The sequence below is a fragment of the Pan paniscus genome, chromosome 20 (genome assembly GCF_029289425.2).
Source record: "Pan paniscus chromosome 20, NHGRI_mPanPan1-v2.0_pri, whole genome shotgun sequence".
Lineage (NCBI taxonomy): Eukaryota > Metazoa > Chordata > Mammalia > Primates > Hominidae > Pan > Pan paniscus.
In genome coordinates this window covers 11,272,874-11,478,457 of record NC_073269.2, presented here as the reverse complement: position 1 = coordinate 11,478,457, position 205,584 = coordinate 11,272,874, and the positions used below count along the sequence as shown (strand labels likewise).

General features: G+C 44.6%; 6 protein-coding genes across 8 annotated transcripts; 2 read left to right on the top strand and 4 right to left on the bottom strand.

The window, feature by feature from the left end:
* Positions 1-9,353: 9,353 nt before the first annotated feature.
* Positions 9,354-13,768, bottom strand: LOC134729660 (putative methyl-CpG-binding domain protein 3-like 3). The gene has a single exon (XM_063600767.1). It carries the CDS (start codon positions 13,753-13,755, stop codon positions 13,192-13,194), a length of 564 nt encoding a protein of 187 aa, XP_063456837.1. The 5' UTR covers positions 13,756-13,768; the 3' UTR covers positions 9,354-13,191.
* A 5,665-nt stretch (positions 13,769-19,433) lies between these two features.
* LOC134729659 (putative methyl-CpG-binding domain protein 3-like 3) lies at positions 19,434-23,972 on the bottom strand. Its single transcript, XM_063600766.1, has one exon. The coding sequence runs from the start codon at positions 23,583-23,585 to the stop codon at positions 23,022-23,024; it is 564 nt and encodes a 187-aa protein (XP_063456836.1). The 5' UTR covers positions 23,586-23,972; the 3' UTR covers positions 19,434-23,021.
* Positions 23,973-32,062: 8,090 nt separating this feature from the next.
* Positions 32,063-33,435, bottom strand: LOC129394734 (putative methyl-CpG-binding domain protein 3-like 3). Its single transcript, XM_063600100.1, has one exon. It carries the CDS (start codon positions 33,415-33,417, stop codon positions 32,854-32,856), a length of 564 nt encoding a protein of 187 aa, XP_063456170.1. The 5' UTR covers positions 33,418-33,435; the 3' UTR covers positions 32,063-32,853.
* A 15,469-nt stretch (positions 33,436-48,904) lies between these two features.
* LOC100968488 (methyl-CpG-binding domain protein 3-like 2) lies at positions 48,905-57,163 on the top strand. Its single transcript, XM_055102964.2, has one exon. The coding sequence runs from the start codon at positions 48,979-48,981 to the stop codon at positions 49,540-49,542; it is 564 nt and encodes a 187-aa protein (XP_054958939.2). The 5' UTR covers positions 48,905-48,978; the 3' UTR covers positions 49,543-57,163.
* A 13,661-nt stretch (positions 57,164-70,824) lies between these two features.
* Positions 70,825-118,220, top strand: LOC100967790 (putative adhesion G protein-coupled receptor E4P). Of its 3 annotated transcripts, none has more exons than XM_008972681.4 (17): positions 70,825-70,963; positions 78,008-78,093; positions 80,017-80,067; positions 82,122-82,244; positions 83,679-83,831; positions 86,757-86,836; positions 87,312-87,447; positions 91,159-91,266; positions 93,830-94,014; positions 96,076-96,240; positions 97,118-97,312; positions 104,319-104,554; positions 107,109-107,175; positions 107,760-107,851; positions 110,947-111,127; positions 113,462-113,557; positions 114,840-114,974. In XM_008972681.4, the coding sequence occupies exons 2-17, from the start codon at positions 78,060-78,062 to the stop codon at positions 114,840-114,842; spliced, it is 1,905 nt and encodes a 634-aa protein (XP_008970929.1). In that variant the 5' UTR covers positions 70,825-70,963; positions 78,008-78,059; the 3' UTR covers positions 114,843-114,974. The 3 variants fall into 3 exon arrangements, with proteins under 3 accessions (XP_008970929.1, XP_008970928.1, XP_003819404.1); XM_008972680.4 differs by having other exon boundaries at positions 70,834-70,963; positions 114,843-118,220; XM_003819356.5 differs by having other exon boundaries at positions 70,835-70,963; positions 86,757-86,800; positions 114,843-118,219.
* Positions 118,221-127,640: 9,420 nt separating this feature from the next.
* ADGRE1 (adhesion G protein-coupled receptor E1) lies at positions 127,641-179,598 on the bottom strand. Its single transcript, XM_003819352.4, has 21 exons — positions 179,489-179,598; positions 176,449-176,511; positions 170,458-170,601; positions 169,696-169,851; positions 169,453-169,572; positions 166,106-166,252; positions 164,177-164,317; positions 163,945-164,091; positions 161,596-161,684; positions 159,347-159,430; positions 154,226-154,403; positions 151,677-151,796; positions 148,308-148,507; positions 146,172-146,342; positions 143,214-143,408; positions 141,470-141,705; positions 139,829-139,895; positions 132,976-133,067; positions 130,641-130,809; positions 130,404-130,508; positions 127,641-128,051 (listed from the first exon to the last, which is right to left on the bottom strand). The coding sequence occupies exons 1-21, from the start codon at positions 179,517-179,519 to the stop codon at positions 128,046-128,048; spliced, it is 2,661 nt and encodes an 886-aa protein (XP_003819400.4). The 5' UTR covers positions 179,520-179,598; the 3' UTR covers positions 127,641-128,045.
* Between the last annotated feature and the right edge of the window lie 25,986 nt (positions 179,599-205,584).

The following is a 205,584-nucleotide window of genomic DNA, read 5'->3' as shown; positions in this document are numbered from 1 at the left end:
CCACCAATTTCATGTTCTGAGGGGCACAGAACCTGCAGTCATAATAGCTCTTGTCAGAAACCAGCCAATGAACAGCAGGAGAATGAATAAATACTGGGGCATCTGCACCCATCGGATCTTCTCACAGCAATCAGAGCTCACAAATGACAACCGGCACAACCTTAAGCCTTGATCTCTCAAAGCTGAGGTTAATCCAAACCCAAGACAGTGCATACCATGTGGTTCCCTACACGTGAAACAAAAACCAGCCAAACTAATCCTAGGTGCTGTTACAACAGAGGGTGCCTTCGTGGGAGGCAGGATGAGGTGGCGGGAAAAGGCACCTGGGGATGAATCCGCTATTCTATTCATGGATTTCAGTGCTGGGCATGAGTGCGTTCAGTTTGTGAAAGTTCATGAAGATGTACGTGTCTGATTTTTTGCACTTTGCTCTATGTAAGTTCTATGCCAATAACAATTGAGGAAAAGAGACTGAGATATAAACTTCCACTTATGGCCAATCTGTAGCAAACTTCCATCCCATAAAAGCAACCTCAGGAATACCGCCTTGTATACTGGGAATTTGCCGAAAGAGTAGATTTCAGCTACTCTTTCTACACACACGTACACAAAGGTAATTACATCAGGAGACAGATATGTTCCTTTGCTTCATTGTAGTAATCATTTCGCTACATATACGTGCATCAAAACATCATGTATGCCTTAAATACATACAATTAAAAACAACACAGGCCGGGCGTAGTGGCTCATGCCTGTAATCCCAGCACTTTGGGAGGCCAAGGCAGGTGGATAACGAGGTCAGGAGATCAAGACCATCCTGGGTAACACGGTGAAACCTTGTCTCTACTAAAAATACAAAAAATAGCGGGTATGGTGGTGGGCACCTGTAGTCCCAGCTACTTGGGAGGCGGAGGCAGGAGAATGGCATGAACCTGGGAGGTGGAGCTTGCAGTGAGCTGAGATAGCGCCCCTGCACTCCAGCCTGAGTGACAGAGCGAGACTCTGTCTCAAAACAAAACAATACAAAACAAAAAAACAAAAAAAAAACCCCACACACCTGGGTGCAGTGGCTCGCGCCTCTAATCGCAGCACTTTGACAGGCCGAGAAAGGTGAATTGGTTGAGGCCAGGAGTTCGAGGCCAGCCTGGCCAACATGATGAAACCCTGTTTCTACTAAAAATGCAAAAATTAGCCAGGCATGGTGGTGGGCACCTGTAATCTCAGCTACTTGGGAGGCTGAGGTACATGAATCCCTTGAACCTGGGAGGTGGAGGTTGCAGTGATCTGAGATCACGCCACTGCACTCCAGCCGGGGCGAGAGTGAGAATTTGTCTCAAAACAAACAAACACCCAACACCTGATAGATAAACAGATAAAAAAATACAATTTCTGCAGCCTTGGTCTCTGCAGTGACTACTCAGTTTTTTCTTATGATTTTTCACAATCTTTTCCTTGCGTAAACCCTCCTGGTTTGATTTTTGGGGATGCAGAGAAATACTGGCTATTTTGCCAATTTGGACCTGGGACTAGGAAGTTTAAGACACAATTGGGGCCGGGTGCGGTGGCTCACGCCTGTAATCCCAGCACTTTGGGAGGCCAAAGCAGGAGGATCATGAGGTCAGGAGCTGAGACCGTCCTGGCTCACACTGTGAAACCCCGTCTCTACTAAAAAATACAAAAAAAATTAGCTGGGCGTGATGGTGGGGGCCTGTAGTTCCAGCTACTCGGGAGGCTGAGGCAGGAGAATGGCGTGAACCCAGGAGACAGAACTTGCAGTGAGCTGAGATCGCGCCACTGCACTCCAGCCTGGGCGACAGAGTGAGACTCCGTCTCAAATTAAAAAAAAAAAAAAAAAAGACACAATTAGCTTACAGATTTAATCATGTAGGGCAATTTCAAGGTACTGATGTCTCCCTCAGCACCTCAGCAAACTCCATTATACGGATGCAAATGATCCTGCCTGGGATCCAGACACCAGTCCTTTTAAATTTTACTGTGAAATTCAAATGAGCTGCAAAATCTGAGACCCCCTGAAATGACAGAAATGTCCTCTTCTTGACTTAGAAATGAAGGACTTAGAGTTCTTTTTTTTTTTTTTTGAGGTACAATCTGGCTCTGTCACCCAGGCTGGAGTGCAGTGGTGTGATCTCAGCTCACTGCAAATTCCGCCTCCCGGATTCAAGCAATTCTCCTGCCTCAGCCTCTCGAGTCACTGTTATTACAGGTGCCCACCACCAAGCCTAGCTAACTTTTGTATTTTTTTTTTTTTTCGAAACAGAGTCTTGCTCTGTCGTGCAGGCTGGAGTGCACTGGTGCGATCTCGGCTCACTGCAACCTCTGCCCCCCCGGGTTCAAGCAATTATCCTGCCTCAGCCTCCTGAGTAGCTGGGATTACAGGCACCCGCAACCACGCCCAGCAAATTTTTGTATTTTTAGTAGAGATGAGGTTTCACCATGTTGGCCAGGCTGGTCTTAAACTCCTGACCTCAAGTGATCCAACCACCACGGCCTCCTAAAGTGCTAGGATTACAGGCATGAGCCACCACACCCGGCCTAATTTTTGTGTTTTTAGTAGAGATGGGGTTTCACCAAGTTGGCCAGGCTGGTCACAAACTCCTGACCTCAAACGATCTGTCCGCCTCGGCCTCCCAAAGTGCTGGGATAACAGGTGTAAACCACCCTGCCCTGGCAGGACTTGGAGTTCTTCAAAATAATAATAACAATAAATTCTGTTTGGGAGGCTGAGGTGGGCAGATCACTTGAGGTCAGGACAAGACCAGCCTGGCCAACATGATGAAACCCTGACTCTACCAAGAATACAAAAATTAGCTGGGCGTGGCTGGGCGCGGTGGCTCATGCCTGTAATCCCAGCACTTTGGGAGGCTGAGGCAGGTGGATCACCTGAGGTCGGGAGTTTGAGACCAGCCTGGCCGACATGGTGATACCTCGTCTCTACTAAAAAAAATACAAACAATAGCCGGATGTGGTGGCAGGCGCCTGTAATCCCAGCTACTTGGAACTTGGAAGGCTGAGGCAGGAGAATTGCTTGAACCTGGGAGGTGGAGGTTGCAGTGAGCCGAGATCATGTCATTGCACTCCAGCCTGGGCAACAGAGCAAGACTCCGTCTCAAAACAAACAAACAAACAAAAAAAACCCAATTAATTAAAATCATGGTAAACAGAAACTGAGATGTACAGTGACATGTAAAGGTCTCCTTCCTCATCCCATAAAACCCAATTTCTCACCACAAAACCATCCACTCCTTACACCTGTTGCCTTTCAAATACTTTTATTAAAGAACTGGGGGGGAAGGGAAAAGTGTGACAATTCAGAGTAGGAATGAGGATGGGCATTAAAAGAAAGGGACCGAAAGCCCAGGACTGCGCTTCATCTACATGTCAGCATTTCTGCCTGCCTGGCCAGCCTGTCTGCCTGCAAGGCCTTGGCCAGTCTCTCCCTGGCTTTCTTCACCCTCCTGGCCTGTCTCCGGATATCTGCAGGAGTCACCAATTGGCCAGAGAGGGGCGGTGGGAGCTGACAACCCATTCCTGGGGTTGGCCCCCCTGCCACAGCTGGAAACTGCCCAGGGGTGGGCTCAAGCGGGCTGTGGACACGCTCAGCACCAGCTCTGTCCAGAGATTCACTGGCCATCCCCGCTGCAAGGATACTTAAGACGCTCTCCAAATGCAGTGGACTTGAACCTTCTCCTTGGCTGCTGCAGGGCTGCAGGGCCTGCAGTCTCCGGTAGGTGCAGAGTTGCTGCGGCTTCTCCAGGTGCTCATCCCCTTTTCTGCGTCTGACCTGGTTGTCAGGATGAGACCTGATCCTCGTCACCGGCCTCTGGAAGATGCAGCTGGTGAGTCTCATGGGGAGAGCAGACCTCGCAGCTCGTCTCCGATGGGCCTTGGCCATGTGGATTTCTCGTTTCTTCTGTAAAGCCCAGGGCATCATGTTTCTTTTGAGCTTCCCCTTTCAAAAGAAAAGAAAATGTGAAATTTCAACCAAATGGAGACAGGAGAAGATCAGCTGTGGGGGGCTTCTCTCAGCTCAGTGGAATCTTCCCACCAGCCTCTCTTTCTGGGGAAATGTGTCTCAAATGGCAGTGTACATCCTCAGGGTTTGCTAAAGTCAGATATGTGGACCTGAAGCCAAGTAAGTCTGGGGTGGACCCTAGAGTCTGCATTTCTCCGTGTGACCCTGATGCTGCTGGCAGGAGCTCCAGGTATTGACACTGGGTCCTGGGACCTCATCGGGCTGATGCGAGTCCAGGACTAAATGCTCAAGGTCATGACCCAGGGTCAGTTCCAGACCTTGTCCCTCCTCATCCTCCTCAGAGGTCACCCCTCTCTTCTCTTCCCTGCCACTGTCAGCTACACAGATGCTGGTGCCTCCTAACCCATCCCCAACAGGACACCGGGATCCCAGACTTCCCTGTTCACCAAGACCTCACGCTTCTCTGTATCTCTTTCTGCTGTGCTTCAGGACACAACATCATTTTCATAGCTCCTTGACTCTCTGGTTTCCAAAGAAATCGTGCACTCGCCACCTTAAATACTCACTGCCACACCCAGATCCCACCTTCACCTGAACACCTCCTGCTCATGAAGAAAAACCTCAGAAACACCATGTTTGCCTTCTGTTTCTAAGAAGCTCAATTAACTAGAGTTCTACCATGAGAGAATCTTTTGATGACATACTGAGAAAGATGATCAAGCGCCTCCTAAGATTTGACGTCCTTTCTTGCTCTAACTCAGTTGGAAGACTCTAGTCTCATAAAGCTGTTTCCCCCACAAACCTCATCAGTGCACTTTCCATTTTAAAGCCTTTGTTTCTGTCCTTCTCATTTCATTTTTTGTTGTCCTGGCATAAAGATTAATACTACCCCTTACAGTACCCCTGGCATAAAGATTAATACTGACCCAAGATGTTCCCCTTTGGAGGGAAAATTATTTAGTCCCCTTAGTTACAGGGCACTTATGATGTGCCAAGCTGTGCAGTAGAACCCCTGATCCAGAAGTAAACTTCATAAATCACCACTCTGTTGATTTTCATCTTGGTGAGAAGGAAGACATAATAAACGCACTAAAAACAAATTTCTGGTGGAATATCAGATATAAGTAAGTTCCATGATGAAGAAGAAGGGAGTGACAGAGAGGGACGGAAGGAGGAGAAACAGAGAAACAGAAAAGAAATTCACTACAACGAATCGTGACAGTGAGTTTAGGGAATAAGCAACTCATCATGAAATTTTACCAGAGAACTAATTTTTTTTGTTTTTTGTTTTTTTAAAAAAACGGACCAAGCAATTTCTGGTTCAGGAGGTTTCCAGAGAGGGAGACAATTTGAAGACTGCAAGGCCAAATAATACTTCTTCCCTTTCCTAGTGATGTTGGATTTTTAAAAAAAAAATCAAAACTATTATCCCCATAGATTTTCATAGGCAAAAATGAGAATACTTTGAACATTATTCAACAAATATTAACACCTGAGGTATAACTTTCCACAACATCCAGTTTTAAGAACAACCCACTGCTAACTGTAAAGCTGTCTTACAGAAAGAAAAAGGACACATATGGACATTCCTGTAATCATTAAAAATCCCGTACTCACCAGAACAGGTGGGCTCGGAAAAGAGGTGAACGCAGGCTCTCCCATAGCCGTAGAGTTTCTCTTGCTGACCCCACTCTTGAGATGCAGACAACCCTTGGCTTGCCGGAAAATGCAGTGACTTCTGCATCTGGTTCCCCTTTTTATAGAGAAAGCGAGTGATAATGCAATCAGTGGATAATCCACAGGGAACACCCTGTCTCCGCCCATTGGATTTGAGGCATTTCTAAATCTTTATACAGAAACCAATGTGGTGTTACCTACACAGAGTGTGAGTAGAGAAAGAATTTAATACGTGTGTGTGTGTGTGGCGGGGTGGTATTTACAGTTAATATCAGCATTTTAGATATGTTTCCCTTTTTCTCCCAGTTTTCCAAACATCTTTGAATACTTTCTATAGAAATAGGAATGGAACTGTCTATGTACATCAATGTTCACGTAATATTTGATTTAATAACAAAAACTAAAGACCATTTCAATGTTCTTTAAGAAAAGAAAGCCCAAAACTTTTATTCACAATCCTATAGAATATATCACACAGTTGTTGCAAAGAAATTACTACTTTGGCCGGGAGAGGTGGCTTACGCCTATAATCCCAGCACTTTGGGAGACCAAGGCAGGTAGATCACCTGAGGTCAAGATGTCGAGACCAGCCTGGCCAACATGGTGAAACCCCATTTCTACTAAAAATACAAAACTTACCCTGGTGTGGTGGCATGCACCTGTAATCCCAGCTACTCGGGAGGCTGAGGCAGGATAATCGCTTGAACCTGGGAGGCAGAGGTTGCGGTGAGCGGAGATCGCACCACTGCAGCTCAGCATGGGCGACAGAGTGAGACTCCATCTCAAAAAAAAAAAAAAAAAAGTTCTATTTTGTGCATTTACATTTAATATAATTACCAGTAAATTTGAAATTGTTTCAATCATCTCATTTTTCCTAGGTTTTGACTTAACTGACTCACGTTCCTTTTGCCTTTACTTGACTGACTTTGAATCAAATATGTTTATTATTTTATTGTTATCTCCATGAACTTGCTAGTTACAGCCATACAAATCTGTGTAGTTATGCTAATAATTAAATCCTATACTCTGATACAGTTAATTACTTTAACCCCTCCCACAAAATGCGAATACTTTAGAACACTTTTAATTCTCTTTTTAGCTGTTTCTGACTTTTGTATTACCATTCTCATGCATGTTATTTCTACACATATTTTACTCTCCAGGAGACATTTCTAGTATTGCTTCATAAAGCAATATGCACTAATATTTACCTACAGATTATCTTGTGCATTCATCTTTATTCCTTTCTGCATTTCTAGCATTCAATCTGGGATTATTTCCCTGTGGACTTGAGAATTCTTTCTAGTATTTTTTTTCTAATGCAATGCTGCTAACAACTAATTCTTTTCCTTTACACTTTTATTTAGGCATCTTTATTTGGGGGCAATATTGCTGTGAGGTACGGGTGTCTGGTTTGACAAATTTCTTTCAGCATATTAGAAATGGTGCCCCACTGATGTCTATCTCATTTTACCTGTGTTGAGATGTCAGCTGTCAGGCTTTTCCTTGCTTCTTTGGTTTCCACATTCTCTAAACTCTTTCTCGTTGTGGTTGGTTTGTAGGCCACAGTGTAGCTCATTATTGCTTCCTGTGTATTTCCTTTGCCTAGAGGGTGTGGAGTCAATTGCATCTGTGGGTTGATGTCTTTCATTGGTTTGGAAGGTGCATATGTCTCCTTCACTTCTGATATCCATTCTTGTCCAAGTTCTCTCTACTCTTCTTTTAATCACATCCCACTTGTCTCTGAATTTTCCAATGTTGTTCATGCTTTGGTGGGAATATTTGCTCTTGAACCTTGTTCCACTTTGCTAATCTACCTTTTTTCTAGGTTCAGTCTCATTTTAATTTTCCTTCTTTCCTTCCTTCCTTCCTTCCTTTCTTTCTTTCTCTTTCTTTATTTCTTTCTTTTCTCTCTTTTCTTTGGAGATGGGGTCTCACTCTGTCACCCAGGCTGGAGAGCAGTGGCAGGATCTCAGCTCACTGCAACCTCTGCCTCCTGGGTTCAATGATTCTCCTGCTTCAGCCTCCCAAGTAGCTGGGACTATAGGCACATGCCACCACACCCAGCTTATTTTTGTATTTTTTGTGGAGACGGGGTTTCACCATGTTGGCCAGGGTGGTCTCGAACTACTGACCTCAAGTGATGCACCTGCCTTGGCCTCTCAAAGTGCTAGGATTACAGGCGTGAGCCACCGTGCCTGGCCTAATTTCTTATACTCTTAGTTTCAGTTCCAAGTATAAAACACAGTAAATAGCTTTAATTAAAAACTAGGTAGAAGAACAGCTTCACAGTCAATGAGGAGACAATCTTCCTTCTTGATACAATGAAACTCTAAATAGAAAGGAGCAAATTCAAATTTGAACCATATTAAGATACATTAAGAGCAACTATTCATTCAAATACATCAGTAAGAGAGAAAGCGTGGAAAACCGGAGTGGGGGAAGAGGTTTTGATTCTGTACCCCCAGGAAAGTACATCAAGCCAGAGTATATATAAAAAAAATTTTAATATTAAAAAAAAATAATAATGTCAAACAAACAGAAAAATAATGAAAACACACTTGAAACTGGGTGAAAAACTTGAATGGACCCTACACAAAAGAATATAAACAAGTGACCGTAAAAAATTATTATTATTATTATTATTATCGTTAATTTTCAGGTGGAGTCTTGTTCCGTCACCCAGGCTGGAGTGCAGTGGCACGATCTTGGCTCAGCGCAACTCTGCCTTCTGGGTTCAAGCGATTCTCCTGCCTCAGCCTCCTGAGTAGGTGGGATTACAGGCTCCCACCACCACGTCCAGCTAATTTTTGTATTTTAAGTAGACACAGGGTTTTACCATGTTGCCCAGGCTGGTCTTGAACGCCTGACCTCAAGTGATCCACCCGCCTTGGCCTCCCAAATTGCTGAGATTACAGGCATGAGCTACCGCGCCCGGCCTAAATGACCAGCAAAATTTGAGCAAATGTTTAACCCTTTTAGCTTCAGGGAAATGCTAAAAAAATAAAAATTACAATAAGATACTATTATATAGATATCAACTTAGCTAAAGGGAAAAACACAGAAACACCAAGTGCTGACTAGATTATGGAGGGACCAGTCTTTCCTGTAAGGATAGTGGGAGTTTAAATTGGAATAACCACTTTGGAAAACTATATGCAAACATCTATTAAAGCTGTATAGGGCCAGGCATGGTGGTTTATGCCTGTAATCCCAGCATTTTGGGAAGCAGAGGTGGGAGGATCCCTTGAGCTCAGTAGTCTAGAACCAACTTGGACAACATAGGAAGACCTTATCTCTACAAAAAATGAAAAATAAGCATTGTCAGGCATGGCGATGCCTGCCTGTAGTCCCATCTACTTAGGAGGCTGAAGTGGGAGGATCACTTGAGCCCAGGAGATCAAGGCTGTAGTGAGTTGTGATTGAGCTACTGCACTCCAGCCTGGGTGACAGAGCAAGACCCTGTCTCAAAAACAAAAGCTGTAGGCTGGGCACAGTGGCTTACGCCTGTAATCCCAGCACTTCAGGAGGCTGAAGCACACGGATTACTTGAGGTCAGGAGTTTGAGACCAGCCTGGCCAACATGGTGAAACCTCCTCTCTATTGAAAATACAAAAAAATTAGCCAGGCATGGTGGCGTACGCCTGTAGTCTCAGCTACTCGGGAGGCTGATGCAGGAGAATTGCTTGAACCCAGAGGTGGAGGTTGCGGTGAGACAAGATTGCGCCAGTGCACTCCAGCCTGGGTGAGAGAGAGACTGTCTCAAAAGAACAAACAGGCGGTGGCTCAAGCTTGTAATCCCAGCACTTTGGGAGGCCGAGGCAGGCAGATCACCTGAGATCAGGAATTCAAGACCAGCCAGGCAAACATGGTGAAACACCATCTCCACAAAAATACAAAAATTAGCTAGGCCTGATGGTGGATGCCTGTAATCCCAGCTAGTTGGGAGGCTGAGGCGGGAGAATCGCTTGAACCTGGGAGGCGAGGGTTGCAGTGAGCTGAGATCGCGCCACTACACTCCAGCCTGGGCAACAGATCGATACTCCGTCTCAAACAAACCCCAAAAGCCGTATAAACGTCTACCCTCTTCCCTTGCACACAGCATTTATCTCAACATTGTACATGCGTGCCCACCAATTTCATGTTCTGAGGGGCACAGAACCTGCAGTCATAATAGCTCTTGTCAGAAACCAGCCAATGAACAGCAGGAGAATGAATAAATACTGGGGCATCTGCACCCATCGGATCTTCTCACAGCAATCAGAGCTCACAAATGACAACCGGCACAACCTTAAGCCTTGATCTCTCAAAGCTGAGGTTAATCCAAACCCAAGACAGTGCATACCATGTGGTTCCCTACACGTGAAACAAAAACCAGCCAAACTAATCCTAGGTGCTGTTACAACAGAGGGTGCCTTCGTGGGAGGCAGGATGAGGTGGCGGGAAAAGGCACCTGGGGATGAATCCGCTATTCTATTCATGGATTTCAGTGCTGGGCATGAGTGCGTTCAGTTTGTGAAAGTTCATGAAGATGTACGTGTCTGATTTTTTGCACTTTGCTCTATGTAAGTTCTATGCCAATAACAATTGAGGAAAAGAGACTGAGATATAAACTTCCACTTATGGCCAATCTGTAGCAAACTTCCATCCCATAAAAGCAACCTCAGGAATACCGCCTTGTATACTGGGAATTTGCCGAAAGAGTAGATTTCAGCTACTCTTTCTACACACACGTACACAAAGGTAATTACATCAGGAGACAGATATGTTCCTTTGCTTCATTGTAGTAATCATTTCGCTACATATACGTGCATCAAAACATCATGTATGCCTTAAATACATACAATTAAAAACAACACAGGCCGGGCGTAGTGGCTCATGCCTGTAATCCCAGCACTTTGGGAGGCCAAGGCAGGTGGATAACGAGGTCAGGAGATCAAGACCATCCTGGGTAACACGGTGAAACCCTGTCTCTACTAAAAATACAAAAAATAGCGGGTATGGTGGTGGGCACCTGTAGTCCCAGCTACTTGGGAGGCGGAGGCAGGAGAATGGCATGAACCTGGGAGGTGGAGCTTGCAGTGAGCTGAGATAGCGCCCCTGCACTCCAGCCTGAGTGACAGAGCGAGACGCTGTCTCAAAACAAAACAATACAAAACAAAAAAACAAAAAAAAACCCCCACACACCTGGGTGCAGTGGCTCGCGCCTCTAATCGCAGCACTTTGACAGGCCGAGAAAGGTGAATTGGTTGAGGCCAGGAGTTCGAGGCCAGCCTGGCCAACATGATGAAACCCTGTTTCTACTAAAAATGCAAAAATTAGCCAGGCATGGTGGTGGGCACCTGTAATCTCAGCTACTTGGGAGGCTGAGGTACATGAATCCCTTGAACCTGGGAGGTGGAGGTTGCAGTGATCTGAGATCACGCCACTGCACTCCAGCCGGGGCGAGAGTGAGAATTTGTCTCAAAACAAACAAACACCCAACACCTGATAGATAAACAGATAAAAAAATACAATTTCTGCAGCCTTGGTCTCTGCAGTGACTACTCAGTTTTTTCTTATGATTTTTCACAATCTTTTCCTTGCGTAAATCCTCCTGGTTTGATTTTTGGGGATGCAGAGAAATACTGGCTATTTTGCCAATTTGGACCTGGGACTAGGAAGTTTAAGACACAATTAGGGCCGGGTGCGGTGGCTCACGCCTGTAATCCCAGCACTTTGGGAGGCCAAAGCAGGAGGATCATGAAGTCAGGAGCTGAGACCGTCCTGGCTCACACTGTGAAACCCCGTCTCTACTAAAAAATACAAAAAAAATTAGCTGGGCGTGATGGTGGGGGCCTGTAGTTCCAGCTACTCGGGAGGCTGAGGCAGGAGAATGGCGTGAACCCAGGAGACAGAACTTGCAGTGAGCTGAGATCGCGCCACTGCACTCCAGCCTGGGCGACAGAGTGAGACTCCGTCTCAAATTAAAAAAAAAAAAAAAAAAGACACAATTAGCTTACAGATTTAATCATGTAGGGCAATTTCAAGGTACTGATGTCTCCCTCAGCACCTCAGCAAACTCCATTATACGGATGCAAATGATCCTGCCTGGGATCCAGACACCAGTCCTTTTAAATTTTACTGTGAAATTCAAATGAGCTGCAAAATCTGAGACCCCCTGAAATGACAGAAATGTCCTCTTCTTGACTTAGAAATGAAGGACTTAGAGTTCTTTTTTTTTTTTTTTTTTGAGTTAGAATCTGGCTCTGTCACCCAGGCTGGAGTGCAGTGGTGTGATCTCAGCTCACTGCAAATTCCGCCTCCCGGATTCAAGCAATTCTCCTGCCTCAGCCTCTCGAGTCACTGTTATTACAGGTGCCCACCACCAAGCCTAGCTAACTTTTGTATTTTTTTTTTTTTCGAAACAGAGTCTTGCTCTGTCGTGCAGGCTGGAGTGCACTGGTGCGATCTCGGCTCACTGCAACCTCTGCCCCCCCGGGTTCAAGCAATTATCCTGCCTCAGCCTCCTGAGTAGCTGGGATTACAGGCACCCGCCACCGCGCCCAGCGAATTTTTGTATTTTTAGTAGAGATGAGGTTTCACCATGTTGGCCAGGCTGGTCTTAAACTCCTGACCTCAAGTGATCCAACCACCACGGCCTCCTAAAGTGCTAGGATTACAGGCGTGAGCCACCACACCCGGCCTAATTTTTGTGTTTTTAGTAGAGATGGGGTTTCACCAAGTTGGCCAGGCTGGTCACAAACTCCTGACCTCAAACGATCTGTCCGCCTCGGCCTCCCAAAGTGCTGGGATAACAGGTGTAAACCACCCTGCCCTGGCAGGACTTGGAGTTCTTCAAAATAATAATAACAATAAATTCTGTTTGGGAGGCTGAGGTGGGCAGATCACTTGAGGTCAGGACAAGACCAGCCTGGCCAACATGATGAAACCCTGACTCTACCAAGAATACAAAAATTAGCTGGGCGTGGCTGGGCGCGGTGGCTCATGCCTGTAATCCCAGCACTTTGGGAGGCTGAGGCAGGTGGATCACCTGAGGTCGGGAGTTTGAGACCAGCCTGGCCGACATGGTGATACCTCGTCTCTACTAAAAAAAATACAAACAATAGCCGGATGTGGTGGCAGGCGCCTGTAATCCCAGCTACTTGGAACTTGGAAGGCTGAGGCAGGAGAATTGCTTGAACCTGGGAGGTGGAGGTTGCAGTGAGCCGAGATCATGTCATTGCACTCCAGCCTGGGCAACAGAGCAAGACTCCGTCTCAAAACAAACAAACAAACAAAAAAAACCCAATTAATTAAAATCATGGTAAACAGAAACTGAGATGTACAGTGACATGTAAAGGTCTCCTTCCTCATCCCATAAAACCCAATTTCTCACCACAAAACCATCCACTCCTTACACCTGTTGCCTTTCAAATACTTTTATTAAAGAACTGGTGGGGAAGGGAAAAGGGTGACAATTCAGAGTAGGAATGAGGATGGGCATTAAAAGAAAGGGACCGAAAGCCCAGGACTGCGCTTCATCTACATGTCAGCATTTCTGCCTGCCTGGCCAGCCTGTCTGCCTGCAAGGCCTTGGCCAGTCTCTCCCTGGCTTTCTTCACCCTCCTGGCCTGTCTCCGGATATCTGCAGGAGTCACCAATTGGCCAGAGAGGGGCGGTGGGAGCTGACAACCCATTCCTGGGGTTGGCCCCCCTGCCACAGCTGGAAACTGCCCAGGGGTGGGCTCAAGCGGGCTGTGGACACGCTCAGCACCAGCTCTGTCCAGAGATTCACTGGCCGTCCCCGCTGCAAGGATACTTAAGACGCTCTCCAAATGCAGTGGACTTGAACCTTCTCCTTGGCTGCTGCAGGGCTGCAGGGCCTGCAGTCTCCGGTAGGTGCAGAGTTGCTGCGGCTTCTCCAGGTGCTCATCCCCTTTTCTGCGTCTGACCTGGTTGTCAGGATGAGACCTGATCCTCGTCACCGGCCTCTGGAAGATGCAGCTGGTGAGTCTCATGGGGAGAGCAGACCTCGCAGCTCGTCTCCGATGGGCCTTGGCCATGTGGATTTCTCGTTTCTTCTGTAAAGCCCAGGGCATCATGTTTCTTTTGAGCTTCCCCTTTCAAAAGAAAAGAAAATGTGAAATTTCAACCAAATGGAGACAGGAGAAGATCAGCTGTGGGGGGCTTCTCTCAGCTCAGTGGAATCTTCCCACCAGCCTCTCTTTCTGGGGAAATGTGTCTCAAATGGCAGTGTACATCCTCAGGGTTTGCTAAAGTCAGATATGTGGACCTGAAGCCAAGTAAGTCTGGGGTGGACCCTAGAGTCTGCATTTCTCCGTGTGACCCTGATGCTGCTGGCAGGAGCTCCAGGTATTGACACTGGGTCCTGGGACCTCATCGGGCTGATGCGAGTCCAGGACTAAATGCTCAAGGTCATGACCCAGGGTCAGTTCCAGACCTTGTCCCTCCTCATCCTCCTCAGAGGTCACCCCTCTCTTCTCTTCCCTGCCACTGTCAGCTACACAGATGCTGGTGCCTCCTAACCCATCCCCAACAGGACACTGGGATCCCAGACTTCCCTGTTCACCAAGACCTCACGCTTCTCTGTATCTCTTTCTGCTGTGCTTCAGGACACAACATCATTTTCATAGCTCCTTGACTCTCTGGTTTCCAAAGAAATCGTGCACTCGCCACCTTAAATACTCACTGCCACACCCAGATCCCACCTTCACCTGAACACCTCCTGCTCATGAAGAAAAACCTCAGAAACACCATGTTTGCCTTCTGTTTCTAAGAAGCTCAATTAACTAGAGTTCTACCATGAGAGAATCTTTTGATGACATACTGAGAAAGATGATCAAGCGCCTCCTAAGATTTGACGTCCTTTCTTGCTCTAACTCAGTTGGAAGACTCTAGTCTCATAAAGCTGTTTCCCCCACAAACCTCATCAGTGCACTTTCCATTTTAAAGCCTTTGTTTCTGTCCTTCTCATTTCATTTTTTGTTGTCCTGGCATAAAGATTAATACTACCCCTTACAGTACCCCTGGCATAAAGATTAATAATGACCCAAGATGTTCCCCTTTGGAGGGAAAATTATTTAGTCCCCTTAGTTACAGGGCACTTATGATGTGCCAAGCTGTGCAGTAGAACCCCTGATCCAGAAGTAAACTTCATAAATCACCACTCTGTTGATTTGCATCTTGGTGAGAAGGAAGACATAATAAACGCACTAAAAACAAATTTCTGGTGGAATATCAGATATAAGTAAGTTCCATGATGAAGAAGAAGGGAGTGACAGAGAGGGACGGAAGGAGGAGAAACAGAGAAACAGAAAAGAAATTCACTACAACGAATCGTGACAGTGAGTTTAGGGAATAAGCAACTCATCATGAAATTTTACCAGAGAACTAATTTTTTTTGTTTTTTGTTTTTTTAAAAAAACGGACCAAGCAATTTCTGGTTCAGGAGGTTTCCAGAGAGGGAGACAATTTGAAGACTGCAAGGCCAAATAATACTTCTTCCCTTTCCTAGTGATGTTGGATTTTTAAAAAAAAAATCAAAACTATTATCCCCATAGATTTTCATAGGCAAAAATGAGAATACTTTGAACATTATTCAACAAATATTAACACCTGAGGTATAACTTTCCACAACATCCAGTTTTAAGAACAACCCACTGCTAACTGTAAAGCTGTCTTACAGAAAGAAAAAGGACACATATGGACATTCCTGTAATCATTAAAAATCCCGTACTCACCAGAACAGGTGGGCTCGGAAAAGAGGTGAACGCAGGCTCTCCCATAGCCGTAGAGTTTCTCTTGCTGACCCCACTCTTGAGATGCAGACAACCCTTGGCTTGCCGGAAAATGCAGTGACTTCTGCATCTGGTTCCCCTTTTTATAGAGAAAGCGAGTGATAATGCAATCAGTGGATAATCCACAGGGAACACCCTGTCTCCGCCCATTGGATTTGAGGCATTTCTAAATCTTTATACAGAAACCAATGTGGTGTTACCTACACAGAGTGTGAGTAGAGAAAGAATTTAATACGTGTGTGTGTGTGTGGCGGGGTGGTATTTACAGTTAATATCAGCATTTTAGATATGTTTCCCTTTTTCTCCCAGTTTTCCAAACATCTTTGAATACTTTCTATAGAAATAGGAATGGAACTGTCTATGTACATCAATGTTCACGTAATATTTGATTTAATAACAAAAACTAAAGACCATTTCAATGTTCTTTAAGAAAAGAAAGCCCAAAACTTTTATTCACAATCCTATAGAATATATCACACAGTTGTTGCAAAGAAATTACTACTTTGGCTGGGAGAGGTGGCTTACGCCTATAATCCCAGCACTTTGGGAGACCAAGGCAGGTAGATCACCTGAGGTCAAGAGTTCGAGACCAGCCTGGCCAACATGGTGAAACCCCATTTCTACTAAAAATACAAAACTTACCCTGGTGTGGTGGCATGCACCTGTAATCCCAGCTACTCGGGAGGCTGAGGCAGGATAATCGCTTGAACCTGGGAGGCAGAGGTTGCGGTGAGCGGAGATCGCACCACTGCAGCTCAGCATGGGCGACAGAGTGAGACTCCATCTCAAAAAAAAAAAAAAAAAGTTCTATTTTGTGCATTTACATTTAATATAATTACCAGTAAATTTGAAATTGTTTCAATCATCTCATTTTTCCTAGGTTTTGACTTAACTGACTCACGTTCCTTTTGCCTTTACTTGACTGACTTTGAATCAAATATGTTTATTATTTTATTGTTATCTCCATGAACTTGCTAGTTACAGCCATACAGATCTGTGTAGTTATGCTAATAATTAAATCCTATACTCTGATACAATTAATTACTTTAACCCCTCCCACAAAATGCAAATACGTTAGAACACTTTTAATTCTCTTTTTAGCTGTTTCTGACTTTTGTATTACCATTCTCATGCATATTATTTCTACACATATGTTACTCTCCAGGAGACATTTCTAGTATTGCTTCATAAAGCAATATGCACTAATATTTACCTACAGATTATCTTGTGCATTCATCTTTATTCCTTTCTGCATTTCTAGCATTCAATCTGGGATTATTTCCCTGTGGACTTGAGAATTCATTCTAGTATTTTTTTTCTAATTCAATGCTGCTAACAACTAATTCTTTTCCTTTACACTTTTATTTAGGCATCTTTATTTGGGGGCAATATTGCTGTGAGGTACGGGTGTCTGGTTTGACAAATTTCTTTCAGCATATTAGAAATGGTGCCCCACTGATGTCTATCTCATTTTACCTGTGTTGAGATGTCAGCTGTCAGGCTTTTCCTTGCTTCTTTGGTTTCCACATTCTCTAAACTCTTTCTCGTTGTGGTTGGTTTGTAGGCCACAGTGTAGCTCATTATTGCTTCCTGTGTATTTCCTTTGCCTAGAGGGTGTGGAGTCAATTGCATCTGTGGGTTGATGTCTTTCATTGGTTTGGAAGGTGCATATGTCTCCTTCACTTCTGATATCCATTCTTGTCCAAGTTCTCTCTACTCTTCTTTTAATCACATCCCACTTGTCTCTGAATTTTCCAATGTTGTTCATGCTTTGGTGGGAATATTTGCTCTTGAACCTTGTTCCACTTTGCTAATCTACCTTTTTTCTAGGTTCAGTCTCATTTTAATTTTCCTTCCTTCCTTCCTTCCTTCCTTCCTTCCTTCCTTCCTTCCTTCCTTTCTTTCTTTCTCTTTCTTTCTTTCTTTCTTTCTTTTCTCTCTTTTCTTTGGAGATGGGGTCTCACTCTGTCACCCAGGCTGGAGAGCAGTGGTGGGATCTCAGCTCACTGCAACCTCTGCCTCCTGGGTTCAATGATTCTCCTGCTTCAGCCTCCCAAGTAGCTGGGACTATAGGCACATGCCACCACACCCAGCTTATTTTTGTATTTTTTGTGGAGACGGGGTTTCACCATGTTGGCCAGGGTGGTCTCGAACTACTGACCTCAAGTGATGCACCTGCCTTGGCCTCTCAAAGTGCTAGGATTACAGGCGTGAGCCACCGTGCCTGGCCTAATTTCTTATACTCTTAGTTTCAGTTCTAAGTATAAAACACAGTATATAGCTTTAATTAAAAACTAGGTAGAAGAACAGCTTCACAGTCAATGAGGAGACAATCTTCCTTCTTGATACAATGAAACTCTAAATAGAAAGGAGCAAATTCAAATTTGAACCATATTAAGATACATTAAGAGCAACTATTCATTCAAATACATCAGTAAGAGAGAAAGCGTGGAAAACCGGAGTGGGGGAAGAGGTTTTGATTCTGTAACCCCAGGAAAGTACATCAAGCCAGAGTATATATAAAAAAAAAATTTTAATATTTAAAAAAAAAAGAATAATGTCAAACAAACAGAAAAATAATGAAAACACACTTGAAACTGGGTGAAAAACTTGAATGGACCCTACACAAAAGAATATAAACAAGTGACCGTAAAAAATTATTATTATTATTATTATTATCATTAATTTTCAGGTGGAGTCTTGTTCTGTCACCCAGGCTGGAGTGCAGTGGCACGATCTTGGCTCAGCGCAACTCTGCCTTCTGGGTTCAAGCGATTCTCCTGCCTCAGCCTCCTGAGTAGGTGGGATTACAGGCTCCCACCACCACGTCCAGCTAATTTTTGTATTTTAAGTAGACACAGGGTTTTACCATGTTGCCCAGGCTGGTCTTGAACGCCTGACCTCAAGTGATCCACCCGCCTTGGCCTCCCAAATTGCTGAGATTATAGGCACGAGCTACCGCGCCCGGCCTAAATGACCAGCAAAATTTGAGCAAATGTTTAACCCTTTTAGCTTCAGGGAAATGCTAAAAAAATAAAAATTACAATAAGATACTATTATATAGATATCAACTTAGCTAAAGGGAAAAACACAGAAACACCAAGTGCTGACTAGATTATGGAGGGACCAGTCTTTCCTGTAAGGATAGTGGGAGTTTAAATTGGAATAACCACTTTGGAAAACTATATGCAAACATCTATTAAAGCTGTATAGGGCCAGGCATGGTGGTTTATGCCTGTAATCCCAGCATTTTGGGAAGCAGAGGTGGGAGGATCGCTTGAGCTCAGTAGTCTAGAACCAACTTGGACAACATAGGAAGACCTTATCTCTACAAAAAATGAAAAATAAGCATTGTGAGGCATGGCGATGCCTGCCTGTAGTCCCATCTACTTAGGAGGCTGAAGTGGGAGGACCACTTGAGCCCAGGAGATCAAGGCTGTAGTGAGTTGTGATTGAGCTACTGCACTCCAGCCTGGGTGACAGAGCAAGACCCTGTCTCAAAAACAAAAGCTGTAGGCTGGGCACAGTGGCTTACACCTGTAATCCCAGCACTTCAGGAGGCTGAAGCGCACGGATTACTTGAGGTCAGGAGTTTGAGACCAGCCTGGCCAACATGGTGAAACCTCCTCTCTATTGAAAATACAAAAGAATTAGCCAGGCATGGTGGCGTACGCCTGTAGTCTCAGCTACTCGGGAGGCTGATGCAGGAGAATTGCTTGAACCCAGAGGTGGAGGTTGCGGTGAGACAAGATTGCGCCAGTGCACTCCAGCCTGGGTGAGAGAGAGACTGTCTCAAAAGAACAAACAGGCGGTGGCTCAAGCTTGTGATCCCAGCACTTTGGGAGGCCGAGGCAGGCAGATCACCTGAGATCAGGAATTCAAGACCAGCCAGGCAAACATGGTGAAACACCATCTCCACAAAAATACAAAAATTAGCTAGGCCTGATGGTGGATGCCTGTAATCCCAGCTAGTTGGGAGGCTGAGGCGGGAGAATCGCTTGAACCTGGGAGGCGAGGGTTGCAGTGAGCCGAGATCGCGCCACTACACTCCAGCCTGGGCAACAGATCGATACTCCGTCTCAAACAAACCCCAAAAGCCGTATAAACGTCTACCCTCTTCCCTTGCACACAGCATTTATCTCAACATTGTACATGCGTGCCCACCAATTTCATGTTCTGAGGGGCACAGAACCTGCAGTCATAATAGCTCTTGTCAGAAACCAGCCAATGAACAGCAGGAGAATGAATAAATACTGGGGCATCTGCACCCATCGGATCTTCTCACAGCAATCAGAGCTCACAAATGACAACCGGCACAACCTTAAGCCTTGATCTCTCAAAGCTGAGGTTAATCCAAACCCAAGACAGTGCATACCATGTGGTTCCCTACACGTGAAACAAAAACCAGCCAAACTAATCCTAGGTGCTGTTACAACAGAGGGTGCCTTCGTGGGAGGCAGGATGAGGTGGCGGGAAAAGGCACCTGGGGATGAATCCGCTATTCTATTCATGGATTTCAGTGCTGGGCATGAGTGCGTTCAGTTTGTGAAAGTTCATGAAGATGTACGTGTCTGATTTTTTGCACTTTGCTCTATGTAAGTTCTATGCCAATAACAATTGAGGAAAAGAGACTGAGATATAAACTTCCACTTATGGCCAATCTGTAGCAAACTTCCATCCCATAAAAGCAACCTCAGGAATACCGCCTTGTATACTGGGAATTTGCCGAAAGAGTAGATTTCAGCTACTCTTTCTACACACACGTACACAAAGGTAATTACATCAGGAGACAGATATGTTCCTTTGCTTCATTGTAGTAATCATTTCGCTACATATACGTGCATCAAAACATCATGTATGCCTTAAATACATACAATTAAAAACAACACAGGCCGGGCGTAGTGGCTCATGCCTGTAATCCCAGCACTTTGGGAGGCCAAGGCAGGTGGATAACGAGGTCAGGAGATCAAGACCATCCTGGGTAACACGGTGAAACCCTGTCTCTACTAAAAATACAAAAAATAGCGGGTATGGTGGTGGGCACCTGTAGTCCCAGCTACTTGGGAGGCGGAGGCAGGAGAATGGCATGAACCTGGGAGGTGGAGCTTGCAGTGAGCTGAGATAGCGCCCCTGCACTCCAGCCTGAGTGACAGAGCGAGACTCTGTCTCAAAACAAAACAATACAAAACAAAAAAACAAAAAAAAACCCCACACACCTGGGTGCAGTGGCTCGCGCCTCTAATCGCAGCACTTTGACAGGCCGAGAAAGGTGAATTGGTTGAGGCCAGGAGTTCGAGGCCAGCCTGGCCAACATGATGAAACCCTGTTTCTACTAAAAATGCAAAAATTAGCCAGGCATGGTGGTGGGCACCTGTAATCTCAGCTACTTGGGAGGCTGAGGTACATGAATCCCTTGAACCTGGGAGGTGGAGGTTGCAGTGATCTGAGATCACGCCACTGCACTCCAGCCGGGGCGAGAGTGAGAATTTGTCTCAAAACAAACAAACACCCAACACCTGATAGATAAACAGATAAAAAAATACAATTTCTGCAGCCTTGGTCTCTGCAGTGACTACTCAGTTTTTTCTTATGATTTTTCACAATCTTTTCCTTGCGTAAATCCTCCTGGTTTGATTTTTGGGGATGCAGAGAAATACTGGCTATTTTGCCAATTTGGACCTGGGACTAGGAAGTTTAAGACACAATTAGGGCCGGGTGCGGTGGCTCACGCCTGTAATCCCAGCACTTTGGGAGGCCAAAGCAGGAGGATCATGAAGTCAGGAGCTGAGACCGTCCTGGCTCACACTGTGAAACCCCGTCTCTACTAAAAAATACAAAAAAAATTAGCTGGGCGTGATGGTGGGGGCCTGTAGTTCCAGCTACTCGGGAGGCTGAGGCAGGAGAATGGCGTGAACCCAGGAGACAGAACTTGCAGTGAGCTGAGATCGCGCCACTGCACTCCAGCCTGGGCGACAGAGTGAGACTCCGTCTCAAATTAAAAAAAAAAAAAAAAAAAGACACAATTAGCTTACAGATTTAATCATGTAGGGCAATTTCAAGGTACTGATGTCTCCCTCAGCACCTCAGCAAACTCCATTATACGGATGCAAATGATCCTGCCTGGGATCCAGACACCAGTCCTTTTAAATTTTACTGTGAAATTCAAATGAGCTGCAAAATCTGAGACCCCCTGAAATGACAGAAATGTCCTCTTCTTGACTTAGAAATGAAGGACTTAGAGTTCTTTTTTTTTTTTTTTTTTGAGTTAGAATCTGGCTCTGTCACCCAGGCTGGAGTGCAGTGGTGTGATCTCAGCTCACTGCAAATTCCGCCTCCCGGATTCAAGCAATTCTCCTGCCTCAGCCTCTCGAGTCACTGTTATTACAGGTGCCCACCACCAAGCCTAGCTAACTTTTGTATTTTTTTTTTTTTCGAAACAGAGTCTTGCTCTGTCGTGCAGGCTGGAGTGCACTGGTGCGATCTCGGCTCACTGCAACCTCTGCCCCCCCGGGTTCAAGCAATTATCCTGCCTCAGCCTCCTGAGTAGCTGGGATTACAGGCACCCGCCACCGCGCCCAGCGAATTTTTGTATTTTTAGTAGAGATGAGGTTTCACCATGTTGGCCAGGCTGGTCTTAAACTCCTGACCTCAAGTGATCCAACCACCACGGCCTCCTAAAGTGCTAGGATTACAGGCGTGAGCCACCACACCCGGCCTAATTTTTGTGTTTTTAGTAGAGATGGGGTTTCACCAAGTTGGCCAGGCTGGTCACAAACTCCTGACCTCAAACGATCTGTCCGCCTCGGCCTCCCAAAGTGCTGGGATAACAGGTGTAAACCACCCTGCCCTGGCAGGACTTGGAGTTCTTCAAAATAATAATAACAATAAATTCTGTTTGGGAGGCTGAGGTGGGCAGATCACTTGAGGTCAGGACAAGACCAGCCTGGCCAACATGATGAAACCCTGACTCTACCAAGAATACAAAAATTAGCTGGGCGTGGCTGGGCGCGGTGGCTCATGCCTGTAATCCCAGCACTTTGGGAGGCTGAGGCAGGTGGATCACCTGAGGTCGGGAGTTTGAGACCAGCCTGGCCGACATGGTGATACCTCGTCTCTACTAAAAAAAATACAAACAATAGCCGGATGTGGTGGCAGGCGCCTGTAATCCCAGCTACTTGGAACTTGGAAGGCTGAGGCAGGAGAATTGCTTGAACCTGGGAGGTGGAGGTTGCAGTGAGCCGAGATCATGTCATTGCACTCCAGCCTGGGCAACAGAGCAAGACTCCGTCTCAAAACAAACAAACAAACAAAAAAAACCCAATTAATTAAAATCATGGTAAACAGAAACTGAGATGTACAGTGACATGTAAAGGTCTCCTTCCTCATCCCATAAAACCCAATTTCTCACCACAAAACCATCCACTCCTTACACCTGTTGCCTTTCAAATACTTTTATTAAAGAACTGGTGGGGAAGGGAAAAGGGTGACAATTCAGAGTAGGAATGAGGATGGGCATTAAAAGAAAGGGACCGAAAGCCCGGGACTGCGCTTCATCTACATGTCAGCATTTCTGCCTGCCTGGCCAGCCTGTCTGCCTGCAAGGCCTTGGCCAGTCTCTCCCTGGCTTTCTTCACCCTCCTGGCCTGTCTCCGGATATCTGCAGGAGTCACCAATTGGCCAGAGAGGGGCGGTGGGAGCTGACAACCCATTCCTGGGGTTGGCCCCCCTGCCACAGCTGGAAACTGCCCAGGGGTGGGCTCAAGCGGGCTGTGGACACGCTCAGCACCAGCTCTGTCCAGAGATTCACTGGCCGTCCCCGCTGCAAGGATACTTAAGACGCTCTCCAAATGCAGTGGACTTGAACCTTCTCCTTGGCTGCTGCAGGGCTGCAGGGCCTGCAGTCTCCGGTAGGCGCAGAGTTGCTGCGGCTTCTCCAGGTGCTCATCCCCTTTTCTGCGTCTGACCTGGTTGTCAGGATGAGACCTGATCCTCGTCACCGGCCTCTGGAAGATGCAGCTGGTGAGTCTCATGGGGAGAGCAGACCTCGCAGCTCGTCTCCGATGGGCCTTGGCCATGTGGATTTCTCGTTTCTTCTGTAAAGCCCAGGGCATCATGTTTCTTTTGAGCTTCCCCTTTCAAAAGAAAAGAAAATGTGAAATTTCAACCAAATGGAGACAGGAGAAGATCAGCTGTGGGGGGCTTCTCTCAGCTCAGTGGAATCTTCCCACCAGCCTCTCTTTCTGGGGAAATGTGTCTCAGATGGCAGTGTACATCCTCAGGGTTTGCTAAAGTCAGATATGTGGACCTGAAGCCAAGTAAGTCTGGGGTGGACCCTAGAGTCTGCATTTCTCCGTGTGACCCTGATGCTGCTGGCAGGAGCTCCAGGTATTGACACTGGGTCCTGGGACCTCATCGGGCTGATGCGAGTCCAGGACTAAATGCTCAAGGTCATGACCCAGGGTCAGTTCCAGACCTTGTCCCTCCTCATCCTCCTCAGAGGACACCCCTCTCTTCTCTTCCCTGCCACTGTCAGCTACACAGATGCTGGTGCCTCCTAACCCATCCCCAACAGGACACCGGGATCCCAGACTTCCCTGTTCACCAAGACCTCACGCTTCTCTGTATCTCTTTCTGCTGTGCTTCAGGACACAACATCATTTTCATAGCTCCTTGACTCTCTGGTTTCCAAAGAAATCGTGCACTCGCCACCTTAAATACTCACTGCCACACCCAGATCCCACCTTCACCTGAACACCTCCTGCTCATGAAGAAAAACCTCAGAAACACCATGTTTGCCTTCTGTTTCTAAGCAGCTCAATTAACTAGAGTTCTACCATGAGAGAATCTTTTGATGACATACTGAGAAAGATGATCAAGCGCCTCCTAAGATTTGACGTCCTTTCTTGCTCTAACTCAATTGGAAGACTCTAGTCTCATAAAGCTGTTTCCCCCACAAACCTCATCAGTGCACTTTCCATTTTAAAGCCTTCGTTTCTGTCCTTCTCATTTCATTTTTTGTTGTCCTGGCATAAAGTTTAATACTACCCCTTACAGTACCCCTGGCATGAAGATTAATACTGACCCAAGATGTTCCCCTTTGGAGGGAAAATTATTTAGTCCCCTTAGTTACAGGGCACTTATGATGTGCCAAGCTGTGCAGTAGAACCCCTGATCCAGAAGTAAACTTCATAAATCACCACTCTGTAGATTTTCATCTTGGTGAGAAGGAAGACATTATAAACGCACTAAAAACAAATTTCTGGTGGAATATCAGATATAAGTAAGTTCCATGATGAAGAAGAAGGGAGTGACAGAGAGGGACGGAAGGAGGAGAAACAGAGAAACAGAAAAGAAATTCACTACAATGAATCGTGACAGTGAGTTTAGGGAATAAGCAACTCATCATGAAATTTTACCAGAGAACTAAAGTTTTTTGTTTTTTGTTTTTTTAAAAAAACGGACCAAGCAATTTCTGGTTCAGGAGCTTTCCAGAGAGGGAGACAATTTGAAGACTGCAAGGCCAAATAATACTTCTTCCCTTTCCTAGTGATGTTGGATTTTTTAAAAAAAAATCAAAACTATTATCCCCATACAGTTTCATAGGCAAAAATGAGAATACTATGAACATTATTCAACAAATATTAACACCCGAGGTATAACTTTCCACAACATCCAGTTTTAAGAACAACCCACTGCTAACTGTAAAGCTGTCTTACAGAAAGAAAAAGGACACATATGGACATTCCTGTAATCAATAAAAATCCCGTACTCACCAGAACAGGTGGGCTCGGAAAAGAGGTGAACGCAGGCACTCCCATAGCCGTAGAGTTTCTCTTGCTGACCCCACTCTTGAGATGCAGACAACCCTTGGCTTGCCGGAAAATGCAGTGACTTCTGCATCTGGTTCCCCTTTTTATAGAGAAAGCGAGTGATAATGCAATCAGTGGATAATCCACAGGGAACACCCTGTCTCCGCCCATTGGATTTGAGGCATTTCTAAATCTGTATACAGAAACCAATGTCGTGTTACCTACACAGAGTGTGAGTAGAGAAAGAATTTAATACGTGTGTGTGTGTGTGGCGGGGTGGTATTTACAGTTAATATCAGCATTTTAGATATGTTTCCCTTTTTCTCCCAGTTTTCCAAACATCTTTGAATACTTTCTATAGAAATAGGAATGGAATTGTCTATGTACATCAATGTTCACGTAATATTTGATTTAATAACAAAAACTAAAGACCATTTCAATGTTCTTTAAGAAAAGAAAGCCCAAAACTTTTATTCACAATCCTATAGAATATATCACACAGTTGTTGCAAAGAAATTACTACTTTGGCCGGGAGAGGTGGCTTACGCCTATAATCCCAGCACTTTGGGAGACCAAGGCAGGTAGATCACCTGAGGTCAAGAGTTCGAGACCAGCCTGGCCAACATGGTGAAACCCCATTTCTACTAAAAATACAAAACTTACCCTGGTGTGGTGGCATGCACCTGTAATCCCAGCTACTCGGGAGGCTGAGGCAGGATAATCGCTTGAACCTGGGAGGCAGAGGTTGCGGTGAGCGGAGATCGCACCACTGCAGCTCAGCATGGGCGACAGAGTGAGACTCCATCTCAAAAAAAAAAAAAAAAAAGTTCTATTTTGTGCATTTACATTTAATATAATTACCAGTAAATTTGAAATTGTTTCAATCATCTCATTTTTCCTAGGTTTTGACTTAACTGACTCACGTTCCTTTTGCCTTTACTTGACTGACTTTGAATCAAATATGTTTATTATTTTATTGTTATCTCCATGAACTTGCTAGTTACAGCCATACAAATCTGTGTAGTTATGCTAATAATTAAATCCTATACTCTGATACAGTTAATTACTTTAACCCCTCCCACAAAATGCGAATACTTTAGAACACTTTTAATTCTCTTTTTAGCTGTTTCTGACTTTTGTATTACCATTCTCATGCATGTTATTTCTACACATATTTTACTCTCCAGGAGACATTTCTAGTATTGCTTCATAAAGCAATATGCACTAATATTTACCTACAGATTATCTTGTGCATTCATCTTTATTCCTTTCTGCATTTCTAGCATTCAATCTGGGATTATTTCCCTGTGGACTTGAGAATTCATTCTAGTATTTTTTTTCTAATGCAATGCTGCTAACAACTAATTCTTTTCCTTTACACTTTTATTTAGGCATCTTTATTTGGGGGCAATATTGCTGTGAGGTACGGGTGTCTGGTTTGACAAATTTCTTTCAGCATATTAGAAATGGTGCCCCACTGATGTCTATCTCATTTTACCTGTGTTGAGATGTCAGCTGTCAGGCTTTTCCTTGCTTCTTTGGTTTCCACATTCTCTAAACTCTTTCTCGTTGTGGTTGGTTTGTAGGCCACAGTGTAGCTCATTATTGCTTCCTGTGTATTTCCTTTGCCTAGAGGGTGTGGAGTCAATTGCATCTGTGGGTTGATGTCTTTCATTGGTTTGGAAGGTGCATATGTCTCCTTCACTTCTGATATCCATTCTTGTCCAAGTTCTCTCTACTCTTCTTTTAATCACATCCCACTTGTCTCTGAATTTTCCAATGTTGTTCATGCTTTGGTGGGAATATTTGCTCTTGAACCTTGTTCCACTTTGCTAATCTACCTTTTTTCTAGGTTCAGTCTCATTTTAATTTTCCTTCTTTCCTTCCTTCCTTCCTTCCTTCCTTCCTTCCTTCCTTCCTTTCTTTCTTTCTCTTTCTTTCTTTCTTTCTTTTCTCTCTTTTCTTTGGAGATGGGGTCTCACTCTGTCACCCAGGCTGGAGAGCAGTGGTGGGATCTCAGCTCACTGCAACCTCTGCCTCCTGGGTTCAATGATTCTCCTGCTTCAGCCTCCCAAGTAGCTGGGACTATAGGCACATGCCACCACACCCAGCTTATTTTTGTATTTTTTGTGGAGACGGGGTTTCACCATGTTGGCCAGGGTGGTCTCGAACTACTGACCTCAAGTGATTCACCTGCCTTGGCCTCTCAAAGTGCTAGGATTACAGGCGTGAGCCACCGTGCCTGGCCTAATTTCTTATACTCTTAGTTTCAGTTCTAAGTGTAAAACGCAGTATATAGCTTTAATTAAAAACTAGGTAGAAGAACAGCTTCACAGTCAATGAGGAGACAATCTTCCTTCTTGATACAATGAAACTCTAAATAGAAAGGAGCAAATTCAAATTTGAACCATATTAAGATACATTAAGAGCAACTATTCATTCAAATACATCAGTAAGAGAGAAAGCGTGGAAAACCGGAGTGGGGGAAGAGGTTTTGATTCTGTACCCCCAGGAAAGTACATCAAGCCAGAGTATATATAAAAAAAAATTTTAATATTTAAAAAAAAAAGAATAATGTCAAACAAACAGAAAAATAATGAAAACACACTTGAAACTGGGTGAAAAACTTGAATGGACCCTACACAAAAGAATATAAACAAGTGACCGTAAAAAATTATTATTATTATTATTATTATCATTAATTTTCAGGTGGAGTCTTGTTCTGTCACCCAGGCTGGAGTGCAGTGGCACGATCTTGGCTCAGCGCAACTCTGCCTTCTGGGTTCAAGCGATTCTCCTGCCTCAGCCTCCTGAGTAGGTGGGATTACAGGCTCCCACCACCACGTCCAGCTAATTTTTGTATTTTAAGTAGACACAGGGTTTTACCATGTTGCCCAGGCTGGTCTTGAACGCCTGACCTCAAGTGATCCACCCGCCTTGGCCTCCCAAATTGCTGAGATTACAGGCATGAGCTACCGCGCCCGGCCTAAATGACCAGCAAAATTTGAGCAAATGTTTAACCCTTTTAGCTTCAGGGAAATGCTAAAAAAATAAAAATTACAATAAGATACTATTATATAGATATCAACTTAGCTAAAGGGAAAAACACAGAAACACCAAGTGCTGACTAGATTATGGAGGGACCAGTCTTTCCTGTAAGGATAGTGGGAGTTTAAATTGGAATAACCACTTTGGAAAACTATATGCAAACATCTATTAAAGCTGTATAGGGCCAGGCATGGTGGTTTATGCCTGTAATCCCAGCATTTTGGGAAGCAGAGGTGGGAGGATCGCTTGAGCTCAGTAGTCTAGAACCAACTTGGACAACATAGGAAGACCTTATCTCTACAAAAAATGAAAAATAAGCATTGTCAGGCATGGCGATGCCTGCCTGTAGTCCCATCTACTTAGGAGGCTGAAGTGGGAGGACCACTTGAGCCCAGGAGATCAAGGCTGTAGTGAGTTGTGATTGAGCTACTGCACTCCAGCCTGGGTGACAGAGCAAGACCCTGTCTCAAAAACAAAAGCTGTAGGCTGGGCACAGTGGCTTACACCTGTAATCCCAGCACTTCAGGAGGCTGAAGCGCACGGATTACTTGAGGTCAGGAGTTTGAGACCAGCCTGGCCAACATGGTGAAACCTCCTCTCTATTGAAAATACAAAAGAATTAGCCAGGCATGGTGGCGTACGCCTGTAGTCTCAGCTACTCGGGAGGCTGATGCAGGAGAATTGCTTGAACCCAGAGGTGGAGGTTGCGGTGAGACAAGATTGCGCCAGTGCACTCCAGCCTGGGTGAGAGAGAGACTGTCTCAAAAGAACAAACAGGCGGTGGCTCAAGCTTGTAATCCCAGCACTTTGGGAGGCCGAGGCAGGCAGATCACCTGAGATCAGGAATTCAAGACCAGCCAGGCAAACATGGTGAAACACCATCTCCACAAAAATACAAAAATTAGCTAGGCCTGATGGTGGATGCCTGTAATCCCAGCTAGTTGGGAGGCTGAGGCGGGAGAATCGCTTGAACCTGGGAGGCGAGGGTTGCAGTGAGCCGAGATCGCGCCACTACACTCCAGCCTGGGCAACAGATCGATACTCCGTCTCAAACAAACCCCAAAAGCCGTATAAACGTCTACCCTCTTCCCTTGCACACAGCATTTATCTCAACATTGTACATGCGTGCCCACCAATTTCATGTTCTGAGGGGCACAGAACCTGCAGTCATAATAGCTCTTGTCAGAAACCAGCCAATGAACAGCAGGAGAATGAATAAATACTGGGGCATCTGCACCCATCGGATCTTCTCACAGCAATCAGAGCTCACAAATGACAACCGGCACAACCTTAAGCCTTGATCTCTCAAAGCTGAGGTTAATCCAAACCCAAGACAGTGCATACCATGTGGTTCCCTACACGTGAAACAAAAACCAGCCAAACTAATCCTAGGTGCTGTTACAACAGAGGGTGCCTTCGTGGGAGGCAGGATGAGGTGGCGGGAAAAGGCACCTGGGGATGAATCCGCTATTCTATTCATGGATTTCAGTGCTGGGCATGAGTGCGTTCAGTTTGTGAAAGTTCATGAAGATGTACGTGTCTGATTTTTTGCACTTTGCTCTATGTAAGTTCTATGCCAATAACAATTGAGGAAAAGAGACTGAGATATAAACTTCCACTTATGGCCAATCTGTAGCAAACTTCCATCCCATAAAAGCAACCTCAGGAATACCGCCTTGTATACTGGGAATTTGCCGAAAGAGTAGATTTCAGCTACTCTTTCTACACACACGTACACAAAGGTAATTACATCAGGAGACAGATATGTTCCTTTGCTTCATTGTAGTAATCATTTCGCTACATATACGTGCATCAAAACATCATGTATGCCTTAAATACATACAATTAAAAACAACACAGGCCGGGCGTAGTGGCTCATGCCTGTAATCCCAGCACTTTGGGAGGCCAAGGCAGGTGGATAACGAGGTCAGGAGATCAAGACCATCCTGGGTAACACGGTGAAACCTTGTCTCTACTAAAAATACAAAAAATAGCGGGTATGGTGGTGGGCACCTGTAGTCCCAGCTACTTGGGAGGCGGAGGCAGGAGAATGGCATGAACCTGGGAGGTGGAGCTTGCAGTGAGCTGAGATAGCGCCCCTGCACTCCAGCCTGAGTGACAGAGCGAGACTCTGTCTCAAAACAAAACAATACAAAACAAAAAAACAAAAAAAAAACCCCACACACCTGGGTGCAGTGGCTCGCGCCTCTAATCGCAGCACTTTGACAGGCCGAGAAAGGTGAATTGGTTGAGGCCAGGAGTTCGAGGCCAGCCTGGCCAACATGATGAAACCCTGTTTCTACTAAAAATGCAAAAATTAGCCAGGCATGGTGGTGGGCACCTGTAATCTCAGCTACTTGGGAGGCTGAGGTACATGAATCCCTTGAACCTGGGAGGTGGAGGTTGCAGTGATCTGAGATCACGCCACTGCACTCCAGCCGGGGCGAGAGTGAGAATTTGTCTCAAAACAAACAAACACCCAACACCTGATAGATAAACAGATAAAAAAATACAATTTCTGCAGCCTTGGTCTCTGCAGTGACTACTCAGTTTTTTCTTATGATTTTTCACAATCTTTTCCTTGCGTAAACCCTCCTGGTTTGATTTTTGGGGATGCAGAGAAATACTGGCTATTTTGCCAATTTGGACCTGGGACTAGGAAGTTTAAGACACAATTGGGGCCGGGTGCGGTGGCTCACGCCTGTAATCCCAGCACTTTGGGAGGCCAAAGCAGGAGGATCATGAGGTCAGGAGCTGAGACCGTCCTGGCTCACACTGTGAAACCCCGTCTCTACTAAAAAATACAAAAAAAATTAGCTGGGCGTGATGGTGGGGGCCTGTAGTTCCAGCTACTCGGGAGGCTGAGGCAGGAGAATGGCGTGAACCCAGGAGACAGAACTTGCAGTGAGCTGAGATCGCGCCACTGCACTCCAGCCTGGGCGACAGAGTGAGACTCCGTCTCAAATTAAAAAAAAAAAAAAAAAAGACACAATTAGCTTACAGATTTAATCATGTAGGGCAATTTCAAGGTACTGATGTCTCCCTCAGCACCTCAGCAAACTCCATTATACGGATGCAAATGATCCTGCCTGGGATCCAGACACCAGTCCTTTTAAATTTTACTGTGAAATTCAAATGAGCTGCAAAATCTGAGACCCCCTGAAATGACAGAAATGTCCTCTTCTTGACTTAGAAATGAAGGACTTAGAGTTCTTTTTTTTTTTTTTTTTTTTTTTTTGAGGTACAATCTGGCTCTGTCACCCAGGCTGGAGTGCAGTGGTGTGATCTCAGCTCACTGCAAATTCCGCCTCCCGGATTCAAGCAATTCTCCTGCCTCAGCCTCTCGAGTCACTGTTATTACAGGTGCCCACCACCAAGCCTAGCTAACTTTTGCATTTTTTTTTTTTTCGAAACAGAGTCTTGCTCTGTCGTGCAGGCTGGAGTGCACTGGTGCGATCTCGGCTCACTGCAACCTCTGCCCCCCGGGTTCAAGCAATTATCCTGCCTCAGCCTCCTGAGTAGCTGGGATTACAGGCACCCGCCACCACGCCCAGCGAATTTTTGTATTTTTAGTAGAGATGAGGTTTCACCATGTTGGCCAGGCTGGTCTTAAACTCCTGACCTCAAGTGATCCAACCACCACGGCCTCCTAAAGTGCTAGGATTACAGGCGTGAACAACCACACCCGGCCTAATTTTTGTGTTTTTAGTAGAGATGGGGTTTCACCAAGTTGGCCAGGCTGGTCACAAACTCCTGACCTCAAACGATCTGTCCGCCTCGGCCTCCCAAAGTGCTGGGATAACAGGTGTAAACCACCCTGCCCTGGCAGGACTTGGAGTTCTTCAAAATAATAATAACAATAAATTCTGTTTGGGAGGCTGAGGTGGGCAGATCACTTGAGGTCAGGACAAGACCAGCCTGGCCAACATGATGAAACCCTGACTCTACCAAGAATACAAAAATTAGCTGGGCGTGGCTGGGCGCGGTGGCTCATGCCTGTAATCCCAGCACTTTGGGAGGCTGAGGCAGGTGGATCACCTGAGGTCGGGAGTTTGAGACCAGCCTGGCCGACATGGTGATACCTCGTCTCTACTAAAAAAAATACAAACAATAGCCGGATGTGGTGGCAGGCGCCTGTAATCCCAGCTACTTGGAACTTGGAAGGCTGAGGCAGGAGAATTGCTTCAACCTGGGAGGTGGAGGTTGCAGTGAGCCGAGATCATGTCATTGCACTCCAGCCTGGGCAACAGAGCAAGACTCCGTCTCAAAACAAACAAACAAACAAAAAAAACCCAATTAATTAAAATCATGGTAAACAGAAACTGAGATGTACAGTGACATGTAAAGGTCTCCTTCCTCATCCCATAAAACCCAATTTCTCACCACAAAACCATCCACTCCTTACACCTGTTGCCTTTCAAATACTTTTATTAAAGAACTGGGGGGGAAGGGAAAAGTGTGACAATTCAGAGTAGGAATGAGGATGGGCATTAAAAGAAAGGGACCGAAAGCCCAGGACTGCGCTTCATCTACATGTCAGCATTTCTGCCTGCCTGGCCAGCCTGTCTGCCTGCAAGGCCTTGGCCAGTCTCTCCCTGGCTTTCTTCACCCTCCTGGCCTGTCTCCGGATATCTGCAGGAGTCACCAATTGGCCAGAGAGGGGCGGTGGGAGCTGACAACCCATTCCTGGGGTTGGCCCCCCTGCCACAGCTGGAAACTGCCCAGGGGTGGGCTCAAGCGGGCTGTGGACACGCTCAGCACCAGCTCTGTCCAGAGATTCACTGGCCGTCCCCGCTGCAAGGATACTTAAGACGCTCTCCAAATGCAGTGGACTTGAACCTTCTCCTTGGCTGCTGCAGGGCTGCAGGGCGTGCAGTCTCCGGTAGGCGCAGAGTTGCTGCGGCTTCTCCAGGTGCTCATCCCCTTTTCTGCGTCTGACCTGGTTGTCAGGATGAGACCTGATCCTCGTCACCGGCCTCTGGAAGATGCAGCTGGTGAGTCTCATGGGGAGAGCAGACCTCGCAGCTCGTCTCCGATGGGCCTTGGCCATGTGGATTTCTCGTTTCTTCTGTAAAGCCCAGGGCATCATGTTTCTTTTGAGCTTCCCCTTTCAAAAGAAAAGAAAATGTGAAATTTCAACCAAATGGAGACAGGAGAAGATCAGCTGTGGGGGGCTTCTCTCAGCTCAGTGGAATCTTCCCGCCAGCCTCTCTTTCTGGGGAAATGTGTCTCAAATGGCAGTGTACATCCTCAGGGTTTGCTAAAGTCAGATATGTGGACCTGAAGCCAAGTAAGTCTGGGGTGGACCCTAGAGTCTGCATTTCTCCGTGTGACCCTGATGCTGCTGGCAGGAGCTCCAGGCATTGACACTGGGTCCTGGGACCTCATCGGGCTGATGCGAGTCCAGGACTAAATGCTCAAGGTCATGACCCAGGGTCAGTTCCAGACCTTGTCCCTCCTCATCCTCCTCAGAGGACACCCCTCTCTTCTCTTCCCTGCCACTGTCAGCTACACAGACGCTGGTGCCTCCTAACCCATCCCCAACAGGACACCGGGATCCCAGACGTCCCTGTTCACCAAGACCTCACGCTTCTCTGTATCTCTTTCTGGTGTGCTTCAGGACACAACATCATTTTCATAGCTCCTTGACTCTCTGGTTTCCAAAGAAATCGTGCACTCGCCACCTTAAATACTCACTGCCACACCCAGATCCCACCTTCACCTGAACACCTCCTGCTCATGAAGAAAAACCTCAGAAACACCATGTTTGCCTTCTGTTTCTAATAAGCTCAATTAACTAGAGTTATACCAGGAGAGAATCTTTTGATGACATACTGAGAAAGATGATCAAGCGCCTCCTAAGATTTGACGTCCTTTCTTGCTCTAACTCAATTGGAAGACTCTAGTCTCATAAAGCTGTTTCCCCCACAAACCTCATCAGTGCACTTTCCATTTTAAAGCCTTCGTTTCTGTCCTTCTCATTTCATTTTTTGTTGTCCTGGCATAAAGATTAATACTACCCCTTACAGTACCCCTGGCATAAAGATTAATACTGACCCAAGATGTTCCCCTTCGGAGGGAAAATTATTTAGTCCCCTTAGTTACAGGGCACTTATGATGTGCCAAGCTATGCAGTAGAACCCCTGATCCAGAAGTAAACTTCATAAATCACCACTCTGTTGATTTTCATCTTGGTGAGAAGGGAGACATAATAAACGCACTAAAAACAAATTTCTAGTGGAATATCAGATATAAGTAAGTTCCATGATGAAGAAGAAGGGAGTGACAGAGAGGGACGGAAGGAGGAGAAACAGAGAAACAGAAAAGAAATTCACTACAATGAATCGTGACAGTGAGTTTAGGGAATAAGCAACTCATCATGAAATTTTACCAGAGAACTAATTTTTTTTGTTTTTTGTTTTTTTAAAAAAACGGACCAAGCAACTTCTGGTTCAGGAGCTTTCCAGAGAGGGAGACAATTTGAAGACTGCAAGGCAAAATAATACTTCTTCCCTTTCCTAGTGATGTTGGATTTTTAAAAAAAAATCAAAGCCATTATCCCCATACAGTTTCATGGGCAAAAATGAGAATACTTTGAACATTATTCAACAAATACTAACACCTGAGGTATAACTTTCCACAACATCCAGTTTTAAGAACAACCCACTGCTAACTGTAAAGCTGTCTTACAGAAAGTAAAAGGACACATATGGACATTCCTGTAATCAATAAAAATCCCGTACTCACCAGAACAGGTGGGCTCGGAAAAGAGGTGAACGCAGGCTCTCCCATAGCCGTAGAGTTTCTCTTGCTGACCCCACTCTTGAGATGCAGACAACCCTTGGCTTGCCGGAAAATGCAGTGACTTCTGCATCTGGTTCCCCTTTTTATAGAGAAAGCGAGTGATAATGCAATCAGTGGATAATCCACAGGGAACACCCTGTCTCCGCCCATTGGATTTGAGGCATTTCTAAATCTGTATACAGAAACCAATGTGGTGTTACCTACACAGAGTGTGAGTAGAGAAAGAATTTAATACATGTGTGTGTGTGGCGGGGTGGTATTTACAGTTAATATCAGCATTTTAGATATGTTTCCCTTTTTCTCCCAGTTTTCCAAACATCTTTGAATACTTTCTGTAGAAATAGGAATGGAACTGTCTATGTACATAAATGTTCACGTAATATTTGATTTAATAACAAAAACTAAAGACCATTTCAATGTTCTTTAAGAAAAGAAAGCCCAAAACTTTTATTCACAATCCTATAGAATATATCACACAGTTGTTGCAAAGAAATTACTACTTTGGCCGGGAGAGTTGGCTTACGCCTACAATCCCAGCACTCTGGGAGACCAAGGCAGGTAGATCACCTGAGGTCAAGATGTCGAGACCAGCCTGGCCAACATGGTGAAACCCCATTTCTACTAAAAATACAAAACTTACCCTGGTGTGGTGGCATGCACCTGTAATCCCAGCTACTCGGGAGGCTGAGGCAGGAGAATCGCTTGAACCTGGGAGGGAGATGTTGCGGTGAGCGGAGATCGCACCACTGCAGCTCAGCATGGGCGACAGAGTGAGACTCCATCTTAAAAAAAAAAAAAAAACTTCTATTTTGTGCATTTACATTTAATATAATTACCAGTAAATTTGAAATTGTTTCAATCATCTCATTTTTCCTAGGTTTTGACTTAACTGACTCACGTTCCTTTTGCCTTTACTTGACTGACTTTGAATGAAATATGCTCATTATTTTATTGTTATCTCCATGAACTTGCTAGTTACAGCCATACAAATCTGTGTAGTTATGCTAAGAATTAAATCCTATACTCTGATACAATTAATTACTTTAACCCCTCCCACAAAATGCGAATACTTTAGAACACTTTTAATTCTCTTTTTAGCTGTTTCTGACTTTTGTATTACCATTCTCATGCATATTAATTCTACACATATTTTACTCTCCAGGAGACATTTCTAGTATTGCTTCATAAAGCAATATGCACTAATATTTACCTACAGATTATCTTGTGCATTCATCTTTGTTCCTTTCTGCATTTCTAGCATTCAATCTGGGATTATTTCCCTGTGGACATGAGAATTCATTCTAGTATTTTTTTTCTAATTCAATGCTGCTGACAACTAATTGCTTTCCTTTACACTTTTATTTAGGCATCTTTATTTGGGGGCAATATTGCTGTGAGGTACGGGTGTCTGGTTTGACAAATTTCTTTCAGCATATTAGAAATGGTGCCCCACTTATGTCTATCTCATTTTACCTGTGTTGAGATGTCAGCTGTCAGGCTTTTCCTTGCTTCTTTGGTTTCCACATTCTCTAAACTCTTTCTCCTTGTGATTGGTTTGTAGGCCACAGTGTAGCTCATTATTGCTTCCTGTGTATTTCCTTTGCCTAGAGGGTGTGGAGTCAATTGCATCTGTGGGTTGATGTCTTTCATTGGTTTGGAAGGTGCATATGTCTCCTTCACTTCTGATATCCATTCTTGTCCAAGTTCTCTCTACTCTTCTTTTAATCACATCCCACTTGTCTCTGAATTTTCCAATGTTGTTCATGCTTTGGTGTGAATATTTGCTCTTGAACCTTGTTCCACTTTGCTAATCTACCTTTTTTCTGGGTTCCGTCTCATTTTAATTTTCCTTCCTTCCTTCCTTCCTTCCTTCCTTTCTTTCTTTCTTTTCTCTCTTTTCTTTGGAGATGGGGTCTCACTCTGTCACCCAGGCTGGAGGGCAGTGGCATGATCTCAGCTCACTGCAACCTCTGCCTCCCAGGTTCAATGATTCTCCTGCTTCAGCCTCCCAAGTAGCTGTGACTATAGGCACATGCCACCACACCCAGCTTATTTTTGTATTTTTTGTCGAGATGGGGTTTCACCATGTTGGCCAGGGTGGTCTTGAACTACTGACCTCAAGTGATTCACCTGCCTTGGCCTCTCAAAGTGCTAGGATTACAGGTGTGAGCCACCGTGCCTGGCCTAATTTCTTATACTCTTAGTTTCAGTTCTAAGTATAAAACACAGTAAATAGCTTTAATTAAAAACTAGGTAGAAGAACAGCTTCACAGTCAATGAGGAGACAATCTGCCTTCTTGATACAATGAAACTCTAAATAGAAAGGAGCAAATTCAAATTTGAACCATATTAAGATACGTTAAGAGCAACTATTCATTCAAATACATCAGTAAGAGAGAAAGCGTGGAAAACCGGAGTGGGGGAAGAGGTTTTGATTCTGTACCCCCAGGAAAGTACATCAAGCCAGAGTATATATTCAAAAAATTTTAATATTTTTAAAAAAAAGAATAATGTCAAAAAAACAGAGAAAAATAATGAAAACACCCTTGAAACTGGGTGAAAAACTTGAATGGATCCTACACAAAAGAATATAAACAAGTGACCGTAAAAAATTATTATTATTATTATTAATTTTCCGGTGCAGTCTTGTTCTGTCACCCAGGCTGGAGTGCAGTGGCACGATCTTGGCTCAGCGCAACTCTGCCTTCTGGGTTCAAGCGATTCTCCTGCCTCAGCCTCCTGAGTAGGTGGGATTACAGGCTCCCACCACCACGTCCAGCTAATTTTTGTATTTTAAGTAGACACAGGGTTTTACCATGTTGCCCAGGCTGGTCTTGAACGCCTGACCTCAAGTGATCCACCCGCCTTGGCCTCCCAAATTGCTGAGATTACAGGCATGAGCTACCGCGCCCGGCCTAAATGACCAGCAAAATTTGAGCAAATGTTTAACCCTTTTAGCTTCAGGGAAATGCTAAAAAAATAAAAATTACAATAAGATACTATTATATAGATATCAACTTAGCTAAAGGGAAAAACACAGAAACACCAAGTGCTGACTAGATTATGGAGGGACCAGTCTTTCCTGTAAGGATAGTGGGAGTTTAAATTGGAATAACCACTTTGGAAAACTATATGCAAACATCTATTAAAGCTGTATAGGGCCAGGCATGGTGGTTTATGCCTGTAATCCCAGCATTTTGGGAAGCAGAGGTGGGAGGATCGCTTGAGCTCAGTAGTCTAGAACCAACTTGGACAACATAGGAAGACCTTATCTCTACAAAAAATAAAAAATAAGCATCGTCAGGCATGGCGATGCCTGCCTGTAGTCCCATCTACTTAGGAGGCTGAAGTGGGAGGACCACTTGAGCCCAGGAGATCAAGGCTGTAGTGAGTTGTGATTGAGCTACTGCACTCCAGCCTGGGTGACAGAGCAAGACCCTGTCTCAAAAACAAAAGCTGTAGGCTGGGCACGGTGGCTTACGCCTGTAATCCCAGCACTTTAGGAGGCTGAAGAGCACAGATTACTTGAGGTCAGGAGTTTGAGACCAGCCTGGCCAACATGGTGAAACCTCCTCTCTATTGAAAATACAAAAGAATTAGCCAGGCATGGTGGCGTACGCCTGTAGTCTCAGCTACTCGGGAGGCTGATGCAGGAGAATTGCTTGAACCCAGAGGTGGAGGTTGCGGTGAGACAAGATTGCGCCAGTGCACTCCAGCCTGGGTGAGAGAGAGACTGTCTCAAAAGAACAAACAGGCGGTGGCTCACGCTTGTAATCCCAGCACTTTGGGAGGCCGAGGCAGGCAGATCACCTGAGATCAGGAATTCAAGACCAGCCAGGCAAACATGGTGAAACACCATCTCCACAAAAATACAAAAATTAGCTAGGCCTGATGGTGGGTGCCTGTAATCCCAGCTAGTTGGGAGGCTGAGGCAGGAGAATCGCTTGAACCTGGGAGGCGACGTTTGCAGTGAGCCGAGATCGTGCCACTACACTCCAGCCTGGGCAACAGGTCGAAACCAGCCAATGAACAGCAGGAGAATGAATAAATACTGGGGCATCTGCACCCATTGGATCTTCTTACAGCAATCAGAGCTCACAAATGACAGCTGGCACAACCTTAAGCCTTGATCTCTCAAAGCTGAGGTTAATCGAAACCCAAGACAGTGCATACCATGTGGTTCCCTACACGTGAAACAAAAACCAGCCAAACTAATTGTAGGTGCTGCTACAACAGAGGGTGCCTTTGTGGGAGGCAGGATGGGGTGGCTGGAAAAGGCACCTGGGGAGGAATCTGCTATTCTATTCATTGATTTCAGTGCTGGGCATGAGTGCGTTCAGTTTGTGAAAGTTCATGAAGATGTACGTGTCTGATTTTTTGCACTTTGCTCTATGTAAGTTCTATGCCAATAACAATTGAGGAAAAGAGACTGAGATATAAACTCCCGCTAATGGCCAATCTGTGGCAAACTTCCACCCCATAAAAGCAAGCTCAGGAATACCGCCTTGTATACTGGGAATTTGCGGAAAGAGCAGATTTCAGCTACTCTTTCTACACACACATACACAAAGGTAATTACATCAGGAGACAGATATGTTCCTTTGCTTCATTGTAGTAATCATTTCGCTACATATACGTGCATCAAAACATCATGTATGCCTTAAATACATACAATTAAAAACAACACAGGCCGGGCGCAGTGGCTCATGCCTGTAATCCCAGCACTTTGGGAGGCCAAGGCGGGCGGATCACGAGGTCAGGAGGTCAAGACCATCCTGGCTAACACGGTGAAACCCTGTCTCTACTAAAAATACAAAAAATAGCCGGGTATGGTGGTGGGCACCTGTAGTCCCGGCTAGTTGGGAGGCTGAGGCAGGAGAATGGCGTGAACCTGGGAGGTGGAGCTTGCGGTGAGCCGAGATAGCGCCGCTGCACTCCAGCCTGAGCAACAGAGCGAGACTCTGTCTCAAAGAAAAAAAAAACAAAAAAAACCACAAAACCCCCCCACACACCTGGGTGCAGTGGCTCGCGCCTCTAATCGCAGCACTTTGAGAGGCCGAGGCAGGTGAATTGGTTGAGGCCAGGAGTTCGAGACCAGCCTGGCCAACATGATGAAACCCTGTTTCTACTAAAAATACAAAAATTAGCCAGGCATGGTGGTGGGCATCTGTAATCTCAGCTACTTGGGGGGCTGAGGTACATGAATCCCTTGAACCTGGGAGGTGGAGGTTGCAGTGATCTGAGATCACGCCACTGCACTCCAGCCGGGGTGAGAGTGAGAATTTGTCTCAAAACAAACAAACACCCAACACCTAATGGATAAAGAGATAAAAAAATACAATTTCTGCAGCCTTGGTCTCTGCAGGGACTACTCAGTTTTTTCTTATGATTTTTCACAATCTTTTCCTTGTGTAAATCCTCCTGGTTTGATCTTTGGGGATGCAGACAAATACTGGCTATTTTGCCAATTTGGACCTGGGACTAGGAAGTTTAAGACACAATTAGGGCCGGGTGCGGTGGCTCACGCCTGTAATCCCAGCACTTTGGGAGGCCAAAGCAGGAGGATCATGAGGTCAGGAGCTGAGACCGTCCTGGCTAACACTGTGAAACCCCGTCTCTACTAAAAAATACAAAAAAACTTAGCTGGGCGTGATGGTGAGGGCGTGTAGTTCCAGCTACTCGGGAGGCTGAGGCAGGAGAATGGTGTGAACCCAGGAGACAGAACTTGCAGTGAGCTGAGATCGCGCCACTGCACTCCTGCCTGGGCGACAGAGCAAGACTCCGTCTCAAATTAAAAAAAAAAAAAGACACAATTAGCTTACAGATTTAATCATGTAGGGCAATTTCAAGGTACTGATGTCTCCCTCAGCACCTCAGCAAATTCCATTATATGGATGCAAATGATCCTGCCTGGGATCCAGACACCAGTCCTTTTAAATTTTACTGTGAAATTCAAATGAGCTGCAAAATCTGAGACCCCCGAAATGAGAGAAATGTCCTCTTCTTGACTTAGAAATGAAGGACTTAGAGTTCTTTTTTCTTTTTTCTTTTTTTTTTTTGAGGTAGAACCTGGCTCTGTCACCCAGGCTGGAGTGCAGTGGTGTGATCTCAGCTCACTGCAAATTCCGCCTCCCAGATTCAAGCAATTCTCCTGCCTCAGCCTCTCGAGTCACTGTTATTACAGGTGCCCACCACCAAGCCTAGCTAACTTTTGTGTTTTTTTTTTTTTCGAAAGAGAGTCTTGCTCTGTCGTGCAGGCTGGAGTGCACTGGTGCGATCTCGGCTCACTGCAACCTCTGCCCCCCGGGTTCAAGCAATTATCCTGCCTCAGCCTCCTGAGTAGCTGGGATTACAGGCACCCGCCACCACGCCCAGCGAATTTTTGTATTTTTAGTAGAGATGAGGTTTCACCATGTTGGCCAGGCTGGTCTTAAACTCCTGACCTCAAGTGATCCAACCACCTCGGCCTCCTAAAGTGCTAGGATTACAGGCGTGAGCCACCACACCCAGCCTAATTTTTGTGTTTTTAGTAGAGATGGGGTTTCACCAAGTTGGCCAGGCTGGTCACAAACTCTCGACCTCAAATGATCTGTCTGCCTCGGCCTCCCAAAGTGCTGGGATAACAGGTGTAAACCACCCTGCCCTGGCAGGACTTGGAGTTCTTCAAAATAATAATAACAATAAATTCTGTTTGGGAGGCTGAGGTGGGCAGATCACTTGAGGTCAGGACAAGACCAGCCTGGCCAACATGATGAAACCCTGACTCTACCAAGAATACAAAAATTAGCTGGGCATGGCTGGGTGCGGTGGCTCATGCCTGTAATCCCAGCACTTTGGGAGGCTGAGGCAGGTGGATCACCTGAGGTCGGGAGTTTGAGACCAGCCTGGCCGACATGGTGATACCTCGTCTCTACTAAAAAAAATACAAACAATAGCCGGATGTGGTGGCAGGCGCCTGTAATCCCAGCTACTTGGAACTTGGAAGGCTGAGGCAGGAGAATTGCTTCAACCTGGGAGGTGGAGGTTGCAGTGAGCCGAGATCATGTCATTGCACTCCAGCCTGGGCAACAGAGCAAGACTCCGTCTCAAAACAAACAAACAAACAAAGAAACATAATTAATTAAAATCATGGTAAACAGGAACTGAGATGTACAATGACATGTAAAGGTCTCCTTCCTCATCCCATAAAACCCAATTTCTCACCACAAAACCATCCACTCCTTACACCTGTTGCCTTTCAAATACTTTTATTAAAGAACTGGTGGGGAAGGGAAAAGGGTGACAATTCAGAGTAGGAATGAGGATGGGCATTAAAAGAAAGGGACCGAAAGCCCGGGACTGCGCTTCATCTACATGTCAGCATTTCTGCCTGCCTGGCCAGCCTGTCTGCCTGCAAGGCCTTGGCCAGTCTCTCCCTGGCTTTCTTCACCCTCCTGGCCTGTCTCCGGATATCTGCAGGAGTCACCAATTGGCCAGAGAGGGGCGGTGGGAGCTGACAACCCATTCCTGGGGTTGGCCCCCCTGCCACAGCTGGAAATTGCCCAGGGGTGGGCTCAAGCGGGCTGTGGACACGCTCAGCACCAGCTCTGTCCAGAGATTCACTGGCCGTCCCCGCTGCAAGGATACTTAAGACGCTCTCCAAATGCAGTGGACTTGAACCTTCTCCTTGGCTGCTGCAGGGCTGCAGGGCCTGCAGTCTCCGGTAGGTGCAGAGTTGCTGCGGCATCTCCAGGTGCTCATCCCCTTTTCTGCGTCTGACCTGGTTGTCAGGATGAGACCTGATCCTTGTCACCGGCCTCTGGAAGATGCAGCTGGTGAGTCTCATGGGGAGAGCAGACCTCGCAGCTCGTCTCCGATGGGCCTTGGCCATGTGGATTTCTCGTTTCTTCTGTAAAGCCCAGGGCATCATGTTTCTTTTGAGCTTCCCCTTTCAAAAGAAAAGAAAATGTGAAATTTCAACCAAATGGAGACAGGAGAAGATCAGCTGTGGGGGGCTTCTCTCAGCTCAGTGGAATCTTCCCACCAGCCTCTCTTTCTGGGGAAATGTGTCTCAAATGGCAGTGTACATCCTCAGGGTTTGCTAAAGTCAGATATGTGGACCTGAAGCCAAGTAAGTCTGGGGTGGACCCTAGAGTCTGCATTTCTCCGTGTGACCCTGATGCTGCTGGCAGGAGCTCCAGGTATTGACACTGGGTCCTGGGACCTCATCGGGCTGATGCGAGTCCAGGACTAAATGCTCAAGGTCATGACCCAGGGTCAGTTCCAGACCTTGTCCCTCCTCATCCTCCTCAGAGGACACCCCTCTCTTCTCTTCCCTGCCACTGTCAGCTACACAGATGCTGGTGCCTCCTAACCCATCCCCAACAGGACACCGGGATCCCAGACTTCCCTGTTCACCAAGACCTCACGCTTCTCTGTATCTCTTTCTGCTGTGCTTCAGGACACAACATCATTTTCATAGCTCCTTGACTCTCTGGTTTCCAAAGAAATCGTGCACTCGCCACCTTAAATACTCACTGCCACACCCAGATCCCACCTTCACCTGAACACCTCCTGCTCATGAAGAAAAACCTCAGAAACACCATGTTTGCCTTCTGTTTCTAATAAGCTCAATTAACTAGAGTTATACCAGGAGAGAATCTTTTGATGACATACTGAGAAAGATGATCAAGCGCCTCCTAAGATTTGACGTCCTTTCTTGCTCTAACTCAATTGGAAGACTCTAGTCTCATAAAGCTGTTTCCCCCACAAACCTCATCAGTGCACTTTCCATTTTAAAGCCTTCGTTTCTGTCCTTCTCATTTCATTTTTTGTTGTCCTGGCATAAAGATTAATACTACCCCTTACAGTACCCCTGGCATAAAGATTAATACTGACCCAAGATGTTCCCTTTTGGAGGGAAAATTATTTAGTCCCCTTAGTTACAGGGCACTTATGATGTGCCAAGCTGTGCAGTAGAACCCCTGATCCAGAAGTAAACTTCAGAAATCACCACTCTGTTGATTTTCATCTTGGTGAGAAGGAAGATATAATAAACGCACTAAAAACAAATTTCTGGTGGAATATCAGATATAAGTAAGTTCCATGATGAAGAAGAAGGGAGTGACAGAGAGGGACGGAAGGAGGAGAAACAGAGAAACAGAAAAGAAATTCACTACAATGAATCGTGACAGTGAGTTTAGGGAATAAGCAACTCATCATGAAATTTTACCAGAGAACTAATTTTTTTTGTTTTTTGTTTTTTTAAAAAAACGGACCAAGCAATTTCTGGTTCAGGAGCTTTCCAGAGAGGGAGACAATTTGAAGACTGCAAGGCCAAATAATACTTCTTCCCTTTCCTAGTGATGTTGGATTTTTAAAAAAAATCAAAGCCATTATCCCCATACAGTTTCATGGGCAAAAATGAGAATACTTTGAACATTATTCAACAAATATTAACACCTGAGGTATAACTTTCCACAACATCCAGTTTTAAGAACAACCCACTGCTAACTGTAAAGCTGTCTTACAGAAAGAAAAAGGACACATATGGACATTCCTGTAATCAATAAAAATCCCGTACTCACCAGAACAGGTGGGCTCGGAAAAGAGGTGAACGCAGGCACTCCCATAGCCATAGAGTTTCTCTTGCTGACCCCACTCTTGAGATGCAGACAACCCTTGGCTTGCCGGAAAATGCAGTGACTTCTGCATCTGGTTCCCCTTTTTATAGAGAAAGCGAGTGATAATGCAATCAGTGGATAATCCACAGGGAACACCCTGTCTCCGCCCATTGGATTTGAGGCATTTCTAAATCTTTATACAGAAACCAATGTGGTGTTACCTACACAGAGTGTGAGTAGAGAAAGAATGTAATACGTGTGTGTGTGTGGCGGGGTGGTATTTACAGTTAATATCAGCATTTTAGATATGTTTCCCTTTTTCTCCCAGTTTTCCAAACATCTTTGAATACTTTCTATAGAAATAGGAATGGAATTGTCTATGTACATAAATGTTCACGTAATATTTGATTTAATAACAAAAACTAAAGACCATTTAAATGTTCTTTAAGAAAAGAAAGCCCAAAACTTTTATTCACAATCCTATAGAATATATCACACAGTTGTTGCAAAGAAATTACTACTTTGGCCGGGAGCGGTGGCTTACGCCTATAGTCCCAGCACTTTGGGAGACCAAGGCAGGTAGATCACCTGAGGTCAAGACTCTGTAGATCTGGTACTCTGTTGCTCTGGTAGATCACCAGAGCAAGACTCTGTCTCCAAGAAAGAAAAATTAGCTGGGCATGGTGTCTCGGGCCTGTAAACCCAGCTACTTGGGAGGCTGAGGCAGGAGAATTGCTTAAACCCAGGAGGCGGAGCTTGCAGTGACCTGAGAGCATGCCACTGCACTCCAGCCTGGGCAACAGAGGGAGACTCTAAATAAATAAATAAATAAATAAATGATTTCTGATTTCCTGGCCCCTTCCCTAGGCATCCTGAGACACTGGTCTGGAAGGCACCCAGGTGTGAAAACACTCCCAGGTGTGTTTTCTGCAAACCAAGGTTCAAAGCCACAGACTCCAAACCAACCAGGGAAGTGGTGTGTCATCCTTGGCTGTCCTTTTTGTCTTCAGGGGATTGTAAAATTCCTATAGCCTAGGCTGCATCCAACATCACTGGAATAAAAATGTATAGGGGTGTGTGCTACCATTAGTTTTTCAAACTCTCCAGGAGATTCCAATGTACGTTCAGGTTGGGATACAAATAAAGTACATTTCTTCCCATTTAAACTCTCACTGGCTACACGTGAATGGTATGATTGCTCCATAGCCTTGTCTGCACTTGGCATTGCTATTTTTTCATTTTAGCCAAACAGAAGTGTATATGAGTATCTCATAGTGATTTTTCATCAGCGTTTATCTGAAGCTAAACAGAATTTGGACATGTGTTCAGGATTGTATTGACCATTTATTTATTCTCTCTTCAATAGTGCCTACTGAAGTTTTTCACCCATTTTGCACTTAAATTTTTAGTATTTTTTTTCATTTGATGGACATCTTTCTATTCTGTATTCTGGCTTGATGTACTTTACTGGATGCACATCATGCAAATATCTTTTCCAATATGATCTTCTAACACCCATTTCTCTCTGCATTTTCATTAATAGGAGATCTTTCTTTTTTTTTTTTTTTAGATGGAGTTTCACTCTGTCGCCCAGGCTAGAGTGCAGTATATTGTATCTATATATTGGAGTTTGCAGGGGAGGCATCGGTACATTGAAATTGCCACAATGTGATTAAATACGTAAGCTAATTATGTCTTAAACTTCCTAGCCCCAGGTCCAAATTGGCAAAATAGCCAGCATCTGTCTGCCTCCTCAAAGATCAAACCAGGAAGATTTATACAATGAAAACATCATGAAAAATAATAAGAAAAAACTGAGTAGTCACTGCATAGACCAAGGCTGCTGAGATTGTATTTCTTTTTTATTAGGTCTGTTTATTTATTAGGTGTTTTTCTTTTTGTTTCTTCTCTTTTTTTCTTTTTTTGAGATGGAGTCTCACTCTGTCGCCCAGGCTGGAGTGTAGTGGCACTATCTCGGCTCACTGCAACCTTTGCCTCCCAAGTTCACACCATTCTCTTGCCTCAGCCTCCCGGGTAGCTGGGATTACAGGCATGCACCATCATGCCCAGCTAATTTTGTATTTTTAGTAGAGATGAGGTTTCTCCATGTTGAGGCTGGTCTCGAACTCCTGACCTCAGGTGATCCGCCCGACTCGGCCTCTCAAAGTGCTGGGATTACAGGAGTGAGCCACCGCACCCGGCCGACAATTCCATTCTTATTTCCGTAGAATGCTTTCAAAGATGTTTGAAAGAATGGGAGGAAAAGGAAACATATCTAAAATGCTAATATTAACTGTAAATACCACCCCGACACACACACGCACGTATTAAATTCTTTTTCTACTAACACTCTGTGTTGGTAACACCATATTGGTTTCTGTATAAAGATTTAGAAATGCTTCAAATCCAATGGGTGGAGACAGGGCGTTCCCTATGGATTATCCACTGATTGCATTATCACTCCCTCTATAAAAGAGGAGCTAGATGCAGAAGCCACTGCATTTTCCGGCAAGCCAAGGGCTGTCTGCGTCTCAGGAGTGGGGTCAGCAGGACAAACTCTACAGCTATGGGAGAACCTGCGTTCACCTCTTTTCCAAGCCTGCCTATTCTGGTGAGTACCGGATCCTTATTGACTATTGACCAAAATAATGTCCATTTGTATTCCTTTTTCTTTCTGTAAAACATCTTTACAGTTTAGCAAGTTGTTCTCAAAACTAGATGCTATCTCATGGAAACTTATGTCCTAGGTGTTAATATTTGTTGAGTAATACTCAAGTAATATTCAAAATATTCAAAAATATTCTAATTTTTTGTCCATGGAGCTATCTGGGGATAATAGCCCTGATTTTTTAAAAGTCCAACAACGTCACTAAGAAGGAAAAGAGGTATTATTTGGCCTTGCAGTCTTCAAATTGTCTCTCTCTCTGGAAAGTTCTTGAACCAGAAATTGCTTTGGTCCCTTTAAAAAAAAAAATTTAGTTCTCTGGTTAAATATCATGATTGGTTAGTCCTTCCCTAAACTCACTGTCATGATTCATTGTAGTGAATTTCTTTCTTTTCTGTTTCTCTGTTTCTCCTCCCTCCATCCCTCTCTGACTCTCCCTTCTTCTTCATCATGGAACTTAATTATATCTGATACCCTATCGGAAATTTGTTTTTAGTGTGTTTATTATGTCTTCCTTCTCACCAAGATGAAAATCAACAGAGTGGTGATTTCTGCAGTTTACTTCTGGATCAGGGGTTCTACTGCACAGCTTGGCACATCATAAGTGCCCTGTAACTAAGGAGACTAAATAATTTTCCCTCCAAAGGGGAACACCTTGGGTCGTGTAAGGGGTAGTATTAATCTTAATGCCAGGACAACAGAAATGAAATGAGAAGGACAGAAATGAAGGCTTTATGTTTGTATCTGAAACAGCTTTATGAGACTAGAGTCTTCCAATTGAGTTAGAGCAAGAAAGGATTTCAAATCTTAGGAGGGGCTTAATCGTCTTTCTCAGTATGTCATCAAAAGATTCTCTCATGGTGTAACTCTAGTTAATTGAGCTTATTAGAAACAGAAAGCAACATGATGTTTCTGAGGTTTTTCTTCATGAGCAGGAGGTGTTCAGGTGAAGGTGGGATCTGGGTGTGGCAGTGAGTATTTAAGGTGGCGAGTGCACGATTTCTTTGGAAACCAGAGAGTCAAGGAGCTATGAAAATGATGTTGTGTCCTGAAGCACAGCAGAAAGAGATACAGAGAAGCGTGAGGTCTTGGTGAACAGGGACGTCTGGGATCCCGGTGTCCTGTTGGGGATGGGTTAGGAGGCACCAGCATCTGTGTAGCTGACAGTGGCAGGGAAGAGAAGAGAGGGGTGTCCTCTGAGGAGGATGAGGAGGGACAAGGTCTGGAACTGACCCTGGGTCATGACCTTGAGCATTTAGTCCTGGACTCGCATCAGCCCAATGAGGTCCCAGGACCCAGTGTCAATACCTGGAGCTCCTGCCAGCAGCATCAGGGTCACACGGAGAAATGCAGACTCTAGGGTCCACCCCAGACTTACTTGGGTTCAGATCCACATATCTGACTTTAGCAAACCCTGAGGATGTACACTGCCATCTGAGACACATTTCCCCAGAAAGAGAGGCTGGTGGGAAGATTCCACTGAGCTGAGAGAAGCCCCCCACAGCTGATCTTCTCCTGTCTCCATTTGGTTGAAATTTCACATTTTCTTTTCTTTTGAAAGGGGAAGCTCAAAAGAAACATGATGCCCTGGGCTTTACAGAAGAAACGAGAAATCCACATGGCCAAGGCCCATCGGAGACGAGCTGCGAGGTCTGCTCTCCCCATGAGACTCACCAGCTGCATCTTCCAGAGGCCGGTGACGAGGATCAGGTCTCATCCTGACAACCAGGTCAGACGCAGAAAAGGGGATGAGCACCTGGAGAAGCCGCAGCAACTCTGCGCCTACCGGAGACTGCAGGCCCTGCAGCCCTGCAGCAGCCAAGGAGAAGGTTCAAGTCCACTGCATTTGGAGAGCGTCTTAAGTATCCTTGCAGCGGGGACGGCCAGTGAATCTCTGGACAGAGCTGATGCTGAGCGTGTCCACAGCCCGCTTGAGCCCACCCCTGGGCAGTTTCCAGCTGTGGCAGGGGGGCCAACCCCAGGAATGGGTTGTCAGCTCCCACCGCCCCTCTCTGGCCAATTGGTGACTCCTGCAGATATCCGGAGACAGGCCAGGAGGGTGAAGAAAGCCAGGGAGAGACTGGCCAAGGCCTTGCAGGCAGACAGGCTGGCCAGGCAGGCAGAAATGCTGACAGGTGGATGAAGTGCAGGAGGAGGGGGTGCTGAGAAGCTGTGGGGTGTGGCCCCGGAGTTGGGGGATGAGTCAGCGGGGACAGTCCTGGGTTTTGAATCCCTATCTTTTAATGCCCGTCCTCTTTCCTGCTATGAATGGTCACACTTTGTACTTCCCCACCTGTTCTTTATTAAAAGCATTTGAAAGGCAACAGTGTAAGGAGTGGATGGTTTTGTGGTGAGAAATTGGGTTTCGTAAGGCAAAGAAGGAGACCTTTATATGTCATTGTACACCTCAATGTCCGTTTACCATGATTTTTATTAGTTTTTCTTTTCTTTTCTTTTCTTGTTTTTTTTTTTTGAGACAGTTTCCCTCTTGTTGCTCAGGCTGGAGCGCAATGGCGCGATCTCGGCTCACCGCAACCCCTGCCTCCCGGGTTCAAGCGATTCTCCTGTCTCAGCCTCTTGAGTAGCTGGGATTACAGGTGCCCACCACCACACCTGGCTAATTTTGTATTTTTGGTAGAGATGGGGGTTTCACCATGTTGGTCAGGCTGGTCTCAAACTCCCGACCTCAGGTGATCCGCCTGCTTTGGCCTCCCAAAGTGCTGGGATTACAGGTGTGAGCCACTGTGCCTGGCCTGATGTTAATTAGTTTTTCTACTAAATTCTAATTTAATTTTAAATGAAATTCTAAAAAATAAAATTAAATTATATACTTTTTAAGTGATATGATTACATTACATAATTTAATAAAGTACACTGATTTTAACATTAAATTTTTATTTTGAAATTACATTTTCATTTTTATTTTTTAGATTCAGGGGTACATGTATTTGTTGATTTTATTAATATATTTTGCTGAATGGTATGGATTGGCTTTCTAGGGTACTCGTTACCCAAACGGTGAATATTGTATACAAAAGGTAATTTTTTTTTGTTTTTACAAAAGATAATGTTTCAACCAAGAAGTAATTAAATTATTCTATGCTGAAGGATCATTTAGTGTTTTGTAGTTACATTTTTCCTTTTTTTTACTTTATTTTATTATTTATTTATTTTTTGAGAGAGAGAGTCTTGCTCTGTCACCAGGCTGGAGTGCAATGGCACGATCTCAGCTCACTTCAACCTCCGCCTCCTGGGTTCAAGCGATTCTTCTGCCTCAGCCTCCCAAGTAGCTGGGACTACAAGTGCCCACCACCACGCCTGGCCAATTTTTGTATTTTTAATAGAGACAGTGTTTTGCCATGTTAGCCAGTCTGGTCTCGAACTCTTGACCTCAGGTGATCTGCCCACTTCGGCCTCCCAAAGTGCTGGGATTACAGGCGTGAGCCACCGCGCCCAGCCTATATGCGGATTTTCAACTGCTGGTGGTGTGGGGTCAGTGCCCGGACCCCCAAGATGTTCAAGGTTCAACTGTAGATGCTGATAAAAGTGTCAATTCAGTAAGAAGAAACAAAACTATGACAAAGTACTCACGAAACCACGGAGACCAGAAATATAAGAAGTAAAGATGAACAAAATTTAAGGCGGAAAATAGATGGTTTTACAAAAGCAGGAGACATCAATATGGCCTCTTGCAATAATGCATAGACCCAACAGACAGCACATTAATCACGAAAGGGGGGATTTGAATAAACTATAGACCAACCTGGACGCAAAGCCTACGTAGAGCACTGCATTCAACAACAGCGGAGCAGTCGCCCCTCTCAAGTGCAATGGAGCATTCTCCAGGATAGACCATATGTTAGGCCATGGGACAGGTCACAGCAAATTAAAAAAAACTGAAACTATACAAAGTATCTTCCAAGATTGCTCTAGAAAGAAGCTAGAAATTCACAATAAAAAGAATGCTGGGAAATTCAGATATGTGGAAATTAAATAGCAGGCTCATAAACAACCAATGGTTTAAAGAAGAATGCACGGCTGGGCGCGGTGGCTCACGCCTGTAATTCCAGCACTTTGGGAGGCCGAGGCGGGTGGATCACCTGAGGTCAGGAGTTCAAGACCAGCCTGGCCAACATGGTGAAACCCCGTCTCTATTAAAAGTACAAAAATTAGCCAGGCCTGGTGGCGTGCGCCTATAATCCCAGCTACTTGGGGCGGGGGTGGGCTGAGGCAGGAGAATCGCATAAACCCAGGAGGTAGAGGTTGCAGTGAGCCAAGATTGCGCCACTGCACTCCACAGCCTGGGCAACAGAGTGAGACTCCATCTCAAACAAAACAAAACAAAACAAAAAAGAATGCACAAGTGAAATTAGAAAATATCTTGAGAGAAATGAAATTGGAAACACAACATATCAACGTCTGTGAGATTCTGTAGAAACATTGCTCACAAATTTAAACCTTTAACAAGTTTCTTCAAAAAAGAAAAAAGGTATCAAATTAATAATCTAACTTTTAATCTCAAGGAACTACAAAAAGAATAGCAAAGTAAATTAAAAGTGGGCAGACAGAAAGAAAGATTAGAATGAATGTACATGAAATAGAGAATATAAAAAGCACAGAGAAAATCAGTGACACCACAAGTTGGTTCTTCAAGATTGGCAAACTGACAAACCTTTAGGTAGTCTGTCCTCGATGACAGAGGGCAAATGCAAATAAATAAATTAGAGATGAACATGGAGACATTATTACTGACCTTACAGAAATAAAAAAGGATAATATAATGAAGTATACATGAATAAATTCTGTATACTTCCTTATACAGATGAGCAAATTCCTTAAAATGCACAAATTATTAAAACAGATCCAAGAAGGCCGGGTGTGATGGCTCATGACTGTAATCCCAGCACTTTGGTAGGCTGAGGTGGGCGGATCACATGAGGCCAGTAGTTTGAGACCAGCCTGGCAACATGGTGAAACCCCATCTCTACTAAAAATACAAAAAATAGCCAGGCGTGGTGGTGCACACCTGTAACCCCAGCTACTCGGTGGCTGAGGCACAAGAATTGCTTGAACCAAGGGGGCAGAGGTTGCAGTGAGCCAAGATCTCGCTACTGCACTCCAGCCTGGGCCATAGAGTGAGACCTTGTCTCAAAACAAAAACAAAAATAAAAAACAAAGCAAATTCAAGAAAAAATACAAAGTTTGAATAGATCTATAATATGAAAAAAGGCTGAATTAGTAATAAAAACAGTCCTACAAAGAAAAGCTCACAATTAGATGGCCTCACTAGTGAATCTGATCAAACCTTTAAAATCCCCCAAAAAATAGAAAAGGAGGGAACACATTGTAACTTATTCTATGAGGCCAGCATTTCACTGGTAACACACCAGACAAAGACATAACAAGAAAACTATAGACCAATACCTTTAAGATAACAGATTAAAAATCTACAATAAAATACTAGCAAATCAAATCTAATAGCATATTTGAAAAATTACCTACCATGTCCAAATGGAAAATACCCCAGGAAAGCAAAGGACATTCAATTTAGTTAAATCAATCAATGTAATCTACCACATTAATAAAAGGAAGAAGGTGGTGGGTGGCTCACGCCTGTAATCCCAGCACTTTAGGAGGCCGAGGCAGGCAGATCATGAGGTCAAGAGATTGAGACCATTCCGGCCAACATGGTGAAACCCCGCCTCTACTAAAAGTACAAAAATTAGCTGGGCGTGGTGGCACTCGCCTGTAGTCCCAGCTACTCGGGAGGCTGAGGCAGGAGAATTGCTTCAATCTGGGAAGCAGAGGTTGCAGTGAGCTGAGATCGTGCCACTGCACCGCACTCCAGCCTGGTGACAGAGCGAGACTCCGTCTCAAAGATAAATAAATAAATAAAATAAAAATAAAAGGAAGAAAAAACCATGCTTTAAAAAAATACAGCAGTTCATTTGATCAAATCCAATACTTTTTAATAAAAACACATTCAGAAATAATAAGAGGGAACTTCCTTAACATGATAGAGGACATAAATCAGAAACCACAGCTAACATCATAATTGATAGCAAAAGACTGGCTGCTTCACCTCTAAGTCCAGTACGAAGACAAGGAGCCCATTTTCACCTCGTTATTAAACATTGTGCTGAAAGTTTTAGCTAGAAAAATTAGGCAAGAAAAGCAAATAAAAGGCATTCAAATTGGAAAGGAAGAAGTAAAATTATCCTGATTCCCAGATGACAAGATCCAATACACAGGCAATCTCAAAGAATCCACAAAAAAATGATTAGAGCAAATTTTTAAGGCTCCAGGGTACAAGATCAATATGCAAAACTCAGTTGTGTTTCTATATACTTCAAACGAATTCTCCAAAGAGAAAATTAAGGAAATAATTTTATTTATAGTAACAGCCAAAAGAGTAGAACACCTAGGTATGAATTTAACTTAAAAGGTGAGAGATTTGTGCTAAAAGCTAGAAAACATTGCTGAAAGTAATGAAGAAAGCTTAAATATATGGAAAGACATCCCATATTCATGGATCAGAGGACTTAGAATAATTAAGATTACAACACAATCCAAAGCAATGTATAGATTCAATGAAATCCTTATCAAAATCCCAGTGGCCCTTTTTGCAGAAATGGAGAAACTATCCTATAATTTATTAATATGTAGAATTTCAAGGTTTGAAACAATCTTGTCAAAGAAAAACAAAGTTGGAAAGCCCATGTTTTCCAATTACCGAACTTAATACAAAAATTCTGTAATCACAGGTGTGATATTGAAATAAGGATAGGGTCATGGAACAATGGGGTAGAATTGAGAGTCCAGAAATAAACCCATATCCATAGCTAACTGGTTTTTGACAAGGGCACAAAGACCATTCAGTGGGGAAAAGACAGTCTCACTCTGTCACCCAGGCTGGAGAGCAGTGGCGCAGTCTCGGCTCACTGCAGCCTCCGCCTCTTGGGTTCAAGCTATTCATGTGCCTTAGCCTCCTGAGTAGCTGGGATTACAGGGCATGCCACCATGCCTGGCTAATTTTTGTATTTTTAGTACAGAAGGGGTTTCAGCACGTTGACCAGGCTGGTCTTGGACTCCTGATCTCAAGTGATCCACCAGCTTCAGCCTCCCAAAGTGAAAAAACAGTATTTTTAACAAATGGTGCTTTTACAACTGGATATCCAAATGAAAAAGAATGAAGTTAGACCCCTACCTCATGTGGTATACAAAACTTAATGAAACAACAATTAACTGGATGTCAAAAAGTGCTGGCCTGCTGGATTGTAAGAGGCCACGTGGGAGAGAAACAAGGCTTGGCAGTCAACAATTCATCACTCTGGTTGCCAACTTCCAACCACAAGATGAGTGAGTAACACTATCTTAGATCATCTATTCTTCGACCAACATGTGGAACTGAAGCACAAAACACAAACATCATTTCCTCCTTTGTCAGTCATGTAAAAGGAATTGTTTCTCAGCAAACTTCCCATGCCCTGAAAGAGTGGTATTCAGTATGTGGATTGGCTGGCATCCCAGCTACTCCAGAGGCTGAGGTGGGAGGATCGCTTGAGCCCAGGAAGTCGAGGCTGCAGTGAGCTGTAATCGTATCACTACACTCCAGTCTGGGTGACAGAGCAAGACCCTGACTCCAAAAATATTAAAAAATAAAAAAGTTTTTACAAACATTTGAGAGCAGGAAATTAAAATTTTTAATAGTTTGGGGATAAATATTTAAACAATGTTTTATGTTCCAATATGCTTACTTTTCCATTTTTCAATATTTTTTGAACTGCCTTAATGTTCTGGGGAAACGGCATGTTGTAAGTGGTCAATAAATATTTCTTGAGTGAAAGAATCTATTTTTTTGGACATCATAAATCATTCAGATTATAAGAGGGCAAATTTATTTCGCAGTATATTTATGGGAATAGAGAACCATGCAGGTTTTTTTTTTCTTTCTTTTTGAGATGGAGTGTTGCCCAAGGCTGGAGTGTAATGGTGTGATTTCGGATCACTGTAACCTTTGCCTCCCGGGTTCAAGTGATTCTCCTGCCTCAGCCTCCCGAGTAGCTGGGATCACAGGTGCACACCACCACGTCCGGCTAATTTTTGTATTATTATTAGTAGTAGTAGTAGTTGTAGAGACAGGGTTTCACCATGTTGGCCAGGCTGGTCTGGTCTCGAACTCCTGACGTCAGTGATCCACCCACCTCGGCCTCCCAAAGTGCTGGGATTACAGGCGTGAGGCACCATGCCCGGCCGAGAACCATGCAGTTTTTATTGAGTCTCCTTTCTCCCTCTGGTGGAGACAAATGAGACCACAGCGGTAAAAGACTGTGGCAAGTGTAGCTTGATGTTTATAGTAAGAAAAATCCATGTTGTGGGCCGGGCGCAGTGGTTCACGCCTGTAATCCCAGCACTTTGGGAGGCCGAGGCGAGTGGATCACCTGTGGTCAGGAGTTCGAGACCACCCTGACCAACATGGAGAACCCCGTCTCTACTAAAAATTTTTGTTCCTACATTTTTGTTCCTACAAGGATGGGACGTGGTTGGCCTCATCTCCCGGGGACACCACGAGAGCTTTCCAGACACCGGGTGATCAGGGAGCAGCTCCCAGTATGGCCTTATTTATGTCTCCTCCTGACCCATGTTAACGCATGGGCGCCCCATGATGTGGTCTAGTGAGGGCCTCTCCCTGGAGTCAAGGGCCAGAATTGTGTTTATGAGGCGTTCTAGTTCTATGGAAATGAGAAACGGGATCTCCTGTCATCGTTCACAGAGTATTAGTGTCCTCCTCAGCCCCACAAAAGTCTGCCCAACAGATGGCAGTCCTCGGCCACCATGGTGTAGACAGTGACTCCCAGGCTCCACACGCCCACCGGAGTCCATCGTACTTTTGCCTCCGGGAACAGTTCCGAGGCTGCGTAAGAGGAGCTCCCACCGAAGGGGATCAGCTTTCAGCCTACGGTGAATCTGGTATCAAAGCCAGAGTCTGTTGTTTCCATGTCGTGCTGAGCCTCCTCAGGGAAGTTCTCTGGCTTCAGATCCCTGTGGATAATTTCCTTCTGGAAGCCTCACTGCATGGAATATCCTATTTGCTGGAACTTGCCTCAGGCCTCTTCCCCCTTCAAGAAGGAGAATTCGAGGGTGAAGTCGGATAGCTCTCCCGAGCTGGCTTAATCCATGACTAGGAACAGCCTGTTCTCGGTGCCAGCCACGTGGGTCTGATGATCTTCGGGTGATTAAGGGCCTTCATCATATGGACCCTGCAGTACAGACCCTGGGGGCTGCAGGAGCCCTGCTGCCCTGTTGGGGTGACCTCCACAGCCATCTTCGTCCCAGTGAGAATGTGCTGGGCCAGCTGCCTTGACCTCTGCAAAGCTGCCCTGGCTGATGACCTTGAGGAGCCTATGATCATCAGTAAGGGTCTCCTCGGAGGCAGAAGTGGTCCCAAGGCCCTGCGGCGTGGTGACCTCCCGGCTACACATCTCAGCTAGGAATGCCAACTGAGAATACTACCCCTACAAACTTTGCCAACGAGAAGCAAGAATGACACAGCTGAGGTGTCTGCTGACATGTGAGGGTGACCTCTGGTCACCTCCATGCCAGGGACAACGTTCGAGGCCAACTCCACCATGGCTGCACCCAGGAGCCAGATGATGTCACCAGGAATCACCTCTCCCAGCCTCTTGGCTCTGCTGACTTCCCTCTGAGTTGATGTCGTTCTCAGGTGGGCTCTTCCTTCAAGGTGACAAGATGGCACCCACAGCCCCAGCAGCCTAACGGAAATAGATCTACTCCTCCCGGATGTTTCCAAGACAACGACCTGACCTTTGGCACTGGGTGTGTCACATGAGCAGGCCTTAGCCAATCACTGTGGACAAAGAGGATGGGATCTGCGGATTGGCCATGTTGAGGTCATGTGGCCACTGTCTCCATGGAAACTTGGGAGCTGCTCAGCTGTTCTCAGTTGGGAGACGCTGTGATGGCTGAGAGAGCAGGTTCAGACTCGGAAGGTCACTACAACTGGATATCCAACTGCAGAATGACTTTGGACACCTACCTCACAGGATATAGAAAAATGAATGAAAACAACAGTTAACAAGGGGCCAGAAAGTGCTAGTCTAATGCAGTGTATGATACACAAAAATCAACTCAAAATCAATCAGTGTCGTAAAGATAAACCTTGAAACTAGAAAGCTTTTAGAAGCAAACAAAGGGTAATTTTTTATGATCCATATCTTAGGTCATAAAAACCCATAGTGATTTTAGAGATGACACCAAAAGTACAAGAAAAAAAAGCAGATACATTTCAGTTCACTCTTTATTTTGTACACTCTATGAGTTTTAACAAATGTGTAATAACCTGTACCCATCATTACTGTATCATACAGAATTGTTTCACTGCCCTGAAAATCCCCTGTACTCCACGGCTTTAGATAGAGGTCTGGCGGTGTGAGCCTCGTCATTGATGTTTTAGGTGGTGGGGAATGTAGGTGTTTTTCAGTTACTATCCTCCGCTTTAGGGCAGAAAAGAGAGGAATTCCCCACCTAGCCCCAGGTTTTCATAAAACCATAAGTAATGAAGGAACCCAATACTGCAGGTGAAGAAATGAATCGTCAGGATATATTGATCCGTGGGATTATCATAGTAAAAATAACTAAGAAATAAGGAAGGAGATCACATTTTAGAACCCAACAATGCAGCTTGAATTCTGCATGGATCTTGAGCTACTCATTTGGACTTTCTGAATTCAGTGTGAATGTTGCTTCCCAGGCAATGGGGGACGCATGCACTTGCCGGTGCTCGTGCACACGGGATTGGCGTGCAGATGTGTGCGGGCCGCACAGGGGATGTTCTGCAGCTGCCCTGGGCCCTGGGTGTGTGAGGCTGCCCCCCTGCCATGTTGAACTTTAAAGGGTGTGATGCCGGAATGTTGTTGGCTGAGTCCTGACTGGCATGAGCCCTTCTGATCCTGTTACCTCACACCTTGCCTGGCGTCATCCCAAATAGCGTTTGTGCAAGTGGCTTATTGACACGGGCTTGGGACCAAATCCATCCAAGAGAAGGGAGTCCCTGGCGCCTTGCTATCTGTGGACTTGGATGAAATCATAGTGCCTGGGGGTGGCGAGGATGACCCTCAAATATATTTTCCAACTCGTGTTTTTCTTCTAGATGCGGGATCCCAGATGCAGAGCCCCAGGGCATAGAGGATTCCAGATTCTTACAGGGGACTGGAGGAGGCTCGGCTGAAAGGAGTCAGGGCTGCGAGGGTGGGGGAGAGATTTGAGTAGTTTCTCCATTTCACAGCAATAATTACCGCCCCCCACCACACACACATACACATACTCACACATGATATATGCATACACCTGTCTGGTGCTGCAAGTTCCCCCTTTGCTCAGACTTAGGGTTTTGCAGACACTTCTAAGGAAACAAAGATGTACCCTTTAATTTTTGTCTTCTTGCTCCTGAAACTTCTCCAAGTGTGCAATGTGACTCATCCCATCTTTCTTTCTTTCCTGTTCTTTTCTTTTCTTTCTTCCTTCCTTTTCTTTCTTTTTGTGTGATGGGGTTTCGCTCTTGTTACCCAGGCTGGAGTGCAGTGGCGTGATCTCGGCTCACAGCAACCTCTGCCTCCCGGGTTCAAGTGATTCCCCTGCCTCAGCCTCCAGAGTAGCTGGGATTGCGGGTGCCCGCCACCACGCCTGGCTAATTTTTATATTTTTAGTAGAGGCGGGGTTTCACCATGTTGGCCAGGTTGGTCTTGAACTCCTGACCTCTTGATCCACTCGCCTCCGCCTCCCAAAGTGCTGGGATTACAGGCATGAGCCACTGCATCCAGCCTCCTACATTTCTTAAATTATCTGCATCATAAAATATGGTGTTTTAATTATGTGCTATCTGGTTGTTCCTCATTTCCTGGACACGTATGAGTATTATCTCCCAGACTAGATTGCTTAGCTCTGTGGAGGCGTGCACCTCAAAGCAGGTTCTTGCAAAAACCCACTTCCCCCATTCTCTTCCTGTGGTTAGAACGCTGGGTGCAAACAAGTAATTACTCTGTGTTTGGCTATGAATTATAATATAGGGCATTAGATTCCCAGGACCAGAGGATTCTTTTTTTTTTTCTTTTTTTCTTTTTTAACATGGTTTTGCTCTGTCTCCCAGGCTGGAGTGCAGTGGCACATCTTGGCTCTCTGCAACCTCTGCCTCCTGGGTTCAAGCAATTCTCCTGCCTCAGCCTCCCGAGCAGCTGAGATTACAGGCGCCCACCACCATACCCGGCTAATTTTGTATTTTTAGTAGAGACAGGGTTTCACCATGTTGGCCAGACTGGTCTCGAACTCCTGACTTCAGGTGATCTGCCTGTCTCGGGCCCAGCTAGATTCATCTTTAAAGAACAAGTGAACCAAAAAATAGAATCAAACATAATAAGCATACGTATTTAGTATATATGTAAAAATGTAAATGCACTAAACAATGCTAGGTAATGTTAACGGATATATGTGCTTTGTATATTAATACATGCTTAAATGTTATTAATATGTATTTGGATGTATATAATGTATGTGTATGAAATTCACAATAGAAGTATATACACCGAATAAATAATGATATTTGCCTGCTCTGGGAAACAGGGAGAAGAGAAACTGGATTGTCTGGGGAGCCAACGGGAGACTACTTGTTTGTAAAATGTTATTTTTAAAAGACTCAAAGTGAATATAACCAAATTCAGTAATTCTCCATTCTGGGTGATTGGAATATAGATGTTTAATATATTATAATTGCCTGATTTAAAATGTAAAAAATAGGCTGGACGCAGTGGCTCATGCCTGTATTCCCAGCATTTTGGGAGGCTGAAGCGGGTCGATCACCTGAGGTCAGGAGTTCAAGACCAGCTTGGCCAAGATGGTGAAACCCCATCTTCACTAAAAATACAAAAATTAGCCTGGTGTGGTGGTGGGCACCTGTAATCCCAGCTACTAGGAGGCTGAGGCAGGAGAATCGCTTGAACCCGGGAGGCAGAGGTGGCAGTGAGCCGAGACCACACCACTGCACTCCAGCCTGGGCAACAAGAGTGAAATTCCGTCTCAAAAAAAAAAAAAAAAAAAGAGAGAGAGAGAAGAAAAGAAAAAAGAAAGAAAGAAAGCAGTTGGCATCAGTCATATTGCACACATGGAGGGGAAGCTTCAGGAGCAAGTAGACAAAAATAAAAGGGAACATCTTTGTTTCCTTAGAAGTGTCTGCAAAACCCTAAGTCTGAGCGAAAGGGGAACTTGCAGCACCAGACAGGTGTATGCATATATCATGTGTGTGCATGTGTGTGTGTGTGTGTGTGTGTGTGTGTGTGTGTGTGGTGGGGGGGGGGCGGGGGAGAATTATTGCTGTGAAATGGAGAAACTACTCGAATCTGTCCCCCACCCTCGCAGCCCTGACTCCTTTCAGCCGAGCCTCCTCCAGTCCCCTGTAAGAATCTGGAATCCTCTATGCCCTGGGGCTCTGCTTCTAGGGTCCTGCACCTAGGAGAAAAACACGAGTTGGAAAACATATTTGAGGGTCATCCTCGCCACCCCCAGGCACTATGATTTCATCCAAGTCCACAGGTAGCAAGGCGCCAGGGACCCCCTCCCCTTGGGTGGATTTGGTCCCAAGCCCGTGTCAATAAGCCATTTGCACAAACGCCTTTTGGGATGACGCCAGGCAAGGTGTGAGGTAACAGGATCAGAAGGGCTCATGCCAGTCAGGACTCAGCCAACAACATTCCGGCATCACACCCTTTAAAGTTCAACATGGCAGGGGGGCAGCCTCACACGCCCAGGGCAGCTGCAGAACATCCCCTGTGCGGCCCGCACACATCTGCACGCCAATCCCGTGTGCACGAGCACCGGCAAGTGCATGCGTCCCCCATTGCCTGGGAAGCAACATTCACACTGAATTCAGAAAGTCCAAATGAGTAGCTCAAGATCCATGCAGAATTCAAGCTGCATTGTTGGGTTCCAAAATGTGATCTCCTTCCTTACTTCTTAGTTATTTTTACTATGGTAATCCCACGGATCAATATATCCCGACGATTCATTTCTTCACCTGCAAACTTGAGTTCCTTCATTATTTATGGTTTTATGAAAACTTGGGGCTAGGTGGGGAATTCCTCTCTTTTGTGACCTAAAGCAGAAGATAATAACTCAAAATCACACATTCCCCACCACCCAAAACATCAATAACGAGGCTCACACCGCCAGACCTCTAAGGCCGTGGAGTACAGGGGATTTTCAGGGCAGTGAAACCATTCTGTATGACACAACAATGATGGGTACAGGTTATTACACATTTGTTAAAACTCATAGAGTGTACAAAATAGTGAACTGAAATGTATCTACTTTTTGTTTTTTTGCTTGTAATTTGGTGTCATCTCTAAAATCACTATGGGTTTTCATGACCTTAGACGGGGTCATAAAAATTACCCTTTGTTTGCTTCTAATAGCTTTCTAGTTTCAACGTTTCCGTTTATGACACTGATCGATTTTGAGCTGATTTTTTTGTATCATACACTCCAGGAGACTAGCACTTTCTGGCCCCTTGTTAGCTGTTGTTTCATTCATTTTTTATATATCCTGTGAGGTAGGCGTCCAAAGTCATTCTTTTGCAGTTGCATATCCAGTTGTAGTGACCTTTCGAGCCTGAACCTGCTCTCTCAGCCACCACAGAGTCTCCCAACTGAAAACAGCTAAGCAGCTCCCAAGTTTCCATGGAGACAGTGGCCACATGACCTCAACCTGGCCAATGGGCTGATCCCATCTTCTTTGTCCACAGTGATTGGCTAAGGCCTGCTCATGTGACACACCCAGTGCCAAAGGTCAGGTCGTTGTCTTGGAAACATCTGGGCGGAGAAGATCTATTTCCGTTAGGCTGCTGGAGCTGTGGGTGCCATCTTGCCACGTTGGAGGAAGAGCCCACCTGAGAATGACATCAACTCAGAGGGAAGTCAGCAGAGCCAAGAGGCCGGGAGAGATTATTCCTGATGACATCATCCGGTTCCTGGGTGCAGCCATGGTAGAGTTGGCCTCGAACGTTGTCCCTGGCATGGAGGTGACCAGAGGCCGCCCTCACATGTCAGCAGACACCTCCAGCCGTGCCATTCGTGTTCCTCGTTGGCAAAGTTTGTAGGGGTAGTATTCTCAGTTGGCATTCCTAGCTGAGATGTGTAGCCGGGAGGTCACCACGCCGCAGGGCCTTGGGACCACTTCTGCCTCCGAGGAGACCCTTACTGATGATCATAGGCTCCTCAAGGTCATCAGCCAGGGCAGCTTTGCAGAGGTCAAGGCAGCTGGCCCAGCACATTCTCACTGGGACGAAGATGGCTGTGGAGGTCACCCCAACAGGGCAGCAGGGCTCCTGCAGCCCCCAGGGTCTGTACTGCAGGGTCCATATGATGAAGGCCCTTAATCACCCGAAGATCATCAGACCCACGTGGCTGGCACCGAGAACAGGCTGTTCCTAGTCATGGATTAAGCCAGCTCGGGAGAGCTATCCGACTTCACCCTCGAATTCTTCTTGAAGGGGGAAGAGGCCTGAGGCAAGTTCCAGCAAATAGGATATTCCATGCAGTGAGGCTTCCAGAAGGAAATTATCCACAGGGATCTGAAGCCAGAGAACTTCCCTGAGGAGGCTCAGCACGACATGGAAACAACAGACTCTGGCTTTGATACCAGATTCACCGTAGGCTGAAAGCTGATCCCCTTCGGTGGGAGCTCCTCTTACGCAGCCTCGGAACTGTTCCCGGAGGCAAAAGTACGATGGACTCCGGTGGGCGTGTGGAGCCTGGGAGTCACTGTCTACACCATGGTGGCCGAGGACTGCCATCTGTTGGGCAGACTTTTGTGGGGCTGAGGACGACACTAATACTGTGTGAATGGTGACAGGCGATGCCATTCCTTATTTCCATAGAACTAGAACGCCTCATAAACACAATTCTGGCCGTTGACTCCAGGGAGAGGCCCTCACTAGCCCTCATCATGGGGCGCCCATGGATTAACATGGGCCAGGAGGAGACGCTAACTAAGGCCATACTGGGAGCTGCTCCCCGATCACCCGGAGTCTGGAAAGCGCTCCTGGTGTCCCCGGGAGATGAGGCAGACCATGTCCCATCGTTGTTGGAAAAATATATGATGATACCATGGCCGGCTATCAGATCCTGGGCTGCAGGAAACCCGAGGTGTGGGGCGCCATCATCACAGTGAAGCTCCTGCCTTCAGCAGATCCTACTACTTGCCGCCATTCTCCCCCATCACCTGAAAAAAACTCCTCTAATGAATATTAAACTTGTGCTGGAAAAAGGTCAATAAATAAATAAGATATAGTCGCCTTAGCCAACTCTCTGTTTCCTTTTTTTTTTTTTTTTTTTTTTTTTTTTTTGACAGAGTCTGGTTCTGTCATTCAGGCTAGAGTGCAGTGGCACGATCTTGGCTCACTGCAACCTTTGCCTCCCGGGTTCAAGCGATTCTCCTGCTTCAGCCTCCCAGGTAGCTGGGATTACAGGCATGCGCCACCATGCCTGGCTAATTCTGTATTTTTAGTAGAGACGGGGATTCTCCATTTTGGTCAGGCTGGCTTCAAACTCTCGACCTCAGGTGATCCACCCGCCTCGGTCTCCTAAAGTGTTGGGATTACAGGCGTGAGCCACCGCGCCTGGCCAGAAAACTCTGTGTTTCAGGTAAGTAGGTAAAGCTGTGACCTCCACAACAGGGATTTTTCTTAATATCATCAAACTGCACTTGCCGTTCTGTTATCCCTGTGGTATCATTTGTCTCCACTAGGGGGAGAAAGGAGACGCAGTAAAAACTGCGTGGCTCTGTAATCCCATACATATAACATGAAATAAATTTACCCTCTTATAATCCGAATAATTTATGGTGTGCAAGAAAATACAGATCCATTTACTCAAATATTTATTGACCACGTACAACACGCTTATCCTCCCAGAGCATTAGTTGAAAAAATACTGAAAAATTGGAAAGTGTATTAGAATTTAAAACATTGTATAGATGTTTTATGTATCCCCAAACCAAAATTATTAAAATTCTAATTTCCTGTTTGTTTTTAAATTTTTGTAAGATTTATTTTTTATTATTTTTGGAGTCACGTTTTTGCTCTGTCTCCCAGGCTAGAGTGCAGTGGTGCGATCTGGGCTTACTGCAGCCTTGACCTCCTGGGCTCAAACCATTCTCCCACCTCAGCCTCCTGAGTAGCTGAGAATACAGGTGCACACCACCATGCCCAGCTCTTTCCTGGTTTTAATGGAAGCAAATTCATCAATATTTTTAAAATCAACTTCTGGGAAGAAAATGAACCATTAACTAAATGTAATATATATTTATATTTAAATATATTTCGGTATTTCTATATATATATGTATATATATATATATTTTTTGAGATGGAGTCTCACTCTGACACCCAGGCTGGAGTGCAGTGGCAAGATCTCGGCTCACTGCAATCTCTGCCTCCCAGGTTCAAGCGATTCTCCTGCCTCAGCCTCCCAAGTACCTGGGACTACAGGTATGCGCCACCATGCCCAACTAATTTTTGTATTTTTAGTAAAGACAGGGTTTCACCATGTTGACCAGGCTGGTCTTGAACTCCTGACCTCAGGTGATCTGCCCACCTTGGTCTCCCAAAGTGCTGGGAATACAGGTGTGAGCCACCATGCCTGGTCCATTAACGATGTTAGTCAGCCTTAAAAACATTTTCAAGCTATAATTTTAACACTCTACTATTAGAGTGCTTTTAAAATCAGTAGGGTGTTATCAGTGGGAGGAAATTTATATGTCTCTTTTATTGTCTGATTGAAGAAAAACATTTATGGGCCGGGCGCGTTGGCTCACGCCTGTAATCCCAGCACTTTGGGAGGCTGAGGCAGGAGGAGCACAAGGTCAAGAAATAGAGACCACCCTGGCCAACGTGGTGAAACCCTGTCTCTACCAAAAATACAAAAATTAGCTGGGAGTGGTGGTGCGCGCCTGTAGTCCCAGCTACTCAGGAGGCTGAGGCAGGAGAATCACTTGAACCCAGGAGGCAGAGGTTGCAGTGAGCTGAGATCATGCCACTGCACTCCAGCCTGGCAACAGAGCAAGACTCTGTCTCGATTAAAAAAAAAAAAGAAGAGAAAAAGAAAAACATTTATGACTACACAGAAGTTGCCCAAACTTTCCCAAATTGTAAAAATACATCATTAGAAATATAGTAATTTGACCAGGCACAGTGGCTGATACCTATAATCCCAGCACTTTGGGAGTCCAAAGAGGGAAGATTGCTTGAGCCCAGGAGTTCACAACCAGCCCAGGGAACATAGCAAGACTCTGTCTCTACTCCCCTCCCCAAAAAAGTAGCCAGGTATGGTGGTGGACACCTGTGATCTCAGCTACTTGGGAGGCTGAGGTGGGAGGATTGCTCGAGCCCAGGATGTCAAGTCTACAGTGAGTCTTGATCATGCCACTTCACTCTAGCCTGGGCAACAGAGCAAGACCCCATCTCTATCTCTAAAATAAATATAGTAATTAGTAATTTCAAGTTTATTTTATTTTATTTTATTTTATTTTATTTTATTGAGACACAGTTTCACTCTGTCGCCCAGGCTGGAGTGCAGTGGCGCAATCTCAGCTCACTGCAACCTCGCCTCCCGGGTTCAAGCAATTCTCCTGCCTCAACCTCCCAAGTAGCTGGAATTACAGGCACCTGCCACCATGCCCAGCTAATTTTTGAGTTATTAACAGGGACAGGGTTTCTTTTTTCCTTTTTGAGACCAAGTCGCGTTCTGTCGCCCAGGCTGGAGGGCAGTGGCATGATCTCAGCTCACTGCAGCCTCTGTCTTGTGGGTTCAAGCCATTCTCCCACCTCAGCCTCCTGAGTAGCTGGGATTACAGGTGCCCACCACCATGCATGGCTAATTTTTGTATTTTTAGTAGATGGGGTTTCACCACGTTGGCCAGGCTGGTCTCAAACTCCTGACCGCAAGTGATCTACCTGCCTCAGCGTCCCAAAGTGCTGGGACTACAAGCATGAGCCCCCGTGCCCAGCTAATTTGAAGTTTATTTAATTTTTGCTCATAGAAAAGCTTTCCATCATCAGTTCAAAGTCATCTGGTTACCTCCTGACTTAACGTTTTTGTTTCATTGTGTCCAAAGTTATTATTGATCTTTTATGTGTAATACTCATCATGTTAGATCATAATCAGAGAAGTTCCTTGTCTGATTTATCTCTGAAAGTGTATTACCTAGCAGGAGATTGGGGTCACTGATTGGGTTTATAATGTTTGTTGAATGAATACATCTGGGAAAGACCGTGTGTCAATCTACTGCACAGCAACAGAACGTTATTCTGACATTCTGTCTCCTGAAGAGACACTCTTGGTTTTTTTTTTTTTATATCACTCATTTTTTTTATATCACTCTTGGTTTTTTTTTTATACTTTAAGTTCTAGGGTACATGTGCACTCTTGGTTTTATAAATAACGTCATGGGCTGGATGTGGTGGCTCACTCCTGTAATCCCAGCACTTTGGGAGTCTGAGGCGGGTGGATCATGAGGTCAGGAGTTTGAGACAGCCTGGCCAACATGGTGAAACCCCATCTCTACTAAAAATACAAAAATTAGCCGGGGGTGGTGGGCGCCTGTAGTCCCAGCTGCTTGGAAGGCTGAAGCGGAGAATCGCTTGAACCCGAGAGGGGGAGGTTGCAGTGAGCCAAGATCGCGCCACTGCACTCCAGCCTGGGCGACAGAGCAAGACTCTGTCTCAAAAAAAAAAAAAAAAAAAAAAAAAGAAGGAAGCTACTGCTGTCTTAAGATAAGATCTGGTCCTGTAAGATGCATAGAGTTATTTTCTATTGTCAGTTCTATTAGTTAAGAAGTTACAAAGCCCAGATACAAGGAGATAAGACATAGACTTCAGCTCTCCAGAAAAGAATGTCAGAAAGTGTAGGGACATGTTTTAATACCATCTCAGGCACCAAGCACACTTAGCATAAGAGGTTTGTTAGAAACAAAGGTGACAATATTATCTAAGGGCATAATTCCATTGGTGTCCAGTGAACTGGCAAGAAAGATCATACGTACCAGCCACTGAACATGACCTTTTAGGCATCAAGTCTGGGCTGCCATTCTGACAGAGCCCAGGTTCTAAGCTCTGATTCCTATATCCCATTCTTTCCAAGTGGACCACCTACGCCATATTTCCAGCCAATTCACATACTGAACACCACTATTTCAAGGCATGGGAAGTTTGCTGAGAAACAATTCCTCTTAAATGATTGGCAAAGGAGGAAGTGATATTTGTGTTTTGTGATTCAGTTCCACATGTTGGTCAAAGAATGGTGTTTTCTTCTTTTCTTGAAATAAGGGTTTCCTCTTCTATGACAGTTGATAAGAAAGCTAGAATAAGCAGAATCAGGACCAAAGTGTGTATTAATTGGTGACATGGGGAGAAACAGCTGCCCACTCAAATGAGTTAAATGAGGAGGGTTTAATGAAAGGACTGTTTATTTAGGTGAGGGTAGGGCTAAGGGAAATCAACAGAGGATGGTGGGGCACCCTGGGATTAGCAATGTGGGTAATCCAATGGGATTGTGGGTGCCATTGCTAATGGCACCCTGGGATTAGCAATGTGGGAAGCCAATCACTCGTTGGCTTGAAGGCATGAAGACAGGGAGCATTTATAAGAACCTGGAAAGGGCTTTAGCCTACAGCAGAAAAACCCAACCTCTGTCCAAATGTGCAATGCTGGCAGGGAAGAGGAAGCTAGAGAAGTAAACACCCCATCTCTAGCTGCATCAGCTGTCTTTTCTTCTTCCGGGGCTAACCCCGGTCAAATCCAGCTTCACAGCAGAGTACACAAGTGCCTCATGATCCAGAACGTACAGGGAAACCTCTCAATGCACAGGGCTGGTTGCAGAAGGATGGAGAACAGGTGTTTTTCACAATTGCCCAAAGTGAATTGTTAAATGCTTGTTAAAGTTTGGGAAATGACCAGGCCATATCAAACGTTCCTAGACCGAACATTTGCTCCTTGGGTTTTGAAATGGGCTGGTTTCTGTGACGGTGACAGTGTACTGTACTGCTCTACCGAGGCAAGGTGAGATACCCAATGTAGAGATTGGAGAGGAAGGTCATCAACAGATTCTCCTATCCAACGGCTTCTGCTTTTGTTGTTTCTTAATTTGTTCATTGCAGCTCATGAGTCACTCTACTGTCTGTATCCCTTTCTGGGACTTATTCAGATCCTTCAAGAGAGACACAGTCTGAATGGATTGGTCAGTCAATATTCAATATACAGAACTGTTTGAAGGTACACTTATCTTCTTGGCCATCTCATAAGTTGTTGTTTGCCATATGGACCAATCCATGTTCCAATCAGCTGTGGTTGGGAGGTAGAGTTAAATAATACCATGTCTGACAACAAGAGTGCAAATAACCTATTCCAGGACACCTTGGGAAGTGTCTCAGTTGGCCTTGGGTGTATAACAAACCATCCTCTCCCCATTGAATTTTTTTTTTCTTAAAATAACAACTATTTCATTTAATTCATGATTCTGTGGTCATTCTTCAGATCTGAGCTGGCTTGTTTGTTCCATTCATACGTGTTTATCAGTTGGTGGGTATGCTGGTTGAATAGATGATCTGACATGGCCTTACCCACACATGTGGTGATTGGCAGATTGGCAACCAAAGTGATGAATTATTGGCTATCAAGCCTTGGTTTCTTCAACATGGCCTCTTACACTCCAGCAGGCTAGCATTTTTTTTTTTTTGCATCCTGTTAGCTGTTGTTTCATTGGCCAAAGCCAGTCACATGGCCAAGATTAGAGCCAGAGACTACACTTAAAGATAGAGAATTCTTCCATCCCATGGTGCAATCTATCACATGCAGAATTGGGCTATGAGCACACAGAATGCTCATAATTTCAGGGATTTCCTTTGGGTTTAGGCATTTCAGTTTTACATGCAGACAATTTTGTCTTCAGTACAGCTGACAATGGCAGGCTTAATCCGTCTTTCATTTGTCATTTAAAAGATGATGCAGCAGGCTGGGCGAGGTGGCTCACGTCTGTAATCCCAACACTTTGGGAGGCCGATGCGGGCGGATCACCTAAGGTTAGGAGTTCAAGACCAGCTTGGCCAACATGGAGGAAATCCCGTCTCTACTAAAAACACAAAAATTAGCTGGGCGTGGTGGTGTGTGCCTGTAATCCCAGCTACTGGGGAGGCTAAGGCAGGAGAATCGCTTGAACCCGGGAGGCAGAGGTTGCAGTGAGCCAAGATTGTGCTATTGCACTCCAGCCTGGGTGACAAGAGCAAAAGAAACTCCATCTCAAAAAAAAAAAAAAAAAAAAGATGATGCAGCAAACATTTTGAGTGGTACATGGAGGAGGTGACTACCAGCCCAGCTATCCAGCCATATCTATGTTATTATTTGCATAATTTATTGCATTTACTCTTATGAATTTATAAAAATAAATGGAAAACAGAAAGATGAAGGTGTTAACGTTAGGGAAAATAAGACCACATTTCATATATGTAATGAAATCAAGACAAGGAGTAAATTGCTTGATGTGTATTTGGACTTGCCAAATTAGGGCATATTTGCCATATTCATGCTGGATCTTACGAAGATTCTTCTTCTTCTTCTTTTTTTTTTTTTTTTTTTTTTAAATAGAATCTCGCTCTGTCACCCAGGCTAGAGTGCAGTGGCGCAATCTCCGCTCACTGCAAGCTCCGCCGCCTCCCGGGTTCACGCCATTCTCCTGCCTCAGCCTCCTGAGTAGCTGGGACTACAGGCGCCCGCCACCACGCCCGGCTAATTTTTTGTATTTTTAGTAGAGATGGGATTTCACCGTGTTAGCCAGGATGGTCTCAACCTCCTGACCTCGTGATCTGCCCGCCTCGGCCTCCCAAAGTGCTGGGATTACAGGCGTGAGTCACCGCGCCCAGCCACGAAGATTCTTCTAATACAAATGAGACAACAATTTCAGAATACCACCCTAATGAAACCATTGAAAATCTTATCAGCCAAGTCTATCAGTGTAATTCTCTTCAATGGTACCATCCCAAAAACCAAGAATATGGATGAGTCATTTTCCCAAGTTGGTCAACTGGAATAGGAAATGAAGCAATACAAAGATATGTTGACTCCTTTCCACACTCTGGCCTTCAACTCTGGTAGTGAAAATTAAATTAAAAGGACCTCTTTGAAGTTGAACCCATATCCTTGGAAGTTGGCTTCACTCTCCATTATCCCTCTCCATTTCCCACTGATCACCATCACCATTTCCCCGTTCATTTTCTGAGGCACTTTGATATGGTCCACCATGATAATGTACCACTTAAATTACGGCAATGGAAAGAGAACTAATAGACCCTGCATTATGCAAACTCCCCAAACAACAACGCAGCCTCCGTGTCCACCCACAAGACTCCTTGAGAAACCGGAGTTCAAGATAAAGAGCGACGTACTTCCTCTTCTGTCAGTTCTGAAAAGCTACCAGACTCATTGAGAGGCAAGGACTTTTCATCTTTAGGGTAAGTAGTATCTTCCTATAGAAAACAGGAAATATTTTACTTGTGATCATGAATCTAGGAAAAATATTCTGGTTCTGGAAACATTTGCAAGGAGGCCTCATTACATGTCTGGTTACTTTATTTCTTGAAAGCTGCTATGTCGGCTTCTATCTCACATTCATTTTTCCACTTCTGCTTGGGCAAGGAGTGTGTGTGTTGTTATGTGATAGTCTGAAACCTGCTGGGATGCCTTATCACGCACAAAGAAGGGGGCAATGGTGTGTAAAGGGGCTTAAGGTGAACTAGAATGATCAAGATTCAAGAAGAGTCTAAGATGAACATAGCTTATAACGAACGTGTTATGATAAACAAGGAAAACAAGATCTAAAAAGATGAGCGAGTTTCCTAAGTCTGTAGGGTGAATTAACAGCTTTTCCATACACCTGACACCCATAATATACACATCAGCACATGTGTTTAAATGCCAGCCTCACAGTCATCATCATTATCATGGTGGAAGGGTTTTGTCCTTTATTCCTGACCAAAGCAGAGATTTACATGTCAACTTTTTCAACCGGCTGATTATGATCCACAGGAGGAGGCTGGTCCTCTTTAGTGGGTAACGACCACCATGGCACCACCTTAGTGGGTAACAACCACCAAGGCAACAAGCAGAAATGAAAACAACTATAATTATAAAATATCAGTTGCTGCAAATAGTGAGTTTCTTTGTGTGTGATCCTTGGCTCAGTTCTCTGTTTCTGCCTCTCTTTCTCTCTGATGTGAAATTCTTTTCTCACAATTGGTTATGGCCGAAAGTCCCCTACAAATCAGCATCCCTAGAGGCCTCGGCTGTTGTGAAAAATCTTACCACCTTTTTCCTTTCAAAATACTCACTTTAGTTAAACTTGTTTCAAATCAGGCCTCAGCAAAGAAATGCCCTTACCTGGACAGGGGTTCTTTTCATTGAGAATTTTCCAGTTATATTTTAGAGTGGACTTTTTGAAGGGTGGAGCAACATGACTCTAAAAAGAAGACAAATTTTGAAAGAGGAAAGGTATCCAGAAAGTAATCAAGTATAACTCCACCAATGGGACACAAGATTCCCGCAACAGAAATTGATTTCAGTGAAGTAGTATTGTCTACTGCAGAGATTGAAAGTGGTTGGTCTCCTGGTTCTGTATTTAAGGAAAAAGTGGCTGTGGGTGTCTCTAGATAGCCTTTGGTCTCCAGTTCCCCACAGTCCTTATTACATCCCACCAATGGCCTTATGTATTTATGTCGCATGTCTAGATCTTGGTAGACATTGGAGTTTATGACCTTGGTGAGGTGGTTGTGCATGGGCTTTGGACTCAAGCTGACATTGTCCAAATCTTAGCTTTGTATTTTCCTAGCAGCACAATCTTAAGCAAATGATATCATTGTTTTGAACCTCAATTTCCTCATCTGAAGACTTAGGAGATAATTATAAGACCTACATCATGGCCGGGAGCAGTGCCTCACACGTGTAATCCCAGCACTTTGGGAGACCAAGGTGGGTGGATCACCTGAGGTTAGGAGTTCCAGACCAGCCTGGCCAACATGGTGAAACCCCATCTCTACTAAAAATACAAAAATTAGCCGGGTGTGGTGGTACACACCTGTAGTCCCAGCTACTCGGGAGGCTGAGGCAGGAGAATTGCTTGAACCCGGGAGGCAGAGGTTGCAGTGAGCTGAGTTCGCACCACTGGGTGACAGAGAGAGACTCCGTTTCAAAAAAAACCTACATCACAAGATGGTTGTAGCTTTCAATAAGATAATAGCCACAGAGTGCTTAAGGCACTTGGCCCATAGTAGAAGTTCCGTAAGTGATTTTAGGAGGCAGTAATGGAAGGGGTGAGAGAAGCATCTGCAGCAAAATTTGATTTGCAAGAGGATTCCAATGCATGATGTGCAGCTGCCTGCTTGGGAATAGGGGGTTCCATGGGATGGGTCTTCTTAGGCCACTACTGTGTTCCTGTGGGGACGTCACAGGACCCTCGTTAATTCTCATTACCACTGGGTAAAAGGTCAGTCCTTAGCATGCAAAGTTGTGATTACAATTGGCACCAGGGAAGGGACATGAGAGATCTCCATGACCGCTTTCATCACCATCATCACCATCAGCATTACTGTCACTTCCACCATCCATGCCACCATCACCACAACCATGCAGTCCCTCTTCACTATTACCATCACTGCCATCACCACCACTATCATCACCGTCACCATCAGCACCACCATCACTATCGTCATCATCACCACCATCACCATTACTACCACCGGCATCACCACCACCAAGACCATCATCATCACCACCATTACCATCACCACCATCATTACCACCATCACCACCACCACTATCGCCATCACCACCATCACCACCACCACCATTGCCATCACCACCATCACCACCACCACCATCACCATCACCACCATCACCACCACCACCATTACCATCACCACTATCATTACCACCATCATCATCACCACCACCATCACCATTACCACCATCCCCATCACTACCATCACCATTATTACCACCACCACCATCACCATCGCCACTATCACCATTACTACCACCATCACCATCACCATTGCCACCATTCCTATCACTACCATCACCATTATTACCACCATCACCATCACCATTGACACCATCACCACCATCACCCTGATTACCACCATCACCCAAGCCACCATCACTATCACCACCATCACCATCACCACCATCACTATCACCATCACCACCACTTTTGCCACCATTACTATCACCATTACTATCATGTCCACCATCATAACCACTGTCAGTACCATCACCACCATCACCATTATTACCACCTCCACCATCACCATCACCACCATCACCATCACCACCATCACCATTATTACCACCACCACCATCACCATCATCACCATCACCACCATCACCATCACCACCATCATTATCACCACACCACTATTATTACCACCATCACCATCACTATCACCACCATCACCATCACCACCATCACTGTCACCACCATCACCATCACCACCACTTTTGCCACCATCACTATCACCATTACTATCATGTCCACCATCATAACCACTGTCAGTACCATCACCACCACTGCCACCTTCATCACTACCTCCACCATCATTATGATCTCCACTCCCATCACCACCATCACCATCATGACCACTGCTATCACATCCACCACGACCACCACCACCACTACCACCATCATCATCCTTCCCACTTCTCTTCACAGGTAGCTTTATTCAGGACTTACCATGTGCCAGCAGGTCTGACGGGTCATCTCACTGAATCAGCATGAAACTGTAAAATATGTGCTCTTTCTTAGCTACGTTTTGCAGACAAGAGGCTTGGAGGTAAAGTCACAACCTCAGGGCCACTTAACTAGTAGTTGTAGATTTGGGATTCAAACCCAGGTTTGCCTGTGCACCAAATTCTAAAGCCATCTGACAGTGTATGGCCAACAAGTAACTGTGCGTGAAGCATGGAGGGAGAACTGTCACATAAACACACAGGCAGCCCCAACAGATTCCAAACTCAGAGATCAAAGCAGCATGAATATATCAAAGCAGGAGTATAGACCTCCCAAGAATAGTTTTTAAAGTAATTTTGTGGCCGGGTGCGGTGGCTCACGCCTGTAATCCCAACACTTTGGGATAATGAGGTGGGTGGATCACTTGAGGTCAGGAGTTCGAGACCTGCCTGACCAACATGGTGAAACCCCTTCTCTACTAAAAATACAAAAATTAGCTGGGTGTGATGGTAGGTGCCTGTAATCCCAGCTGCTTGGGAGGCTGAGGCAGGAGAATAGCTTGAACCTGGGAGGTGGAGGTTGCGGTGAGCCAAGATTGCACCACTGTACTCCAGCCTGGGTGACAGAGTGAGACCCTGGCTCTAATAATAATAATAATTAATAATAATAATAATTTTGTTTCCTCTTTTATTAAAACGCTTCATTATATTATTTTGACTGCTAAGGCAATGTACATAATTTAGAATTACAGCTGAAAAAAGAGAAATTTAAAATCACTCATACTGACATTCTTCTATTAACATTTAAAATTCTCTTACATGTGATATACTTTCTTTATAACCTACATTTTGTATTGATAAATAATAGTGGCACATATTTATGAGTTACATATGATATATTTTGATACATGCATACAATGTGTAATGACAGAATCATATAACCTCCTTTTGCTCCTAATGCTACGTCATAATCACTTTCTATGGTTGTTTGTTTATTTATTTATTTATTTTGAGACAGAGTCTCGCTCTGTCACCCAGGCTGGAATGCAGTGGTTTGATCTCAGCTCACTGCAGCCTCCACCTCTTAGGTTCAAGTGATTCTCATGTCTCAGCCTCCCAAGTAGCTGGGATTACAGGCACTCACCACATTGCCCGGATAATTTTGTGTTTTTAATAGAGACGGTGTTTCACCATGTTGGTCAGGCTGGTCTCAAACTCCTGACCTCAAGTGATCTGCCCGCCTCTGCCCTCCAAAGTGCTGGGATTATAGGTGTGACCCACCGCGCCCGGCCCTATGTTGTTCTAATAGCCTCCTACAACATTATTTTTGCATGTGATATCAGATTGTTTGCATTGCACATAATTGTTGTTTTCCTTCCTGCTTACATTTTGTGAAACTTTTCTGCAAACTACTTAAAGCATCTTCTCCATCAGTGCCTCCCTCATCATTGGCAGCGCCTTTGAAAGGCTTCACAGATGTGCAGAGCACAATATCTTTGCTAATGTGCACTGGAGGTTTTATCTTAAACCCCAATTGGCCACCGACATTACCTTAGGAGAGTGCTTTCTGCATTTTAAATTGATATCTATAGGCCAACGCTTACTAAAATGATCCTTAAAGTCTTCTTTGAAAGACTCATTTAGGCCTGGCTTGGTGGCTCACGCCTATAATCCCAGCACTTTGGGAGGCCCAGGTGGGTGGATCACCTGAGGTCAGGAGTTCGAGACCAGCCTGACCAACACGGTGAAACCCTGTCTCTACTTAAAAAATACAAAAATTAGCCAGGCGTAGTGGCGGGAGCCTGTAATCCCAGCTACTCGAGAGGCTGAGACAGGAGAATTGCTTGAACCCAGGAGGCGGAGGTTGCAGTGAGAAGAGATCACGCCATTGCACTCCAGCCTGGGCGACACGGTAAGAAAGGCTCATTTATAGTAATGTCTAGTACTTCCACTATTTTCTCTGTTAGAAATGATTTATGTTTTGAACAGAAAAGATCTTCACTTGGCTCAAAATTCAAAAGATAGAAGAGGGTAAACTGAAAAGTCTCCTTGCCTCGGCTTCCCAGCCACTTGCTTTCTTTCTCTCTTTTTAAAATATCGTATTTTATTTTCGGCTGAGCGCAGTGGCTCACACCTGTAATCCCAGCATTTTGGGAGGCTGAGGAGGGCCAGCCTGGCCAACATTGCGAAACCCTGTCTCTACTAAAAACACAAAAAATTAGCCAGGCATGGTGGCAGGTGCCTGTTATCGCAGCTACTGGGGAGGCTGAGGTAGGAGAACCGCTTGAACCCGGGAGGCGGAGGTTGCAGTGAGCTGAGATAGGGCCATTGCACTCCAGCCTGGGCGACAGAGTGAGACTCCGTCTCAAAATAAATATATAATAATATATTAAATATATATTTATATTTATATATATTTACGTTTATATAAATATATGTGTACATACTTCTTTCTTTTATTTTTTATTTTTTGAGATGGAGTCTTGCTCTGTCACCCAGGCTGGAGTGCAGTGGCACGGTCTCAGCTCACTGCAACTTATACCTCCCAGGTTCAAGTGATTCTCCTGCCTCAGCCTCCCAGTAGCTGAGATTACAGGCACATGCCACCACACCCGGCTAATTTTTGTATTTTTAGTAGAGACAGGGTTTCACCATGTTGACCAAGCTGGTCTTTAACTCCTGACCTCAGGTGATCCGCCCACCTGGTTCTCCCAAAGTGCTGGGATTAAAGGTGTAAGCCACTGTTCCCGGCCTATATTGTGTATTTCAAAATGGCTAAAAGAGTAGATTTTAAAAGTTCTCATACCGAAAAATGATAGGTATGTGAAGTGATACATATGTTAATTGTCTTGATTTAATCATTCCACAATGTCAGCCAGGCGCGGTGGCTCACGCCTGTAATCCCAGCACTTTGGGAGGCCGAGGCGGGCGGATCACGAGGTCAGGAGATCGAGACCATCCTGGCTAACATGGTGAAACCCTGTCTCTACTAAAAATACAAAAAGTTAGCCGGGCGTGGTGGCGGGTGCTTGTAGTCCCAGCTACTCCGGAGGCTGAGGCAGGAGAATGGCGTGAACCTGGTAGGCAGAGCTTGCAGTGAGCCGAGATCGCGCCACTGCCCTCCAGCCTGGGCGACAGAGCAAGACTCAATCTCAAAAAAAAAAAAAAAAAAAAAAAAAAAAAATCATTCCACAATGTCAAAACATATTATAGCCCATAAGCATATGTAATTATTTATGAATTTAAAAATTAAATATAAACAAATCAATGACAGCAATGTAAAAAAAAAAAAAAAAGAAATAAATAAATAAAAAGTGAGTAGTTTGTCCTGTGGAGTTTTCCAGTCTTGATCTTGCCGATTGCGATAGGACAGGATTTTAAATTCCAGCCTTATAGTTCATCAGATGCATCCGTTTTTTAGCATTTGTTGGGTGATAAACTTGTTCCCTATAACCAAATACGCTAAGATCATCCTCGCAGGGTCTTTTCCTTGAGAGAGTTACCCAGAGGCAGAATTATTGGATCAAACGAGAGGGAGAGATGAAAGGGTTTTTTTTGTTTGTTGGTTGGTTTGTTGGTTTGTTGGTTTCGAGACGGAGTCTTGCTCTGTCGCCCAGGCTGGAGTGCAGTGATGCGATCTCGGCTCACTGCTACCTCCGCCTCCTGGTTTCAAGCAATTCTCCTGCCTCAGCCTTACATTTTGATAAGCACTGGCCACGGGGCTTCTGAACTTGGGACCATCAGAAATTGGATTTCATGAGGTTTATTCGTTCCAGGCATTCTGACCACGTCCTGCTTCAGAGAGATTGTTCCCGGCGTCTCAGTGCTATGGGGAGCAGGTGCCTCCTGGTCCTGCTGTCAGGTAAGTGGAACAAAGAACTCACTTTCCTTCTCCTCATGCCCCTGGTGTCCTCGCTTGATTTGCTTCCTCAAATTTGGCATTTTCTCCAGCAATAACTGCCTGTGCCTGTCCTGGTAGAAACTCTCCTCTTGAGTCAGTTAGGCTGGGCTGCCCCAAAGCAGAACGGAAACAAGCACTCATGTGTGTAAATAGTTTTTTTTTGGGAGGGGATCCCAGGAAAGGAGGGTGTGGGGAGGCCACACAAGAAAGGGTGAAGAGCACTTTAGGAGGCCAAGACAGGTGAATCACTTAAGGTCAGGAGTTTGAAACCAGCCTGGCCAACATGGTGAAACCCCGTCTCTACTAAAAATAAAAAAAAAAATTAGCCGGGCGTGGTGGCAGACGCCCATAATCCTAGCTACTCTGGAGGCTGAGGCAGGAGAATCACTTGAACCTGGAAGGCAGAGGTTGCAGTGAGCCAAGATTCCGCCACTGCACTCCAGCCCTGGATGACAGAGTGAGACTCTGTCTCAAAAAAAAAAAAAAAAAGAAAGAAAGAAAGAACGAAAAAGAAAGTCATCTGCATTCATAGGAACCCTCTCTGGGGTAGGCTAAAGGGTCACTTCGAGTATCTGCTACATGGATTGACACCAAGTGGGTCCACGCTTGGAGCGTCATAGCTCAGTAAGTTACAACCTAGACCTTCCCACCCCCTCCTCTGGGCTTTAGGGTCTTAGAGATGAGAAAAAGAAATCTCCATAGGAGGCATCAGATGCAGTTTAAGGATGGAAGGTTTGTTAAGAGACCTTACAGGTAAGTGATGTTCCATACTCTATGTAAGGGGCAAGCATATTTTTTCTGTAAAGGGACAGGTAATTTGAATTTCAGCTTTGTGGCCCATATGGTCTCTGTCTTAACTACTCAACTCAGCTATTCCAGCCCTAAAGCATCCATAGACCTCATGTAAATGAATGGATGTGGCTGCGTTTCAGTAAAACTTTATTTACAGACATAGGCAGCTAAAATTCACATCGTTTTCATGGCCATTAAGTATTATTCTTCTTTTTTTTTTCCAACCATTTAAAATGTTTTAAGTAAAAAATATACAAGTCACCTCAACTCATAAGTCCAGTTTGCTGACCCCTACCCTATGGGAATCAAGTGATATTTCTCTCTGAAAAAAAACTATTCACAGGAAAATTGGTGTTGAGTGTTTTAGGTCATAAAAATGTCCATGACAGCCAGGTGTGGTGGCTCACAGCTGTAATCCCAGCACTTTGGGAGGCCGAGGTGGGCGGATCACAAGGTCGGGAGTTTGAGACCAGCCTGGCCAACATGGTGAAACCCCATCTCTACTAAAAATACAAAAATTAGCCGGTCATGGTGGTGGGTGCCTGTAATCCCAGCTACTTGAGTGGCTGAGGTGGGAGAATTGCTTGAACCCAGGAGGCGGAGGTTACAGTGAGCTAAGATCGTGCCACTGCACTGCAGCCTGGGCGACAGAGCAAAACTCTGTCTCAAAACACAAAAAATTGTCGGTAATGGAAAATTTAAAAGGACCTATGGGGTTTCCATTATATTTTTCTTGGACAGTGTGTGGTTCGAGGTCTGGACTGTTATTAAAATAAACTGTTGAATATAGAAAGGAGATTGCCAACTTGGTCTTTTGGTGCTAGGACATAGAGAAGAAGCTGAATTTGCTGCTGAGTTTTCTGAAATTGGGAAACACAGCTGCAATCAGATGCACTTCTCATACTTCAGAAGGATATGATGTCCAAATCTGTGACTCTTGCGTTTATAACCTGCCTGGAAGATGCTATGGTGAAGCTTGCATGTGTGACTGGGCAAAGAGTTAGGGTTAGTTGCCCCTAACTCACCTAGCCTTCAGCCACGCAGAGTCCAGGGGATCCCTGTCTGAATGATCCCCTCCTCTCTCTGTTCCAGGTCTCACTGTCTTACTGGCTCTGCCAGGATCAGAAGCCAAGAATTCTGGAGGTGAGTCTATTCATAGCCAAAGGCCAGGGGATAGGAAATTGGGATCTGGAAGCTTCCTTTGGAGGAGGGAAGGAGCTTTTTTCAAGAGACAGAGCATGGAGTCTCTGGCACTTTCTTCTGACTCTTTGGCGGTCCCAAGAGCTGTTTTCCCATCTCCATCATCACCATCATCTGCATTTACATAGCAAAGCACATCACACGTGCCATCTCAGTTAATCCCCACGACAATCCTACAAACTCAGCATGGGCATTATCCCCACTTGATCAAGGGTCCTCCAGAGAAGTGGCTGGCTCAAGGTCACATGGCTGGTGGATGCTAGACTCTCCTCTTTCTTTCCCCAAACCTGTGTCTTGAGTCATTCCAGGAAATGCTTTGCCTTCACCACAAGTCATTGCTTGGGTTCCCCCAGAAGCAGACCCTGAGAGCAACTCGTTGTTCTGGGAGGGAATCCTAGGAGGCACCAGCTGGGAGTGGGCAGTGGCATAGGAAGGGGAGGAGCTCATATAAGATCTTTATCAAGCAAGTTACATGCGGGCAGCTGGAGTTTAATCCCTGGAGGCAGCTGTTGGGTATGGCATGGAGCAGGCACCTCAGATTTGTACCCCTCAATGGGTAAGGAAGCTATTGATTATGACTATGTTCTAAATTGTGGTAAAATGTACACAATGTAAAATGTAGCTTTTTAACTATTGTCAAGGGTACAGGTCAATGCCATTCAACATTTGCACTGTTGTGCAACCATCACCACCATCCACCCACAGCGTTCTTTCTAGTTGCAGAACTGAAACTCTGTCTCTATGAAACACAAACTCCCCATTCCTCCTCCCCAAGGCCCTGGCACCCACCATTCTACTTTCTGTCTCTATGAATCCAGCAGCTCTGGGTATCTCATAGGAGTGGAATCATACGTTATTTGACGCTTTGTCCTGGCTTATTTCATGGAGCATAATGTCCTCAAGGTTCGTTTATGGTGTAGCATGTGTCAGAATTTCATTCCTTTTTTTTTTTTTTTTTTTTTGAGACTGAGTTTCACTCTTGTTGCCCAGGCTGGAGTGCAGTGGTGCAATCTTGGCTCACTGCAACCTCCACCTCCCGGGTTCAAGTGATTCTCCTGCCTCAGCCTTCCAAGTAGCTGGGATTATAGGCATGCACCACCATGCCAGGCTAATTTATTTATTTATTTATTTTGCATTTAGTAGAGACGAGGTTTCACCATGTTGGTCAGGCTGGTCTCGAACTCCTGACCTCAGGTGATCCACCCACCTCGGCCTCCCAAAGTGCTGGGATTACAGGCATGTGAGCCAACATGCCCGGCCAGAATTTCCTTCTTTCTAAAGGCTGAATAACGTACTACTGTGTGGATGGACCACATTTTGTTCATTCATGGGCACCTGGGTTACATACAACATTTGGCTATTATGAATAATGCTGATATGAACATGAGTGGACAAATATCTCTTCTATACACTGCTTTTGATTCCTTTGCATATATTCCCAGAAGTGTGATTGCTGGATCATATGGTAAGATCATATGGTAATACTGATTTAGAATTTTTTGAGGAATTGCCATACTGTGTCTCATAGACAGTGCATCATTTTACATTTCTACCAGCAGTGCACCAGGGTTCCATTTTCTCTACATTCTCACCAACACTTGTTATTTTCTGTTTTTTTTTTAAATAATAATGAAATTGGCTTTTTTTTTAATGCACTATCTTCTATCAATCATTGATAAAGGGAGCTACTTAGGAAAGGCATTGTTAACCTGCCATGTGATGAACAAAGAGAATTCCGGTAGCCAGGGTGAGCCTGCAAGGAAAGAAACACAGGTGCCGGCATTTGGAGGTTCACCTATCTGGCAAAAGTGGTGTTGGTGGCAGAAGTGGGACATGGCTGGGCACTATGTGCCACTGTGTTCAGCAATGGGCTGGGTGCCAAAAGGATGCCAACAGAGCTATTCCTAAGATGACATTCTTCTAACCGCAGCATCGGTACATGGTAGATGCATACTGAATATTTCTTAGATGAATGAACGGATTCTGTTTCTCTGCAGCTTCCTGTCCTCCATGCCCTAAATATGCCAGCTGCCACAACAGCACCCACTGTACTTGTGAAGATGGCTTTCGGGCCAGGTCTGGCAGGACATACTTTCATGATTCCTCTGAGAAGTGTGAAGGTAAAAATATTAACGGGGTTTTAATTTAATCTCTCATTAGTGATAACTATTCTGTTCCATGTGTCCTCTGCCCAAAACACATAAACCCATAGCCCAAATAAAACCCATACCTCTTCAACGGACTATTTGACAAAGTACAGCCATTGGCCAGGTGTGCTTGTCCCTGAGTCCTTCAGATGGAGAGCACAAGTATAAGTCTGTGGTCCAGAGCACCTTCTGCCTGTGGGTCCCTTGCTTGAACCTCAGCTCTGGTCCATTCAGCACGGAAGGCTGAAGTGGTTGGGAGAGGCAAGACACATAAACATTGCATAAGTCTCTGTTGCCCAGGCTGGAGTGCAGTGGCGCCATCTCTGCTCACTGCAAGCTCCGCCTCCCGAGTTCACGCCATTCTGCTATCTCAGCCTCCTGAGTAGCTGGGACTACAGGCGCCTGCCACTATGCCTTGCTAATTTTTTGTGTTTTTAGTAGAGACGGGGTTTCACCATGTTCGCCAGGATGGTCTCAATCTCCTAGACTCGTGATCCGCCCGCCTCGGCCTCCCAAAGTGCTGGGATTACAGGCGTGAGCCACCTTGCCCCGCCTTTTTTTTTTTTTTTTTTTAGTCAGAGTCTCACTCTGTTGCCCAGGCTGGAGTGCAATGGCGTGATCTCAGCTCACTGCAACCTCCGCCTCCTGGGTTCAAGCGATTCTCCTGCTTCAGCCTCCTGAGTAGCTGGGATTACAGGCACGTGCCACCACGCCCAGCAAAGTTTTGTATTTTTAGTAGAGACAGGGTTTCACCATTTTGGCCAGGCTGGTCTTGAACTCCTGACCTCAGGTGATCCACCCGCCTCAGCCTCCCAAAATGCTGGGATTACAGGCGTGAGCCACCGCGCCCGGCTGAGCCAGGATTTTAGTAGTGTGGTCCTTCCTCATCTCTCTCAAGCTTTTCTAATAGTGTGTTAACTTACCCTATATTTATTCCCCTGCTATGCACTATGTGTGTTAAACTGATTTAGCAAATGGCGTGACTTAAAAACAACATTAAAAACAACAACATTCCATCCTTATTCTAGTGATTTGACATGTCACCTTTACCATGTTCTAAAGCTCCATAGGTACTTGCGTCTATGTCTGGACTTCTAGTCTATTCCATTAGTCTATTTTTATTTATGCATGCATCAGTACCTCTTTGTTTAGTTGCAGCTTTATACTTTGTTTTAATGTCTGGTTCCCACCTTGTAGTTTTTTCTGGCTACACCTGCATGATAGTAACAACTTGTCTCTCACCCCATAAAATACATGTAGATGTTTTTAAAATTGGAATTGCATTAGATTTTTAAATTAACTTAGGGAGAACATTGATGGACAATGGTTGGGCAATAAAGATTTCATGGGCAAGGGAAATGGTATAATTCTATGAAAATGAAAGCAACACTTTCTCTTGATTCACAGATATTAATGAATGTGAAACCGGGCTGGCAAAGTGCAAGTATAAAGCATATTGTAGAAATAAAGTTGGAGGTTACATCTGTAGCTGTTTGGTAGAATATACTTTATTCAACTTTCTGGCTGGTATTATAGATTATGATCATCCGGATTGTTACGGTAAGAACCTCCAAATCCTATTTCCACTATGAAAAATGATGGGGACTTGGGGGAGACTCTGAGAGATTCTCTAATTTCAGGCCAGGGTAAGAGTGCAAAGCTCCATCCTAACCCTTGTCCCTCATTCCTTTGTTGTCTTTGATGATATTTTCCAAGATGGTGTCATCCAAGCCTTGGCATCAATAACTATCTCTATATAGATGCTTCCAAATGTATGTGTCCAATACAGGTCTGTTTCCTGAGCTTCCAAAAGGGCACCTCTAAATTTCTTCTGAATTTCTCTATTTATTCATCTCTCACTCACCTTAAATTCAATTTTTATGTCTATCTACCCATCTACTAAATCTGACGAATTCACAGTGATACCTCTGGTTCCAGTTCAACATCAAGGCTTGTCGGAAATTCCCTCTTTCCTTATTTGTAGCTTCCTTCTCCAACAATGAGAAACCTGTCTCTCACTATCCACAATTTATTTATTTGTTTAATTCCAGTATTATTTCACTTTTTGGGTAAGAGAGATGGGATTTAAGTGCTAAATCTTCCACTTACCATCTGGCTTTCAGTTAATGACTTAATTTCTATATACCTCATCTTTAAATGGGAGTAGTAATATTAATAGTATCTACTGTGTCAGTTCTGTGTTGCTGCATAACAAGTTATCCCCAAATTTAGTGGCCTAAAACAACACATATGTATTGTTTCATAGTTTCTTTGGGTTAAGGAACTAAGCATGGCTTAGCTGAGTCTTTTGCTTCTGGGTCTATCACAGTTGCAATTGAGGTTTTGTCGAGGCTGTGGTTTCATCTGGAGACTCGACTGGGGCAGGTTCTGCTTCCAAGCTACTCACAAGGTTGCTGGGAGAATTTAGTTCCTTCAGAGCTGTTGGACTGAAACCCTCAGTTCATTTCTGGTGGCTGGTGGGAGGCAGCCTTTAGTTCCTAGATATGTGGGTCTCTACAGCTTGCTTTGTTATAGCAAACACATTAGAATAGCCAGAAAGAGAGCATGAATAAGACAGGAGTCATAGTCTTTTATAACCCACTCTCAGAAGTGACATCCTATCACGTTTGCCATATTCTGTTCCTTAGAAATGAGTCACTTAGTCCAGTCCACAGTCAAGGGAAGATTACCCAAGGATGTGAATTCCAAGAGGCAGGGATTATTTGGAGCCATTTCTGATTCCTTCTTACTGGGCTGAATAGTGTTCTCCCCAAATTGATTGCACCTGGAATCTGTGAATGTGGTCTTATCTGGAAATAGGGTATTTGTAGATGTAATAAGTCAAGATGTGGTCATATTAGATCAGAGTGGACCCTGAATCCTACATGACTGGTGTCCTTATAAGATGAAGGATATTTGGACACAGAGACACACACACAGGGAAGATGGCCATGTGAAGACAGAGGTGAAGATTAGAATTATGCTGCCAAAGGGCAAGGAATGTCAGAGATTGATGGCAACCACCAGAGGCTGGAAGAGGCAGGGCAAGGTGTTTCCCTGGAGCCTTCAGAGGGAGCATGGTCTTGCTGGCACCTTGATTTGGACTTCTGCCCTCCAGAACTATGAGACAATACATTTCTATTGCTTTAAGCCACCCAATTTGTGTCACTATATCATGGCAACCCTAGCAAATTAATACACCTTACCTATTCATTATTATTATTTTTGAGATGGGGTCTCACTCTGTTACCCGGGCTGGAGTGCAGTAGTGTGATCTTGGCTGACTGCAACCTCTGCCTCCCAGGCTCAAGCGATCCTCCCACCTCAGCCTCCTGAGTAGCTGGGACCACAGGCATGTGCCACCACACCTGGCTAACTTTTGCATTTTTGGTAGAGACAGGGTTTCACCATGTTGCCCGCACTGGCCTTGAACTGCTGACCTCAAATGATCCGCCCGCCTCGGCCTCCCAAAGTACTAGGATTACAGGCGTGAGCCACTGCACCCGGCCCCTACTCATTATTAATGTATGTGAAATATTTAACAGTCCTAGGCACCTAGGAAGGGTCAGTTAATACTGGATATTATGCTGTATATGCCTTTTCTACAACCTTCAGTGTTCCTTGAAATGAGATAATACATATGAAGGCACGTTATATACTGCGATGTGTAGGCAACTGCTTCTATAATATTAACTCAATTAACACTGATTTCTTCCATGTCACCCTGATGTGTTGGGACCCTCTGCTATATACTCCCACACCATTGTGTCCTATTTATTATTGATGATCGATTTTGGGAAGTCCTGTTTTATTTTATTTTAGGTTTGGGGGTGGTACATGTGCAGGTTTGTTGCGTGGGTAAATTGTGTGTCTCTGGGGTTTGGTGTATGAATGTTCCCATCACCCGGGTAGTGGGCATAGTACCTGATAGGTAGCTTTTCAGCCCTCATCAGCCTCCCACCCTCTCCCTCTAGTAGTCCCCACTGTCTATAGTTCCCGTCTTTTTGTCCACATGTCATGTTCTATTTATTAAGAGCGTCCCTTGCAATTGCTTAATTATTTATTGATAATAACTTGCTTAATGACTTTCCTGCCAGACTTCAGATTCCACAAGGGGATACCTTGGTTTCTTTTCCTAGCCTATATCCATATAGTTCAGCATTGTGCCTGGTTTTGAGTAGGTGCTGAATAAACAGTGTTGACTAAAGCAGTAGGTTGGTGCAAAAGTAATGGCGGTTTTTGCCATTTCTTTCAATGGCAAAGATGGCCATTACTTTTGCACCAACTCAATATGAAACTGGAAGACCCATTCTAATTCTCTTTTATAATTCTACTGTGCAATACCTTTTAGGCTTCTTAGAGGGGAATTAGGATGGGCTGCGGAATTATTAGGGAAAGACTCAACTTGAGGGTGACTGGAAGAAGGGATGTAAGCAGGGTGTATTTTCTCCCATATCTCTTTCAATGACATCTTTTCTTTCACAGAGAACAATAGTCAAGGGACGACACAGTCAAACGTGGATATTTGGGTGAGTGGGGTGAAGCCTGGATTTGGGAAACAGCTGGTACGTATAACTATGCCATTTTCCTACCCAAACATTAACATGTCTTCCTGTGATTTTTAGGGTAGGGTAGTTCTATCCAGGGGTAATTTTGTCCTCTGTCCCAAGGTCATCTGTCAATGTCTGGGGACACTTTTGGTTGTCATACCTTGGGGGTGATGTGTGTGACTGGCATCTGGTGGATGGAGACCAGGGATACAGCTCAACATCCTACAGTGCCCAGGACAGCCTCCCACAATCAAGAAGTGCCCAGTGCCACATGTCCATAGAGATAGAGAAATACAAGCATAGGGGAAAAGTGCCTCAGCTGGCATTCAAAGACCTACATCAAGCACCTAGATTCTCAATGCCACACGCACCTTGTAGCACCTTAATAAATATCGTTGCCTTCTGGGCTCCCCACTCCAACACTTGTGCATATTCCCTATTTCTTACATTTCAGTAAGAGTCAATCTAATTAGCTTAATTTTTTTGGAAGGAAAATCTGAGAAGAAATGGAAGCAGAGAGGACTTTGCAAGAAGGGCTACTCAACTAATTCAAAGCGTGGAGTTGAGCATCTGGAATGCGAGTTTTGCTTCTCCAGGAAAGGGTCAAATTTCTGAATTTGATATAGGTAAGAGAGGCTGAGTAGAGTCTTTATGACCCTCCATAAAGACCATAAAGACGTCTGGGTCCTGGCTTTGTCAGGGTTTCTGAATGATGAAATCTGTGGGCTCTCAGGATCACAGACCCTCTACACCAACATTCTACATGAGAAGGACTCCGTTTTCAAAAATGCAAATTCAAGGGACAAGAGAATAAACCAGCTCTCTTCTTCTTTTCAACTTCCCTTGGTATGATGGAAAGTATTTAAGAGCATATTCGCTATGCCACCATGGCTAGGGGATAGAAAAAACCTCGGTTATTTTCCTACTCTACTCTCACATAGTAACAAGAACACAGAATACTTCATCTCTGGTCACCAAATTATTGTGGGCTCCTTTTTCACACTGACCACACAGTTCTCCAGTGGACCCCAGCTGGGTGTTCTATAATTCAATTATGACATTATCTGACATTATCAACCAAAGAGAGCATCAGATCCCACAGGCTGCAAGCTTAGTCCCACAAAAGTATTCTTCACCTCAAATGCCAATCCCAAGTTCTAGGTTGTAACCCGTACGTCCAACTGACAGGCAGTAAATTAGAGTCCCATGACCCCTTCCTTGGGTTTGAGTAATTTGCTAGAGTGACTCGCTTAACTCAGGAAAGCACTTTACTTACATTTATCCATTTATTAAAAATATATTACAAATGGGCTGGGTGTGGTGGGTCACGCCACTTTGGGAGGCCGAAGCAAGTGGATCACCTGAGGTCAGGAGTTCAAGACCAGCCTGGCCAACATGGCAAAACCCCATCTCTACTAAAAAAAAAAAAATACAAAAATTAGCTGGACATGGTGGCACGCGCCTGTAATCCCAGCTCCCCAGGGGGCTGAGGCAGGAGAATTGCTTGAACCCAGGAGGCGGAGGTTGCAATGAGCTGAGATTGCACCACTGCACTGAAGCCTGAGCAACAGAGTGAGACTCCATCTCAAAAAATATATATATATTAAAATAAAAATATAAAACATAAATATATATTTATATATATTATATGTGTGTATGTGTGTGTATATATATACACACATTTATATACACACATTTATATACATATATATACACACACATATATATATACACACACACACACACATATATATATATATATAAAAAAACAAATGATACAGATGAACAGCCAGATGGAAGACATGCACAGGGCAAGGTATGGGAGAAGAGGTGCAGAGCTTCCAAGCCCTCTTTAGAGGTGCCACCCCGGGGACCCACACATGTTCATCAATCTAGAATCTCCTAGACAGCTTAACAAATCTTTTGGATTTGTATGGAGGGTTCGTTAGTTAGGCACGATTGGGTACATTATTGGCCATTGATATCAACTCAACATTTAGCCCCCCTCCTCTTCCTGTATCTGGGATGGGGGTGAAACTGAAAGTTCCAACCCTTTAATCTCACCATTGGTTTCCTTGGCAACCACCCCCATCCTGAGGCTATCCAGGAGCTGGCTAAGAGTCACTACATTAGAATAAAAGATATTTCTATAACCAAGAAAGTACAAAGGATTTCAGAGTTGAGTCACACGCTCCTGTCACTCAGGAAATTACAACGGTCTTAGGGACTATATGTCAGCAACTTGAGTCCAAGACCAAATATCAGAACAAAAGATTTTCCTAGTGATTCTATTGCTCAGGAAACTCTAAGGGTTTTAGGAACTCTATGTCAGGAACTCTGGTTTCTTTCTGACCTCTGTATCTGTTAATCATTTCAAAGAACCAATTTTTGGCTTTGTTGATTATTTATATTATCATTCCGTTTCCTTTCTCTTTGATTTTTGTTCTTTATTATTTCTTTCCTTTTACTTTCTTTGGGTGGAACTTGCTTTTCATTTTCTTTCTTTTTTTTTTTTTTTTTGAGATGGAGTCTCGCTCTGTCGCCCAGGCTGGAGTGCAGTGGCGCGATCTCAGCTCACTGCAAGCTCTGCCTCTCCGGTTTACGCCATTCTCCTGCCTCAGCCTCCCGAGTAGCTGGGACTACAGGCGCCCACCACCACGCCCAGCTAATTTTTTGTATTTTTAGTAGAGACAGGGTTTCACCATGTTAGCCAGGATGGTCTCAATCTCCTGACCTAATGATCCACCCGCCTCGGCCTCCCAAAGTGCTGGGATTACAGGCGTGAGCCATCACGCCACGCCTGGCCTTGCTTTTCATTTTCTAACTTGTTGTCTTGGTAATTTAGATTACTAATTTTAAACCATTCTCCTTTCCCAATATATGCATTTAAAACTTGAAACTTAGCTATAAATTAGAGCTATATATTTCCCTCTAAGCACTGCTTTAGCTGCATCCTGCAAGTTTTCATATACTGGGCTTTCATTATCATTTAGATCAAAATATTAAAACATTTCCTATGTAATTTATCATTTAACTCATGGCTTATTTAGAAGTGTGTTGCTGAATTACCAAATATTTGTGGCTTTTTAAGGTTTCCTTGTGTTAATGGCCTCATTTAATTTATTGTGGGTTTTAATCAAGAAAGGATATTGAACTTTGTCAAATGCTTTTTCCTACCTCAATTGAGATGATCATTTTATCATCAATTGAGATGGTTTTTATCTTCCATTCTGTTAATGAGATGAACCCTATTGATTGATTTACATATGTTAAACCAGGCTTGCTTACCAGGAAAAAATAGTTGTGATATATACTCTTTTTGATGAGTTGTCTGAGCACACACTATGTAGGATTTCAATCCTTTTGAATTTGTTTAGACTTTATTGATGGTCTATTTTGGCAAATGTTCCATGTGAACTTAGTGTCTGAATTAACATACCAAATCTGGTGGTATAACCGTGGTAAACAGCAGCTTAACCATTATTTCTTGAATAGTTTGAGCATAAGTGAGTCAGGGCTGATGTAGCAATACCATGCCAGCTCTGTGCTCTGCTGTCTTCAACATTCACCTTGAAGTACACAACAAGAGTTGTTGTACTATCACACCCTTTTACCAGCCAATGAAAAGGGGAAAAGAGAAGTTGAAAGGATGCCTGTTTCCCTTAGCACATGCCATTCTGTTCTTTGATCCATTGGCCTGAAAATAGTTGCATGGCTCTGCCTAGCTGCAAGGGAAGCTGGAAAATGGCTTGTCTTCAGCTTAAATTTAGTAGTTCTAGACGCAAAGAAAGAATAGGTAAATGGTGATCACAGGTAATAAGCAGTCTGCCATAGCCCCTAGGACAGTTTTCTCATTTGTTCTGAGACAAACTCTGTATACCCCAAAATGTTGAGGTTGACCTCACAAAATGATCAGCTCTTGTGTTTATAGGTTTACAGGGATTCTTCCCAAATGCAGAAGTTCTGTTCCTAGTGACTATCTTTTTTTGGAAAACATTTAAATGCTTAGCTACTCTTGCTTATAAAGATTGCATTCTCCCCTAACCAGGGACTCTGGTACCATTAAGTGTCCTGTGGAAACTGCTTAGCTTGCCTATCAGAGTACCAGTTCTGGGAAGCATGCCCTTCTCCTCTCTTGGGCTGTGGCCAGTGTGTTGCTAAGGCCATTTTGGCCACTCCATTTCTACCAGCCAAAGATGGGAAGAAGGTGCCATGTGGCCAACCTTGCATAGGAGAGATGGAATCACCAGTAGGAGGTCTTCCAGAAAAGGGAGTTCTTTAGCAAATTATTTAGGTATGAGACTTGAGAACAGGACTGACTTTCTTAATGTTTTCAGTCTATGAAACCAAGAGGTGCAATGAGACAAGGGAGAATGCTTTTCTGGAAGCTGGAAATAACACCATGGATATCAACTGTGCTGATGCTTTAAAAGGAAACCTAAGAGGTACCATATCTCCGATGAATTATCTTGACTCCAAATTCTACACATCATTGTTTTATTTCTAGGCGATTAAACCCTGGGGTGAGAATTCACAAAGCTTTTAAGGTAGGGAGATTCTACATGGTGGAATAAAATGATCTTCCTTAACCACTAACTAGGCATTTTGCAGAGAGAAGTCGGGCTGTCACATGGGGTGTGTACTTTGTGACATACACAAAGGTTTGCATAAGGATTCCTTGAAATGCCTCCTTAAAAGGGACTGGCTGGGCCGGGCACGGTGGCTCACGCCTGTAATCCCAGCACTTTGGGAGGGTGAGGCGGGCAGATCACAAGGTCAGGAGTTTGAGACCAGCCTGGCCAACATGGAGAAACCCCATCTCTACTAAAAACACAAAAATTAGCCAGGCATGGTGGTGCGTGACTGTAATCCCAGCTATTCGGGAGGATGAAGCCGGAGAATTGCTTGAACCCAGAAGGCGGAGGTTGCAATGAGCTGAGATCGCACCATTGCACTCCAGCTTGGGTGACAAGAGTGAGATTCTGTCTCAAAAAAAAAAAAAAAAAAAAGGGACTGGCTGATGCATGCTCTGTTTCCATGTAATGGTCTGAAAAGGTAACACTCAGTGGTGTCAGATTGCCTTGAACACTTCCTTGAGAAGCGTTTATGTACACCCTTTTTAAAAGAGCCGCCCAGTCTTGTTCTTTACCACAGATTGGAAAACAAATGTTCTCTACAAGGTCCAGAGAGTAAATATGTTAGGCCTTTTGTTCCAGACGACCTTTGTCATAACTACTCAGCTCTGCCATCAGAGTGTGAAAGCAGCCATTGATGATGTGTCAGTGAAGGAGTGTGACTGTGTGTCTATAAAACTTTATTTACAAAAGCAGGTGGCAGGCTGGGTTTTACCTTCACGGCATAGTGTTTCACCCACGCTTTATCTCATCACCTGAAGTCTCTGCAAAGCTCCTGCACTATGTATTTTTTCTAATTTATTCATTTGTTGGTGGCCGATCTCTCTCCCTACGACATCGTCAGCTCTCTGATGGCAGGGGTTTTGTCTGTTTTGTTCACTGCTGTATAATAATTCCTAGAATGTCTGGCACACAGTAGAGGATACATAAATATTTCCATGAAACATAAATGAATGAATGCGTATAAACTATTTCAAAGAGAAAAACCTGGTTACCTTAAAAATGAAATATCTGCTGCATTTCCTCCAAAAAATTCCTGGTTATTCATTAATCTTCACTCCTTACTGTGAGCTGTAGAGTAGGGAAAGGGAGGAAAGGGATCTAAAAATGAGTTGATTTTGTTGTTCTTGTTGAGACTGACTCTCACTCTGTTGCCCAGGCTGGAGTGCAGTGGCACAATCTCGGCTCACTGTAGCCTCTGCCTCCCGAGTTCAAGCAATTCTCCTGCCTCAGCCTCCCAAGTAGCTGGGATTATAAGCACATGCCACCAAGCCCTGCTAATTTTTGTATTTATAGTAGAGACGGGGTTTCACCGTGTTGGCCAAAGTGGTCTCGAACTCTTGACCTCAGATGATCTGCCCGCGTTGGCCTCCCAAAGTGCTGGGATTACAGGCGTGAGCCACCACGCCCAACCGTGTTGGATTTTTTGAATGGAGCAAATAGAAATACAGATGATAAGTAGCTTTGGTCAAAAATGGGATGGTAGCACGTGGATAACTGCAATTTGGGAAACACTCCCATCATACGGGTGTCCTGTGTGCACTGAACCTCCATGATTTTTTTCTTTTTTTTTGGAGTCGGAGTCTCCATTCACCATCTCAGCTCACTGCAACCTCCGCCTCCTGGGTTCCAGCGATTCTCCTGCCTCAGCCTCCCGAGTAACTGGGATTACAAGCACCCGCCACCACGCCTGGCTAATTTTTGTATTTTTAGTAGAGATGGGATTTTGCCATGTTGGGCAGGCTGGTCTGGAAATCCTGACCTCAGATGACCCACCTGCCTCAGCCTCCCAAAGTGCTGGGATTATAGGTGTGAGCTACCGCGCCCGGCCTGAACCTCTATACATTAAACTGTGGCTTCATGAAAAGGGGAGGGGGAAAAGGAAGACAGGGAGAGGAAGGGTGATAAGATGAGAAAGAGAAAAAATGAGTGAATTAATTAAATACAGTGGGTCATTCTGCATACCTTTCCACTAAATTAGGTACCCCAGAGTGAGCTTGAGGTGAAGGCTGAGAGAGTGTGGTTTTCTTAGCTTGCGTGAGTTCCACGTGCCCTTCTGAGGACAAGCATCTTGCCTCACAACTCTGGTTGTAATGCTCAAGGGCTCATATGTATTTTTAGGACTCTGAAGAGCATAATTTGCACATATTTTGCACCGCTTATAATGTATGGGGCATTACAATACATATTACATAGACAAAAATGCTGCACCCCAAGCGACACACGGTGTATTGAACGGCATTTAAGGGATTTCCAAGGGCAGTTTTAGCCATTCATTGCCTGCCCTACGACCCTCACATTAGAGAGTACTGTACTTTCTCTCCAAACTATGGATGGCCACTAATAGTATTTCTTTTCCATTTTTTTTTTTCAGAGAGCACTGCAGTTGCCCTTATCACTTATCAATCTCTTGGGGATATTCTGAATGCATCCTTTTTTAGTAAAAGAAAAGGGATGCAGGAAGTAAAACTGAACTCTTATGTTGTGAGCGGCACCATCGGTTTGAAGGAAAAAATTTCCCTGTCTGAACCTGTGTTCCTGACTTTTCGCCATAATCAGGTGAGAAACACCCAGGGCTGGGTCTCCATGCAGTACCTTAAAGGGTGAGCAGGTGCAGTCAGCTTCCCAAGTAGGAAACGGAATTCAGAAGTAAGAGAACACACAAGACACGCTGAGGCATCTTCAATGAGATTTTGCTTCACCACAGTGAGGATGGCTATTACCAAAAACTTAAAATATCAGTATGTGGCAAAAAGAAAAAAAAAAAAGAGGAACCCTTATAGATCTGCTGATGAAAATGTAATGTGGTACAGCCATTATGGAAAACAGTACAGAGGCTTCTCAAAAAGTTATAAACAGAATTATCATCTGTTCCAGCGATTCCACTTTGGGGTATGTGGCCAAAAGAATTGAAATCAGGATCTCAAAGAGATAACTGCACTCTCGTGTTTATTGCAGTATTATTCACACTAGCTGAGATATGGAAACAGCCTAAGTATCTGTCAACAGATGAATGAAGTTTTTTTTTTTTTGAGACAGAGTCTCGCTCTGTCGGCCAGGCTGGGGTGCAGTGGCGTCATCTCGGCTCATTGCAACCTCCATCTCCCCAGCTGAAGCAATTCTCCTGCCTCAGCCTCCCGAGTAGCTGGGATTACAGGAGTGTGCCACTAAACCCAGCTAATTTTTGGCATTTTCAGTAGAGACGGGGTTTCACCATGTTGGCCAGGCTGGTCACGAACTCTTGACCTCAGGTAATCCGTCCACCCCAGCCTCCCAAAGTGCTGGGATTACAGGTGTAAGACACCATGCCTGGCCAATAGTTTTGTTTTGTTTTTTTCTTAAGGGACAGAGTCTCACTCTGTCACCCAGGCTGAAGTGCAATGGCGCAATCTCGGCTCACTGCAACCTCTGCTTCCTGAGTTCAAATGATTCTCCCACCTCAGCCTCCCGAGTAGCTGGGATTACAGACACCTGCCATCATGCCTGGCTAATTTTTGTATTTTTAGTAGAGACAAGGTTTCACCATGTTGGCCAGGCTGGTCTCAAACTCCTGACCTCAGGCGATCTGCCTGCCTCAGCCTCCCAAAGTGTTGGGATTACAGGCGTGAGCCACCATGCCCAGCCTAATGTACAACACTCAATGTAACTACACTTAATAATGTATTGTACACTTGAGATCTGCTGAGAGAGTGCATTGCAAGTGTATTCACCACGCACACACACACACACAAATATGTGAGGTGTTGGATGTGTTAGCTTCATTGTAGTAATCATTTAAAAATGTATACATCTATCAAAACGTATAAATACAAATTCTTCTTTGTTAATCACACTTCAATAAAGCTCGGGAAGAAAGGAAGTGTTGAGGCATCCAGAGCTTGCCACAGTGAAATGCCATTCTCACGCTGAAGCCAAAAGGCAATGGAGGAGAAGCTCTATTGAGCTCAGTGGAAGCTGGAGGCAGGAATGAGGGATCGCTCTGCAGAAACTGGAGATGGCTCAAAGCAGAAAGGGCACAGGGAAGAAATACTTTATTTCTCTCTCTTCTCTCACCCAGTGAGTCTCACCAATGCCTCTCTTTGGTTCTATAAATAGCAAGGAAGCTGGCGAAGCCATTCAGAGGGTCAACCCCAGCGTGCTGAGCTGACCAGAGAAGGGCAGAATAGATGGAGAATAAACCCACCGCAGGCGTGGTGATGTGAAACTCTTCCTCTACAAGTGTATTTCCGATCCAGTTTCCAACACTGTGCCTTGTGATTAACCTGTAAAGTTGAAATAATATGCCGGGCATGTTGGCTCATGCCTGTAATCCCAGCACTTTGGGAGGCCGAGGCAGGCGGATCACTTGAGGCCAGGAGTTCAAGACCAGCCTGGCCAACATGGCAAAACCCCACCTCTACTAAAAATACAAAAATTAGCCAGGCATGGTAGTGTGCACCTGTAGTCCCAGCTACTTGGGAAGCTGAGGCAGGAGAATTGCTTGAACTTGGGAGGCGGAGGTTGCAGTGAGCTGAGATCACACCACTGCACTTCAGCCTGGGTGACAGAGCAAGACTCCATCTCAAAATAAAATAAAATAAAACCAGGAAGAGACCCACTTTCATACTATTCTCTTTCCAGCCTGGTGACAAGAGAACAAAACATATCTGTGTCTACTGGGAGGGATCAGAGGGAGGCCGCTGGTCCACGGAGGGCTGCTCTCATGTGTACAGCAACGGTTCTTACACCAAATGCAAGTGCTTCCATTTGTCCAGCTTTGCCGTCCTCGTGGCTCTTGCCCCCAAGGTACCAAGATTAATTCCTGTGAATCTGTGTATGTCCCAGAATTTGTGAGTTATCCTCTGCATTTCTTACAAAAAATTCTAAAGGTCGGGCGTGGTGTCTCACGCCTGTCATCTCAGCACTTTGGGGGGCCAAGGCAGGTGGATCACTTGAGGTCAGGAGTTCAAGACCAGCCTGGCTAACATGATGAAACCCCGTCTCTACTAAAAATACAAAATTAGCTGGGCATGGTAGTGCACACCTGTAATCCCAGCTACTCAGGAGGCTGAGGGAGGAGAATTGGGTGAACCCAGGAAGTGGAGGTTGCAGTGAGTCGAGATCATGCCACTGTACTCCAGCCTCAGTGACAGAGGAAGACTCCATGTAAAAAAAAAAAAAAGAAAAGAAAAAGAAAAAAGATTCTAAGACAAGGAGTCAAATGGTAGTAGCTTACTTGAAAGGGGATTACAGGAAACACTAGTGGGGGACTGAGACAATGAGATGGAAGTTAGACAGGTGTCAGTGCAGACAGCATTATCAAGCCAGTTACCACCATAGGTAACTGGAATTTATTCCCTCTGGGGGACTCTGGGAGTCAGTGTAGAACTCACATCTCTGGGTCATTCTATCTGAGCAGCAAGGGAGCTGGAGTATTTATACACTAACTCCCATTAGTCATTTGTTAAGAGCTGTATCCAGCACTGGTCGAGTTGTTTTGGTTTTTAACATTCCTGTGTGATGAGTGTTACTACTGCCCTCATTTTGAAGATGAGAACACTAAGTCTCAGAGAGATAAGTCAATTGTTTCAGGGACTGAACTAGGAAGCCCATCTGGCACTACCTCAGGAAAATAACAACACCATTGGACACCATAATGGATTCCCCCTTTGGTGTTTTGCAGGAGGACCCTGTGCTGACCGTGATCACCCAGGTGGGGCTGACCATCTCTCTGCTGTGCCTCTTCCTGGCCATCCTCACCTTCCTCCTGTGCCGGCCCATCCAGAACACCAGCACCTCCCTCCATCTAGAGCTCTCCCTCTGCCTCTTCCTGGCCCACCTCCTGTTCCTGACGGGCATCAACAGAACTGAGCCTGAGGTAGGTAATTTACCCAAATTACCTCATTGCCATAACGAATCCAGCCATCTTGTCCCACAAGAAGATGGAGAGCAAGGCATTAGTCAGCAGTGATGATGTAGAGAGGAAAAGTATGAGCTCCATTTCAGTTGTCCTCCTATAGAAGTTGGAATAAGACCTTTACATTCTGAGGGGCCATTTAGCAAAGTGATGGAGTGTCAGGCTGATGGTATTAAATAGGGTAACATTAGCGGTTGTTAGGATCAACTCCAGAATGTCACAGGCTTGCCACAATAGGAGTTATTTTTTCCTTATGTATCAGTAGAGGGTGAGCAAACAGGTCTGAAGAGTGTCTATCCTGCACCCTCAGGTTGAGGGAGGCTCTGTCATTTTCCATACACAGCTCCCAAGGTCATCGTGGTGTTCACATTTCAGCCAACCCGGAGGGGGAAAAGAACATGGCTGAGTTCCCATGGGGGAGGTTAACATGTGCCACATCATGAAGTGGTGCATATCACTTGCCCTCACACTCTATTGGCTAGGACTCAGTCACATGATAACACATAACCGCAAGGGCAGTTGGGAAATGTGGTCTCTGTCTGGGAAGCCACTTCCTAGTGACAAATCTATACTCTGGATTTGAGGGTGGGGAAGAGGCTTGCATTTCTGGTGGGCAGTGGGTTTGCTGCACTGATCTGCGCTTGAATCGCAGCTCTTCACCCTACTTGCTGTAAGACCTGGTGAAGTGACTTCCCCTTTTAATTTATTTAAATTTAATTTTTAAACTGAAAAATACAAACTATATGTATATTTTTTTCTGTACAGCATGTTTTGAAATATTATACGTCATAGAATGGCTCAGTTGATCTAATTAACATTTGCATCACCTCACATACTCAGCTTTATTGTGTGTGTGTGTGTGTGTTTGTGATGAGAACACTAACGTATTCTTTTAAAAGTTTTTAAGAATACATACATTGTTACCATGCAACTATGATCACCATGTTTTACAACAGATCTCTTGTGGCTTCTCCTTTTTAAACTTCCTCTGCAAAGCAGGGGCCTAATCATAGGATTTAGTAAGAACTTAGCAAGACAAAACATAAAAGATTATGAATTAATCACTCAGAGAACAATGTTCACTTTTATCTTTATCATGATCCTGGCCATCATATTATCCAGGAAGATTTAAAGCTAGATGGTTCTCTAAGTCTCCTGTTAACCCTAAAACACTATGATCACACAGCTAGAAAGTTACAAAAGCACTCTGTTTATATTTAAATTTTTTTTCCTGAGAAATAGTATAGTTTTATGGTTAAGAGTAAGTACATTTTCTGGAGATAGTTTAGGTTCAAATCCAATTTTATTTTTTACTCGCTGTGAGATTTGGGAGCCAGATTTTAACCTCTTGGTGTTTCATTTGAAAATAGGCAGAGGTTGGGAAGACACAGTCCTCAGGCCAAATCTGGCCCACCTTCTGTTTTTGTAAATAAAGTTTTATTAAAACACAGCCTCATCTATTCATTTATATACTGTTTGTGGCTGCTTTTACGCTACAATGGCAGAATGGTGTAATTGCAATAGAGATTTGACTGCATAGCTTAAAATTTGGCCCTTAAAATTTTTTTGTCTCAGAATATTGAGACAATAATATGAGTTAATACTTAACAAAGCAATTTGATCAGTGTTCACCCATAGTTAAGTGCTCGGAAGGTACTAATTACTTCTCTGATAAAATTTTCAAATAATGTTTTTAAAAACTGTAAAAATAATATTGTGGTTAAGATGGAGTTGACTTAGTCATCTTGAAAATATATGCTTTTATATAATGCTCTAAAATCCTACCTCTTATTTTATTTATTTATTCATTTGATGGATATTTTAAAAATACCTACTGTGTGTCAGGCATTGTGTTGCAAATACATTAATAATTAGGGGACTAGGGGAACTACCTCAGTTACTTTCCCCATAGAGTTCACAGCTTAGAAACATGTGCTGAGGCCAGGTGCGGTTGCTCACGCCTAATCCGAGCACTTTGGGAGGCCGAGGTGGGTGGATCACCTGAGGTCAGGAGTTTGAGACCAGCCTGGCTAACATGGTGAAACCCTGCCTCTACTAAAAATACAAAAAATTAGCCGGATGTGTGGTGGGCACCTGTAATCCCAGCTACTCAGGAGGCTGAGGCAGGAGAATCACTTGAACCTGGGAGGGGGAGCTTGCAATGAGCCGAGATTGCACCACTGCACTCCAGCCTGGGCAACAGAGCGAGACTTTGTCTCAAAAGAAAAAAAAAAAAAGCAGCCACAGATAAAAGTAAATGAATGTGTGTGGCCATGTGCTAATAAAACTTTATTTATAAAAACAGATACTGGGCCAGAACTGGCCCAAAGCCACTGATTTCCTAACCCTGCTCAAGGCAGCAGTGGAAAGGACTTCAAGCTGGAATGACAGAAAATAGTTCTCAGGACAACAAAAGTTGAAGGTAAAGATAACTGCAGTGAGATGAAACTAGCAGCAGAAAGAATAGCAACAGAGCTATGAATAGTCTAAGTGGGAGTTAATAAAAATACGGGCCGGGTGCGGTGGTTCACGCCTGTAATCCCAGCACTTTGGGAGGCCAAGGTGGGTGAATCACTAGGTCAGGAGTTCAAGACCATCCTGGCCAACATAGTGAAACCCCGTCTCTACTAAAAATACAAAAAATTAGCTAGGCGTGGTGGTGGGCAGCTGTAATCCCAGCTACTTGGGAGACTGAGGCAGGAGAATCGCTTGAACCCGGGAGGCGAGTGTTGCAGTGAGCGGAGATCATGCCACTGCACTCCAGCCTGGGTGACAGAGGGAGACTCCATCTCAAAAAATAAAACAAAATAAAAAAATAAAAACATGAACCCTGCTAGAGGAAGTGGGCCAGATTTTAGAAATGTTTGTAAGGGGAGTTGGTAAGACTTGAGGCCCAAATAGATGTGGAAGTGGTGTGTGTGTGAGAAAGCAGAAATAAGGATGAATTAGAGGTTTCCCATTTGGGAGGTTGGGTAGACGGATGGCGAGAAAGAGGAACAGACTTGGAGCGAGACATAGAATGAATTCGGGTTTAAATCTGTTAGTTAGAGGTGCTGGTCAGACACTGGAATTGAGACATACAATAGAAAATTGGAAATAGGAATTTTGAGCCCAGGAGAGATTGAAGCAGGAGAAAGGGATATTGGAGTTTTCTACACGAAGGAGACACTTCAAGCTACAGAAATAACGATCAGTGATAAGTAAAATGGATTAAGAATAAAGCTCTGTGGAGGAGGAAGGAGGCGGTAGAGGGAGCAGGAGGAAGAAGAGGAAGAGGGGGCGTTGGGGCAGGAGGAAGAAAGTTCTGCACGTGGTCTCTCCATAATTCTCTCCAGAGTCCTTGAGGCCATGCTCTCAGAATGGAGGCCACTCAGTAAGGAGGGTCTTCACAGGTGCCAGGCCCTCTGCAAACACCTATGAGGTAGGGACCACCAGGATGTAGGAGCCACAGTCTCCACATTCTGGATGGGGACACAAAGGCTTAGAAGTCACACCAGCCTAGTCCACATTTTAATTGCCAGTTATACTTCAAACCAGTTCTTCCTTAAGCCTGAATTCTATTTTCTCTTGAAAATCCCCAGAGCAATGGTTCTCAGCATCTTTGAGGTTGGATCCCTCTGAGAATTTTGTTGAAAGCTAAAGCCCTTTTTCCCAGACAAATGTACATAGACACAAAATTTTGAATAAAACTTCAGTTAATTCAGGGACAGGAAAAGCCAATTCAGGCCAGGCGTGGTGGCTCACGCCTGTAATCCCAGTTACTCTGGAGGCTGAGGCAGGAGAATCGCTTGAACCTGGGAGGTGGAGGTTCCAGTGAGCCGAGATCATGCCACTACACTCTAGCCTGAGTGACAGAGCAAGACTCTGTCTCAAAACAAAAAACAAAACAAACAAACAAACAAACACACAAAAACAAACAGAAACGCCAAGTAGAGAGACTGCTGGATTTGGTAGTTAAGAGGTTGTGTTAGTCAGGGTTTCTGGAGAGACAGAAATAGTAGGATGTGTGTATATTACCTGATTGGATTTACCTGCTTTGTTGCATGCCTGCTATTTTTTGTTTGAATGCCATTCTTGGTGAATTTTAAATTATGAGTGCTGTATCTTTTCAAAAAAATTATTTAAACAGTTTTAGGCTTTTGAGGGGACATAATTAAGTGACTTGGAAACAGTCTGATACATTCAAGTCTTGATTCTAAGATTGAATAGAGTGGTCACGGAATTCTCTTTCGTCTAGGGCTCATTTGGCCCCATTAATGATATAATACTCTCGTGATAATTTTACCTGAAATTCTGGATGTTAGGAGAGTCTGCTCTAACATACAGAGAGCCTGTTTACAGAAAATCTGCTCTAACATACAGGGAATCTGTATATCAGACTCCCCTAACACACAGAACTTCAGGTAAAATTGGGTAATAGGAACAAACCATTTGGACAATAGGAACAAGCTATTTCCAGTTCTGTGTGAACTCAGAAGATTGTTCTGCCTACTCCTCTTTAGGAGCCTTCTCCTAGTTTTGGTTAGTCTCCTTGCAAGCATTTGCTGATAAGTAATCAAACCCTCTGCCAATCTCTCCCCTTCCCCGCTTCCCAACCCCACTATAGCTCCCTACCCTGTGGTATTTTGCCTCATAAATTCTTTTTTTTTTTTTTTTTTTGAGATAAAGTTTTGTTCTTGTTGCCCGGGCTGGAGTGCAATGACGCAGCCTCCGCTCACGGCAACCTCCACCTCTCGGGTTCAAGTGATTCTCCTGCCTCAGTTTCCCAAGTAGCTGGGATTACTCGTGCCTGCCTCTATGCCCAGCTATTTTTCTTTTTTTTTTTTTTTTTTTTTTGTATTTTTAGTAGAGACGGGGTTTCACCATGTTGGCCAGGCTGGTCTCAAACTCCTGACATCAGGTGATCCACCCGCCTTGGCTTCCGAAAGTGCTGGGATTACAGACGTGAGCCACTGTGCCCAGCCTGCCTCATACATTCTAGATAACTTGGTCTCTGTCTCCGTTTTCTAGAGCTGTCATAATGAAGAGCCACCATATGGGCAGCTTAAGCAATATAAATTTATTGTCTCACAGGTCTGGAGGCCAGAAGTCTACGGTCTATGTGTTGATAGGGTAGGTTTCTTTTTCTATTTGTTTTTATTTTTTATTTTTTTATTTTTTTAGACAGAGTCTTGTTCTGTCACCCAGGCTGGAATGCAGTGGCTTGATCTCGGCTAACAGCAACCTCCACTTCCCGGGTTCAAGTGATTTTCCTGCCTCAGCCTACCGAGTAGCTGGGATTATAGGCACATGCCACCACACTTGGCTGATTTTTGTATTTTTAGTAGAGATGGGGTTTCACCATGTTGGCCAGGCTGGTCTCGAACTCCTGACCTAAGGTGATACATGCCTTGGCCTCCCAAAGTGCTGGGATTACAAGCGTGAGCCACCTTGTCCGGCCTTTCCCTCCTTTTAGAAATCACTGTAAACATAAATATTCAATGCCTATTCTCCAATATCTGTAACTCATAATGTCATACATGTCATTTAGCATTTAATTGTTTAATGTGGGAGGGTAAATCCCGTCCTCATTATGTTATCACGATTAGAAATGGAAGCCTTATTCCACATATTGAATGGAAAATTTTGTGTCTGTGAACACATCTGGAGAATTATGAGAAATCATGAAGCATGACTTCAATAAAAGTATATTCATTTGTTCTGGCTGCCATAACAAGGTACCACAAACGGAGTGATTTAAACAATGGAAATTAATTTTCTCACAATTCTGGAGGCTCATGGTCTGAGATCGAGATGTCAGCAGGGTTGGCTTTTTTTGAGATGCCTCTCCTCAGCTTGTTGATGGCCATCTTCTCCCTGTGTTCTCACTTGGTCATCCCTTTGTGTGTGTCTGCACTCTAATCTCCTATTTTTAAATTTTTATTTATTTATTATTATTTTTAAGACGGAGTTTCGCTGTTGTTGCCCAGGCTGGAGTGCAATGGCAGAATCTCAGCTCATCGCAACTTACGCCTCCCGGGTTCAAGTGATTCTCCTGCCTCAGCCTCCAGAGTAGCTGGGATTACAGGCGTGAGCCACCACGTCTGGCTAATTTTTGTATTTTTAGTAGAGAGGGGGTTTCTCCATGTTGGTCAGGCTGGTCTTGAACTCCCAACCTCAGGTGATCACCCTCCTCAGCCTAATCTATTTTTAGATGTACATAACTTGGATTAGGGCCCACATATCTGAACTTATTTTAACTTAATGACCTCTTGAAGAGCCCTGTCTCCAAGTACACTCACCTTCTGTGATACTGGGGATTAGAACATCAGCACATGAAATTTTTTTTTTTTTGAGATGAAGTTTCACTCTTTTCACCCAGGCTGGAGTGCAATGGCACAATCTCAGCTCACTGCAACCTCTGCCTCCCAGGCTGAAGCGATTCTCCTGCCTCAGCCTCCCAAGTAGCTGGGATTACAGGCGTGCACCACCACACCTGGCTAATTTTTGTATTTTTAGTAGAGATAAGATTTCACCATGCTGGCCAGGCTGGTCTCAAACTCCTGACCTCAGGTGATCCACCCACCTCGGCCTCCCAAAATGCTGGGGATTACAGGCATGAGCCACCGCACCTAGCCAATAGATGTTTCCACTATAGACATTTGGAGCTCAATTCCACCGAGGATCTCCAGGGGGCAGTGTAGAGCACATGTCTTAGATTGGTAGATTCTACCAATTTTTGTTTATTATACATTTGGGGGCTGTTCCCACGACATGTATTCCTTGGGTTTCTACCCTGCTCTATGCATGATGTAAACAGACTTCAATGGCTAGCAGAAGTCCTCAGAAAATGTGTAGCCCCCAGGCAAAATGTTACAGATGCTCAAATTGAAATTCCAGGCCACATCCAGGAAATGCTAAGTGCTGAGCATATAATCAGGTACAGACCACATCTGCTGCACACCCCTAACTCTTCTGTTCCCTCCAGGTGCTGTGCTCCATCATTGCAGGGCTGCTGCACTTCCTCTACCTGGCTTGCTTCACCTGGATGCTCCTGGAAGGGCTGCACCTCTTCCTCACCGTCAGGAACCTCAAGGTGGCCAACTACACCAGCACAGGCAGATTCAAGAAGAGGTTCATGTACCCTGTAGGCTACGGGATCCCAGCTGTGATTATTGCTGTGTCAGCAATAGTTGGACCCCAGAATTATGGAACATTTACTCAGTAAGCATAATGTGCGTCTTTATGATGGTAGTAGCAATGGCTACTGTAAAGAATAACACCAATATTACAACTATCAAAGCCCTATGGTGCATCAAAAATGGTGCTTCCTCTATGCAGTAGCTCATGCCATTCTCACCATGACCCTATGACGTCAGCAGTTTATTTTCTTACGCACAGGACACCTGGGCCTGAGTGCATTTCATAAACTTCCCCAAAGTCAGAGCTGCAAGGCAAGTAAGTCAGAATTTTCAAGGAAATAGTCTGAATAGCCATGTTTTATTGCTTCAGTAATGAAGCTTGCAAAACTCAACACACAACAGTTAGTTGAAGAAGTGAATATTTTGTTAATGGTGCTTGGGTTAGGAAGTAGGTTGTGCACACACTAAAACATCATGTATGTTACTGTTGTCCCTTTTTTTTTTTTTTTTGCGACAGAGTCTTGCTCACCTGCCCAGGCTGGAGTGCGGTGGTGTGATCTCAGCTCACTGCAACCATCTCCCGGGTTCAAACAATTCTCCCGTCTTGGCCTCCTGAGTAGCTGGGATTACAGGCACCCGCTATCATGCCCTGCTAATTTTTGTATTTTTTAGTGGAGATGGGGTTTCACCATGTTGGCCAGGCTGGTCTTGAACTCCAGACCTCAGGTGATCTGCCTGCCTCGGCCTCCCAATGTTGTCCCTCTTAAAGTCAAAGAGGTGCTTTGTCCTCTTAAAGTCAAAGAGGTGCTTTGTTTCCAGCTTGAACTCTATGTCCTACCAGAATGCTGGAGATAGAAAGGTAGAGGAGTTGACCAACATTTTCTTTTCTTTTTTTTTTTTTTTTTTTTTTTTTTTTTTACAATTTTAGGTACTCCCTTCTGATTTTTTTCTATTATGGAAGACGGAAATTTGGTGTTTGTTTTTTTTAATTATACTTTAAGTTCTAGGGTACATTTGCACAACATGCAGGTTTGTTACATATGTATATATGTGCCATGTTGGTGTGCTGCACCCATTAACTCGTCATTTACATTAGGTATATCTCCTAATGCTATCCCTCCCCCCTACCCCCACCCCACGACAGGCCCCAGTGTGTGATGTTCCCCACCCTGTGTCCAAGTGTTCTCATTGTTCAATTCCCACCTATGAGTGAGAACATGCGGTCTTTGGTTTTCTGTCCTTGCCATAGTTTGCTCAGAATGATGATTTCCACCTTCATCCATGTCCCTACAAAGGACATTGACTCATCCTTTTTTATGGCTGCATAGTATTCCCTGGTGTATATGTGCCACCTTTTCTTAATCCAGTCTATCACTGATGGACATTTGGGTTGCCATTGTGGAAGACAGTGTGGCGATTCCTCAAGGATCTAGAACTAGAAATACCATTTGACCCAGCCATCCCATTACTGGGTATACACCCAAAGGATTATAAATCCTGCTGCTATAAAGACACATGCACACGTATGTTTATTGCAACACTATTCACAATAGCAAAGATTTGGAAACAACATTTTCCATAAAAGGCCAGACAGTAAATATGTTTGGCTTTGCTGGCCACAAGGTCTCTGAGGTGACTACTCAATGTTGCCCATGTAGTGTGAAAGCAGCATTGACAATATGTAACCGAATGAGTTGATTGTCTTTCAGTAAAACTTATGAAAGCAAGTGGCGGGCTGGATCAGACCCGTGGGCCATAGTTGGCAGCCCTTCGGATAGAACTTAAGTTTGGAAGCTTTTCTGCCTACTGAATGTTAGAGATTCAGGCTCTCAGCTTCCCTTTAAAAATAAGGTATGCTACCTTTGCCATCATAAGCCAAGAAAGAATACAAATTATCTGGACAACAGAGTACCTGGTGCATGCAATATGCTTAATTAGAGTTAGTTTTTATAGCTGTAGTTATTGTTTTTACTCTCTTTCTCATTATAGCAATCATTATCAACTTGCTAACTACATTTATTACCGTTAACTCATTGCTAGGAACTGTACTCAAAAACTTTAAGCACATTATCTTATTTAATCTTTCCTACAAGTTCTATATGAAGGCAGTGACAAAATTCTGATGAAAAAAATCAAAGGATATCCAAATAGATATTCTATGTTCATGGATAAGAAGACTCAACGTTGTCAAGATGGCAGTTCTTCCCAACTTGATCTATAGATCCAACACACTCCAAATCAAATTCCCAGAAAATTATTTTGTGGATATTGACAAACGGATTCTGAAGTTTAGATAAAGGAGGCAAAAGACCTAGAATGACCAACACTACTTAGAAGGAGAACAATGAAGCCAGAGAACTGACATTCCCTGACTTCAAGCCTCAGTAGAGAGCTACAGTCATCATTTTTTAAAATCTTTCCAGTACTTTGATTAGCTCTATTATACACTTGAAAAAACTCAGCCTCAGAGCATGCACCTGCATCAAATGATAACTCACATCTGACTCCATCTAAAATTCAGGATTCTGACCGAAGTAACTCCTGGCCCTGTTCACATCTTGCCCCAGGAGCCTGTATTCAAGCTCTCTGCCTTCTCCCAAGGAAGAAGCAGCTAATGCTTCTCTCTCTCTCAACAGCTGTTGGCTCAAGCTTGATAAAGGATTCATCTGGAGCTTCATGGGGCCAGTAGCAGTCATTATCTTGGTAGGTGATAATTATTTATGGGTGTGCCCGCCTTAGGTTGACCAAGCATACAAAATGTTTTTCTTATCTAAGGGGAAATGAGATAAAGATAAGAAATAATAGCTTAATGTGATCAGCCCCTCTTCCTGAAAGTAGTCTCCACTTTTCTTTCCTTGGATTCCTCCTGGCTTACTTGTTGCTTTGATGTAATAATATCACCTCTCCTGGGACTTCTTTTCAAAATGCTGTTATTCATTCCATTCAACAAATATTTAATGGTTGGCCTCTCTACACAGGGTGACATGGTTTCCTGTTTGCCAGAAACTTTCTGATGACACCTGTTCCCTGGTAGAGACATTAATAGCACCTTTCCACTTTCAAAGTGTCCTGGTTTGAATGATAAATTGGATAGTTACCTAATCAAGCACCAAATGCTACAGGGTATATGCTGCGTGTTGTACGTAATAGACCAGAACATATGTGCATACCATCCTTATAAAACCTGTGTCTTTTGGGAAAAGATTCTTAGGCCCTCCTCAAATTAGATTGTATAAAATGGCTCCAAAAGAAAATTCCAAGTCACTTTTTTCATGCGGTTCCCACAGATAAACCTGGTGTTCTACTTCCAAGTTCTGTGGATTTTGAGAAGCAAACTTTCCTCCCTCAATAAAGAAGTTTCCACCATTCAGGACACCAGGTAAGAAGGCATCAGAATCAGTGGTACCCAAACATTATTCCTACATGGCTGCTCTTTTGGGAAAGAAAGAACCCAAGCAGAAATATGATATAAATTATCCTGGTACTCGATAAAGAGCATGTGAAGGACAATTTATAGAAGAAATAGAAACTCTGATTTTCAGGTAACTTCATTTCCTTATTCAATAAATATTCATGCTGGGTGCGGTGACTCACACTTGTAATCCCAGCACTTGAGGAGGCTGAGGTGACAGAATTGAGTCTAGCTGCTCAAGACCAGCCTGGCAACATATTGAGACCCCTGTCTCTACAACAAATTTACAAAATTGGCTGGGCATAGTGGCGTGCGCCTGCAGTCCCAGCTATTTGGGAGGCTGCAAAGGGAGAATCACCTGAGCCGGGGAGGTTGAGGCTGCAGTGAGCTATGGATCATGTCACTGTACTCCATCCTGGGCAACAGAGCGAGACTCGGTCTCAAAGAAAAAAAAAAAAAGAAAAGAAAAGAAAAATAAACATTCATCCAGTGCCTCCTTTGTATAACACACTCTTATTATGAAATTATTTCCAAGAGTATCAATATCCTCCTCTCACTCCACCAAGAGCCCATATGCCCCCTGGACTCCGTTTTCTTTCCTTTTCTTTTTCTTTTCTTTTCTTTTTTTTTTTTTGAGACTGAGTCTCACTCTTTCGCCTAGGCTGGAGTCCAGCGGCACCATCTCGTCTCACTGCAACCTCCCACTCCCGAGTTCAAGCAATTCTCCTGGGTTCAAGCAATTCTCTTGTCTCAGCTTTCTGAGTAGCTGGGACTACAGGCACACGCCACCATGCCTGGCTAATTTTTGTATTTTTAGTAGAGACAGGCTTTTGCCATATTGGTCAGGCTGGTCTCGAACTCCTGACCTCAGATGATCCACCCGCCTCAGCCTCCCAAAGTGCTGGGATTACAGGCATGAACCACACCGCGCCCTACCTGGACTCCATGTTCTTTGGTTGTACAAACTCAATTCTCATGGGTACCAATCTATGCTATTAAAAATAATGATGACAAAAGCTAATATTCAATAGAATCTTGATAGATGCTGGATCCTTACCCCAAGAGTGGGTAAGGATCTTGCATTGGTGAGTCACATGCATGAAAATTAAAGGACTATCTGTCTAATTTCAGACCCTGTCTCAAGTCTCCTCTACTTATCAGACCAGTGTGACATTTCTTAAACTTGGTTTCCTCAATTCTTGAGGGTCAAAGTGCCACCCTTCTTGGTGTTTCCCCATCCCCCCATTTCTCAATTCCTTACCCTCTAAGGGCTCATTTCTTCCTTAGAACTGCAAACAGCAAGCTCCATGTCTGACCTCATCCCAGCAGCTGTGCCCTGCTGCCAACCTCTTCCTCTTGCTGGTGAATAGACAGTTACCCTGTTGTGCTACACTAGGTTAATGCCACACTTTGGGGTAGAGATTAACTATCTCATCTATTTCCTAAGTAATAAATCCGAGGTTAACATTGACATGGTGGAAACATCATGCTCTTTCAATAGGAAGGACTTGGATTCTAGAAATTTCAGACATCATGGCAGGAAGGGGAGGCTGGGAAAGAGTTGTTGAGAGACTCGTTCCAGATCTGTTAGAAGCCCCCATCCACTTGAGTCCCTTTGCCTCCTAAGCTCCAGAATTAACCATTGTGCTATCGAATCGCATATCTGGCTGGGCGCGGTGGTTCATGCCTGTAATCCCAGCACTTTGGGAGGCCGAGGCGGGCGGATCACAAGGTCAAGAGATCGAGACCATCCTGGCCAACATGGTGAAACCCCGTCTCTACTAAAAATACAAAAATTAGCCAGACATGGTGGGGGCACACGCCTGTAGTCCTAGCTACTTGGGAGGCTGAGGCAGGAGAATCGCTTGAACCCAGGAGGCAGAGGTTGCAGTGAGCCGAGATTGTGCCACTGCTCTCCAGCCTGGGCAACAGAGCAAGACTCCATCTCAAAAAAAAAATCGCATATTTATGGCTCCCTTTCCTGCACCTTGGCTCTGTCCTCTTCTCCCTGCAGACTGACTTCCCACAGCTGATGAACAGGGCAGAGCCACCTCAAAGGGGTCTCACAGGTCCATTCTCCAAGCCTCTTACTTCAAATGCTTAAGAGACAAAATCTGGTTGGCTGGGGGGAAAATGGATTGATTGACTCCTTATAGGTCAGGTGTCTACTGTGGGGCAACTGGCTATGGTCAGAGGGGATGAAGCCATATGGCACCATTCAGGCCAAAGAGAAAGTTGTCATGGGAGAATCCTCATATACCAGTGATTATGCTGTCTCCTAAATGTGGACATAGGTAGGTTTTCTGTCTTTTCTATAAGTATATATCTTTCTGTAAGTGCAAATGGAAGGAGGGCTGGATGTAAGAAAAATCACCAAGCTAGATAGCAGTTGTGGAAAACCTAGGAACCAAATCAGGAACAGGAAGGACTAATTAGCAAGTTTATCACAAACCATAATATTTATTGAGTATCTACTATGTGCTAAGCATTGTTCTAAGGACTGGAGATAAAGCAGTGAGTAAAACAGACCAAAATCCCTGCCCTCATAGAGTTTATATTCCCAGGGGGTAACACAAAAAGTAAAAAGTGAAGTCACACACACACACACACACACACACATATACACACACACACTCATCAGCTCTCCCAGCCAGCTGCCATCAACAATCCCACTCCATTATATGAAACACAATATACTTTGTGTGAAGAAACCCAACGTTATGTTATGTTCTAAAGTCAGGAATTCACCATTATTCAAATGTTTTAATACAAATTTCTAGAAGGCATTTTCCCATAAATCTTCCAAAAAATCTAGGCAGAAGACATGCAGAGAAATCAAATTATTTTCAACGGTGGGGAGAGAGCACTAATCTCAGTGATTTGCCATGACTGAAGTCATGGGTTCCACTTCATCCTCAAGCTGTGTGACCTTGTTGTATACGTCACTTAACTGCATGAAGCTGTTGTGAGATTTAAATAAGGGAATGCACACAGAGCATTTAGTTAGCACTTGTAGTGGATACCTGGTAAACCGTAGTTATTATTACTTTTATTCCCTGCAGAGTCATGACATTTAAAGCCATTTCTCAGCTATTTATCCTGGGCTGTTCTTGGGGCCTTGGTTTTTTTATGGTTGAAGAAGTAGGGAAGACGATTGGATCAATCATTGCATACTCATTCACCATCATCAACACCCTTCAGGGAGTGTTGCTCTTTGTGGTACACTGTCTCCTTAATCGCCAGGTAAGGCTAATTATTTTGTCTGTCATCAGCCTAGTCCCAAAGTCTAATTGAATGGTTGTTCACGTTCTCACTCTTCCCTGACCTTTTATAATTGTATTTTGGGTTTGTCTTGATTTGGGGATGAGGGTTTAGGTGCTGCTGGGGTATGCTGTATGCTGTGGGTTTCATCTGTTTAGCATCCTAACATATCCTGAAGAGCATGGATCAGTCAGGATAAAGTGGATTATGCTGCAATAACAAATAGCCCCTTGCCTCCCACACTCAGTCTTAGCAACTTAAAACAATAAATGTTTATTTCTTGCTTGTGCTACATAACTGTGACTTAACCCACATCGTCTTTCCTCTGGAGTGCAGGCTGAAGGTGTGGCCCCCTTTTTAGAACATTGATGGTTTCATGGCACAGGAAAAGGAGATTGTGGGAAAGCACAGCTTAGCTCTCTTAAAGCTTCTACCTAGTAGTGGTGCACTTCTGTTCTGCTCTCATTTAATTGGTCAAAGCAAGTCACATGGCCATAACTCAGTTCACCAAGAAGGGGATGAATAATCCTTCTGTAGTGAGGGGCACTACAAGAAGTGATGCTGAAATATGTGGCACAATCTACCACAAACTCAAAGAGACTTCAAGTCTAATCCCAGTTCTTCCACTGAGTAGGTGGTTGTGTGACTCTGGGTAAACCGCCTATCCTTTCTGAGCATCATCTGTAGTCTTCTCATCTGCAGATGTGGTGATGCCTTCATTACAGGGTTGAAGACTTAAATGAATCAGTGCAAACTCCTAACATAGTCCTTAGCACACATTAAGATCTCAGTTAGTGTTGTTATTAAGATCTCAGTGAGTGTTATTTCAATTTTACTCTCCATAGAAAATTAGGACAAATTTTCCTGGCATTTTCCCTTTGCTGTTGAATAAAACTACCAGCAGTTAAGACGCTAGTGGCAAAAGGCTATCTTAACACGTCATTAATTTCTCTTCAATCTTTTAGTGCCTTCATGATTGGTACTTCTCACTCACAGAAGAAGTAAAATATAATTTAATTGTCCTTGTGAAATGATGTCGGGCATTAAATCTTTAAATGTCATTTTTAGCATGTTAAGGAGGTTAGAGGAAGGCAATTCTTGGAATCACAGAGGATGGGTGATTGTAATGGTTAGCGTCAGGGCTCTGAGTAAGATGACAAGGTTTCGAGTCCTGGCTGTGTGACCTTGGGCATCTCAATTTATCTGCAAGAGTCTCAACTTCGGATCTTTAATTGTGGGTAGGAGAAATGTCTTTCTTACTCCATTTATGTAAGAATTAAATGATATATTGCATATACAGTGTCTTGAATATAGCTAGTGTTCAATAAATGGTGACCTTCACCATCATATAATCACCAACACCCCCACATTATCATCTAACCATCATCACCATAGTCACTTTTATCATTATCACCATTATCATCTTTATAATAATCACCTTCACCATCACCACCTTCATTACCTTTATCACACCTTCATCATCTTTACTATCATCACCATCACCATCATCACCATTACCATAACCTTCATTATCACCTTTATCATCATCACTGTCATCACCATCACCTTTATAATCATCACCTTCACCATCATCACCTTCATCATCTTCATCATCACCATCACCATCATCACCATCACCATCATCACTATCACCATCATCACCATTACCATCACCTTCATCATCACCTTCACATTACTTTCATCATCACTATCACCACCATCACCATGACCTTCATCATCACCTTCACTACCATCACCTTCATCAACATCACCATCATCACCCTCATCATGATCATTTTAATCATCACCGCTACTTTTACCATCGTCCGTTCCATTATCATCAACTTCATCATCATCACCTTCACCATCATCACTATCATCACCTTCATTGTCATCATCTTCATCATCACCCTCACCATCATCACCATTACCATCACCATCATCAATTTCATTACCTTTATCATCTTCATCATTATCACCTTCATCATCACCATCATCACCATTACCATCACCTTCATCATCACCATCATCATCTTAATTACTTTCATTACCACCACCACTATCATCAACAGTCACCTTCATCACCATCATCATCATCATCTCTTGAGTCCTATAGTGTCTTATATTTAATACACATCTTTTTTACAACTGAGAAGTTTGAGTTTAAATAAAATGAATCAACATGGGCATGGCCAAGATTATATGGAAAACTAGAGAGTAGGGCTTGGTGTCTTTATCTTTAGCCTCCCATTTTAGGATCCTTTCTCCCAAACCAAGCTCTGGATGTAACACGGACCTCTCTACTCAAATTTCCAGGTTCGAATGGAATATAAAAAGTGGTTTAGTGGGATGCGGAAAGGGGTAGAAACTGAAAGCACTGAGATGTCTCGCTCTACTACCCAAACCAAAACGGTAAGATCAGCTCCTTCTGAGTGCTTTATTGGAATCCGACATCTCATGCCTCTAGAAGCTTTCTGGTTCCTTGATCTGAAAGAAAAGAGAAATTGCATTAGGTTCCTGTATTATGCAGCTGAAGTTTCTGGGTTTTGAGACCAAAACCAGAACCCACCCACCCTTCCTTTCTTCCTTCCTTCCTTCCATCCTTCCTCCCTCCTTTCTTCCCTCCCTCCCTCCTTCCTTCCCTCCTTTCCTCCTTCCTTCCTTCCTTTTCTCCCTTTTTTCTTGCTCTCTCTCAGTCTCTTCCTCTCCCTCATTCCTGGTTTCCCTCTCCTTCCTTACTTTTTATTTCTTTCTCACTCTCTTTTACACCATCTATCTTTTTCTCTCCCTTCCTCCTCTCTCGTTTCTAACTCTCTGTTTCATTCTTTCTATCACTCCCTCCTTCTCTTCCTCTCTCTTTTCATTTCTTCCTTCAACAAACATCCAAGGGATATTTAACAAAAAAAGTTTAATTTATTAACAACACTCATTTAACACATATTTATTGTCCACTATGTGCCAGGCACTGTTTAGGTGCTGGAGAACCATCAGTGGATCCATTGACAGTAGTCCTTGACCTCACAGAGCTAACATTCTAGTTGGGTGAGGGAACTGACAACAGACCCCAAAAAGTGAATTTTATGGTATTAGAAAGTGATAAATGCTTTAGAAAAAATAGAGCAACGGAGAGCAGCCAGGAATGACAGGGTGGGAGGATTCCAGTTTTAAATAAGGTGACTACAAGAAGCTGGCACTTGACCAAAAATCTGAAGGCTGTATATGATAAAAACGACCTCCGGTTTGTGAAATTACCTAGATTTGGAGGACTAGGAAGAGACTCTTTTTGGTCAGAAACCACAGATTCCTAAGTGCTGTGACTCGTGAAACTGGGTTTGCCCCTTGCGGCAGCCTGAATGCTAAGACCATGGAGCTATTACAAAGATATGAGCTTTATTTGGGACAGAGAGCTTCTTAGCTAGGGTAGCACTTCTCATTGTGAAGATTAAATGATGTCAAATAAGTTAAGCGCGTAGAAGGCTGCCTGGCACCACAGGAAGCCCCTGTAAATGTTTGTGAAAAGATCAAATAAAATAACCATTATTAGATGGTGGAGTTTTTTTTGGAGGATGGGAAGTTGTAATGTCAGATATTGAGCTTTGGACCTAACAGAAATCCTAGCTTGTCATCTCTGGGCAAGTTAGAAGTTTTAGTTAATTTCTCTTTCCCCTTTTCTCCTTATTATCTTCCCCGCAAGTAGGAAGAAGTGGGGAAGTCCTCAGAAATCTTTCATAAAGGAGGCACTGCATCATCATCTGCAGAGTCAACCAAGCGACCGCAGCCACAGGTTCATCTCGTCTCTGCTGCTTGGCTAAAGATGAACTGACCTGGCAAATGCCATGGCAATGACCCGGAAGTTACCGCTCCTTTCCGTTTGTCTACGGCGCCCCTGTGGTCACACATAGATTGGACAAATGCCACTATTTCTAGCTTTCCTGTGAAAAGTCCAGGCTCATTCACCTATTTTGGCTTTTTATGTTCATAGAAAGAACAAGACATTTGGGAGAATTCTTAGATCCAGAGTCCAGTAGTGTGGCACGTGCAATGAAGTATCGGAAGGATGCATTTTAAAGATGGCGGGCGGGAGAAGTGGATTTTCTTCTTGCAGCTACTGCCACCTTGCCAGAAACTCACTAACTGGCATCTGGATTCAGCTCCTAGTTCCCTTTCTGGCCTCTCTGCTGTATTTTATGCTCCCAAAGATCTTACATTAACACTCCACATTCACATAATTCAACAGTTTTCATATGGATCAGTATTAAAGAGGGTGTTGCATTTTGCAATACAAAAATGCATTATCAGGTGCTGGAGAGGATGTGGAGAAATAGGAACACTTTTACACTGTTGGTGGGACTGTAAACTAGTTCAACCATTGTGGAAGTCAGTGTGGCGATTCCTCAGGGATCTAGAACTAGAAATACCATTTGACACAGCTATCCCATTACTGGTTATATACCCAAAGGACTATAAATCATGCTGCTATAAAGACACATGCACACGTATGTTTATTGTGGCATTATTCACAATAGCAAAGACTTGGAACCAACCCAAATGTCCAACAATGATAGACTGGATTAAGAAAATGTGGCACATATACACCATGGAATACTATGCAGCCATAAAAAATGATGAGTTCATGTCCTTTGTAGGGACATGGATGAAATGGGAAATCATCATTCTCAGTAAACTATCTCAAGAACAAAAAACCAAACACCACATATTCTCACTCATAGGTGGAAATTGAACAATGAGAACACATGGACACAGGAAGGGGAACATCACACTCTGGGGACTGTTGTGGGGTGGGGGGAGGGGGGAGGGATGGCACTGGGAGATATACCTAATGCTAGATGACGAGTTAGTGGGTGCAGCGCTCCAGCAAGGCACATGTATACATATGTAACTAACCTGCACGTTGTGCACATGTACCCTAAAACTTAAAGTATAATAATAAATAAATAAATAAATAACCAAAAACAAAAATGCATTATCATCCTAGCTTAGGGGTGTATTGTCACTGCGCAGGCTCTTTTGTCCAAGACACTGACATTTTCCCCATTTTCTTTGCCTGAGATTTATTTATTTATTTATTTATTTTGAGACAGGGTTTTGCTCTGGTTGCCCAGGATGGAATGCAGTGACACGATCTCTGCTCACCGCAACCTCTGCTTCCCAAGTTCAAGAGATTCTCCTGCCTTAGCCTCCCGAGTAGCTGGGATTACAGGCGCCTGCCACCACGCCCGGCTCATTTTTTGTATTTTTAGTGGAGACAGGGTTTCACCATGTTGGCCACGTTGGTCTTGAACTCCTCGTCTCAGGTAATCCACCCTCCTTGGCCTCCCAAAGTGCTAGGATGACAGGTGTGAGCGACCTAGCCCGGCCTGCCTGAGACTTTTGGAACCTACATGTACACATGGGTTAAAGATCATTTTGTTTTCTTAGTGTCCTCTTGAACATGTCCCAGTACAAATGTCTGGAAACAAAAAATGTGGGTCATTCGGACTCATTTTTTCGTTTTACCATGTCTAATTACTTTTACAAAGTTACTGGTTTTTAGGTATGTTTTCAGCACATTAATAAATGTGTGGATGATTGTTATGACAGAAGAGCTCCAAAAAGATTTTAAATGCTAATGACTGTCAATGTTAAAATAGGCAAGAGTCATCAACATTTATTTGAAGAAATTTCAAACCAGGCGCGGTGGCTCATGCCTGTAATCTCAGCACCTTGGGGGGCTGAGGTAGGAGGATTGTTTGAGGCCAGGAGTTTGAGACGCCCTGGAAAACATAGTGAGACCCCATATCTACAAAAAATTTACAAAATTAGCTAAGCACAGTGGTGCATTGCTGTACACCCCGCTACACAGGAGGCTGAGGCGGTAGGATTGCTTGAGCCCCAGGAATTCGAGGCTGTAGTGAGCTATGATTGCACCACTGCACTCCAGCCTGGGAGGCCGTGGTACACTGTCTCAAAAAAAAAAAAAAAAGAAAATCATGTGAGGTCTTCTTTTGGGGTTGCAGACAAAGGGTTGAGGACTTTTCTGCTTGATTAACGCAAATGTCTCCTCCATAGATATAAACAGAGTAGTGTACATCCACTCCACCTGCTGGCTTTGAAGTTATGGGATTCCTTTGGAAAAGGGAAAATGAAGGGATATTCACATGGTTGCAAAATGTGTGCATGCAGCGCAACTTTTTGTTTTGCATAATTTCAAATGTACACGAATAAAGGCTTCGTAAAATGCAATATTCCTGGGCAGCTGAGAAACCCTTGTGCCGAATTCCTAGTCATGTTGCGATTGCTCTCTGGTCCATGGCAGTTGAAGAAAGACAGAATAAATAAGCCATGTATTCTAGGTGTTGCAGATTTGAATTCAGACTCCTCTATTGGCCATTTTTCCTCCCTTCCAACTTGAAGGCTGCTTTCTTCTTTTTTTCTTGTTCTTTTTTTTTCTTTCTTTCTCTCTCTCTCTTTTTTTTTTTTTTTTTTGATGGAGTTTTGCTCTTGTTGCCCAGGCTGGAATGCAATGGCACAATCTCAGCTCACTGCAACTTCCGCCTCCTGGGTCCAAGTGATTCTCCTGCCTCAGCCTCCCGAGTAGCTGGGATTACAGGCATGCGCCACTACACCCAGCTAATTTTGTATTTTTAGTAAAGATGAGGTTTCTCCTTGTTGGCCAGGCTGGTCTCGAACTCCTGAGCTCAGGTGATCCGCCCGCCTCAGCCTCCCAAAGTCCTGTGATTACAGGCGTGAGCCACCACTCCCAGTCGGCTGCTTTCTTTCCTTCCTGCCTCTCTCATTCTTTTCCATTCTTTTCAAGAGCCAATCTGGCTTCTGCTTCCTTCAAAACCGATTTCTTATTCAGGCTTTCAAATAAATCCATCTTTTAAACTCAATTTATTCAGGTCTGTACAACATGACTTACCCTTCTACATGGTGTGCTGTTTCACAAATGATGTCACGTGTGTTTGTAAATCCTGCCTCCCTGAATTAGAAAATTCGTGAAGGCAAGAATGGCAGAGATGATACATTAAATATTCTCGGCCTCCACCTAATTATTATGTCTCAAACTCTGCGCTATTGATATTTTGGGCTGGATAATTTATTTATTTATTTATTTTCTTGCGACGGAGTCTCGCTTTGTTGCCCAGGCTGGAGTACAGTGGCGCAATCTTGGCTCACTGCAACCTCCGCCTCGCGGGTTCAAGCGATTCTCCTGCCTCAGCCTACTGAATAGCTGGGACTACAGGCGCATGCCACCATGCTCAGCTAATTTTTGTGTTTTTAGTAGAGACGGGGTTTCACCATGTTGACCAGGATGGTCTCGATCTCTTGACCTCATGATCCACCTGCCTCGGCTTCCCAAAGTGCTAGGATTACAGGTGTGAACCACTGCGCCGGCTGATAATTTCTTATTTGTAAGGGGTTGTTCTTTGTATTGTAAGGTGTTTAGGAGCAGCTTGGCCTTATTCAGTAGGTGCCAGTGACACTTCCCCACCAGTCATGACAATCAAAAATGCCTCCAGAGGGGGGGTGCGGTGCCTCACACCTGTGATGCTGGCACTTTGGGAGGCTGAGGTGGGCGGATCACTTGAGACCAGGAGTTCGAGTTCCAGCCTGGCCAACATGGTGAAACCCTGTATCTACTAAAAATACAAAACAAATTAGCTGGGTGCAGTGGCTCACGCCTATAATCCCAGCTATTCAGGAGGCTGAGGTGGGAGGATTGCTTGAACCCAGGAGGCGGAGGCTGCAGGGAGCCGAGATCGTGCCACTGCACTCCAGCCTGGGCTACAGAGTGAGACCCTGTCTTAAAAATATACATTTTTTAATTTGAAATATATATTTTTTATTTGAAATATATTTTTTTATTTCAAATATATATAATGTATATATAATGTGTATATATATATAATGTATATATAATGTATATATAATGTGTATATATATATAATGTGTGTGTGTATATATATATATAATGTGTATATATATGCTTCCAGACATTGCCACCTGGGAACCAAAATGCTCCCAGTTGAAAACCATTGGTCTAGGGATTCGTTTATAGGTAAGGACAAAGTTGCAGTAATAAATACAGATGTCTGAGGTGATTTAGGGCAAGAAAAATGAGAAAAACAATAGCTCTGAAACGTGCTATTGTGAATAGCACAAAATGTGAAAGTTTTCAGTTAGTGAGTCAGACCCAGTTCCAATATCCAGGGATTAAAATTGTATAATATTAACATAAGTTGGTAAAATGTTTCTATTCAATTACAAGGAACTAGAGGAATAACTGAATTCTATCTTATCTTAGCTTTGAACTTCCCTGGGATTGGGTGTCCTGCTGAGGCAGGAGAATTGTTTGAACCTGGAAGGCAGAGGTTGTGATGAGCCGAGATCACGCCACTGCACTCCAGCCTGGGCAACAGAGCAAGACTCCATCTCAAAAAAAAAAAAAAGAAAAGAAAAACAAGGGAACAAACAACAGATACCAGGTCCTTCTTGAGGGTGGAAGGTGAGAGGAGAGGATCAAAAAACTACCTATCAGGTAGTATGCTTATTACCTGGATGATTTAAAAAAGTCTGTGCATGAAATCCCCATGACATGCAACTTACCTATATAACTAACCTGCACATGTAACCCTGAACCTAAAATAAACGTTAAAAAAAGAAGTCTAAGTGAATGGCAGAAAAAAAATTTTTTTTTTTTTTTAGTAAGTGAAATGCTTACTGGAATGTCTAAGAAGTTTGCAATATCATTAGAAACAATACTCTTTTTTGAATGCAGTTCAAAATCTCATGACAGTGAACTTCAATCAAGTATCTAAGGGACTCATAGCTTTCTTTTTCATATTTGATGGTCATGAGCAGAGTAGCTGGTACTGTTGCTGCCCGTTCCTAATTTCCTTTTCAGCCCCCATCCTCTTCTCCAGGAAACTGGTTTCAGCTGAACAGGAAGTGCTCCATCTGGAAGGTGACGCACTGCCCTACCATTGTCGGGGCAATGTGGCCAATAATTGACTGACACAGGCATAAACAAGGCTGGGGCCCTTGACTCAAAGTGAGACCAACTCTGAGGTATGACTCATGCTCCAGCGCTCCCCGGAGATCAGGCTGCAATCACTTCCAGCTGAGACCATAGCCTTACCCTCCAACTTCCCAACCCCATCCTGACTCCCTCACTTTTCTCCCCCAAGCACTCCCTCAGTAAATCATGGGCACCACAATCCTGGTCTCAGGCTCTGCTTTTAGAACACCTGACCTCAATCACTTATTGTCATTTTATAAATAGTAATATTAGTAATAGAATGAGCACAGGTTTATTGTTACTGGAAAATTAAACAAAAGAGATCTGTTTTGAAGATTCTGAAAATCAGAATCTGTTATTTATAAAACCAAGAGTGATCACTTCAGGACACAGAATATCAGAATAGTGTTCTGTTGCTGTGCAGTAGATAGACACACTCTCTTTCCTGGATATATCCATTTAACAAATATTATTAACCCAATCAGTGACCCCAATCTTCTGCTGGATAGTAAACTTACAGAGATAAATGAGACAATGAACTCATCTGATATTGATCCAACATACCAAGTATTACAAATAAAAAGTTAATAACTTTAGGCAAAATGGAACAGAAAGGTCACATCAGAAGGCAACCAGATGGCTTAGAACTGATGATGGAAAGATTTTCTGGCAGCAAAAATTAAATAAACTTCAAATTACTATATTGGTCTATTTATTTATTTTTTTTTTATGAGATAGAGTCTCGCTCTGTCACCCAGGCTGGAGTGCAGTGGCGTGGTCTCGGCTCACTGCAAGCTTCGCCTCCCAGGTTCACACCATTCTCCTGCCTCAGCCTCCTGAGTAGCTGGGACTACAGGCACCCACCACCACGCCTGGCTAATTTTTTTGTATTTTTAGTAGAGACGGGGTTTCACCGTGTTAGCCAGGATGGTCTCTATCTCCTGACCTTGTGATCCACCCGCCTCGGCCTCCCAAAGTGCTGGGATTACAGGTGTGAGCCATCACACCCAGCCAAATTACTATGTTTCTAATGGCTACTTTTAAAATTATTTTATTTTAAATTTTTATCTATTTATTTATTTAGAGACCAGTTATGAGACTGGCTAATTTTTGTATTTTTGGTAGAGACAGGGTTTCACCACGTTGCCCAGGCTAGTCTTGAACTCCTGGGCTCAAGTCATTCACCCACCTCAGCCTCCCAAAGTGCTAGGATTACAGGCATGAACCACCATGCCCAGCCTCTAATGGTTTATTTTTTACAGTTTGGGAAAGTTTTGGCAGCCCTTGTATAGTGAAAAATGTTTGTCTTTAATCAAACACTAAGGGGAACATATAAATTTCTTCCCACTTATAACCTACTACTAATTTTAAAGTCACTTATGCAGTAGAGTGTTAAAATTTTAGCTCAAAGATGTTCATTACAGTGTTGTTTATAGCACTGAAAATTTAGAAATGATACAAACTGAGATTAAATACTTTATGACACATAAACACCCTAGATTATCATGAAGACCTTCAAAAAAAAAGTTTTAAAATATTTGGGGCTAGGTGCAGTAGCTCATGCATGTAATCCCAGCACTTTGAGAGGCTGAGGTGGGTGGATCACCTGAGGTCAGGAGTTTGAGACCAGCCTGGCTAACATGGTGAAACCCCGTCTCTACTAAAAATACAAAAAAAAAATTAGCTGGGTGTGGTGGTGCATGCCGGTAGTCCCAGCTACTCAGGAGGCTGAGACAGGAGAATTGTTTGAGCCCAGGAAGTGGAGGTTGCAGTGAGCAGAGATTGTACCACTGCACTCCAGCCTGGATGACAGAGTGAGACTCCATCTCAAAAAAAAAAAAAGAAAAAGAAAAGAAAAAAAATATATTGAGTGGCTGAATGAAATTTTTAAAAGACCAAACTGTATGCTTCTTACAAGAGACTCACCTCACCATTAAAGACAAACCGACTGAAAGTGAAGGGATGGATAAAGATAGATCATGCAAAGAGAAACCAAAAGTGAGTGGTATAAGTCATACTTATACCAGATAAAATTGATGATAAGTCAAAAACTATCATAACAAAAAGAACCAAAGAAGATCATTAGCTAATGTTAAAGGTATAGCAGTTCAGTGAACCCAGGAGACGGAGCTTGCAGTGAGCCCAGATAGCACCACTGCACTCCAGCCTGGGCGACAGAGCAAGACTCTGTCTCAAAAAAAAAAAAGATATAGCAGTTCAACAAGAGGCTATAACCATCATCAACATATATACACCCAATGCCAAAGCATCCAAATATATAAAGCAAATGTTATTATATCTAAGGGATAGATAGACTGCAATTCAGTACTTATAGGGGACTTTGACATCCCACTTTCAACAATAGACAGATTGTCTAGTCAAGAAATAAACAAATACACATGGATTTAAACTATTCCATAGACCAAATGGGTCTAGCACACATTTACAGGACATTCCAACCAACCAGTGAAGAGTATACTTTCTTCTCAACTATACGTGGAACATTTTCTAGGATAGATCATGTTAGTGTCCATGTAATGTCTTTTTTTTTTTTTTTTTTGAGACTCTCGCTCTGTTGCCCAGGTTGGAGTGCAGTGGCACAATCTCAGCTCACTGCAGCCTCTGCCTCCCAGGTTCATGCCATTCTTCTGCCTTAGCCTCCCGAGTAGCTGGGACTATAGGTGTCTGCCACCATGCACGGCTAATTTTTTTTTTTTTGTATTTTTAGTAGAGATGGGGTTTCACCGTGTTAGCCAGGATGGTCTCAATCTCCTGACCTCATGATCCACCCGCCTGGGCCTCCCAAAGTGCTGGGATTACAGGCGTGAGCCACTGCGCCTGGTCAGAACAAGTCTTAACATATTTAAGAAGATAGAGATCATATCAAGTATCTTTTTGGACCACAGTGGAATAAAACTAAAAATCAACAACTATAAAAACCTTGGAAAACTTAGAGCTATGTGGAAATTAGACCTTATGCTCTTAAATAACTGATGGCTCATTGAAGAAATTAAAAGGGAAATTTAAAAATTCCTTGAGACCAATGAAAATGGAAACACATCATACAGAAACCCCTAACACATAGCAAAAGGAAAGTTCATAGCAATAAACACCCTACCTCAAAAAGAAGAAAGGTTTCTAATAAACAACCCAACTGTGCACCCCGAGGAATTAGAAGAATAAGAACACAGTAAGCCAAAAATTGGTAAAAGGAAGTAAATCATAAGACTCAGAGCATAAATAAACAAAATACGGACGAAAAGCAAGTCAAAAAATCGATGAAAAGAAGAGTTGGTTTTTTTGAAAAGATAAAATTGACAAACCTTTAGCTAGACTAAGAAAATAGAGAAAATACCCAAATAAATGAAATAAATACAATATAATATTATTAACTATAGTCTTTATGATGTACATTAGATTTCTAAACTTATTTTTCCTACGTAACTGCAACTATGTGCCCTTTGACCTACTTCTCTCCATTTCTCCCTCACCTCATCCCTGTTCCTCATAACCGTTATTCTATTCTTTCAGTGTGTTTGATTTTCTCAGATTTCACGTATGAGATCATGCAGTATTTGTCCTTCTGTGCCTGGCTTATTTCATTTAGCATAATGTCCTCTAGGTTCATTCTTGTTGCTGCAAATGGCAGGAATCTCCTTTTGTATGGCCAAATAATATTTTTTTAATGATTTTTCTTTTCAGACACCAATTTAAAAACTGTTATTGATGAGTTTACTTCCATTAGAACCAGTAAAGTATAATTTTAATAATTCTAGTTTGGGAACTATAAAATACTTAAATTTAAAATACTTTTTAGGTTCTAAAATAATTACTTTTCAATGTTTCAATGTTTTTAACTACTTCAGTGTTTGAGGGGGAAGCATAATAGAGGTGGTCAATACATTTTTTTTTTTCTGAGACAGAGTCTCACTCTATCACCCAGGCTGGAGTGCAGTGGCGCGATCTCGGCTCACTGTAAGCTCCGCCTCCCGGATTCAAGCGATTCTCCTGTCTCAGCCTCCCGAGTAGCTGGGACTACAGGCGCCCGCCACCACGCCCGGCTAATTTTTGTATTTTTAGTAGAAACGGGGTTTCATCGTGTTAGCCAGGATGGTCTCAATCTCCTGGTCTCATGATCAGCCTGCTCCGACCTCCCAAAGTGCTGGGATTACAGGCGTGAGCCACAGCGCCCGGCCAATAAATATTTTTTGAGTGAATGGATCTGTAATTTTCTGTACACAATTATTTGGATTATAAGATAGCAAAGTTATTTCACATTATATTTATGGGATTTGCAGCCACTTAGGGTTTTCCATATATAATATCTGTACATATTTATGGGGTACATGTGATATTTTGTTGCATGCAGAGTTTGCAATGATAAAGACAGGGTATTTGGGGTGTCCACCATCTTGATTATTGATCATTTCTAGCTGTTGGAAACATTTCAAGTTTTCTCTGCTAGATATTTTGAAATATGCAATACAGTGTTGCTAACAATAGTCACCCTACTCTACCAGTGAACTTCAGAACGTATTTCTTCTACTCATGCATTTTTTTTTTTTTTTTTTTTTTTGAGATGGAGTCTCGCTCTGTCACCCAGGCTGGAGTGCAGTGGCACGATCTCGGCTCACTGCAAGCTCCACCTCCCGGGTTCACACCATTCTCCTGCCTCAGCCTCCCTAGTAGCTGGGACTACAGGCGCCCACCACCACGCCCGGCTAATTTTTTTGTATTTTTAGTAGAGTCGGGGTTTCACCGGGTGAGCCAGGATGGTCTCAATCTCCTGACCTCGTGATCCGCCCACCTCAGCCTCCCAAAGTGCTGGGATTACAGGCGTGAGCCACCGCGCCGGGCCGCATTTTTTTTTTAATTGTCTCCTTTCTCCCTCTAGCGGAGACATATGAGACCACAAGGGTAAAAAAAATGCACCAAGTATAGCTTGATGTGTGTAGTACAAAAAAAATCCTGCATGGAGGTCACACCTTTATCCACTTACCTTAGAAATATAGAGCTTCTTAAGGTGACTATATTTCAGACCAACATGTAACACCGTTATACAGACAGACAAAGCCTTAGGCAAATCTATCAGGAAAAAACTTTATTCAAGTAGTACAGAATTTATTATCCTGATCTCTCAGAAGAAATTGAGATCAAAATTCTTTCTTTTTACATTCCAAATTGTTGCAGTCCAATGCAGAATGTTGACCATACTTTGGTTGTTGTATCCATCAGCAATTGCTACAAATAAATGCTTCATAACAAATAACTCCTGAAACTCTGTCTGAAAAATGATACTTTCTTGCTGCTCCTCAGTCTGTTTATGGGTTGGCTGAGCAGGTCTGCTGATGTTGGCTGGGCTCTCTCCTGTGATTAAAGCAGCAAGTTGGCATGGTGGCTGGCTAAGGACAACCTCCACCGGTGTAACTGTGGTGACTTACCCTTCATTCTGTGTTTCTCATGTCCCTCCGGCAGGCGGGCTTGGGCATGTTCACATGGTGGGGGTAAGGAAGCAAGGTGAGCAAATGTAATCGTGTAACTGGTAAGAAGGATTACACATACGATTTTGAAACTTATGTTCCAGTCACATTTCCTAACCTTCCACTGGCTGCAGCAAATCTCAAGTCCAACCCCAGAGTCAGACAAGGAGAGAGTTACAAAGTTACAGGAAAGGGATGTGGCTAGATGGAGATCATTATTGGGCCCATTGATGCCATTGACCTATGACAATTGGCTATGGATAGGAGCAGTGCCATCTCTTGCTTCCATCTCTCTAAGAACTATCACCTCTGTATTGAGCACTCTGGATAAGCCAAGCGTTGAAGACTAATTTATCATAGATGAACTCTTGTTCACAAACATGTGTCCCACCTCCCAAGTTAGGCTGCCAAGAATAACAAAGACAGAGCCTCCATCAACTGAGTTTAATATTGTTAACAATTTGTCCAGTGCATGATATGACTGAGCTCATTGAATCCTAACTGCTTACGTGACTCAGAGTAAATATTATTCTAGTCTCTGTAACCCTAAACTAAGTATTCCTGGCATGAAAGGAAGAGAAAAAGGGGAACAAGGCATCTGGAGAAGGAGCTTTATGGTCAAGAGCTCAAAACCCAGCTCAACGACCTATGTGGCTGTGTGATCCTGGGATAGTCACTTAACCTCTCTGAGCTTCAGTTCCCCTGTCTTCAAAATGAAGAGTAATCATTCTAATCATTCATTCATTCATTCATTCAACATATTTATTGAGACGCTACTTAATGCAAATCTCTGTACTTACGAAGCTCACAGTCTATGTTGGAGACACCCAACAAAAAGAGAAATCATAATACAGGGTGAGTAAAAGCATGAAGCTTTTTGGCACACACAAAAATAATGCCAAATTCTACTGTAGGTGATTCAAAGAATGCTTCCTAGCAGAGGGGATGACTACACTGCAACTCAAAGAGACAGAAGACATCAATTGAGTTTTCAGGGAAGTTATTCTAAGAGAAGATGCAAAGGGTCCAAGTCAAGAAGAAGACATTTCTCTCTGGCTTTAAAGACAAGCTCTGCTGTCAGCATGGCAAACAGAAGAATGTTCTACAATAGTGCTTTTCAGACACCCATGGTTATACTCATCCCCTGGGGATTTTGTTAACATGAAAGTCCTGATCTAGGAGGTCTGGAGTGGGGTCTGACATTCTTCTTTGCTTTTCTAACAAGCTCTCAGGTGATGCTGATGATCCAGGGACCACGCTTTGGATTGGGAGGTTTTAGAGTGCCCATAGAAGTGAAAATACCTGCATTTAAACCTTCATCTTCTCTCCCAAGCTCGAGAATTTAAGGATGGTGGCCGGGCGCAGTGGCTCATGCCTGTAATCCCAGCACTTTGGGAGGGTGAGGCGGGTGGATCATCTGAGGTCAGGAGTGCAAGATCAGCCTGGCCAACATGCTGAAACTCCATCTCTACTAAAAATACAAAAATTAGCCAGGCGTGGTGGTGCACGCCTGCAGTCCAGCTACTTGGGAGGCTGAGGCAGGAGAATCACTTGCACCCGGGAGGCAGAGGTTGCAATGAGCCGAGATCATGCCACTGCACTCTGGCCTGGGCAACAGACCGAGACTCTGTCAAAAAAAAAAAAAAAAAATTAAGGATAGGTAGCGATAACTGTGACAGAGAAAATCCTAAATCCTAGCCAAGTCATTAGAAAGTTTCTAGAAAACAGGGAGGTCTTGGTTACCTGAAGGACCTCAGGAAACCAAAGCACTTTCCAAAGGTTGTTGTCACCAAGTGCTTCAACCCTCCAGGGAGTGCTAGAATTCTGCTACATCAAACATCCCCCTACTTACCAACACAACTATTTTTAAGTGTTTGTGCCAAAGTAGCTTATCTGTCTATGTGCCATCTTGGTTCCCTGGGACTCTCATTACAGTTTTACTGACCATTTCTTTAAAATCACAAAGAGTCTTTATCCTAGGGTAAATCAGTCAGACAGGCGACAAATCATTTATTGAGAGGTTCTCTGTGTCAGGCGTATGATAGGCGCTGGAGGGGCACGCTTAGAACCATGCACCAACAAGGGCAGGAGAAAACAAAATGGTAGCCAGGTGTTCTTGGTCATGCCACTGAATTTGGGTCTGTTCTCAGAAACTCTGGAATTGAAGAAGTTGCAGAGCACGAAGATAAAATGGTCGTTTGGAGCAGAAATGCCTGATTTCTCATCAGTGCATACAACCACAGGAAGACGGCCCCCAACATTCTTCCCCAGAGGGTTCTGGGGCTGGTGGGATCCTCATTTCCATGTTAAGCTGAGAAGAGATTTCAGGGTAGGCTCCTGCAGGAAACTACTGTCCTCAACTGTGGCTCCATAGCATATTTGAAAGCAAGAAAGGACTTTAACCCTGTGAGAGAGAAAAGAATTTCCTCAGAGTCTGCAGCAGAATTAATACAAACGTGATTCCAAGGGTCATGTCTACAGGGACAGAAGTATTAAAAATACAGTAACAAAGACTAGAAGGATAAATATTAAAATGTTAAATGCGATTGTCCCTAGTGTGGCAGGCAGAGTTGGAAAACCCAAAAGCCATTCTCAACCTCCTCAGCATTGACAGCGCCCACTCTGGACTTTAGGAAGCCAAAATATGAGTGGTCACATGATACACTTCTGACCAATTAGGTAAAGGGAAATCTGAGAGTTTTCTGGGCTTTCGTTTACTGTTAAAGACAGAGACATGAAAGAAGGGCTTTCTGGTCCTGTCCATCCCTCTTCTTCTTGACTTGAACATAGTCATGATGTCTGGAGCTGTGGCAGCCATATTGCAACCATGAAAATACAATAAAATGTCAACATGTTGATGGTGGAATGGAAAACTGGGGAAAACCCAGATTCTTAGTTTAGAGCCTTTACAACACCACTAAGCATAGAACCAGCAACACCAGCAATATTCGCAACACCTAATTCTGGACTTCTTGCAAGGAAAATCATTTCCTTATTTAATTAAGCCACTGGATCTAAGGTGCTTGCATCCAAAAATATGACTCACTGGGATCTGTATGTGATGGGATAATGGGAAATTTTATTTGTTTTCAATGCTTACAAATGTTTTCTAAAATGTTCTATACCTATACTGTCTTTTTCATTAAAACTATAGTAAACTTCATTATGTTTAAAAATGTATTGCCAAGAGAATATGTCATCCATGATATGGGCAATTTTTCCAGTGGGGTGATTCCTGTGGCTCATTCTGAAATCACTGGACTTAACCTCTATGACATTCGGTTTCCTCATAATGAAAATAGACCAGCCGGGCATGGTGGCTCACACCTGTAATCCCAGAACTTTGGGAGGCTGAGGCAGGTGGATCACCTGAGGTCAGGAGTTCGAGACCAACCTGGCCAACATCATGAAACCCTGTCTCTACTAAAAATACAAAATTTATCTGGGTGTGCTGGCGGGCGCCTGTAATCCCAGCTACTTGGGAGGCTGAGGCAGGAAAATCGCTTGAACCCAGGAGGCAGAGGTTGCAATAAGCCAAGATCACACCACTGCCCTCCAGCCTGGGTTACAGAGCGAGACTCCATCTCAAAAAAAAAAAAGAAAAAAAGAAAGAAAGAAAGAAAAAAGAAAATAGAGCAATGATACCTACCTCACTGGACTTCTGCAAGGCTTAACACTGAGATCCTGCTATGTCCGAGGCACTCTTCCAACCCCATTGCATACTAGTTCATCTAATATCTAGTATAACCTTCCAAGGTAAGGATTACCATTATCCCCATTTTATCAGTGAGGAAACTAAGCTATTGAATTATTATTTACTCAGAAAATACTCACTAAGAACTTACTGTGTGCTAGACAGCATTTTAGGGGCGTGGAATACATTGTTAAAAAAAATAAGACATTCTAGTGGGAAAACCAGCTTTGCCTCCATTTGCATATTCATTCCAATATTTCAATATTCCTGAAAATCTACATATATAAATGTTATCCATAATACATAAAAATTTTCTCTATATAAATATACATGTGAAGATATCTATATTTATTTAATTAATTTTTTTTTGAGACGGAGTTTCGCTCTTTTTGCCCAGGCTGGAGTGCAATGGCACAATCTCTGCTCACTGCAACCTCCGCCTCTTGGGTTCAAGCAATTCTCCTGCCTCAGCCTCATGAGTAGCTGGGATTACAGACACCTGCCACCATGCCCAGCTAATTTTGTATTTTTAATAGAGACGGGGGTTTTGCCATGTTGGCCAGGTTGGTCTCGAACTCCTGGCCTCAGGTAATCTGCCCACCTTGGCCTCCCAAAGTGTTGGGATTACAGGTGTGAGCCACCACGCCCAGCCGGTATATATATTTAAACTTACATCTTACATTTATATGTATGTAATATTATACATTATATGTATATAATAAGTGTATATAAATGTATTTTATAAACATAACATATAAATATGTATTATTTTTAATATGTTACATAATTCATATACAAATGTATCTATGTAAATCTGTTATAAATTATATATGTCTTATTCTTGAAATTTTATTTAAATAGAGAGATAGATAGATAATGTGTGTGTGTCTGCTAATATATACATATAAATCCCCAGTCTTCAACTCCACACTTCATCCATGAGCTAACTAGGGTGGGCACCCTCAGCTCCCATTCAGTACCCAACACGTGGCAGAGCTGAGTGTCACCAAGAGGCCGGCACCTCCCTCGACCAGCACCCGCAGGGAGCATGCAGTCTCTCACCGTCTTGGAAGCGGATGGCATGGAGGACAGCAAGATCCTTGAGGTCTGGGACTGGGAGCTGGGCTTCGTCTTCCCAGTGATCCACCTCTTGTATTCTTCTCGTACCTGGAGAAGGAGACACATCATCCAGATGCAGGGAAATGGTCCAGTGACAGGGATGTTGGGTGGAGGGATGCGGTGGGGAAGGGGGGAGAGGGGGATGGGAGGAGGGGGATGGGGAGGGCAGCAGCTACACACCTGGCCATTGAGCAGACAGTGGATCAGGAAGATGAAGGCCCCCTGCAGGCTGTTGATAATGGTGAACAGGTAAGCCATGACACCTGCCACAGGTCCAATCTGAAAAATGCCCAGCACCCAGGAGCAGCCCAGGATGAAGAGCTGGGCAAAGGCCTTGAAGGTCAGTAACCTGGGGAGAAGATGTACAGCATGTAAGGCTCTGGGAGGTGGCTATTGTCCTTGCAGGCCACACTTCCAGGAATGGTCTGAGGTGGCCACTCTCCAATTTGCCACCTAGGTGTGGACAAATGTAGGGTGGGGTCTCCAAGCCTAGATGTTGCAAAATCAAATCCTATAGACATTTAAATGTAATCAGGCTGGGTGCGGTGGCTCAAGCCTGTAATCCCAGCACTTTGGGAGGCCGAGGTGGGCGGGTCACCTGAGGACAGAAGTTCGAGACCAGCCTGGCCAACATGGTGAAAACCCATCTCTACTAAAAATACAAAAATTAGCTGGGTGTGGTGGTGGGTGCTTGTAATCCCAGCACTTTGGGAGGCCAAGGCTGGTGGATCACCTGAGGACAGGAGTTCGAGCCCAGCCTGGCTAACATGGTGAAAACCCGTCTCTACTAAAAATAGAAAAATTAGCCGGGCATGGTGGCAGATGCCTGTAATCCCAGCTACCCAGGAGGCTGAGGCAGGAGAATCGCTTGAACCTGGGAGGCGGAGGTTGCAGTGAGTCGAGACCGTGCCACTGCCCTCTAGCCTGGGCGAGAGAGAGACTCTGTCTCAAAAAAAAAAAAAATAATAAGGATTTGCCACTAGATAGTGGCGGTCACTGCCCAACACTGTGAATGTACGAAAAGCCACCGAGTTACACGCTTTAAAATGGTTAAAATGGTGAATTTCATCTGATGTGAAACTTATTGCTTACATTTTCTGCTATGAGTATGTGTATGTATCAACTTTGTTTTACCTTTTTGTCTTTTTTTTTTTTGGAGATGGAGTGTCACTCTGTCACCCAGGCTGGAGTGCAGTGGCGTGATCTTGGCTCACTGCAAGCTCCGCCTCCTGGGTTTGAGTTATTCTCCTGCCTCAGCCTCCCAAGTAGCTGGGACTACAGGCGCCCACCACCATGCCCGGCTAATTTTTTGTATTTTTAGTAGAGACAGGGTTTCACCATGTTAGCCAGGATGGTCTTGACCTCCTGACCTCGTGATCCACCTGCCTCAGCCTCCCAAAGTGCTGGGAATACAGGCATGAGCCACCACACCAGGCCTCCTTTTTGACTTTTGTACTAACTTTTCAAACATATTTAAAATGGATAAGGGATTGGATACCAAAGAAAAAAGAAGCAAAGAATGTTATTAGGTTACTGACAATAAAACCTAGATGATGGTTGCTGAAGTTTCTTAAAATGAACAGTAGTTGAGTGGGGAAGTTACGAAACACAATTGATCTGTAAAAATATTTAAGAAGTCCCAAATCCCTAATATAAAACATGTATAACAAAAGTAATGAGATAGAATATTTCACGCATTAAATCAGCAGAAAATACATCAAAAACAATAAACTCCAGTGTTGACAATGTTGCAAGTAAATAGGTATTCTCACCGTCGGAAACAAATTTTCTGAAAATCAATTTACGACGCACATTCTAAAAGCATTACAGTCCAACCTACTCTTCAGGCAGTTGGATTTGGGTAGTTTCATGTTTAGTGTTGTAATTAAATAACCACGGTGTGGAAGGATTTACCTACAAGGGTGCTCAAGGCAGTATTGTTTATACAGAGAACAAACCAAAACCAAAAACACACAGAAGCAAATTAAGTGTCCATGAATATGGTATGACTTAAATACAATGTGCTACAAATTTACACCATATTGTAGAATAATATCTAATTAAGTCAGAAATCATCAGGACATTCTCGAGAGAAAAAAAACCATAAAAAACCAAATAGTATGATTCAGTTTCTTGTAAATGTGCACATATAAGTATGCACAGAGAAAAATTAGACAGTTTATTAATAGTTGTAATATATGAAACACTCACTGTTCCTAGTAGCAGTGCTAAATGCTTTGTAAGGCACCTAAAATAAGCAATGTTAATATCCCCATTCTGTAGGTGAGGCAAATGGGCTTCTGAGAGGTTACGTAACTAATGCCTAAGGTCACACAGCTCGTAAATAGTTGAGCTGGACTTTAAGCCTCCAGATCTAGATGGTGTGATATGCTAAACAGACCTCATCACCTCTGTCTCAGGCATAGGACCCAGCACACAAAAAGTGCTCAAAGAACTTTTCTGGGAAGAAGAAAGAGGAAATTAAAAGAGGAGGGGAGGTGAAAGAGGGCTTTACCTGGTGTCTTTTAGCGTTGAGACTTCGGCATTAACACTGGAAAGCCTCTGCCTCAGGATCCACAAGGTCCAGGTCAGGAGAAGGGAGTTGATCTGCAAAGTCAAGCAGAAGGATGGAGAGACTGGATATACAAATAGACAAGGGCCAGAACACCTATAAAAAGAGAACTCTGGGCTGGGCGTGGTGGCTCACGTCTGTAATCCCAGCACTTTGGGAGGCTGAGGCAGGCAGATCTCTTGAGGTCAGGAATTCAAGACCAGCCTGGCAAACATGATGAAACCTGTCTATACTAAAATACAAAAAAAAAAAAAAAAAATTAGCCATGCATGGTGGTGGATGCCTGTAATCCCAGCTACTCAGGAGGCTGAGGCAGGGGAATCACTTGAACCTGGGCGGCAGAGGTTGCAGACAGCTGAGATTGCGCTACTGCACTCCAGCCTGGCAACAGAGTGAGACTCCATCTCAAAAAAAAAAAAAAAAATACAAAAATTAAATTAGGCAGGTGTGGTGGTGCACACCTGTAATCCCAGCTACTTGGGAGGCTGAGGCATGAGAATCACTTGAACCTGGGAGGCAGAGGTTGCAGTGAGCTGAGATTGTGCCACTGCACTCCAGCCTGGCAACAGAGCAAGACTCTGTCTCAAAAAAAAAAAAAAAAAAAAAAAGAAGAATTCTGACCCACGATTTATAGCAACCAATCCAGAAAGCCAAAGAATGACCCCTGCAGCAATTGAACCAAGACAGCAGGACTTAGTTAGTAATTGACAGCTTCCTTAATTTTTGTCCCTACTTCCAACTTAGGACCAACAGGTAGAAGCCAATAGGTACCCCTAACCAATCACACAGGATACCCCGCTCCTAGTTAGCCACCTACAGCTTGCCCATCCGTGCAACAGCCTCCAAGCAGGACTTACCTGTAGCCTTCTCTTTTTTTCCTCTATAAACCTTCCCCACTTCTCTGCCTGCCTTTGAGTCTGAGCCAACGCGAGTGATGATGGTAGCTGACTCTCGTACTACTGGACTACGGAAATCTCGGAATAAACAGCCTTTGCTTGTTCTCAATGGTACGGTCTCTGTTTATTTTCCCAAAGTGCATCCAGTATGTTAGGACATAGACTGCGAACTTGAGTGGAGTTTATTATCTTGAGTTTATTATCTTCTAAAGCCCTCCCTCAAAAGCATCCGTGAGCAAGATATACATACACCTGGGGCAGGGTCTGTTCACCCATGGCGATACTGACATTTGGGTCAGACCATTCTTGGTGTGTGGGGGCAGCGGGGAGAAGGGGGCTGCCTTGTGCACGGTAGGATGTTAACCAGCATCCCTGGCTTCTACGCACTAAATGGCAGTAGAACCCGCCTCTCTAGTTGTAACAACCAAAAATGTCTTCTGGTCGGGAGCGGTGGCTCATGCCTGTAATCCCAGCATATTGGGAGACCAAGGTGGGTGGATCACCTGAGGTCAGGAGTTCGAGACCAGCCTGACCAACATGGAGAAACCCCATCTCCACTAAAAATACAAAATTAGCTGGCCGTGGTGGTGCATGCCTGTAATCCCAGCTACTGCAGAGGCTGAGGCAGGAGAATCGCTTGAACCTGGGAGGCAGAGCTTTCAATGAGCAGAGATCATGCCATTGTACTCCAGCCTGGGCAACAAGAGAGAAACTCTGTCTCAAAAAAAAAAAAAAAAAAAAAAAGTCTTCACACTTTGCCAACTTCCCCTTAGAGGGAAAACTGCACCAGTGGAGAATCACGGCCCCAGGGGAATTATTTTTTCCAGATGAGTAGAACTAACAAGAAAGCCCAATGTCCTTGAAGATTTGGGAATGGGTAAGATAAACATTGCATTACTATTATTATTGAGACGGAGTCTCGCTCTTGTCTCCCAGGCTGGAGTGCAATGGCGCAACCTCGGCTCACAGTAACCTCTGTCTCCCAGGTTCAAGCAATTCTCCTGCCTCAGCCTCCTGAGTAGCTGGGATTACAGGCGCGGGCCACCACACCTGGCTAAATTTTGTATTTTTAGTAGAGACGGAGTTTCACCATGTTGGCCGGGCTGGTCTCGGACTCCTGACCCGAAGTGATCCGCCTGCCTTGGCCTCCCAAAGTGCTGGGATTACAGGCATGAGCCACCATGTCTGGCCAACATCATCATAATTATTATTTCCATGATTGTTCATACCTAATATTTACTGCACTCTTGGCAATGCCTGGCATTGTACTAAGCATCTCACACACATGGTTTGTTCATCATCACCACCACCTCCATGAGAGAGGTCTAGAGGGGAGAACTTGGCATTTCAAGGAAGTAGAAAGTTGGCTGGTACAGCCAGAGGGCCGAGCAGGCAGGAAAAAGCCAGAAAGGGACCCTAGGGAAGTTGGGTAGGGCCAGGCAGTGAAGGATCTGAGGTGTCAGGCTCAGGGAGTGGACATCACCCTGAGTGCAATGGAGAAGCTATAGAACAGTTTCACGCAGAAGAGCATCAGGATCAACTTTGAGTTTTAGGAATCTCACTCTGAAAATCCCTCTCACTACAAAACACCAAAAATGCTGGAGGAACCCCAACAGATAGCCTTTTAAATTTATTTATTTATTTATTTTTATTTTATTTTTTGAGACCAAGTCTTGCTCTGTCACCCAGGCTGGAGTGCAGTGGCGCCATCTCGGCTCACTGCAAGCTGCACCGCCCAGGTTCATGCCATTCTCCTGCCTCAGCCTCCTGAGTAGCTGGGACTACAGGCGTGCACCACCACGCCTGGCTGATTTTTTGTATTTTTAGTGGAGACAGGGTTTCACCATGTTAGCCAGGATGGTCTCGATCTCCTGACCTCGTGATCCGCCTGCCTCAGCCTCCCAAAGTGCTGGGATTACAGGCATAAACCACCACGCCCGGCCCAGAATTTTATTTTCTAGTGCACCCTTTCAATGAGAATGGGGTCTTTATTTTATTTGGTGGACTCTACACCTTCTTCAGACCCTAGGGCTTGCCCCTCCCACTCCACAAATGACCATTCAATCTCCAAGGTTTTAGATTCTTGATTTTAGGAAATACCCTTAGGGCAGCTACAGCATTCTGGTTCATTACTGCTGTGTAATTTATGGCCTCTGAAGATTTGTTTTTATGTTCTTACGAGCTTAAGAGGCTGTCTGTTGGGGCCAGGCGCCCCAAGACCTTATTTGGAAATAGAATCTTTACAGAAATAATCAAGTTAAGATGAACTCATTAGGGCAGACCCTAATCTGACTGAAATATGACTAGTGTTCCTTTTTTTTTTTTTTTTTTTGAGAGAGTCTCCCTCTGTCACCCAGGCTGGAGTGCAGTGATGTTATCTCGGCTCACTGCAACCTCCCCCTCCAGGGGTCAAGTTATTCTTGTGCCTCAGCCTCCCGAGGCTGGGACTATTGGTGCCTGCCACCACGCCTGGCTCATTTTTTGAATTTTTTAGTAGAGACAGGGTTTTGCCATGTTGGCCAGGCTGGTCTCGAACTCCTGACTTCAGGTGATCCACCCGCCTCGGCCTCCCAAAATGCTGGGATTACAGGCATGAGCCACTGCACCTGGCCGGTGATCTTACAAATGGGAAAATTTGTTGGAGAGGGGTCTGGAACAGACCCTTGTGTTCTCATGGGGAGCGTGGCCCTGCCAATACCTTGATTTCAGGCTTCAAGCCTCCAGAACTGTGAAACAACAAGTCTCTGTTGTTCTAAGCCACCCAGCATGCAGTAGCTTATTACGGTGACCCCTGAAAATTAATACATGCCCCTCATTTAAAAAATCTGATAGACATCAGCACAAAACCTCTGTGGAGGAATATAATTTCAAGCATTCCCAAGACTTAGATCAGTCAAGTAAACATTACAAATGAAGCCAGGCACAGAAAGACACATTTCACATGTTCTCAGTTCTTTGTGGGAGCTAAACATTTAAAACAGGTGAACTCATGGAGCTAGAGAGTAGAACAGCAGTTACCAGAAGCTGGGAAGGATAGTGAAGGGGTGGGTGGGGAACAGGGAAGAGGGGATGGTTAATGGGTACAAAAAAATAGAAAGAATGAATAAGATCTAGTATTTGTTAGCAAAACAGGGTGACTATAGTTAATAATAATTGCATTGTAGATTTAAAAATAACCAGGAGAGGCTGGACACAGTGGCTCATGCCTGTAATCCCAGCACTTTGGGAGGTCGAGGCGGGTGGGACACCTGAGGTCATGAATTCGAGACCAGCCTGGAAAACATGGCGAAATCCCGTCTCTACTAAAAATACAAAAAATTAGCCGGGCGTGGTGGCGCACACCTGTAATCCCAGCTACTCGGGAGGCCGAGGCAGGAGAATCGCTTGAACCCAGGAGGCAGAGACTGCAATGAGCTGAGATCATGCCATTGCACTGCAGCCTGGGTGACAGAGCAAGACTCTGTCTCAAAATAAAAATAAAAATAAACCAAACAACAAAACAAAACAAAAACCAGAAGAACATAATTGGATTGTGTGTAACACAAAGGACAAATGCTTGAGGGGACGGATACCTCGTTGACTCTGATGTGATTATTATGTATTCTGTGCCTGTATGAAAATATTTCATATACCCCATAAATATATACACTTAATTTGTGCCCACAAAAATTAAAAATAAAAAAAATTTAATCCTCGAAAAATATGACAAAAGACATAAGGGAATGAGCCACCATGAGTGAGAGTCAGAAGAATCATCATCTGGCAGGGCTGTCAAGTCTGGATGGAGGTTGGGAGGCAGAGATGGGTGTTTAACATTCCCTGGCCTCCCTTTGCCTCAATCCACCATTTCCCTCTGTCATCTCACTCCTTCCCCCACAATTCCTCCTAATTTCTTTTTACTTTTTCTTTCATTCAACATCTGTGCCTAGGAGATGACATAGGATTTAAAAAAGATTTATTTAGGCAGATAGTGAGGGTAAGGAAGTCCTCAGTAAGGTTTTCCTTTTAATGAAAAGCAGCTCCCAAATCATTTTCTTTTCTAATGGAGAGCAGCCGGTAGAATCGAGCTATAGACATAGAAAGGCAAGCTAGAAGCTTGCATGGGTGAATGCTGGCAGTTGTGCCAATAGGAAAGCGGTTACCTGGGGAATAGGCATGTTCAAAATGGCAGCTCTGGCTGGGCGCAGAGACTCACGCTTGAAATCCCAGCACTTTGGGAGGCTGAGGCAGGTGGATTAACTGAAGTTAGGAGCCTGGTCAACGTGGTGAAACCCCATCTCTACTAAAAGTACAAAAATTAGCTGGTCATAGTGGCATATGCCTGTAATCCCAGCACTTGGGGAGGCCGAGGCAGGCAAACTACCTGAGGTCAGGAGTTTGAGACCAGCTTGGCCAACGTGGTGAAAACCCATCTCTATTAAAAATACAAAATTGCCGGGTGTGGTGGTGCGTGCCTGTAATCCCAGCTATTCGGGAGGCTGAGGCAGAATAATTGCTTGAACCCAGGAGGCAGAGGTTGCAGTGAGCCGAGATTGCACCACTGCACTCCAGCGTGGGTGACAGAGTGAGACTCCGTCTAAAAAAATAGAAAAAGAAAATGGCAGCTCCGTCTTCCCTTTTCTTTGTAAACCATGTAGACAGTAAGGAGAAGACAACATGGTGCCAGCCAAGCAAAGACCCCATTTGCATAATAAAAGATCAGGGTGGGTGGCCAGCTTCCTCGCGCTCTACGTAAATGTCACACTGGGTCCAACCAATCTCTGGGCCCTATGTAAATCAGACACCGCCCCCCCAAGACAGTCTAAAATCTGTTGCACTTTGCTGCGGGCCAGAAGTCCCACTCAGGAGGCCCTCTCTCTTGCAAGACACAGAGAGCTAGTCTCCTTTCTCTTTCTTTTGCCTATTAAACCTCTGCTCTTAAACTCACTCCTTGTGTGTGTCTGTGTCCTTCATTTCCTTAGCACGAGGCAACGAACCTCAGGTATTATTACCCCCAGACAATGACACTGCTTCAGAGAGACTCATGGACCTGTGCACAAGACGGATATAATTATGGTCCCTCCCAGGGGTATTTGCCTTTCAGAAGGAAAAACAAAATTCCCAAGTCAAAGAAATTACTCTCTAACTTCGAAATCTCAAGAATGAAGGATTGGAAAGGAGAACTTTTTTTTTTTTTTTTGAGATGGAGTTTTGCTCTTGTTGCCTAGGCTGGAGTGCAATGGCGCAATCTCGGCTCACCGCAACCTCTGCCTCCCTGGTTCAAGCAATTCTCCTCTCCTGCCTCAGCCTCCTGAGTAGCTGGGATTACAGGCATGTGCCAACACACCCAGCTAATTTTGTATTTTTAGTAGAGATGGGGTTTCTCCATGTTGGTCAGGCTGGTCTTGAACTCCTGACCTCAAGTGATCCTGGGCCTCTCAAAGTGCTGGGATAACAGGCATGAGCCACCGCAACCTGGCCGATAACTTTTTTTTTTTTTTTTTGAGACGGAGTTTCACTCTGTCGCCCAGGCTGGAGTACAGTGGCATGAATTTGGCTCACTGCAACCTCCATGTCTCCTGGGTTCAAGCGATTCTCCTGCCTCAGCCTCCTGAGTAGCTGGGATTACAAGTGCTCACCACCACACCCAGCTAATTTTTTGTATTTTTAGCAAAGATGGGGTTTCGCCAAGTTGGCCAGACAGTTCTCGAACTCCTGACCTCAGGTGATCCACCCGCCTCAGCCTCCCAAAGTGCTGGGATTACAGGCGTGAGCCACCACGCCCGGCCTGGAAAGGAGAACTTTTGATGGGAATAAGTGACCCTCTCAGCTGCACACGTCCCTGGAAATTCCAGATCTCGCAGGTCTCCTTGCTCCTCCTTCAGAACACACTTCGCCAGGCTGTTGTAGTATTTGCTTACCACTATAACTGTGCAAACTGGCCCCAAGAAACTCCAGATGAACCCTGTCTCTGTATTCAGCCAGCAGCTATGGAGAGAAATAGGAGGAGTCAGCGCTTGTCTCAGAGTCCTGACCTTACAGTTAACCCTGTCCCAACAAATGCCCTAGTGGAGGAGAACACTGGGAGGTGAGACTCAGACGATGCTCAGGATGGTCCCGGTTGTAGTTCAGTTCCCTTTAGATCACCGTGCTCCCTCTTTTAGACCTTCTTCCTGGGCAAATGTACCTGAAATGCTTACCTAGTGCCCAAGGTTGAGCTCATTTCCCAATTCACAACTTTGTAATCCTGTTTCCCTCTATGCAGAACTCTCCACTGGTACACCTTATCATTCAAATCTCAGCTCAGGCCGGGCGTGGGGGCTCACGCCTGTAATCCCAGCTACTTGGGAGGCTGAGATAGGAGAATCGCTTGAACCCGGGAGGTGGAGGTTGCAGTGAGCTGAGATCACGCCACTGCACTCCAGCCTGGGCGACAAGAGCAAAACTCTGTCTCAAGATAAATAAATAACAAATAAATAAATAAATAAATCTCAGCTCAAATGTCACCTCCTCTGAGAAGCCACTCCTGACTATTCTTAGATAGGGCAACCTGTCTCTGCTCCTGGTATCCATCTAGCAGAGCTCACTGCATTTTTAAAACAGCAGCTATCACTATCATAAGTTACCTTGTTTAATTGCTTGTGTAACTGCAAACTGTCTTCCACTACTGGACTATGAGTTTCATGAGAATTTGGGCCTTAGGTGTTTGTTCATCTCTGAATACTCAGCACTCAGAGCAAAGCCTAGCATGGACAAGATATTTCATAAAATTGTTTATTTGAAGAAAGGAAGGAAGGAAGGAAGGAAAGAAGGAAAGAAGGGAGGGAGGAAGGGAAAGAAGGGAAGGAAGGGAGGAAGAGAGGGAGGGAGGGAAGGCAAGGAAGGCAAGGAAGGAAGGAAGGGAGGGAGGGAGGAAGGAAGGAGGGAGGGAAGAGGGGAGGGAGGAAGAAGGGAGGAGGGAGGGAGGGAGGGAGAGTGGGAGGGAGGAAGAATGGATTGGCTCCTTTTATTATGTCTCTAGTGTACATTACCTGCTTTTACGACACAACAACCATTCCGTCATGTTCAATAACAGCACCCCAATATTCCCCCCCCTTTTTTTTTGAGATGAAGTCTCGCTCTTGTCCCCCAGGCTGGAGTGCAATGATGCCATCTCATCTCACTGCAACCTCCGCCTCCCGGGTTCAAGTGATTCTTCTGCTTCGGCCTCCCGAGTAGCTGGGATCACAGGTGCACACCACCATGCAGAAGTATTCCTTTCCCACTTTCACCCCCACCACCCCCCATGTCATACACGCAAGAAAAGGAAAATAATCAAGTTAGGTAAACCAGATGTTCTCTTCCTGGAACATAAACCTCAAATAGTAGTGATCCTGGATTTGTGCAGTGCACAACCCATGCTGCTGTACATGGTGGTCCTGAAACCAACAGTACATAATAGAAGAGCTCGATAAATGGTAGCCACAACTACTGCTACTGTTGTCACTCTTCTTGTTGCTCATGTCATTATCACCATAAGCCCTGGCAGCAGGGTCTTCAGGAAGAGAGAGGATGTCACTCACCGATTATGCATTCCATAGCCCTGTGGCTGCACACTGGCAGAGATCACCACCACCAGCATCGGCAGCCCATAACCAAAGGCACAGATGTGCAGCATCTTGATGTTGCGAGAGCTGAAGTAATTCACCACCTTCAGGTTTCTGACCATCAAGAACAGTATCACAGCCTCCACCAGCATCCAGAAGAAGCAGGCAAGGAAAAGGTAGTGCAGGAAGCCCGCGATGATGGCGCAGCCCGTCTGGAGGGGAGAAGCATGCGCGTCAGAATCCTCCACCCCAGAGAGAAATCGAAAAGAAGAAAGGAAGAGAGAGACTCCTCGGCTGGAAATTCCCCAAACCTAGCTCACTCATTCATCTCACAAACATTTATAGAGAGGTGCAGTGGTTCTTGACCACAGGGAGCAGCACTTCTTGGTAAGGAGACCCACGGTCCTAGTTTGTCTGGAACTGAGATTTCCCAAGACGCATGACTTTCAGTTCTAAAACAGGAAGAGTTTTAGGAAAACTGATTGTCGATCACCGTACTTTAGGGAATGGTTGAAAATAGGTGGGTTCAGCAAACTAGACCCCATAGGCTGGCTGCCTGCCTTGTAAATAAAGTTTTATTGGCTGGGCGTGGTGGCTCATGCTTGTAATCCCAGCACTTTGGAAGGCTGAGGCAGGCAGATCGCTCAAGCCCAGGAGTTTGAGACCAGACTGGGCAACATGATGAAACACCCCTCTCTATACAAAAATACAAAAATTAGCCAGACATGGTGGCACAGGCCTGTGGTCCCAGGTACTTGGGAGGCAAAGGTGGGAGGATCGCTTGAGCCTGGGAGGCTATAAGGAGCTGTGATTCGGCCACTGCACTCTAGCCTGGGTGACATAGCAAGACCCTGTCTCAAAAAAACAAAAAAAATAAAAAATTTTAAAAAAGAAAGAAAAAAGAAAAGAAAAATAAAGGGAAGTAGAGATTCTAAACTGTAGCATTATCGACATTTGTAACATTATTGCAGGGTCATTCTCTGCCATGGAGGGCTGTCTTGGACACGACAAGATACTCAGCAGCATCCCTAACCTTTACCCACCAGAGAGCAGTAGCACGCTGCTCCAGTTGTGACAAGCAAAAATGTCTCCAGACATTGCCAAGTCTCCCCTGGGGACAAAAAGCACCCAGGGAGAGAACCTCTGGTTTAGAAAGTAACAGGAGGGGCCGTGCGTGGTGGCTGAAGCCTATAATCCCAGCACTTTGGGAGACCAAGGCGGGTGGATCACCTGAGGTCAGGAGTTCAGGACTAGCCTGGCCAAAATGGTGAAACCCCGTCTCTACTAAAAATACAAAAAAATTAGCAGGGCATAGTGTCTCATGCCTGTATTTCCAGCTTCTCAGGAGGCTGAGGGAGGAGAATTGCTTGAACCAAGAGGCAGGGGTTGCAGTGAGCCAAGATCGTGCCATTGCACTCCAGCCTGGGCAACAAGAGCGAAACTCAGTATCAAAAACAAACAAACAAACAAACAAACAAAAACAAGTAATAGGAGGAACCACTACAATTCATAACATGATCAGGGACATAATTTTAAACTGAGAGCTGTCACAAGGAGTCAAGCAGGTAAGAAGCTGGGAAGTGAGTGTTATAGGCAGAGGGCACAGCATAGGCAAAGGCCCTGAGGTAGGAACAGGGATAGAGGGAGTTGGCTAGGAATGAGCTGAGGCAGGTGGGGAGAAGATGGGGCTTGGTGGGGACACAGCCCGAGCGATGTAGACCTTGTTGTCCGTCTTGTGTATACCGGCGAGGAAGAGAGTCTTCGCCGAGAGGAGACACACGCAGAGGTGCAGGTGGAGGTAGGTGTTGTGATTTCGGATGGAGCGACACAGCAGAAAGGTGGCGATGGCCAAGACGAGGCACACCAAGGAGATGATAATGCCCACATGGCTAATGATGTACAAGGAAAAGTCCATCTGTCAGGAAGGAATTCCAGAGTTGGCCTGAGAATGAGATCAAAATCCCCCCAGGCGGGAAGAAGAGTTATCTAAAACCCTGGCTCGGGCAAAATTAGCTTGGGGGAATTTTCTCCCTCTAACACTCAGAGTGAACTAGATACTGTCCTTCATTATCCTTTGCAATCCACTGGCATCCACCAGCACCTATTCCCAGTCCTGTCCTATGCGTTACTCCATGTATTACTGGGGCTTGATGTCCACAAACTACATCTCCCAGAATCCTTTGGAACTAAGGTCCTGGATGTAATTTAACTTCTCCAGTGAGATACATCTGTGAAGGTTTTGGAATGCAGAAGGGAGGCAAATATCAGCTTTTGGCAGACAGTAGTGAGCTTAATTCCACATTTCAACTGTCCAGTCCCCAATTTCATGGTGGAGTGGGGTGGCAAAATGACAGCAGCAATTTCTGACCTCTGAGTTACAGCTGCATTGGGGGATGACCTTGAAGCCAAAATTGAAGTGACAGCCCCCTGACTTCAACTCCTCCATCCCCTCCCAGAGATTTTTGTGAGCACCCAATTCCCTGTGTTAAATGCCTTTCTGCTTGAAATACCTGGGGTGGTTTTTGCTTCCTGTACTGAATCCCAACTGATAATGCAGACATTCAGGAATGCTTCAACTTCAGGAGTGGAACGTGACAAGCTAAGTCCTTCTTCTATGCCATTTATTCATAATTAATTTTAAAATTAATTTTAAATGTCTCTGAGTGGTTTCTGTGGGTTAAAGATAAGCCAGGCACCATCTTATGAGCACCTCTCTATGATATTGTCACAAAGTGGTTAAGAAAACTGACCATTGGCTGGGCGCAGTGGCTCATGCCTGTAATCCCAGCACTTTGGGAGGCTGGGGCGGGTGGATCACCTGAGCTCAGAAGCCTGAAACCAGCCTGGCCAACATGGCGAAACCCCATCTCTACTAAACAAACAAACAAAAAATATTAGCCAGGCATGGTGGTGGGCACCTGTAATCCCAGCTACACGGGAGGCTGAGGCAGGAGAATTGGTTGAACCTGGGAGGCAGAGGTTGCAGTGAGCTGAGATCACACCTCTGCACTCCAGCCTGGGCAACAAGAGTGAAACTCAGTCTAGAAAAAAGAAAAAGAAAGAAAGAAAACTGGCCAATTTCTAGTTGTGTGATTTTGGACAAGACACTTAACTGCTCTGTGCCCTCAGTTTCCTCATCTGTTGAAAAGAGAATATTAATGGTAATTGCCTTATAGAGTTGTTTTAGGATTAAATGAAAACATTTCAAGTACAACTGTGCCAGAAGCATACTATATAAATACTAGTTATCAGTAATTTTTTGTTATTGTTGTTCTCATTTTTGAGATGAGAGAGCTGGGCTCAGTGCAGAGAAGTTAAGTGACTTTTCCAAGAAAACACAGCTAGAAAGTGGTAGAGACAGGACTTGAAACTAAGTCAGTTTTGTTCTGGATCCAGTTGTCTTAAATCCTAAGCCACAGGGTCCTCGAAATGGCACTTACTTATGGCCTCCCTGGTAGGGAATTAAACCTTGGATCTACCATGATAGGAAAGGATACTTTCTTTCTTTCTTTTTGAGACGGAGTCTGGCTCTGTCACCCAGGCTGGAGTGCAGTGGCATGATCTCAGCTCACTGCAAGCTCTGCCTCCCGGGTTCACGCCATTCTCCCGCCTCAGCCTCCCGAGTAGCTGGGACTGCAGGTGCCCGCCACCACGCCCGGCTAATTTTTTGTATTTTTAGTAGAGATGGGGTTTCACCATGTTAGCCAGGATGGTCTCGATCTCCTGACCTCGTGATCTGCCCACCTCGGCCTCCCGAAGTCCTGGGATTACAGGCGTGAGCCACCGCGCCAGGTGAAAGGATACTTTCAGCAACACTAATGAGGATGTCCTTCCTCTCTTCCGAATCTACTCATTTACCAAGGCTTATTTCATATTGTTTCCTCCTGATCTATCATCGGCTCTCTTGGAAACACCTCAGAATTCTTTGTGTGTGTCTGTGTGTGTGTGTGTGACAGAGTCTCGCTCTGTTGCCAGGCTGGAATGCAGTGGTGGCATCTCGGCTCACTGCAACCTCTGCCTCCCAGGTTCAAGCGATTCTCCTGCCTCAGCCTCCCAAGTAGCTGGGACAACAGGCATGCACCACCATGCCCAGCTAATTTTTATATTCTTAGTAGAGACGGGGTTTCACCATGTTGGCCAGGATGGTCTCGATCTCTTGACCTCATGATCCGCCCGCCTCAGCCTCCCAAAGTGCTCAGATGACAGGCATGAGCCACCACACCCGGCCAACACCTCTGAATTCTTACAGCATTTCTTCTTGACCCATTTGCATGTGTTAGTGGAAAGAGACTTCCCCAGATTGGAATTCCACCTGCTCCAATTTCTAGCTTCAGGACTAGACGGGCCACTTTACCCATTCTGTGAAATGGGTCTAAAACCACTTAACTTAAAGAGCCCAGCACACTGTATGTGCTCATTAAGTAAGACCTGTGATTGCTCCAGTGCCTGGCCCTACTTAGGGTCATTATTTCTCATTGTATATTTGAGTTTCATGGCCTCCCAACCAGACTGTAAATTCTGCAGGGGCAAAGGCATGTCACCTACCCCTTCTGTCCCCATGACTCCATCCCACAACACCCAACCCCATGGGAGACACACAACAGATGTTTAATCAATATTTTCCCTTTGGATTTGGAGGCAGATACTCTGCCTCAGGGAACAAATCATCAGTACTGACCGTGAGCTCCCCAGACGCCATGATAACGGCAAGATTTGCCATCTGATTACAGCTGCAGACGGTATATGTCTCAGAAGCTTCCAGGATCACACAGCCAAAGGATGTCCATCTTCCACCCTTCACATCAGTGCTCCAGGAAACACAGATGGGCCTCTCAAACTTCTGCTTTGGCTAAAAAAAAAAACAAAAAAACAAAAAAACAAAGGTCTTCTGGGAATCCCCATCAAATGGATTAAATGTGACCATCCTCAAGAGTCACTGGGAACAAGAATACACAGGGTATGTTCTGAGGGAATGGGGAAAAATGCTGGTATTTCATTATGCAGTGAGGGCCAATCTGATAGGGCAGCTCACATTGCTGTTGCTAGAAGAAAACTCCTCCTTTCATCAAATCCATAATAAAGCCTTCTGCATAGTCACTCATTATTCACTTATTCATTGAATGTGTGGTTTGTGTGTGTGTGTGTGACAGAGTTTCACCCTGTTGCCCAGGCTGGAGTGCAGTGGTGCAGTCTCAGCTCGCTGCAACCTCTGCCTCCGGGGTTCAAGCGATTCTTCTGCCTCAGCCTCCCAAGTAGCTGGGATTACAGGTGCCCGCCACCATGCCTAGCTAATTTTTGTACTTTTAGTAGAGATGGGGTTTTACCATGTTGGCCAGACCAGTATTGAACTCCTGATGTCAAGTGATTCACCGCCTCGGGCCTCCCAAAGTTCTGGGATTACAGGTGTGTGTCACCATATCCAGCTAATTTTTGTATTTTTAGTAAAGATGGGGTTTCTCCATATTGGCCAGGCTGGTCTCGAACTCCTGACCTCAAGTGATCCTCCTGCATAGACCTCCCAAAGTGTTGGGATTACAGGCAAGAGCCACCACACCCAGCCTCATTCAACGTGTTTTTATTGAACACCTATTACATGCCTTGATCTGTGCTGTTTACGGGAGACATGAGTAAACAGTTCTTCCCCCAAAAGGAGATCATAGTGCAGTGGGAGAAAAAATCATAAAAACCGAGTAAGCAGAGAAATATTTTTAGTAACAGTTTAAGAACAACATGCTTTAAGAATGTATCCTAGAAGGGTGGGCACAGTGGCTCATGCCTGTAATCCCAGCACTTTAGGAGGCTGAGGCGGGTGGATCACCTAAGGTCAGGAGTTCCAGACCAACCTGAGCAACACGGTGAAACTCCGTCTCTACTAAATACAAAAAAGTTAGCTGGGCATGTGGTGGGCACCTGTAATCCCAGCTACTCGGGAGAATGGCTTCAACCGGGGAGGTGGGGGTTGCAGTGAGCCAAGATTGCACCATTGAACTCCAGCCTGGGCAACAAGAGTGAAACTCCATCTCAAAAAAAAAGCGGGCATGGTGGTTCATGCCTGTAATCCCAGCACTTTGGGAGGCCGAAGCAGGCGGATCATGAGGTCAGGAGATCGAGACCATCCTGGCTAACATGGTGAAACCCCGTCTGCACTAAAAATACAAAAAATTAGCCGGTCGTGGTGGCGGGCGCCTGTAATCCCAGCTACTCGGGAGGCTGAGGCAGGAGACTGGCGTGAACCTGGGAGGTGGAGCTTGCAATGAGTTGAAATTGTGCCACTGCACTCCAGCCTGGGCGACAGAGTGAGACTCCGTCTAAAAAAAAAAAAAAAAAAAAAGAAGCAACCACCACATAGCAGGATCCAGGATCCAATCAGATCAAGACCTGGCAACGCCCCGTGGCCAGATCCAATCAGATCACACCTCCCTGCATCACTTCATTGTAAGATCAATCAGATCGCAGTTCATTGCCCGCCGACTATAAAACCTGCCCCAGCCTCCCAGGGTGGGAAGACAGATTTGAGCCAGACTCTTGTCTCCTTGCTTGGCAGCCTTGCAATAAACTTCTCTCTCTACAAAAACCCGGTGCTTCAGTGTTTGGCTTTCTGTTGCACATGGGCAAATGGACCTAGTTCTGTTTGGTGACAGTGGGAGACCTCATTCCTCTAGAGGTAGCTTCTCTTAATTGGCTTGAATTGCTAGAAATTGTGGAAGCTTACCGGCCTCAATAGCTTCCCGTTAAAAATGAGAGTTAAGGCAATCGAGAGACGAGGAGTTCCCAACAGGTAGACAGGAATTTCAGTAGAGACCTCTTCACAAACCTGAATGTTCTCCAGAGTGTAGATGACTGGATCTGAGAAGCCGTCTTTCTTCTCTCCAGTCATTATGCCCCCAACGACTCGAGAATTCATCTTCAGCTTGATCTCAGAGGTGGTCAAGGGAGCCTGGTGGTCTTGGAAGAAGCGTTCATTTAAAACCGATTCCATGCCCACAAAGGAGACAAAAGCCACACCAGTGGTCTCTGCAGGTTTCCCCAAATGAAAAAAAGGAGGGAATCGTTTGCTCAATTGTTATTATAGAAGACCCAAAACACACACACACACACACACACACACACACACACACAGAGGGAGGGAGGGGGAGAGAGAGAGAGAGAGTCATGCACCTCACCGTGCTGCTCTGAGATTAAAATAACCAGCGGGCTTCTAGAACCATTAAAAAAAAAAAACCTCTGGCCGGGCATGGTGGCTCACGCCTATAATCCCAGCACTTTGGGAGGCCAAGGCGGGTGGATCACGAGGTCAGGAGATCGAGACCATCCTGGCCAACATGGTGAAACCCCGTCTTACTAAAATACAAAAAATTAGCCGGGCATGGTGATGCGCGCCTGTAGCTCCAGCCACTTGGGAGGCTGAGGCAGGGGAATCGCTTGAACCCGGGAGGCGGAGATTGCAGTGAGCCGAGATCGCACCACTGCTATCCAGCCTAGTGACAGAGCAAGACTCCGTTTCAAAACAAAACAAAACAAAAACTTCCACAGCTGGGCAGAGTGGCTCACGCCTGTAATCCCAGCACTTTGGGAGGCCAAGGCAAGCAGATCACTTGAGGTCAGGAGTTCGAGGCCAGCCTGGCCAACATGGTGAAATCCTGTCTATACTGAAAATAAAAAAACTAGCCAGGCGTGGTGGCAGGTGCCTGTAGTCCCAGCTACTCGGGAGGCCAAGGTACGACAATCGCTTGAACCCGGGAGGCGGAGGTTGCAATGAGCCAAGATCCCGCCACTGAACTCCAGTCTGGGTGACAAAAAACGAAAACAAAACAAAACAGACCTCCCAGTGCTCTTACCTGGAGAAGTCTTGGCTACATTTAAAAATAAATTTGAACTGTGTTTTTAAGGGACAATGCAACTCAGTGGGAAATAAGTTCTCCCACATCTATGGTTATTCTGTTTCGTCTCTTTGGGGAGTGTCCCAAATATGGATGGTCTCCAGGGATACGTCCTATGCCACTTCCTGTCCCAACCAGACAGTACCATCCCTCAGGCTTCATCTGCCCCTTGGATGTCCCCCCAGACATCATAAATTGAGCAATTCCTCTCCCATCTTCTTCTTTTTTTTTTTGAGACAGAGTCTTGCTCTGTTGCCCAGGCTGGAGTGCAATGGCAGGTTCTCGGCTCACTGCAACGTCTGCCTTCCGGGTTCAAGCGATTCTCCTGCCTCAGCCTCCCGAGTAGCTGGGATTACAGGCACCCGAGACCACACCCAGCTAATTTTTTGTATTTTTAGTGGAGACGGGGTTTCACCATGTTGGCCAGGCTGGTCTTGAACTCTGGACCTCAGGTGATCTGTCCGCCTTGGCCTCCCAAAGTGCTGGGATTACAGGCGTGAGCCACCATGCCTGGCTCTCTCATCTTCTTTTATCTGCATCTCCTACTTCAATAACTGATATTACCTGATCTGGAACCTGGAGAGTCATCCTTGAATTCTTCTCCCCGCAAAACAGATTCCTCCTCCTTAATGTGCCTTGAACCTGTCTTCTCCCCACTTCTCCCTTCTAAATAGCCTTAGACCAAGCCTCACATCTCTCTCCCAGACCACTGGCTTCCTCACAAATGTCCTTGCCTTCCCCTAGCCTCACCTCTCCAATGGATTGCCCATATCACAGCCAGAGGATTTATTTCTAAAAAGACATCTATCTGGAAGACATAATCAGATCATCCTGCTGTATACAGAACTTTCCAAGGCTTTCTGTGCCCAACAGAGAAAGTCCAAATGTAATAAACTGGGATGCAACACCCTCAATTCTTTTTTTTTTTTTGAGATGGAGTCTCATTCTGTCACCCAGGCTGGAGTGCAGTGGCGCGATCTCAGCTCACTGCAGCCTCCGCCTCCCGGGTTCAAGCAATTCTCCTGCCTCAGCCTCCTGAGTAGCTGGGATTACAGGCACCCGCCACCACACCAGGCTCATTTTTTATATTTTTAGTAGAGATGAGATTTCACCATATTGGTCAGGCTGGTCTCGAACTCCCAACCTCAGGTGATCCACCCACCTTGACCTCCCAAAGTGTTGGGATTACAGGTGTGAGCCACCACGCCCAGCGACCCTCAATTCTTTTCCCTCTCTCCCCCACATTCCTGATGCTCCAGCCCACTCTACTTTTAGTTCCATGACCATACCAAGCTTTTTTTCAACACAGAGCCATAGCTTATACTTCCTGTAACACACTCTCTCCTGCTTTCTCTACCTATTCCTCAGGACTTCGCTTAAATAGCTCTTCCATATTGCACACTGTGCTTTTACATTAAAGTATTAATCACAGCATTAATCATATGCATAGATCAGATCAGGGGCTGGAAAACTGTGGCCTATGGGCCAATCTGGTTGTCACCTACTTTTTTAAATAAAGTTTTATTGAAACATGCCCAGGCACATTCATATTCATATTGTCTATGGATGCTTTTGCACTATAATGGTAGTTAAATCATTGTGATAGAGGCTGTATTAATTGCAATGCTTAAAATAGTTACTAACGAGCCCTCTACAGAAAAAGTTTGCCATCCCTGACACAGATTAGCACTGTCCAACAGAAATATGGTATGAACCCCATACGTAATTTTAAATTTTCTAGTACACATTTTTTAAAAGTAAAAAAAAGATAAAATTAGTTTTAATAATATATTAACTCAATATAAGCCAAATATTATCATTTCAACATATAAATGTGATATTTTAAAATTTAAAGATATATTTTAAATATTGCATATTTTAAAATTTTAAATATTACATATTTTAAAATTTTAAATATTTTTTATTTTTAAATTATTTTAAATATAAAAAAAGATGAGTGAGACGTTTTAATCCTTCTTTTTGTGCAACAAAGCTTCGAAATACAGTGTTTATTTTAGGTTTACAGTACCTCTCAACCTGGCTTATACAAATTTCAACTACTCAACAGCAGAATGTGACCAGTACATATCATATAGGCCAGTGAAGGTCTCAGTACTCCAGTATTATAAGGTTATTTAATGTTTGACTTCCCTAGCACATGGAAAACTCTCTGAGAGCATGGACCATTTCTGCCCTCATTGGTTCTCAACTATCTGGCACTGGTCTTGGCACCTGGAAAGGGATCGATAAATACTTATTGATGGAATACACCATAACCTGCATTCTCAGGAGAGGACCTGTACCTGTGGATTCAGATTCCTCAATTGTGGAACACCCGATCTTCATCTTATCCCCCTTGGCTACCAAGTTCAAGGTCACATTCTCTTCACTGCATTCTTTGTTGATAACTTTGCTCTCAATGTCTACAAAGAGAAAGGGAGAGTTCATATGAGGTCACCCAGAAGTCAGTCCTGAATTTGGTTTCTGTCCAAAAAAAGGTACACCTCCATCATGGCGAGCAAAGGAAAAGAACAGAAAGTTCAATTCATCATAGGAAAGATTTTGAGGCCCATGATGAATGATAGGGGGACCATAGCATCAAATAAATGAGTAACCCGGCTGGAGCCTTAGAAGTGAACTCTCATCTCCTAGGGGGTGCATCAGGGAAAGATGGGGTCAAAGTCAACAGTGATGGAAGGCAACAGTCATGATTTTCTCTCTAAGTTTTTTTTTGTTTGTTTGTTTTGTTTTTTTTTTTTTGAGATGGAGTCTCGCTCTGTCACTTAGGCTGGAGTGCAGTGGCACGATCTCGGCTCACTGCAAGCTCTGCCTCCCGGGTTCACGCCATTCTCCTGCCTCAGCCTTCCAAGTAGCTGGGATTGCAGGTGCCTACCACCACACCCAGCTAATTTTTTGTATTTTTAGTAGAGATGGGGTTTCACTGTGTTAGCCAGGATGGTCTCGATCTCCTGACCTCGTGATCCACCCGCCTCGGCCTCCCAAAGTGCTAGGATTACAGGTGTGAGCCACTGCCCCCGGCCTTATATAAGTTTTCTAAAACCAAAAGAAATAGTAAGGGATTGGGGCAAGCCTAGCATGGTACACAACAGCTCCGGTTCTGTAGTCAGATGGTGGTAACTGGGAGGTCCAGCTCTGCCACGCACTAGCTGCCTAAATTTGCGCATTGACTTAACCTCTCTGTGCCTCCAATTTCTCATCTCTATCATGACAAGCATTGCAGGACCTAACCCACTGGCCCTTCATGAAAATAAACTAGATAATGGAATAAGAAGTATCCTTGTAAAATATAAGCCAGATAATACCATACCTGTTCCCAAATTTTCCAATGTCCTTTCATCTTCAAATAAAATCTTGGCTGAGTACAGTGGTTCAGGCCTGTAATCCTAGTACTTTGGGAGGCCGAGCAGGAGGATCACTTGAGCTCAGAAGTTCAAGACCAGCGTGGGCAACACAGCAAGACCTCATTTCTACCAAAAATTTTAAAAACTAGACAAGCATGGTGGTGCACACCTATAGTTCCCAGCTACTCAGGAGGCTGAGGCAGGAGGATCGCTTGAGCCTGGGAGTGCAAAGCTGTAGTGAGCTATGATCACACCACTGCACTCCAGCCTAGGTGACAGAGTGAGACCCTGTCTTAAGAAAAAAAAAAAACCTTAACTCCCTACATTTATCTACATTTCCATCTCCCTTCCTTTCTCCTACTGCTCTCACCATCTTCAATGCCACTTCAGCCACACTGTGCACCTCATTGTTCCTTGAATTCTCCAGGTATTCCTGCACTTGCTCTTTCTGCAGATATTTACGTGGCTCTCTTCCCTGACATCCCTGCCCCAATGAGACTTACCCTGATCTTGCTATATAAAATAGCAACTCTCCCTGTAATCCCAACCCTCTCTAACCTCCCTAGCCTGCTGTACTTTTTCTCAATAGCACTACCTCTATTTGGTATACCAGATGTCTGTTTGTTTATTATCTGACTCAACTCACTAAAATATGAGATTCATGAGGCTAATTTTGTTCACTACTGGTTGGAGTCCACCAAATACTTTATTTCCACCTCTTGGCCGTCTGGGCATCCATTAGGTTGGAATTTCGTAGGTTTATGTGAATGATACTGGAACTACTACCAGGAGTGGGGTGCTAATGTAAAAGATCTACAGCAACCACTATTCCCAAGTAGTTATCTATCAAGTATGTATCAGTCAGGAAAGGATCAGTCTTGCAGCAGTAACAAACAACCCTAAGTCTTAGTGGATTAAAAAATAACAAGTGTTTACATCTCATTAATGCTTTGGGTCTATTGTAAATTGACTTGAGGCCATGTTCTATATTGTCTTTATTCTGGGACCCAGGCAGAAGGAGCAGCTGTGATCTGAAGCACTGTTATTCATATGGGCAGAGGGAAAGTTCTGGAAAGTCTCATACCTGCAACTACTCTATTCCCATATTTATTGGCCTGAGCTACTCCCCAAATCCCACCTAACCACACAGTAGCCAGGAAGTACAATTCTACCATGGGCCCAGCAGGGCAAACAGGAAGTACTTGAGCACAGCCTATGACTGTCATACCTTAGCCCAGCACATAGCAGCTAATCAGCAAATATTTGTAGAATAAATTAATGATATGGTCTTAGCACAGTGCCTGGCCTTTGCCAAGCACTCAGTGAATGGAAAATGTTGTTAATATGATTAGACTTGCTTTGCTGTGAATTCAAAGTTTTTAAACAGTTGGGGAAAGAATGGGTGGGAAACCCAGGGAATATCCCATTGCCAAAGTCAACTTTTAAAATCATCACCTAGGTGTAACCTTGCCACGAAGGGTGTCTCCTACCTAAGTATTCCGTCCGAACAGCCGGAGTGACATTTGCTGAGGGTTTCCAAAAAGATGCCAGTGTCATGCTTTCCACACTCTCCAGGAAGACTGTGGCCAGGGAGGACGTCTCTTCCTTGGTGAATTTAGTCCACGTGGATATTTGTTTAAGCACAGGGACAAAGCTCTCAGTTGTATTCTGCAAGGAAAGATGTGTTTGTTCATTCTCTCTCTCTCTCTCATTAATGAAATAACAGCTGTCCTTTTTCTGATTAAGAATAGGCTGGGAGTCCATCCAAAGGAGAATTAAAAGGGGCATCCACTCGGGCTCCTTTTTCTGATTCAAGAAGCCCCATTAGAAATACAAATTCAGGCCGGGTGCAGTGGCTCACACTTGTAAGCCCAGCACTTTGGGAGGCTGAGGCGGGTGGATCATGAGGTCAGCAGTTTGAGACCAGCCTGGCGAACATAGTGAAACCCTGTCTCTACTAAAAATACAAAAAAATTTAGCTGGGCATGGTGACACATGCCAGTAATCCTAGCTACTTGGGAGGCTGAGGCAGGAGAATCACTTGAACCCAGGAGGCAGAGCTTGCAGTGAGCTGAGATCGCACCACTGCACTCCAGCCTGGGCGACAGTGAGAGAGGCTGTCTGAAAAAAGAAAAAAAAAGAAATACAAATTGAAGTTCAGGAATTCAAGACCAGCCTGGACAACATAACGAGACCCCATCTGTACAAACAAATTTAAAAAGAGCAGGCACGGTGGTGCATGACGCTAGTCCCAGCGACTCAGGAGGCTGAAGTGGGAGGATCTCTTGAGCCCTGGAGTTCAAGGCTGCAGTGAGCTATGATCACTCCACTGCACTCCAGCTTGGGTGACAGAGTGAGATCTTGTCAAAAGAAAGCAAGAAAGCAAGCAAGAAAGACAAACTGATGTAACCTTTATGCAATGCAGTAAGTTTGTACCTATAGCCATGTAAATTGCATATACCCTTTGACTCAGCAATTCCCCTTCGTGGAATTAATCTTTCCAGAAATACTTAAAAGATGTGCAAGGATCCAGTCCAGTGATGTTCATCTCAGGATGGTTTGTGGAAAGCCTAAATGCCCTACAGACTGGGTCAATAAATGAAGATGAAATCAAATAATGAGATAGCCATACAGCTGTTAAAATGAATATTGCAGTATACCTATAGGCATTAATAAGCAAAAGGGTCTCTGAGCCACTGTTCACTAAAGCAAATTACAGAGTATCATGTATATAGTATTGCATTTGGTTTAGAAACAATTGGTTTAATTTAAAATTTTATATTATGGTATTTATGTTCTGGCATATAGAAATAAAAATAGCACACACTTATTATGAGCCAGGTATTGCTCTAAATGTCTTTTATATATTAACTTGTTTAATTTGTAGAAGATATCTATGAAGTAGGGGCTATTTATGATTATTTTGATTTTTGAAAGGAGAAACAAGGACTCATATCTAGCAGGTGGAATAACCACGATTTGAACCTTGGCAGTCTGGCAGCAGAGGCTGAATCATTAATCACTGTCCTAAACCTCTCATAGTAAGTGCTCAATAAAATGACTCCACTCTGTGTGCACGTGTGTGTGTGTGCTTATATATGTGGGTGTCTGTATATGTGTGTATGTGTTGGGTTGTGTACATGCGTGTGCATGTGTGTATATCTCTGTGTATGTCTATGTATGCCTATGTACGTATGTGTGTTTGTGCATATGTATGTATACGTGTGTGTATATATGTGTGTTTGTGTATGTGTGTACATTTGTATATGCCTGTATGTATATATGTGTGTATGTGTGTCATGAGTGTGTATATGTGTGTGGATGTGTATGTGTGTATCTGTGTGTTGATGTCTGTGTATGTCTGTATGTGTGTATGGGTATATGCATAGATGTGTGTATACATATGTGTATGTGTGTAAATGTGTGTGGGGTGTGTGTATGTGTGTAAATGTGTGTGGGGGTGTGTGTATGCATTTGTATGTGTATGTGTGCATGTGTGTATGTATGTGTTATGTGTTATATGTGTATATGCATATGTATATGTGTGTATGTGTGTACATATGTGTGTGCATGTGTGTGCATGTGTGGGAGGTGTATATGTGTGTGTACACGTGTGTATATGTGTATGTATTTGTATGTATGCGTATGTGTGTGCACGTGTGTGTATATGTGTGTGTTTATTTGTATGTGTATGTATGTATATTTGTGTATGTGTGTACATGCTTACAAGGTAAAAAGATAGGGGAAGATACTTCTCTACCTCTTAACACTGGATATGTTTGAGGAATAGGATTAAGGTAAGAAAAATAATAACAACAATAGTAATAGTAATATTCATATGATTCCCCTTATTATTGATTATTATCAATAAATGGACTATCACATGTGATAGTCCAACCCAAGCAAAAACAGTCTGACCTAAGCAAAAAAAAAAAAAAAAAAAAACTAAAAGGAATCCAGAACCTAATAAATGCAGGAAAATGCATTAAATGAATTAAATCCAGTCAGATGGTAGAGGAAATTAAACTGAAATTTGAGCAGCGATACAAGTTTCTATCTATCCAAATTAGATGATAAAAGGAAAAAAAGGATTTCAATAAACACGGGGTAAGCGGGACATTTGAGAGATATTTGACCAAGAGAAACAGGAAGCCCTGAGCTCTGTAATCCCCAAAAGGCATGGGTGTGGGACTCCCCTCCCCACTGACATAGCAGAAACATCTCAACTAGGACCATCTCCAGGAAACATAGTACTCAGTTCTACAACTGGCAAAATCTCTTCAAATCCCGCCCCTCTGATATGTTAAATTTATTCTTCTTAGCTAGGAAAGTTATTTTATATCCTCAGGAAAGTTAGAAAATTTTAGGCAAACTAAACATCCTTAGTAGGATTTGTGTTAAATTTAGACGTTTTTGACATCTTTAGCATAATCTAGAAACATCTCCTATTTAAAGAGTTGGGGCCGGGTGTGGTGGCTTATGCCTGTAATCCCAGCACTTTGGGAGGCTGAGGTGGGTGGATCACCTGAGGTCAGGAGTTCAAGACCAGCCTGGCCAACATGGTGAAACCCCGTCTCTACTAAAAATACAAAATATTACCCAGGCTTGGTGGTGGGCGCCTGTAGTCCCAGCTACTTGGGAGGCTGAGGCAGGAGAATGGCATGAACCCGGGAGGCAGAGCTTGCAGTGAGTCAATATCGCGCCATTGCACTGCAGCCTGGGCAACAGAGCAAGACTCCATCTCAAAAAAAAAAAAAAGAGTTGGAACAGTTTGACACATTAGAGAAGCTAACCAATAAACCACATAATTTTATTGCAAAAAGCAATTAGACTTGTTATTTTAATATGAACAATTTAAGAGAACGTGGCTATTTATAAACCATATTGAATGTCTAACAGCATCTGAATTATTATATTTATAGATTCGATTGAGTGGATTTATGAGTCGCTCAGGACCCAAGTCACTTTGCCTATTAGATTTGTAAATCCTCTTCACCAGGTACTTGAAATTTGGGTGGAGCGGGAGGGGAGAATTGGAATATTTATAAACATAGTATAAAACATTTGAGGAAATTGAACTAAGTTTGTAAATAGGATTAACCATTTATCAAAATTTAATCTGAAAACCCTAGGGATGAATGTATACTTCATGAATAAAAATAAATGTATTAATTTAAAATTAATACAATTATAAGTAAAAGTGTTATTCTTATTTTCATACAAAAATAACAAGATTTATAAAGAAAATGACAATATCAATGAGTTCAACTTAAAGCTTAAGAAAAACTAGCTTTTGGCCGGACTTGGTGGCTCACACCTCTAATCCCAGCACTTTGGGAGGCCGAGGCAGGTGGATCGCCTGAGGTCGGGAGTTCAAGACCAGCCTGATCAACATGGAGAAACCCCGTCTCTACTAAAAATACAAAATTAGCCGGGCATGGTGGCACATGCCTGTAATCCCAACTACTCGGGAGGCTGAGGCAGGAGAATCGCTTGAACCCGGGAGGTGGAGGTTGCGGTGAGCCGAGATCGCACCATTGCACTCTAGCCTGGGCAACAGAGCAAGACTTCATCTCAAAACAAACAAACAAACAAAACAAAACAAAACAAACAAACAAAAAAACCACCAACCAATTCTGTCCCCCTGAAAAGATGAGAAAGATGAGAAAGTTCTCGAGATGGATAATGGTGATGGTTATATACAGCAATGAGAATGTGCTGAATCTCATTAACAGTAAAAAGGAAGGAAAAGAAAGAAGGAAGAAGGAGGAGGAGGAGGAAATGGCATTGTTTATATGCACACTATCCAGGCATCTCAAATGCACTATGCTGAGTCAAAGAAGCCAGTCTCAAAAGACCACATACTATGTGGTTTCATTTATATAACACTCTTCAAAAGACAAAACTCCAGTGACAGAGACCAGATCAGGGATTTATAGAGTTTAGTGGTGGAGGGAGTATCTGACTACAAAGGAGAAGCCCAAGGGAATGTTTGGAGATAATTAAACTGTTCTGCATCCTAATTGTAGTGGTAGTTCCACAAGTCTATTCAGGTGAGAAAACTCATCAAACTATACAAGTAAAAAGGTAATTTTACTGTATGCTAATTTTTCAAATCTTACAGCTATAAAAAATTAAATATTAATTCACAATCCATTCATTATAAAGAGATCTTTCTTTCTTTCTTTCTTTCTTTCTTTCTTTCTTTCTTTCTTTCTTTCTTCCTTTCTTTCTTTCTTTCTTTCTTTTTGAGATGGAGTCTCAGTCTGTTGCCAAGGCTGAAGTGCAGTGGTGCTATCTTGGCTCACCACAACCTCCACCTCCCGGGTTCAAGCAATCCTCCTGCTTCAGCCTCCTGAGTAGCTGGTACTATGGGCACCTGCCACCATGCCCGGCTAAGTTTTGTATTTGTAGTACAGACAGGGTTTCATCATGTTGGCTAGGTTGGTCTTGAACTCCTGACCTCAAGTGATTCATCCGACTCAATCTCCCAAAGTGCTGGGATTATGGGTGTGAGCCACCACGCCCAGCCATAAAGACATCTTTCTGCACCCAAAGTGTGCCCAGGATGTTTGAAACTCAAAACACAATTTAAAAGACCCAATCGTTACCTTCAGAGAAACTACGGTCGTTTTATTTTCACACACTTTGTCCAGAACGCTGAAGATGTTATTTATTTGTGCACAAAAGGAGACCTGCGTCCCAGAAAAAAAAAAAAAAAGAGCATTTGTGAGCATGAATTGATGTATTCCCCCAAGCATGTAATCTACAAATTAGCCCATAAAGCCCATCATATGAGGTGGCTCTGAATTCCTGAGTCTCTAGAATTCTCAGGGAAATTAAAACTCATTACTTGATCAGAATTAGAATCACATCACCTTTTCCTTCCATGAATAAAAAAAGCAAACATAAACAAATAGCAAAACTACTTAGTGATTGCCGAAACCAGCTCAATCGGGGACACCCTAAGCCAGTGGCGCTAGAGAAATTATAGACACACATACAGGAATATAGAGGTGTGAAGTGGGAAATCAGGGGTCTCACAGCCTTCAGAGCTGAGAGCCTTGAACAGAGATTTACCCAAGTGTTTATTAACAGCAAGCCAGTGATAAGCATTGTTTCTATAGATATTAGATTAACTAAAAGTATCCCTTATGGGAAATGAAGGGATGGGCCGAAATAAAGGGATGGGTCTGGCTAGTTATCTGCAGCAGGAGCATATCCTTAAGGCACAGATGGCTCATGCTATTGTTTGTGGTTTAAGAACGCCTTTAAGCGATTTTTCTGCCCTGGGCTGGGCAGGTGTTCCTTGCCCTCATTCCGGTAAACCCAGAACCTTCCAGTGTGGGTGTTATGGCCATCATGAACATGTCACAGTGCTGCAGAGATTTTGTTTATGGCCAGTTTTGGGGCCAGTTTATGGCCAGATTTTGGGGGGCCTGTTCCCAACCAGTGATATTAAAAGAAGAGGAAATGTATGAACTAACAGTGGTCCATGTGGAATATTATTCAGCCATAAAAAGGAATGGAGTTCTCTGACATGTACTACAGCATGAAAGAACCTTGAAAATATCATGCTAAGTGAAAGAAGCCAGACACAAAGGAGCAAACATTGCATGATTCCATTTCTGTGAAATGTCAAGAATAGACAAATCCACAGAGACAGAAAGCTGATTAGTGTTTGCCATGGGCTAGTGGGAGGGGAGAATGGGGAGTGACTGCTTAGTGATAAAAATATTCCAGAACTTGGCTGAGCATGGTGCTCACACCTGTAATCCCAGAACATTGGGAGGCTGAGGCAGGTGGATCATTCAAGGTCAGGAGTTTGAGACCAGTCTGGCCAACATGGCAAAACCCCATCTCTACTAAAAACACAAAAATTAGCCAGGCATGGTGGTGGGTGCCTGTAGTCCCAGCTATTTGGGAGGCTGAGGCAGAAAGAATTGCTTGAACCCAGGAGGCGGAGGTTGCAGTGAGCCAAGATCACCCCACTGCTCTCCAGCCTGGGCAACAGAGGAAGACTCCATCTCAAAAAAAAAATTTCTAGAACTAGATTGAAGTGATGATTGCGTAATATTGTGAATGGTTTAAGTGCCACTGAATTGCACACTTTAAAATAGTTAAAGTGGTGAATTTTATGTTATGTGTACCTCACCACAATTAAAAAAGAAAAACAGTGGTACAAGGCACGTGGGAATCCCACAGCCAATTTACAAGCTCATATTTAGAATAGTGACATTGATTTCTAAAGAGGTCATGGAGTCTTTACTCATTGTAATGACTTCATTAGACAGTCAGGATGTCCAAATTCCTTCTGGCCTGGCTGGCTGTGTAACACCCCCACACCAACATTACTCAGTTGCAGCATCAACACCTTCACTGGCAGGAAGACTCCAATATATTCTCCCGTTCTTTTATTAAGAGAATCCTCAAGTTTTAGATAGGCAAACATTCTCTCTTCCCAGCTTCCCTTGCAGCTAGGTGGGACCATGTGACTAATTTCTACCCAATCAGGTGCAAGCAGAAGTGGTGCTGGATCATACGCTTAAAGAGAAGGACCGTGCTTTTCGCTTCCTCTTCTCCCCTTCCCACAAGCTGGAATGCAGATGTGAGGGCAGGAGCTGGAGCAGCCACCTTGGGCCACAAAGTGGGAGTCTTGTGTTGATGCTGGCAGAGCATAATGGAGCCATGGTATGAGCTCTGCACAGCTTACACTCAGCAGGTTACAGAGGAGAAAAATAAACTGCTGTCTGGTTTTGGCCACTATTACTTTTGCCTTTGTTACAACTGCAAAAACAACATTCTACCTAAATGGCTTCTAAGAAAACCTCAAAAACTAGGAACCTTAAAAAATACTTGCATATGCAGGTTTCACTGCGGTTCCCTCTTGGCATTGCTGGATCTGCTTCTTATCGGGTATCATATCTTCCTTACATTTGAAGAGAACCCCTAGGATGAAAACAACAGCAACCAAACCAAACTTCAACCTCAGCAAAATATGATGAAAATTCCAGTCTGATTTCATGTCCTCCCTTCCCTGACTTAAAATCCATCTATTACCCTAATACACAAGGGGGAAAATGAACAAACCACAACTACACACTACAACATGAAGGACGTGTTTACTACAACACACAATTTTCTAATTTGCTCTGTTTCACTCAATATCATGCCTCTTAGAGGCAATCATGCGTATGACTGTGGATGTATGTCTTTTATATGTGTGACTTCTCACTCAATATTGTGTCCCTGCACAGCTTACACTCTAAGAGGCATGATATCGAGTGAAACAGCAAATTAGAGAAGTCATACATATAAAAGACATACATCTATAGTCATATGTAGTATATCATTTTTACAAAGCTCCAAACACAAGCAATACTAGGCAGATATTGTTTAGGGGTATGTACCACGGGAAAATATTTTTTTAAGTAGGGAGATAATAAACACAAAATTCCAAGTGGCTGTCTAAGGAGGATACAAGGAGATAGAGTGGAGAAGAAACATATAAGAGAACCAGCGACATTGATGATATTATCTTTATTATATTTGGAAATACATCAGATATATTCATTTGCTTGTTATACTTCATTGCCTCCAATAAGTTACACATATTTTTAATGTAATAAATAATACATAATTTAACAGTTTTAAACCTTTCACGGTTCCCCATTATTCTTGTGGGGGGGGAAAGGACTCTGAAATTCTTTTTTAAAAGAAAGGTTGGCCAGGCACGGTGGCTCACACCTGTAATCCCAGCACTTTGAGAGGCCGAGGTGGGAGGATCACGAGATCAGGAGTTCAAGAACAGCTTGGCCAACATGGTGAAACCCCATCTCTACTAAAAATACAAAAATTAGCTGGGCGTGGTGATGGGCACCTGTAATCCTAGCTACTCGGCAGGCTGAGGCAGAAGAATCGCTTGAACCTGGGAGGTGGATGTTGCAGTGAGCTGAGATCACGCCACTGCACTCCAGTCTGGGCGACAGAGTGAGACTCCATAAAATAAAAGAAAAAGAAAAAAAAAAAAAAGACAGGGTCTCACTCTGTCACCCAGGCTTGAGTGCAGTGGCATGAGCACAGCTCACTGCAGCCTCAACCTCCCAGGCTCAAGTGATCCTCCCACTTCAGCCTTCTGAGTAGCTAGGACTACAAGCCCATGCTACTACACCTGGCTAATTTTTTATCATTATTTTTTGTGGAGACGGAGTCTTGCAATGTTGCCCAGGCTGGTCTTGAATTCCTGGCCTCAGGTGATCCTCTCACCTTGGCTTCCCAAAGTGCTGTTTATAGGTATGTCACTGCATCCAGCCCTTTCAAAATTCTTCACAAGCCACCAAGACCCTGCAGAATCTGACCTGTGTCCACTTCATCAGATATGTCTACTGACACTTCCCCTTGTCCTCATTTGGTGTGAGCCTCAGGACCTTTGCATCTGCTATAACCCAGAACAGCATGATCTCCATTCTTCCTCTAGAGAAGTCCTTCTCCTCCTTCAGGTTTCTGCTTAAATGTTGTTTGCTTGGAGCATAATCAATATCCTATTAGCCACTTCAAAGCACACTATGTTTTGGCCGGGCGCAGTGGCTCATGCCTGTAATCCCAGCACTTTGGGAGGCCGAGGTGGGCTGATCACGAGGTCAGTAGATTGAGACCATCCTGGCTAACACGGTGAAACCCCGTCTCTACTAAAAATACAAAAAAATTAGCCAGGCGTGGTGGTGGGCGCCTGTAGTCCCAGCTACTCGGGAGGCTGAGGCAGAAGAATGGCATGAACCCAGGAGGGAGGTGGAGCTTGCAGTGAGCCAAGATCCTGCCACTGTACTCCAGCCTGGGTGAAAAAAAAAAAAAAAAAAAAGCACACTTTTTTTTTGTTGTCTCATTCATAGTTATAATTAAATAATTGTGTGTGTGTGTGTTCTGGCTCCTTCCCTAGACTATAAGCTACAAGAGGACAAGAATCATGCCTATCATATTCAGGACCAAATCTTCAGTGCCTACTGCAGGGGCCTGTTTAACTAATTAATTAATTAATTAATAGGTACTCCAAAAATCATTTGTTGAAAGAGTAAATGGATGAAGAAGAAAAAGAAACAATATGTGGATGAGGCAACACTAAGAGGAAGATCCCAAGGTTGGGTAGAATGAGAATTTTCCAACCAAAGCCAGAAACAGATTCCATTGCCAAGACATACAAAGAGATTATTACTTTGGCAGCTGAAGTTGCTATCTTTCTGGGAGCCTTCTGGATTGGGATGAAAGCCTGCAATGCAGCCACAGCTGTAGGAGCCCAGGGCATTGGTGCAGATAGAATTAGGACCACAGGTTGATGGATCTTGGTGGCACTCATCAATATCTGCAAAGAACTGGAGAATATCAAGAAACCCAGAAGAGCAAAGAGAAATGTCTTTTCTGGATTGTCCATCAAACTCTGTGCTCACCTCTACATTCCACTTCTTGGTCTGTGAAATTCAAATGTCCATTGCTTGGTGCAAAGCCAGGGTGGCAGGTGCAAAAGTAGCTCCCAGGAGTGTTGGTGCATGTTGAATTGATGGGGCACATTTCAGTGCATTCATCAATATCTGTGGGGTACAGAATGGGTGTGGAGCCAAGTTGGCCAATGAGCCAACAAAATCATGCTTCCCTTTGCAAAATATGGAGTCATGTTTCACTAGAAAATGGTGTCCCAGCCAGGGACTACATTTCCCAGAACCCTCTGCATCTAGGTGAGGTCATGTGACTACTTTTCACTCATGGAATATGAGAGCCATGATATATGTCACTTCAGGGCCAAGGTGGTCAAGAAGTGGGTGTGACTTCTCTCCTCCCTCTTTCACCTCAACTGGCTAAACCAGGAACACCAAGGCTCTAAGGAATGCAAGAACCAAAAGATGGAGAGAGATTGAACTCCTTTATCACCATGTGGGGAAAAGCTGCCCATCAGCCAGGTATATCCATATTGAATTATTATGAGAGTGATACATTTCTATTATGCTAAGCTAGTAATGAGGCAGGAAACAGGACTCAACTCCAGAGGAGGGACTTGGACACTGGACAAAATTGAGGACTACCTAAAACAAGGACAGAGTGGAAGCAGCTTTCCATAAGACATGCCCACCAGTGTGCCAGGTCAGTTTACCATTGCCATGGCAATATTGGGGAGTTACTGCCCCTTTCTATGGCAATGACTCAATGACCCAAAAGTTACTACCCCTTCCCTAGAAATTTTTGCATAAACCACCTGTTAATCTGCATATTATTAAAAGTAGGTATAAGTATGACTGCAAAACTGCCCTGAGCTGCTGCTCTCTGCCTATGAAGCAGCCCTGCTCTGCAGGAGCTGTAACACTTACAGAACTGTAACACTGCTTCTTCAATAAAGCTGTTTTCTTCTACCTCTGGCTTGCCCTTGAATTCTCTCTTGGGCAAAGCCAAGAACCCTTGTGAGCTAAACCCCACTTTGGGACTTACCTGTCCCGAATAAAAAATTAGCTGGGCATGGTGGCACACACCTGTAATCCCAGCTACTCAAGAGGCTGAGGCAGAAGAATTGCTTGAACCTGGGAGGCAGAGGTGGCAGTAAGCTGAGATCATGCCACTGCACTCCAGCCTGGGCGACAGACCAAGACTCCATCTCAAAAACAAAAAACAGGCTGGGCGCAGTGGCTCATGCCTGTAATCCAAACGCTTTGAGAGGCCGAGGCAGGCAGATTACCTGGGGTCAGGAGTTTGAGACCAGCCTGGCCAACACGGTGAAACCTTGTCTCTACTAAAAATACAAAAATTAGCTGGATGTGGTGCCACATGCCTGTAATCCCATCTACTTGGGAGGCTGAGGCAGGAGAATTGCTTGAACCCAGGAGGGGGAGGTTGCAGTGAGCCGAGATTGTACCACTGCACTCCAGCCTGGGCAACAGAGCAAGACTCCATCTCAAAACAAAAACAAAAAACAAAAAAAACCCCAAAAAACAAAAAACAAACAAACAAACAAACAAAAAGAGGCACACAGTGGAGGGGTTGAGAACATGGACATTCTGGGTTCATAGCCTGGCTCTGTCACTTACAGGCTGTTTGTTCATGGGTGCTATGGACTGAATGGTGCCCCTCCTCCAAATTCCTATATGGAAGCCCTAAGCCCCAATGGGATGTTATTTGGAGATGTTATTTACTGCTCTATCCCCAGTGCCTAGAATAGTGCCACGTATACTGTAAGTGCTCAAGAGGTATTTCTTTAATGAGTGAATGAATGATTATTGGCTTCAGATTTGCAGATGAAAGTCTCAAACTCAACCAAGACCCACCCTAATCCCCTCACTGCTGTCTTTTCAAACAGACTTGGACCTGACTTCTCAGAAGACACCCCCACCTACCTTCACACGATGCTTCGAGACCCTGGAAACTCAAGTGGCCACTGCTGGATTCAAATCCTGGGTTGCAGAAACAAGAGTAGTTTCCAACAGTGTTATTACAAGTTGCATGCTCTGGACAAGCTCTTGGATCTGCACATTCATCCACGTCTGAAGAGTGGAAGAGAAAACCCAGGTCAAGGTAAATGAGAAAGCAAGGAGTAGAGACTACAAATAGGAGATGCACTCTGAGTGTTGATTTTCAGCAGACAGGGCTGATGCTCCCCAATATCCATGTTCCCCCCTTCTTCCCAGGCACACAGTGGGACATATTTCCCAGTCCCTTCTTTCAATAGGCATGGCCATGAGAGCAAATTCTAGCCAATAGCATGTAAGCAGAAGGGTGGCAAATAGTTTCAAAACATAATTATCAGAGATTGCAGAAGTAGCCATAGTCCTTTACTTCTCTCTGTATTTACACCCCAAGATGTAGATTGCAAGAGATGTGACTTTACCATACCTTGCACTAAGAGGTGGAGTCTGTTTCTCTACCCCTTAAATACAGCTGGCCCTATGACTTGCACTGACCAATAGAAGACAGTGAAGTAACGAGGTGTTAATTCCAAACCTGGGCCTCAAGAGACCTGTTGGCTTCTGTTCATTCTATTGGGCCTCTGATCTCTGCCATATGAACAAGCCCCTGACTAGCCTAATGAAGAACAAAAGACCAAATGGGAGAGAAATGAATCATCCCAGATGAGCCCCAGACATGTGAGACCCATTCCCTCCTCCTTGTAATAATGTAACAATACAGTTGAGGACTGCATTCCCAGCTTCTCTTGCAGCTAGGTGTAACTACATGGTGAAAATCTGGCTAAGGAGAATAAATAGAAGTGATGTGTGCACCATCTGGTCATGCCCTTGAAAAGAAAGAGCATACTCTACACTTCTTCTCCCTTTTCACCTGGGCTGGAAGATGGACAGAGTGGGGTGATCCATTCCCAACCATGGGGATGAGGCTCACACCTAAGGTGGGAGAGGCAACAAGACAAAAGCCCAGCCAAGATCAGCTGACTGCAGACACAAGAACAAGACCAGTTGAGACCAAAAGATCTGGCTAGAATAGACCACTTAAAATGTCAACTCATGGAATCAAGCGCTAAATATATGGTGGTTGTTTTTAGACACTAATTTTTAAGACAATTTGTTACCCAGTGGTAGCTCACCGCTACAAATGGAGTAGCAAAGGCAGAGATGATTTCAAACATCTCTTAAACTAAGCCAGGGGATATAATGAGGGCTTGACCACTCCTTGCCTTTCTCAATGGAGTCACCATCCCATAAATGAATGTGGAGAATAACAATGCACTAGACACAGGAAGATGGAGCTCTTGTCTCTTGGTGAGGACATTCTGGCTGCAGTGTAGAGGATGGATTGGAGAGAATAAGACTGAAAAAGGCAAGACTAGAGAGGAGGCTGCTGCAGTGATGATCAAGCCTGAACCAAGGATGGAAAACAGTGGAGGAATTCAACACATATTTATTTATATATTTATTTTTGAGACAAGGTCTTGCTCTGTTATCCAGGCTGGAATGCAGTGATGCAAGCATAGTGCACTGCAGCCTCAACCTCCCGGTTTCAAGTGATCCTCCCACCTCAGCCTCCTGAGTAGCTGGGACCACAGGCACATGCCACCACACTTGGCTAATTTTCTAATTTTTTTTTTTTTTTTTTTGTAGAGATAGGGTCTCACTGTGTTGCCCAGGCTGGTCTCAAACTCTTGGTCTTAAGCGATTCTCCCATCTCAGCCTCCCTAAGTGCTGGTATTACAGGTGTGAGCCACCACACCCAGTCTCAAAACATATTTAGCAGGTAGATTCCCCAAGGTGTGATGACTGCTTTAATGTGAAGGGAGAGAAAAGATTAAAGATAACTTTCTTTTTTTTTTTTTTTGAGATGGAGTCTCGCTCTGTCACCCAGGCTGGAGTGCAGTGGTGTGATCTCGGCTCACTGCAAGCTCTGCCTCCTGGGTTCACACCATTCTCCTGCCTCAGCCTCCCAAGTAGCTGGGATTACAGGCACGCGCCACCAGGCCCAGCTATTTTTTTTTTTGTATTTTTAGTAGAGATGGGGTTTCACCTTGTTAGCCAGGATGGTCTCCATCTCCGACCTCGTGATCTGCCCGCCTTGGCCTCCCAAAGTGCTGAGATTACAGGCGGGAGCCACTGCGCCCGGCTAATTAAAGATAACTTTCAACTGTTAATTCAAATACCTTTTAGGGGAACGTTCTGAAGTTTAGACTTTAGAATCTCCCCAGAATAGGTTTTGTGTGTTTTGTTCTTCTTGTTGTTGTTGGGTTTTTTTTTTTTTTTTGAAACAGACTCTTGCTCTGTTGCCCAGGTTGGAGTGCAATGGCACAATCTCAGCTCACTGCAACCTCCGCCTCCCAGGTTCAAGCAATTCTCCTGCCTCAGTCTCCCGAGTAGCTGGGACTACAGGCGCCTGCCACCATGCCCGGCTAATTTTTTGTATTTTTAGTAGCGACAAGGTTTCACCATGTTTGCCAGGCTAGTCTTGAACTCCTGACCTCAAGTGATCCATCGGCCTTGGCCTCCCAAAGTGCTGGTATTACAGGCGTGAGCCACCGCACCCAGCCCAGAATAAGGTTTTTCCACCTCAGCACTATTGGCATTTAGGGTCAGATTATTCTTGGTTGTGGGGGCCTTTCTGTGCATTATAGAATGTTTAGCAGCATCTCTGATCTTTTCCCAGTAGATGCCATACACAGCACCTCTCCCCACCATCACCAGTTGGGACAATCAAAAATATCTCCAGATGTTGCCAATGACCCCTGGGGGAAATATCGGTCTGGAGACAAGTGCACCCCATTATATTCTGATACCATTGTTTGACTTATAGTAGGTCCTCAGCAGGAGTTCAAATCCCAGCTCTTCCACTTAATATTTGCATATAGTTCACAGATCCTATAAAGCAATTACACAATTGAGATCACAAAGCAAGTAGCTAGCAACACTGTGACAGGAACAAAACCCTCAAATATCAATATTAACCTTGAACAGAAATGGCCTCATGCTCCACTTAAAAGATATAGATTGTTAAACCAGATAAAAATTTTTGTAAAAAAGACCAACCCATGTGCTGCCTACAAGAGACCTACCTAACATGTAAAGACACCCACAGGCCCAAAGTAAAGGGAGAGAAAAAGATATAGGCAACTATATATTTTTACCTCTCTGAGCCCCAATTTTCTCATCCCTACATGAGAAAATCCTTTTCTCATATGGTCTTCCAAGTGAGATGACCCTTAATTAATTAAGCAGGTAAATAATAAAGAGATGGTCATGTATACCTTCACAGGTGGAGTTTCTAGAGATGAATCCAACTTGACAGCTGCAACTGTAGCTTCCCATGGAGTTGACACAGTCAGAATGCTCAGGGCAGACCGTGCTGGTGAGGCACTCATTGATATCTGAGAAGCAGTGGAAGAGGGTGAGCAGATAAGAAATTGGGTGCCTCAGTTCAGAAATACATGAACTCACCCCACTGATAGATATCCACCCAAGACCCATCCCTGGGAGCCTGAGAGCATTACCAGTACAGGAGAAATTGCCCGGCTTTCCTGGGACCCAGTCATTTCCAGTGGGAGAAGAGAAACCATGTAAACAGCTGCACTTGTACCTCCCCGACAGGTTTTTGCAGGATGAGTTAGGACCACAGGGCTGGGGGCTTTGAGAGCATTCATCAATATCTAGACAGAGAATTGGAGTTACAAATTTACTTATACTAGATAGAAGACTGTATTTTGCAAAAAAAAAAAAAAAATGTTAAAACAATATCTCCCATCCCATATGCACTTCACTTTGGTACTTCTTCCGTCAAGCAATGGAAGGTATGTCCCCATCTTGAATCTGAGCATGCTTGTGACTATGGTGGAAGTGACACTAGGTCATAAAAATATCATGTACTTCTACCTTGTTCTCTCAGGATGCTTATCCTTGGAATCCAGCCACCATATTGTGAGGAAACTCAACCATCCATGAAATTGTACAGTGACCAGGAATTATTTACATGATCAAAGAGAGGAAGGGTGAGGAAGTAGGAAGGAAGGAAGGAAGGAAGAAAATCATGTTTGCTAACAACACTAGCTAGCAATGCTGTGACAGTAACAAAATCCCCACATATCAATATTAACCTTGAACAGAAATGGCCTAATGCTCCACTTAAAATATATAGATTGTTACACCAGATTTTAAAAAAAAGTTGGGGGTGGGGGAGTACCTACATTCAATACCCAGCCAGCTTTGACTTGATTTTCCTACCAAATGCTGGAGGGTTTGAGGGGACATGAACTCACCTTTGCATTGCACTCCTGGACCCTTGAAGTGATTTTGCCCATTGCTGGACAGGAAGCCTCGTTTGCAAGTGCAATAGTAACTGTCCACTGTGTTGGTGCAGGTGGCATAAGCTGGGCACAAGGTACTGTCTCTACAGTTATTACCTAGGCAGTGTATAAAGAAAAGTTTAGATAAGATTAGAGCATTAGAGTGAGGCTGCAAGGGAACCCAGCATACAAAGGTGGAGGTGACTGTTATGGGTTGGATTGTGTTCCTCCCAAAAGATACGTTACAGTCCTAAACCCTGGTACCTGTGAATTTCATCTTATTTGGAAACTGGGTCTTTGTAGATGCAATTAAGATAAAAGTTAAGATGAAGTAGTGCTGGAGTAGGGTGGGCCACAGGTGTCCTTATAAGAAGAGAAGAGACACACAGACATGCACAGGGACAGTGCCACGCAACAGTGGAAACCGGGATCAGAGTGATATGTCTAGAAGCCAAGGAACACCAAGGATTGCCAGCAATAACAAAAGCCTTAAAAAAAGGCATGGAACAGATTCTGCCCTATAGCCTTTGGAGAAAGACTGGCCCTGCCAATACCTTGAATTCACACTTCTGGACTCCAGAACTTGAAGAGAATAAATTTCTGTCATTTTAAGCAGCCCTAGGAAACTGATACAGCAACCAATCATATTTAACCGTGTACCTCAAAGATCCTAGACCCTTTCTACTCAGAGTAGGGTCTGTGAGTCAGCCACATAAGCATAGCCTGGGAGTTAGATGGAAATGCTAAATCCATTGAATCAGAATCTGCGTTTAAACAAGATCCCAGGTGATGTGTGTGCACAGGGAAGTTTGAGAAGCACTCATCTGGATCCTTGCTACCCAAAGTATCCACAGACCAGTATCACCTGCCTCCCCTTGGATTCCAAGAACATCTTGGAAAATCAGGTACTGATTCAGCAGGTCTGGGGAAGGGGGCCGGGGATTTTGCATTTCTAACAAGTGCCCGGAGGATGCCAATTCTGTTGCTCCATGGATCACACCATGAACATCCAAGCACCAGACAGAAAAGTGTGAGAGTGAAAACTGCAAATTTCGGGACAAGGCAGATCTGAGTTCAAGTTCCAGCAGCAAACCTCAAAGCCAAGAATGGTAGCTGTTCCCCCAAACCCATTCCACCCTCTTCCTTATAATAATAGAACCAACCAGTTTAGGACTGCATTCCCAGCTTCTCTTGCAGCTAGCTGTGGCCACCTGGTGAAAATCTGGCCAAGGAGAATGAATAGAAGTGATGTGTGTACTGTCTGGTCACACCCTTGAAAAGAAAGGGCATACTCTACACTTTTTCTCCCTTTTCACACGGGCTGGAAGATGGACAGACTGGGGTGATCCATTTCCAACCATGGGGATGAGGCTCACGCCTAAGGTTGGAGAGGCAACAAGGCAAAAGGCACCTGGGAGATGGAATGACCTCCTAGGCAAGGTTGTTCCACGACCCTGTTCCATCTTCAAGTTGGAGATTTATGAGACAGATAAAAATAAACATCTGCATTGTTTCATTCATAGTTATTTTGTTTCTATGGAAACAATCAACACTCTATCCTAGCCAATCCAATCTTGGGACAAGTGATTTCACATCTCTGTACCTCAGGTTGCCTGTTTAGCCACCACATTTAATAAGCCTCCAAGCCCTGTTGATCCCCCTTCCCAAATATAATTTGACAATTACCCATTTAACCCCACCACCTTGGCTATGCCTGATCCAGATCTTCCTCTGAATTTAACATTTCTATATACCCCATTGTCCTCCACAATCTTCTACTCCACATCATGGTCATCTTTGAATGCACATTTGATCTCCTACCTCCACCCCTTGCCTATAATGCTCTTTATTCTCCTTAGAAATAAAACTCAAATTACTCAACATGAACTGCAAAGCCCCCAGTGACCAGACCCAACCACATCATTCAGCCTCATCATGTCAGTTTCTCTTTGCACTCCATTTCTAGCCTTCCTACCGCAGGGCCTTTGCACACGCTGTTCCCTCTGCCTCTGCTTGGCCTGGCCAGCTTCCACTCATTTTTCAGATCTTGCTTTAGCATCACTTCCTCCAGGAAGCCTTCCCTGACTCCTCCACAGCTCCCTGAGCTCTTCTTTTATGGAATTCATCAAAACCGTGACTGCTTGATTGTTTCAGTGAGTTGCTCCTTCATGGCCACCTTCACCACCACACTGTGAGCTTCAAAAGGACAAGACCACAGGTGGGAGCAGGCTCCCAGGTGCTAGGAAAGAGGCTCACTTGCTGCTGTCATCCTTGTGGCAGGCAGAATAACAGACCCTTCCAAGAGGACCATGTCCTAATCCCTGAAACCTGTGAATATGTTATGGTCCATGGCGAAGGAGGAATTAAGGTTGCAGATGGAATTAAGGTTGCTAATCATGCTGATCTCAAGATGGGCATATTATCTTGGATCATCCAGGGGCAATGAATGTAACCACAAGAGTCTTTATAAGTGAAAGCTGAAACCAAGAAAAGCATTGTCAGAGTGATGTGATGTAAGAAAGAGCTGGCCAGCCATTGCTGGCTTTGAAGTTGGGGGAAGGGGACATGAGCCAAGAAACATGGTTGACCCTAGATACAGGAAAAAGTAAGAAAATAGTTCTTCCGTAGAGCATCCAGAAGGAACGCAGCTCTGCCATTGCCTCTATTTTAGCCCAGTGGAACCCATTTCAGACTTCTGACCTCCAGAATGATAGGTAAGTTTTTTTTGTTTTAAGCGACCAAGTTTGTGGCAATTTGTTACAGCAGCCACGGGAAATGAACACCATTCCCAATACCCATATGTGAAAATAAAACATGACTCAGAGAGGTTGAGTGACTTACCCAAAGACACACAGCTGGAGAGCAGCAGAGCCAGACCTTTCAAAATCCAAAGTACATGCAAGAGATGGAATCCACCTAAGTGTCTATCAGTGGATGAATGGGTGAGGAAGATGTCGTATACGTACTCAATGGAATATCATTCAGCCATAAGAAATAATGAAATCGGGCAGGCGTGATGGCTCACGCCTGTAATCCCAGCACATTGGGAGGCCGAGGCGGGCAGATCACCTGAGATCGGGAGTTCGAGACCAGCCTGACTAACATGAAGAAGCCCCCGTCTCTACTAAAAATAAAAAAAAATTAGCCAGGCATGGTGGTTCATGCCTGTAATCCCAACTACTCAGGAGGCTGAGGCAGGAGAATCACTTGAACTGGGGAGGCGGAGGTTGCGGTGACCCAAGATTGCGCCATTGCACTCCAGCCTGGGCAACAAGAGCAAAACTCCGTCTCAAAAAAATAAAAAATAAAAAAAGAAAGAAAGAATGAAATCCCATCATTTGCAGAAACATGGATGGAACTGGAAGACTGGAGGACATTATGTTAAGTGAAATAAACCAGACACAGAAAGACAAATATTGCGTGTTCTCGTTCCTACGTGGGAGCTAAAAATCATCATCATCATTATCTAATGGAGGTAGAGAGCAGAATGACAATTACCAGAGGCTGGAAAGGATAGTGGGGAAGGGGGATAAAGAGGGATTGACTGGTTGGTAGAAAAACCACAGTTAGATGGAAGGAATGAGATCGAGTGCTCAGTAGCACAGTAGGGCAACTACCTATGAGTCAGGACATGTGACATTTGTCTTTCTGTGCCTGGTTTGTTTCACTTAATGACCTCCAGTTTCATCCATGTTGCTGCAAATTGTGGAATGTCATTCTTTTTATGGCCGAATAGCAATCCGTTGTGTATGCAGACCACATTGAGTTCATCCATTCATCTGTTGACGGACACTGAGGTGGATTCCATATCTTGACTATTGTGAATAGTGGAGTTGGGTTTTTTATCAAAGAAAGATGGGAGTCATGGGAGGATTTCAAGCAGAGTAGGGACACAACATAAGGTTTTAACATGAGCCTTCTGGCCACTGGTTGGAAGACGAACTATAGAAGATCAGAAATAAACTGACCAAGGAGGGGGTGACTGCGCTTGTCCAGGTGAAAGATGTCAGTAGATACAACCCAGAGAGGATCAATGAAGGAAATGCAATTCAGGATTTTTTAAAGCAACACTAACAAAATTTGCCGATGGATTGGATGTGAGGAGTGAAAAGAGAGGAACCAACGATAATGCCAACATCAATTAGGAGTATGGAAAAACTAAAAAGTATCATAAAAACAGAAGGAATGGATTATCGTGATTGTGACATTATTCACCCTGTTTTTGTTACACATTTGGTTTTGAGATCTACGTTCTTTGCTCCTATAATGTGCCTTGTTTATTTCCCTTCCCTGCATGAGGCCTCAGATGGTATCTCTCTTCTCATTTCCAGCTTCCTCTTTTCATCTGTAGAGGCAACATTTCTCTATGCAGACTTCCGGCATTTTATCACTTGTGGTCTCTTAATGCTGTAAGTTTCCCACCATCCTCTTCCACTAGCCCTCTCCCTCACAACTGAAACCCACCAAGGTCAGAGTAACAACCCGGTCTTGTGGGACTAGGTACCTGTCCACCTCCCCATCTCATCTCCTGCCCTGTGTCATCAGTCACACTCACCTTCACTCGGTCCTCCAAATTCTTTCCAACCTCAGGACCTTTGCACCCACCGTTCTGGCCACCAGGCACGCCCTATCCCACCCTGCCCCTTTGCCTGGGTAACATCAATTCATCCATCCTTTAAGTCCACTGGAACATCACTTCCTTGAGAAAATTTTCCCAACCATCTCAATAAAGCCCTTTTGAAAAAGTCCTACAAAGGGGCCAGGCGCAGTGGCTCATGCCTGTAATCCCAGCACTTTGGAAGGCTGGGGTGAGCAGATCACCTAAGGAGTTCAAGACCAGCCTGGTTTCTAGTGAAACCCCGTCTCTACTAAAAATACAAAAAAAATTAGCTGGGCATGGTGGCGGGCGCCTGTAGTCCCAGCTACTCGGGAGGCTGAGGCAGGAGAATGGCGTGAACCTGGGAGGCGGAGCTTGCAGTGAACCAAGATCGCACCACTGCACTCCAGCCTGGGCAACAGAGCGAGACTCTATCTCAAAAAAAAAAAAAATGTGAAAGATGAGCTGTTAACACAATATAGACTAAGTTGCTAAGTTGCCCAAAGAAGAACCAGGAAACAGAGACACTGGGAACAGTTGTATTAGTCTGTTTTCATGCCGCTAATAAAGACATACCCGAGACTAGGTAATTTATAAGGGAAAGAGGTTTAATTTGACTCACTGTTCCACATGGCTGGGGAGGCTTCACAATCATGAGGAGCAAAATTATGTCTTACTTACATGGCAGGAGGCAAGAGAGCTTGTGCAGGGGATCTCCCATTTATAAAACCATCAGATCTCGTGAGACTTACTCACTACCACGAGAACAGTATGGGGGAAACCATCCCCCATGATTCAATTATCTCCAACTGGCCCCGCCCTTGACACGTGGGGTTTCTTACAATTTAAGGTGAGATTTGGGTGAGGACATAGCCAAACCATATCAACAACTACGAACTGACAATGTCTTTCTTCCTTTATCCAGCAAGAGTTTATGTAGAAGATGAGAGTATTTAACAAAACATAAAGAAGTCACTTTTTTTTTGCACATTGAGTTGTAGTTTGAGTAAATTCCATCCCTACTCTCGCTACACTACCATTTATAAAGCTCATACTACATACCAGGTGGTTTCCAAAGCTACCTCTTTGAATTAAAGTTTCACAACATCCCTATTGTTATCTGTATTTCACAGCTTGGGAAACTGAAGTTCAGAGAGGTTATGTGACTTATCTGAGATCACACAGCAATTCTAAGCACAAAGGAAAGAGCCTGAAGTGAGAATCAGGAGACTTGCATGTTAACCCTTGCTCTGCCGCTAACTAGCTCCCAGCAAGCATCTGGATGAGGCTCAGCTTCCTGGGATGTTTCCCGGGGAGAAAACTTTCTCTACCCCTTCAGGCATCTGCATTCTCTCTGGCCAACTTACCCTTTGTGTTTGGTTTCCGTGTGGGTCTTATGTGCCTTTCCCAGCTGTGCATAACACAACATCCTGTGAAGAAAGAAAAGAAAAACACATGAACCACCAAAAAAAAAAAAAAAAAAAAAACCTTTTGGGCTCAACCTGCAAAATTAGTCCTGGCTTGGCCCCACAGAAATAGGTTTGAAGAGGCTAGATGTTGTCATCTAGTTAAGGAACAAACATACACTATTTTGCATAAGCTTAACAATGACCATTCCTGGTTTTCTGTACTTTGCTTTTGCTTTTCATTTTGTCTGTCTTTATCTTCTTTTTCTTTTTGATTAAATAGTTCCAGGCTAAGCACTGTGGTGCACACCTGTAATCCCAGCCCTTCGGGAGGCCAAGGTGGGTAGATTGCTTGAGCCCAGGAGTTCAAGACCAGCCTGGGCAATATGGCAAAACCCCATCTCTACAAAAAATAGAAAAACTATCTGGGCATAGTGGCACATGCCTGTAGCCCCAGCTATTCAGGAGGCCAAGTTGGGAGGATCACTTGAGACCAGCAGTTTGACACCGGCCTGGACAACACAGTGAGACTTTGTCTCTACAAAAAAAAATTTTTTTTAATTAGCTGGGTGGTGGTGACAACTTGTAGCCCCAGCTACTCAGGAGGCTGAGGTGGAAGGATTGCTTGAGCCCAGGAGATAGAGACTGCAGTGAGCCAAGATCATGCCACTGCACTCCAGCCTAGGTGACCCTGTCTGAAAAAAAAAGTTCTAGCTGATTTTCAAAAACATACATTAAAGCATGCATTCTCAAAAGGGGTGATATCTCCTCAAAGAACCCAAACTTGGTTCTCAGGAAGAGATCTTTTTAAGCTTACTCTTTTATGTATAAGATACATATGTATATACAGAAAATACATATATAGGTATACAGTATATCTGTAGTATTAACATTTCATGAGAGGGTAGGGCAATTCGTTTTTCTTTCCTTTTTCTTTTTTTTTTTTTGGGATGGAGTCTCACTCTGTCACCAGGCTGGAGTGCAGTAGCGCGATCTAGGCTCACTGCAACCACCACCTCCCTGGTTCAAGCTATTCTCCTGCCTCACTCTCCCGAGTAGCTGGGATTACAAGCACGCACCACCACGCCCAGCTAATTTTTGCATTTTTAGTAGAAACGGGGTTTCACCATGTTGGCCAGGATGGTCTCGATCGCCTGACCTCATGATCTGCCTGCCTCAGCCTCCTAAAATGCTGGGATTACAAGCGTGAGCCACTGCGCCCTGCCCATTTTTTAGTGTTTAAAGGCAATGCAGCCCTGCAGCATTTAGGTCTCCTGCACCATCATCATTATCACCATCATTATCACTATCATCATCACCATCATCATCTTCATCATCACCATCATCATCATCATTATTATCACCATCATCACCATTATCATCATCACCATCACCATTATCACCATCACCATCATCATCATCACCACCATAATCACCATCATCACCATCTTCATCATCATTATCACACCATCATCACCACCATCATCATCATTATCCCTATCATCACCATTATCATCATCACCATCATCACCATCTTCATGGTCATTATCACACCATCATCATCACCATCATCTTCATTATCACTATCATCACCATTATCATCATCATCATCATCACCATCACCATCATCATCACCATTTTCATCATCACTATTATAACCACCACCATCATGATCATCACCATCATTATCATCACTATCATTATGACAACTCTTTGCTGATTATCTTCAGGGCAGAATAGGGAGTGTTAATGGTTAATACCATTGCCAACACCCCAAAATAACAACTCTGCATTCCTACATTTGATGTCCACAGGCCACCTATTTCTTCTAATGTAGCCTGCCAGTCAACAAGTCCCACAGATCTAAACTCCCAAATTCTATCTATTATTACTAACAAAAATTCTTCTGCTCATTCATTAATTATTTTAGAGGTAATTCAGCATGCTGTTTAGGCATACAAAGTCTGAAGTCAAAATGCTTAGGTTTAAAAATCTGGCTTCACCAATTAATGATTGCATGGCCTTGAGGAAGTTATTTAATCTCTTTGTGCCTCAGTTTCCTCCTTGGTAAAATAGGGTATTCAGATCCACTCTTCAACAGCAGAGGAAACCCATACTTGCTACTTAGAATATGTCCCCAATATCCTCCATTCTTAAATTTGATCCAATGACCAAAACACACAAGACATAGAAGAAAAACCAGAAACACAGAAGATAAACAAGGCTGAGACAAACTGACACCTGAAGAAAGAGAAATAAGAGCACAGGAAGGGTCTATCTCATCATTCAGGACTCAGCTCGAACTGCCCCTCCTCAACCCCAGACTTCTCCCTTCAACATAACTCCCGACCACATTCTATAACAACTTCTTTCATAGCACTTATCACTACCTGAAATTCCTATGTTTACTTATTATTTGGGGCAACATAGTATAGTGGAAAAGCTTACAGACTCTGAAGTCAGACTGCCTGGCTTGAAATCCTGCCTCTACCCCTTATTGACTAAGTGGCCTTGGGAAAATTATTTTATCTCTTTTGCCTCAGTTTTCTCATTTGCAAAATAGGACTAATAATGACCCAATGTCATAGAAATGTTGTGACAATTGGATACACTCTATGTTTAAAGAAGTTACAGCAGTGCTAAGTGGGCTATGATCGTCTGTGCCTTCTTTCCTGTCTGCTCCTACCCACTAGAATATCAGCCTCAAGAGTGCAGGAACTTAGTCCTTTTTTCTCACTGCTATATCCTCTAGTGCCTAGAACAGCACCTGACACACAGGACTTGCTCAGGTCAAATGCATGACTGTAGAGAAAAATCTATCCTAACAGATGGACTTCCCTGAGCTATGGAATTTTGTCAAAGGTTCCCCGAATGAAGGTGTTTGCAGCATCCAGCCTGGACGTATGATCTCTTGGCTGGACCATCCATGGCCCTCCCATTTCTCCTGAAATCTATTTCCAACCCAGGCCTCCCCTAGCCCCCCATTCAGCCTCACACTCACCCCAGAAGAGGAGCAGGTTGAAGCCACGCATTATGCTGTGGTTCTGTCATTCAAAGAGAAGAAACTTTTCTACGAACGCTGGGTTTTCAGTAACCAGAAGGTGTGCGAAGAGGGGAAGGCGGAGTCAGAGTTGCTCAATGCTGCCTGGTCATCATAGCCCTTTTTGCTGAGTTGCTGCAACTAAAAGACAGCCTAGAAAATCCTAATTTCCCCCTTTCTTCACAATAAAGAGAAGTTAATCTGCCTAATGCGTATCATTCTCTCTCTCTCTCCTTCCCACCGTCTCTCCCTTTTTCTTTCCCATCAACATCTATCTCCCATCTCTCAACACCTTCTTTCCTTGCACCCAATAAAGGAGCTTCCGCTTCCTGCCTCCAGTTGAAGCAAATCTCAGCCTTTAGGGTCTCTTCCCAGTCTCCTGTACAAAGACAGCCATCACAACCATCATGTACCAGGCAGTGTGCTAGGCACATTGGCAACAAAGTGTAATTTCATTATCATGTTAACCTCGTAAAGTAGGAATTCCCCTCCCTCCCTCTATTCACCAACAAAATGGAAACTGAGACTTGCAGAGGAGTTATAACTTGTCCAAGATCTCTCAGACTTGAGATTTGAACCCAGGACCCTCTGATTCCAGAGTCAAGAGCTTTAACCATCTTATTTTCCTTCAGATCTCAACTCTGTCTGACGACTATACAGCAACACTTCCACCCCATTCCCAGCTTCCTAACTCTCTCTGGTAACATCTTAGGGTCTCACAAGGGCAGACCCTCAGACAAGGATTCTAGCAAAAGTAGTTTATCAAGAAGGTGGCCCCAGAAAACACCAGCTGGGGGAGGAGAAAGTGAATCAGGAAAGGCAAAGAGCCAATACTGGGTGTGTCTTCAAACAAGTTACATGGTGAGAAAGTGGAACTTAACCTCCCCAGGGGTGACTGGGGAGCGGCATGGAACATACTCTTCAGTTATTCCAACCGAGGGGTGAGGGAGCTGAGGTATTTATATCCCACCTACTATCAGTCATGGGTTGACTTGAGGCTTGCTCCTAGAGGGTGTCAACCCCTTGAATCTTCAGGCCTGGGCTCCAAGCAGATAGAATGGGCTCCAGTTGATGTAATCCCACTGATAACAAAGTGTAGTGACTGGCAGATATTGAAGCAGTGTCATCCATCTGGGGTAATACCCGAGGTTCATTGCCTCACACCAAGGAAATAGAAAATACAGACATGGCCGGGCACCGTGGCTCACACCTGTAATCTCAGCACTTTGGGAGACTGAGGAGGGTGGATTACGAGGTCAGGAGTTCAAGACCAGCCTGGCCAAGATGGGGAAACCCCGTCTCTACTAAAAATACAAAAAAATCAGCCAGTGTGGTATGGTGTTAGGCACCTGTAATCCCAGCTACTCCGGAGGCTGAGGCAGAGAATTGCTTGAACCCAGGAGGCGGAGGCTGCAGTGAGCCGAGATCATGCCACTGCACTCCAGCCTGGGCAACAGAGTGGGACTCTGTCTTAAAATAAAATAAAATAAAATAAAATGCAGACACACATAAAATTAGTTTTAGAGCAGAGGTTTAGGCCGAGCACAGTGGCTCATGCCTGTAATCCCAGCACTTTGGGAGGCTGAGACGGGTGGATCACCTAAGATCAGGAGTTTGAGACCAGCCTGGGCAACATGGTGAAACCCCATCTCTACTAAAAATACAAAAATTAGCCAGGTGTGGTGGCGCATGCCTGTAATTCCAGCTACTCAGGAGGCTGAGGCAAGAGAATCGCTTGAACCCGGGAAGCAGAGGTTGCAGTGAGCCGAGATCGTGCCATTGAACTCCAGCCTGGGTGACAGAGCAAGACCCCATCTCAAAAAAAAAAAAAAAAAAAGAAAAGAAAAGAAATTTAATAGGCGAGAGAAAGAGAAAAGCTCTCTCTCCTGTAGAGAGAGGGGGCTCCCAAGTGGGTCTTCCAGTTTCATGGTGAAATGCACGGGGTTTTATAGATGAGCTTTAGGTGGTGATATCTGATTTACATAAGGGCCCAAAGATTAGTTGGACCAGGTGTGCCGTTTACATAGAGTACAAAGAAGCTGGCTGCCCACCCTAATATTTTATTATGCAGATGGGGTCTCTACCTGGCCAGGACCATGTTGCCTGTTCCTTTACCATACACGTGGTTGATAAAGAAAAGGGAACATGGAGCAAGCCTGCATGTTGAACACGCCTGGCACCCAGGTAGCCTATTCCCATTGGCACAGCCGCCGGCATTCACCCGAGCAAGCTTCCAGCTTGCTTTTCTATGTCTGCCGGCTGATTTTTCAGACTGCTCTTTGTTAGAAAAGAAATTATTTGGCCCGGCGCGGTGGCTCACGCCTGTAATTCCAGCACTTTGGGAGGCCGAGGCGGGTGGATCACAAGGTCAGGAGTTTGAGACCAGCCTGACCAACATGGTGAAACCCCGTCTCTACTAAAAATACAAAAATTAGCCGGGCATGGTGGCACGCGCCTGTAATCCCAGCTACTCGGGAGGCTGAGGAGGGAGAATTGCTTGAATCCGGGAGGCGGAGCTTGCAGTGAGCCGAGATTGTGCCGCTGTACTCCAGCCTGAGCGACAGAGCAAGACTCTGTCTCAAAAAAAAAAAAAAAAAAAAAAATGATTTGGGGGCTGCTTTTTATTAAAAGGCAAACCTTACCGAGGACTCTCTTGCCCTCACTCTCTGCCTAAATAACTTCTTTCTAGCTCCCGTATCAGCGTTAAGCTAGGGCATATTAATGTGTTGTTAGCTTATGGGTGTGGGCAGCCACTGATAGCAGCTGCTACAAGGTACAAAGGAGGTGCATAGAACATCCCCGAATTCTTAGAAAGAAAAGCTCCACGTGTTTTTGCCTTCCCCTTTTGTTCTTCGCAAAGCTAACTACCAGCTTTGGAGTTATTGTCACTGAAACAAAGATTCACCAATGGCTTTCTTTTTTTATTTTATTTTATTTTATTTTCTGAGATGGACTCTCGCTCTGTCACCCAGGCTGGAGTGCAGTGGCGTGATCTTGGCTTACTGCAACCTCCGCCTCCCGAGTAGTTTCTGGGATTGATTACAGGCGTGCATTACCATGCCCAGCTAACTTTTGTATTTTTAGTAGAGACGAGGTTTCACCATGTTGGCCAGGCTGGTCTGGAACTCCTGACCTCAGGTGATCCTCCCACCTTGGCCTCCCAAAGTGTTGGGATTACAGGCCTGAGACACCGCGTCTAGCCAGATTCATCAGTGGCTTTCTGTTTGTGCCTTCATTCTTTCCCCATTGGCCCCAAGAATACTAGCTGGTGGCACTTGTGGCTGCAGCATTTACCCAGAGATAACTTTGCTGTGAAATATCTCACCTTTATTATTATTTTTGCATTGCTCTAGTGTATCAACTTTGAAAACAAAAGACATGATTCTATTTATAGCGTTCTGTTTTTAATAGGGATATTTCCAGATTACTGTATTTTACAAAATATGGTATTTTTTACTATATACTATAGTATATTTTACAAAATACAGTAATTCTTGATTGCTGAAAATGTCAGATCCTACAAAAGTGTAGCATTCCTACGCATGATGTTAATATCATTCTCAAACAGTTGTTGGCTGCAAATTTATTTGATGAATCCAATTTTTCCAAAATTGACGATTCTGATGTTAGTTCTGGTTAGAAATAACTCCAAGAACTGTTTTTATATTTTATTTTCACATTGAAAATCAGTCAGATTTGGCTGGGCACGGTGGCTCACACCTGTAATCCCAGCGCTTTGGAAGGCCGAGGTGGGTGGATCACCTGAGGCTAGGAGTTCAAGACCAGCCTGGCCAACATGATGAAACTCTGTCTCTACTAAAAATACAAAAATTAGCCCGGCATGGTGGCACGTGCCTGTAGTCCCAGCTACTTGGGAGGCTGAGATAGGAGAATAGCTTGAGCCTGGGAGGCAGAGGTTGCAGTGAGCCGAGATCGCACCACTGTACTCCAACCTGGGTGACACAGCAAGACTTCGTCTCAAAAAACAAACAAAAACAACAACAACAACAAAACAAAACCCCAAAGGAATATGAATAAAGTGTGTTTTTCTAAAAGAAAAAAAAAAAGAAAAGAAGTCAGATTTGCTTCAGCCCCAAAAAGGGTGTTTATGTAAAATTAAGTAAGTGCTGACAGCCAGTTGCACTTTTTTTTTTTCTTAAAGGGGAAAATAAGGGACACTGCCTGGAGAGGCTGAACTTAAGAGTCAGCATGAAAATACAGTAAATTCCATCAGGAAGGGGTATAAACAGAGCTGCATTGTGGTTTCCAGAAGCACTGGAGATGAACTCTGGAAACATATTGCTGGAGGTTCAAATCCCACCTCCACTGCTTGCCTCAAATATTCTCATCTGTAAAATGGGCACATTAAGAATAGGATCTCACCCAGGAGCAGTAGCTTACGCCTATAATCCCAACACTTTGGGAGGCAGGTGGATCACTTGAGGTCAGAAGTTCGAGACCAGCCTGGCCAACATGGTGAAATCCCATCTCTACTAAAAATACAAAAAATTAGCTGGGCGTGGTGACACGCGCCTGTAATCCCAGCTACTTGGAAGTCCAAGGCAGGAGAATCGCTTGAACCCGGGAGGCGGAGGTTACAGCGAGCTGAGATTGTGCCACTGCACTCCAGCCAGGGTGACAGAGCAAGACTCTGTCTCAAAAAAAAAAAAAAAAGAGTAGGATCTGCCTCATGGACCTGGTGTGGGCATCAGAGGAGTGGGTATATATGGCATACCAAGAACAGAGCCTGGCACCCAACGTTCCAAGTGTTAGTTATTGCAGTGACAGGAACTGAACTCAGACAGCCATGGGTTTAAATCCTGACTCTGTAAGGTATTTCCAAAGTGACCACAGGAGGTGATTCACCTCTCTGAGCCTCGGTCTCTTTTTCAGGAGAATAGGGATAATGATCAACCCTGTCCCGCAGGATCCTTGAGCATGTAGGGGTGCTGGAAACCGCTCAGCATATGCAGCAGGTGAGTGCCTGCCATGAGCTCCACAAACAGAAACACCAGCTCTAACTTGTTGGCTTCTGACTCTTGGTGTCTTTTGACTTCTCATTTCCCTTGGTTGAGATGGTTGGTATTGTTATCAGGCATGGATGATGTCCACACTCCCAACACCCCAGGGTTGCTGGGGAAAAGACAGGATTGTCCTCCCCGTTGTAAGATCCAGAAAGCCAGAGGTGAGGAAGCTATTACTTGGCCAGAGGAGGCCTGACCCAGGTTGGGGGTTGAGAGAATGGCTTCCCAAAGGAGCTAACGTCTAAGCTTAGCCCTGGAGAATGAGCAGGAGATAATCACACTTAGCAGAAAAGGTAATACAAAAGAAAAATAAAATAAAGCATGTGCAAAGCCTCATTAAGTTCGAAAGAAGCTGCTGTCTGAAGAGGGCACCTATCCAGACTTCCACAGCTCTAGGATTCCCTCTGCAATTCTTTCGATTGTTTTTTGAGACCAAATCTTGCTCTGTTGCCAGGCTGGAGTGCAGTGGCGCGATCTCGGCTCACTGCAACCTCCGCCTCCTGGGTTCAAGCAATTCTCCCACCTCAGCCTCCCAAGTAGCTGGGACTAAAGGCACATGCCACCACGCCCCACTAATTTTTGTATTTTTAGTAGAGAAGGGTTTCACGATGTTGGCCGGGATGGTCTCTATCTCTTGACCTTGTCATCCACCCACTTCCGCCTCCCAAAGTGCTAGGATTACAGGCATGAGCCACTGGGCCTGGCCCCCTCTGTAATTTTTAAATCTTTTAAAAATTTTTATTTCTTTTAGAGAGTCTCGCTCTGCTGCCCAGGCTGGAGTGCAGTGGTGCAATCACAGCTTACTGCAGCCTCCATCTCCTGGGCTTCAGCAGTCCTCCCACCTCAGCCTCCTGAGTAGCAGGACTACAGGCACCCGCCACCATGCCTGGCTAATTTTTTTTTTAACACTTTTTGGTAGAGATGGAGTCTGGTAATGTTGCCCAGGCTGGTCTCTGGTCCTGAACTCCTGGGCTCAATCAATCCTCCCACGATACCCTCCCAAAGTGCTGGGATTGCTGGTGTGAGCTACCGCACCCAGCTTCCTTCTACATTTTTCTGTTCCACGCTGTATCCAGAGTCCAGGATTGTAGGAAAAAGTGCAAGCCTCTGGCAGTCCATTCCAGTAGATAACATTACCTGAAAGGGAATTATGGGGGTAGAAGGAGAGCGAGGACTAATGTTACCAGAGGTTGGGAGGTGAGCAGGGAGAGCTACATCTGTGGTCTCTGCAGAGCGGACACTTGTCCAGGGAAATCCTTTTCTTTACAATCTTTGTTAGCTGGGCATGGTGGTGCACACCTGTAGTCTCAGCTACTTGGGAGGCTGAAGCAGGAGAATCGCTTAAACCCGGGAGGAGGAGAAGGTTGCAGTGAGCTGAGATTGTACCACTGCACTCCAGCCTGGGTGACAGAGTGAGACCCTGTCTCAAAAAAAAGAAAAAAAATAAAGTCTGCAGGTGGATATTTGGGTGTCTGAGACCTATGAGAAACACCAGCTCTAATTCGTTGGCTTCTGAGCCTCGGTTTATTTTGACTTCTTATTTCCCCTAGTTAATATGTGACATCTATGTGCTCTCTTTTTTTCTTTTCCTTTTTTGGGCCAGGCACAGTGGCTCACGCCTGTAATCCCAGCACTTTCAGAGGCCGAGGCAGGTGGATCACGAAGTCAGGGGTTTGAGATCAGCTTGGTCAACATGGTGAAACCCCGTCTCTACTAAAAATACAAAAATTAGCTGGGTGTGCTGGTGGGTGCCTGTAATCTCAGCTACATGGAGGCTGAGGCAGGAGAATTGCTTGAACCTGGGAGGCAGAGGTTGCAGTGAGCCTAGACTGCACCATTGCACTCCAGCCTGGGCGACAGAGCAAGACTCCGTCAAAAAAAAAAATTCTTTTTTTGAATTGACAAATTAAATTGTATATATTTATGGTGTACAACATGGTGTTCTGAGATACGTATATGTGGTGGAATGGCTAAATCGAGGCAATAAACCTATCTGTTCCTTTGCATGCACGTCATTTTTTTGTGGTAAGAATAGTTACATCTGCCCTCTTAGCAATTTTCAAGGATATGCTACATTGTTCATTGTTATTAACTACAGTCACCGTGTTCTACAATAGATCTCTTGAACATGTTCCTCTTGTCAACTGAAACTTTGTATTCTTTGAGGAATGTCTCTGCACCCACATCTTCTCCATATGCTCCTGATCATAGAATGCTGAATGTGGGGTCTCAGCGTCCTAGGAGGTCTCATAGGACGAGTATCTCATAGGTCTCAGATACACAAATATCCACCGGGGGACTCACAAAGATTAGAAAGAAAAGGGTTTCCCTGGAAAAGTGTCTGCTCTGCAGAGACCACAGATGTAGCTCTCCCCTCCCACCTCCCATCCCCTGGTGATATTGGTCCTTGCTCTCCTCCTCCCTCCATAATTCCCTTTCAGGTAATGTTATCTACTAGAAGTGACTGCCAGAGGCTTGCACTTTCTCCTATAATCCTTGTTCAGTGTATCCAGGAGTGTGGACTCTAGAGGCAGGCAGACCAATGTGGTGGTTTTAACATATCCATCAGTTCTTTCATACTCTTCAGGTGGTAGAGACTAATCCCTCTCTCCTTGAACATAGACTTAGTGACTTGTTTCTCTCTCTCTCTCTCTTTTTTTTTTTTTAAGACAGAATCTTGCTCTGTTGCCCAGGCTGGAGTACAGTGGCGTGATCATAGCTCATTGCAGCCTCCAAGCCCTGGGCTCAAGTGATCCTCCTACATGAGCCTCCCAAGTAGCTGGGATGACAAGCATGTGCCACCACACCCAGCTGACTTTTTGTTTGTTTGTTTGCAGAGATAGGATCTTGCTATGTTGCCCAGGCTGGTCTTGAACTCTGGGCCCAAGTGGTCTTCCTGCCTCAGCCTCCCAAAGTGCTGGGATTACACGTATGAGACACTATGCCCAGTGTGACTTGTTTCTATTGATCAGAAAAAGGAGCACATGACAGTTTGTGACTAGGTCATACGTGCCATTGTGGCATCCTCATTGCTCTCTCTTTCCAGGGTCATGCACTGGGGAGTAGCCAGTCGCCATGTTGTAAGGAGATTCAAGCAGCGCTGTGGAGGAACTGAGCCTCCCACCAACAGTCATGTGAGTGAGCTGCCTTGGAAGCAAATCTTCCCACCCCAGTCGAACTTTCAGATGAGCCAGCCCTGGTCAATGGCTTGACTATAACCTCAAGCAAGAGCTTGAGCCAGAATTATTCAGCTCGGCCACCCCCAGACTCCTGATCTTCAGAAACTGTAAGAGACTAAAAGTTCCCTATTTTAAGCTGCTAAGTTTTGGAGTAATTTGATACACAGCAAGAGATAACCAATACACCTAAGAAGCAGTTTTCACCATTAATAAAATGAGGGTAATAATGTGTCTAACTAGGGCCGGGTGTGGTGGCTCACGCCTGTAATCCCAGTACTTTGGGAGGCCAAGGCGGGTGGATCATGAGGTCAGGAGATTGAGACCAGCCCGGCTAACATGGTAAAACCCCGTCTCTACTAAAAATACAAAAAACTATGCAGGCATGGGGGCACACGCCTGTAGTCCCAGTTACTCAGGAGGCTGAGGCAGGAGACTCACTTGAATCTGGGAGGCGGAGGTTGCAGTGAGCCAAGATGACACCACTGCACTCCAGCCTGGGTGACAGAGCGAGACTCTGTCTCAAAAATAAATAAATAAATAAATAAATAAATAAAGGATCTAACTTCATGGAGTTTGAGGTTTAAGGTGATACAATAATAAAACCGTGCCTGGCACAGATTAAATGCTTAAATACTATTAGTTATTATTGGTATTATTATTACTCCACCATGCTAAATAGTTGCAGCTACTCATAGAAAAAATCCTGATACCAGCAAAACTTGAATTGGAGAAGCCAGCAAATTTCATATCAGACAGAACCTTATAACGTGGGTGAAAGAGTTTAGGCTTTACCCTCGGGGCAATAAAAGGAGGTTCAGCAAGGGAGCCACAGGCTCAGGTTGGAATTTTATGCTTGTGTTTTGTAGGTGGGTATTGGACAGGATGGGTTCACAGGTGGGCAGATAGGGAGGAGGCTGGGGATACAGCCAGGAGAGAGAACAGTGGCCTGGTCTGGGGCAGGGGCTATAGTGACGGAGAATTTAGGAGGCAGGAACAAGCGAATTTGGGGACTGTCTAGATGTAGCAGGGGAGTTTGAGACAGAAGAAGGATTCGACATTTGGAGGCTGGGCTAAAGAGTTGGAAGGTTTTGCAATCAAGCCCAGATCCCTCCTGGGGATGGGGATGGGATGAGGCTTGCCACGGACCTGACAGCTTGGGGAAAACACAGATTTAGTATATGATGGGTCCAGAGGTCAGAGTCCTCTCGAGTCTCATGTGACTAAAACCAAGATGCCAGCAGGGCTGCACTCCTTCCTGAGGCTCCAGGGCAGAATCTATTCCTTGTCCTTTCTGGCTTCTGGAGGCAACCCACATGCCCTGGCTCATGGTCCCTTCCTTCCTATGCAAAGCCAGCAGCTAGCAGCTTCAAATGTCTCTTGCGTACTCTAAATCTCTCGTTCTTGCTCTCTCTCTCATTTTCCCTCCCTCTTGCTCTCTCATTCTCTCTCTCTCTTTTTCTCTGTCTGTCTCTCTCTCTAGTTCTCTCTCTTGCTTATTCTCTCATTTTCCCCTCCCTCTTGCTCTTTCATTCTCTCTTTTTTTTTCTCCTTTTTTTTTGAGACAGAGTCTCACTCTGTCACCCAGGCTGGAGTGCAGTGGTACGATCTCGGCTCACTGCAACCTCCGTCTCTCGGGTTCGAGCGATTCTCCTGCTTCAGCCTCCCGAGTAGCTGGGATTACAGGCATCTGCCACCACACCTGGCTAACTTTTGTATTTTTAGTAGAGATGGGGTTTCACCATATTGACTAGACTGGCCTTAATCTCCTGACCTCAGGTGATCCGCCCGCCTCGGCCTCCCAAAGTGCTGGAATTACAGGTGCGAGCCACTGTGCCTGGCCCATTCTGTCTGTCTTGTTCTCTCTCCTTATTGCTCTTGTTCTCTCTCTCTCTCTCGTTCTCTCTCATTCTTTCTCTCTCTCTCACTCTCTGTGTATCTCTATCTCTCCATCTCTCTCTCTCTCTGATCCTCCTGTCTCCTTCTCGTAAGAATTCTTGTAATGACATTAGGCAGAGGTTGCAGTGAGCTGAGATCGTGCCATTGCACTCCAGCCTGGGCAGCAGAGTAAGACTGTGTCCCCACTCCCCCCACCCCCCACCCCAAAAAAATATAGTCCTTAACTGAATCCCATCTGCAAAAGTCCCTTTTGTCATAGAAGGGAACACATCCTTGGGCTTTAGGGATTAGGCTGTAGGTGCCTCGTGGAGGGAGAGGAGGCCCTTTATCCCACCTACCACAGGCAGGGTATCGGGTCCTGGTGAGACACTGAAGACCCAAGACTCCAGACACCCTTCAAACCCACAGAGGTGACCGAAGCTATATAAAGACTGTCCTGCAGCGGCCCTGCAGAATTGCGGGTGAGGGTGTAAGAACGAGAAGGGGAAGGATGTGGAAGAGGAAATCAACAATTCTGGCCAAGAAGCTTACAAAATCTAATCCCTAATGACTTCCCTAGCAAAGGGGAATACAAGGGACTCTCAAGATTGAAGAAATCAGCCTGGGGAGCTGCAGGAACATCACTTACCGTCACACAGAGTGCCGGGAAGGGGCAGGGAAGTTGGGGAATCCCTGCCTAACCTGTCCACGCCCTGCTTAGACTCTAAACCCTTCCATGGCTCCCTATTGCCCTCAGGATGAAGTTCAGCCTTATTAATATGGCACTCAAGGCTCTGCGTAGTCTGACTCTGGTCTCCCCATCTTGTTTTATTGATCTCCACTCCCCCTAAAGACCTAGTGACCAGCTAGACACAGTGGCTCATGCCTGTAATCCCGCCATTTTGGGAAATCAAGGCAGGAGGATCGCTTGAGCCCAGGAGTTCAAGGCAACATACCGAGATCCTGACTCTACAGAAAAAAAAATTTTTTTTAATTAGTTGGGCACAGTGGCTGGTGCACACCTGTGGTCCCAGCTACTCAGGAGGTCAAGGTGGGAGGACTGTTTGAGCCCAGGAGTTCAAGGCCAGCTTGAGCAACATGGAGAAACCCCATCTCTATAAAAGAAAATTTTTAATAAGCCAGGCGTAGTGGTGCATGCCTGTAGTCCCAGCTACTTGGGAGGATTGCTTGAGCCCAGGAGGTCAAGGTCACAGTGAGCCGTGATGGCACCAGTACACTCCAGCCTGGGCAACAGAGTGAGACCCTGTCTCAGAAAAACAACAACAAAAAGCCCCCCAGTGATTATAAAATATTTGAAGCCCCTGTTGTGGGTGCAGTCAATGCTCTGCTCACTGACCTTTCCCAGGTTGGTGCACCCATCCTGGGGCTGCTGTGAGTGAGTGCTGCCTACAATAGCTCATAGCTCACAACTTCCCCCTTCTCTTCAGCTGAGCAACTGTGCAAACCGTCAGACCCAGCCCACAGCCATAACGGATGGTCACAGAGGTGCAGAAGGCCAGCCCCATGCCCCCAGGGTGAGACCAACCTGGCGGCGCCAGTCACACTCCAGGGCTCCCCATGGGATCCGGCTAAGGCTGGACTCCAGCTAAGACCACTTCCTTGCTTAGCTCATTCCCTTGCTCTGTCCTGATCTTCTCCCTCAAAAACACCTGTGCACAAGAAACCTCACAGCAAGTTCTACTTCAAACTCTCTCTCTTTTTCTTTTCTTTTTTTTTGAGACAGGGACTTGCTCTGTTGCCCAGGCTGGAGTGCAACGGCTCAGTCACAGCTCACTGCAGCCTCAACTGCCTGAATTCAAGCAATCCTCCCACCTCAGCCTCCTAAGTAGCTGAGACCACAGGCATACCCTACCATATCCTGCTAATTTTTTTTTTCTCTTTTAGAGATGAGATCTTGCTTTATTGCCCAGGCTGGTCTCAAACTCCTGGGCTCAAACGATCCTCCTGCCTCAGCCTTCCAAAGTGCTGGGATTACAGGCATGTGCCACCAAACCCAGTTCTCTCTTGACACCAAGTCTGAAATGCACATTCACCCCAATCCTATACAACCTTTCTGTGTAAATATCACCTCCTCCAGGAAGCCTTCCTTGACTTCCACTTGAGAGTGAGGTGCCTCCTCCATCCTCCGCCCCCATCACCATAGTCAGTATTATCTATGCTTGCTTGAATGTCTGTTTCCCTCAAAAAACTGAGCATTTTCTCAGGGCAGGGAAAGAATTTCATTGGCTGTTGTATCCTAGAAAATAAAGAAACAAATGAGGAAAAAGAAGGGAAGAGAAATAGATGAATCTACTGAACTTTGCATCCCTACCCCACTTCCCCAGAAGGAAGACCACAATTCTTGAGGGGGTGAGAAATGAACAGCAGCTGCCCTTTTGCAGGAGAAAAGAATCAGGGTTTCTAAGAGGGAGGTGGATGCAAAGGCTTCATTGTCCTCCAAAGACTTCATGGTTTATCTATGGCTCCTAAGGCTCTTTCTTTAAAGGTAGGGGTGGTTTATCAGGAGTCCCCGAGACCCCCCTCCCCAAGCTCAATGATTCTCTAAGAAGACTCAGCATATAGTCTTGCTAATGGTTATGATTTGTTACAGTGAAAGGATACAGAGCAAAAAGTCAGAAGAGGGAGCCAGGTGTGATGGCTCACGCCTGTAATCCCAGCACTTTGGGAGGCCGAGGTGGGTAGATCACTTGAGGTCAGGAGTTTGAGACTAGCCTGACCAACATGGTGAAACCCCGTCTCTACTAAAAATACAAAAATTACTACAAGTCTGTAGTCCCAGCTACTTGGGAGGCTGAGGTAGGAGGATCGCTTGAGCCCAGGAATTCGAGGCTGCAGTGAGCCATGACTGCACCCCTGCACTCCAGCCTGAGTGACAGAGGAAGACCCCATCTCTAAAAAAAGAAAAAAATTGAGAAGCCGTTCTGACAGTCCCACTCTACCCAGATGAAAAGAAATCATTTTCTCAAAAAAATACCCACACTTGTAGGTTTATCACAGCACTATTCACAAGAGCAAAGATATGAAATCAGTCCAACTGTCTTATCTATAGACAACTGGATAAAGAAAATGTGGTGTATGTGTACTGGGTCTGTCCCACAGACCCTGGCCGATGGGATGAAATGAGTAGTCAGACACAGGTATGCAGTGTAAGAGCAGCTAGGTGACTGCCTGGCTCTAGCGGCCAGAGAGCAGCCCCGAGAAGCTGGAGCTGCTTGCATTTGTTCAGTGCGGGCACAATGCCGAAAACATGGAGTACACACAACCTGTAGGTAATTAACATTTATTGCTCCCCTTTCAGGGAACATCACATAGGCAGATGATCAAGTCAGTTCCTGGTCAACATAAGTAAACAGGCCTGCTTAAGATAAATTCGCCCACACTCCCTTGTACCTACTCCTTGCCCTCTGCCTCAGGGTTATAGAACAGCTGCCTTCAGCTATTCTTCCCCCGGGGCTCTGCAGAACCTTCCAAACTTTCAGAAGGTTTGAGTCCTTTCCTTATAGTTTTTCCAACCACTCTGACTGAACCCCCCACATATATGAACTGTGGAATACTACTCAGCCATAAAAAAGAATGAGATCGTGTCTTTGGTAACACCTGGATGGAACTGAAGGCCGTTATCTTAAATAAAACAACTCAGAAACAGAAAGTCAAATCCACATAGTCTCACTTATAAATAGGAGCTAAATAATGCGTGCACATGGACGTAGAGTGTAGAATAATAGACATTGGGGACTTGGAAGGGTGGAAGGGGAGTGAGGGATGAGAAATTACTTAGTGGGTTCAATGTACATGGCTCGGGTGATGGCTACACTAAAAGCCCAGACTTCACCACTAAGCAGTAATCCATGTACCAAAACTGGACTTGTACCTCATACATTCATGCAAATTTTTGAAAAAAGAAAGAAAAGAAGCCAGACACAAAGAGGGAATAAACTAAAAGGATCTTGTATTATTCAAGGTTCTCCAGAGAAACAAAACTAAGAGGAGAAACAGAGAGACAGAGAGAGGGAGACAGAGAGTCAGAAAGAGAGAGAGAGTGATTTTAAGTTACTGGCTCACGGGATTGTAGGGGTTACAAGTCCGAAATCCCTAAGGCAATCTGACAGGCTGCAGATTCAGGTAAGAGGTGATACTGCAGTCTTGGGCCCAAAGGCTTAAAGCACAGGCAGAATGTCTTTCTTCTTTTAAAATTTATTTTATTTTATTTTATTTATTTTTTGAGACAGAGTCTCACTCTGTCACCCAGGCTGGAGTGCAATGGCGCAATCTTGGCTCACTGCAACCTCTGCCTCCTGGGTTCAAGCGATTCTCTCGCCTCAGCCTCCTGAATAGCCGGGATTACAAGCATGCGCCACCACGCCCGGCTAACTTTTGTATTTTTAGTAGAGATTAAAAATGGGGTTTCACCATGTTGGCCAGGCTGATCTTGAACTCCTGACCTCAGGTGATCCACCCACCTCGGCCTCTCAACGTGCTGGGATTACAGGTGTGAGCCACCGCACCCAGCCTTGTTTCTTTTTAAAAACATTTTTAAATGTGTATTTTTAGTTCTGGGGTACATGTGCAGGATGTGCAAGTTTGTTACACAGGTAGACATGTGCCATGGTGGTTTGCTGCAGCTATCAATCTGTCGCCTAGGTATTAAGCCCAACATGAGTTCACTATTTTTCCTAATACTCTCCCTCTCCCAACCCCACCCCCTGACAGGCCTCAGTGTGTGTTGTTCCCCTCCCTGTGTCCATATGTTCTCATTTTTCAGCTCCCACTATAAGTGAGAACATGTGGTATTTGGTTTTCTGTTCTTGCGTTAGTTTGCTGAGGATAATGCCTTCCAGCTTCACCCGTGTCCCTGCAAAGGACACGATCTCATTCCTTTTTACGGCTGCATAGTATTCCATGGTATATATGTACCACATTTTCTTAATCCAGTCTATCATTGATGGGCATTTGGGTAGATTCCATGTCCTTGCTATGTGAGTAGTGCTGCAATGAACGTACACATACATGTATCTTTGTAATAGTATCATTTATATTCCTTTGGGTATATTTGCAGTAATGGGATTGTTGGGCCAAATGGTATTTCCAGTTCTAGATCTTTGAAGAATCACCACACCATCTTCCACAAGGGCTGAACTAATGTACTTTCCCACCAACAGTGTAAAAACATTCCTATTTCTCTGCCACCTCGCCAGCATCTATTGTTTCTTGACTTTTTAATAGTGGTCATTCTGACTGGCATGAGATGGTATCTCATTGTGGTTTCAATTTGCATTTCTCTAATGATCATTGATGTTGAGCTTTTCTTCATATTTTTGTTGACTGCATGAATGTCTTCTTTTGAGAAGTGTCTGTTCATGTCCTTTGCCCACTTTTCAATGGTGTTGTTTGTCTTTTTCTTGTAAATTTGTTTGAGTTTCTTGTAGATTCTGGATATTCGACCTCTGTCAGATGGATAAATTGCAAAGATTTTCTCCCACTCTGTAGGTTGCCTGTTCACTCGTTTTTTGTTTGTTTGTTGCTTTTGTTTTTGTTTTTGTTTTGTTTTGTTTTGTTTTGTTTTTTGAGACACAGTCTTGCTCTGTTGCCCAGGCTGGAGTGCAGTGGCACAATCTCGGCACTGCAGCCTCAGCCTCCTGGGCTCTAGTGATCCTCCCACCTCAGCCACCCCAGTAGCTAGGACTACAGGCATGTGCCATCATGCCCAGTTAATTTGTTGTTTGTTTGAGATGGAGTCTCGCTCTGTCACCCAGGCTGGAGTGCAGTGGCATAATCTCGGCTCACTGCAACCTCCATCTCCCAGCTTCAAGCAATTCTCCTGCCTCAGCCTCCCATGTAGCTGGGATTACAGGCACCCACCACCATGCCCCGCTAATTTTTGTATTTTTAGTAAAGGTAGGGTTTCACCATGTTGGCCAGGCTGGTCTCGAACTCTTGACCTCATGATCCACTCTCCTCAGCCTCCCAAAGTGCTGGGACTACAGGCGTGAGTCACCAGGTCCGGCCATTGCCTGTCCACTCTGATGACAGTTTCTTTTGCTGTGCAGAAACTCTTTAGTTTAATTAGATCCCATTGGTCAATTTTTGCTTTTGTTGCAATTCACAGGCAGAATTTCTATATCTCTATGTTAAAGTCTGAAGTCAGAATTCATTCTTCTTCGGGAAACCTATCTTTGCTCCTAAGGAATTCAACTGATTAGAAGTGGCCCACTTACTTTATAGAGAGTCATCTAATTTACTGAAAGTCAACTGACTGTAAACATTAATCATAGCTTAAAAATACCTTCCCACAGTCTAGACAAGTTGACATAAAATTAACCACTGTATGTATTTGAAATTCTAGAAAACACAAACCATATATGGTTAGGGGTAGAGAAAGCAAATCAGTGGTTACCTAGGGCCGGGGTGGAGGGAAGGATGAATTGCAAGAGGGTCCCAGGGGACTTAGGGGAATGATGGAAATGATCTATGTATACTCTTTAAGACGGAGTCTTATTCTGTTGCCTAGGCTGGAGTGCAGTGGTGCAGTCTCGGCTCACTGCAACCTCTGCCTCCCGGGTTCAAGCGATTCTCCTGCCTCAGCCTCCCAAGTAGCTGGGATTACAAGCGCGCACCACCATGCCCAGCTAATTTTTGTATTTTTAGTCAAGACGGGGTTTCACCATGTTGGCCAAGCTCGTCTCCAACTCCTGACCTCAAACGATCTGCCCGCCTCGGCCTCCCAAAGTGCTGGGATTACAGGCATGAACCACCATGTCCGGACTGATCCATATTTTTACTGTAGCATTGTTAACAGTGCTTGTCAAAACATCACATTGTACACTGCCAAAGCATGCCATTTGTTGCACATAAATTATTCCTCAATGAAGTTGATAAAATAGGCCCCAAAATAAAACAGCACCCACCATCCTGTCCAATTATTTTATGGTGCATTCTGCATGAGGGGACCACGTTATTCGTCAGTGCATGTTCTACAAAGCAACCAAATTATTTTATGGTGCCTGCTAAATGGAGGAATCAAATTGTTTTATTGTGTATGCCATATAAAGGGACCTAATGACATTGGTTTTGTGCATCTCCAATGAAATGTGATCTCTTAAATTTCTTTTAATATAGAGTTGATCTCATTGCACAATGTTGAAGACATGTGACCAGCCGCGTGCGGTGGCTCACGCCTGTAATCCCAGCACTTTCGGAGGCCGAGGCGGGTGAATCACCAGAGGTCAGGAGTTCAATGTAGGGTCCAGCCCTATGGGGCTTAGCGGGTGTTCTCCCCGTGTGCAGAGATGAGAGATTGTAATAAATAAACACACAAGATAAAGAGATAAAGAGAAAGCAGCTGGGCCCGGGGGACCACTACCATCAAGATGCGGAGACTGGTAGTAAGCAGCCCGGAACAGCTGCGCACGCTGATATTTACCGCATACAAGACAAGGGGGCAGGGTAAGGAGGGTGAATCTTCTAAGTGATTGACAAGGTGAGGCAAGTCACGTGATTACAGGATGATGACAGGATAGGGGGCCCTTACCTTTTAGGTAGCAGAGAGAGAAGGCAGCATACATCAGCGTTTTCTTCTCTGCACTAATAAGAAAGATCAAAGACTTTAAGACTTTCACTATTTCTGCTACCACTATCTACTATGAACTTCAGAGAGGAACCAGGAGTACTGCAGGAGCATGAAAGTGGACAAGGAGAGTGACCACTGAAGCACAGCACCACAGGGAGGGGTTTAGGCCCCCGGATGGCTGCGGGCAGGCCTGGATAATATCCAGCCTTCCACAAGAAGCTGGTGGAGCAGAGTGTTCCCTGACTCCTCCAAGGAAAGGAGACTCCCTTTCGCGGTCTGCTAAGTAACAGGTGCCTTCCCAGACACTGGCGTTACCGCTTGACCAAGGAGCCCTCAAGCAGCCCTTATGTGGGCGTGTCAGAGGGCTCACCTCTTGCCTTCTAGGTCACTTCTCACAATGTCCCTTCAGCACCTGACCCTATATCTGCCGGTTATTCCTAGGTTATATTAGTAATGCAACAAAGAGTAATATTAAAAGCTAATGATTAATAATGTTTATAATAATGATTAATAATTGTTCATGATCATCTCTATATCTAACTTGTGTTATGACTATTCTAACTATTTTCTTTATTATACTGAAACAGTTTGTGCCTTCAGTCTCTTGACTCGGCACATAGGTAATCCTCCGCCCACAGTTCGAGACCAGCCTGGCCAACATGGTGGAACTCTGTCTCTGCTAAAAATACAAAAATTAGCCGAGTGTGGTGGTGCATACCTGTAATCCCAGCTACTCAGGAGGCTGAGGCAAGAGAATTGCTTGAACCCCAGAGGCAGAGGTTGCAGTGAGCTGAGATCATGCCACTGCACTCCAGCCTGGGCAACAGAGCAATACTCCATCTCAAAAAAGAAAAAAGAAAAAAAGAAAAAGACATATGACCTTATAAACCTTAGCAACAATCTAACCATATACTTCCTTAAAAACTAAAATAAAGCAACAAAAACTGTTGCAATTTTTGTTTCCTAACTGCAGGCTGCTGATAAAAAATACATCTTGGAAACCTTTCCCCAGTCCTGTTTAGAGCTCGGGGCACAGGCTGGTGAACTTACACAGCGTGCAGCTGTGTGTTTATCCACTCCCTTTGCAAGGGACACCTAACGTCTGCAAGCGTTGCTGTGCACAGATTCTCCCTCTGCCAATTTCTGCAAGGGTTTCTGGCTGAGCTCCAAGCCAGTTCCCCGAATGGTTTTACTTATCCTTGCATCTCACAGGGGGCAGAAGAACCAGCTAGAGGAACTGATAGTCTAGACTGTCTTTGGACATTATGAGAAGATGACCCAGAAGAATATGCGGAAGTGCAAAATGACTGAAGAAAAAAATAATAAATCATCTTATTCATCCCCAAAGATAGGGCCCCTGAGACCAGGCAGACGGGGAGCTGAATTTGAAGGAAGTGGGTCTCAAAGAATCTAGAGAAAGAAAATGGATCTCCAGGCTAAGCCTCTGAGAAGGTAGCGGGTTCTGGGAAGTGGAGGAGCTGCACAAAGATACAGCCTAAATAACGGGCAATAGGCTGGGCACGGTGGCTCATGGCTGTAATGCCAGCACTTTGGGAGGCTGAGGTGGGCGGATCACAGGTCAGGAGTTCAAGTCCAGCCTGGCCAATATGGTGACACCACATCTCTACTAAAAATACAGAAATTAGCCAGGCATGGTGGTGGACGCCTGTCATCCCAGCTACTCAGGAGGCTGAGGCAGAAGAATTGCTTGAACCCAGGAGGTGGAGGTTGCAGTGAGCCAAGATCACACCACTGCACTCCAACCTGGGTGACAGAGCGATACTCTGTCAAAAAAAAAATAAAAAAATAAGGGACAATATATTCTGTCAGCTCACAGAATGGGCTTTTCTGGTGATAGACCTAGTTTCACTGTATTGGTCTGTTAGGAATGCCATAACTAAGTACTACAGACTGGGTGAGGGTTGGGTTTTTTTATTATTATTATTTTTGCTTTTGTTTTGGGATGAGGGTCTTGCTGTGTTGCCCAGGCTGGAGGGCAATGGTACAATCATAGCTCACTGCAGCCTCAGCCTCCTGTGCTCAAGCCATCCTCTCACCTCACCATGTTGGTCAGGCTGGTCTCGAAATCCCAACCTCAGGTGATCCACCTGCCTCGGCCTCCCAAAGTGTTAGGATTATAGGCGTGAGCCACCGCGCCTGGCCTCCATCTTGCTTCTAACCTCCAAGCTGTCCTTGTTCATTCTTGGGCATAGGCGGAAGTAACTTTGGGAGGAACTTTATAGTTTAAGACAAAGATGATAACAGCCCTTTCCCAAAACAAATATCCTTCTTGTTTGGGCACTACACTGCCTTTGGAGGACTAACAAATTAGCCCCAAGATTAGAAATTATGGTTTAGGAGGCATGCAGCTAGAGGCTAAAAGATTCTGACCCTCCCTAAATTGCTCCTAAGATCAGTGCTTGAGATATTTTGCAGACCCTGCACTTGATGGATCAGCTGGCACCACCCAGATTGATAAACTGGCTCATGTGATCTTGTGGTCCCCCACCAGGAACTGACTCAGTGCAAGAAGACAGCTTTGACTCCCTGTGATTTCATCCCTGACCAATCAGCACTCCTGGCTCGCTGGCTTCTCCCAACCCACCAAGTTGTCCTTAAAAACTCTGCTCCCAGAAAGCTCAAGGAGACTGATTTGATTAATAAAACTCCAGTCTCCCACACAGCCGGCTCTGTGTGAATTACTCTTTCTCTACTGCAATTCCTGTCTTGAGAAATTGACTCTGTCTAGGCGGAGAGCAAGGTGAACCCACTGGGTAGTTACAAGGACACAGGGCAAACAGCTGCCCTGGGTGTGGTGTCTGGTGCCTGTAATCCAAGCTACTCCGGAGGCTGACGGAGGAGGATCGCTTGAGCCTGGGGAGGTTGAGCCTGAAGTGAACTGTGATCATGCCACTACACTCTAGCCCAGGCAACAGAGCAAGATCCTATCTCAAAAAAAGAAAATGGTAAAAGAGGTACATTTTGCTGGGCATGGTGGCTCACGCCTGTAATCCCAGCACTTTGGGAGGCTGAGGCAGGTGGATCATGAGGTCAGGAGTTGGAGACCAGCCTGACCAACATGGTGAAACCCGTCTCTACTAAAAGTACAAAAAATTAGCCAGGCATAGTGGCACGTGCCTGTAATCCCAGCTACTCAGGAGGCTGAGGCAGGAGAATTGCTTGAACCCGGGAGGCAGAGGTTGCAGTGAGCTGAGATCCCGCCACTGCACTCCAGCCTGGGTGACAGAGTGAGATTCCATCTCAAAAAAAAAAAAAAAAAAAAAAGTACATTTTATGTATGTTTGTGTTTCGTGTCATGAAATGTTTTGTTATGAATTGGAGAGACAGAGAGTGTCGGTTTACTGGAGCAGAAAACACCTCAGGAACCAGTACCGGGGTAGAAAAACCTGAACGGTAATTGACGAATCGCTCAAGACTCAGTGTGCAGAAGTCTCAGGGCAGCCCCCGCAGTTTCATAAGTTTTACAAACTTGTCAGAGGAATTTGAACCAGTGTGACTCCATCTTGAACAGGAGCTGGGTAACATGAGGCTGAGACCTGCTGGGCATTCCCGGGAGATCAGGCATTCTTAGTCACAGGATGAGATAGGAGGTCGACACAAGATACAGGTCATAAAGACCCTACTGATTAAACAGGCTGCGGTAGAGAAGCCAGCCCAAATCCCACCAAAACCAAGATGGCCACAAAACTGACCTGTGGTTGTCCTCATTGTTCATTCTTATTATACACTAATTATCATGTATTAGCTGCTAAAAGAAACTCCCGCAAGCACCATGACAGTTTACAGATGCCATGGCAATGTCCGGAAGCTATCCTAGAGAGTCTAGAAAGGCGAGGAACCCTTAGTCCTGGAAAATCCTCAACCCCTTCCCAGAACACTCCTGAATAATCCACACCCCGTGTTGTAACCGAGTGAGTTGCAGAGAAATGCCACACTCTGAGACGAATTCAGGCGACCGAGAGACGGCTAGTGCTCAAAATTCTCTCAGCCCTGAAGAAGGGGCTAGATTTCTTTCTTTCTTTTTTTTTTTTTTTTGAGGAGGGGTCTCGCTCTGTCGCCCAGGCTGGGGTGCAGTGGGGCGATCTCGGCTGACTGCAAGCTCCGTCTCCTGGGTTCACGCCATTCTCCTGCCTCAGCCTCCCAAGTAGCTGGGACTACAGGCGCCCGCCACCACGCCTGGCTAATTTTTTTGTATTATTTTAGTAGAGACGGGGTTTCTCCGTGTTAGCCAGGATGGTCTCGATCTCCTGACCTCGTGATCCACCCGCCTCAGCCTCCCAAAGTGCTGGGATTACAGGCATGAGCCACTGTGCCCGGCAGGAACCATTTTTAAATATGCCAAAGCATTCTGTTCTTTTTTTTTTTTTTTTTTTTTTTTTTTTTGAGACAGTCTCACTGTAATGCCCAGGCTGGAATGCAGTGGTGCGATCTCGGCTCACTGCAAGCTCCGCCTCCCGGTTTCACACCATTCTTCTGCCTCAGCTGCCCGAATAGTTGGGACTATAGGCGCCTGCCACCATGTCCGGCTAATTTTTTATATTTTTAGTAGAGACGGGGTTTCACCGTGTTAGCCAGGATGGTCTTGATCTCCTGCCCTTGTGATCCGCCTGCCTCGGCCTCCCGGAGTGCTGGGATTACAGGCGTGAGCCACCATGCCCGGCCTCAAAAACTTTTTTATTTTTAAAGTTTTAAATAAAAACTTGCTAGCATGTTACTCCACTTTATTTTTCTCCATGGAGCTAATCTCTAACTCAACTCCAGCTGAGGCCACATCCTCGCCCAGCTCCTTCCTCTGCCCCTTCCTGCTGCCTGTGGCCAGCATGGCCAAGGCAGGAAGGGAGATGCAGATTACATAGGACCTTATGGTTATCCCCGTGCCTGAGCTCTCTGATGTTAGTTGTGCTTTTGCTGGGTGGACTGGAGGCAAGGAAAGTGAGGATACTTATGATGACTTGAAATCAGCTGTGGGCCAGGTGCGGTGGCCCACACCTGTAATCCCAGCACTGTAGGAGGCCGAGGCGGGCAAATCATCTGAGGTCGGGAGTTCAAGACCAGCCTGGCAAACAGCAAAACCCCATCTCTACTAAAAATACAAAAGTTAGCTGGGCTTGGTGGTGGGCACTTGTAATCGAGCTACTCAGGCAGCGGAGGCAGGGAGAACTGCTTGGAACCCAGGAGGTGGAGGCTGCAGTGAGCTGAGATTGTGCCACTGCATTCCAGCCTGGGCAACAGAGCGAGACTCTATCTCAAAAACAAAAACAAAAACAAAAACAAAAAAGAAATCAGATGTGGTGGGACTATTTACACCAGAGGAATGGGCACATTCTATGCGAATATCCACTGTTTGAATCATCCCCACTCCGGCCAGGCATGGTTCACACCTGTAATCCCAGCACTTTGGAAAGCCAAGGCAGGTGGATAACCTGAGGTCAGGAGTTCGAGACCAGCCTGGCCAACATGGTGAAACCCCGTCTCTACTCAAAAGAAAATACAAAAATTAGCTGGGCGTGGTGGCGGGCTCTTGTAGTCCCAGCTACTCGGGAGGCTGAGGGAGGAGAATCACTTGAACCTGGGAGGTGGAGGTTGCAGTGAGCCAAGATCACACCATTGCCCTCCAGCCTGGGCGACAGAGTGAGACTCTTTCTCAAAAATAAATAAATAAATAAATAAATAAATCACCCCCACACCACGGCTCCCCAAATCCTGCAGCTTAGAGCTCAAACATCCAAACCTGACTTCGGAGGCCCCCTAACAGCCTTCTCTTTGGAAACAGTCTAATCAGAGAGTTTGAGACACTGAAGCCAAATCACCGAAGGCCACCAGAGGGCACTACATAGCTTCAAATTGGTGCTGTGGGGTTACAATGGGCAAGATACGCGGAACTTGGTTCGGCGGCTCAAATGCCAGGGCAATGCGGAAGTGTTGGCTGCCTAAGAACAAGTCCCGCCTTGCGTGAATGGTACCCATGAAATACGACGGCTCCGTATGTGACAATCTGCCTCGCGCCTCACTTCATTGCCTGGAATTCCACCATTAGGGAGTCATTCCTTTGGATAAAAAAAAAGTTCCTCTGAAAAAAAAAAAAAAGTTCCTCTGGGCCGGGCGCGGTGGCTCACGCCTGTAATCCCAGCACTTTGGGAAGCCGAGGCGGGCGAATCACCTGAGGTTAGGAGTTCGAGACCAGCCTGGCCAACATGGTGAAACCCCATCTCTACTAAAAATACAAAAATTAGCTGGGTGCTGTAATCTCAGCTACTCGGGAGGCTGAGGCAGGAAAATCGCTTGAACCCGGGAGGCGGAGGTTGCAGTGAGCCAAGATCGCGCCACTGTGCTCCAGCCTAGGAGACAAGAGCGAGACTCGGTCCCACCCCCACCCCACCGCCGCCCCCCCCCCACAAAAAAAGTTTCTCTTCCAGAAAATATTAAATAGTTCAAGTTGAGACCCCTAGAAAGCACTAGAAATTAAAGACGTGGGAAGAATCCTCAGACCACAGAAAACAGCTGTAGGTAGAGACCCTTCCACCTACTTTGTATTTCTCTGCCTTCTCAACAATATGAACGTGTTTGGCTGCGGACGTTGGCTCACGCCTGCAATCCCAGCGCTCTGGGAGATGGCGCTATCGAGGTGGCGCACTACTGCTGCTGTCCATCAGGGGGCAAGCGCGGCTTTAATTTGTGGCTGTCTGCGGTGGGACTGCCTGGCGGTGTGTCTGTGTGATGTTTAGGAATGTCCCTGTTTGATCTAGTGGGTGTCTGTCTGACGGTGTTTGAAGTCTATATCCGCTGATTTCATTTGTCTTTATCAGTGTTTGTAAATTCTTAGGGCTGGGCGTAGGAGTGAGTGAGTGTGTGTGTGTGTGTCTGTCTGTCTGTCTGTATTGGGGGCTGTCTGTTGTACATTCACCATGTTGGCCAGGCTGGTTTCGAACTCCTGAGCTCAAGTGATCCACCTGCCTCGGCCTCCCAAAGTGCTAGGATTATAGGCATGAGCCACCACGCCCAGTCTCCCAACAACTTTTCACCCACCCCACCCCCACTTTCCTCCCTCTCCAAGCAAAATGAGCCCCTTGAAGTTTCCAGAACCTACCAGGATCACTATCATTTGCACCTCTCCCTAAAAAACTTTCCCTTCATTATTTTTTATTATTATTATTATTATTATTATTATTATTGAGTCTCACTCTGTCGTCCAGGCTGGGGTGCACTGGTGCAATCTCAGCTCACTGCAATCTCTGCCTCCCAGGTTCAAGTGATTCTCCTTCCTCAGCCTCCCAAGTAGCTGGGATTACAGGCACCTGCCACCACACTGGCTAATTTTTGTATTTTTAGTAGAGATGGGGGTTTCACCATGTTGCCCAGGCTGGTCTCGAACTCCTGACCTCAAGTGATCTGCCGCCTCGGCCTCCCCAAGTGCCGGGATTACAGACATGGACCACCGTGCTCGGCTGTCCCCTCATTTATTTTCTAGGTGACTCCATCCAGCTGATTATACAGTTGCCAGCTTAGATGTTTCCTCCTCCAGGAAGCCCTCCCTGACCATCCTCCCCTACTGAAGCCTGGGTTAGATCTGTATTTGCTCCCACAGCCACCTGTGTTCCTTATGAAATTCATCAACTCTGTGTTATAATTGCCTGGTTGATTGTTACAGTCCCCTACTGGATTATACGTGCTTTTCAGGCAGGTCTACGCCTGAGTCATTCACACAGCCTGGGGCTGAAGGTGAGGGCCACCCAGGAACTCCAAGAACAAGTCCATGACCTCAACCTCACCAACACCCTGAACTAGACAGCCCAGGTAGCCACCTTAGGCCATAGGTAGGTTCATGGTGTGACTCTGGGGGAGTCATGGGAGGGGCAGAAACCCCCCATCCTAGTTCCTGATCCCTTGTGACTGCATTGCTTCCTCCAACATCCATTTCCAGATTCATGGTTCCTCAAACATGAAAAACACTTCACTCCAGGCTTCAGAGGCTATATCCTGCACCTGGCCAGGTGTGTGCAGGTACCATCTAGGCGTTGGCTTACCTGGGGTTGCAGAGAGAGCTAGGATATGCCAAGATCCCCACCCGGCACTAGAGTGATGGTTAACAGCGTGGTTCTGTGCTTAGGTGCATACCGACTCTGTGCCTGTGGCGAGCTGATTTCATCTTTCTCTGGTTCAGAGAGGCGAAGTCTTTCCCAAAACTTTGTAGCTAATTTCACAGGGGCACAGAGGACCCTAGAATCTCTTGGAGCCCTGACCGCTATGCTCTATTTCATATAAAAATAAAAACTGGCCAGGCCCAGTGGCTGACGTCTGTAATCCCAGCACTTTGGGAGGCCGAGGCGGGTGGATCACGAGGCCAGGAGATCAAGACCATCCTGACTAACA

Coding starts and splice junctions, on each gene's coding strand:
- LOC100967790 (XM_008972680.4), top strand. CDS start 78,060: ATGGGGAGCAGGTGCCTCCTGGTCCTGCTGTCAG. Junction 80,068..82,121: donor AGAAGCCAAGAATTCTGGAG/GTGAGTCTATTC, acceptor GTTTCTCTGCAG/CTTCCTGTCCTCCATGCCCT. Junction 83,832..86,756: donor TGATCATCCGGATTGTTACG/GTAAGAACCTCC, acceptor TTTCTTTCACAG/AGAACAATAGTCAAGGGACG.
- ADGRE1 (XM_003819352.4), bottom strand. CDS start 179,519: ATGCGTGGCTTCAACCTGCTCCTCTTCTGGG. Junction 143,409..146,171: donor TGGCGTCTGGGGAGCTCACG/GTCAGTACTGAT, acceptor CCTTCCTGACAG/ATGGACTTTTCCTTGTACAT. Junction 139,896..141,469: donor GGCTATGGAATGCATAATCG/GTGAGTGACATC, acceptor TTCTCTCCATAG/CTGCTGGCTGAATACAGAGA.
- LOC100968488 (XM_055102964.2), top strand. CDS start 48,979: ATGATGCCCTGGGCTTTACAGAAGAAACGAGAAATCCACATGGCCAAG.
- LOC134729660 (XM_063600767.1), bottom strand. CDS start 13,755: ATGATGCCCTGGGCTTTACAGAAGAAACGAGAAATCCACATGGCCAAG.
- LOC129394734 (XM_063600100.1), bottom strand. CDS start 33,417: ATGATGCCCTGGGCTTTACAGAAGAAACGAGAAATCCACATGGCCAAG.
- LOC134729659 (XM_063600766.1), bottom strand. CDS start 23,585: ATGATGCCCTGGGCTTTACAGAAGAAACGAGAAATCCACATGGCCAAG.